At 43.0% G+C, this 262295-nt stretch overlaps 2 protein-coding genes, 3 long non-coding RNA genes and 1 other non-coding gene across 6 annotated transcripts; 4 read left to right on the forward strand and 2 right to left on the reverse strand.

Moving 5' to 3' along the window:
- Nucleotides 1-7662: 7662 nt before the first annotated feature.
- On the forward strand, nt 7663-118870 carry LOC144616257 (uncharacterized). The gene is made up of 3 exons (XR_013555384.2): nt 7663-7732; nt 18570-18657; nt 118765-118870. It is a non-coding gene; the product is annotated as an uncharacterized LOC144616257 (long non-coding RNA).
- A 6943-nt stretch (nt 118871-125813) lies between these two features.
- On the reverse strand, nt 125814-128955 carry ID4 (inhibitor of DNA binding 4). Its single transcript, XM_060614698.3, has 3 exons — nt 128407-128955; nt 127951-128009; nt 125814-127344 (listed from the first exon to the last, which is right to left on the reverse strand). The coding sequence occupies exons 1-2, from the start codon at nt 128845-128847 to the stop codon at nt 127965-127967; spliced, it is 486 nt and encodes a 161-aa protein (XP_060470681.1). The 5' UTR covers nt 128848-128955; the 3' UTR covers nt 125814-127344; nt 127951-127964.
- On the forward strand, nt 127351-174444 carry LOC132666683 (uncharacterized). The gene is made up of 3 exons (XM_081795697.1): nt 127351-128039; nt 130752-130850; nt 174327-174444. The coding sequence occupies exons 1-3, from the start codon at nt 127425-127427 to the stop codon at nt 174423-174425; spliced, it is 813 nt and encodes a 270-aa protein (XP_081651823.1). The 5' UTR covers nt 127351-127424; the 3' UTR covers nt 174426-174444.
- On the forward strand, nt 141869-142851 carry LOC132666684 (uncharacterized). The gene is made up of 2 exons (XR_009604787.2): nt 141869-141995; nt 142670-142851. It is a non-coding gene; the product is annotated as an uncharacterized LOC132666684 (long non-coding RNA).
- A 13453-nt stretch (nt 174445-187897) lies between the features above and the next one.
- Nucleotides 187898-187982, reverse strand: TRNAQ-UUG (transfer RNA glutamine (anticodon UUG)). The gene has a single exon. It is a non-coding gene; the product is annotated as a tRNA-Gln (tRNA).
- An 8290-nt stretch (nt 187983-196272) lies between these two features.
- On the forward strand, nt 196273-227245 carry LOC132666685 (uncharacterized). Its single transcript, XR_013555487.2, has 5 exons — nt 196273-196362; nt 223092-223170; nt 223348-223447; nt 223966-224015; nt 226849-227245. It is a non-coding gene; the product is annotated as an uncharacterized LOC132666685 (long non-coding RNA).
- The last annotated feature ends 35050 nt before the right edge of the window (nt 227246-262295 follow it).

Below are 262295 nucleotides of genomic sequence, written 5' to 3' on the forward strand. Positions count from 1 at the left end.
TTTGAGAGAGAGAGAAAGAAACAGTGAGAGCAGGGGAGGGGCAGAGAGAGAAGCAGACACAGAATCCAAAGCAGGCTCCAGGCTCTGACCTGTCAGCACAGAGCCCAATGCGGGGCTGAACCCATGAACCGTGAGATCATGACCTGAGCCAAAGTCAGGCGCTTAACTGGCTGAGCCGCCCAGGGGCCCCGAGATTTGAGTTCTAATCTCAGCTGTGCACCAACTAGCTGGCTAACTGCCCTGCCACCTCTCGGGGCTGAAGGGTAGGACTGTCAGGCTTAGCAAAGAAAAATATAGGCTGTCTGAGGTGCCTGGGTGGCTCAGTGGGTTCAGCGTCCGACTTTGGCTCAGGGCATGATCTCACCATTCATGAGTTCCAGCCTCAGGTCAGGCTCTGTGCTGACAGCTCAGAGCCTGGAGCCTGCTTCGGATTCTGCGTCTCCCTCTCTCGCTGCTCCTCCCCTGCTTCCATTCTGTCTCGCTCTCATAAGTAAACAAACATCTAGAAAAAACTTAAAAAATATAGGCTTTTCAGTTAAATTTGAATTTCCAACAAACAACAAAGACTTTTTTAGTTATAAGTGTGTCTCATGCTGAGATAGGCTGTTAAAATATCCTGAAATATGCAAATGCCACGAAATGTCAAGTGGTCGCATTGTTTCAAAAGATATTCTTGACTGTGGGTGACCCCTAGTGATTTAGGAGAACAAATAGTATATAATCCTTGTCAGGGAAGGTCCTTTTGGATTCTAAGTACTGAAGGTAGCTTCAGTCTGTGAAATCATCCCGTTGTGATAGTCCTTGTAGTTCAAGGGTGGGAGGAGGCAAGGTGTGCCCAAAAGACGGTGTCCACTTGGGTAAATGGCGAGGACACCTCTAAGGCTATTAATATTTAAGGTAATAGCACTGTTCCTAGTTCAGGTGAATTACATGTCCTGTGATTTTTAAAAATGTCTTCTGCGTCTCTTTTTCTGTTTGCTCATCAGTTCTTTTCGGTCGCCCGTTTGTGCTTTAAATCTTTGCCGTTTATTTTAATTTAGGATGTCATCCCCTGAAAAATAGATTTTTTTTTTATTCTGTGCCTCGGACACAGCATTGCTGATTTTTATTTATCTATCCATCTTTATCCTGCCTGAGGGAAAACAAGTATTTCAAATGTATTGTTCTCTTCATCTGTGAGTAGATAAATTTAGTACATATTTGCGATCGTGCCGTGGTCTACTTTCTTACTCGGAATTTGCTGTCGGCAATAACTTGGCCACAATCTTGACAGAATGTCTCTCCTCTGGGTATCTCTGTAGGGTGTCCATAGGCATTTAATCATGATAAGATGGGCAAGACTCTACTGAACAATGGGAGTGGACATTAGATTGTGACGGTTGGTTCTCACCAAAAAGTCAATTTAGCTCCAAGTTTTAGCTTTTTAGAAAATGTATTAAAAATTTCGTAAGTTCATCTGTCCATCAAAAATCTAGTGAGTGCAGATCAGAATAACAGATTAATGTTAAACATGATTTCTGAGTGGCAGGAAATTTTGTTCTAGATGGAGCTGATGTCTCATACGTACGTGACTGACAGGTTCATAATGGCACGCTACATTTACTCTATTCCTCTCGTGTGTAGATAAAAAAAAAATCACTTACAATAAAGGTAGTCACATTTCTGATAACTTACTGTTAACTCATCATATAATGGTAAGTTCTTTCAGTTAGTACTCAAGAATATATTTTACATTGATTTTCTCTCGGTGATGCCTCTGGCTCCCCGGACCATTAGGTGCTAACTAAAAGAGGTAAGTTACAAAAATGAGATTATGCTTTTCTAAGCACGGGTCACTCAATACTTTAGAGAATAGAACCCGCTAATAAAAACTGGCCTCCTAAATGTCACCTGGCACTTACACCCCACAGAGCTGGGCAGCGCTGGATCTGGGAAGGTCACTGCAGAGGACTATTCCTCCAGAGAAAGCTCACTGTCAGGATAATGGAGATCCACACCCCTCTGCAGTGGGCAGTGACAGAAACAAGGACAACACATTGGCATGAGCACGGGAATACCCGACGGAGTCTGGAGCTGAGGCATAGTTTTTCTTTCTTCTTCTTCTTTGTTTCTTTTTATTATAACCCCCAGCCATCAAAAGAACTTCAGTTACTTACTTTTGTTTTCCTTGTATAGAATGGAGAAATTTTGAGCTCAGAGGGATTTTAGAGACTCCCACCTCAATCATCTCATCATACCCACGAAGGGTCTAGAATTCGGATGGGGTAATTGAGCAACCCAGTGGCACGGATAATACTGGTAGAGTTAGGGGCAGGACTCGTTTCTCAGATTTTTTTTATTTTTTTTTTTTATTTTTTTTTATTTTTTTTTTCAACGTTTTTAATTTATTTTTGGGACAGAGAGAGACAGAGCATGAACGGGGGAGGGGCAGAGAGAGAGGGAAACACAGAATCGGAAACAGGCTCCAGGCTCCGAGCCATCAGCCCAGAGCCTGACGCGGGGCTCGAACTCACGGACCGTGAGATCGTGACCTGGCTGAAGTCGGACGCTTAACCGACTGCGCCACCCAGGCGCCCCCGTTTCTCAGATTTTTAATGCTCTTGCAAATGTGGTCAAAGGGCATGAGCTTGGTAGAATCATATCTGAGCTAAATGACCTCAAGTAACAAGGTCCTGAACTCAGCTTCCTCCTCAGTAAAATGGGGGTAATAACAAGACTTTTTTTATGGGTATCTCATGAGATAATAAAGTTCCCTCCCCAAAAAAGAGTACCGTATTATTTTTTTTATTGCCACGCTAACAAATTACCCCAATCTCGACAGCTTAAAGAACCAACATTTATTATTTCACAGATTCTGTGGATTAGGAATCCGAGCCCAACTTAACTGGGCGCCTCTGGCTCAAGGTCTTTAATAAGGTTGCGGTCAACCTGTCAAGCAGACCCTTGGTCTCATCTGAAGGCTTGACTTGGGGGAGTGCCAAAGGAGCCTTTTTCTAAGGTCAGTTATGTGATGATTAGCAGGATTCCATTCCTTGCGTGTGGACCGCTCTCTATAAGACCGCTCACAGCATGGCGGGTGGCTTCCTCAGACCATGTCAGCAACAAAGTGAGAAGATATGAGCAAGATGGAATCAAGTCTTCTTGTAACCTGCTCTTGGAAGTAACACCCTATCACCTTCTATTCATTAGCAGCAGACTACTGGGTCCCCACACTCAAAGAGCACGGATGATACAGGGCACCAATACCAGGAGATGAGGGTGATTGGGTCCACCTCGGAGGCTCCAACCAGGAATATTATTCTCAATTCTGTGGTAATTACAAGAAACCATTAGATATTAGGTGCATGCCTGCTTTAATAAACGAAAGGTGGCATTAATAGCTTCAAAAGCAGAGGGATTAATATCTTCATTTATTACTACTGATTGATTCTCTGGTCCTGAAAGAGATTTGAGGTGGCATCCCCGTCTGTCTACTTAGTATACGCTCTGTTTCCCCTGCTTAGAATGCCTTCCTTCTCAGCCCTTGTGCCCCTGAGAATTGCTGAGTCATCTTCTGCAAATCCACCCAAATGTTGGCTCCTGGGTATGTTACCGTGGTTCAGTTATTATGCTTTCTAATGTGAACTCAACCACAGGACACTGTACAACCTGGAATACAGTTGCAATTTTTAGCAGTATCACATGCCATTGATTTGTCTTCCCGGAGGAACAGTAATAAATGACCACAGGCAGGGGACCTATGTCTCACCAGTTAGTTCCGTTTTGAAGCCTAGACCTTGGATTATTTGTAAAGAATGCTCGAAATCTTTACAGGTACCTTGCTAGGGCTGGAGAAACCTAACGAAAACCTTTTGTCAAAGTGGGAGGAGGGGATCACCTGCAGCCCAAGGATTGGAAGGTGTTAAAAGTTCAGATTCCCGGGCGTTGCTCCAGGCTTACCAAGTAAGAATCTCGAGGGTTGATCCCAGAAATTTGTGTTTTGATTCTGATGTAACGTTTGATGAGCCTCGTTCGGAAGGAAACTTCTGAAGCTTATGAGAGACAGCATCCACACAGGTATTCTTATTTGCCTATATATTGGCTATAATTTGTGATGAGAGTTCTTCTAAACACCACTGATTGGACGATGCACCGTTATATTATGCAGTATTAAGAAAGAAAAAAGAAACCAACTCTGTTGATTATAATCTTAAGGGTCCGTAAAACCCATTCAGCTGGAGAGATGGTTAAAACATGAGAAAATTTCAGGATCAAAGTAATGTGACAAACTATCTTTCTTTTCTGACCTGACCAGGTCTGAGATCAGCGCTCTATATTCTACTTCCTGAAACTTCTTTTTTAAATCCCTGCATTCATCCACCCAACCATTCCTTCCTTCCTTTCACGTATGTCACACAGAGTTACTGATGGCCTACTGTGCCAGGCACTGTGCTTGGCAGAGGCGATATAGTGGCGAATGAGATGTGCCTCGTGGGGCTTCCTCTATAGTGGAAAGACAGAAACGAAATAAGTAAAGACACAAGTCAATATCTTACCTGCTAATTAAGTGCAATGAAGGACCAAGAGGAATTGTCACCTAGTAGTTACCTGGTAGATAGACACCATCAAAGGAATTGGCCCAGGTCTTAGGATACACCCCTCTGTGGGGTTGATGGGAGTAAACGAACAGTTGTGTCTGAAGAAGCTGGAAGTAATGGCGGGTGGGAGGTGGTTTGCATTAGCTGGACTCACGCCAGGGACTTCTTCAGGCCCAGCACAGAGACATGACTCTCAGAGCGTCCAGTTGACTGACGTCCGGAAAGACCAGCCATCCGCAGGTCTCAGCAACTGAGCACGGAGGACACCGCAGTCAAGAAGACAAGGGGAGGGCCAGGGGGGAAGGGAAGGCTTTGACTCCTTGGCAGACACAGCCTTTCAGAACCGGCCGCGATGCTGGGTCTTGTCATCCTTTCTTCCAACATTCTCCGGGCTTGAATTCCCTTCTGGGCTCACCACTGCCATTTGCCTTCCTGCCAACTGCACTTAATACCCCGAATCATCAGTGTCAGCTCTGAGATGGATTCTTTACGATCCTTAATGTGACAAACTGGATTGATCCCCCGCCCGCTACCTGCCAGCTTGCTGCAATTTCCCCTTCAATCTCTTCTTCCCCCTCGCTCTCGCTTCCTACACTGGGCGGCAAAGGAAAGGCGTTTTCCTGCAAAGGCTCCACGGTGACACTGGGCGGTGAAGCAAGACGACAGGGTTCTGAGTTCCGGAGTCCGCTCTTGCCCTCCTTTCCTCTTCGTGCCAACTGGACGTGGTAGAATTCTGCAGCCGTGGCGGCGGCCTCGACGCACTTCAGTCTTTATTTTGGGAGACTTTGGTACAAAATCGAATCAATCTGGATGCCATCCGGCAGGCTAAAACAAACGAAATGGTAAAAATGTTTATCGCTGAGCCGTGATTTGAATACCCCCCTTCCCCACGCCCGTTACAAAGAAGGGAAGCAGATCAGTTGTCTCTGGGAGATTTAAAATGAAAGGTACTTTTCATCTTAAAAACGGAACTCGGGACGTCGTTTGAGTGTTCTGTGCATTCAGTATTCACGGGGTACAACATGAAAGAAATAACACGGATTTAAAAAAAGATATTATTTTTCTGCTGCACGCTGCTTCTACCAAACCACCTGAGAGGTGATTTGAGAAGGGCATTTTAGAATAAAGACATTGTTCTGACAGCAAATACAAATGAAATAAAATTGGCCCAAGGCTTTGATGCTGGAACCCACATGGAGAGCTGAGACATAGCAACGCGCCAGCTTAATGCACTAGAGGGATAGAACCAGCATAATTTGTAGAAGTGTGTGAAGCAAAGATGAAAGAGGAAAATATTAAAAATTTTTTTTTTTTTTTTTAAAAACAGGCACAGAGATTACAACAGACTTTTCTGGTTGTGTTAATTCCTTTACTGCAAGAACTTACCCATAAATATAACAAGAGGACAGAGTTAAGCTATAATATTTTTGTCCCCATTGTCAAGGGAAGATATGTGAGTGGGGAGGAATAAGCTATTTTCCTCTAATTTTTCAGAAAGTGAATAGAACGGGGACGTCTGGCTGGCTCAGGTGGTGGAGCGTGTTGTGGGTTCGGGCCCCGCATTGGGTGTCAAGATTACTTAAAAATACAATCTTGGGGCGCCTGGGTGGCTCAGTCCGTTGGGCGTCTGACTTCGGCTCAGGTGATGATCTCAGGGTTTGTGAGTTCGAGCCCCGCGTCGGGCTCTGTGCTGACAGCTCGGAGCCTGGAGCCTGCTTCGGATTCTGTGTCTCCCTCTCTCTGCCCCTTCCCCGCTCACGCTGTCTCTCTCTGTCTCTCAATAATACATAAACATTTTTAAAAATCTTTAAAAAAAAAAAAAGAAAGTCAATAGAAGAGAAGAGAGGGCTTAAGTCTTTTTTGGGGTACTAATGAGATTCTGGCTTCTGGCTGCAGCATACGACATACTTTGAAACAAACCCTACACATACTCTGAGTGGCCACCCCGATTTTCCTCACCTGTGAGCTTTGCCCTAAGAATTGGGAAGTTGCTTAAAATGGTTTCCAGTCAGTTAGGCATAAAACAAGCAAGAAAGGAATCAAAACAACAAGAAAATGAGACCAAAGCCATCTCAGCCTTTCCAAGTGACCGTGAGTTGTTCCTGATGAGCAGGTATAAGAAGTTTAAGAAATAGGAACTTTCATTGAACACAGCTCTGAAGACGGTCATTTTCCTGTCGGTTTTAGACCTGTCACCAGGTACGGTAGCAGAAGACTGAAGGCAAGATCCTGAGTGCCTTTCCGGTGTGTTGGTGAAAAGCATGCCGTGCAGTGAGAGGTGGTTTTGTCATTCGGGGCAGGCAGAAGGAGAACACCCTTGATAACTAACTGTTCCGATAGACCGCTAAGTCTTTGGCCCCCATTTGAACAGCTAAAGCAACGCTGGCTGAGTTTAGAAAAGATGCTCTTTGATGTGCTTTCCTGCTCTTCAAATGTCTAAACAAACCAAACGAAGGCAAGGCAAAAGCTCGAATTAAAATTGCATTTTTATCTCGTTCCTTAAATAATTAAATTCGTAATTTTTTTTCCCTTCTTAATAGATGATTTATCCTGGAGTGGAGGTCACTTGAGGTGTGCCTGGCACCGGCCACAATGTGAAAATAACACAGCACAAGCTTCGGCACTTATTAGCCGTCTGATCTGGGCAAGATGCTTCGCTTGAAACCTCAGAGTTTTCATACATAAAAATGGGATGAATATCTGCTTTTCAGGGTTGCCAGAAGGATTAAGTGAGATATGTTCAATTGCTTAGCGTAGTGCCTTACACACATGGGCCACAAATAATTTCCCTTCTAAGGATTAATATTTAGATGGTTTTATTTCTCCCAGAAGGCCTATGAGAGGAAAAGTAAAAAGTTCAAGCTTTTCAAGTTTTCCAAGCCTATATTTTTTTTCTCCAACATATACTCTTAGAAAAAATCAAAAGACAAAACTTGAAAGAAAAAAAAGTTACTGTGTTTCTCCTTATCCCTGCTTTTTGCTTTGTACAGTTTTAGTCACCCAAGGCCAACACTGGTCTGTAGGCAGAGGGTCCTTCTTGTGACTTATTGTGACAGGGGCAATCTCCATCACAATGCCTGCGTCACCCCCCTCACTCCCTCCCTCCGTCTCATCACCGAGGCGTTTTATCATCTCATGTCATTACAAGTAGAAGGGTGAGTACAGTAGAATAAGATATGTTGAGGGAGAGACCACATTCACATAGTTTTTTATAGGATATGGTTACAATGTTTCTGTCTTATTACTAGACATTGTGGCTAATCTCTTACTGTGTCTAATTTACGCATTAAACTTCATTATGGGTATGTATGGATAGGAAAAAACATAGCATATATAAAGCATCGTACTATCTGTGGTTTGAGACATCCTCTGGGGGTCTCGGAACGTGTCCCCCATGGATAAGGGGGGGACTGCCGTATTACCTGTAATCCCACCACTCTTACTATGTGTAAGTTACACATTTTCTGCATTTATTGTAGTCTTTTAAAGACATTTTACCATTAGATACATAGATACATACAATTACAGCAAGAGTGTATCTTTTCTAAAATCAGCCAGCTTTTCAAATTCAAATGAGAGCAAAAGCAACTACATTTAACTACATAGTAGTCAAAACTTCGGGCACATATAATTTTTATTGGTTGTATATTCCACTTATATCATAAACATGTTTTGCTCTTGAAATTGACATTGAGATAAGTATATTCATGTATTTTCAAAGATGTACTTAACTCCCAAGTGTCTTCTGTAAATACATTTCAGGGCAAATGAATACTCACGTTTTTAGGACTTTGGAAAGACCTGCCAAACTGCTTTCCTATAGAATGGGGTCAATTTATATTCCACAAGCAATGTGAGAACCTCACTTTCTAGTTTCACCTCTGCCTCGTGAATATTGAGTAGCATTATTGAAAAAGTTTTGCAAAAGTGAAAAATGGTATTTTTGCTGTATTAATTTGCATTTCTTTATTACTGCGTTTGAATGCTTTCCTCTTTTGTGAACTGTTTGTTCACACCCTATGCCCATTTGGCTATGGGGACCCTCGTATTTTCTCGCTCATTTAAATGTACTTTCTCTATAGAAAAGAGAAACATTTGCTCATACTTGCTGGGAATATGTTACTAGCTTATCTTTTAGGGTTTTTTTTTTTTTAATACATTTGCTTTAAAATTGTATAGTTGTATTTATTCTTTTCTTATGGATTTTTCTTTTCTCTTAAGTTGTCCCTTAAGAGAAGTTCCTGGGATTATTAATCATTTTTCTTTTGAAAATTTTGCCACTCAAAGGGTTTCTACACTGTACCAAAAAAAAGCCGATTATTTCCTCTGTGTGTGTGTGTGTGTGTGTGTGTGTGTGTGTGTGACTCCAGTTAGAAGGAAACCGTAGAATGGAAGAAAAGATCACAAGCACCAACCTCAAACATAATGAAAATGGTACAAAAGTTTGTGTTTTTTCTTAAAAATTCCAATGCCCATAAAATTTCATTGTGTGGTTTCAAGGCTTGGAGAGAACTAGAGCTACTGACAATAAAACGGAATGTTAAAACCAGCAGGCTTCTTGACAGATGCGAGAAACTATGAGTTCTATGAGGAGCTATTTGAGACAACAAGGGACGGTATAGTGAGACAGAATCTACCCAGACTTAGCGGCTCTCAAACACGTTTCCTATTTGCATTTGCCTGAGCCTGCCTGTGACAGATCTAAGCGAATCTGTGAACAGCCAAAGAGACACGAACGATTTCCAAACAGAAGGAAACCTCTAAGAATGTGATTCTTCCTCAAGCTAGCGGGGAAACAGTATGAAAAGTCTTTCTCAGTGTGTGGTCCCAATTAGGCTATCTGCATACTCTTTAAAGCAAATCTGTAACCCCACCCGCACCCCCACGAACGTAGTTGGCCACATGCACAAATTTCAATAAGCAAGACATTTTTTCCATCTCAGAATGTTCTCTATTTTAAAATTTCCTTTTCGGGGCGCCCAGGTGGCTCGGTCGGTTGAGCGTCCGACTTCGGCTCAGGTCACGATCTCACGGTCCGTGAGTTCGAGCCCCGCGTCGGGCTCTGTGCTGACAGCTCAGAGCCTGGAGCCTGTTTCGGATTCTGTGTCTCCCTCTCTCTCTGCCCCTCCCCTGTTCATGCTCTGTCTCTCTCTGTCTCAAAAATAAATAAACGTTTTAAAAAAATAAATAAAATTTCCTTTTCAAACATTAATCCTAGAGAGAGACAAATCAAACCAGAAACTCTATACTTTTCAACTCTCCATGTGTCACAAAGTAAGTCATGAAGTCATGGGTTCTGCATGTAGAGGTACTGAGCAAACCGGATTATACAGACAGCGCACCGGGCTGCAAGGAATGTACCGTGTAAGAGGGTCTGTGCTGATTGCACTATGTAAGGGACATGGAGATAAAGTAAGATAAAGACATTAGCTCAGTATCGGAATGAACCAAGAACACCACACATGATGCATACGTCAGAAGAGATATACATTTATTCACCTAATATGTGTGAGTGTGAGTATACTACGGGTCATTTGTGATTGGCACCAGTCCTTAGGGGACTTTCTGTGGGGCACTCCTTCATGATAAAAACTCTCTCAGTAAGGTGAAATGGAAGAGAAATCCTGCAACTTGCCAACACCACACTTATGACCATGTGTGTAGGTGACTCTACACAATCACCAGCAGAGGTGCTGGAACTGATGATCCTGGGGACGGCAGGAGAAGGTCCATTTGGTCGTCGACACCACGCTAAAGACTTTGGGGTTAATTTCTAAGTGACAGGAGCCACGGAATACTTTTGGACCGAGGAGTAATTGGTCTGATTCTCGTCTGAGAAAACCCCTTGGGTCAGGTGCGTGAAGACTGGTTTCAAGGGTTTAATCCAGAAAGCAAAGAGAGCAACCGAGAGGACTTTGCAGTGGTCCCAGTGAGAACTGACATGGGACTGGACGAGGAGGGGGTGGATGGACAGCAGGGTGTACCTCCTGTACAAGGCAAGGGTATCAGAATGCGGCGCATACGGGAGCAAGGGAGAATGAGGAGTCAGGAGTAACGTTCAAGGCGTCCGGCATTGTTTGGGACCAAATGTGCATCAGTGCTTCTGAGCTGTTTAAAGCACCAAGAGAGGAAAACGGCACTTGGCGCAGAGGTGAGAAAGGAAAAACAATAAAAGTCCAAAGTGCATCTTTCTAAATGCGCTGAAATACACCGCGTCTTGTGATCTGAACACGCAGGCTGGGATTGCAATTCGTTAGTTTGTACCAAGTGATTTTTGTGTGTGTGATTTTGAGCTTTGGCCTCATCTCTGGGTGGGAGTTCGGTACATCTCCCGCACCCTCACGAAAGCTGATGGGAGGTTGGAAAGATTGCGTTCTATGAAGATCTGCCCACACATGATAATGAAGTTTTCTTTCAGTAGGTCTCTGGGAAGAAACTGTAAGTTATAATGAATGGTAACTTACCAGGGGAACTGTTCCTACTTTCTGAAGATTAGCATCCGTAATGACTTAGAGTCTGAACATAATGGTGTCACGTTCTGAACTTCTATCCTTCATGTTTTCAGTTCTTTGCTGTCAAATGTGAAATATTAGAAGTATAAGAAGACACTTCGGGGTGAAAAATGCCTTTGCTTCCAGGAAAGCTTGCTGTTTTTCCTTTTCATTCCTGCTCACGTGGGAGTAGATATTAGCCCTTCTTGTTCTGTGGCTATTATTTGGGGGGGGGGGGGATTACAAATAGAAGCCAAGAGTGTATTTTAAAAATTGAAGAGCACCAAGACATCACAGCCCGAGTTGGCCATCAAGATTTACAATTACATTTCCATCACAAAGAGCCTGGCCCATCATATTTGGCCACGACCATTTATGTTTTGATTTCTATTTCTTTGGCGGGACAACATCCCAATTAGACAGATGATCATCCCGTTCTGATTTTGGAGCACATCCTTGCTGGCCTAGGTTACTCCAGGGCTCCCGTGGTTCTTCCCTCCACTGTTCCTGCTCTCCATGAATTCTTAGCATATAAGAAGACGACGCAGGTTAATATGCTCAAGGTCCCTTAACCTGGATTATGGCTGAATTACCTGGATGATAGGCCAGAATTTTCCCCGAAATCTCCAGATTCTTATCTTTAAGTGCTTTTCACCTGTGTCGTGTAAATTGAGTGGAGGTGATAGGGGGTGGGTCGAAGGGCAAGGGCCCAGAATTTATTTTTCTCTCCTCGTATCCAGTAACTGGGTCATAATGTCTACTTTAGCCTCCCGGTAGCAAGCAACATTCTTTAAAATACCGCACGAAAATCGTAAGTAGAGAAGCATTATTATAAAGGGGGCGTTGTTGCCACGGATTCTGACTCGAGTGGAAAAAGAACCATTTTCGTTCAGAACTCCTGTCCTGCGAACACAATAGGTAGCTCCCCCATTCACAGTTGTATATTATGTTGTGCGTGGGTTCAGTGTACATCTTCAGTGAAGGAAATACAAAAGGAGAAACCACCAGACTTGTACTCCTTGTTAAGAAATGAGCCCCACAGTCACAGGACTTCCCCGGTTCTTCAAACCATTTGCAAGAAGGAAAAAAAAAAAAATTAAAAGTGATTCCACAGACAGATTTTCCTTTCTTCAGGGTAAGAGCTGCATTTCCTTACTTTAAAAATGCTCGTTCATTCAAACAACACGAAATGCTTCCTGGTCTGGATATATAAAATTATTGGATGGCCACTCCCGGCCGTTCATCTGAGACCCCGATGTGCCCCACTCGATTTTTGAGAACCGCTCTGCCACTTAATGTGACAAACACCCAGCCTTGCAGTTTAAGAGATCTTTGAGAAAGGCCATCCCCACATGAAATGAATTTAACAGCGGCAATTTGTCATTTTGCCCTTCCTTTGCTAGGGAAAAAAAATGCTGGTGATTTCTTTTGACTTAAACTGGGCATTCAAAAAGCTGTTTTTATTAATGAATCATATTAAGCCACTAGTGAAAGGCTCGCTGACTCTGTTTAAATAACAGGCTATGATTCCTCTCCCCTCAAGCTCCCCCCTCCCACCCCCATTTGGCTCCGCTGCTATTAATTGAGGAGTTTCTTTGTTTCTTTCCTAATGAAGCTAACAGAACACATCTGTCAGGTGCTCGTATTCTTTGCCTGTCTATAGTATGTAATAGACCAGCTGGAGGCTATAATGCTACACAATACCCCTGGCCGTTACAGCAACTATTTATTCCTGGGCTTTTCCTCCGAAAGGGATTTGAAAAAAAAAAAAAAAAAAGTCTGAAATTTGGGCCTAATTGCTATTTACCCAGCGATAGACACCTGTTCTAGCTGAGACATTGGCTCATGAATCCTACACCTGAGACCTTAGGGAGAGTCGAGGGGAAATTTCAAGCAGCTGGCAGTCCATTTAGATATAGACAGCTTTAGCTTGCGGGGTTTGTGTGTTTCTACGTATAGGCATATATTTTTAAATACTGTATGCTTAGTATGCACACCCATAACCAGAGGGTATATATTAAAAGCCATGTACTATTATTTCACGGTCAATTGCTTATCTGACGGCTGTACGCATCCCGGCGAACAGCTACAACCGTGACCGCTTTCAAAATAGTGCACTGGGGCTGAATTCAGTACCAAGAGCTGTCACATGTCCTTCAAAAAGTCCATTGCAGGCCTCCGGGGAAAAATGTCTTAGGATGAGTCTGGAGAGAAATCGAATTCAACGTAACTTTTCTCGGAGAGAGTCAACTTTGTTTTTTGCCATTCCCCTTGTCAAATAGCTCCCACTTCTCCCCTGAAAGCCCTCTGAACTTGTTTGTCTCTTCCTGTCTTGATCAGAGTGGCCCAATCTTCTGTGTGTGTGTTTACTTCTTGAAATCAGAAACACTATTTGTCCTTCCCACCTTGGTTTGCCTTCCTAACACCTCTTTCGCCCACTAGCGTGAAAGAGAGAGAGTTCATGGTCATAGCGACGACAATTTACCTCTTGGGAAAACCACGAAAGCAGAAAGCAATTTTTAATGGAGGCTCTATGTCACTTACGTTAGAATCCTGCCTCATGTGAAGTGTAGTAGTTGGAAACTGAAGTGTATTAAAATGCGATTCGCTCACCAAAGAGTACTGCCTTGCATTTGTAAGAGAACGGGAATTCCAGTAATAGCGTGGCCATACGTGCATATGTGAAATATCTCCTGACATCACACACTCCAATCTCACCGCCCTCTTTCTGTTTGAGATACGTTTATGGGAAGAGAAGACTGGGGATACAAAGGTTTTAGCTCAGGCTCATTGACAACAGAACAGAAATAAAACGTTATTGCCCTGCTATTTTATCCGGCCTCTCTAACCAGAGAACATCCCTGATGCTGAGGGTTGGCAAGGGGAAGGCGGGGTTAGGTAGGAGGAAGGGAAAAGGAGGGGAGGTGGGTTTTTTTCCTCCCTTGTCTGGCCTTTTGTGTCTTTTTCCCATTCGGTCTGACTTCCGGGCTTTCTGAGGCACACTCCGTTGATACTGACGGAATAGCCTCCCATTTAGGTACCGTTTTGAGAAATTTGGCCTTGCCGAGCTAATCAAATAATTGCTGCCAAACACCATCTAATTTGTTACCAGACGAGAAAATTATTTATTATTTCTCCCAGAGGATACGGGAGCTATATTAGATCCTGGGGTGAATTCGTGAGAATCCGTGAAGTGAAATTAAGAGGGTGTAAGGAGATTTAGAGGCGAGGCAGAAATCCGAGTCGTAAAGGCAATAAAGATCAGCTGAGTGATGTCACGTGCACACGCGCACGCGCGCGCGCACACACACGCACACGCGTGCACACCCGTGCTTGTTAAGAAATTCCCCTCGGTCTCATCCGCAGCCAGAGATGACCGAAGAGTCAGAGCCTTAGGAGGTGGCTGGCGACGACAGGAGAGATGGACAGTCCTCACATACAAATGAGCGCTTTGCCTCCGGGCTCACACGGTTGGATGGAGAGCTGATGCAGAGACGGAAATTCATTTCCCGGGGGGAAGGGGAGAAGTGCGCGGGGAACTCGGGGTCACACCAGAACAGGTGATAATGAAATTAGACTTAATGAAGGCTGGAAGAAACCAAGGCCAGATGGGTTGGAGAAACTGCCATCCGAGATGCACGCTGAAACCAGACGCGGTGTCTCCGTGCGGGGAAAATCAATTTTGGGGGGCGCACAGTCCGGAAGTTTGGGGCGAGAGAAGAACCCCACCCTGTCTCGGAGGCGGGTCGTCTCTACTTCCAAGTGACAAGATTTTGAGTGTGGACGATTCCAGGAGGCAGGTTAGGCGACTGAGGGCGAGATGGGTAAGGTGTCTGAGCCTCAGTTTCCTTTCTGGTAAAATGGGGATAATAATACCGACCTTCCTCTTCTTGGGAAGATTAAATGAGATCGTCTTTGCAGAAAACTCGGGTACACGGAGTTGGTATCCAATATATAACGTTTTCGTATTTCTTTACAAGTGGTGTCTATTCTTATAAAATTTCCAGTAAAGGAGATGTCAGTTAGCCTACCTGCGTAGTTGTGCACTTTCTAGAACCCTAATAGTGAACATGCCACGTCAGAAAAGATAAACGAACCCTAAATACTTCTTGCTGCTCTTAGTAGGTTTTAATATCTGTGGTGTATTATGAAAGATAAGGATTTTGTCAGGAGGAGACCAGAAACTAAGTGATAGAGAGGTAATACACAGGACAGTTATTTAAGGAGTTAGAGTCATTGCAGGGATCGCCGCGGGTTCTATGATAAAACGGATTTGGGGCTTCGTAGAGGTAATGATCGAGATAGATGAGCAGGCTTTTCCTCCCACCGTTCATAACACCACTCGATTAACTGTCGGGCGAGGCCTTTTGTGGGTCATCGGAGGCACAAACTCTCGTGTCTCTGGGCCGTGATTCATTCGCCTTCGAGTACCTTTTCCTGGACCTCCGAGAACAAGGAATAGTGTCCCATGCGATAATATGCAACACAGTATCTGTGGCTGTTCAAAATCTTCTGGATCCTCTCTTACCCTCAACACTTCCCACACCGCATCCCTGACATCTACTCGGGACCAGGCTACCTGGGAGCTAGGGTTCAGGCGCCTGGCCAGGGCTCTGCCAGTCAGACGTGTCCACATGAGACTTGGATGCCGGTGAAGCGTCCTCGGAGACCAGTCTCGGGGCGAGCCTGGTGGCAGACACGTACTGTTTTTCGGCACTGGTGCTGGCAATTTCTAACACCCAGTTCTGAATGTCGTGTTATCAAATGGCATTTAGAGTGTGTTTCGATGGCGAAAAACTTGGTGTGGTTGCATCGCTCTCTGGTCCAGATGCCGGGCCCTTCTGAAGATTCTGGGAGCCACGCAAAACTTAACAAAATGCTTTTCTTTTTCCACCGGCCAGAGTGATTCCATCGTTTGCTATTAAGACTCTTGACCACTGCTTAGCTGTGTTGTATTTTTCTTTAATTTTTAAATGTTTATTTATTTTTGAGAGAGAGAGAAAGAGAGAGAGAGCACATGAGTGGAGGAGGGGAAGAGAGAGAGAGAGAGAGAGAGAGAGAGAGACAGGGAGAATCTGAAGCAGGCTCCAGGCTCTGAGCTGTCAGCACGGAGACCGATTTGGGGCTCGATCTCATGAACCATGAGATCTCGATAGGAGCCAAAGTTGGACGCTTAACTGACTGAGCCGCCCAGGCATCCCAATGTGTGATATATTTTTCTAAAGCTATTAAGCATAATGCAAATTTTGCAGTTTAGTAGTGTTGTGGATGTAGGAACTCCTTCCCAAGCATCTATTTGCCCTTCTCTTGGTAATTACCCTGATATTTTGGGGGGAGGATGTTGTGATCTATGATTCTGTAGCATAGTCATCTGGCTGGGGACATTAACTCTACCCTGACTCTAGGGACAGGTCATGTGGCTTAAGGCTATGCCAGTTGATATAATTCTACTGTTGGCCATAGTTATGGAGCAGATATTTGGAGATATACAAGGAAGTGTTCCAGATGTTTCTAGGAAAGATCTCCTCAGAGAATTTCCAGAAACAACTCTTTCTCTCTCCATGCCTATCAAGAAAGATGTAAGTCATGGAGTTATTTGCTGCCTTATTTCATCCACAAGAAAGGAGCCATCTCTAGGATAATATAATAGAATGGAAGACAGAGTGGAAAGCCACAAAGAAGCCATGTACTGGTGACATTATTGGGCCACCAAATCTACCCAGTCCAATAGTCCAGCCTAGATATGGACTTTCTAGTTACAGGAAGCAGTTACTGTTAGTTCTGTCTACCGCTTTGCATGGAGTTTTCTGTTACTTGCAATGGAACGCACCCTAACTTACCCAATACTTTTTTTTTAATGTTTATTTATTTTTGAGAGAGAGAGAGAGAGGGGGGGAGAGAGAGAGAGGGAATGAGCAGGGGAGAGGCAGAGAGAGAAGGAGACACAGAATCTGAAGCAGGCTCCAGCTCCGAGTTGTCAGCACAGAGCCCGACACGGGGCTTGAACTCACGAACCGTGAGATTATGACCTGAGTCGAAGTCAAATACTTAACTGACTGAGCCACCCAGGTGCCCCACCAAATACTTTTTTTAAAAAAACCCAGCAGGATGCTACTGATTATATGACTCACCAGTATTTTATAAACTATTAGGGAAACAAAATCTTGCAGTTAAGCTGACACAATGTCTGTTCCTTAGAATTTTTGTTTTGTACTCACTGCAACAGCTCTTCTATACGTATTTAGACTTTTGTGTTTGTCATTTATTACTTTTGCATATATATTCTTCAACAGGAAAATATCAGTGAGACAAATTTGTCAAATATTCCAAACTTCTTCACATTCTCTCTTTGTTTCTCCAGATCTGTTTGTCTTCCTTTCTCTGTCTGGCCCCGCGTCCTGTGGGGCTGACGCTATGGGCTGGATCTCCTGGGCTTCATATCAACTGGGTGCTGGTTGGTTGAGCCAGTGAAGGCGCCATTGTGAAATGGAAGTTGGGTATGCCTTCTGGCTGTGCCTTAGTGGCTCTGGGAGTAGGTGTTCCCTCTCGGGCTACTGCCTCTCCTGTTCTTACCAAGCTCTTATCAAGATTTCCTCCCCTTATTTCTTCAATCCGAGAGGTAATAATGGCTTCTTGGTGGGACCACACTTTTGTAAGAAGTCCTTCCCGGGGGCACCTGACTGGCCAGTTGGTGGAGCATGCAACTCTTGGTCTTGGGGTTGTGAGTTCGAGCCCCAAGATGGGTGGAGAGATTACTTAAAAAAAATAAAATCTTTGTTCTAAAAATTGTTTTGAGTTTATTTACTTATTTTGAGAGAGAGAGAGAGTGAGCGGGGGGGGGGGGGGGGGGCAGAGAGAAGGAGAGAGAGAATCCCAAACAGGTTCCACACTGTCGGCACAGAGCCCAACACGGAGATCGAACTCACGAACCGTGAGCATGACCTGAGCCGGCTACTTCTTTTTTGTTTTTTAATATTTTTTGATGTTTATTTTTGAGAGAGAGAGAGAGAGAGAGAGAGAGAGAGAGACAGCGTGTGAGTGGGGGAGGGGCAGAGAGAGAGGGAGACACAGAGTCTGAAGCAGTGAGCCGGCTGCTTCTTAAAGGAGTGGTCACTCCCTACTCCAGTGATACTTTCAAGAAGCAACTTTGAGAGGCAGCCCCATTCCTCGTAGTGACCTGATGTGCTCTCCTATGTGAAAATAAGTCTCTTACGCTCCTGTGCACACGTGTGCCTCCTATTTCGACACCTCTCCTCTCTTCCAATTAGGCCTGGCAAATACTGTCTTCCGAATAGCTCTGCCCCAGCTTTTCCATTTTTCTGCTTTTCCATTTTACGCACCGCCGTCACACTCGTGCCCCCAAACTACCCAGTGCACCCCACCGTCTGCAAGATCAAACCCAACTCTTTGCCTGACGTTGAAGACCTTGTATTATCTCGCCTCCTCCAGATCTATTTTTTTTTTCTTTCTTTGAAAAGCACACAATTTTCTTCTTTTTCAGTTGAGCTCCTGGCACGGACCAGCCACTATTCTAGGAACTATGGAGGCAAACATAAGACAGATATTCTCCATGTTTAGAAGACAGACAGGTAAGCCAATTATTATACCACAGTACAAATGCCACATATACAACCTGTTAGAGCACCCCAGTTTAGGGGCAAAAATTGGGTCGCGTGGACAGTTACAGGTATCATTATTATCTTTTACCGTCGTTGAGAAGGGTGACAAGGACCCCGAGCTATCCTACCTGGCGTTAAACCCCTGTTTCCTCACATGACCTCAGCCGTGCGGTCTGAACTCTCTGTGCCTCGGTTTCTTCATTTATAAAATGAGGGTAAGAGCCCGGACCATCTCATAGTGTTGTGAGCATTAGATAAATTCTAAAATAGTTGTAGAGTACTTAGAGCCGTGCCTGGAATGCAGTGATGGCTCAGTTAAAGTTAGCTGTTTCAGAGGGGGCAGTGTTTATTCGATTCTTCCCTACAGCAAGACCTTAACTTCTCTTCAAAGCCCTTCCTGCCACCATCTTGCACACACCTACATCTTGTACTTTTGCTGTTCTTGGGCTCCGGCTTTCCTCGGCCACCTGAGGAGAAGGGAGCTTATTATAAAAATGCATGAAGTCTGGTACTGGTCCTCGGAAGCTATCTGATGACCTCAGGGAGGGTGGGGCAGCCGCTTCCCCTTTCACTCTCTCGTGGGCCCCAGGAATTCCACTCTGTGACATTTCTGCCTTTCTCTGCATGCCTCTGTATTTCTCTTATTCACTGGCTACTCTACCCTTTATCTTCTGGAGAGAACCCAACCGACTGGCTCAGAGGTTAGCCTTGCCCAACCAGACAGACTTTAGATGTCATATAGATCTCGTTATATAGATCAATAGCCAGCCCACGACTGGGCCCATCAGGGTGAAATGTTCAACCTGGTCCAATCAAGGGCTCCCCTTGTGCAAGGACCACCCTGCTTTGTTGGCTTGGGGAGCTTGGCTGGATGGTGGGAACTGGGATGCTATATGGGACGGCAAGAGTCACGAGACAGCATACTCTCAGTAGTGAGGCACAAGCTTTGCTCCCGGGGGACCAACATCTCACACTGTGGAGCGGAGTCCTGACCCCGGTTCTCCTGCCCTTCTACGATACCTGGAGAGGAAGGTCCTCTTTTATAACATGAGACCCCAGCTGCCCCTCCGGAGACCCTCTGTCAAGGGCCCACCCTCTACCCCCTTCCTGATGCTCCCGTTGAAACTCTTAAAGCCTGCTCACCATTCTGCCCTCACCTGATCCATGCCAGATTCAAAACTTCCAGCAATCTCCCTCTTTAACCATCAGAGACGTCCCTGCGCTTCTTACGGACTGTGCTTTTGGAGGATTTTTTCACAGCGAAGCTGTGATGCTTTTAGTACATGATTTTTCCTTTGCACTGACATTTCTTTTTTTTTTTTTTTTAAGATTTTTATTTATTTTTTGAGAGAGACACAGAACACTAGCAGGGGAGGGGCAGAGAGAGGGAGACGCAGAATCTGAAGGAGGCTCCAGGCTCTGAGCCATCAGCACAGAGCCCGACGCGGGGCTCGAACTCACGCACCGTGAGATCGTGCCTGAGCTGAAGTCGGACGCTTAACCGACTGTGCCACCCAGGCGCCCTGTGCACTGATATTTGTCATACTTGAAAGATTTTACAGATCATTTGGGTCATCCGTGCAAAATATAGGCTCCTTCTCCCACCCGTAATTTCCAAATTGAGCTCTCCATGAAAGACACTTAGGGTCTGGACACATGGCCCCCAAATCTCATTCCATAAAATAATTTATTTCCTAATTCTCTCTTTCCATAACTCGTAGGCATTGCAGGTGTGTTTGAGGTGGGAGTGGGTAAGAAGGGCTGGGTGAGGGAACAGGTTTGGGGCCACCACTGGACCACTGGCCACCCAGAGTATCATCCAGGCACCAGTTCCGCTCTGCAAACTATTAGTAGCCTGGGTAAGAGAAGTACGGTGCTGACGTAAGGGTTTAGAACCCAAAAAAGGACGGACTGGTAGACACCGTCCCCGCTTCCAGCAACCTTACAGTCAGTAAGTGAACATAAATTGCGATAGGGAACGAGGGGGTGTTCTGGAAGTGTGCATCGGTCAGAAGCTCGGGGAAGGCTTCCCCAGAAAGGCCACATCTGAGCCTGGGCCTGAACAATGAGCGTGTTACCAGGGCTGCGGGGGGTGGGGCGGGGTGAGCACCTCCCGGTGGAAAGCTACAGTGGGGTCCGGCCCAGAGTGTGAGGCCAGCAGGTGTAAGACAGGCGGGAGGGGCAAGAGAGTGCAGATGACTGGTTGCTGTCTTCGATGGCGACATTGTGGAGGGTTCTACAGAGGCGGTGAGGGAGGACAGCTCTCTCCCAAGCCGTGCTGATCAGAATGCAGTGAACAGACTTCTGGGGTGACTGGGGAATCAGGAATTAAAAAAACAACAGGACACACGCACACACACGCGCACACACACATACACACAGAAAACAAACCATCCCCAAACAAAACAGGTAACTCTGACAAAGTTAGGGAACTTTGTACTTTAGAAACCAATAGCAAAGGGAAATTCAAACAACAGATTCTGCTTTAGGGCTGTCTATACGTAATAGAAACCAGCGTATCGTATTATAACAACATTTATAGAGCTACTTAAAAAATAAAAAATTCAAGGCACATTTACTGAGTTTGGGAGCGACTACGTTAATTAGGTAGCCATATGGCTGGTGAACATAATGAAACATATTTTGGTTTTCTTCTTTCAACTTGCAAACACAACAAAGCAGGATTTTCGGTTTGTTTATTTGTTTTTTTTTGATCAACCAAACTGTTTTTCAACGCAGTGAAAGTAGTTTCTCAGACCTGTTTGTAAATTTTTAGGTCAAACTTAATTCAGCAAACTTAATTTAAAATTATCTTCTAGTATGTGTTTCTCTTATTCTTTTTTTTAAAGTTTATTTATTTTTGAGAGAGAGACAGCATGAGTGGGGGAGGGACAGAGAGAGAAGGAGAGAGAGAGAGAGAGAGAGAGAGAGAGAGAGAGAGAGAGAATCCCAAGCAGGCTCTGCACACCAGCACACAGCCCGACACAGGGCTCGAACCCAAGAAACCATGCGATCATGACCTGAGCTGAAGCCAAGAGTCGCAGACCCAACCGACTGAGCCACCCAGGCGCCCTCTTATTCTAATAATCTTTCCCGTTTTAATGGCCAAACTCAATCAGTTGGATACCTTTTTAACACAGATCCTTGCTCTATTTGTTTTTTTTTTTTTTTAATTTTTTTTCAACGTTTTTTATTTATTTTTTGGGACAGAGAGAGACAGAGCATGAACGGGGGAGGGTCAGAGAGAGAGGGAGACACAGAATCGGAAACAGGCTCCAGGCTCCGAGCCATCAGCCCAGAGCCTGACGCGGGGCTCGAACTCACGGACCGCAAGATCGTGTCCTGGCTGAAGTCGGACGCTTAACCGACTGCGCCACCCAGGCGCCCAATCCTTGCTCTATTTGTATGAGAGTCCCGGTTTTAACTTATTGACAACTGCTCTTGGACAGTGGATTTGTCTGGTAAAGTCTAGCATAAAGTGGCTCAGGCGTAAAACGTATTGGCTTAGAGGATACGCAGCACCCCTCCCAATTGTACGAGTCCCCAAGGGTCCTCACCTCTATTCTGTGCACCCAATGGATGTGACGCTCCCTGGGAAATCTGACGTCGGTCAAAACGTCGAAGTCTCAGGTTCTTTCGGACTCAAACACTATGAATTTTCTAGATGTCACCATTTTTTCTGACCGATCTGTGGTGTTTGTGGCCATGGTGATAAATAGCTGCTACATCATGCTAATATCATTTACATAATAATAACTTACCTAATGGAGCTTGACAGTCAGAGAGACTAAAAGGTGGGCAGGAAAGGGGAACCTAGCCCGCTGGGGGCTGTAGGGAGTTGGCACGACTGGCTTGAGGATGAGGGGACAAGGGAAACCGGCCTGGCTATGGATAGGTAGTGAGATCAGCTTGCAATGGGAGGGGTTCAGAATAGGCTTATATCATGAACTGATGGGAGGAGAAAAGGTTATGTCACTACCAATGACTCTCCTTTTAAAAGTGATTGGAGATGAAATTTTAAATTGTCATGTAAATACATTTTCAAACATGAGTGACTATGCTCTGTGTTCCTACAGTGGAAAGAATCACCTTTTAAAAATAATAGGAATGTGGCACGCCTGGGTGGCTCAGTCGGGTAAGCGTCTGACTTTAGCCCAGGTCATGATCTCACTGTTCGAGAGTTGGAGCCCCACGTCAGGCTCTGTGCTGACGGCACGGAGCCTGCTACAGATCCTCTGCCCCCTCTCTCTGCTCCTCCCCTGCTTGCATATTCTCTCTCAAAAATAAAGAACCATTAAAAAAATAACAGGAATATGTAAAGAACTGCGGAAAGACACAAAAGGGTATTGTGTTAGAATTCTCTGGACAAACTTGCGTCCCATCAGCGATTTGGACAAAATCTGCACATTCCTAAAGCAACGGAATGTAGCAATACATTAATAAGAAGGCAGGGGGCTAAGCTGTTTCATGTTATTGCAGTCTGATATTATTTACCGGAGAATATTCTTGATTAAGAAGAAAAAAACACTGAGGCTCAGGAAACATTAGAAGTCTGTAAAGGTTTTATCTTCTGGGTTTAATATTTTTCTTTTTGTTTGATTTGGTAAGGAACCCCAAGAAAGGGGTGTGATGCCTCAGTAACAAAGCAGGGTGGCTGATAGAAAAGAGTAAAAAGTCGGTTGAAAGTAATCCTGGGTCATGTCCCTTGTTTGCCAATTGGGACTTTGACTTTTTTCCTGCCTCGGTTCTCATTCAGTTTCTTCAGTTATTTCGAATGCACGCTTTTGCATTCGATTGACATTGCGAGTGTTTATTCTCCTACACTGCAATCCAACCTATATTTTCACTTTTTCTAAAAGGAAGGCGTTGGTTTTTCTAGCAGTGCCCATAGTCGATAAGCGGCTGTCGCTGTGTATCGCAGGGTAAGGAAGACATAGCCATATTCCGTGGGCAGGGGTGAGGACAGACAAACGAAGTAACTAAAGAAATCATCAACATACCTTGGGTAGGAAAAGCCCTTATTGCTTCCAGATTACCCTAAAGCAAGAGTCTAAGAAAAGGAATGTTAGTTCTGCGGGTGGGTGGTACATTCAAGGGACCACAGTAGGCATTTTTTTTTTCCATGTCTGAGAAAGCAAAGTCTAGGAAAAGCATTCAAGAGACTCCCTTGAGATGATGTTACTAGAAAATGATGTCTGAGACCTGGGGAGAATTTAAAGTAGGCTACTATGGACACCTATAGATAGCATCAAACAGCTTCCATTTGGCTGCCTAGGTGGGAAATGACGACCCCTGGATGTGATCAAAGCCCTCCCTCCCACACCCCCCCCCCAGTTCTCCGGGGTTCCCCCATGAGTGGAACCATCGTAGCTCATTTAGATGCCACGCAGTATTTGGCAGGGGAAGGAGCTTCTTTCCTCCCGGTGCTTAACCTCCTTTCCCTTGGATACAAATGTCAATATTGGATTTAGTCTGGTTGAATGAATGTGTCAGAGGGGAGATTAGTGACTGGCAGTCACAAAAGGGTTTTTCAATTGGCAAAAGTAAATTTCTCACAAATGAATCAAAACAGTTTGAGGTGGAAAAGAAGCAAGGGGAAAAAAAAAGCCTTGCCAAGTTGAGTCATGATGCCTCATTTAATGGATCTGAAAACTTCAGGATGGGCAGTTTATCTGGAAGCTACTGGATTCAGCCAGCAGGAAGCGGGGGTGGAGGGGCGATGAGGGAAAGAGAGCATAGACCTTCATATCCTCAACAGAGCATTTTCTGTGCGAAGTCTCAGTATATTATCTCTTTTTATGACATAAAACCATCCATTGCCTAGCTTCGGATGATCAGAGTGCCTAGTTTATTATAACAATCCTTAGACCACTTAACGTAATAAGTTAAAATGATGGAAGTTTTTATTTTTATGGATGGTTACATTCATGCCTTTAGAAATTGGTTACGCTGTTTGCCTTGGTGTTTATTTGTTTGCTTTGAGTGCTTTTTTTAACAATCATGCATCTCTGCTTTGGTCGAGTAAATGTAGGTGGTTCCCACTACAGAATCACCTTTTCTGTACAATTCACACTTGTGGCATAATTGCTAAGGCCATTGTGTCTGTGGTCACATTAATGCTTCCAGTCATTTTCAATATTAGGGGCATGTGGATTTCAAGGAATCTGTGTTCTAGAGTGGAAGGAAGAAGGAAAGACAACCTCTGGGGTGTAGTTATTGATTTATTAATTGAAAGCACTTCTGATTTATCCTTTTCAGGTTTAGCAAAACACATTAACAGTTATAAACTTAAAAGTTTCAAGAAGGGAATTTGAAGGTTATGGGAGAAGTGTGGGAAGTACCAAGTGTTCAACTCTGTAGATTCCTTGAGAGCTGCTGGCAGAATGTTTAGAAAAGTGGCCTCCGCGTCCTCAGAAAACATCATTTTCATACACTACCCACATGTATTACATCTAAATTCAAGGCTATTGCCAAAGGACTGAAGAAAGAAATCGGTCAATTGGCTAAACCCTAGCGTTAGAGACTTGCTGCCTCCCTGAATTTTCTATATCAAAAGATAAACAACACCCGAGAAGTCTCTATGAGATTCATCAAAAAGACTTTGGAGGGTGGGGGAAGGGGCGCCTGGGTGCCTCAGTCACTTAAGCATCTGACTTTGGCTTAGGCTGCAATCTCCTGGTTCGTGGGTTCAAGCCCCACGTTGGGCTCTGTGCGGACAGCTCAGAGATGGAGCCTACTTCAGATTCTGTGTCTTCTTGGGGCACCTGAGTGTCTCAGTTGATTAAGCGTCTGACCCTTGTTTTCAGCTCAGGTCATGATCTCATGGTTTGTGAGTTTGAGCCCCACATTGGGTTCTGTGCTGGCAGCGCGGAACTTACTTGGGATTCTCTCTCCCCCTCTCTCTCTGCTCCTCCCCAACTCGTACTCTCTTTCGCTCTCAAAAATAAGTAACATTTTTAAAAAGCCTTCTATCTTTCTTCTAGTAAAGAATAATCAAGGGGCGCCTGGGTGGCGCAGTCGGTTAAGCGTCCGACTTCAGCCAGGTCACGATCTCGCTGTCCGTGAGTTCGAGCCCCACGTCAGGCTCTGGGCTGATGGCTCGGAGCCTGGAGCCCGTTTCCGATTCTGTGTCTCCCTCTCTCTCTGCCCCTCCCCCGTTCATGCTCTGTCTCTCTCTGTCCCAAAAATAAATAAAAAACGTTGAAAAAAAAAAAAAAATTTAAAAGAATAATCAAGCCATACAAGTTAGCGTTAGGTTTGGTCATGTATAACAAAACCCCACCAGCACTAATGTCTTTAACACACAAGGTTCCTTCTCGCACCTGAAATAGGTCCCGAGGTTCATGGGTGGAAGACCATTATGGAGGCTCCATGTGTGATCGGGACCCTTGATGGTTCTCTCTTGGCATCTGCCATCCTTTTCCCTGGCACCTTAACAAGGTACAGGTACTTGTAACTCTAAGTACTTTAAGAAGTTCTTTTGTAAGAGACAGGTACATAAAATGTAACTATAATGAATAAATAAAATAATAAGGGCATAGCAATAAGAAATATTTTTTCTTTCTTAAAGAATTTAGGAAGAATAATTGCCATAAAGCAGAAAAAAAATATGCGTGGGAAAAGAGTTTTGTGTGTGTGTGCATGTATGTGTGTGTGTGCGTGTTGTGTTTGTTGTGGTTGTTAGCATTTCTTTATCTCCCTCTCTCTTATTTCTCACAATTAGCCAGACAATAACCCTGGCAATTCTTTCTCCAAAGTATTGTTTCAATTTTTCCTTCTTTCTTTCACATCCCCACTGATACTTCCCCTTCCCTGAAAATGTCTGAACTACTGCAGATTTTGAAAGATTTTGAAATGGTGTTTTTTTTCCATTTTTTTCTTTGATATTATTCTCATTTTGTCATTTTGCCTTAAAAAATTTAGGAGCTCTTGTCAGCCATAGGATAAATTTGGGACTCCTTAGCTTGGCATCCAAGACCCTTCACAATCTTTCCAGTGTTTTCTACAAAGATCTCCCTGTCCCCAACTAAACTATCTCCCTCATATTTCTTGAGCTCACTGATTCTATATCTTTACACACATTCTTTCCCCTCTCTAGAATGCCTTATGTATTTATGTTAAGAATCTATCCATTCCCCGGGCACCTGGGTGACTCAATCAGTTAAGAGTCCAACTCTTCATCTCAGCTCAGGTCTTGATCTTGGGGTCACGAGTTCAAGCCCCACATTGAGCTGCATGCTGGGCATGGGGCCTTCTTAAAAAGAATCTATCCATTCCCTACCTCACACCCATTAGGACAGCTACTATAAAACAAACAAACAAACAAACAAACAAACAAACAAACAAACAAAGAGTAGCAGGTGTTAGAGAGGAATTGGAGAAATTGGAACCCTGTGACACTGTGGGTAAGAATGTAGAATGGTGCAGCCACTATGGAAAACAGTCTGGTGAGTCCTGAAAAATTGAAAAATAAAACTACCATATGATCCAGTAATTCTACTTCTGGGTATGTATCCAAAGGAATTGAAAACAGAATCTTGCAGAGACACGTGTACACCCATATTTATAGCAGCATTATTTACAACAGCCAAAAGATAGAAACAACTCAAGTGTCCTTTGACAGAAAAATGGATACGCAAAATGTGGCATAAACACACAATGGAACATTATTCACCCTTAAAAAAGGAAGGAAATTCAGACACATGTGATCACATGAATGAACCTTGAGGACATTGTGCTAAGTGAAATAAGCGAGTCACAAAAGGACACATACTGGATCATTCCACTTATACGAGGTAACTAGAGTGGTCAACTTCACGGAGACAGAAAGTGGAATGGGGGATCCAGGGGTTGGAGGAAGGCGAGGGTGGAGACTTACTGTTTAACAGGTATGGAGTTTCAGTGTTGCAGGGTGAAAAGAGTTCCGGAGATGGGTGGTGGTGGTGGTTCACAATAATGCAACAGTACTCGATGGCACTGAACTAAAAACACTGAAAAATGGTGAAGATGGTAAATTTCATGTTATGTACATTGTAACACATTTAAGGAAAAAAAATCGCATTCCTTTAAAAGAGCTCACGTTCTACTTGTGCTTCGAAGCTTTCCCCAACCCATCCCAAGCTGAAATGCTTCTTTTCCTCTCAGATCTATGCTAGAGGGGGCATTTGACCCTGTGTAAAAATGGGAACAGATCTGGCTTTTCCCCACTCACTGAGTCATTTCACTTCTGAGCGGTGAGTTTAGGAGAAGAAACTGGGCGTGTTTAAGACACATCTGATGGCTTCTACCTTTCTCATCGACCTATTTATGGAGGCTGTTCTCTGGGATAAGCTTCTTGGGGTGGGCTTTGTGCCTGCAGGTACAGCTTGTCGTCCACTGGGACAGGGATTCCGAGGTAAATCAGTCTAACTCTGGGGAATACCAAAAGCATACCTAGCTACACATCTATGACCACATTGTTTATCACTTAAAAAGTTGATATTTTCATTTTTTTTTGTCAGCTCCTATGTCTTATTTTTTAAGTTCATCCAAACTCTATTGAAAAAGGAGTGTTTTGTACCGAGTGTCTAAAACCTTAATAATATACAGCATATATATCTATACATACATACATATATATGGGTCTGTGTATATATATGTATCTGTGTGTGTGTATATATAGATAGATACATCTGCATGTATATCCATATCTAAGTTTAGATATAGATATAACTTTCCTTCAGCATATCGCTATTCTAAATTCCCACTGGTCCCAGGCACCATGACCTTGCCCAAGGCTTTGTGCCGTGATGCATTACAACAGGGTCAGAGATCCCCGTTCTAAAACACAGGTGGAAATTGGCAGCCATGAGCCAAATATGACCTGTAGTTATCAGTTTTTGATCAGCTTTTAAAAAATTAGTTACCAACATTTAAAAATTGAGAGATTTCAGAGAACAACTTGACCTCTGACTTCTCTTTAAGAATTAGATCAGCCTTGAGTCTCTGTTGGTAGAAAGCAAAATGCCTCTGAAACTGATCAGTTGCAGCCCTGAGAGACAAGGCACTCTTTCTGGTTTCCCATGGACCTACCCTCTCCTTTGAATCTTATATGACTTACTGGTCCTGCAGGCTCTTGTATTTGCAACTTTTTTGGGGGGGCAACTGCTGCTCTAAAAATTAAAAAAAATTTTTTTAATGTTATTTATTTTTGAGAGAGGGGGAGACAGTCTGAGCAGGAGAAGGGCAGAGAGAGAGAGAGAGAGAGAGGGAGACACGGAATCTGAAGCAGGCTCCAGGCTCCGAGCTGTCAGCACAAAAGCCCAGACCTGCATGGGGCTCAAACTCACGAACCTGCGAGATCATGACCTGAGACAAAGTCCCATGCTTAACCGACTGAGCCACCCAGGCACCCCTCTGAGAAAGAATATTTTCACATATTACACTTAATTGTAATAAGACATTTCCTTCAGGTCAGGAATGATTTCTGGATGCTGATATTGGAGATCCTAGCCTGTGTAGTTAGTTAAGAAAAGGGGAAAAATTATTTAAGAAAGGATAAGGAAGAAACAAAATTGACATTATTGATGAAGGGTATGATTTTCTAGGTAGAAAATCCAAGATAAAATACCAGAATCAATAAAAGAGTTCAGCAAGATTGTTATTATATAATATTCGTATTGACACAACACAAAATCAATGTGCAAGAGCAACTAACTATTAGAGGTCTAACTAGCTAGCTATCGTTCTGAATGATAAATCTAAAAAAATGCACAATAAATTTATGGAGAAATTTATAAAAATTTACAAAAGACATTTTTAAAAGACCCTAATACGTTAAAAGGGACATGTGTTCATGAAAAGTTAAAATTCAATATTGTAAACTTAAAATTAATCTATGAATTCAAGGCAATGCTAATTAAAATCCTAAGAGGTTTCAGTTTTGTTTTTATGAAACTCAAAATGTACATTCTAAAATTTATATTGAAAATAAGGAGCCAGGACTAAGAAAAACAATTTTGTAAAAGAACAAGGGAGCATAAGCTTAAGAACTTGATATCAGGAGCTAGTATTAGGTTGAATTGTAAGAAATTTCTGTTTCTTTTCTAGTAATCGTAATTTGTAAGATATCGGCAATTCACCACAGAATTCAACCTGTACTAATTGAGACAGCCTAATATTGACCAAGTAATGAGTAAAAAGATCAATGGAAAAAAATTAAAGACGAGAAGCAGACACCACATGTATATGGAGACATGACACTGTACAGCATTAATTTTCAGTGGAGAAAGGATAGATGAATAAATAAATGGTTCTGGAACAATTTGTTGACCATGCAAAATAATGAGAATCCATACTATTGTCTGTAATAAAAATGAAAGATTTTTTTTCCTCCAAAGTTGAAAGACACTGATATGTATGAAATACTTAAATGTGAAAGGGAAACTATACAATAATATAATTAGGAGGCAAAGTGAGAGACTATGTATGTAGTGTCAAGGAAAGGAAGAATTTGTTAAACAAAACACAAGCAGGGTGAACAATAATGAAAAGGATAGATACAATTATATTGCAATGAATGCTTCCGTGCATCAAAAGACACCATAAAAAGTTGAAAATATAATAGACTTGACAGAGACTTAGGTAACGTATAACAATCCCAGGATAAATATTAGAATATATAAAAAAAAAAAACGTCTAAAATCAGTAATGAAAATACAAGCAACCCGATAGAAAAAGAGGCAAACATTTCAATAGGCAGAATTGGCCAAGTTGTTCATGAAGATCTGAGAAGATACCCAGTCTTCTCAATATTCAAGAAAACCCAGCTTAAGACTAAAACCAAGATGACATGCATTTTACATCTATCAGAATGAAAAAAGTTTCAAGCACTGTAGTGCCCTGAGAAGATGTGGATCATTGGTAACTTGCATTTTCTGAGGTTCCTCTGAGGAACCTAGCACCACTTGGTAAAACGTAAGATGCACACACCCAGCAGTTTTGCTTCTATGTAGCTATCTCCCAAAACTTATAAATGTTCTCATGGAGTCGCTCACAAGAATGTTCATACGACATTGCTTGTGGCAGTGAATGATTACCGATGTCTACCGTTAGGAAAATGGATAAGTATCCAAGAGTCAAAATGAATAAACTAGTCCATTCTTAAAGACTTAGGTGAATTTTACAAACACCGTATTGAGTCAAAAAGACAAAACAAAGACTACATCCAGTATAACACCATTTAAATAAAGTCTGGGTACATTTCAACAACACCACACATGGATAAAATAATAAAGAAATCCTTGAAAGTGGTAAACACCATGTTTGGAATAGCGGTTACTTCCTAGAGGAAGGAAGGGAGTTGATATTCAGGAAGGATATGCCCTGGATTTTAAAATATGTGTATAATACCTTATTTCTTTAGTAAGGTGGTGGGTATCATTCTCCATATGTTCTCGTATATCCAAAATATTAAAATAAAAATGAAGAGTGGATGGAATTGAGTAGAAAGTTTTTGACACGTCTGACCATGAAGCAGAGCAAGGTGATAGAATCTGAAGGGAACTCTGGATTCCACAAAGACTTATTACTGTAGTTGTCTTATTTTCAGTTGGTGATGGGAAGATATTGACTCTCCTGCTGCATACAATGCCCGACTCCAGAGAGTTCCATTTGCATAGCTTGGAGCAGGTTTGGATGCTGAGGAAGAGCTGGAGATACAGAAGAGAGACCGTGGCCACAGAAAGAAAGGGATTGCAGAGGAGGGGCACTTTGAGGGACCCTTTGGGGTGTTAATGGAGACAGTCATGCAGATTCGAAGATGGGAAGATGAGTGAGGGCCTCAGGGAGTCAGCGAGTCAGTACTTCAGTGAAATAGAGACAGAGCCTGGGGATAAGCAAGTGCGAAGGTATGAAATGGTCCTCCCTGAGAGAGTGAAGTCAAGCCCAGCAAATGAATGTAATTACTGGCAGTACTGAGTGCGTTTAAAGGTGGTGTTCATAGAGCCATGGTGACAAAGTCTTCTACATTACGGGCATCTCTCCAGTATCATTTGGCTACATCATATGGACAGAGAAAGTCTTCAGTGGAATCCATCCAAGAAAGTCATAAAGGTCTAGGGTAATTATATTGCTGGACCATCGAATATGAACTTGAGAAGAAATTCAAAGAAAAGAGGAAGAGGCTGATGCATACAGAAAACACAGGAGAGGGTCGAGGGGTTCAAAGATCTCAATGAGGTCAGAATTTTCTTTGTATGGAAAGTGAGTGGGAAGGGGGGGGCGGCAAACAGGGGAGTGTTTGCATACCCTGAGGGATACTGGGCTGCCTAGTGGTATTCAAAGAAACATCATTCCAACCTGGAAGGAAGCATCAAAAGCATTTTAAAAATTTTTACTGAAATGCCTTGAAAAGGGGCAGAGAAGAATTACCTTCCTTGTCACAGCGAAGTATAAATTCCCCTTGCTTCTCACGTTCCCGGCGTCTCCCTTCTCACCTTCGTTGCAGCACCAGATAGAACTCCAGCCAGCGGATCCAGTGTTTTTCTCTCCACGTCACCGTCATCTTCCAGATCTCAGTTCTGCAGGGAAGAGCTTTGGGTCCTTTATAACATAAGTCAATCAAGCTCGCTTTGCTCTATCTTGTTTCTCAGTGGTGCCCATTTTCTGGGTCAACACAACCAAAGCCCTGTCGCTTCCATTTCTGGTTCCTATCATTTGAATTCACAATCTTTTTTTTTTTTCTTTTTATGTTTATTTATTTTGAGAGAGAGAGAGAGAGAGAGAGAGAGAGCGAGCATGAGTGGGGAAGGGGCAGAGAGAGAGGGAAAGAGAGAGAATCCCAGGCAGGCTCTGTACTGTCAGCATGGAGCCCAATGCAGGACGTGAACTCACAAACTACAAGAACAAGATGTGACCAAAACCAAGAGTCAGATGCTCAACCAACTAAGCCACCCAGGTGCCCCTGAATTCACAGTCTTGTAAGTGGTGTGGTTTCTGTTGATAATGAGGCCAGAGGTGTAGCCAAGTGCAGCACAGAGAAAAAGGACATCGGAGGTGAGAAGACCCAGGATCTGAGAGGTCAGGGTATTGGACAGATTATTCACATAGAGCTCCAGGCTACGTTCAAGTGATGTCAGAAGTTGTGGTGAAGAAGATCCATTTTATGTTTTATTGAGAGAGAGGAATGACCAATAAATTGCTAGATGATTCTTGTGAGGAGGGAAAAAATTTCCATACGTCGCAGAATGATTGTTATTCAAGATGGAGGAGGCGTAATGGTCTCAAAGGAATAAGTTGAAGAAAAAAGCTTCCACCTAAGAGGGCTAGAGGAGAGCAGTATCCCCAAGAGAAAATCAACGTTCAGTTAAGGAAAGGAGACAGGCGGGGTAATGGTTCAGAGAGGAGGTTAAATTTCTGAGACATTAATGGAGAGAAATTTCCAAAAGGCACAGTGGGGGGCTGATTTTGTAATTTTTTAAATTTCATTTGATGAGGGACAGAGATGGAACGGATTCAGGGATTTACTGCACAGTTTGGGGATGAGTGATAAGATAAACACCGGTGAGGTGTGTAACTTGCTGACTGAGGTACAGAGGGACAGGAGCATTTTGAATTTGGTTCTGATGGTCTTTTGGAGGCAAGTGAGTGCCTGGGACCCAGGATTGTGGTCCAAGGGTGTCCTGTGGGGAAGATGGCCCCGTAGGTCAGGCATATTTGTGGCAGGACTTCTCAGAGCTTCTCAGAGACATGCAAGCTTGAGAACTTATCCTAAGGAATTAATCACGGTGGCATACAAATTTATGCCTGAGGATATTCACCACTCTCTTATTTTTAATAACAAAATCTGCAAGCATTTTAAATATCCAACAATAAGGAACTGATTTAAAAGGTTCTGACACATCCATGAGGGAATTCTGTGTAAACATAAGAAATTTCATATAGAAATGTGTTTAGTAAGATGCGGAAACAACAGAACGTATTTTTAAGTGAAAAATTCTCACTGGGCCCATAGGTAAATGTAAATTAGTTTTATTCTCACTCTTGGGTTGGAAATTGTGTTCATGGGTATACATTATAGTCCTAAAAACAAAACTAAAATAAGAGAGGTCTGTGGGTAAATAAAGGATGAGTGTATGTCATGATCCAGGAATTATGATTAATAAATAATGCTTCTGTTTAAAAAGAAAAGAGTAATTTAGGGGTGCCTGGTGGCTCAGTCAGTTAAGTGGCTGACTTTTAATCTCACATCAGGTCTTGATCTCAGGGTCATGAGTTCAAGCTCCGATTTGGGTAGGCATGGAGACTACCTTAAAAAAAGAGTCTCTCTCTCTCTCTCTCTCTGTCTCTCTCTCTCAAAATAAATAAATAAACTTAAAGTCATTTTCAAAGTAATGTATACAATGAGCCTAATTTTTGCTTAAAAAATGTGAGCCACATTTGGTCTTGTCCCTCATTTCCTGGGCCTCTGCCTTATTGTTCATTCTCTGTATTTTAGCTCAGTATCACTGTTTTAGCGATCTCCTGTTGTGTAACAAATTATCCCCAAACCTACTAGCTTAAAACATTACACATGTGTTATTTCAGTTTCCGTGGATCAGGAATTTGGGAGCAGCTTAACTGGCTGGTTCTGGCTCAAGAGTTTCCATCAGGATATTGCCAAAGGTCGCAATTATCCGAAGGCTTGACTGGGGCTGGACGTTCTACTTCCAAGATGGCTCACTCACAAGACTCTCAGCAGGAGGCTTCAGTTCCTCACCTCATGAGCCTCTTCACAGCTGGCCCGAGTACCCTCATGACACGGCAGCCACTTTCCCCCAGAGTAACTAATCCAAGAAAGAGGGAGAGCAAGAAGGAAGCCATAAGCCTTTTCATGACCTAGTTGCAGACGTCAGGCACCGTCACTTCTGCCACGTTGTATTCACTAGACGGGAGTCACTGTGTTCACTCAAGGACAGAGAAGCAGCTGCTGGAAGTCGGAAGTTGGGTGGGCAGGCACAGGTGTAACAAGGCCTAGGGGGCTGTGGCTGGAGCAGCGATGGCTCTGTCACACCTCCCACTCTTGAAAAACTCTTGAGATATTAATCTGTCATTCCAGTCAGCTTTGTTTTTGTGCCTTCTCAGCATTGCCTCCCAGCTACAGTTCACGTCCTCTTCCCTCACCTTCCCACTAATGCCCAGATGCTCTCACCTAATTTATGTATTACTTTAATTTAATTATTTTCATTGCACATCCTCAGTAGTTACCAGCATCCACCTGTCCACAAGTCAACCCTCCATCTGCTCTACACATTCTTTTAAAGTATTTCTCACAGGTGGTTATTCCGGACCTGCTTCCATACTTCTGCTGAAAGGGGCTCACTACCTTACTACCTTACTGTAAAAGCTCTTGGTCAACAGTGATTCTTTATTTTAGAAACCTGTCATATCAAAGACAGCCAGCTTACAAGATACATTAATAACACTGTGGCAGCCCATGTTAGCTTGAGCCACCATAAAAAATATTGCAGAGTAAGTGGTTAAAACAACAGAAATGTATTATCTCACAGTTCTTGAGGCTGAGAGTCCAAGATCAAGGGCCAGTGGGATTCAGTTTCTGACGCGAATTCTCTTGTTGGCTTGCAGATGGCCACCTTCTCCATGTGGCCATCCCACATGGCAGAGAAAGCAGGAGAGTGAGCAAGCTCTCCAGTGTCTCCTTTTATAAGGACACTAAACCTCTAAATCATAAGGCTCCCACCCTCATGGCTTCATAAATACAATGACCTCTCAAAAGTCCTTCTCCAAATATTATCACATTAGAGGTTAGGGTCATAGCATATGAATTTTGCGGGGGTGCAATTCAGTCAATAGCACAGACTCTAGAATTACTTTTTGTATCTGAGATCAGATAAGAGATTTTTGCTCTTTGTCTTTTAGGGAGCTCATCCCTGATGCCTTTATAAGTACTTTGGCCAGAAATGATCATGAAGTGATGATTTTTTTTTCTGTAATCTTTGCAACCCTGGCACTGACTTTAGGGTGAGGCTATGCCCTGGATCAGTTTTCTCTTCTCCATGAGACAGAAAAAGTAGGAAAAGTTCTCATTCTTGGATGCTGGCCCTGATTCTTCAGCATGTGAATAATGAGTCAGTACTATTTACCTAGGAGGTTTATAATGATTATTTCATGTTTCAAATTCAATCCTGATTTTTCTGCAAATGCAGCATTCAGAGGAAAAGAAAGAACTCAGCTGTCTCTACAAACATATGGAAATCAATGATAAATGGACAGAGACTGCACAGTATATTTATTAACCAAGCTCATATAAATCATAATTTTTCAACCACTTATTAAACTAATAGGATTGTTTTGGGAACATCAAAGAATTCTTTATTAGGTAAATAATCATGTTTATCCACTCAGTTACGGGGAAAAGCAAATCATTCACACTGCATTTACTTTGCCTCATCAGATTTCATTTCTCTTAAATGTCAGCCATTGATAATTTTTACCAAACAACCTGGTAAAAAAAAAAAAGTCCAAATTTTTTCAGGCTTCCACCACCTCTCTGGTCCTAGAGAGTTCCACTGCTTTCTTCCCCAGTTGGGTAAATGCCCCATAAGGCTCAAAATGGCTCTCCCATACTGAACTCAAATTTAGGTACTTGGCTGCTATGGCCAACTATCTCTTTTTTCTTTCTTGATTCATCTTACGCTAATCTTTTTATTATATGACCACCCAGGCACATCTCCCCAGCTCGCTTTGTTGCTTAAACCTGAGCTAGATCCCCTCAACACCTGAAACAATCCCCTCTGTTTTCACTCTTCTTCTCCATCACACACCAGCTGATGTGGGCTCAGAGGACTCTGATGTTTTCCAGTGGTAATAAGAAGACAACACAATTAGGAAGTTAAGTCAGCTACCCGAACAAGGAAGACGTACTCCATGTTTGTCATTTTGATTTGTAATATTAATGTCCTGAAAAATTATTGTCATAAATCAGAATTATATAAATAAAAATGTATTTCAGCCATATTTAGCATGTCCCGGGGGAGTTAGAAATTGCATTTATTTAGGAAATATTTATCGATCGCTCTAAGGCCAGTAATTAGGCATAGTGGGAAATATGAAGATTTATTGATTTATTCAATACACATTTACTGTGTTTCATCTATGTGCCAGACACTGTTTGACACACTGGGGATACAGAGGTGAACAAGAAACAAGACTCCTGATCTCAGGGAGCTGCTACCCCAGTGGGAAAAGACAGATGATAAACAAGAAAGAAAGCAAATAAAAATGATCGCCAAGTAGCAGCAAGTATTATAAAGAAAATTCAACAGAATAATATAAAGATGACTGTAGCAGTGAGGGAAGCACTCATTTAGATGGAATAGTCAACAAAGGTGTCTGGAAAGTGACATTTGATCCAATATAAATGATGAGTAGAGTAGGGCACATTCCTTTTCCTGGAAGAGTTTACAACCAAGAGAGAGTCCAAGATGCATTCAGTTTAGTGCAAAACCCCAAGCAGATGTCTACAAACTTTATGTTAGAAATGGCATAAAATCACACAACTCAAAGAATAAAATAAGTATCTACGACCCCACACTGATATAAATAAATTATTGAACAAACAAACAAGTGTGAAAGTGCGAAAGTAGGTAAACATTCCTACAGAAAAATTTTAAATAATATATATAGATACTCCTTTATCCAGAAGGGAGAGCATAATTGCATTCCTTTTGAGTATGATCTGGACTTTGTGACTTGCTTCCAAGGGAAAAAGAGAGGTGGAAAGAGAAAAACAAACTTTACAGTGGGGAAACCTGACAAACACCTCTTTATTGAAGTGATCAAGGTTAACATCACCAGGGATGAGTTATGTTGATATCATGGACCCTCTGATATGATGTGACAAGAAGGGCATTTCCATTATGTGTTATCCATCCTGAAAACCCATAACCCCAGTTTAATCACAAGAAAACATAAGAAAATCCAAATTGAGAGACATTCTATAAAATTCCCAACCAGCACTCTTCAAAACTGTCAAGGTCATAGAAAACAGTAAAATGTCTATATCATTAAGATGGTGATACAGGTCATTCTTGACTTTAGTCACTGTCACAAAAAAGACCAGTTAGCAACTATCCATAAGCAAGACCCCATTGTGAAAATCCCAGAATCCGAGAATGAAGTTGAGGCACCCCCTGGTCCACAGAGACCAAGGAGGACCACATTAGAAGGGTAAGAGGATCAGCGTCACTCTGGAGGCATCACCCCTCCTCTAGACCAGCATAGATGCCACACTGAGAGAAGTCTCCTGAGACTATGGTTTCTCCAGTGGGGAAAAGAAAACCCAAGGTGGACATCCAGCTTCCTCAGTGTCGAAAGATTCTCTTCAAGAGGCCCATTCAGGTCTCTTCTCACAGAGATCACTGTGGGATGGATCACTGGGGATCACCAGAAAGGGGAGTGGGGTTTATGGCAACCAGAACTCAAATCTTTGTGCACCAAGTGCCTGTTTCCAGGAGTGCCAGAGTAGAAATCTTAGCCAGCCACCCTGCCCATTTGCAGAACTAAGCCAGTGTGGTCCTGTCTGGCCAGGGAGCTCAGCTCGCAGTTCTACCTGACTTAAGTTTTCAAGCCAATGGGCCATGACAGCCATGGGACTTATTCTAGACCCCATTCAGGCACAGGAACAAGTTCAAAGCCTCACACAACGGCTGAACATAGTGTTCAGTCCCATCCCAGAGAACCCAGCAACTGTGGAGCTTATCCTACAACCTGCTCAGCTGGGGATTCAAGCCAGCAGCCATGCCAAACCGCAGAGCATAGTCTCTATCCCTGCTTAATCAGGGAGTCTGAACAGTAACTCTGGGCTGCCTTGAAGCCCAATCTAGGATACCATCAATTCATGGAGCCCAGCCTGCAACCCTGCCCAGCAGTGGAGGCCAGCCTATGACTCTGTCTAACCATGGAGCACAGTCTCAAGCCCCAGTTAAATGCAGGGTAGAGCTGGAGGCCTTGCCCAACCAGAGAGCCTGGCCAGCGACATCATCCAACACCAAATACAGCCATGGTCTACTGGATTATGAAGCATAACGTGTGATTGTGCCCAGTTTTGGGGCACAGGCTGTGGCTCCACCTGGCTGCAGAGAACAGCCTGAGGTCCCATTCAATTTCAAAGCCCTGTCTTCATCCCTGCCTGAACATGGAGTCCAGCCAGAAGCACCATCGGTTGGGGAGCACAACCTGAGGTGTTACCCAACCAAGAGTGGTTGCAGAGACCAACTAGTGGCTCCATCTGACCACAGAGCACAGTCAGTAGCATCCTTCCACACCCCCACCACATCAGAGAATAGGCAATAGCATAGCCACACTAGAGACACTGATAGCAAACCCCACCTGACCATGGATACTACCAGCCGATCTGTCTAGTACCCCAAACTGAGCCGAATGGTGAAGATCTTTCCCTGTTGGAATGAATCTGTAAAGTCTGGAAGAGGTAGCTTACTCAAATGCACAGATACCAATGGAAAGATACAAGGATCATGAAGAATCAGATAAACATGATAATAAAACTAGTAATTGACCATAAAGAAATGGATATCTGTGAATTGTCTGACAAATAGTTCAAAATGATCTTTTTAATGAAGTTTAGGGAACTATAAAACATGCAGATAGGTCACTAGACTAAATTAGGAAAACAATGCATGCACAAAATGAATTCAAAAAGAAATAGAGGGGTATCTGGCTGGCTCAGTCAGTTAAGTGTCTGAATGTTGATTTTGACTCAGGTCATGATCTCATGGTTCATGGGATTGAGCCCCACACCAGGCTCTGTGCTCTCTCTCTCTCTCTCTCTCTCAAAATAAATAAACTTAAAAAAAAAGAAATAGAATCCATAAAAAATCCAAACAAAAATCCTAGAACTGAATAATTCAATAGAGAGAATCAACAGCTGGCTTAACCCACATCCAACAGCAGCTGAATGAATACACATTCTTCTTAATTACACATGGAACTTTCTATGATAGATCATATGTTGGGCCACAAAACAAGTCACAACAAAGTCAAGAAGATAGAAATCATATCAAGTATCTTTTCCAACCACAATGGTATAAAACCAATAACTATATGAAGAAAGCTAGAAGTTTCACAAATACATGGCAATTAACACACTCCTAAGCAACCAATGAATCAAAGAAGAAATGAAAATCAAAATTACAAAAATACCTTGAGACAAAAGAAAATGGAAGCACAACTTACCAAAATACATAGGATACAGCAAAAGCAGTTCTAGGAAGGAAGTTTATACCTATAAATGTATACATCAAGAAAAAAGAAAGATCTCAAATAAACAACCTAATATGGTACCTCAAGGATATAGAAAAATTACAAACTAAGCCCAAAGTCATCAGAAAAATGAAATAATAAAGATCAGAGCAAAAATAATTTAAATGTATAATAGGAAAACAATAGCAAAGAAACAAAACCAATAATTGGTTCTTTGAAAAGATAAGCAAAATTGACAGACCTTTACCTGGACTTTTTTTAAGAAAAAAAAAGAGATATAAGTCAAATAAATTGAATTATAAATAAATGAGGAGACATTACAAATGATAACACAGAAATCTAAAGGATCATGAGAGACTCCTATGAAAATTATATGCTAACAAATTGAACAGCCCAGAAGAAATGGTTAAATTCCTAGAAGCATACTACCTACCAGGACTGAATCATGAATAAACAGAAAATCTGAACAGACCAATAAAGAGTAAGGAGGGTAAATCAGTAATAAAAACATCTCCGAACAGAGAAAATTTCAAGATTTAATGGTTTCACTGGTGAATTCTACAAAAAATTTAAAGACGAATTCATGCTAATGCTTTCCAAATTTTTCCAAAAGATTAAAGCAAAGGGATACTCCCAATCTCATTTTACAAAGCCGTAATTACCCTGAAACTAAAGTGAGCTAACAACACCATAAAAAAAGAAAACTATAGGTCAATATTACTGATAAATATAGACGTGAAAATTCCCAACAAAATGGCAGCAAACCAAATTGAACAGCACATTAAAAGGATCACAAACCAAGATCAAGGGAAATTCATCCCAGGAATGCAAGGATGGCTCAACATAGGCAAACCAATAAATGCTATGTACCACACTAATAGAATAAAAGATAAAAATCATATGATCATCTCAATTGATGCCAAAAAAGCATTTGACAAAATTCAACATTCTTTCATGATAAAAATGCTCAACAAATTGGGTACAGAAGGAACATAATAAAGTTCATATATGACAAGCCCACAGCTCACAACACACTCAATGGTGAAAGGTTCAAAGCTTTTCCTCTATGATCAGTAGCAGGACAAGGGCACATGTTCTCACCACTCCTTTTCTGAGAGTCCAGAAATAAACCCATGGGTACATGGTCAACTAATATTTGACAAGGGAGTCAAGAATATTCAATGGGAAAAGAATCGTTTCTTTGCTAAATGATGTTGGGAAGCGGGATATTCATACACAAAATAATGAATCTGGAGCCTTATCTTAAAGCACACTTCTGTGTCCGAATATCACCAAAAAAGGGGGAGAAAACATGGAGATGGCAAAACGGATCTTGAATGCCATAGTCTAGAGGTGACACGTATCGCCTCCTCTTATATTCCATTGTCAAGGGCTGGTTATATCACCACCCCCAAACCCAAGAGGATAGGAAATGAGGTGTGGCAACATATCCAGCAAGAAGTAGGGAATATACATATTGGTGAGTCCTAGCAGTCTTCATAGTTTTGTTTTTTTCCTTAAACTGTTGTGGATTTTTGCATATATGGGGCCTCTTCAACTATAAGCTCCTTGAGAGCAAGAATTGGCTTCTTTAAATCTACTATAGGGACTTATTAGAGTAGCCATCTTCCAAGATGACTCCCAATGTTCCCTATTTCCTGTAGGCATATTCTCATGTAATTCTTTTCTATTTTGAGTAGGCCAGGCCTGTATAGCCAAAAGGATCTTCAGGAAAGACTAGTGGAAAAATCATTGTGACTTCCACCTTGTTCTCTCTTGGATCCCAGGCTTAGGGAGGAGCCAGGAGCCATGTTGTAAGGGCACATAAGCAACCCTATGGAGAGATTCATCTGGCAAGAAATTGAGGTACCCTGCTATCAGCCAGCACTAACTTGCCAATTATGTCAATAAGCCACCTTGAAATGGATCTTCCCTCCATCCTCAGTCAAGACTTTGATGCCTGCACTTCAGAGTCATCAAAACTTTTTCCTACAAGATTCACATCCGTTCAGCCATTCAGCAAATTCCTTTCATTTGTTCCTCAAAAGATACGGCTGCATAATTACCTGAAGACTCCACCCAAGAAAGAGATGGGGAATTGGGTTCTTCCCACAGTCTCCATTGGTTGCTTGTGACCGCTAATATTGCTTCCAAGCCTCTGAGGTCATGTCCAAGAATAAAGGGTACAAGCCTTGATTCATCAGTAATACTGGCTAGGGAAAGAGTAGTAGGGAGTTTGTAAACTATATATTTGCCATCCGTGGTCTAGGTATTCTGACTCTTGTTTTTCAAGGCTGCATCATCAGCTAGGAGCCCGTAGAGCCATTAAGTACCACTTGGCCTAGACAAGGGCCCTGGAGCTTCTGGCCTGATAAATGGCATAAGCAGAAAGCCGAAGCCAGATGCTTTTTGGTCATAAGTCAGTCAATTAAATCTCGTTTGACTTACTGTTTATTTATTTATTGTCTAACATGTGCCTTATACCATGTTGTGATACAAATTGGTTGCTGAGAATCATGTGGTCCGTGGATTTTGCAAAAGATCCCACGTCTCAGCTCTGACTTCATATTCTTGTGATTAGATTTTTCTAGCACCAGAATCAAGGGCAAAAATACTTGTTAAGTGACTACTGGAATTTGAAAGAAGCAGGAGAAACATTCTATCCTATCAGGGCTCATTTATATTCTAAGCAGAGTCTGGTGGCCATGTTCGCTAAATGCATAAATTTTCAGGTACTTGCAAAATGCCAGGGTCATAAATCTTTTTTAAAAAACAAAGCTTATTTATTTTCCTTGAATATAAAGAGGGTTTTTCTTTTCATGGAAAATAGAGAAAATCTCAAAGAAGAAAACAAAACAAAAAAAATTCCACTATCCTATGATTCCACCTGTCAGAGCCAACCAATGTTTTTCTGTGGTACAAAGTAGAAAACACATATAATGGGGATAATGTCATATATATATATAATCTTTTTCTGATTTCTTCAGTTAACTGCATAGAAAAAGCAGTTCCTGCGTTATTACTAACTCTTTGCAAGCATCACTTAAACTGTTTTCTATTTTATTATATTCCTTTATCAAAATGTATGAATCTATTTTCCTAGAATTAAGTTATTTTCATGGAGGGAAGGAAGGTGCTAAATGGCTATAAATCTTCAAATAAGCAAAGACAGTACTATTTCAGAGTGAGATTATTCATTGACTCCTGCAGTCTTACACCTGCAAGGTTACCTTAAGTGAATGGATTATAATGCTTTTCTTTTGTAGAGGAAATAGAGGGCACTGGTTTCCGACTTGTGTGTGATTATCCAGCCCTCCAACACTACAACCACATTTAGAGCCTCATGCTTCTAGCAATTATACAGACATCAAAAGGAGAAAGTACATTTCATTAGTTAGGTGAAAGTTTCCCCCACTTTCTGAGAGTAGAGTGTTTCTATGAAAACTTCTATAAGCTGAAATGGAATAAAGCAAAAGGTATCTCCCACATTTTGAAAGTGTGTGTTTAGCCACTTTGCTGTTTTATGAAAGATCTACTTAGTACAGTCATGGTTTTCCTCCTAAAAGGGGAAATTCTTTTCAGATTTCTTTTTTAAAAGAAATTTACTTATTTATTTACTTTGAGAGAGGGAGGGGCAGAGAGAGAGAGAGAGAGAGAGAGAGAGAGAGAAAATCCCAAGCAGGCTCCGTGCTCTCAGCGCTGAGTCCAACTCAGGGCTCCTTCTCGCGAACCATGAGATCGTGTGACCTGAGCCGAAATCAAGAGTTGGACACTTAACTGACTGAATCACCCGGGCATCCCAGATTTCTTTTGTTTTAATTACGTTTTTATTTAAATTCCAATTAGTTAACATACGGTGTGGTATTAGCTTCAGGTGTACAATTTAAGTGATTCATCACTTACAAACATCAGCCAGTGCTCCTCTTGGCAAGTGTCCTTCTTAATGCCCATCACCTATTTCCCCCATCCCCCCCGCCTACCTCCCCTCCAGTAACCCTCGGTTTGTTCTCTGTAGTTATGGTTTTCCTCTCTCTTTTTCCCCCTTATGTTCATTTGCTCTTTAAAGTTTGTTTATTTGTTTGTTTGTTTTGAAGGGGGGGGGGGCACAGAGAGGGAGACAGAGAATCTTAAGCAAACTCTGCACTATCAGCCCAGGGCTGAGCAAAATAGTTCTATCACCTCCACAGAGGACATCTCATCTGCCTCCATTAGGGTTGGTAGATCAATTGCTTGAGGTTAACTCAACTTCAAGGCATGACTAGCAAGTGAATTGTAATGTTATCTGTGGGCAAGACTTGATCGTAACAAAGCTTTGTTCTGTCTTCTGCCTTGTTCAATTCTCCTTGATGCTTTTAGCTTCAATGGGAATTGACTCTGATGTAGTTCCTTGTGTGTTTGAGTGAAACATATTCTACTAGACAGTCCTTTGTAAAAGCAGAGCAGAATATTTGCATGTCTGGGGGCTTCTGAATTCTCGGTGCTCTATAGAATAATAGCACAAGACCACCCTCACCTAGCCAGCTTTCTTTGCTACCTCGTGTGTCCTCTACACTGGGACCGGAAGTGGCTGCCTTTAGAGAGAGGAAGAAAGGGGTACTAACTGATGCTAATGACATTAGCAATAAAGTTACTTGAGATGTTGATGATGCGCAGGAAGGCACGACCTTTCTTGCCATCCCTGTTGCTATTTGGCTGTGTACTGCTGAGGTTCCTGTTACACGAGTATCAAAAAACGATCGAGTAGGCGTGGCAGGGATGAAGGGGAGTGAAGGTAGCCGTGTGGCTAAAACCCTCCAAATTCACTCTATATAAATCCTAGAAACGTCAAGGAGGTGGTACTGGAAGAAAGATTGGGCATTTCTGTGAAGGGAATACTCTCCGTTGTGGGATTCTTTTTCTTCATTTAATAAAGGCTTATTGAGCCTGGCAATGTTTGAAGCTCTAAGGATTCTGCCGCGAACAGAAAAGCCCCTGCTCTCGGGAGGGAAATGCTCTTTGGGTCATGTTCTTAATCTTTTATTTTTTTTTGTAAGTTTATTTATTTATTTTGTGTGTGTGAGAGAGAGACACACACAGAGGGAGAATGAGTGGGGGAGGAGAAGAAGAAGGGGGGACAGAGGATCTGAAGCAGGATCTGTACCAACGGCAGAGATCCTGATGCAGGGCTCCAACTCCTGAACCGTGAGGTGGTGACCTGAGCTGAAGTCGGACACCTAACCGACTGAGACACCCAGGTGCCCCTGGGTGTCATGTTCTTAATGTTGGAGGGCAGAGGTGGTGCAGGGGTCTTTGAATAGGCTTACCCCCCAAACTTAGTCCATTTTACAGAATCAGCCGTGATCCGCCCACTACCCCTTCTCTCACGTTCTGCCTCCAAACTGTCGGAAAATTCTGTTGACTCTTCTTTGCAGGTCCAACCAGAATCCGACCATCTGACTACTCGGTCCCTATTGCTACCTTCCTGGTTGAAACCACGATTATTGCAATAATGACATCATGTCCTACTGTCTCTCCCTGCTCGCTCACTCCAACGTACCGGCCCAATTTAAGGTTGTCATACTGGCCCTTTCCTCCCCCTGGAATACCTCTGTGCCAGACACACACTTAGCCAGTTTGTTCACTTCCTTTAAATCATTGCTCAAAACTGACCTTCTCAATGACACCGATCTGAACTACTCTATCGCATGCTGTAAATGGAATCCCTAACAAGTGCTCTTCATTCCTCTTGGTCTGTTCTTCTTTTTCTTCAGTGCATAAGCATTTCCCTTTCTAACATAATAAACCTCCATGATTTACCATGTTTATTTTTTTATTATCTGCTTTCTCTTACCCGTGTAAGATCCAGCAGGGTGTTGGTTTTTGTCCACTTTATTCACTGATGTTTCTCAAGTAGTTGGGCCAGTGCTTGGCGATAAAGAGTTATTTCCTACATCCCGAGGTCCACAAACACCTTGAAATTGATTGCAAAATGTACAGATGTGATTGTCCACAAAGCAGTATTATAGCTTTTATTAGATAATCAAAAGGAATTGTGATGAAAACCAGTTTTAAAACCACTGTTAGGCTTACGTGTAATGTGGTTGATTTGGGGATTTCTTGGAAATAATTTAATTGGGAAAAAAAACACATGAAATTGTAACAATGTGTCTTATTGGATGGTTTCTTGACTCATGTACTGGCATGCCTAAAAATCTTCCTGGTGAAGACCAGTTCTAGAAGAAGACGAGAGAGAAAGAGGGAGAGAGAGTGCACACGCACAAGAAATAACTGGGAGTGTCTTTCTTAGCAAAAACCTCTAGAGCATGAATGATAATGATGCCGGTATGTTAATAATAATGCTAATACTCATAATTATTGTATGTGGAACTTTTCATTTGAAAGTCTCCAGGTGCCTTATAAACATTAATTAGTGACACTTCACGACACTCTGGTGAGACAAGTAAGGATTATTATACCTATCTTATACCTTTACATAAAAGAGTTTCTAAAGGTTGTATAGCAAGATCAGAATAGAAAGTCAAGTGATACTTGGAAATCCCCCTCCGCCAATTCCCCCTGTTCATCTACTCGCGCCTGTGGGGTTTGAGTCCCTTTCTTGTAGAACAGACTCACGGCCACGGATGTGGTGATGATGGAATGTTGAAGACAGTCACAGAGAAAGACAATCTTCTATGGTGGCCTCGGAGGGTTTGCTGGAACTCAGGGGTGGGTCTATTGTCTTGTTTTTATTTTCAAAAGAACTTTTCAAAGCAGGTAATATTCCCTTTGCTATTCTTTTCCCATCATTATCTTTCCTTTTGTGGGTTTGACCTGCGTTTCACTCTTTGGGCTCCATTCTATTTATTCCTTCTCCAGCCTCATCCGGAGCATGTATGTTCCGGTCCCAGCTGTCAATGCCACTAAATAACTGTGTGAAGCCAGGCAAGTCCCAGAGCCTCTTGAACCCCAGTTTATTCATCCATAAATGAGCACCCTGGCTTTGGCATCTCTATGTTTCCTTTAACAATAAAAGACCGTGGTTTGATACGGGGGAACTCCTCTGAGAAGATTGCTTCAGGACAGCGTTCACCTTGGAGGTGTATTACGGCAAAAAGCTACCACAGGGATACTTCTTCAATCCAGAAGAGAAGACTCAAATGTCTTGTTATTAAAAATTGTGTGAGGGGCGCTTGGGTGGCTCAGTTGGTTGAGCGTCCAACTCATGATTGATTTCCACTCAGGTCACGATCTCACGGTTCATGGGTTGGAGCCCCTGCGTTAACTCTGCACTGTTAACACAGAACCTGCTTGGGGTTCTCTCTCTTTGTTGTCTCTCTCTGCCCCTCCCCTGTTCTCTCCTTTCTCTCTCCAAAGAAATCAACTAACATTAAAATTTTTTTTTTTAATTGTCTGAAATAGATTTTGTGTCCTTTTTTATTCCCTTCGGAGACCCTTTTAATGTTGATCACAAGCTTGGATTTTGTCATGGACGGGTTAGAGAAAGCAAGGTTGGTCCCTTCTTCCTCTTTTTTTGGGCTCTGAGAAAAGAGTACCTTTTCTTAGGAAAGGCTCTCTTTCTTATACTTCACCCACTTCGGTTTTTGCTTCCTTAGGAACCTCCCTGTCCCTCCCAGGGAGTGTCAATTCACATCTTAATCACATTGTGTGTAATCTCATTAGAGATAATCCCATTTGCCAGTGTTGGTATCTTTCCTTGGTACTGAGGCAGGGATTTCCATCATTTGTTTTGGAAACCCAATGCAGCTAGAGTTATAAATAGAGGAGTCATAGCTGAATTCTTCCCCTGACTTTTGACATTGGCATTGAAATATATGAAGTAATTCTTTAAACCTATCACACTAAGTTTCTATCTGTCTTAGCAATAGACAGAAACGGCATAATAAAAAAGAATAGGTTTTTTTGCACTTTAAATGAAGGAAATATTTTGTTCACTTACAAAAAAAACCTAAGACAACTTTGATAGATGAATCTAGTAATTATGTCCTCTTCTGATTACTCTGTTTTTCTTTGTGGGAATAGAAGTTATTAAAATAAGCAAACAAAAGAAGAAAAAAAAACATGACGTGCACACACACACACACGCACACACACACACTTGCACACACATACACACAAACACCAAAGACCTCCTTTCCTTTGTTGACACTTTGGACACTTGCCTTATAGGGATTCTCATCAGGCAGTCCCGGGAGGGCAAAATTCCTGATAATTCAAGCAACCATATTTGGTGATTGAACGCTTGTTTCAAGGAGGCCCAGGATCGAGCGCGCTTGGGAAGCGCGGCCACGTGAGCCAGAATCCATTTTTGCGGGACATGCCAATCCGCCTGGCTCCCGGTTTTTCATAACATACATCGCATTAAACGTGTGAAACAGCTCTCGCGGAACCCCCATCTCGCTCTGTCGCTCCCCTTCCCCAATATGCAACAAATTCACATCCTCATCTTCTTCAAGTGGGGCAGGGTTGGGGGGGGGGGGCAGGGAACAGCAGTCATTCTCATTTGACGGTTTGAAAAAAGCCACGACGTCGGCACCACTCACTGACTGGCTAATGAATAATCAGATTTCACAGCGTGAGCGCTGGGGTGGTAATTTGGTTGCACGCCATGCTCCAAACCCATGCAATAGTGCTTCATTAATGTGAAGACCTGTATAATCAAACAATTAGCAGTCTCTCTGCGACGAAGGCAGCTTTTCATCAGCATATATACTTCACCGAAAGATGAGTCCCCGATCGGTGGATCTGCCAGCGACTAGTCTTCCACTGACTCAGCGACAGTAACGTGGAAGGAGACGTGGGTGGTTTTCACCCATACCTTTAGCCAAGGGTCCTACCTGCCACCTGTGTTTCGACATCGCTACGGGGGAGCAAATATTTGCAGGGAATATGAGATGGGGAGAATGTCTTCTAATTTTATGTATATACTCTCCTGTTTTATGACTCCTGTGTTTTTCTTCACTCCATACTTATTAGGGTTAAGAACCTTGGAAAGATACTTTGAATTATCAAGGGGGACAAGGAAAACTCTGATCCTTCTTTTACTGTGCTTATTCACGTCGTGATTTGTGTTATCTTCTTCTGATATAGCTGATTAGCCTCTTTGGAGACTTTCTGGAACCATGGAGAAAGGATGCTGTTTTATGGTGGGCTCTCTCATTTGCGGTGTTGACTAATTCACATCAATGGATACCCAACGGGGCTGTTCATAGAACCAGGAGGCGGAGACCTTGGGTTCCTGGTGCCCTATGGTTTTGAGTCTCTTTTTACACTCTAAACAAGCCCTGAATATATTGGGTCGCTTTCAGCATATTTCTCAGCGGCAAGGAGGTGAGAAGTCCTAACTCAATACTTTTTTTTTTTAAAGTAAAATGTAAATTATCAAAGAAACTTCAATGGATTTGCAGTAGCTGTATGATTAGTTTGGCTACTCTAAATCAGGGATAGCAAACGTTCTCTGCAACAGGCCAACTAGTAAATATTTAGGCTCTGCAGGCAAAGAGGAAAAGCAGAGTTATCATGTAAGGACTTCTATAACAATTCATTGAAAACCATTCTTAACTCTTAGGTCTTACAAAAACAGACTGTGTGTTGACTTTGGCTGGCAAACCAGTACATGGTCCAAATCACAGGTTTTAAAAAAATCTTTCTTGTCATTGAGCAAAGCAATAGCCTTTGTATATCTTAATTTCCTTACGTACATTATTGTCGTTTTACTGGGGATAAGAAAATTTTGTGAATACTGTGTGTTTGTGCAACAGAAATAGTTAGCAATAATAAACAGAAATGAATGGAATGGCTAGAATTTATTGTGGTGAGAGAAAATGAATAAGCCTGACGTACTTTCTTAGTGTCTTTTCATTGGCTGAGCTTAGCAGCGGAGCAAGATATAACGTTCACTTGGGTCTTTATATGGATGAATTCCAGTTCACCTGATGGATCAAGGTTTGGGGTCTGATTCATGGATATGTATGGCGGTTTCACAAAAGGAAAAAAACACTGTTGCATGGCCACGATCTGTATCTTTACTCAAGTTAACTCTCCAAAAAGCTGGACAGACTGTCCCTGAAAGTATGGTTGGACCAAGGATGGCTAGCACCAATCTGGGAAAGAGCATGCCCTTCGTGAATAAAATCTCAGATTCTAGATTTAAACATTAACATGATTCTTTGCAAACACAATTACACAGCAAGTTGAAGCCAGGGTTCTCCAAGGGCAAGCTATCTACTAGCTCCAAGGTGGATTATCCAGTAGAAGGTCAGCCTCCAAAGGATGCTGGCTACCAATCTGATACGGCCACAGATCGAGATTTCTAGTGACATGCCTGTTGGATGTTCTCTAGCGTGTTCTGTTCTACGTTTTTTTATTAAAAACTTGCATGAGGACAAAGAAGGTATTCTCATCAAGTCTGCAGATAATGAAAAACCTAGAGAGCTCACATTCAGTGGATTACAGGGAATCAACAAAACCTCTACCATTTACAAACACCATGAGTAAATCGAACAGAACACAGTTTTGCCAGGGTAAATCTACAATTTGTTATTTGAATTAAAGACAACAACTATAACTAATTATGCAAGCCCTGGATGGGAAAGTCCTTAGGAAAACACCAACGGAAACTTCAATTTTCAGTCGTCTCAATGAGCCCGCAGGGTGGTTAACAATAACTATGACTATGTTCAAAAATTCAATTATCTAACCAAGTTCACTTAGAATGCTAGGTTTTACTCTGTTCCATGCATGGCATATTTAGATGGTGTGTAAAAAAAAAAAAAAAAAGAAGTAGATAAAATAAAAGTATATTTGAAATGGGTGCCTGGGTGGCTCAGCCGGTTAAGTGTTTCTGACTCTTGGTTTCAGTGCAGGTAGTGGTCTCACGGTTCATGAGTACGAGCCCCGTGTCGGGCTCTGCACTGACAGCATGGAGCCTGCCTGGGATTCTCCCTTTCCCCCTCTCTCTCTGTTCCTCCCCCGCTCACACATGCTCAAAAATAAATAAATAAACTTTAAAAAGAAAAAGTATTTGTGATAAAGAACTGCCAAGTCAGGAAAACAAAATTAAGTTGTATTACCATGTTGAATCAAGGACTATTGAAGAACTTGTGACTCTCTTCCCAGATTCCTGGGTTCTACCACAGACCTACTGAAGCAAAATTCCTGAGAGGGTGCCAGAGAATCTGCAGTTCTAAAAAAATCTCTCCAGATAATTCTTTTTAAAAAAAATTTTTTTTAACGTTTATTTATTTTTGAGACAGAGAGAGACAGAGCATGAATGGGGGAGGGTCAGAGAGAGAGGGAGACACAGAATCTGAAACAGGCTCCAGGCTCTGAGCAGTCAGCACAGAGCCCGACGCGGGGCTTGAACTCACGGACCGCGAGATCGCGACCTGAGCCGAAGTTGGAGGCTTAACCGACTGAGCCACCCAGGCGCCCCTCTCTCCAGATAATTCTGATGAGAAACCAGACTGGGGAGACCAGATCTTTAGTGAACGAACAATCCATCAAAATAGGTGAAATATTTAGTTAATAAACTTATATCTGATTCAGTTCTATTTCAGTAACTGTGTCATTTTTCTTCCATTTGTTCTGGAATCTTAACGCCAGACTGTGGCTCCTTTATTCAGGAGCCAAGAAGCCAGGGTTTAGAATTCTTTCTGTATGTGGACCAATTAACTGCTTGTTGGTGGGTTCAAACTGCACCCCTGATGGTAGCTCCTTTCAAAAGAGAACTACATAGGAATTCCAAAGTCTAAGATTTGAAGGGAAGTACATACAGGGAGACGCAGTACTGAAGGAAGGGCTTTACGGTTCTATGCTGCTTTATGTGCAACCATATCCCATATACACAACATCTAAATGATCAGATTAATGTCTCTTACGGCAATTCCCTTTTTAATAGTCACCTACACTCAAAATCTAAGACTTCTTTCTTTACTTGCTCCTTATAGCTAGATATTTACAATTTCTCAGGATCCCACCTCCAAAGTGTATTTTGAAGCCGTCTTTTACCCCTCTATTCTCATTGCTTTTTCCCTTTAAAATCTAGCGGATTGTTATATTAGCCTTGAATGTTTGAATTCCCCCATCTCCCCTTCCCAAGGCTGTGTAATTTATCTCTTCAAACAAGGCCCTGACCCTGTTGTATCAGAAACCTATAAGATGAAGTCCGAGCCCCAAATGATGCTTCCAGGTCAGGATCCTAACTTTTGTTCATTAATTCATTCCGAAATAATTTGTTGAGCACCTACTTTTGGCGAGGCATCAGGGTAGCAAAGTTGAAAAAGCAATTTTACATCTAATTACACGGATCCCATGTTCTTGCTTTAATTCCTTTGCAAATGCTGGGTCTCTCCTACCTCCTGGTCTTTGAAGTTCATAAGTCCTGGTCCATAAGGTCTCTGGTCCTTTACAAAACATTCCCTGATTTCAACAGTGAGAACTAACCTATTCTTCTTTGAATGCCTACAGTGCAATGGTTATGGCAATTATCTCTTGTTAGTACTTTGGATATTTCTGCCAGGATGCAATGGTCATTAAGAGTGGAAACTAGGCCTTGTTTATCTCCACTGCCCCTAGACTGGTGGCCAATAGCTAAAACATACTTAGTTGTTGAAGGAAAAAAACGGCAACAAAAGCAAAAATAATCAAGTGAAACTATATCCAACTAAAAGGCTTTTCTGCACAGCAAAATAAATGGTCAACAAAATGAAAAGTCAAACTACAGAATGGGAGGAAATGTTTACAAATCATATATCTGATAAGGGCTTAATATTCAAAATATATAAGGATATTATACAACGCAACATCAAAAAACAAATAATCTGATTAAAAATGGGCAAAGAATTGAACAGACATTTTTCCCCAAAGAAGGTATATACGCATGACCAGCAACAGGTACATGAAAAGGTAGCTTGACATCACTACTCATTAAGAAAAAGCAAAACAAACTGCAATGAGATATCATCTCACATCTGTTAGAATGGCTATTATAGAAAAGACAAGTGATCACAAGTGTTGGTGAGGATGTGGAGAAAATGAAATCTTGTGCACTGTTGGTGGGATTTGAAATTGGTTTAGTCACTGTGGAAAACAGTATGGAGGTTCCTCAAAAAATTAAAAATAAACTACCATGTGATTCTGCAGTCTCACTTCTGGGTATCTATAGGAAGGAAATGAAATCACTACCTTGAAGAGATATCTACGATAACATGGAACTGATCTAACTGCCCATTGACAGACGAATGGATAAAGATAAATGGATACACAATGCTGTATTGTTTTCCTTAAAAAAAAAAAAAAGGAAGGAAACCTTGTCATTTGCCATAATGTGGATCAAACTTGAGGGAATTATGCTAAGATAATAAGTCAGACAGAGAATGATAAATACTGTATGATGTTACTTATACGTGGAATCCGAAAAGACCAAACTCACGGAAACAGAAAAGCAGAGAATAGATTAGTGGTTTCCAGGGACAGGAAGAGGTAAGAGGAATGGGGAAAATGGGTAAAGGCGATGAAATGTGCCAACCTCCACTTGATGAATGAGTTCTGGGAATCTAATGTGCAGGAGGGTGACTATAGTTAACAATACCGTATTGTATTCTTGAATGTTGTGCTAAGAGAGGAGATCTTGACAAGTCTCACCACAGGCACACACACACACACACACACACACACACACACACACACATACACAGTGGTAACTATGAGAGGTGATGGATGTGTTAACTAACCTTATTGTGGTAATCATATCACAGTATATACGTGTATCAAATCATCACCCTGTATACCTTAAGCCTACACAATGTTATATGTCAATAATATCTCAATAAAGCCAGCAAAAACTAAAAATAACTTGCTCTATACTAAAATTAAAAAAAGGGGTATTTGTTCAAATAAAGAATATTTCAATTGGGCTAAAGACAGGGGCTTTATGTCTTTACGACATATGGTAACTGTGAAAAGAAATGAAGGATGTAAACCCTTCATGATTTAAATAAACGTATGCCCGAGTTGCTTGTTGAGGCCACATCATAACAGAAGGGTCCCTCTCCTCCCGAACACAGTTAGCTCTGTGTGTTGCCAGTGGTCACTTTCTAGAAAGGCTGGAGGTTGACCCCTCAGTAGGTTTCTGCTCCCTGCACTCTAGGCTCAGCAGAAGGTGTATGTGGGACAGTTGGAATTTCAGTTACCTGCTGAGGTCCTGAATTTTCCAGCCCAGCACAAAGGCCGTTTGAATGCATCAGACTCTACTTTTCAGCGATATGGAAAGGGTTACATTGGAGGAAGGCAAACACGTAAAATGGACATTGAACATTTCTGTTCTTCAAGGTCCTTTAAACACCTGCTTTGTCAGTCTCCAGCCTTCTGCTGTGTTAGTCCCCCTTTTCTATTTTTTTCCTTCCCCAAATTCCTGCTCCCTCCTGATCCAAAATTGTGAGCTGACTTTTTGTTGGTCTCCTTACATGCTATGTTTTTTCCTTCCCCATACAAAGTCGAGATGGAAAAAGATTTTATTCTCTCAAAGGTATCTTTGCCAGCCAGTCAATGACATTTTCTTCCCCAATTACGAGGACTTGAAGACAGGACTGGGACCCTGGAAAACCTTCAAGCATCACAGGATTGGGGGCTGGTCATCCAACCAAGTGTGTGACCCAGTAGCGGGTGGTCCAATCAGTTTAGCTCTGCAATCAGAATAGAATAAAAGAGGAAATATCAGCATTGTGCCATCTTTACAAAGGCTAAGTGCTTTGTGAAACTCATTTCAGTTGTGGGTTTCTGCGTGTGTGTCCTGGGTATGGAGTATGGAGTATTTCTTAAACTTTAAAAAAAATTTTTTTTAAATGTTTATTTATTGAGAGAGAAACAGAGAGACAGAGCACGAGCAGGGGAGGGGCAGAGAGAGAGGGAGACACAGAATCCACAGCAGGACCCGGGCTCCGAGCTGTCAGCGCAGAGCCCGACGCGGGGCTCGAACCCACAGACCGCGAGATCATGGCCTGAGTCAAAGTCAGACGCTTAACCAGCTGAGCCACGCAAGTGCCCCATATTCCCTACACTTTTAAAGTTACTTCCTTGACTTTGCTGAGCCTTGATTTCTTTATTGTTCAGCTAATGAGAAGAGAAGGTGAGCAGAAACATGGGAATGTTCTTGCCATTTCCTTACAAAGGGCGCTGCTTACTGGGCTCAGACCGAGACCCAGATATCTGGCAGAGAAGTGTGGCTAGCCAATTCTAGTTTCTAGTTCAAAAGTGCAGATAACGTAGCTTTTAAAAAAGTCATTAAAGGGGCGCCTGGGTGGCTCAGTCGGTGAAGCGTCTGACTTCGGCTCAGGTCACGATCTCGCGGTCCGTGAGTTCGAGCCCCGCGTCGGGCTCTGTGCTGACTGCTCAGAGCCTGTTTCAGGTTCTGTCTCCCTCTCTCTCTGACCCTCCCCCGTTCATGCTCTGTCTCTCTCTGTCTCAAAAATAAATAAACATTAAAAAAAATCATAAAAAAAAAAGTCATTAAAGGAGCCCCTGAGAGACTCCAGTCAGCTAAGCATCAGACTCTTGGTTTTGGCTCAGGTCATGATCTCACGGTGCATGAATTCAAGCCCTGCATCGGGCTGTGTGCGGACAGAGCAGAAGCTGCTCGGGATTCACTCTCTCTCCCTCTCTCTCTGCCCCTCCCCTGCTCACTCACTCTCTCTGTTTCTCTCTCTCAAGGTAAATAAACTTAAAACTTTTTTATGCCACTAAATAATTCTTAAGATTTTTGCAGAACTTAAAAGAATTATTCTTTTTTTCCTATCCGAGGACAAAGGGGAAAACAGAGCCTGTGATGTGTCTGAAGGAAGTGGGCATTGGCATAGCCACACAGAGCCAGCCCTCCTGGAAATGCAGAAATCTTCCCGAAATATAGGCTTGTTTATTTTTCTTACCAACTGACTTGATTAGTGGCGACAAAGGAGGAACATTCCTTGGTTGGCGGCACGATGATGAAACTAAAAGCCAGCTCTTCTCCTGTGTCTTACTGTCCGTGTTTTCTGCTCTCTGCCCCCTCTGCCCACTGCAGCCTGGGAAACCGAGAAACTGAAGCTAGACGTTCCGCGGTACTGACTGCGTTAAACCCAGGCACTGCCGAGCCGGGGACAGTCTTCTTCAATCCTTATCTCTCTCCCTCCCAGACTCTTACCTTCTGGAAGGTTCTACCCACTCTCAGCGCAGTCCTTGCCAGTGATGGACCTTCTCCTTAGGCTGCCGTGTTTCAGAGGTGCTGAGAGAGAGGCCACCGAGGGCACAGGCACAGGATTTTCTAGGTTTCCTTCATCTCCCACAGGTCTGTCGCCTCCAGTCATTCACCCAGCACCCTGGGGAGAAGCAGGGCTATTTCCCGTCTTCCCCTGGCAATCCCTGCCATGTCACAGAGAGGCCACTTCTCTGCAGAAACCAGGAAGGGAAGAGCGAGGGCAGCTGTCCACACCCTGTGCACACGGTGGTCTGACAGGTGTCCCCTCTGGTCCTTTTCGTTGTGCCCGTCCCCAAACCCAAGCTGTGAGAAAAGGCCCATACAGCCCACGTGAAAAAGACTCAATTTCGCTGTGTCACGGGAATGTACCACAAGGCTGAAAAATGATAAGCAAAACTCGAATCTTGGGACCCCTCCCCTTTCAGCAGAGGGGACACTTCAGAGCTCAGAGACCAATGACTGGTTGACCTTGAAGAAACTGAGTTCGAACAGGAAGCAGGGTGAAGAAGAAACCAAGGCCCATTGTTTTTGGAGTACCGCCACAGAGGATGAGATCCTTCGAGGCTCCGTAATCTTACTAGAGTGTTACTATAGGGATGAAGCCCGCACGGTAACAATAACATCTCACAAGATGCCTTTGTGAGCACACCCGGCAGGTGCACCAGCCATGCCCTCGTGTGGACACTGGCCCAGCGTCCACCTAGAGCAGCAGAGATCAGACTAGAAATCCATTGAGCATAAGAAAACGGAGAAGGTGCCATGAATTCCCCTTTTGAGATTCGCACGTGAAAATCGGGCTTGACTTGGGTCCAGAAACGACGGTTTGGGCGATGATATTTAAACTTATTTTTTAAAGTTCTGTTTACATGTAGTTCTTCTAAAAATCATTGAGAGACAATAGAAAGATTGGAAATCTAAGAGTTTATGTGATATCAGTTTGCCAAGCTTCAAACACCAAACCTCTCTAAACTGGATGATTCTATGTTGACATATCCATGAATATAATTCTACAGTGTAAGAGTTTAAGAAAAACAATGGGTTTAGATAGCTTCAGCGTATCACTGGAGGGAAATGCATTATTATTCATTTATAGTTGATAAGTATTAAAACCTAGAATAAGGTTAAAGCGAGTCTTTTATCATAAAATCCATCATTTTCTTTCTCCCACCCCCCCCCCATAAAACCTAGTAAAGGTTCATTTTTTTAAAAAAATTTTATAACTAAAAGAATTTTTTTTTGCAAAAAACTTAGGTTTAATAAATCATTGCCATGAGCTAACCCACATTTGAATCTAGAAAATGCACTTGGCATTATCCTTCTCTGTTCACATATATTTGAAGTAAATTACATCAAATTGTATTTGAAATACCAAACTGGCATTAATGGAAGATTTTTTTTGCTCCAGGCACCATTTTAAAATAGATGAGCATAAAAATGCAGTCTGCATCATTAAGTTTATATGAAACTAGTGAGAATAAAAATCACCATGTAAGTTCTAATAAGATGTGTTTTTCATTCCAGTTTAATAACCCAAGACTATATTCATCTTCCAGTATAATAAATACACCGAGAGGAATGTATTCTTTTGTGGGCTTAACATGTTGAGGTTCCTTTTTTTTTCCCCCAAGAAGAGAGAGTTTTCTGGGAAGCTGGGTGAAGAAAATTCTTTAATATGGCAGTGCAGCGTATTATTATCATAAATAATTAATGTGCACAGCAGAAGAAAGCCGAGCTTCATTAATAATTCTTATTTTTAGTTGGCATAAGCTAGAGGTGCTGTATCTTCTTTTATCCTATCTGTGTCAATTTCCTTGATTTTAATTTAATAGATGTGAAAATTTTTAAAGGTATGGTACATTATGCGGTGGGTTTTTGTTTTTGACTAAATAACATCCTATCGCTAATTCTTACCTGCCAGGCTATTTTTAGAAACAGGCAAAAGGAAGGAGGGGGAAAAAAAATGTTGGGATAAGGCAAGGTAAAGTGGGCATCAAGTCTGCGCCTTTCATCCTCCATTTCCCTCCGGGGCCAGTTAAGACGCTCCTTTGATTAGAAACCTCGGGAAATATGAAGAGGTTCTGCCATGAATTTCAGCTCATCAAACTCGCCTGTTTATTTTTCCAATTCAGGGCTGATCCGCCTTCTACACCCTGAAAACACCGGTTCTCCCTGACACCACCTTGCATTTGCGATCAACTGCATCACTTGTCAAAACCTCCCAATCTTTGATAACAGCCATTTGTAATTTATTAATTCAGCGTCGGAGCAGGAGAGCGGCTAAGTGTTTCTGATTAGCACAATGGAGGGAATAAAGAGCCTGCTCCGGAGGGCAGCGGGGTTGCGCTTTGCAAGGAACAACAAGGACCAGGCACGACATTCCATCTTAGGAGGATTGATAGGTAACCTGAGCGACTGTGAGCGAGCCCGTCAACGTTCTTTCACGGGGGAAATACAGCCAGGATGAAGGGGTAATTGCGGCCAACCTCGGGGAAAAATAATTCTGACGTGAAACAACCCGAAGCCCGGGTCGAGGCGTTTTTTGTAGCCCTCCCCGCTGGAACACCGGGCTGAGATTCTTAGGTGCCACTACCAGGATCCCCAGCCGGCCTTCGCCTCACAGGCACCAAGTAGCTGTCCCTACGGTTCAGCCAAGGTGAGGGTGGAAATTCAAGCAGCACTGGTGATAGGATATGAGATAATCCCACACCCAGTCTCTTGTGTCAGCATAATTCAAGCGCTCAGTTTAATACCATTTACCTGGGGGTGTATTGTTAGTCCTGGAAGTCAATGCCAAGGCCGGATGAGCACAGCAGGCCACATGCTTCCTCCAGATCCCCGCGGTCCCAGCTGGCATGTGGCCTCCTGCTTCGAGCTGTGACATAAGACGCAAAAAGAACCCGGGGCTAACTAAGCAACGTCCTCTACCTGTTTGCCGGCCGGGTTTCACGTTTTCTAATTAACTGCAAGTTTTGGCATCAGGGATCCTGGGTGGCGAGCTCTCTCCAAGTTCATTGTTACCAGCTGATGGGACTGAGTAATTAGAAAAAAATGCCTTGCGTTTATTGAGCATTTACTATGTGGCAAGCATCACGCTGCTCAACGCGTGGCATCTATCTCGCATGGCGAACCTTTGATGGGCAAGTTTCACATTATTAAAAAACAAACTGCTTCATCTATAATAGGAGCAAAATATTAATTTACTGAGAGGTTACAGAACTTTCCATAGTCCGTCCGAGTTGTCAGGTTCAGAATAGAAGCCAAGCCTATATCCATATCTGTATCGGTATTTCTCTCTATACATCATATTACATATAGGTATATCTCTGTCTGTCTACCTGTCATATATGAAAACGAATTTGTGTTTAGCATCACTGGCCTTTAATTTTCTGTTCATTCATTATTAGCTGAATGTGAAGCATTTACATTTTTTTTTTAACGTTTATTCATTTTTGAGAGACAGAGAGAGACAGAGCGTGAGCAGGGGAGGGGCAGAGAGAGGGGGAGACACAGAATCCAAAGCAGGCTCCAGGCTCCGAGCTGTCAGCACAGAGCCCGACGTGGGGCTTGAACCCATGAACCGCAAGATCATGACCTGAACCAAAGTCGGAGGCTTAACCGACTGAGCCCCCCAGGCGCCCCTGAAGCATTTTCATCTGTTTGTCAATTTTTCTTATCATGCAGCCTTCAGCTGGACCACCTTCCTTTGCCATGACTTCGTGTGCTGAGTATACAAGCTTATCTTAACATCAGTAGGAGATGAGTATTTAAAGAAAAGTTCATCTGATACCAAAAATGCACACCATGCCATGAATTTCAAATGCACTCTCAGCACGGCCTGCCAAGCCCCGTCCCGCCGCCCCCCGCCTCTGTATACCTGCGAGTGTGGGACCGGCTTTAACCTGAGCTTGAGGTCTGTGGAGCCTTGGCGCCCTGCTGCAGGAAGTCGAGTTTGGGCAGAGAGCACACAGCCTCTGCGGTTTGGCGACAGGCTAGCCATTCTCAACTCACCCGACCTCTCTGACCTCGCAGACTCTCAACCTCACCAGTGGTCTTCGTGCCCTTAGAGGCGCTCCCACAAACATAGCTCGCGGACTGGACGCGCTCTGAGCTCCTCCTCCCTCCCCACCCGGTACCACTCACCTTGCCCGTGGAGCTATTACTCTCTTCGCATTTCTCCCAGGGGGGCCTGCTGTTTGCAATTTGATTTCTGCTGACCTGGATTCCTGAGCTAGGCTCTGCATTCATTGAGAGCGGGCGGGGTGGGGGTGGGGGGTAGCTCTTGTCTTGCTCAGTGCTTGGACATAGATGGCTTTCACTAAAAAGGTGTTTATAGGAATGAGTAAGTGATTGCATAAAGACTGCACTGTGGAAGACGTCCCATCCCTCCGGGCTAGCTGTTCTCCTGCTCCCCATCCCTGCCGCACCAACCTGGGGTTATTACTGCCCGGACCCTTGAGCGATGCCAATTAGAAACAAATTGAGCTCTCCACTGTTCGGGCTTGGCCTGGCTCCTTCGGTCTCCCCCGTCAGAAAGGCCGTCCCCTTAGGCGATGCCTGTGGTCAGAGCACCTGTTTGACACATTGCTGTGCAGGTGCCCCTCCGGAGCCGGGCACAGTGCATCCTCAAGGGCGCGCGCTCTGAGACGAGCGTCTCCCTTTAGAGCTCCCCACGCCTCTCGTTTGGTGACCCAGGGAGGTTACGTTACTCTCCCGGGGTGACATCTTAGAATTTTTGTGGCAAAGATTCCAATGAGATAAACACACCTGTGTTTTAATTGTGTGTTTGCTTCAAGAACAGCAAGGGAGAAAAGTTTTTGGTTAACACTCCCAGGGCCGATAATTGGCAGAGGAGACAAATGGTGTAAGAGGCAGAAGTTGCCAGTCGCGTAGTCTCGGTATCCACACTGCAAAACAAACAGGAATTGCAGCCTGGCTCCACTCTTCCCCCACTTTCTCTGGCCCGGCGGTGATCTCTGTGTTGCAGAACATTAGGTTACTCAGAGTAGACTCGCGGTTGAAAGTCAAGGGGTTGACCTGGGAAAGAGTCCTTGTACCACATGTGAAAGTCCTGACCTCAGACACACCGGTGTCATGAAAGAGGATGTATTCCTAACGACCCAGGTCAAAGCAGGCTGAAGAAATGCTAGGGAATGCTACTGTGAACAGGGGAGTGTTGTTTAATTTAATAAACAAATGTTCTGGCTTGGTCGGAGAACGGTACATGCTACTCAAGACATTATTTGTTGAATAGAGATTTTGCCTAGTAATGAACAGGATGGACTGCAGACCTAAATTGCCAGGGTGCAAATCTTGACTACGCCTTTTACTAGCTGTGTGATCCTGGCCAATTTATTTAACCCCTCTGTGCTTTCATCATTTCATATGGAAAACGGGGATATTCTTAGGGACGTGGTAAGGACTTAAACAAATGATACACATTAAAAAAATTAAAAGAGGGCACAGCACTTAGGAAGTACTTAGTGATCAGGGGTGGGTACTATCAATATTTTAATCATGCTTTTTAAGGAATTAAAATATACCGCAATTTCCATTTAACATTATTTCACTTTTCTTGGGTAATGACATCAGAAGCACGCAATGCTTTGATTCCATCGCTGTGATTGTATTAGGGAGTCAACGTCCATTTACGTGGATCCTCACCACATAGTGGAAATTGAGACTACATGTCTGCACCTCACCCAGTGGTCATCCAACTTGTACGAAGCGAATTTGTACCTAAAGGTCAACTTACTAACTTCTGAGTCAGCATTTACCACTAAGTTGAATGGATATATTTGCTGGGCTCAATCAACTTATTCCCTTTTATGAGCAAACCAAATGAAGATGCTGTGGCTGGTTTTTGAACATAGGGAATTGAGGGATCTCGAGGGTATTTCTTGGAGCTGCGGTGATCTACAGAATTATCCGCACGCACCTGTCACACACCACCGCGTTTCTGGTGCTCCGGTGAACTTTATCCTTACACTGGAAAAGAAGAAGTAAGAATTTCTTATTCTAGACCTCTGTCTTTTCTGGATTCTACTTTTTAAAAAAAAAATTTTTAATGTTTATTTTTGAGGAGAGAAAGAGAGAGAACAAGTGGGAGAGGGACAGAGAGAGAGGGAGACACAGAATCCGAAGCAGGCTCCCGGCTCTGAGCTGTCAGCACAGAGCCTGACGCGGGGCTCGAACCCATGAACCGTGAGATCATGACCTGAGCCGAAGTCAGTCGTCAACTGACTGAGCCACTCAGGTGCCCCTTCTGGTGCCTTTCAGGTCTGTTTGCCATGGCAATACCCCATCACATGTCACCCTACAAGGCTATTCTCTCAAATAGGTACACCGACTAAAATGCCACTTCCTAATAACACCTAAAGGAGGCCCCTTAAATGCCAGTATTCAAACGCCCCAGAATCACACTCTAAAGTCCTACAATAGGAGGGGAGAGTTTTCTTCTCTTCAAAGAGTGTCATTTTCTGACGTTTCTGTTCTGGAGCAGCCATTTTGGATGGTGTCTGACTTTTTGTGGCTTACAGCTCACTGTGCTCCGTCTATCATTGTTACAACTATCAGCTATCATTTTGCTGGTCAGCTCAGAAATGCCGTTGACTAGAAATTTCGGCCAATGAAATGGCAGATAGACCGTAGACTTCATATATCTTTTAAATCAGTCCATTTAAAAGGCCAGACCAGAAACGCCACCAAAGAAACAGACCTACAAAAGTAAAAAGGGGCAACGTGTGATTCTTAAGGTAACTGGGGTCTGTTAATCATTCCATTTACATCTATTTCAGCAAACAAAGAAACATCATAAGCACTGTACCTTTTTAAAAAAGTACCTTGCTCTAGAAAATTTGTTCCAAAAAGGATGTAGTTAAAATGGGGTTTTGACAATATTTATGCCATAAAGTGTTTCATTTGTGACTAAAACGTATCACACTTGAGAAATGAGTGAACAACTGGTTGGAAGTCACAAAAATATTAACTATAATGAGCTCATTTAAATAGAAACAGACGTGCTATCCCGCTGGTTGTCAAAAGTTTTCAAAGACGGTTTCTCTCAAGTAAGCAGGGTCCTGCAGACTGGGTCCATCTGTCTTCACGAAAGAACATTTTACGTACTGTGGAAGGAAGTGCTCCTGTGAAAACACCATTTGGAATTATTGATCTCTTGATCACTTGTAGATCTCAGTGGGAAATCAGAACAGCGATGGGCTCAGAGGGGGAAACAGCAGTGCCAAGAACATTAAAACAACAACAACAAAAACTTTTGGATTCATAGGTGGCTGGAATAAAAGTAAAATCATATGTATTAAAGAGGGAACATGTTCATTTCTCTCTTCCAATCACACAAGGGATTTTTTTAAACAGTTTTCCCAAAGCACTCCTTGGTCTTTCCTTGAACAGAGTGAAAGAAACGGGAAAGAAAAGTGTGCTGTGTACGTCTGTCCGTGTGTTCCTGGTTCGCAAATTCCTGGCCTCGGCTGCTGAGGTGGCACAGTCTGAGGCTAAGCAGTCTTGGGGGGCGGGGCTCTAAGACACACATTTTACCTTCTTAATTGTTCACCACCAGTGAGTTAGAGGATTAGCGAGGAGCGTCATGACTCATCAGGGCAACCGTAAGACGTCCGGCAAAACGGTGTATGTTATGTTGCTACTATTTCCTGAAGCCTAGAGCCCAGAATTCTAGTGAAGGAAGGGAGCTTAGATATCAAATTCACCACTTCTTCACTTTACACAGAAGGAACTAGAACCCAGAGAAGCGAAATGAGATCTTGGACTTCACGCTCACTTTTTCCTTAGGAGAAATGTCTCAGTTTAGTGAGACAGAAGTCTGACTCTGCAAAATGAATAAAAAGGGAAGAGGTTGGTTTCAAGATGGTTGAAAAGCCACCGTGGTGTATTATCCTTCCGCACCTTCTTTGTGATGATATATTTGGGTCTCTCCTATGTGGAGGCACTCATAAATATTTGGTGAATGATTCAGTAGACGAGAGAATGGGTTCGGAGTCTATATAACAAAGACCAGCTTCACAAATGGTGGGGACACAGGCATGGAAATGTACAAAATAATGTTAAATTTCAGGGAGAGAAGACAAAATAATTTGCGTCCAGCAATCACAGCTGTGCACAAATGTATTTTTGAATGTTACCGCAGCCCTGAAAAGGATGTGAAGCGACGTCTGATTTAAGGCTTTCCGAGATGTTACTGGAGCTTATGTTAAAATGAATTTGGCTTCAGGATTAAGTTCTTTCTTGGCTTCACGGTAGCGGCCGTCGCTTTTCTGCACAATTTTCTCTTTTCGTCTTGCTTTAGAGGATGTGTGTTGAGGGAAGACAAACCAACTGGGACAGACTTCGCTCCACGTTGCTTTTGAGGAATACAGGAGAAATTCCTGCATAGATGCCCATGTTCACCTCCATTCGTCTCCACCTGCAAAGAAACACACGGATCTGGCTTCTTTGTGGATTCTCTTTGAGTCCTCTGACACTCCCAGGAGTGGTTCCTACGTGAGGGCATGTCACACATCATTCTCCAACCGCCCCCCCTCCGGGGTCAGCTCAGAGCTTGGAGGAAGTAGCCTCTGAGTAAGAGCGCCACCCGTGGTAGACATAACCCACAGCTCCATCGGCCCAGATCACTTCCTGGGTGCAGCCCAGATCACTTCCTGGGTGCCTGTGTGTGCCTCCTTCTGATCCCAGGTTCTGTTCACCTCACCTGACACTTTCAGAGCCAGTTCTCAATTCAGATGATAATCTAGCACGAAAAATAAAACGACCCTCACCTAAAAGGAGCCACAGCGGCAAAGGTGCGTTAAACAAAGCATAGGCACTTTGAAAAAAAATTGGTAACTGGTCGAGAGGAAAGAAATGTTCGGTTACTCTTTTTTTTTTTTTTTTTTGGTTTTTGTTTTTTCCTGCTTGGCATCGGGCTGTCTATGTAATAAGGATGAAATGGGCTTTAGAGGGACGAGGACCCAACAATGCTTGAGAGGCTGGCTGGGGGGACAGCCTCCAAGGCAGAGCCATTCAACTGCCTTCAGTCATTTCCTATTTTTAATATTAAAGGAATATGGAGAGAAACAGGACAGAACATAGCGTTCTGGGAAACCAGTAATCAAATGGCCTAAAGCTAATGTTTACTTTTTGGAATGTTTTATGAAGGCATTACTTGGAGATGTAAAAAAGAGAGAGAGCACCTAATAATAGCCTTTCAGTGGCGGAAGCAGAAAAGCAGCACAGACATGATAATTGAATTTGGTTTGGATGGTCAAAATCTGTGTGATCCTACAGCTGTATTTTCTAAACCATCCGCTTGACTTTTAATACATGTTCTACGTTTTGTTTCCTTTGCCCATTGCTGCATTTGAAAATTGCTAATTACCTTACAAGCCTATTCAATTTTCCTTTGCTACTATTTTTTTCTTTCCCTCCTGCAAAGGAAGACGCTCGGCCATCATTTCTTCTCAGCCCTCAGTTCCCTCACCCAGCCGTCCAAGCAGGTCAACAGAGGATCAGAGTCAAAGCAGATCCTGAAAACCTATGAGCAAAAGATCAGTAAGTCCAGCTCCATCCCTAGGAACACCCCCAGGAACACAGGTTGGGGTCACCAGCACTTTGCCCCACATAATTCAATGTGCACACGACAGGCAAATAAAATGAATGGGAGCATCTGTGTGGCACTTAATTCAAGGTTCGGTACCATCTGAATGATAGAGCCTGGGTTCCGAAGTTGTGATATAATTTTATTTATATGTTTCGAGTCCTTATTATGTCTCGTATAACTACTTATATCTCAAAATCCTTTTCGGAATCGTCCAAGAGAAGAATCTCCATGTGTCCCAATCGATGTTTATTTGACCTTGGGTTACGATAAAGAGCAGTGCCATATTCGTGCTATAATTTAATACTGCTCTCAGATGTTTCTATTATGAGTTCTGGACATCCGGGAGCTCATAAGATGACTCTGGGATTTGCAAATTCTTCCCATATGTGTGGACTTGCATAGACTTGCAATGTTAAGAAAATAAAAGCTCTATTACAGCTGGACTCCGAAAAATTATTGACCACGTTTTCTTCTTTACTCGTTGTTTCTTAGTAGCCCAGAATAATAACCTTTAACATTTGAATAAAATGTTCATAAAATATTTCCAAATATATTTTCCTATTTGATCTATACAATGTCAGGTGAGTTAGGGCACTGTCTCTTCAGAACACTGTGACTCCGGTAGGTGAACTAAGTTACTCAAGGTAAAATTGCTAATAAGGGATAGAACTGGGTTGAAGAAATACTCAGTCATTCATTTTTTCATTCACTCATTCATTCACCAATACCTGCTGAGCACTTATTACAGGAAGGGCGTGATGTTAGGTGCTAAAGATACAACCCAACCCCTGTCCTTCAGGAGCTTGTCATCCAGTGGCGATGATACATATATGCTAAAAACTAAACAATGATTTATTTGCAGCTGTGAGGTATGCTATGAAGGAAAAGTACGTGAACAATAAAGGTGTAGAGTAGGAAGTCTGTATTCATCAGATAATTGCAAGAAACTGAATCTGTTCTAGCTAACTTAAAAAGAAAGGGATTTGTTAGAGGGTAATGGGTTTACAGGAACTTCCAGAAGGACTAGTGAACCAGCTAGGATGGGACTTCCAGGAAATACTATAGCAGTAGATGGGTTTACTCTGCAGAGCACAGGCCATATCCAGATCTCACTGCAAGAAAAGTTTAGGAAATGTATGTTTGTTTGTTTAGTTTTCTAATATCTGTATATGGGAAAGGCCCCTTGGTGGGGTTTGAGATGGGTTTTAGGCAGCCAATCCAACATACTACGTCAAGAGCCTAACCTAGTCTGGGGTCTGGCTTCCCTGAGACTTGGGGTCTGGCTTCCCTGAGACTTGAGTTCAGCTGACAGTGGAAGGTGGTAGAGGAGTTCGAGATGATCAGGTGAAGGCACACGGGTCTGGAGGAAAAAACCTTACGTGTGCTGGGGACAGCCTATAGGAAGGTTCCGCTGCAAGACAGAACGTTAGGCATTTGAATTGTTGACAGAAGGCCAATGTAGCCAGAGTGTATGAAGGGAGGTAAACAGGGGTCATCAAGGACTTTGGGAACACATTAAGTAGTATGGACTGCTTCCTAAAGTCAGTGGGAAACCATCATAGAGTGACCTAGGTCCTGCGAAGCTCATTCTGTTGATCCTTTCCCTCTTCTTCATAGACCTTGTGATCTTATGATATCAATAATCTCTAACCTGATCGCTGGACTCTTTGCACAGAAAGTGATCTAATCTGAAAGTAGATCTATTTAGAGAGTTTCACACTGAGGGAAAGCCACAGACTGACTCCTACATCTAGCAGTTCAGCCTCTCAGGGGGGATACCCCCAGTAAATGAGGATCGTGATTCAGAGCAAAGCACCTGAGACATGATTTCATTTCATGTGGTTTGCCGTAGGCCATGGTGTGGGGTGGTTATGGGGTGGTGGTTATGGGGTGGTGGAGGCTCTCAGGTTCTGTGACCACTCACCATTCTCTGTATCCCCTCTCACTAGGTACTTCTGATAAATCATCTCCTTATCGGGAGTTGGCTGACATTGGCATTTTTGCATGTAGTTGTAGGGGGATTGGACCCTCCTCTAGGCTAGAGGTGAAGGCAGTTTAATACCCACCTGGAAACCCATCAGAGCCTTGACCCACACTCCTTCCACTTACCAATAACCTACCAGAATCCTCACTGTCCCCTTTTAAAATAAATGGAATTGGAGACATCTTAAAAAAACATGACGTGTAACCTATTATCTAAATTTCCTAAAACTCTTGTTTTTTTTTCACTTTTCCCTCTGAGTTCTTAGCTATCCCTAAGGAAATTCTCTTCAACGGAATGCAAAGGTCATCCTGGGTACATATATTATGCGATCATTTCAAATGAATAGCGTTCTTCTTTACTACTATGTCCTAATTCCTCTTTAATTTTATGAATCCCTAAAGTTTCCTTACGTGGAGAATCTGTACCAATAAAGTGTAGTTCTGAAGGAAGCCAAAGTCTGCAGTCTTTTTTATTTTAAAATTCTAATAATTTCTTTTGGTCATTATTTGGGAAATTTGCCAGAAGTAGACAACTTGATGATTCTCTCATAGATCAATGAAGGGAGTTTTAAACACATTAAGCCCTACTGAATTGTCTTCAAATATGTCAGTTATGTATCCATACAGTATATGAAGGCAGAGACAGTTGTCTGTCCTAGGAACATATTCGATCTTCATTGGATGAACCACAGACACTCTCAGTACTGAGTATCAAGCCAGGAAAATAAGACCGTATTTCTCTTTGAATAGGATATCTTTGTGAAGTTTCAAGAATCTTACACCTTCTAAATGGAATTACTCTTGGGGGTCCAAGAAGTGTCGGGAGAAACTGTCACAGATATTTAGAGAAGTAAACTTGGCCTCCAGAAAGTACATTAACAAAAAAAACAAGAAAAACAAAAAAGCAAAACAAAGGGAAACATCAGCAGAAACAAAGGTATCTGTAACTCTTCACCAGAACTCAAACCAGTTCTTCTTCGGGGGGGACAGCACCATGGACTCAGTTCTCTTCTTAAAACCATGGGGAAAAGGCACCATTTTCTGCAGGAAGAGAGTCAGACTCCCTTGACCACAGTGGGTTTAGAGGCCACAGCAGAAGGGAGAGTTTGAATCGACGAGTGGTCTTGAATTGAGTCATCTGAGGGTGGACTGTCTCATCCTTCAGCAAGAGACACGCCTGGTCTATAAATCTAATCCTAACGGATTTCTATGAGAATCACCAGAGACTGGATAACATTCAGAATGGAATGAGGTAACAAGTAGATAAGTGAATGTAATTCATTATTCTGATCTTCATAAGTAATATTCTGTTGCTTTTGTTTTTCTTATGTAAAGAACTTTATCTCTGCCCATTATGTCCTGCTTCTGAGAGAGCTGTTTTTTCGGGTCTGCAAATGAGATCATGGTACTGGACCAAATAACCAATAAGCCCTCCAATGCCTCTGGGAGGTTCCTACTGACAAAAGTTTCCCTATCTGGCAGGGATCGCTTCTGCGGGAAGTCTCTTGCAGGGGAATTTGCTGGGGATTTTTTTTTTTTAATGTTTAATAATGATATGGACACACTTAGTCTCTCCTCCTGGCCTCTTACCCTCCAGCAAAAGAAAAATACAATCCTGTCCCAATTTGTCAGATATTTTCTTTTACTGAGACAATAATATCCACTTGAGACATAATTTCACTTCATTCGTTAACTATGAACAAATGTTCTATTTGATTTATCATTTTGACAAGGAAGTTGTATCATCTTCTTCGTTAGATGAATGAATCGATGCGTTGTGATCCATACATACAAGAGAACACAGCTCAGCAATCGAAAGGCGCAAACCATTAACTCACACAATCACATGGATGAATGTCAAACGCCATTTTGCTGAAGTGAAGGAAGCCAGACCCAAAGGCTACAAAATGCATGAGTCCATTTAAATGACATTCTGGGAAAGCAAAACTATAGGGATGGAAAACGGGTCAGTAGTTGCCAGGGATTGGGACTGGGGAGGGATGACATGATTATAAAGAGGCGGGGAATTGGGGGCGGGGGGCAATGGCACTGTTCTATACCATGACCATGGGGATGAAGGCACACCTCCATGCACTTATCCAAACCCATAGAACTGTACTCCACAAAGAGTGAATTTTATTTTATACAAATTAACAGGAAAAAAGCTATGTAAAATAAATCTACAATCAAGTTAGACATTATCAAGAAACGAGGCAGCATTATGGGGCACCGGTGTGGCTCACATCATGATCTCACAGTTCATGGGATCAAGTCCCAAGTTGGGCTCCGTGCTGAGCGTAGAGCCTGCTTGGGATTCTCTCTCCCTCTCTCTCTGCCCTCCCCAGCTCTCAAAATAAATAATAAAATAAACTTAAAAAAAAAAAAAGAAAATAGGTCGCTTTATGTGCTGATCATTCTTTGCATAAAGTAGACAGGAAGACTACCAAGGTATATAAAGATGTAGTCTACAGTAGTGTTTCCCAAAGTGTGCTGTGTGGAACACGAGTGTCCCTAAGCATGTCACTAGGTATTGCTAAAAAAAAAAAAAAAAAAAAAAAAAATCCAAATGGCTTCTCAACGGTGTCAAATGAATTTGGGAAACCTTGCATTCATGATCCCATCCCCCTTTGGGAAAGTTATGGTCTATATTAATGTTAGGAGAAATTCTCCCACAGAACAAAACACACAAACCTAAGTGACAATTGCAGACACAAACTTTAACATAGTAGTTCTCAACCGTGATTAAAGGTGGAATTCTGTTCTTCATAGAACATCGATTAACATCTAATAGACACGGTTTGAGAAATGCTGATCTACGATAGAGAGGACATTTTACCACAGGAATCACACAATCTTAGTACCAAAAGGTCTTCCTGTCCTTTGGATGGAGACCAACTTAGCCATTTTTTAACAGAGGAGAACATATCCTCTTTTCAAGCGTGACCGGTTCGTAACTTCACAGTTTTTTCTTTTTTTTTTTTTTTTTGGTAATACGATCCATATTTAACAATGTTTTAAACTTTCCCCCCTCTCTCTCTCTGCACCCCCTACCCCTCCCACCTGTGGAGTTTGGAAACAACTCCTGGCCATATGCTGCTGTAACAAAGAGGGGAGAAGAGTGCTGATCTCTGGGGACGCTCACCCGGATACCCCTCTTCTCTGGCACTGCTCCTGAAATCTAGGAGCGGATGCTCAGCCAGCATGCCCTTCCTGTGTCCCTGTCCCCGCTTTGGCCTCACGTGAGATGCAGGTCTGCACTAGACCCACCAGATCCTTTCTCCCAGGTGCAAGAGAGACAAGCCTCAGAATGGCATACTCGAAGCTTCTTAGTGCCAGGGCCTCACAGACGAGCTTCATAGTTTTGCCCTTCCCGAAACTTGTTTTCATTTCATTTGTTTGGTTCGGCTTCCTTTTGCATTCAGCGAGTTACTGCCCTATCCTCAAGCACGTTCCTCTTTGGCTAACGTTAGCCTTTGTCACTTGCAGCTCCAAAAAACTTTAGTATGCGGGGAGAGATCCAGTATCTTCTGAAACTTCGTCTGCCTGTTGGCAGGGTGGGGGGGCCACATGGAGCAAAGACTGGCCAAATTGCCCCAAATTTCCGGAGAAAAGTACTAGGGGAATGAGGACCCAGTCCAACGTACCTGCAGATTAAGTACAACATTGGATTCGTGCTCTGTTCTGCCAACTAGCTCACTTCAGATTCTTATTCCCCGCACTTGGAGGCCATCTTGCTCCCCTCTGGCTTGGGCGGGGGGGGGGCTGGGGAGGTTTAGTTGGAATCCACCCTTGAGGAGTTGAGATTTCATTTTCAGTTAGCTCCCTCCCTCCTGTAAGTAGGATGGTTTCCTTGTGACCCCCTCGTCTCTAACTCTTCAGCCATTTCCAGCCTCTCTGAAATTCTCTCCCAGACCCTTCACACTCCACTAAATACTTCAGGAAGTGACTTAGTCCTGCAGAGATGTGTATGGGCTTCTCTGGTATGGAGTCTAAGCGAGGCCTTAATTTTATCTTGACATCTGGACAGGAGCATTTAACTAAACTATGCATTTTGGACTGGTTCCAAAGCACCTGAGGACAGTTGCAGTACCTTTGAGGTTTGCAGTAATACAAAGATTTATATGCGGCATTTACCCCATGCTGGTCCGGAGTGTTATTCTTTTTCATCATTGATTTATACGCTTGCTCAAAGTTTTTCTAGTTGTAGGTCGGGATCTCTGCGTCGGCCTCGGCACACGAGTGTCCGGGAAGGCACAGCTTGCCTTCCGCAGCCCAGCAGTGCCCCGCACGACACCGGGCACGGGAGTGGGCATAAGGAAAGGTCTCCACAACGTTCACTGTATTTGCAAAGGGGGAAAACCTGGCAGCCATGTCCTACCCTGGGGGATGGGCACCTTGTGTTATCACGCGTCTCAGGGCCTCCCAGCCCTCAAAAGAAAATCACATATACTCACACACACGGCGAAATGTCCTTAGATAGGACCAAAGCTTTATAAGGAAACTTTTTCTAATCTTTTTTTGTTTTTTTTTTTTTTTGATTTTGCAATTTGATGCAAATGTTCTTAATTCCCACCGTGAAGCTCACATTTCCCTGGCTGCGCCGGAATGGGCCCTCTTCCCTCAGCCGCCCCCGCAGCCAGGTGAACCAGATTCATGTTTTTGGCGATGTTGGCAGGTCCTGGCACGGCCTCCCCCTCTGTGCCTATCCATCCGATTCCACCTCCGATTCCTCCACCAGGATGAACAGAGAAAGTCTCCTAATCCTGTCGGGGACCGTGTTTTGGAACCTTGTGGGAAATTACCAACAGCCCTTATTTTCTACGCGAACTCTGCTTAGGTGCTTGAGTGGCAGGAAATTCTACAAATAGGTCAAGAGAAAGGATCAAGGACATTTTGGGGAAACGGGCACTCTGTCATACAAATAGAGCTCAATCATCAGATGCCAGAGAGGAGCAGTGGCCAGGAGGACCATCTTTCCTTCTTTCCTGTACCTTTCCCAGACCCCGGTCTGTTCTGGAAGCCCCTTCCCTGTGTTCTCCCAGTGCTCTGTGCCCTGGCTGGAGCCTATGCACTTGTCAGTCTTCCTGACTTGACCCGGAGCCCCTTGTGGAAGGGGCTGTGGATTCTCTGCATCACGGATGCCCATCCCAGGCCCTTAGTCATCATGTGGTGAATGCTGGCCTCTCCGGGCATACTCGGCTGGCTCCATCAGTCAGCTTCATGTGTTGTTTGCGATTGGATTATCGCCTGCGCCACCCGATGAAGAGAAAACACCCCCCTCTGCTCGGAGTCCCAGAATAGCTGCTCTCTCCATCGTTGAGGGCCCTGAGGGACCGAGCTGCAGAAAGAGAGGGTCGGATTATGAGCAACAAGCATCCCAGCTGGCAGAAAACTGTTCTTTCACGGTCCATTAGACTCTGGCCTTGAACCGGTGGCATCTCTTTGGCATTGAGGGTAGAGCGGAAAAAATGGGAAAGAAAACTCACCAAGTTCTCCATGGAGGTAACGCATCAGAGAGAGAGCCCCGGACTCCCAACTTAACCGTTGGTTAGGATAGCTCTTGCGTACTGAGTCCCGGCTGTGTGCCAGGAGAGGGTAAATCGCATTATAACACTGTCTCATTGAATCCCGACAAACCTGTGAAATCAATATCCCTTTTTTGCATATGAAGAAACTGAGGCACGCACATGGAGATCAGAGAGTCCCTAGGCTGCTCAGGAGTGTGAAACCTCTCTGAGGTGGCCCACTATTATATTTCTAGCCCAGAGCCACGACCCAGATCTGAGGAGGAACCCCAACAACTCCTGACCCACACCCCTTTTAGGCCAAAGGGGGTTACTGATAAACTCCATGGCGTCGGTCAGGCAATCTAACTTCTTGGAGCCTCATTTGACGGGAACGAAATTTAGGAATGGCGATGCCTACCTTTCAGGACACTCGGGAGGCTTCATGAGTGACGCACATGAGAGCGGAATTGTTTTTCAATTGTTTCTCACCTCCTTAGAGCTGGATATGCCTTAGGCACCTGAGAAAACTGAGTGATAAATACACCGGCAAGGAGACAGGGACAGAGGCGGCATGACTATTCCTGGCTGCTGCGGAGCTGGCTTGGGCCTGGGGATGGTTTTTCGTGACATTTGGGCGGCGCTGGTGTGGGGAGGCACACACACATGTAGGTCAGAGGGTCTGGGGGCTGCTTAGGAGTGATGTGACGGTGGGCCACGACCGTGCGGCCATTGCTGTTCACCTGCCTCTCCCACTCACAAATCTGCCAAATATGTGCGTGCAAAGAACTGCGCATGTGCGTGCATGTGCGTGCGTGCACGTGTGTGTGTGTGCATGCGTATGTAGAACCCATTTTTTCCATTATTAATAGCAAGATTCCCTCATTGGGGACATTTGATGGCTTTGATGCCACTGAACTCATTATTATTTTCTGCTAGACATGAATTCTGCATACATTTAAAAAATTAATTCAAGTTCAAACAGAGGAAAATCCCGATTTCACTCTCACCCTCACCTAGGGACTAGGAAGGCGTTGATGGGACAAGTTAACCCACTGTTTTGCTCAGGGCTGTACCGCTGTCGCCCGAAACAGCACCTGGCACAGAGCAGCTCCTGGCACACACTTGTGCAATAAATATGAGAGTCAGAGCAACAGCCAGGCCCATCTCCCACACTGTCATTAGAATTACCTTTCTAGAACGCATCTCCCGTGGACATATTTACAGGCTCATACCTCACTCAATCACTAGTAGCTTCCACAGAAGCCCACACACTATCGTGACTATGGGACTTCCCATGAGCTGACCTTTCTTCTTCAAGTTGCCCTCGGCACTACCCACTTACCAAGATCCTACTTATTCTTTCTCCTTTTAAGTTCATTTTTTTATCTTAAGAGAGAGAGACAGAGCGAGTGCAAGGGCAGGGGAGGGGCAGAGAGAGAGGGAGAGAGAGAGAATCCCAAGTAGGCTCTTGGAAGTCTGACGCGGGGCTCAAACTCCTGCGCCGTGAGATCATGAGCTGAGCGGAAACCAAGAGTTGGCCATTCAACCGACACTGAGCAGTGTCCCCACGCTCCTACTCAATCTTAAGGGCCCAGTACAAATGCAGCCTCACTGGTGGAATTTTTCCCGTCCTTCCTTGGTAGAATAAGGGATCCTTATTTGCTCTGCCCCTGAGGCACTTTCTGTCTGCCTCTCTTCCAGTGCTTGGCTCTGTTCCCGATGATACTGCGATAATCTTATGTTGGTTTCTTCCACTTGACCATCACCTCTCAGGGGGCCGGGAGCCTCTTTGTTTTTCTGTTCCTTCGGGCAATACTTACAGATACTTACGGAAACTGTTGAATGAGTAAACGAAAAATATGTGCAAAAAAGCCACGAGTTAGATCAGAAATGTAAAGAATAGGGGATACTATCAAAGAGAAGATACGAAACAAATTGCATAAGTCAAGAGGCTACCTCTACTGGTCTTCCTTGTTCACAAACTCTGATGAAAAGAACACATACTCTATGAAATTCCTCTTTGCTCTGTACATAACAAGGCCAAACAAACGACTCATGGTTCAGGAAAGCTAACTACAGGCCAGTCACAAAAGCAAGTCACGGCTTTATAATTCAGACCTACCCGAAACAGAGAACAGAGGACAGTGAAATTAGACCATGAGCCTCTCTTTTGTTCTGGTATCAGGAGGGAAAGGCTGAACTGTTGGTAAAGAGAGACTATCAGAGAAGAGTGAAAAATAGAGTTAAACAGAGGAACCATCCTCTGTTCAGAATTTTCTGAGCAATGATTAGACAAGTAATATTAACATCTAAAGCTGTATGAGTTGGACAGAACCTGGTGCCCTGTGCATTTATCGCCTCCCTCTTCCCAGATGCTACAACTCCAAATCAAGCTAATTTCTACAAAGGCCAATACCTACAGTGAATGTGAGCCGGCTCAAGTCCTGGGGCCCCCCTGGAAGCTGCTGCGATTCATTCACAGTGACTTGGGAACCTGGCCTAAGGCTGATCCCTCGGGCCCAAGGAGGCCCTCGCAGGCCTGAAGAAAAACAAATGGTAGACCAGATGGCCAGACATTAGTGGGCGCTCACACGCATAGACTGGATATAGGATTGACTGTATCCTCACAGGGACTCCTATCAAAGGAATCAAAGACAGCTCAAAGCTGAGCAGATCCTAATTTGTCCATATATCTTTGAGATGTGACTATGTTCCTCAGCTCTCTGGCAGTCTGCCCAATTCTCTGAGGGAAACTCAGTTGGCCAGAGTTCACCTGGGTTTATCAGTCCCCCAGGGGAATCTGTTTTCTCTGTGTGCTTCTTTTGTTATTCTGCGGGAACTGGGTCAGCTTTTCAAGAGTGGAAATGTCAGAGGAATAAAGAGGCTCCCTTGAAAAGATCTTTTCCACCACAGAAAGGAAACATCTCAGCATCTCCCTTAAATAACAACATACAGCGTGACAGCCTTGCTTCCGACCCAAAGAAAGAAGAGAGGCCGAGAACACTGGGCAACATTTACACACACCCCTTTGCTGGGGAGACAGCTGGGCTGGGGCTGGATCATCCCAAACACTGAATTAAAGGAACGGAAACATCAACTCTGTGGAATCTTTCGGATGGCAAGCGAGGCTAGGAAACAGACAAAGGAAGGCTTTCAGCAAAAGCCCGATTTTTTATATTGCAGCGTACTTGGAACGTAAGTCTGCTGTCCGGAGCAGCAGGGATCTGACTCCTGGGGAGAAGCCCCATCCAGACTGCTGTCTCCCGCACACCCCAGCAGCAGACAGAAGGTCCGTTGAGGAGGCCAGCGAGCTGTGGCTGCACCAGTCCGTTCGTTTGTTCTAGAAAGATGCCACCGTGGTGAAATAGATTTCACCCTACTAGTCAGGCTGCTGGGGAGATAAATTTTGCCACAGTCTGGCGTGAAGCATCCCGGGAAACCTTAACCTTGAGTCCACCGGCATTGTGGAAATGGGCATTCAAAAGTCGTAAGCCCGATTCACAGCGTGTATATGCCAAGCCCCTTCAGGTGACGGCATCGCTCACCAAGTGCCCCCAAGTTTAGCAGCACCCTCAGCCAGATATACCATCACCCAAACAGTCGACACCCCGGAACAAGGAAAACTGATTACTATTAAGCAACCAAGGGAGGGCACATCGGTGCTTTAGGGTCTTAGCTAGCATCTGTTCTCCCTCTACGAACCTCGATGTGCTATGAAACGCTGTAGTAGTCAGTGGGGGCTCTGCTCAAAAACGAGCGTGCCTGGCCCCCCCATGCCCAGTGTCCATACATCGAAGATAAAACAAACACCAAGATGGCATAGACAGAGCAAATAAGGGGTAAGCAAGGACTCTCAAGTTCAACTAAATTCTCTGGGATAAAAAGGAATGGCAAGAAGTCATGCCAAATCCTGGGAAGCTGATCTGAGAGTCTCGCCCCAGACTTTTGCCCGGGGGCGCCTAGATTCCCATTTGGGCACCTCCTTTCAAGATACCTCACCATTGCCTGCTCTTAACCCAGGTTTGATTAATCCTGGATGACGTGCTACTATTTCAACGGCTGACCAGTGGAGCATCTAAGGAGTGTTTTTCAAAGCTAGATTCATGTAAGAATTAGCCGCGGAGCTCTTCAACGGTAAAGATTCCGGGCTGCAGCTTCCGGATGGGATAGGGACCAGCAGATCTCAGATGGTGCAGGTGTTTGGGGACCTGCGCCGAGCAGCAGGGGGTACGCCAGAAGCGCATCAGATCCCGAGGCCGTGTGAGGGGCGGGAGATGGAACCAGGCTCTTCAAGAAAAAGAATTCCATGTGATTCTGAGATGCCCTTTCCTTCTGCAATTCCCTCTCCGCATCTGAGAACACTGGCACTTTGTTTGGGTTAAACATGCCTTGGAGTGATCCTGGCTGTCCCGCTCGTGAACCCCCGTGGCCTTGACATCACTTTATTGGCCTGGGTGTCCCTACTTCGCAAATAAGAGCAGCAGTCAGCTCAGTGCTTGGCAACCATCACGGGGCATCAGACTCCACTGGGGAGTCTTCATGACGCACAAGTGCCCAGGACCCATCCGCCGAGAGTCTGACCTGCCTCCCTGGCTTTGGGTACCTCACGCTCCCCAGGTGATGTTGCCGTAAGCGTAGCTCTGACGTTGTGTGACTCAGTGCTCACTTCTTATCTGGAGCCTTCCACAGATGATGAGCAGTCTTGCGGGTGGCACGTCCACGATGCTGCGTTAAGGGCCACACGAAGGAGGCTGGAGAAGCTCACGTGAACACAGAAGAGCAGATCTGCTTTACCTGGTGAGGGATGGCGCAGCCACAAGGTGTTGCCCGGAGCTTTCTGATCCACTTGAACCCATTCAAGACCCACGAGCGCTGTGGCTTCTCCCCGAAGCGTTTTTCATTGGACAACCAGGTCCTGCTCTGATTCCAAATCCATTTCCTCTCAGAGAGCAGGTTAGGGCCCTAGGATTCTAATCGAGTGTGCGCTTGTGTGCGTGGGGGTGATTTTCTCGCTGACCGGACAAACCGGCTTGTGGGAACCGGGGCTCTGTCAGGGCCTTAGTGTTTTCCGCAGCAACGGTTTCCTGAAGGACACTCGCAAAGAGTCACTGAGCACTTGCTGTGAGCTGGGCACGGCTCCAAGCGTTTTAATTAGTCACCTCAATTGTCCCCACAGCAGCTCTGTCTGCTAGGCACTGCTAATGGTCCCACTGTACAGATGAGGAAACTGAGAAATGCCACCTTTCAATAACTTCGCTGAAGTTACCAGTCAGTGACCGAGGCGGGATTTGAACTCAGGCATTTTCGCTCCTGAACCTGTGGTCTTTCTTAGGAGAAATCACTCTGCGCCATGTAATCAGTAGCTCGTGTTTGTCCTCAAATGCTGGTAACAAGCCCAACATTCCTCATCACCCTTTGATATCTTAGCTACTCTCAGCTAGTCTCAGGAGATGAAAGGCACAAGGCTCTGCGACAACCAGCGTTGCCCTTGATGTTGCAAAGACCAGGAGACATACCAGCTGTGGGTGAGAAGCTTTGGTGCCTGCGCACTTGCAAATTCATCATCACTTCCCTAAACCCGAACCAGACTGCGGAACGGCTGATCGGCTCTCTGTGACCCACCCCAGAGCTCACACCTGTTTCGGAGGCCCCGGGTCCCCCCCCCCCACCTCCCTCCCCCTACACACACACACCATCCATCCCAGGGCGGCGGCTGGGGTGACTCAGCTTTACTGAATCCAGTTCTCCTGGTTGCATTTCTCTGGACTTCTTGAGCTGGAAAGCCCCAGACAGAGCAGATTCGCACCCCTCTGTTCACCGATGGAAGCGGTGCTGTCAGTTTTTGTGTTTTTTTTTTTTTTTTTTTTTTTTAATTCAGAAACAACTGGAGTTCTGGGAACAACGTGACAACGTAGGCGCCTCCCTTGTTTTAGAAGGTTTTGCTCTGTTCTTTGCACAGCGGACACAGCCACAGTCAGCAGCAGCTCGTTTCCGACTTTTTTTTTTTTTTGGTAATGACCCCATTCCCTGTATGTCCCATTAACTTAAAAGCTCCATATTACTGCATATTATCATTTTATAAATTGCGTATTTTTCTTGTTTCTTTAGCGTACAAGTCATAAAATGTAAAGGTGGGCTCTCACTCATACTGAAAATAATTTTATGATGTGCTCAGTTGAGCCAGGGGAAGCTGTTAATGGATAATGTGGAGCATGGGGTCATTCCGTGAAAGGGGGCAGTTAAAAGAACTTGTGTCATAAAAGTTAATGAGAAAAAGTCAAGAGTTAGGTGTGTGCTTAAGTGTAAATCTTGATGAACTGTGTATTAATTTCTCCCTTGGGTTTAAGCATCATTCAGTCCGGAAAGCAGCTGCGGAATAAATTCCGTTACTATAAACCCCCCCCTCCCCCAAATTGCCACTTTCCTCCTAAATATGAGAGGTTTGGATCTGCTTCGCAGTCAGTATCCTCAAAAATAGATGGAGACTTTATAGGTTAGGTAAATTTCTTAGACGCCCTGGAGAGAATCCGCCAGGGGGAAAAAATTATACCCGTGTAATCAAGGCAGATATTCCTCATAGGATTATATAAAGCTTATTGTATATCCTTTATATATTATATTACATGTAACATGTTCTATGACATAGGAGCAATAAGGAAAAAAGAAGACCGCACCTTCTTTATTTGTCTTAATCTTAGCACCTTTGCATCGATAATTTCCCCCTCGCTGGAATGCTTTTCCCTCTAAGGAAGCTTGGAGCCTGGATTCCTTTTTCTGTCATTTAGATCCTAAGTTCAATGATATCTCCTCAAAGAAGGCTTTCCTACCAGTCATTTAAAGTACCAGGAGCACTGCTTCATCATATTCATTGTCCGCACATCAGTTACCACACATCTGACCGTCTTCTTCTTGATTTAGTTGTATATTGTTCGTCTCCACCTTTCTAGAATGTAAACCCGGTAAGAACCTCAACCTTGCATGTGGTATGCACTCCTGTAAACCCAGTTCCTTAAAGAATGAGTGCCTGCGGTATCGCGGGAGGTCATTAAATATTTACTGTAAGAAAGAGAAGGAAGGGAGGGAGGGGCGGAAGGGAGGGAGGGAGAGAGGGAGGGAGGGAAGGAGGAAGGAAGGTGGATGCTGACCTTGGGTATTAGATGTTGACTTGCACAGTCAGGGAAGACCAAGACTGTGACCTGAGTTAGATCTTAAAAGATGGCAGAGGTGTGGTTCCACGGCTGGAGGAAGGAGAGGCGGATTTTCTAGTTAGAACCTCTGAACAACCGGTTCTGCGGGCTGAGTGTCCTGGAGAGCACATAGTGGCGTTACCCCTGGCTCAGAAGGTGAGCCAGCAGATGTTGATGTGCAGTTCACACAGAACTTGAAGAGCTTTCACAGTCTCCTCAGTTCCTTTAGGAACCAAGGTTGGTAGGGACTTGTCATCAAAGCTGTTTATGCGTGCCACGGCTGGAGGGTCCGTAACACGTGACCCCCCACCTCCCATGGATCCCGCTCATTCTGATCTTCTAATCCGGACTTAGCTATTAACCTAAGAAATAAGTTCCCCCAAGAAATAGGCCTCCACGTCTTAATCTCCTTGACTCTTTTTAAAAAATCTTTTTTTAATATTTATTTTATTTTTGAGAAAGAGGGGAGGAGGAGGGGCAGAGAGAGGAGGGACAAGCATCCAAAGCAGGCTCTGTGCTGACAGCAGAGAGCCCCATGCGGGCCTCGAACCCGTGAATCATGAGATCATGACCTGAGCTGCGGTCTGATGCTTAACCGACAGAGCCACCCGGGCCCCCAAATCTCTTTGATTCTTAATATTCTCCTGGAAACTGGTCTTCTCCATTGGATTCTGAATTGCCCTTTACGTTGACTCTTGTGTCCCAGCAATTTTCCAGCTTATCTCGAACACGACTCTACCTGGCCTGTCATTCAGCTACCAGCAGCTTGGGGCTGTCCCTTAGAATCTCCCCCACCTGCACCCTGGCTTGGTTCTTGGTCTAAACTTGGCAGTCAGGATAGTCATTCAGGCCACACAGTCAACTGACTGTTAATTCTTTCTCGCAGTTCTTTCCCAACGCAGTCTATTCAGGCCACCACCATTGAGAGAGTCTGCTCTCGCATCCTTTGTCACACTCCCCGGGACACACAGGGGCCTCTTTTGTTACCAGTAGCAAATATCAGCATTGTGTCCTGAGACCGTGAAGCCCTCTCTTCGTCCCGGCCCTACAAACCCAGGAAGGGAAAGAGAAAACAACTTCTCAGAAAAAATCCACTCTCATAGCACCAGTTCCTTTCCCTATTTGCTCCAAGTTGGAAGCCTCCTGCTATCTCGCTTAGATAAGATGTCGCTTAGGACGCAGTGATTTATTTACACCAGCTCCAGGGCATCCCCCCAGAGGGGGCGATGGGAGATGCCGTTTGTGACACAGAGAAATGAAGTCTGTGTGCTTCTGAACACACGTGGCCCTGCTAACCGTCGCGCAGGGTGCCATCGGCTCGGGTTCCGGGGGTGGGGGGAGGGGAAGCCGTGCTGCCGGCCGCACTCGGGCCTTGGCAGGTCGCGGGGCGCTGTGCACAAGGCACCCGAACCGCATCTGCACGGCTCGCTGCTTATCAGGGGCGCACACTGGCTGCCATGCTGTAGGGCGGCAAAGGAAAACAAAACAACAATAAAGGGAGGCCTTTGTCATGGATTAAAAGGGTTTAGAAACATCTGAGCCATGCAGTTTTCCAGCAGCCACACTGCCAATGACTTCACCACAGAGCGCGAGAAAATGTGCTAACGGGGTTAGCTGGAGTTGGTGGGGCGGCCAACACGCGTGCTTTGTGAACGGCTCCTTATCTGCCGGCGTGTGCCGATGCACGATTCACGAACGAGGTGACCTTTCACAGCGCGAGAGGAACAGGGTTAATGACATTACAGCATTGCTGCTTGTGATTGTGGCTGGGGGCTGGGGGCTGGGGGGGGGGGGGAGGGGGTGTCCCTAAAGAGTGCCGTTACTGGACAAGTGCTTCCTGTTTCAAGGGGGTTAGTCTCGTGTGCATTCCCAACTTGTTTCGCGAGGAAACTCCTCACCTGCCCTGATAGAAGGGTCCATCTCGGTGCAGGAGTGGAGTACTTGGCCCCCTAACCAGTGTTCTTCTGGGGCTCAACAGCGATCGCCTCCCGCGCCCCCAATTCTATAGCTGGTGATTTATTTTTTGCTGTTAACCGATACCCCACCCCCCCACATTCTTTCTTTAAACATATAATTATGTGGCCCTCTTCTTTCATTCGGTTGCTCAGGTTTGCCTCCAAGCGTCTTTGGATGAATTTGTTTCAAAACATTCAGAAATTTCAGTGTCTGTCGGTCGAGATTTGATAAAAAATAATTAGAAAATCAGTGAGGATATTGACTCTTTGAATAACGCTATCATCCACCTTGATGTAATTGACATTTATAGAAAACTCCCTTCAACGGCCACAGAATAAACATTGTCTTTAAAGCACACAGGGAACATTTACCAAAATAGAATGTATTCTGGGCCATAAGACAGATCTCAAATTGAAAAGAATTCAAGTCATACTAAGTATATTTTCTAATTGCAATGGAATTAAATTAGAAATCATTAAACAGAAAGACTTCTAGAAAATGCCCCAAATATTTAACTTTAATTGAAATATTTAATATTTACAATTAAGTAATAGGACTCTAAATAATCTAATGAGTCAAGGGAAAAATCAAGAGGGGAAGTAGAAAGCATTTTGAACTGAATGCAACAAATGTAGAACATATCAAAATTTGTGAGATGCCACTAAAGCAGCATTTAAGCAGACATGTATTTATAGCAACAAATGTCTGCATTGGAGAAAGAAGAAAGGTCTCAAAACAAATGACCTCAACTTCTACCTTAAAAAAAAAAAAAAGAGAGAGAGAGAGAGATGAGCCCATGGCCCATGAAACCCAAAGTAGAAGAAAGGAAACAATACAAATCACAGCAGAAATAAAGAAATAGAAAACAAGAAAAAAAATTTAACCCAAAAGCTAGTTCTTTAAGTGAATTAAAGAAAATTGAGAAATCTCTAGCCAGATTTATTGGGGGAAAAAAGAGTGATGTCACAAATTATCAATAATAGGGATGAGAGAGTTGACATCAATATAGAATCTACAGATATTAAAAGAATAATAAGTGAATATTATGAGCTACCTTATGCCAATAAGTTTGACAACTTAGATAAAATGGACAGATCCCTTGAAAGAAACAAACTACCAGAGTTCATTCAAGGGCACATAGGTAAGTTGACTAGCCCTGTATCTATTAAATAAATTGAATTTGTAATTAAAAACCATGTTCCAAAGAAAATTCCAGGTCCTTATGACTTCACTGGTGAATTTACCAAACATTTGAGGAAGAAATAACACCAAATCCTAACAAAGTATTCCAGAAAATTTAGGAGAAGTGACTACTTCTCAACTCATTCTATGAAGCCAGCATTACTGTTACCCAAATCAGAGAGAGATGTGAGAAAAACCAACCAACCAGCCAAGACCATTATCATTCATAAACATAGATGAAAAGCTTCTAAACGTTTTAGCAAATTGAATCCAACAATATATGAAAAACATTATGATCAAGTGGGGTTTATCCCAGGAATGCGAGAATAGATTAACATTCAAAAGTCAATGTAATTCACCATCTTACCAAACTGGAAAAGAAAGACCATAGTGTCTTCTCAATAGACACAGAAAAAGCATTTCACCACATCCAGCATCCATTTCTGATAAGGACTCTTGGCAAACTAGAAATAGAAAGTAACTGGGGCGCCTGGGTGGCGCAGTCGGTTGAGCGTCCGACTTCAGCCAGGTCACGATCCGTGAGTTCGAGCCCCGCGTCGGGCTCTGGGCTGATGGCTCGGAGCCTGGAGCCTGTTTCCGATTCTGTGTCTCCCTCTCTCTCTGCCCCTCCCCCGTTCATGCTCTGTCTCTCTCTGTCCCAAAAATAAGTAAAAAACGTTGAAAAAAAATTAAAAAAAAAAAAAAAAAAAGAAATAGAAAGTAACTTTCTCAACCTGATAAAGGACATCTACAGAAAACTTACAGATAACAGTATACTTAATGTAAATGCTGAATGCTTTCCCACCAACATTAGGACCAGCACGAGGATCCCTGCTTTACCACCTCTATTCAACACTGTAGAATAAATTTTTTTTTTTTCTATTTTACTCAAGGCAACAGGCAAGAAAAGGAATTAAATCATCCTTATTGGGAAGGAAAAATAAAACTATCTTATTCATAGAAGACCCAATTTAACAAGGTTGAAGGAAAACACAATCAATATATAATATGCAAAAGTCCGTATGCAAGAATCAATTGTGTGTCTATATCCTAGCAATGAACAATCCGAAATTGAAGTTGAAATTGAAATTGACGGAAAATACCTGTATGCTGAAAACTACAAAATGGTGTTGAGAGCAATTAAGGAATAACCTGAAGTAGAAAAATAAAACAACTGAATAACAAGTACAGTAGGCTCCAATTGTTAGGAAATGAATTCCGTTAATCGGTCACTCCTTTGTGTGTTACATGCAAGAGAGATGTCTGGTAGGAAGGGCACAAAATGTTAGCTCTTTCTGAGTGGTTGGATTTGAGGTCTTTTGTTGATTTTTTTTTAAATTATACTTTACAGTGTCATTTGCTTTTAAAAAAAGATGCACAATCTTTTAAAAGAATGGTAATTTTTTAACTTAAAAATTTCTAAGAGAAATTAGAGTTGGTGGAAGAAATTCAAATAATTATAAACAACGAGTTGATATTTACTCTATATATGGTATATCTGAATTCAAATTAGGCAACTATCTTTTTTTTATTTCTAAGAGATTTATAAAGAGATATTATGGAGGTTATTTGCATTGCCTATGGCTAAAATGTGGGCTAATTTCACCTAGAACCTTATAATTTTCTTTGTTACTCTACATTGTATCTATTGATTGTGAATCCAGTTGATTTTGAATACATACTTGTGTCTGCAAAGAAATTGAGTCAACTCAATCATTCCAATGAAGAAGGGGAAAATTGGCATGGATCATCACATATGACAGAGATATAGCCCAATCGCAAGATGGCACATCGGCAAGGGGAGTTGCGCCACAGGTCTGACAACTGCATGCTAAGGTCTGAGCATCACCAAGACTGAGAGCACATTGCTGCCCTGACCATTGTGAAGTTAAAAAACAGGAGTCAGATGAGCAGATCAAAGATCAGTGATTTTGTCCCCAATTGGGATAAGACCCAAGCCCCAAATATTTATCCGAAAAGTGAAGATTAACTGAATGCATGGCGGAAGACACCCAGCTACATATGGTTATCAGGTGGCAGTCGCGTGCTGATTCAGCTTCTCCCCTTAGTGGAACTCTTCTCTTTGGTACTTTGTAAACACCTGGGATCTTAGTTAAATATTTTAAGCTCACAGAAAGTAAATAAATAGGTTAAGAACATCTGGCTTTGAAGTTTTTAAATGTATATAGATATTTAGTATGACTGTTTCAGTTAATGGGAAGGAATAAATGGCAGATCGTTCAGTCACTTGGATTTCCTGTAGGAGCTTATGTTAGACAAAGGCAGAATGAAAGCCTGGGTAGTGGTTACAGTATCACACCTTTGGTGTTAGCAATGTATCACTCACTGCAGTGCTAAAAGCAGCTAATTCACTCATTTCTATACATCTGCTATCCATATGTAACGTACATCTACATCTATATCTATCCATTTCAGTATCTATCTATAAACGTTAGTGTCAATTTAGTAGCAAAGAAGATTTGTCTCCGTAGTTGCTTGGGTCCATGGAGACCAAACTGATTGACTATTTCACTGTTCAGCCAACAGTTGAAGATCTAGGAGAGAATTAGGAAGAGAGAAGAACAGACAGATGGATGGACGGATAGTTAAAATTGTTTACTTGCCTCTCTCAAGCAGCCCAAGATGTCTGGATAGATCTAGCAGCTCCATTCATGTTTGGATTAAAAAGGCTGGAGCAAGGAAAGTGTTGAACCGACCCAGTCCTGCAAGGGCTGTGGGTACATAACTGGAGAAGAGGGAAAAATTTTTTAATCGCTACAATTTGTGTAGATGGGGGTTCTTAGTTGCAAACAATAGAATTCACTGAAGCTACCTGAAGCAGACAAGGAATTTATTGAAGGATCTTGAGTAAGTCCCAGAAGACTCATTTGGACCAAAAAGCCAGATTTTGAGGCTATACAGCCATGAGTGATGCCAACCACACTGAAGCAGCTCTCGTGAAACATGCCCACTGGCTTCTGAGCAAACACAACTCTTAGCACTGGGCACTGTTACTCCAGAAGAAAAAAAATATGCCTTGCCCCCAAATCGATATCCCTGCGCAGCCGCTCCTTCGTGATGGTTGGTTCTGAACCCAAGTCTGTCATCAGTGTTCCAATTGGCTGAAGGCAGGATAATCATTAATACTAGGTATAAGGCATTAGGGGAATATGAATTCTACATAGCTTCCACCTATGTAGAAAATTAACAAAACATGAGAAGGGTGCTGGCAGCCAAAAATGATGAATGTTTACCCCACTAGACAAAATTTTCCAGGTGACTTCTGTTTCAAGAAGCTATTCAGAGTCATCTCCAGTCATCTATTCTTCTATGGAAGGTAGCAAATTATTTGGTAATGTCTATGAAGTGCTGGAAAAGTGTTACTTATCTCATCTTCTCTGCCATTGGATTGGGAAAATACTTATGAAGATCTTTCATCAGGTCTCTCAAGGGTTTCTAAACAAAGTTGAGCGCATTTTCAGCAAATATGACAGATGAGTACATAACCAGGTGGTTCAGCCTATGGAGAGAATCCAACTCACCCCCCTCGGGTATATACTCTACAGCTCCAGGTTAGAACTACTGTGTTCACTTTGACTTACACCTGGAATACTAAAGTGAGCTGGCTTTGGAAGGATAGGTAAAAGATGCTAGTTTGCAAAGCCATTTTCAGTCATGCGTACAATCCCCAGGTTGAAGGCTTTATCCAGAAACACTTGAAGTTTTTTCACTGTGACCCAGAAAGGTGAATGATAAATTTTCTTTGCCCATGAGCATCCATAGGAGACAATGTTTTTACAGATACTGCTCATCTCTTCACCTACCGAAAAAAAAATTTGAGAGTAAGTTGCCCTCAATTGATTAACGATTGTAACAGCTCTGTTAAGTATTCCTTTTAAATCTTCATTCGTGCCTCAGGTGACAAGGACTTCCTTGCGCATTCAGAAAAAGAACAGATTTTGCTTCTGGGAAACATTTTTAATACCTGGAACTAGTCCTCATTTTAAACCATCCTGGCATGATCACATTTCTCATCTATATTATTCTTATCGATGTTATTATATTGTCCATCTGATTTTTCACTAAGTTATCAATATCATCCATTTTCAACTTCTCTTAATGTTATCATTTTATATAATCATAGTATATTTGTCAAAACAAAGTTGTTACATTGCTATTAACTAAACTCCCAATTTTATTAGGATCTCATGAGTTTTTCCACTAAAGCCCTTTTTCTCTTCCAAGGTCCCATCTGGGATGTCACATCACATTTATACATCATGTGTCCTCTGGTCTGTGACAATCTATTCAACTGTGCTTGTTTTCCTGATCTTGACTGGTCGCGTGTGGTAGAATGCGCATCGATTTGGGTTTGATGTTTTTCTCATGATCAGACCTGGTTTATGAGTTTTAGAAAGAATGCCACAGGGAGAGGTGCCCTTGTCATCACAGTATATCAGGAAGTATATGATATCAACATGATCCATCACTGATGGGGTTAAAAATGGTTAATTAGTTAAAAGAGCATTTGTCAGTTTTTTCCACTGTAAAGTTTCTATTTTCTCCTTTCCAAACTCTACTCTTTGAAAGCAAGTACTAAGTCCTCCTGCCTCCTGGAGGAGATGTATGTACATATGTTACTTGGCAATTATTTGGCAATTTCTCTAGGGAAGATTTATCACTTTTCCTTTATTTATTTATTTATTTATTTATTTACTTACTTATCCATTTGTATCAATATGCTGTCATGTATGTTTTATACTTTAGATTGTATGTAATTCAATAAAATGCTACTAATTTTTTTTTTTTTTTTTTGCTCAATTTTTTCTTGCTTTGACCTTGAGATATTTTTCAGGTTGGCTCCTATCTTCCTTTACATGCTTCTACCATTGTGTTTTGCTTTGACTTGGGTGTTGTTGTTTTCTTTTGTTTTTTTGAGCACTATCTTATTTTCTGGCACTAGACCATGCTTCAAGCTCACCTTGTATTTTCCTTGACCTAACTCTAGAATCAGCCATTTCACGAAGGAGCCTTGGTTCCCTTTATTGGAGATTGGTATTTAGAAACTAAGATATGAGTGCTGGGCACATGAATCAATAGGTTTTTAAAGCACACAGAACAAAATTATGCAACACAAAATGTTTTGTTAGACTTTTTAAATTATACAAACACCAAGGTTAGCCAAGTTCAAAGTAATTTTGAGTTCATCAGTTTGCATTGAATAGCATCTGGTTGGTTGTACTTGGGATAATAACCATTACTTATATTTTCTGCAATGATTTTATTACATGGAGACCATAGGTTAATGGGACAGAAGGGGAAGAGTGTAAGAACCCTGGGTGTCAGTGGGAGGGGAAGTGTAGTAACCAAGGTCAATGGAGAGAAGGTACTCTCCATGGGGACAGCAAGGTTGCCCCCTTCAGCTGTCATGCATAGTACCTTTTTTAGACAGGGCTAGCCCTCATTAATGCAGTGGGGATATTTATAGGCAATTCTAGGCTTGTCCAGGGAAACTAATCAATTAAAATTTTGGCTTTTAGCCTATATTAAATTATTAGTTACTTTTCATTAGTATCAGGTGGTTAAGACAAAGAATCAGTTTACCAGTAAAGAGCAAGTTATCCTTACTTCAGCTCTACTATGAGAGTCTTCTTTGTTTCGAGCACATCTCTCAATCATTCAGCATTTCTGGTGTCACAGTAACGTATCTGTTGGCCTGTGACTCAGAACCATGTTGCTGAGTGTCGAAGGAGACAAAGAAGAAGGCTCTGCAACTTGCAAGGTGTGTGAACCGGGGCAAATTATTTCCCTTTTTAAGTCCCCAGATTCTCTACTTGTAAAAAAAAGATCATAACAATAATATTTAACTCGTAGAATTGTTGTGGGGATTAAAGAATGTTTGTTAAGTGCTTAGTAAAATATCTGGCACATAGTACATAATAAGAATCAATTTTCATAGCTATATGAGAGAGAGAGAGAGAGAGAGAGAGGTCACAAGCAGGGGAGGGGCATAGAGAGAAGGAGAGAGAGAGAATCCCAACCAGGATCCCCACTGTCAATGCAAAGCCCAACGTGGGGCTTGAACTCATGAACTGTGAGATGATGACCTGACCTGAGCTAGTCATCAAGATGATGACCTGAGCTGATATCAAGAGTGGGGCACTCACCTGAGGGAGCCACCCAGGCACCCCCTAGGTACAATTATTAAGGTTAATTTTTTTTTTTCCATCTCAGGGGTTCGTGTTATGTTATAGGGTATGTCATTTTGGTCTTCCTGGTCATTTTGGTTCCTGCCTTTTGTGCTTCCTACGAAGATGTGAGGGCGTAGTGCTCACTCTTTCCTGGGCGGATAAGGTGGAGGCTCTACGCCCTTCAGATGGACTCTCCGATGTCCCTCTGCCCCTTTCTGCTGACAGGAGCCACGAGTTCTCCTAAAAGTCAAACACCGAACCTGAATTTTATGCAGAAAACATCCACTGATCCTTCAAGATGAGTTACTGTATAGTTTTCAAAATATCACGTGACTAGGCTTAAAATTCAGTCCATTCTTCCATAGCAGGAATGTCCAAGGATGGAGGTGGGTGGGACTTTTTAGATGGTCAATTTGAGCTGCTACAGTTCTAACATTTATGATAGCTACGGTTCTATGGGTTTTCTTCTGTCATAGGATAGTAACTTACTATGGTAATAAACACAGAGAAGTATCTTGCTTTTTTTCCCATCGCGTCGGAAAGCTTATGGGTTATTTTTATCTTTTTATATGTTCCGTGTATATATGTGTGTGTGTGTGTGTGTGTGTGTGTGTGTGTGTGTGTGTAAACATTTATGTGTATGTGTTTCAACACCTTTTAGTCCACTCTTAAAACCTTTCCACTTTTTGCCTTAGGAACTTTGGCTGGTATTGTAGGGGTGATGGGTCTGAGAGATTTGCAATGCCCTCAGGTAGGTCTGCTCAGGCTGCCTCTTACACATGCTAAACACGCTTTAAATCCTGAGAGCGAATGAATGCATCGAGTAGCTATCCAATCCACATTCCGTCTGAAAGTGTTTTACTTTAACATGTTAGATTCAAAGAGACAACTGCTCTCTGGCCTAGACAATGTCAAATAAATTATATGCTTGAACCTGCCACTTGTCAACAGCTCATTTGAGTGTCGTACAAGCTCCGCCATATAGTCTCGAGAGGAAGCAAGCACTTCGAGTCCATTCTTCACTTCTAGGAGGGCACCGTGGGTGTCCTTTGAGAAAACAAAGAAACACGATTCCATTTGTTATCTTTCAGATTTTCTCTTTAATCTAGACATATGCCAGATTCTAGAAGGAAAAGTGCTAGTTGCCTTCTAGGTTACTGATTGAAAGAAACATTTCCCAAATCGAACCAAACTGGCTTAAACAGGCAAAACTAATATACGATACTAGAAGTCAGGATCGTGGGGAACGTCTGGGGGGCATCGACTGGAACAGGACATCAGTGGTCTTCTGTGCTGAAACAGGTTGTTTCTGGACGTGTGTGTTCATTGTGTGTTTGTGTTCATGGGAAAATCCATCAAGCTGTGCGCTAATTATTTGTGTGTTTCACTGTAGGTATGTTATGCTTTATTCAAGAGTTTACTTTTGTGGTAAAACTAGACAATGGAACATTATTCAGCACTCCAAAGAAATGACCTATCAAGTCATGAAAAGACATGGTGGAAACTTAAATGCATATTATTTAAATGAAAGAAGCCGACCTGAGAAGGCTATATACCATGTGATTCTAACAATATGACATTCTGGAAAAGGCCAAAAAAGCCTGAGAGGTCATAAAAGGATCAGTTGTTGCCAAGAGTTAGGGGGCAGGGAGGGATGAACAGATGGAACATGGGATTTTTTTTTTTAATGTTTATTTATTTTTGAGAGAGAGAGAGAGAGACAAAGCATGAATGGGGGCGGAGCAGAGAGAGGGAGACACAGAATCTGAAGCAGGCTCCAGGCTCTGAGCTATCAGCACAGAACCCGATGCAGGGCTCGAACTCATGAACCATGAGGTCATGACCTGAGCCAGTCAGACGCTCAACCGGCTGAGACACCCAGATGCCCCATCACAGGGGATTTTAAGGCAGTGAAATTATTAGAAGATAATTTCTAATCTTGTGGATAGATACCACAAGGGTGGATACTTATCATTATATAGTTGTCCAAATCCATGAACGTACAACCTCAGGAGTGAACCCTAGTGTAGAATGTGGAGTTTGGGTGATAATGATGTGTCAATGTAGGATCATCTATCATGACAGAATTACCACTCTGATGGGGGATGTTGATAACGAGGGAGGTCTGGTGGGGGTAGGGGGGCAGAGGACATGTGGGAAATCTATGTACTTTCTACTCAAGTTTGCTGGGGATCTAAAACTGCTCCAAACATAAAACTTATTTTTTTTAATCATGCCCACACACATACACTTTACTTTTAAACCAGAGGCTTTCTTTTTTATCTTAAATAGAATTGCCTACTTGTCATCTCCCAAACATCTAGGTCATGCTGTACAATGTGTTAGGAGGGGGATGGGGAGAGGGTAAAAAGAAGCCAATCAGTAACTCTTTTTGGAGTGCTGACCTATTAGAAGTGAACAGACATCTTCTTTTTTAATTTGTAAGTGTTTATTTATTTTTGAGAGGGAGAGAGAGAGAAAAGAGAGAATGAGAAGGGGAGGGGCAGACAGGGAGAAAGCGTGGGGCACAGAGGACCCCAAGCAGGCTCTGCTCGGTCAGCACAGAGCCCGATGCAGGGCTCGAACCCATGAACTGTGAGATCACGACCTGAGCCAAAGTCGGACGCTTAACTGACTGAGCCACCCAGGCGTCCCAGACATCTTTCAAAATAAGCATTATTTTGCTATTGAATGGCTTACTAATACTTGTTATTCAGAGCAAAAGATTGGGTCAAATCGACATGTCTCTGTATGAATTATTGGATACAGAATCCCCAGAGCTTTATTTGCTTTGTAATTATTTAACATAGTTTTAAATTGCCTGGAAGACAAAATGGACAAGGAGGTCACTACATATGCACACGATCTTGAGCTCTTATGCCTAGTGAAATGTCGGGAAACTTGAAGACCTATTTTTAAGAGCTGGTGGGAAAATGTAGCAGATGAATTTTACTGTGGGTGAATTTTGATGGAGTATGAGCCATTAACTCTTCATTCATTCGTTTAATATGTACAAATGCATAGTATATGTCAATTATTGTAGAAAGTACTGGGGTTCCCGTCCCAAGAACTCACAACCCTTGGGGAAAGTCAATAACTGACTGATAATAGCGATAGATTATGATATGTACGATGACAGGGCAGGGTGTTCTGAGAGCCATTGGGCCCCTGAACTAAGCTGGGAGAGAGGTCTTGACAAGCCCGTGGGGGGGTGATGGCAGCCGACGTGGGCCTTGGCGTAGAGAAGGATCTGGGGGTAATTGCAGGCTGTTCCCTCAAAATACCAGAGCAGAGGCCTAATGACTTTGCGGGCACGCAGTTGATGAGAAGGCAGGAAGTCCTGAAAACCAGCAAGTTCCCCTGTGTGTGGCTCCAGTCGGTTCAAGAAAGATACAGAAAAGCTGGAGACGTGTCAGAGAAGAGTAATTCAAATACGAAAAGAGATTAACTCCCCTTTGGGGACACTGCATATTTCAAAGTATGAGTCCATCGCTGGGGCTACATCTGTATATTTGACCCCTCCTCCCCACTTCCTCCCACCCCCCCACCCCAATTACCAGTTGTTGCTGCTGCTGTTGCTGCTTCAATTACCCGCGGGTAAATATCGGCTAGCTGCGACTTTGTTTATGCAACGTTCTGGGAGAAGTCATCCATGGGTCAGGTCCTAGTGGCAAGACTCATGTTGATCTATGTGGTGAAGAGAGGCTGCAATCGGAAATTTCAGGTTTGAAATCTCACGTCCATCTGAATGTACCATGCATCTCATGATGTTGTGCTAGAATAAAAGGAAATTCATGCTGTTTTTAATCTGACGCTTTTAAAATGAAGGTGTCAAGGGGAGATTTGGGTTACGTTTTATGAACACCACGGAGAAGAAAGCTAACCTGTGTTTCCACGTGGCACAACTCCAGTGGTACCATGCATCATTTGCATAATGATCAGCACTCCCCGGCCACTGCAGTATGGCGCCCCTGGAGATGGCACGCATTTGGGTAGCCAATCTCAGGATCCTAGCGCTGCGGCAGCCATTGAAGCTGCGAAAATATAAATTTAAGATAGATGAAATAATTTCTATCTAAGAGAAAATCCTAGATCTTAGTTTCTGAAAAAGTGTGCAGGCTGAACCTATAAATAGCACAAAGTAAACAATGATCATATTGGAGGATAGCCCAAAGAATAAGATAAATACCCGTGATCCCACAACGATAATAATAAACGATGGTCTAGATATAGAAGCAGGAAGGAAGAGACAAATCTTGACACTTTCTCCCGTTGAAAGGGGAGTTTATGAATTCTCTTCCTCTGAAGTGTGCATGGACTTAGTGAGTCACCTCCAAAGATTAAAATGTGAAGGATGACCAATAAAAACTCCACAGTGGAGAAAACCGGCAGACCCAACCTTAGCTAAGTGGTCAAGGTCAACAACACCAGTGATAAGCCACGATGACATCATGTGCCTTTAACATGACGTGATGAGGTGGGCACCTTGCCCTTTGGTATTTTTTCCAGAACCTCACAACTCTAGTCCCACGTGAGGAAAACATCAGACAAACCCAAATTGAGGGTCATCCTGCAAGGTATTTGACCAGTGTTCTTCAAGACTGTCAACGTCATGGAAAACTGGCAAGTCTGAGAGACTCACGGGTCAGAGGACACTAAGGTGACCTGACAATTAAATGCAATATGGTATCTCAAATGTTATCCTGGAATAGAAGAGGGGCATTGGTAGGAAAACTGGTGAAATCCAAGTAAAATCTGGAGTTTAGATAATAGGTCTGCAGCAATGTTAATTTCTTAGTCTTGACAAATGTACTTTGGTTATAATAAGATGTTAAAATTAAGCAAAGACGAGTGATGGTCATACAGGCTATTCTATGCCGTTTTTACAACTATCCTGTCATCTAAAATTATTCCAAAATAAAAAGGATATTTGAAATACATAAATAGATTCTAGAAGTATTTAGTTGGGTTAGTAAGTGATGGATCCACCATGTGGACATTACTGGAAGCCAGAGGTTTTGATGCAAAGCTTTTAACTTTGGGGTATTTACCAAGATTCGAAATCAGCCCAATCTATCACTTACTAACATACGCTCTTACACAATTTATGCTCTTTCCCTGACCTCAATTTCTACATCTTTAAAAACTTGAATACCGCTATCTACTTTATCGGATTAAGTGGCTTAAATGAGATAAGGTATATAAAGTGTTTAGCATAGAGCCTGGCATGTAGTAGGCACTTAATAAACAGTGCTTTCCTCCTTTTTCATAATACCTATCTTAAGCGATCACTAGCAGAGAGGACATTAAGTTTTTTTGTATGATATACCTAACCCCAAATGACATTTTTTATAGAAGAATATTTGACCTGTAGGGAAAGAGATCAACACAAAGAGGTTTAGTCTTTGAAAAAAAACCTTTTAGTAAGACAGACTGAATATACACACAAATTTCATTTAAAATGTAAGTGGAAATGAACAGAAAACCAACTGAATGATGACATGTCAAAGACATGCATTGAAAAATAGACTAAGTCAAAGAAAGCTTCCCGGAGGAGGTGAGACTGGGACACAGAAGGGAGGGATGCGTTGGTGCAGGTCTTGGGGAGGATCACGCCGGAGGATGGTGAGTCGCTTCTGACGCAAGAGGTCTTAGGTGCTTGGGCCGATACCCCGTAGACAAAATTGCAAACAGTTGAATGTCACCCTAGTTTTTTTTTCTCTTCTTTAACAAGGGCCTTCCTCAGTCCCCCCCTGATCGGGCCTTTCTCTCCCCTCTTAGTCTGAAGATCTCTCTTGCCACCTCCCACCGCCAAGGACCATGCCCCATGGAAAGTTATTTTGCTTTCAAAAGCCATTCCACACGCAACCTTCCAAGATCTCTGGCCATTCATCCCAAATTATCAGCCAGGTATCCCATTCCCCAGGGCTTTTCCGAACGTTGGAAACTAACTTTCCTCAGGAATCCCTGGGAGTGGGTGACTATGCTTTCCTGTGCAGAGAGCACATATCTTAAGTTGTTGTTTTTGTGTTGACCTCCAAGCGTGATTTAAGCAGACCTTTTAGCCACTGTGGTATAGCCAAAGGAAAAAGCTTTTGTGCAGGGACCAAATGTCATGTACGCACGGAGTCTGGCTGAAGCCTGGATGGAAGAATGGAGAAGTGATGTGGTTAACGACAGCAGGAGCCAGGGAGGGAGGAAGAGAACAGGGGCAGGAAGTGAGTGGAAACTTAACCAGCTAGTGAGTGAAGCTCACCCAGAGGAGGCTTTCCCCACCTCAGCACTAATGACATCTCGGGCTGGATAATTCCTTGTGTGGGGGGAGAGGCTGTCTTGTGCACTGCAGGATATTCAGCAGCGTCCCTGGCTTCTACCCACTAGACGCCTGAAGTACCCTCCAACTTGGGACAAGAGGAGACGTCTCCAGATATCACCAAATGCCCCCTTGAGAACCACTGGGTTAGAGGGTCAGGCTGTTGTCACTGTGGGTGTTTGTCTATTTGTTCTGCGGATAACGTGGAGGCAGTTTCTGACAAGATATCCTGCTCAGCTAGGCTGTTTCTTGCCTCGGTAGTTTTAATCGTATAATCTTAGTTGATTGCACGTACTCATGTTTTTCTAGGTAGAACTAGTCAATAAAGAGGCGTGAGGCAATTGGGGAGCCTGGCTGGCTCAGTGGGTTAAGCATCTGAGTTCAGCTCAGGTCACGATCTCGAGGTTCGGGAGTTCAAGCCCCGCTTTGGGCCGGTTGCTATCAGCGCAGAGCCAGGTTCAGATCCTCTGTCCCCCTCTCTCTCTGCCCACCCCGCACTCGTAGTGCTCTCTCTATCTCTCAAAAATAAACATCTTTTTTGTAAAGAGGAGTGAGGTGTTGGCAGCTTTCCCATGCTAACGGGAAAGTAGTCACACAAGACCTCTCGTTATTTTCCTCCCCAGAAGGGAGAGCTCCTGGCTGCCTCGCGGGTGTGGACAAGCTGTGTGTGGAAAGGACTAGAGATACGTCCTGCTAAAGCAGGTCTTTGCTTTGGTGTGGGGAGTTTCCTGAAAAGCATTCTCCACATCTCCACGGAGGACAAACTGTAATCTGGTAAATCGAGGAGGAAAACACTCAGATTTTGCAGTGAACAAGCAGACTCGGATTGGGGGACGACACAGGTTTAGGGAAATGCTTATCCTTTGCTACGGAGATCGTGACGTTCTCATAAACAGCGGACTCTCTCCTGCCTGGGGGACAGGATGGGACATCAAAATGGAGCCATGGCCACAGCATCCCTCCGTGGGTTTTCTCTTGCCAGTTATCATCTTGTCTTCCTTTACCCCCGTCAATATCCAGGAGACCTGTCTTTGAAGTGGACTATGAAAAAGTGGCAGGACATTTGGAGATCTGGGGAAGAATTTTCAATTTATTCGAATTCTTGGCAGGTAATAACTATGGTAACACCTACCACCCTATCTCCTAGTGACCTCTGTCCACCTTTTATGCCTTTCTTCTTCTTGTTCCCTATCTCTTTTCTTTACTATTGTCACATTATTTATTCAAGAGATAATTATTCAGTGTCTATTACATGCAGAGCCCGCCAGACCAAGAACGGCCAGTACCCAGGGACTCTGGGCTGCCCTCCGGCCACCAGGTGGGACGGGTCACCGGGGCAGGTGGTAGCGGCTGGAGAGGGAGGAGTCCAGGTGAGATGTGCAGAGGAGGCTGGCCACCGGACGTGGGCAGAAACCCCAACCTCAGTTCTTCAACCTGAGCTGGGGCCCCTGAGCTCTAGCCCCGCTATGGGGAAAAGGACCTGACAGGGACCCCTCCTAAAATAACCGAAGTCCTAGGCAACTTATCCCTGTACAGACTGAGCAGAACAAACCAGATCCCAGTGACCAGGACTGGATGGGGCCAGTGCCCAGCTGGCCGAGACCGCAGCTCCCTGCCCGGGGTCAGGACACTCTGGCCAGAGGTAAAAGTCCTTCCTGTTTCTGCCCCTGCTCACTAGCCGTCATTGGGGCTGATTAATACTGAATTCCATCAGCTCCTGGCCTACGCTTCCTCCCATTCCATTGGGTCGGGAACAGGACTGGCCTCCAGCCTTCAGGAACGCAGCGTTCAAGTGTACCCTTCCCTTCAAGGTAGAAGAGGAAAACGGTGTGGAACAAAACGGGAGAGAGAAAGAACACTGATGGCTTGTGATTCTCAAAAAAACTCTGCTGTCTAGCTCACCTGTGTCCTTACAGATGATTCTTGGGTCATCCCGTGCTCATGCGCGGGGGCGCGCACGCGTGCAGGTGCGTGTGAAGGGAAGGGCTGGAGTGATTTGTCCTCGGTTCTCGGGAACGAGTGTCCTTGCCTTGGGGTCCATGGTGGGCTTCAGGAAGTCTGTGACTCTGTAAAACGATACGCACCGGTGAATTTTCTTGTTCTTCGCAAGGAGGTCGTCAGCACCCCCCGGATCCCCAGTGCGATGCGTGAGCCTTCATGCCGAGAGAGACAGCTCGCTGGGAAGCTGATGTGTGACCGAGGGAGAGAGGCCTCTCTATTCACATCGCCGCCTTTTTCAGGTTCTCCCTTTGCAAAAGCCCCCGCCCCTCCCCCACTGGCTCCTGCACCCAGGTATTCTCTCACAAATCCATTTTAGAACACAGGGAGTGTAGACCCATAATCCAGAGTCTGTTTCGATTCAAACAACACTGAGCCCTGGGACACTATACCAGTGCTTTCCCTTTAAGTTGTCTTCAATGTCACAAGTGTCCTGAGAGCTAGGTGCTATTCCTCCTTTTACTAAGAAACTGAGACTCAGAGAGGTACAGTGGTTTGCCCAGAGACGCACAGGAAGTCAGTCAATATCGTGCTGAGATGCAAACGTTTCCGTCTGATGCCGAGAACGGGCTGTCTTCCCACCACCCCGGGATCCTGCCAGGCTGGAGCAAGAAGACAGAGACCACAGCGACCAGAGGTTTGTACCAGATGGGTACTTCCTCGTGACCACCAAAGTCCCCGCGTCTCCTTACAGCTGCTTTTAACCAGTATGGAAACTGAGGCCAACAAGAGCCATTGTCAGCCGTGTCAAAAAGTGCAGAGAGCGGGTTTCTCCATCTTTGTTTCTTTCTCCCGAGGCCTTTAAACAAATGACAGTGATGGAGAACGGTTATTAAAAGGAAAAATCCAGTGCACAAAAATCTGCCTTGATAATCTCGGAGTTGACTTTCTTGCATCTCGTGGGGCTTGCAGGGATCCAAACGGGCAGTCTACCCAGCTGGGAATTGAGGCCATTAATCAGATTATTCAAGGTGAAAAACACCATTGCTTCTATTACCTGGAGACTTCAGGCATTTTGTTTTTCTTAAGAGACGGTTTCTTTGGTCTGGCTTATCTGGCTAATCCCCTCTTCCTCAGCTTTGTTTTGCTCACTGTCACTCTGATCACACAGGAGCTGATATTTTCGCAGCAAAACCATAGACGAATTTTGTGTGCGTGGGGCGGGGGGGATCGTGCCGTAAAAAAACAATTTTCCACAGGGCAAGGACTTCTGTTAAATAGGCTTTACACACACACACACACACACACACACACACACACACACAATTAGGGATTCTTTCGCTGTGTGCAAAGAGCATCTGTATTTTTATCTATAGACTTTAAGGCTCCTATCTCCTCATGTAGGAACGCTGCATAATATAAACATAGGTCATGTTTATGATCAGCTCATTGTGCCCCTGTTCGGCGATCGCTCTCTCTCTCCCTCTCTCTCTCTCTCTCTCTCTCCTTTTCTGCCTCCCGCCGTTCATCTCTCTTTCGCTGCTCAGTGCTTCGGAAAGCCCCGACAGGTATCTGAAGAGCGGCGGCACCCCGGTTAAGTCCTCGTTCTGCGATGCGCTCGCAAGACGCGCGAGGCCAGTGCCGCTCAGTGATCTCCTTGCCAAGCCTCCCTCTCCACCTTCCAGTCCCCGTTCCGGGAGCCTATTAAATTAATGAGATAGAAGTCCGTGCTGCCGCGGTCGACGTGTTATTCGCGTACAGAGCCAGTGCTGGTGCAGTGTGCCTGTTTACTCTCCTGGGACCTTTAATTTCCGCTCCTCGAATGAGCTGCGAAGCTGTGAGGCCTGGCAGCTCTCGTTCTCGGCACTCTGTGATGCAGATAATGAGGGTACTGATAGGAACCTAGGAGGCTGGGATGGCTCCAAGAGCAGCCATGGTCTGATAACGCTCTCTGCCAGCGGTGTCACGGCGGAACCACTATCATCCCTCAAGGAACGGTTCATCTTTATGTGTAATACAGCAGCTGTCACCTAAATGGCTAATGGGGAAGCAAAGTGGAACCTTCGTGCCAGTAATCTTGGCCACTTACTAATTCTAAAGGTATCGCACCGCAGCGTCTCCTGCAAGTTCGAATAAAAGCTCACTTGCAGGTTTTACGTTGTCTGTGGCGGAGTCTAGGTAAATTGAGAAATCGGCGGCGATGCGCCGTGCAGATCTAATTTACTATCGTTTGAATGGCCAAGTAATTAAAATGTATTATAGGTGGAAGATACTGGGACGGTGGAGTGCCTGCGTTTAAGAGGAAGATTTATTGGACTCGCGGCATCCACTGTGAACCTTCTACAGCCGCATTAGCTAACATCTGTTGGAAAATGTCAGGATGCGGGGCTGAAGACACGCACGCAGGATGTATGCTTTCGTGAGCTGGAACAACAAACCGGAAGCATGGGCAGCCCTTGCAAGTTAAATTAATTAGCGATGGGACCTGTGTCTGCGCGGGCACATGCCTGCATGCACGGGGCGGGGGTGTGCGTGTGGCTGTGTGAAGGGGCACGCGTGTGTGCACGTAGGTACACACAAACACACGTCCTTCCTAATTAACATCCAACCCCTGCCGAGCAGGAACTGAAGTCTGATTGGATTTAAGGAGCAAGGTAATAATAATGGGACAGTTAATACAAACAATGTCTGTGTTGACACTGGCCCATTAGTATTTCCTGGCAGATTGTTTTGTTTGCTTTGCCTAAGTGCACAAGATTATAGGAGGTGATTTAGTAGGCCAGGGCGCTGGGTTCTGAAGGCGAGCCAAGCTAATTTCAATCGCACCTACAACCAGACTGTTAATCTTTGGGGAGTCACTGCACCTGGGCTGGCAAAGGTTAAGAGGCGAGAGATTCTAGAAGGCACAGATACAGCAATCGTCCAGGGGAAGGGGGTAGAGATAGGAGGGGCCCGTAACTCTCTTAGAGGATAAATCGGTGGACGTTTCGAAACCTGAAAAATACACTAGTGGATAACTAACTGCCAGATATACCACCCAAACAAACACAAAACACGCTCCAAGAAAATAGTGGTCGGGCGGCTGTCAAGAGTGCTTGCTAACCCATGAAAGATTGTCAAATGCGCACGAAGTGTGTTTAAGCAACACCACGTGTTGCAGCCAACTCTCCTCATCACTGAGCGGTTTGGGCGTACTGTCCAACTGAGGCTCGCCAGGAGAAGAATAACCAGGTGGGACGGGGAAATGAGGTTCTGAACGGTATTTGACGTTCCCACCTCACCTCTGCCTTCCAAATCGCCAGGCTACCCTCCTCCGAAAACTCTGCTCAAAGGTGAGCCATGCAAATGAGAAACTCCAGTGCTGTAACCCACTTCCCTCCACAGGCTGATCTTCCCCGGCTGAACCCATTCAGCGTGGCGCCCAGGCTCCCGGGCGTCGGGGTCCACGGGTGTGAGTGTGTGTGTCTGTGTGTGCGTGCGTGCGTGGTTCGGGCCCCTCGAGATTCTACCATATTCATGTTCCTCTCAGAGGACGCAGTGACAGCTGATCGTCTTGAATGAATATGTAGTTTTAAATAAGGTTTTGAAAAGCACCCTCTGGCTTGTGATGTCTGAGCCAAAAACAGGTATTGACACAAGTGTTGGAAACATTTGCTAACACCTGCAGTCTGTCTCCTCAGTCATGTGTCTCTCGGCAAGGAAGAGAGGCGAGCACAGCAGAGTCATCAAAAAATGAGGCCGGCAAGGCAAAAATGAAAACATTTGCTTTTGCCTAATAGAATAATAACACGGTGGTCAATGTATGTTCCGATTGGTAAAAATGTCTTCGGTAGTCATTAGAAAATTATGAATCACCAAGAGCTCTCTGGGAGTCCTTACGGATATAATTAATAAGCTGTCCGCAAAATCCAACCAAATTTAGCCTTCATGAACGTCCTCTTAATATCGGATGTCATATTTTAGGTCAGGTCTTTAATTCACTGCCGTTTCTGTGGAAAGCCCTGTGTTAGTGTTTTGAAAATCATGGAAAAAATGGCTTTTCCGACGTGGAAGTTTGAACGTCAATATTGGCAGCATTAAAAAAAAAAAAAAAAAGGAAGCTAACATATCAAATGTCTGACTCCTTCTTCCCTCATTTATTCCAACCAAAGGTTTTGTTCCACATAGAGCACAGAGGTAATGATCAGGCATCTGTTGCCATAATACAGCGAACTGGGGAGGACTAAGTACGTGCAATTCAATAAAGTATATTTAGCATATTTTCATTGCACCAAATATCAGCTGATCCACCTCTTATTAGTATAAATGGCATAGATTAGTGTCAGGCATTTTCAACAGTGAAGAAATTACAGGAGTCTGCAAGGCTCATTAGGCTCTGGCTGCATGTTAACGAGGGGCCAGGCCTTATTAATAAGAAGAGGAAAAGATAAAAACTCAGCTTCGAGGAAAATAAAGGAACAGAGCCCTCCTTTAAAAATTCTCCGGGATTTAAAAGCGAGAAGGCTGCATGGGGCGATTCCTTTCCTTCCTGATTTCCCAGACATTGGTGACGACGGGTATTTTCCTTGATGGAATTATTTATTTTTTGCAAAATGTGTAAAATATATGTATTTGCATATATATGTGTATACATATTGTGCCGAAAACTATGTTATTTTACTGATTTTACTTTATTTATTTATTTCTGTTAGAAGCTATGTTATCAAACATTTTCTTTTGCTTTTGGAGAGCTGCTCTGGGGTCTGAGTTCAGGGGGGGCATTTCAGTCTTCTCTGCCTTCTCCCACACGGTCAGTCAATGAAGGTGGGAAGTGACCTGCCCACAGAAATCAAAGGATCTGTGTCTCCTCCCAGCTTCCCCATCTCACTGTGTTCAAAAATCTGAATGGCAGTACTCGAAAAGCCATCCTTCCTCGGAGAGGAAAAGAAGAGGCTTTCCAGGGTGTTGATAATCCAAACAGGGCTGATGATGGCTTTCTGTTAACCCAAAGCTCCTCGTGATGAATTCTGCTTGGAGAAAACCGGCTCCACGAGTAGCCATTTTGTTTCAATGTTGAGAAATTAATCAATATAGGCTGACTCCTTTGTACAGGGAGTATAAGAGCTACACACAGAAGAGTAAAACTTAGGGTCTTGGCTAGAGGGTGCGTTGGTTCAACACTGTGTCATACCGAAGGCAAATGAAAGCCCTCCAGGCTCAGTACACGCGATGAGATGATCTTGAGAAAGGGAGAAAGAACAAACATAAGATATTTCTCAGAGTCTTTAAAATGTATATATATCATATTCACAATGGAGCAATTCCACCGCACAGCTTTTTATTTAGTTTTTAATGTTTATTTATATTTGAGAAAGAGAGAGTGCGAGCGGGGGAGGGGCAGAGAGAGAGGGTGACACAGAATCCGAAGCAGGTTCCAGGCTCCGAGCTGTCGGCACAGAGCCCGACGCGGGGCTCGAACTCACCAGCGGTGAGATCCTGACCTGAGCCAAAGACAGACACCCAACCGACGGAGCCGCCCACACAAGCACCCCTACTGCATAGCTCTTTAAAAGCAACAGCAGAATAAATGTAAATAATGCAAAATTGAAAACCGCCCACATTTTGCACTTCTGTAGTCTTTCAGTCACAAATATTTCCATGTTTCTTTCAGGCTAAGTTGTTACAAAAAGGTAAGTTTTTACATTCAAGGAAAGACAGCTAAAGTAATAGTCTATTGTTGAATAGTCAACAGTAATTAATTTAGAGTTTCTGGATGTTTTGAATAATCCTGCAGTACCTTTATGCCTAAAACTCCCGTTTCTTTTCTACCCTCTGGTGTCCACTCTGATTCACCTTTTGATTTTTCCCACTGTGTTCAAAATGGAAGTGAAAGGATCATCTATCTCGAGGTTCGTTTTGAGCCAACATTACTCCAGCGTCGTGATGCCAACACAGAAATGTTGGGAATCTGGGCACAGAGTCGTGGGTTCCGTCTACATGCTACCTCCTGAAACTGGTCGAGTGCTTGAAGCAGTAGTAATTGTCATCTTAGTCCGCATTATTCTTTTTTAATTTTTTAATGTTTATTTTTGAGAGAGAGAGAGACTGAGACAGAACGAGAGGGGGAGGGGCAGAGAGAGAGGGAGACACAGAATCCGAAGCAGGCTCCAGGCTCCGAGCTGTCAGCACAGAGCCCGACGCGGGGCTCAAGCCCAGAAACCGCGAGATCATGACCTGAGCTGAAGTCGGATGCTTAACCGACTGAGCCACCCAGGTGCCCCCTGCGTTATTATTATTTTTTTAAATAATTTTTAAAAAGTGTTTTTTCTACTCCACCTAGCCTGTTTTCACAGACCAAGAATCGGTTGCAAATTACTGCATATATGCCATTATATGTTTAGAAATATTTCCCTCTAATAAAATTCTGTGTATATACAAAATTATATCCTCACATATTTGACTATAACCTTATTGAAATGCCGGTTTTTAGGCACTGGGTAAGAATTGTCTCAAATAGTTAAATCAAACTGCTAGGAAGCCAATTTTTTTAAATAACTCCACGAATGTGTCCATTTTAACTATACCAGCTTCATCAAGGCAACTGCTGTGCAATAATGCCGCAAAAGTTTCTCACAACGTGAAGGAAGTAACTGTTTCTCTTTTCTTTCTAATCTATAATATGGAGACACAGAAATATTTTCTGACCGTCATCTTTCCAAGCAGGCTTTACCGATCGAATTGGAACCCAGCTCGTGGAAACTTGGAAAAACTCAAACCTCCAAAATCCCCATCATGAAAGATCGTGTGTTTCACTTGCTTTTCCAAAGTGACAAGACGTACATTAAAAAATATTTCTCTTATTGTTACATTTCAGGCACGTTTACTGTTAGCTGCTTGGCTTCATTATGTATCATAGTCTGAATCTACAAATCAAGTATAATTAGACTTAGGGAACTGATTGGATTTCTAATTAAGCTACATTGGAAACAATGCACAATCAGTAAATACTCTGACTAGGTACATTTTAAAGAGCAACTCTTGGGCTTTTTGGTGATGACTAGACGCCAGTGTCATTAAATTTGTTGGTGGCAAGCAAATTTTAAAGCTAAAATAGAGGCAATTAGTAAAGATCTTGAAATATTTAATCACGTTTGTCCAATTAGTGTGCAATTAGGCAGTGGTGTGGCGTGGGACAGGCATTCTGCTTCAGTGCTCGGTACAGAAGGATCCCTTTGAAATTTTGCTGTTTAGTTTATTGATATATAAAAAGGAAGTTATGGTTGTAATTTCCAATTTAAAAAAAATACTGTGCAGATGGTCTGACTATATATTTAACAATGTTAAACAAATCCAAACAAGGGAAGCATGTTACCTGAAATTACGCAGCTGTGATCTGTGAATAAGCTCTGGATCATGGTACATTACAGCTGCGTTTATCTCCATCATTGAGCCCGCCAGGCATTTTACACTGGAGAAATCGGGAACCTGATAAGCTCCTCCAACAGGTCTTAAAATGACTGGCTGCCCCTTCCTTGACCAAATGCGCCCTCCCTGGTGCCCTCCCTGGAGCTCAGCTCCTCTGAGTTCCAGTGGTTTACATTTTACGCAGAGGGCTAGCCGGGAAGAGATCCTGCAAGAAATTGATTTGGTAACTATCGATAAGTTGCACAGCAACGTTTCCCGGTATTCTCATTGCAAAGGAGTGCTCCTGTCTACTTAGCTGTATCCGGGGATGGGTCAAGGTCAATGGGAGGGTTAAGTAAGGAAGAATGCCTTTTATTTTTTTAAACACTTAATTTGCATCGCCTTGTTACAGAACCCAGTACCACTCTCTTTAGCTTTGCTGGAAAGCAAAGAGTATTTGCCTTTCTTTTCCGGATAATCTTCGGAAAGCAATATCCTTTCCATTTAAAAGAGAAGAGACAGCTCAGGCAGCTGTCAGACCCAGGGATGAATGACCTCAAAGATACCTGGGAAGTGTCGGTCCATGGGGTTGTCAGATGCGACAATGAGGTAATGGTAAAAGAAAACTGAGGTACATAAACATTGGTGGGGAGGAGAGGAAGGTGGGTTGGGGGACTAGGAAGAACTTTCTATGTACTCTAGTATTCTGTGGAGATTGTTTGGGTCAGAACAATGTCTCCCATTTTCTTCTGGGGTATTGACTTCATGCTCAGATTTAACAATCCAAATATCATCTTAACTGGGAAAGAAAAAGATGTTCATAAATAAATAAACTTGTTTTTCTAGACCCTGGTAACCTAATACGTGGAAATATGTTCAATTGGGGAATCTAAGGAGGGGTTTGGGGGATATAGATCCATTTCTCCTAGGTGTGCCGACCTGTCACGTTACTAGATGTAAGTATCTTCTGTTTGGATAACTTGGAAACCAGTGAGAAGAAAATCCCCTGGGTATCCATAGATGTAGAAGAAAGAGTTCACAAGAAAAGTGCAAAAGAAAATGTCCTTGAGAAAAAGGTGAATTTATTTGGAGGATGGGATTAGCATACCCAGGAATACAAGACTTTATAATAGGCTTACTGGGATTTTAGTTTAGGGAGCCTTTATCATATTTATTTACATATCTACCTTCTTTACCTAATTTCGAAGGCATTTTTGTCTGTCTAACTTCCTGGAAGCAGGTTACAATTATCATAAGTCAAAGCCAGCTATTTTGAAACCTTTGGTTATAATTAAATTTTATACGAAATTTAATTAAGTTCTTAATTAAATTCTATCTTTAGATTTTTTTGTAAATTTGTAATTGTAAATGTAGTGAATTTTAAATGGAAAAAAAAAAAAAAAACACAACTCAGGACATTAGGGAATAAGTTCGCCATTTATTGTACCTGTACCTTGCTCTTGACCCTGCAGGTAGGGGATCCTAGATCATGGCTGTTGGCTGCCGTGGGTCATTGCAGGCAGGTCTAGAAGGATAATGTGTCCTCAGCCCCTTCTGCCTGCTGTCCAAGCTGCTAAGGGAGGGGAGAGTCTCTTGATTTTTACAAGGACGTGGCAGTAGGTACCTGAATGAGTTTGAGAAGTCAAATAATTTCCTGTTTGGCATAGCCCCGCTTTGTTCGGTGGTCTTTCGACAGTCTTCCTTGCCTCCTGTCAGGGTCTCTATGTCCCTGTGCTTTTTCCATGCCCCCCTCCCGCAGCCTGCTCTCAGAAAGCCTTCTGGATAGGCTGAACCAGATTTAGTAAATCAAAATATAGGCTGCCCCGTTCAGTTTGACTTCTGGATAAGCAGCGAATAATGTTTTAGTATAATAAGTGTGTCTAAATATTACACGAGATATACTTACACTAAAAATTATTTGTTGTTTATCTGAAATTCAAACATAACCGGTGTCCTGTATTCAATTCAGCAACATTACTTCTGGAACACATTCACACTTAGGTATACATAATTGAGAAAAGCATCATCTTTCACCCAAGGGCATGTATATTTTTGTGTCAGTTAGAAACTCAGGTGAGAAGCAGAGAGCCTAATGTTGAAATTTCAGGCATCCATGAAGGTACTGGTTCTCAATCTTGGCTGCATATTATAATCACCTGGGGAGCTTTTAAAATCACAATGGGTAGGCCAAAACCCAGACTAATTAGATCAAAATCTCTGAGGGTGGGACCCAGGCATCAGTATTGTTTAAGGTTCCCTAGTGATTCCAAAGTACAGCCAAGTTTATAAACCACTGAACTAGGGAAGGGTTCTCAACTATGGCTGCACATTAGACCCACCTAGAGAATTAAAAACATGTACTCATGTCTGGACCCCAACCCCAGAGGTTCTAACTTAATTGGCCTGGGTGGGAGTCTGGCATCCATAATTTTGAACCTCTCCGGGAGATAGAGAACCACTGAGTTAGAAGATGTGCAAAAGCGTCTCTTGAGGAGCGATGGGTCATCCTAATACTCTACAAATCACACCGGGGTCCTAATGTGCTCACATCTAGAGCTGTGTGCGATGCGTGGTTTCTGTGAAAAGACTCCATCTTCCCTCCATGGCACTGAATTTGTCTACTCCCCAGTGTAAATCAGGGTCTTATATTTCCAGGGACACTTAGGATGCCCCTGAAAGTTGCCTTGGGGGAAAAAAACATCAGATGTGACTGTGAAATATGGAAAGCATTTTTTTTTTTTCTAAAGGCTAGAATAAACTATATCCTACTGGGCCAGATGGGTAGATTAGAGACTTGCCATGAGATAAACGATTATCAGGCGATCTGGAAAAACCAACAGGAGAAAGAGATTGGACATGAAAATACGGTCAAAGGAAAGAAAAATTCCACAAAAAGATCGAGTGGGATGGGAATGAAAATCTTAAGGATCCAATGAACGAAATTAAGCTTAGCCTGGTAGATTTTTTTTTTTTTTTTTTTTGCCGCAAACCAAAACAAACCTTAAGAAATTGATGTGTGTGAGTGACAAGTGGCCACTGGGAAGGACTAGCACCTCTGGGCGAAGTTGGCTGAAATCAAACTGACAAATGCTGTTGAGTAAACTGACAACAGACAGGCGATGGGCATCGGCTCCGTATTACTTGTAACCCACACTGTTACCCAATGTGGCCCACAGCAAGACCTATTTGTTCATTTGTCATAGATTGTGCAGTTCAGAAGATGGGAACTCCTTCAAAGTACTAGCCCTGAGGAGAGAGTAACTAGGCGAAGAACATTTGGCTGAGGTCAGATGCCAGGAAGGACACAGAGCAGGTACCAAAGCTCTGTAGGAAGAAGAGTATGAACAGATCCAAAGCCAGGCTGAGGTCAGGGTCTGATCAAGAACAGGAGATGTTAAATCCCACTGTGTGCACGTGTGTGTGTGTGTGTGTGTGTGTGTGTGTGTATGTGTATGTGTGTGTGTGTGTTGAGGATCTCTGGTGAGGGTCAGCAGATGTTGAGGAGTAGGTAAAACAGAAAAACTTGGAAATACACACTAAAATTATAGAGCAAGTTGCTGGACAGCTTCCTGCTGGGTCAGAGCCTCCATCCAGACTCCTGTGCTGTTCCTTTGAAAGCATGGTCCTGGGGCCAGATCCACACTTAGACGTGGAGCTGCACCACCCTGGTGTGAAACACCTGCCTTGGGCAGAGTTTCTAGGGACTGAGGCTGTCTTGCCCAGGGCCACTGAAGAAGGAGCAGCCGCCACGTCCATATTTTATGCCATGTGACCCCACCCGTCCCACAGCTGGTAGGGATAGGAGTGGGTATCCTACGACAGGACAGGAAGCCCTGGGACTGGGCCGTACCTAGAACTCTGTTCAGAAAAAGAGAAGCAGAGTCCATCAGATTTCTCTCTTGGAAATATGAACTAAGATATTGTAACAAATATATTCAGATGGTGGGAAGGGGGCTGCTCAGGGTAAATCAGGGTCAGGGGAGGCCATGGGGGGGTCGTGTTTAAGGGGGTTGGAAACATTGATGAAACAAAGGCGGCTGATGATAGAAAAGAAAACGGTGGAGATACGCTGAGAAATGAGGAGCCATGGAAAGAAAAGACATAATGCCGCCTTTGAGACAGAGAGTAGCTGATCCCTGGAGCTGTGTTAATTTCTAGAGTTTTGCAGCTTGTGGTCCAGTTCCAGTCTGTGAGTATCCTTACCACAACGCTCTGTCCCCTTTTCTTGTATTCTGAATGGATCTCTGTTGCCCTAACCACAAGCATCCAACGAAAACAGAAGGACACAGAGCAGTTTGTGGTTCCCAGCAAGAAGGGCTACTACTAAATGGGGTCTTGAGAAACCGCCCCCCCTTCTCAACACCCTGAATGGGTCACCATAGTGACAGATCTGGAGTGCCATAGCAGTGCTCTGGGCATCTTCTTGGGGGCTGTTTATTCTCTAGTTCCTCAGAGTATCCCCTCCCAGAAGCCTCCTGGCTTGTGGCTATTCCGCCAGCTCTCCCAGGCTTCCAACTATAGGTTGCTATAATTTACAGTCTCACAATATTTTAAGCCATTGTTAATTTCATCCCCAGTCCCAACTAGAATACCCATCCAGATGGTCTTGAGCAGTAACTCAAGTAGTTGTAGAGCCAACTCTTGGGTTTACGTGAAAGAAGTTCACATCACCTTGACTCATCCTTTCTGTGCCTCACGTTCCTTAGCTATAAAATGGTGATCATAATCGTAACCATGCAGAATTAAATGAATTAATACACGTGAATCATTTAGAAGAGTATCCAGGGAATATTAAACCCTTAACATACATGCGCGATTATGTTGCATGCATGCCCCCCTCTTACTCTCAGGGACTTCCATTCTTTTTATAAATGCACCCACCCACCTCCCTAACTTGGATGCCTACTAGAAGGGAGGGTGTCCCTTGACCTAACACCCTGGTTATGCCGAGTACCTTCTTCCGTTGCCAAACTTACTTTGTATTCCATCTTGTGTCTGGAAGGCACTTACTGTGCTTTTGGAGAGGCACCCATTTGATCGTTGATTCTCTGGAAACAATCTCCCACCTTTGTTGACCAACCCATTTCGAATTCCAGTGAAAGGGAGTTCAGGCTACTCAAAGTAGGATGAATTTAGGCATTTCTACCCTCAAAGTGATCATAGACCCTCACTTTCCTCATTTGACCTAGTGGTAGACAATAAAGCATGGCCATTGTGTCAACACCCTCGCTCAGAATGAGGCAACGCTAATCGGCATCTCTTCTGGTTGTTATCTGGGCTGCTAAAAAGAGCGAAAAGCTAAACATAACAAAATGACTAACCACGACCGAGTAACATCAACAAAATAATGATGACCATTTGCTATATATACCCACCCAAAACAAGGCATTATGATGACCGCTTTCTACAAATTATCTCCTTCAGTCCTTCAATAAGTCTGTGAGGTCAATGCTTTCCATTTTATTTTTATTGACGGGAAAACTAAGGCCTCAGGAGGTTCGACGACTCTTCCAAACTGAACAGCGAGCACGTGACAAAGCCAGGATCTGAACCCAAGTCTGTCTGCCTGCGAAGCCCAAGTTCTTGGCCTCCATACTACATGAGACATGATAACCCAAGTGGTTACGACTTGGAGGTGATGTAGCATCTCCAGCCTACGTGTGTGTGAGTCCTATTTGAGGACTTAGAAGCCACAACCAAGAGGAAAACAGGCTTTTGGAATAAAGAGGGGGATGTGGAGCCCATTTGCCCCTTCTTTTTTTTTATGTTCTGTTTTTAAGGACAGAAATAAACCATCAAGCAGATTCTCCTTTTTGGACAATTGGATTCTAAGCTAAAACATCACGTGTACGTTGGGGAAATCCAAAAGGTGTAGAACAGAGCTTTTAAAAACAAAGTAGGTCATTGATATATACTTTGACACACGGCAAGTGAATTTTATTTGGTTGTGAGAATTCTCTGTGAATTTCCAGAGGCCCCTTCAAGTAAATGATGGCCCTCTGGAGGGTTGTGAAAGCAGGCAGGGAATCTGTGTCTCTTCTCTCCCCCAGCCCCTGCCTCCTTGGTACCCCTGCTCTTGCTACACACTTTCGAGAGGGAGGGAGTGATTATATGCAGCTTAAATTTTGGTCGCAAGAGTATAGAAGACGGAGAGGCAGATAGCTTTTTTTTTCCCCTAAAAGAGTGATTCTTGACATAGCTCTGTGGCTTAGTCACCATGCTTCCTTCGTGAGATGCTCCCGGGGGACTGAACATGGTACCCATAAGGATTACAGTTTTTGCCAGTTCAAAACTTTTTGGTGGGGAGATTGTACGTCGAACTCAGGCCTTCCTACGGTCACAGCGGTTGCCTGCCAATCTTCTCAGCTGGCGGAGGACTCAGCAATTTTGATATAAAGAAAGGAAACAAGATGACTTTCTCTCTTTGCCCTCCCCTGCCTGCCCCCTCCCCCCATATTGTACACAACCATGTGGATTTGCTGAACAGGTCTGTAAAGTTAATTACACTGTGAGTGCTTGGTAACCAATGAATTGTAAATTGTGCATTATTAAAACAGCATCAGAGCTCTGACTGATCTATTATTCTTGGGGGAATGAACAAAGATAAGAGCTTTATGTGCTTTGGAGGTCTTTCTTGCCACCATACAGCAGGCATGGAGAGGAAATATCAAGTAGTTCTTCGTTTTGTTTTGTTTGTCTGCAAGTTGGATTCAATAGAAAGAGTATCTCTTTTTTTTTTTCCTATTCTATTATTAAACTGTTATATGTGCCCTCCCCCGCTTCTGTTGTAGCGTCTTAGTATGGTAGGGGGCACTCGGTAAATGCTATTCGGCAGTGATTGTGATAATGGGCACCCAAAACGCTCCTACACAAGCACAGTGCCGTGTCACCCGAACGTGAACAGGAGATATACGATATGACGCGGCATCGTAACCAAATAAATTGTGTTGATGTAGTGCTTCTGTGCAGCGACTCAGGAAGAATTCAGAGTAAACAGTAGGACACAGAAAATGTATCGGCTGAGTATGTATGTGCCTTGGGCCTCATGGCTTCAGCTGAAAAAAAAAAAAGACTGGAAGAAACAGTTTTTCTTGTCTCTTCCTTCTAGACACAACAGGATCACCCCTGGGACTTGCTTGTGAACCTCTCTTTTTACTGAACTATCTCCCCCACGCAGAATTTCTCAGTGTCTTTTTCCCGGCCGTGATGATTCCTTCCAGGCCCTTTACACGGTTCTCCATGGACACTTTCTCTCTCCATAACTGACCGAGCCCGCGGTCCCTGGAAATGTAACTGCCAGCCAGCCACGCTGCATTACCCTTACAGTAAGCAGGCGTTCTAGCCAAGAGTCCGAATCAGGTCCAAGGCTACCACGCGGCATTCCATGCCCCCTGCCCCGCCCCCCAAACATAAACCTGTATCAACCCACCATTTCCGGGGGGAAAATAGGATGCCTCAGGACTGGGCCGTCCCTGAATGCGACGCAGGAGCAGATCCGTAACTCGTGGGGCACAGTGCAGAAAGGCAACGTGGGCCCCTTACTCAAACAATTGTGAGAAATGTCAAGAGGAATGCCGTCAAGACGGCAGAGCATTGCCCGAAGTGCAGGCCCCTTCCAGAAGCACAGGCCGCACACCCAGGAGTCCGGCCGTGGAGCAGAGGGCCATTTGCCCAGTGGTTTGGGAGAGCCCCTGTATTTTGGGTGCATTTTCATCTCCTAATGGCCTAATTGGACCTTTAGGGCACTTTCAGTATTCTTCCCGGGAGAAGACAGTGCTGCCCATTTTTCCCACTATGAGCTGGGGGGGGACCACATCTCCAAGTCTCCATGCTCAGCACGGGACTGCTATGGCCCGGAGGGGGCCCAGGGGGAGTGGTGTTCCAGCATCTGGTCTGCGAAGGCTCTGGGGGTAGGGTGGAGCTCAAAGCAGCTTGAGAGAGGCAGACAGACACGCAGAGAGATTGCCATAGAACAATGGACAGAAATCAGCTTCCTCATAGAACCTAATCTTAGACGTCGCCTCCTGGTTTTTCTGACCCTCCATTGCGGCCGCCTTCTTGTTCTCCAAAGAACGCCTGTGGTTTTGGAAGAAAGACGACAATAGATTCTTTAGTTTTATTGTTAATGAGCGTATCCTCACCTGTTCCTTCATCTATGAGTTTGGCACGGGAAGTGGGGGTAATGGCCAGAGGACGTGGGGACGGAGATGCTGTTAGGGAGGGCAGGGGAAGGAAGCATCACGCAGATGGTTTGGGGGTGATGGAATCACAGCAGAGCGTAGCTGGTAGAGGGGAGCAGGGGGGGCAGGGGGACCCTGGCGCCAGTAAGCTGTACCCAGCCCAGCAGGTCTAACTTCCTACAAGGCCCTCTGATCTCAGTGTGACCCAGCCAGCTCTGTGAGGTCCTCCACCGCTGGCTGTTGTCCTCAAAGAACAGATGTGTTTAGCCGGGCAGGTGTATGGAGTGGATTCAGACATCGAGTCTTCTTCTAGATTCTTTGTCACGAGAATCTCATGCGTGCAATTTCAGGGAATGAATAGATCAGCCCAGAAGGGGCAGTGGTCTGGGTGATAAATTTGATTCAGGTAGGAAAATTAAAACGAAAACAAAAGCACAACAGCATGTCCAATCGTTCATCGACTGGTTTGTGGCTGTAGGAGATGGGTCTTGCTTTCGCCCCCAGAACACCAGCAGAAGACATCATATTCGTGGGGGTGGGGAAGCTGAAAACAGTGTTCTGATGGCGCTGGACTAGCCTTTGCTGGGCATCAGTAAACTGAGTCAGAAGGTTCCACCTGCCCCAGGACAGGGAGTGGAGGCTCCTTCAGGCAACAGGCCCTATTTATGGGTGCAGTGCGTCCTAAAATTCAAAAGAGGGCAGCAGATCACTGACACAGCCCATAGCACCAGGAAGGCATGGAACTTGAGGAACGTCAGCAGGAAAATTTGCTGGCTTATCCAAACTCTCGTCATGCAAGGGTTAGCCATGCCAGAAATTTGTGTTTCTAGAACCGTGTGTTTAACATAAAAGCAAATCATTAATGGAAGCTCACAAGCTTCGGTGTCATTGAGGGCAAGTGTCGGCCCGTTGGCCACCACAGCATTATTCAGGGACGCGAGACCTGTGATGGCAATGCCAGGACATCAGGACCCCAGGACAAGAGAAATGGCCACACAAGTGCGAGGTGGAGAGACCACTTGTACGCTTCGTGCCGGTCTGGAAGTGCCTTTGCTGATTCTCTGAAATGAGCAGGACCCACCCCACGAAGGGTGTACAATCCCCTCCTATGCAGTCCATTCCACAGAGTGTGAGACACGCAGGATGTGGGAGAAGGCGATTCTCTTTGATGTTTCTAGCGCTTCCAGAAGACTGAAAGTTCGTGATAGGAAGAACAGGCCCCAGCTCCCTGGAGATTGGGATTTCGGGGAGGCTAGGGTCACAGGGGGTAGAGGAGAGGAGAAATTTGCTGGAGGGAAAGACAGCTGAAGTTCTCAGTCTTCAACCCAATCCTGCAGAGTTCAAGTATTAGGATTTCATTCTTGGGATCACGCAGTGGACCACTTTATGATCCCTTTTCCTAAAAAGAGTGGTGATCGGGTGTCGACCCCCAAACACAGCTTCACAGAGAAGTTCTTCTGTGTCTTTGGCAGGGAGTAACAGTGAACAGAAAGGAAATCTTATTTTTAAAACATACCCTGAAACAACATTGCAAGGCTTAGGAGACCTATCATAGTCTTATAAAAAAAAAATGTTTTTTTCATGTTTATTTTACTTTTGAGAGGAGAGAAAGAGCACAAGCAGGGGAGGGGCAGAGAGAGAGAGAGGGAGACACAGAATCCGAAGCAGGGTCCAGGCTGTGAGCTGTCAGCACAGAGACAAACGCGGGGCTCAAACTCATGAACTATGAGATCATGACCTGAGCTGAAGTAGAACCTTTAACTGACTGAGTCACCCCGGCTCCCCGTCACAGTTATTCTTATTTGACCTGGTTTGAAGTAATTATTTTCACCCCTGATTTTTTTCTAAAGCATTTTAAAATCATTTCAATCTACTAAGCCTCAAACTACATAAGAAATCTAGAAGAATTTGCCTCTTAAAAGTTGAACTCTATTTTTAGCATGTTTGCGGTTTCTAGAAAGAACTGAAGATGTTTTTTTACTCCATCAACAAGTTAGACTATTTAGACTGTGAAGAGTTTCCATTAAGACTTGAGAAAATGCACATGATCTTTTTTTTTTTTTTTTCTAAACCTAAAAATTAACAGCTGCTATCTTGCCTGGATATCCACACCTGATGCCAAAGGGTTTCCAAGAAACATGCCCTAAAACTGCGCTGATTTAATATTAAACAATTACTATGGAGCTGAGGAAACCAGCCCCTTTATAGATGCTGGTGAACAGAAGATTCTCTTTCTATGTATAATAATAAAAACCAGACGTGGCAAGAGTGAACAGGTCCACGGTGATTGTGCATTTCTTTGTATTCTCTAAAACAATGAAGCAGGAGATTGTTTTTTACTGGTGTTTCACATGCCACGACGTTAGATCTGCAAATTGGTAAACAAATCGACAAGCTCCCTAATGTCCTATAGGATCACTCGGGACTTACCAGGCTCTGGTAGGTATCCTTGGAGTCTGCTTGTGGAATCATCTAGGATGATCATGAGATCTTTCACTTTGAAATAACTCTGGATAAAAAGATTCCTTTCTCTTTTCCAGAGTAGTCATCTCTAGAGTTAAAAAAAAAAAAAAAAAAAAAATTTTGTTCTCTTAGGAACATAGCCCTCCTGAGAATGATCTCAGTACTCAAATTACAAATGCAAAAAACAAAAAACAAAAAACAACAAAAAAAAACCCCAAAAGGTTGGGTTTACAGAAATTTTTTAAGAGGGAAATGAACTGCAAGAAAGAAAAAAGAAATACAAATTGCGTGCATCAAGATAAATGGGAGCTGGGTATATAAATCACCGTATTCTCTATTGAACTTACTAAAGTAAAGGACACTATGATTTCGAACGCCTGAGCTTTGCTAGCAACTCTGTCCTTATCTTACATCTTCTTACAAGAGGCCCATTTTTACATTCATTTCCGAGCCTCGGTTTCCTTGTCAGTAAAATGAGGGCATTTGATTTTTCGTCAAAATTCTTCCTTTATGATTCAGCAAAGTATTGCAATCGACACGGCAAACTCCCAACCCTTGTTCTCTGTACCCTGTTGAATTGATCTTGGCTCTGTTTATGGCAAAGTGTAGCTACCAGAAAGTATGTTAAACATATATCATCAAAGGCATACTTTGCTAAACCTTGAAGAAATGTACAAATTCGAAGCTCTTTTCAACCTCAGTCTGTCTCTTACACACCACTTGGTCTACTGTGTATCACTCCAGTGTTATACCTCTGGTTTCAAAATTGTTTCTCAACCAGGAGAATGTTATTAGGGTCCCAGATAATTTAGCACTGACTATGGGAATTGGTGCGTAGGGTTCCTCCCCTGACCGCACCCTCAGTATCTGTCTTGGTCCGGCAGCGCTTAGCTGTGTCTCAGAACAGAGATCAAAAGGCCAACAAGCATTCTGCTTGACCATATTAACAGCGAAGTCGACAGCGGTTGAGGCCCACGTCTTAATTTCCCGTAATCCTCTGTTGTCCTCTGCCTTCTTGCCACTGAGGTTCTTTCTTGTTCCTCAGACTCCAATCTTTCCTCAAACCCTTCTTTTTCCCATCACTGTTTATGCCACTTGTGTCTTCTGTGCGCAGAGTACCTCTGGCTTATTCTGGAGAGAAAGAAATGACCCAGAAAATAGTTTCTGCATACAGAAAGTTGAAAATCAGGGTCTCCCGGAAATGTTGGCCCATTTACCGAATCCTTTGCCATCCACATTGAGGCCCCGGTTGCACAGATGCTTCTTGCTTCTCCATTTTTTGTTAACCCCATTTTCATTGCGGTTAGAGAGCACGCACATATTTAGGTCTTACAGGATGAGTATGGCAGGAAGGGTGTGAGGAAAGGAGCTAAATTATACTCAATGGCTCACATGCCTCCCTCTACAGTAGGAGCTTTGCACACATGACTCGTATAAAGACTCCTATTGCCAAATATTGAGACCTCCTCCTATAAAAGAAAGTTTAAATAAGGCTCAGAGGGGTAAAGTACCTTTCCTGAGAGCACACAGTAAGCAGCAGAGCTCAGAACGCAATTCCACAGACTTACTGATGTTTCCTTTTATAAAGCTCTCATTCAACTTTTGAAGAATTAAAGTTATTCTCTCCACTGCTTTCAAATCCATAAAAATCATATACAATTCCACTAAGGAGAAATCTGTTATATGAAACTAAGGTACCATTGTACTCTACCCCGATTTTACACGCGTACGGTATTTTAACATTTGATAGCTATCAATGAGGACAGCTCTAAGGTAAGCACAGCGGTTGGAGAAAGACCAGTTTCCTACATCATGTTATCGGTCATCCTTAGGGTGATATAATATACTGGGGGAAATGAAATATTCTTTCTCTAAATTTGTTCACCCATTAAAATAATTATTACATTAATGCAAATATATTAATTAAATAATATTAAGATATTATTACTCATTGCTGCCTGAACAGGCATGGCTTCTCCGAACATTCTTTTTGTTTTTAGCTTTTTAATGTTTATTTATTTTTGAGAGAGAGAGAGAGAGAGGGAGGGAGAGACAGAGAGAGAGACAGAGCACGAGTGGGGGAGGGACAAGGAGAGAGGGAGACACAGAATCCATAGCAGGCTCCAGGCTCTGAACTGTCAGCACAGAGCCCAGTGCGGGGCTCGAACTCATGAACCGTGAGATCATGACCTGATCAGTCGGGTGCTCAGTCGACTGAGCCACCCAGGCTCTCCTTTCCGAACAGTCTTTAGCTCACCACATTGATATAATGAGAGAATGTAATGATTTGGCATGACCTGTGAGAGGGTGAGAAAATGTCTTCCTGCTTGTATGCCTTTCTTCAGAAAATTTAAGATTTAACACACTAGGTAAAGCAAGGGTTGTCACGAATGTTTTGACTCAAAGAAAGATTCAAATAAGAGTAGGGAGGACTCAGCATCTTGATGGCAGACTTGTCTCAGGGACCACGCCACGGTCTCATTTTCAAAGCAGCTCCCCTTCAGAGGCATCCCCTATCGGTACTGACTTCCTTTCTCCCACTGGATATTTTTGCCATGACCTTCTGTTGATGTTATATCAACCTCTCTGCCTCACTTGATCGGAGCGCCTGCAAAATTGGAAAAGTGATGTCCAAAAGTAGGAGAAATAAACCATGTGTGTCATAACAGCCTAAGGCTCTGTAACATCTTATATTTTACAGAATGATTTCTCAAAGTGAGGTTCCCCGGAGACTTGCCTCAGATTCATCAGGGAGAAGCTACAAGACAGGTTCGTGGGTCCTACCCCACACCGGATCAATCAGAGTCTCAGTGGTAAGAGGGAGGGACGGGTGAAGTCAGGACTCGAAAAGTGAAACATCTCTCAAGATAATTTTATATATACCTAAGTAATAACCATTGTTCTAAAATATTTTCATCTATGTTACTTTCTTTGTATCTTTCAAGCCCCCTCTGCGCTAGGTAATTATTAATATACAGCCATTTTACAGATGAGGCCATTGGAACCTGGAAAAGTTGCTTGCCTGAGGGAATATAGCAGGTTGTGGAGCTCTGAGCCCGTCAGTCTGTGACCCTTCGCCACACCACGCTGGCCCTGTAGACTGGAGGGGGTTCTGGCCACAAAGATGTAGTAGCTAGAATTGCAGGTGATAACATAGGGTTAAATTCTTTCATGCGTTTGGAGCTGTATCTAAAAATTCATCACTAGACCCAAAGTCACAAAGATTTTCTTCTACATCTCCCTCTAGAAGTTTAACCCTTTCGTACCTACATTTAGGTCTAAGATCCGTTCTGAATTAATCTCTGTGAAAGGTCTAAGATGTCTGTCGAAGTTCAGTTTTTGCATTTGGACATCCAATTGTTCCAGAATCTTCTGTTGAAAAGACTGTCCTTTGTCCATTGAATTGCCTGTGCTTTTTTGTCAAAGAATTTTGAAATACTTGATGCTTGTTATAAAAGTACATTACCTCTGTTTTTTTTATTTTAAAAGGCAGACAGGGGCGCCTGGGTGGCTCAGTCGGTTAAGCGTCCAACTTCGGCTCAGGTCATGATCTGGCAGTTTGTGAGTTCAGGCCAGAGTCGGGCTCTGTGCTGACAGCTCAGAGCCTGGAGCCTGCTTCGGATTCTCTGTCTCCCTCCTTCTCCACCCCTCCCCCACTCATGCTCTTTAATAAACATTAAAAATTTTTTTAAAGGCAGACAGACCAGACCTACCTCTAATGATTATTTGCTTACGATTTGGACCCCAGCTTCTTAGGACTGAGCATGAGGCAAATTGTAGACTAGAATATATATAGACCAAGAGAAACCACGTAAGTAAGAGGAAACTGGAAAATAACCCATCCATATGAGGCTGTGGTGCTGGATTAGAGATGGAGAAACCAGGTTCTAGATCGGACTCTACCCCTCCACTTTTTAGGCTTCTGTCTTCTTCACTGGACGATGAGAGGTATGTCACCAGACATATTCCAGGTTGCTAGTCATATGAGTCTACTTCCGGGGCCCCATATCGTAGGAGCGGAAAGGAAACCTTCATGCCTACAAGGTTTTCCCATTCAGGTGGCCAGCCTGGTCCTTTCCAAACTGACTCGTGAGGATTCACTGCATTTGCTGCGGTTGATGTATCCCATGCCTCTTTCACCGATCGATGAGAACAGAGGCCAAGGGCACGCCTGCGGAGACTGATGCTACAGTCTTCCTGAGTGCGCCCTGCCTGCTGCTCCCACCCCACACCCTTCCCCGCCTATGCCTGTGGGGTCCTCCTTCCTTGCCCCACGTTTTCGTCTCGAGGGGTGTGTCCTAACTCACCCCAGCTTAGGTCAGTCCTATTATTTTCTTCGGGATACAAGATCTGCTCTGCCTCTCTCCTCTCCTTCTCAATCTTTCCTTGCAACTCTCTGCCCGAGGCTGACCACACTTCCTCATCCTCAGGAACACACAGCTTGTCTATTTTTCATGTTTAAGGCGGCCAAAGGCTTTCAAAAGATAATAATGAACACCCCTCAACCGCAATTTTGAGTTGCAAAGAATTTGCTAGATTTGCTGGCAGAGAGCGTTATAGGAATGTTCTTCTGGTACTTTGTGGTCTGGAGCTCCCGGGCTATCAGGGATCTACAGGGAACACAGACATGTGAACATAATTACACGATAGCACGGGTGTGTGTGTGGATGTTTTGGGGGTGAGGAAGAGAGGCGTCATATAGTTTTTGCAGAAGTAGTGAGAGACGAAGGATGGTGAGGGGTTTAACAGCCAGCCCACACTGAGAGTAGAGGTCAAGGGATGCAGACAAGGCTACCACCATATGCAAAGGAAGGGAAGCATGAAAGAGCATGTCGTTCGGGATGTGGATGGGTTAACCCTTACCTGCAGGTGGGGAAGTTAGCCTGCGTGGCTGGATGAGCAGGTGACCCTCCCTCGGGCCCATATTCCATGTTCCATGTGTATCCTTCCTGAGCCCAGGCCCTTCTTAACTCTCAGGAAATCAACCTTACACTGTCCAGACTAGGGAGATAAGCATGCTTTGCTGTGTAGGATGTACAGGACAAGACCCTAGTTGTGGCTGAATGTGTGCTTGAGGGCAGCCAGAAGTGGAGGAGAAAAAGGATGGGTCGGCAATGACATTCAAAGAACCTTTATGTCCAGGGCATGGAGGCAGGGAGAGAGCCTTGCTTAGCTCCGGGTTCTTTTTGCATTTGATGGTGCCGCTCTACGGAGGCGGCCACGTGTCACGTGTGACCGCGGAGATCGGAAGGAAGCATGTGGATTGCTATGCTCAGCCAGCAACCGCTGTGACTTCTGGGCACCTTGATCTGGACTTCCTAGCCTCCAGAGCCATGAGAAATAAATGTCCATTGTTTAGGCCATCGGGTTTATGGTACTTTGTTACAGCAGTCCAAGCTGACTGAGACAATGAGGAGTCTCAGACAATAAGGATTTAGGGGGAGACCATAAAATCTTGTTTCAAATCCACTGTGCTTCAGAGATAGGACCACAAGCAGTTAGATAGGATGGTCCGACGCGGCCGTGATTCAGTGTAGATAAAAGGCCAACGAGAAATAACTGAGAGCATGACCTAGGGACTCTCCCAGGGGACCATTCTTCATTCAGGTCAACACCTATTTTACAGGGGCGCCTGGGTGGCTCAGTCGGTTGAGCGTCCGACTTCAGCTCAGTCGTCATGATCTTGTGGTTCGTGAGTTCGAGCCCCGCGTCGGGCTTCGTGCTGACGGCTCGGAGCCTGGAGCCTGCTTCGGATTCTGTCTCTCCCTCTGTCTCTCTGCCACTTCCCTGCTCATGCTCTGTCTCTCCCTGACTCTCAAAAATAAAGAAACGTAATGAAAAAAATAATAAAAAACCTACATGTTTTACAAAGCTCTGGTTAGGCACCCGAGACACACAAAGAGGAATCACACACGGTCTTCTACTTCAAGGAGCCTACCTTGTTTTAACTATGGCCACCGACTCACGGTCAATATGCATGAAAAGTGTTTCCAAGAATTCTTGCTGACGTAAGGTGTCAAATTCAGGTCTACAAGTTTAGATCTGTTCCCTGGGCTCTGTGGGTTTGACATATATAGGTATGTCCCTCTTTTTTTCTTCAGGTTACATATGAATTTCAACCCAATTCTAGCATATGATAAACACAATTGATTTCCTTGCGCTTTATTTTCTGTCCCGCTTATGCTTAAACATAACATGAGTGACTTATAGCTGTCCAGGAAAACAGGGAGTGCATTTTTATGGAAATCTTCAATCTTAGGAATTAAAGAAGAGAGAAAATGGAAGAAGGTTGATACGGCTTACTTATTTTTTTTTTTAAAGGCGACTCCTTTTTGAAAATTATTCTTCCGTGTGTTCATTAACTATTTTTAGGTGAACACACACAGAGACATACACACAACTACAGTCTCTCAATGGACTGCCTAAGTTTGTGAAGGAAATAGCAAATGTTTTAGAAAATGCTTAAAATATTTAAGGTGATATTTAAAACATTTAAGACAATATTTAAATAAAATTTAAGAAACATGCTAAAATGTACGAATTTGCATGAGGCATTGTATGTAGATTGCAATTCTTCCATTGGAAATTAAACTTTGTAATAAAAGATAAAATTTCAACACGTGAACTCAATATGCACATCAAAAGTGCTAAAATTCACCTTGTATCACGAAGAATTGAGAAACCGTAACTTGAGGAAATAACGGCATCTTGTTCCACTAGGAATTTGCATATTTTGCCAATGCTTATGTAATGAATCTCTCAGAAAATTCCTTCCTAAACTGTGAGATTTCTTATTGGAAAAAATTCTTATTGGCACAGAAAATTGGGCTTGCAGGGGCGCCTGGGTGGCTCGGTCAGTGAAGCGTCCAACTCTTGGTTTTGGCTCAGGCCGTGATGTCAGGGATGGTGGGTTCAAGTCCCTCATCCGGCTCCGCGCTGACGGCAAGAAGCCGGAGTAGGGATTCTCTCTCTCTCTCCCTCTCTCTCTCTCTCTCTCTCTGCCCCTCCCCCCTTCAAAATAAATACTAAACTTAAACCAAAAAAGGAAGTTGGTCTTGCAATCTCTTTAAACATTTTAAATTCAGTTCCTCTTCAGCTACGTCTTTGCTCCTAGAATATAGGGAACACCTTTTGTTCTTTCTGCAGAAACCCGTGTGTTTACTTTTATGGACTCAGAGGGGCTTTTCAAATTAACGTCAATTTTTACGGCCCCTTTTTCATATCCCGTGTGTGAATTTACTGTGGACACTTATGAATGATGGAACTACCTCCAGCAGGCCACTGGTGAGTTAAGTGGCTCGCGTGAGTGTAGAAAACCTCAGGCAATATGGCTCAGACCTGAGTTTCAGCACCGAGGCAAAAGTTTTTAGAGCCAGCCAGGATAGGAATCAATATAAAGGAGGCACTCGAACACAAAGCACGCTAAAAAAATTCGTTGAAAATTTGAGAGCATTTTCAACGAAGTAGATAGGATGGAACGTTGTCTCCCTTGAACAGATTCCCGTTTGTCAGAGTTTTCTTTATCTTTTAAAGTACTGATTGGATCAATGCTCAAGGTAGAACTAGGTACAATTACAATCCTAAAACCTTTTGGGCAACGGTTCTAATTAATGTAATTAATATTGTAGCAAAACATCATGGGTTGTAATTGAAAGAAATCATCTGGGTCTGAAGGAGACCTACTGAGGGCAGCCTTGTTAAGATGAACTCTGAGGTGTGTAAATTAATTTCCTGGATTCGCAAAGCAGGAAAGGGGAGGTTTTCCTTCCTTAGGATACTGGAGGGTTTGGTGGTTGGCCCTGTTGAGACCCCCGGGCTATCTGTGCTGATTAACATATATGTAATTAAAGTGCACCAGCTAGAAAGGGAACGAGTTTTACTTGGCTCTGTACTACTGTGAATAATTTCTTTCTGTCTACGTTATTTACCTTCTGTGTATGTGTGTGTGTGTGGGGGGGGGAGGGGGGGGGGTAGGTCTAGTTTCCCTGGACATCCTACTGCTGTCTTGTTTAGGATTATTGCTTCTTATTCTAGCAGACGCTAAAGAACAGACAAGCTTTCCCCTAGCATTCAAGCTAGATTTTCTTTCCGTTCATATCACCATTTTTAAGCCACATTTTTCATCACAGGGTAAGAAACACTGTAAATAATTGAGGTGATCCATCAAGAGACCCATTCTTGATAATGAAAAATTGCATAACTCCATAGAAGTCAATTAAAAACCACAAACTTCAGACCCCTTTACTCAGAGAAGATTTATTTTTATAGGAGGCATTTAATACAATAGATTATGGGAAGGGGCTCAGAATTTTTTAAAGTTCTGAAAATTCAGTTAAAGCTTGACAATAAACGTAAGATTTATACAGTTTCGAAGTATAGAAGTCCTTAGAGTGAAAAGGGTTCCCCCCACCCCCTTCCTTTTTGAGGTATCAGAGATGTTCAGGACTTTATGACCGGATCAGAAATGACATCCCACTGTGGGATACTTTTTCATTCTTTTCAAAATTTTAAATGCTTCTTACGCTTTGCTAGTCCCTATACAATGAAAAGTAGATAAACTAAGAAGGCAGGATATTTTCATTTGCAAAGCCAAATATCTGAATACTTAGGACTAGACAAATGACTCAAAATGTTTTTGTTGTCTGGTTGGTCGGTTAGGTCACAGCCAATACAATAGCATGTAATATCTTATACATGTCCATGTAATTAAAACAAAATGACAGTGTCGTTAGAGATATCCAAACTATGCAAGTGGCCAAGGTGAAAATGCCAAGTGTGTAAAATGTAATGTGCCTAACGCTTTTCTTCCCTTTCAGTGGTTTTTCATGCCCCAAACATAACGTTAACTAAGAAGCAACACCTATCCTCAAACACAAAAATACTTAACCATTTGTTTTAAGGTTAGTAATCGCCCGCTATAAATTTGAACTGTGCCTAACGGCTTAAGTAGGGTTCAGCAGTCAGGCCCGGCAGATGCTTAACTCCAACCAGCAGTGCTCATGCGACTTGCTTCCTCCTGGAATTAAATGGCTAAGGAAAAAGGACGGATTGTCCCCTTTATTTAATAACAAAGAACACAATCCTTCGAATTCTTCAGATTTGGAATTCCAGCAGTGTTTTTCTGTTTTCCTCTTGGTGTGTGACAAGAATGAATAATATCAAAAATAAAAATAAACCTCATCTAAACAAGCAGTCCTTTGACTTTATAAGGCTCAACACCAAATACATCAAATTCTAAAAACACCGAAGACCAGTGAAATGTCAAAGCTGGGGGGTAACGTGCTGTGGACAGGACAGATTTTTAAGCCTTTCAATGTATCTGAATGTACTGGCATTAACTTTGTTCATTTATGCTGACGTTGCCTCTTCAACTGACTACTAGGGACCATGATATTTCATATTCATATAAATATTTGACTTTGACCCCAGAAAAAGTCCCTTGGGTCTGTAATACTTTTATTCTTGTATAATCTGAAACAAATCCTTTCTTTTTAAAAAATCAAACAGACCACATTACACACACAGTTGACTAACTATTTACAAAGCACCCAATTAAATCCTACTTAATTCTCTCTCACTCTAAAAATTCCATCCAACTGGTGTGCAAAGTACTGATCACGCTAAATGCACAATGTTCACAAACCCTGATAGTCCTACACAACCTAGAAAACACTTTGTTAAAGAGAAAAGAAAGTCTTAAAAAATAGGTAAAGGGTTTTGAAGAAACGAGACCAGAAATCACAGTACAAGACAGATAAATCTACTTTAATATTCACATGTAAAAGTTACACATCACGAGAGGTTGGACAGTAGTTTAGCAGTTAACTAACATAGCTATAGTGAAAATCATTTTTATAAAAAAATAATCTAGATGCGGTCATCAGAATTTTTTGGTCTACTTAAGTTAATGTTTGAAGATCGACTTTTATCCCTGCTTGAAGGATTTGCCATTATGCCTTGTTTTTTTTCTCCCACTGTTGCCTATTAATATTCTTTGGAGGAAGGAGAGCAGAAAATGTTCATTTCCAAGAGTCTGTCCTTTGGTAGCAAGCAGAGAACATTTTTCATTTCTATGACTTAAATAATCTGTACAGACAGGAAACGCAATGACATTAAGCTTTAGTGTAAAATGAAGAATGATAAGCATTTTTCTTCACGTTCATAAAACAGTAGATTTCATAAACTCCTTAAGGATCCAAGCATTTCCCCATTCCCTATGCAAAACCATTCAGAATCCATTTTGACCTCGGTTGAAAAGCAAACACTTACTCTTTATATATTACACTATCGAACCCTGTACTTAAAAACTGATAAAGTAGATTTCCAACAGGTATGTTTCAAATACAAAGGCTTCAATCTAGGTTAAAGAAAACACATTTGAATGGACTCAGAACAAGTTTATTTTGTGATTAAACATCTCATGCAGTCATGCTGGACCACTAACTCTATTACTTCCAAGTCCCCACGACACTGGATAAAACAGAAACAAATTAAATGCTAGGCCAAACAGTAACGACATTCAAGATATCAAGAGCTCTGCAATGGAGCTGAAAAATAATTTTCCAAAAGAAATAATCCCATAGATTTAAAAAAACACACACATAATATTTACAAAAAATATTTAATTAAAAATATCTTATAATTACAGTAGTCTATTAAAGCATATACTTTCTCACACTTATAGAACATCTCTATATATACATGGTATGAAATGTCACTCAGATATCTATACAATATGTAACATTCTTGCAGGGAAAAGAAAGTTCCCTGCCCCCCCATTATAATCATCTATTTTAAACAATAGATGTCAAAAAAAAAATATCTACAATGCTCTGTTATATTAGTAAAGCTTCAAAACAAAAATTGAGCTCCTTGGTCACAAAGTAGGCTTCTAAAGTTGATTTTCTCTTGATCTTCTAATTTATCAGTTCTGTCACACTTAAGCTTAGAAGTTTAACTGCACCTCCGAAAACACAAATGTACATTTCACAGCGGTTATAAATGAAGAGACAAAAGAGAATACATACGCAGAATGTTTATGAACGTGCAAAAAAAAAAAAAAAAAAAAAAACAAAAAAAAAACCAAGAAAAAAAAAAAACGATGAAAGTTTTATCTTTCTTCCCCCCGCTCTTGGAATGACAAATGTAACGTTTCTAGGATTTGCTGATTTTTTTTTTTCCTTTCCTTTCCTCTCCTTTCCTCGGGTGGCTTTTTCTCTAACTTCTGCTCTTTCCCCCTCCCTCTCTAGTGCTCCTGGCTCGGGCGCAGGCGGCCGCACACCTGTGGAAGAGGAATGAATAGAGGGGGTGTGTGAACCTTCCCGCTGCAGACTAACGGGCGCCACCGACCAAACTCAAGACATGCTTGATCAACAACCCAAAACAAACCACCGGGTCAGACAACAGCCGCAGCCCGCGGCCGGCCAGGCGACCGGCAGGCAGCTGCCGCCCCCATCACCGCCCCCCCCCCCGCCCCGCCCCGCCCCAGGAATCCCGGATCGGGGATCCGCTCGCAGGTCCGGCCCGCATCCCACTTTGTGGGTGTCAGACAGCGCGGGGGTGGGTGCACATCGGACGGTCTCCATGCTCACGAGGGTGCCCTCCCTCGGCGGGAAGGAGGGCAGTTGCCCTCCGGTCACCGGTGAGGCACGGGGGTGGCGGGGACGGGGGGGGGGGGGGGGACAGGAGCTGATCCGTCTCCATTTAGAGCGAACCCCAATTACTAAAGCGAAGTACGCTTGCACGGAGAGGGGGTGTCCGCCTCACTGGGAGTTCGCCCTCAGAAATGTTAGGGGCGAAGAACACTGCGGTGGTGCCTGGCACCCGCAGCCCCCGGGGACGGGCGTCTCTGGGGATCGGCCCCCGGAGGAGGGACACGCGCGCTCACCTGGACAGCGCGGCTCAGCGGCACAGAATGCTGTCGCCCTGCTTGTTCACCGCGCCGGCCTGGAACAGCAACGGAACACCAAGGGAAAGGTTAGCCGGCGCAAACGTCGCCCTCGGCGCGGTCCCGGACTCGTTCTCGGAAGCCAGGCTGGCACCCACCCCCACCCCCACCCCTGCCAGCAGCCGCGGGGGGCTCCCCCACCCCACCCCACCCCGGGCGCAGGCTGGACTTGACAGCCCGGGAGGCGCACAGCCCCAGTCCCGCCCCGCGCGCGTCCACCCGGACCCGCGCTCGCCGCGCGGAGCCCGCGGCCGGCGGCCCCGGGCGCCCGGAGAAGGAGTGTGTGTGTGGGGGGGGGGGGGTTGCTGTCATTCCCCGCCGCCCCTGCCCCGAGGAAGGGGAGCGCCCGCGGCCGGCCACCCCGCCACCGCCCTCCCGCGGCCGCCGGCCTCTCACCGGGTCCGTGTTGAGCGCCGTGAGCGGGGTCCGCGGCGGCGCGGCCGGACAGGTCCCGGCTGGGTGGTGCGGTGGCGCGGGCGGCGGCGGCTGCCTCAGCAGAGCCGGGTGCGTCTCCAGCGCCAGCTGCAGGTCCAGGATGTAGTCGATAACGTGCTGCAGGATCTCCACTTTGCTGACTTTCTTGTTGGGCGGGATGGTGGGCACCAGCCTCCGCAGGCGGCTGTAGCAGTCGTTCATATCGCACTGCAGGCACAGCGCCGGCTCGTCGGCCGCCGCCTCCGCCGCCTTGCAGCGCGCTGCCGCCGCCGCGGCCGCCGCGGCCGCCGAGCCACCCAGGCTGTGGCCGTGCTCGGCCAGGCAGCGCAGGGCCAGCTCCCCTCCGCCGCAGCCCGACGGCGCCTTGCGGCCCGAGGGGCGCACGGGGCTCACCGCCTTCATCGCGCGCGCCCTGCGCCCTGCGCGAGCCGACCGGCTGGGGCGAGCGAGGGACGCAGGCAAGCTCCGGGCCCCCGCCCGCGGCCGGCTCCGCTCCCCTTGCCTTCGCGCCCGGCGCGCTCGGTCCGCGCTCGGGGCACCGCGAGGCTCCCGGCGATCCCGCGCCCAAGAATTGACGGGAGGGTCGCTCCGGGAATCTCCGCTCAGTGGGCGACACGCTCGGCCGGGACCAAAAGGCAAGAAAAATCGAGAGCACCGGAGAGAAAGCAGCCCACCGGGTTCCCTAGTCGCCCCCTTCGGAGCTCCGACTACAGCCCGGCCGCCGCCGCCGCCGCCGCCGCCGCCGCCGCCGCCGCGCTCCCCTGCCGGAGGCGTCCCCACCGCCCCACCGACTCAGTAGCGCGCCTCCTCTACGCTCTCGCCCCGCCGGCCGCGCAGCTGCATTTATAGAGCCGCGCGCCCCGGGGGCGGGGCCAGCGCGCTGGCGGGGTCGCCGCGCGAGCCGAGCGGAGCGGGGCTGGGCGCGCGGGCGGGTGCGCGGAGCGAGGCGGCGAGGGCGGAGGCTCCGGGCGGCGCTGGAGGGAGGGTAGGGGACGGTGGGGGGGGAGGGTGGGGGAGGGCGGGGAGCCGGGCAACCCGGGCGGACGGGTGGGCGGGGGGTCGGGAGTGGCCAACCAATCGGGCGGACGGTGCCACCTCAGGGAACGACGCTCGGGCCAATGGGAAGGGCACTCCATTCCGTCAACGCCGTGGGTCGGGGTTCTGAGAAAAGAGAGCTGAGTGGGAGTCGGGCCAGGCTGGTGTGCGCCCTAGGGAGGGGAAAAGAGAGGGAGAAGTTCCCGGGAAGAACTGCGGGAATGTGCGGCTGGAATTCACTCTCCCCCGGCCCGGGCTGCTGGGGAGGGGGCGCCGGGCCCTGCCGGAGGATCTCCTGCCACCCCTCGCAGCAGCGCGGCGACCGGGGACCCTCCGCCACCCAGCACTCCAGCCCGGGGATTCCAGTGCCTTGAGAAGGACGCCGTTCGAGAAGGCACGATCGTTCTCCTCTGTATTTTCCCTCTCAGGCTCACTATTCGCCTTTTGACAATCGCCGAAACCATCATGATGGAATGGAGTGGAATGTGCAGCCTTTCCGTTTTCCTTTTTTAAAAGGTTAAAGCTTAGCAAGAAAAAGGAAAACCACACACACACACACACACACACACGCACGCACGCACGCACACACACAAAGGAAAAGAGTGCCGAACGCAGATTTTTGGTGAAGAGACAGGCAAAGAAAACAAAAAGAGTCCTAAGGTTTTTCTTTTACCCGTCTAGATGCACAAGTGGGCTCAAGAAATCCAAATGCCTGAGAGCATTAAATTAGGGCACGTAAATATTAAAAATGCATGGGCACGGAGTATTTAAAATTCCACCATGACATATAATATTAATCCGTTTTATGTAAAATTCATACCTGTAACTTAATGTAGGCCATTAACACACAGCCCCACGTGTTAGTCTAAGTACCCCGCTTTAAATAAGATGCTAAGAATGTCCAAAGTCTCCTCCTTTTGCAGCAAAGCATTAAAATTCACACTTCTAGTCCCTGGAGTCCTGCTTGGACCACACCCTGCAGAAAGTCTGTTAATTAAGGACGTTTCTGTGATGTCTGATAGAAAAGCTGTCCTTTAAAGGTTCAAATAGAATTGCACAATGAACTTTGATAGGACCTGGTGTGTGTGCATCAAGGCAAAATTGAGCCCTTCGGTTGAGACATGAGCTCAAAGAGTCTCTGGTCAATGGGGTTATAAATTTTGAGTGTCTTCAGCCTGCAAACCCCCCGCCTTTAGACACACTAGAAGATGGGTCACCTCAAGAATTTTCGTTTGCGTGCATGATATAGATTGGTGCCTTCATTTTTACAGATCGTCAGGAGAAAGAGCTATGGACCTTGCCTCTTCCTGTCCACCCTCTGCAAGGAAGCTTTCCCTCTCTCCCAGCACTGTAATACCTGCATCAGGCAGGTAGGTATTTTGTTTAGCCGCGTGGGTATTTTATAACTATTGCATGACTATTTCCCCAGAGCACATTCCTTTTTCCTGACGAAATGAGGAGTAAGTATTTAATGCTGGTTTCACAGGAAGATGCAACAACCCTCCTCTCCCATGATCCTTATACATTACTGCCTCTAAGAATTGTGTCAAAACGAGGGACATTCTCATTCACTTATGTGCATACCTACCTAGATGGTCCACAGACAGACTTGCCAAGAGAACAATTGTAAAACCCCAAAGAAGACTTTCTTCTAAATACAGGCATAGTTTTACATATTTTTAAAGTAAATAAACACAGAGAATATTGTCATTTTAGACAGAAAGGTGGGCAAAGAAGCACCAGTGGGCATTAGCTACTATGTGGGAGTTTGTGATATCAGCACAGATGATAACAGTAAGGGGATATTAGGTATGAATGCTTTTGTTCCACTGATATTTTTTTCTTTGCTAGAGTTTTTTTTTTTTTTTTTTAATGTTTAAGAGAGAGAGAAGGAGGAAGAGAGGGAGAGAGAGAGAGAGAGAGAGAGAGAGAGAGAGAGATACAGCACTATCAGGGGAGGGGCAGAGAGAGAGGGAGACACAGAATCCGAAGCAGGCTCCGGGCTCCGAGCTGTCAGCACAGAGCCTGTTGTGGGGGTTCGAACTCACAAACTGTGAGACCATGACCTGAGCCGAAGTCGGATGCTCAACCAACTGAGCCACCCCGGAGCCTCCGTTTGTTAGAATTTACCAGCTGCTCGAATATTTAAAACCTCAGATTTTTTTTCTGGCAAAGTTGAACTATGTTAACATACCCAGGGCACACTCATTTCAAAACTTTACAGATCGTAAGTTGATTAAAGCTTAAGTTTTTAATCTGTGACGCCAAGAAACAACATATCCATCTCTCCGGACTTTGCTAAATCTCAGGGAGCCATACCCTGGGTGTGACAAGTGCCAAACAAGTGCCAGAGTTTCAGGTTTTATTGGAGTAGCTGTGTGTTACTGGCTTCATGTCAGAATAGCCGGGGTTACCTTGGAGGCTAAGTTCAAAGGAATGTACCCTGGCCACATGATCGAGAACACCCAGGAAAAATGGGATCCCCTGAATCCTGCCAGCAGAATAGGCATAAGCAGTTATTATGTTCCTCGTTTTTGAAGGTTGGAAGATATTAAACAATTAAAGGCTAGGAAAGCATTCTCCAATGGAAGAAAAAAAAAAAAAAAAAAAGAATCCAATCCTGTGCTTTTTGGCCTACAAAACCTGACCGTCCTAGGAGCAAAGCAATGTATGTTTTTGATTCTTAGACACCATCACTGGCATGACGTCAAAGCTGAGGTCATAAAAGACTCCCGTCACTGGTAGTTCAAACCAGAGTTTACTCAGCAATTACGGGATTTGGGGAAAACTTTGCAAGCTGCATTATTTCTACCGTGTGGAGAAGGAAACTCTGTTTCCCACGACTCTTACATCAAAATGCTTCCCTTGCCCTTGCGAAAATAAGATGGGCTAGCCAAGAGCCCTTTGCCACGGAAGTGCTACAGGCTCCCAAAATGTTCCTCTGAGGGATCCCGGAATGAAATAGTCCGAGGAAAATTGCTGGGGAGCCCTGGTGACCAGAGTCATGTGTACACCCTTCCTTCAGACAAAGAGTTCTGCAGCCCTTTCTTGGGATGCTTTCTAGATGCTAATCAGACCCTTGCTGAACTGCAACCCCCAGGCTCTTAGAATTCACAATCGCCCTGTGTTTACATGAAGCCAGGGTATCCGAGCATATTGTGCTATTCAGTCCAAATGCCTTTTTAGGACTTGATACTTCTTTCCCTATGGCTTGCGGTGAAGCAGTGGGTGGGCTCAGACACACAGATAAACACGAGCGTTCCCATGCCTTGCTGCCTCTGAGGATGGAAATGGTCACTGAAGGAGGCACATACATTTTTTCCAGGCATGAGGAACCCGTACGTCCTCTGCTGCAGGACTGTCCCTTGCTCCAAAGAGTAAACTGGGCAGTGTGGCAGTTCAGGCTCAAGGCTGCTTTATCTGGCACTGACTGTTACAGACTTACTTCTGCTACCCTTGGACAGCTAATACCAGTCCCGGAAACACTGATAACCTTTCGATTTGCCCAGCCTTGGAAAAGGCTTATTATAAGAAGGGGACATTATATATTGAACATAGCCTAGCAGATGTGGCCATCAAAAATGCCTCCTTCAGGAATTTTGAAAGGTAGTCTGTTGAAATAAGAAGTAGCTGATTTTGGGAAGAAACAGGTAGCATTTGTTTTTACTCTAGGAGATATAAAGAGCGTGGGCTGAAAAGTCAGAACGCCTGGGCTCCAATTTTGGCTCCTTGGTTTAGTTTTATATCATTAAGCTGGATTTTTAAACTCTTGTGCCTCTCATATATGAAATGAGGATAAAAACCGTATCTACTTTATGAGGTGTTCATATATCCCTCTATATAAACTTGTGTCTAATTCTTAGAACAGGATCTGGCACTTAATTAGTGTTAAACTTTATTATTATTTTTGGTAAATATTATTTCCCAGTCGGTGGCTTGTCTTTTCATTTGTTTAACAATCTTTTGAGAGCACAGGTTTTTAATTTTGATGATGTTCATTTTATCAATTTGTTCTTTTGGTTTTGAATCGAAGAAATCTTGGCATAACCCAAGGTAAGGAAGGTTCTGTCTTGTGTTTTTGTCTAGATGTTTTATAATTCTTAGGCCCAGTTGGTTTCATAGAACACAACTTATGCAGCCACACAGGGTCCCAGGCTTGGTTTCATGCCTTGATGTTACCATCTTGAAATTCTCAGCAATTTTGAACAAGGGGACCCGTGTGTTTTCATTTTGCACTGGGCCCACAAATTACGTAGCCAAGTGCCGGTTTTAGGTTGTATGTTTAGGTCTGTGATCCATTTTCTGGTTATTTGCGTATGTAGTTCGAGATGTGGATTGAAGTTAATATTGTTGCATACGCATGTCCGGTAGACCCAGCACCCTTTGTTGAAAAGACAATCCTTTTTCCATTGGGTCGGCTTTGTACCTTTGTCAACAATTGGTTGTGTACGTGTATGGTTCTATTTCTGGCCTCTGAATTTTGTTTCTTGGGTCTGTTTGTCTGCTTTTACACCACACTTGCTCGGTTCCTATAGCTTTATAATAAGTCTTGAAATCAGGTAGCGTGAAGTCATGTAGCGCTCATTGACTGATCCTTCCAGCTTTGCTGTTCTTCATCTCAAAGCTGTTTGGCTTTTCTGGGTATATGTTGCATTTCCATATGCTTGTTCAAATCAGTTTGTGAGTTTCTTAAAAAAAATATATATATAAAGAGCATATACCGAGAACATATAAAGGTCTCTCAAAACTCAATAGTAAAGAAGGAAAAAACCCAATTAAAACGTGGGCAAAAGACTTGACCAGACAGTCCACTAAATAAGTTCTACATGTGACAAATGAGCACAGGAAAAGAGGCTCAGTATCACCAGTCATTTGGAGGATGCTTCAAAGCTACTATGAGATATCACTACACACCTGTCAGAACAGCTAACAGTAAAAAAAAAACCAACCATACTAAATGTTGGTGAGAACCCAGAGCACCTGGAATTCTCAGCACTGCTGGTGGGAATGTAAAATGAGAAAAACCACTTTGGAAAACAGTTTGGCAGTTTCTGAAAACAAAAACAAAAACATACGCATACCACGTAACATACTATAATTCTGTTTGGCGTCTATCCAAGAGAAATAAAATAATATATCCATAATATATCCAAGGGCCATGTAGGGACACAAGAACAATGGGTATGTTTATTATCCAGATGGTGGTAATGCTGATGTCAAACGTATCAAGTTGTGCGATCTATGTATCTCTATCTCTCAGTGTATCGTATGTGGTTTTACATTTATGGCAGTTATATCTCCATAAAGCTTTTAAAAAGTATTAATTTTTAAAATGAGCACTTGAATCTTAGAAGAGCTTTTTCCATGAATCCACCAGCTTTCATTCTCTAACTTCTGTAAATAGACATTTGGTAGTCTCTCTCTCTCTTTGTCTGTCTCTCTCTCTCCCTTAACTTCTGGCTCGTAGTGCTGGCAGGGGTCACAGCCTTAACCGAATGCTGGTGAGATACCCTCCAGAGCAGGCATGAGGCATGTGCGATTTGATGTTTCAGCTGTCATGGTTATCCATTAACATATTCAGTCTCTTGCTGGAAATGGACTCTGCTAAAACCATATCCACTCCTCCCTGATTTGTATTGTTCTCACGTGGCATGGATTTGAGGCTCCGAGGAGGAGCTCTCGACCTGATGATTTGAAAGACTTGCCTTGTGCAAAAATGAAAGCTAGGTTCTGGGCTCTCATCTCTGTGCTCCGCCCCAGCTCCAGCCTCTGCTGACTTGGTTGCTCCACAGTGGCAGCTGCCTTCGGGCAAACACACACTGGATGGGGAAGATAAGAAGCTTCCTCCTTCCATATTCAGGATGGCTTACCGTTTTCTCCTCTTCACCCTTTCTGTCTCAAGAAAATAAACAAATCTAACAGGATTAAATGCATTCACTTCCAGAGCAGGGAATAAAAATAAATCTCGGTTGGCACCCTATTTTTGCCTCTAAAATCCTATGGCTCGGTCTATTAGCCTCAACTTCCTCATCTGGCGAGAGGAGGCCTTTCTAGGGAATGGAGACAGGATTAGCTGCTTTGAAAGCCCCAGGAGAAAGGCAGGAGGTAAACAATAGGGGGCGGTAGACTTGTGTATCATAGATACTCAGGGCCCATTGACGTCTGTGCCATTATTGAACGGGCTTGAATAGGTAAAATGGTCATAAAGATGCCAAAGAAAACAAGTTCTTGCTTTAGTTCAATCTTTAGGAGAGAAATTCAAGACAAGAATGGTATGTATGTATGTATGTATGTATTTATCAGTTAAAATTCATCCCAATAAATACTGATTGTATCTGTCTGCTACATCCTTTGAGCAGGTAGTACCACAAGGGAAGTCACTACTGAGATGTGTTCTACTCACAGCACAAACTGGTGCCAGATGTATACTGATGACGTCTTTCAGCTCCATTTCCCTTTCTCTGCCAGTGAATGCAAAACAATCCCCTGGTATAGAAAAAGCACACTTAACTGTATTTCAATTACTTAAAAACACTCACTAAACGGTACTTTGCTTCACGTCTTCGATCTGAATGCTGGACATGAGCCCGTCACAGTAAATCTGCCTTTGCTTAGGATGTTGATATCTAGGTCACCATTCCTAAGAACGGACACAATGTTCAAGAAACAGTTGCATTTTTTTCCCCAAAGAGGAATTTTTGAGACATTTTTTGCAGATCTCACACAGTTGTCATTGTCGTTGGATGGCTCACGATGTCCATGAACTATATACCTGCATTGAAAAATGGCCCCGGAATGTAGACAAAACAGTATGAAAACTCACTTGCATATGAAATAATTGAACTAGTACATTTTCTGTTAGCAAAATATGTGCCACAAAACACTAGAGGAATTAAAGATGCACCATTAAAGGAACAAGGGACTGAGTTAACTCTGAAGTTTATCAACTTTGGTAACCCTATGTGAAAATAGTCCAGTTCAAACAAAACCATCCCTTTGGGAGGGATTATAGTTAGAACTATTTTCCCTTGAATAGAACTAAATGATATTTATAATCTTTAAAGACTAAAAGCCTTAATGAAATACTTTTTCATAAAAGTCTCTTTGACAGAATAATCTAAAAACTTGATAAAACATTACATAATAGGGGCACCTGGGTGGCTCAGTCAACTGAGCATCCGACTTCCGCTCAGGTCACGATCTCGCAGTCTGTGGGTTCAAGCCCCACATGGGGCTCTGGGCTGACAGGTCAGAGCCTGGAGCCTGCTTTGGATTCTGTCTCTTTCTCTCTCTCTCTGCTCCTCCTCTGCTCATGCTCTGTCTCTTTCAAAAATAAACAAATGTTAAAAAAATTACATAATACTAGTTGGTCCGAGGGAACCATATTTACCATTTTAAAAACGTCTTCTTCATTAGGTCACCATCAATGTATGATCATCCTTGTTTGCCTTCTGTTCTAAAAATGGGTACGACTTATATTATCAGGAAAATTAAGACAGTGACTGTGACATCGTAATAATGCTACATATATCATCTTTGAGGCTTTGGGGAAGAAGATTGGAGTTGTGAAGTTGTATGATATCCAAGTGGCTTGTTGAAAAGGCTTTCACATTGGTCATCAACCCACTGTTCTGTCTTTATCAGGGATCTGCAACTTGTACTACATAAAATGAGTTCACCCTTTAGCAGATTATTAAATGGGAAAGTTTGGCGGCTACTCACATTGTCCATCAACAGTCTTCCCAGAGCGGCCAGCTCTGGATCTCTGGTGAACACGGCTGGAAGAACAGGAATGCTTTCGTTTCATCCAGCTTCTAGGAAAAGCATCCTAATATCCCAAAGAGATGCATGCTTAACATTTCTATATGATGCATTAAATAAAACCTAACTCTTCAGCCTTATTTTTGACGCTCTTTGTCAACTAATCTTTCACCAAAACTGTTTCGATTCAAGTCGACTCGGGTCAAGACTACAAAGCACGTATCGTACATTTGTTCTATGATGAGACCGTGTTTAAGATACATAAGTCTCTTGCCCTCATGGAGCTTGCTGTTGACATAATGGCTTAAGCAAATTAAAAATTAATTAATGAAATACAACGCATTCTGTGTGATAGTTCAGGCCTGTTTATGGGCCACACTGGAGGCCAAAACCAGAGCCTGAGGCAAAGGAAACTTGGAAGAGGAAGAGTTACTTGAGCTGGATCCTGAAAGATGACTTCATCAGTGGTGAAGGCTTTCCAGGTGGTGGCAACAGCAGGTGCAGAAGCTCGGAAGGGTGAAAAGCGAGGGTCTTCCTTTGCCGTTCTTTCTGCTACTGTTCAAACACTCAACTTTCCCTGCTTTACATTCCACTCGACTTTCTTTTCTCATCTCATCCTAGTCTTCCCATTGACACCATTTTTCATTTTCTTTACTTCCACTCTACAGCCGCCAATTCTTTCAAAAAGCATTATAGGACTTGGTACAATATGGCTTCCACATCCACGAAGCCATCTGTCATTAATTCCCCCACTATAATTATTTCAAAGCAACTTTACTGGTTTCCCATTTTATAAGCAAGGATATAAAGATCGCAGTATAATTCAGAAACTGCAGAAAACCATAAAGACGAAAATAACCCATGCCTAGAAATAACCACCATTGATATTTCATTGTGCATATTTCCCCACGAATACGGATATTATTTCTTGAGCCAAGATTTTTAACGTGCAATATGCACTTCATGGAAATCTAAATTTCACTTTATATGGCATGGGTGTAGTTTCCTACCCATAGTTACTTGTCTTGGTCATCATTTTTGTGGTCGCATAGTATTCTATTATGTGGCTATGCCACAACTTCTTTGACAAACTATTATAAATACGTTTATTGTTTCCAACTTCGGTCTGTGATTTCTCATCACATCTGACACCCTTATTTCAACTCCACAGTACATGGCGGATTGCATCTGTCGGCATGCTACGGTGCAGTTCTCTTCAGGCTATGTTGGATTGGATCTTCAGCTGCCAAAAGCGTCTTAAGGCAGGGCCAGTTCCTCCTTTGGCTATTTTTTATGAGTCGGTAGAGAGATTTATTCATATAGAAGTGCTCAAGTGGCCCCTCAGGTGGGCTGGCACAGTCTCCTGGGGTGACATCCTAATGAAGAGCTGCTCCAGAGTGACCGGCAGATTTTGCACATACTCAGGAGGGGCTGGCTTGTCGAAATGCAAAGAGGTAGGGTTGGCGCCAAGTAATGGTGGATCCGCTCTTCAGAGACCACAGAGATCACTGGGTCAGCTGACATCCCAGGAAGGTTCTAGTTTACTTAGCAAAAAGCTTTAGGAAAGCAGCTACAACTTTGAATTATGCGTTTGCTGGGTATTTCTCCAGGGAGGGAGGTGGGTAGAAAGCAGAGCATGTGGTCCGCAGGGGTGAGCACTGGAATTATGAGCACCATGAGTCAAACCATGTCAGTACTTCTATTACCGCTGGTTCTCTCTCTACTCAGCGTTCCGTTCTAGGCTGAGACTCTCATCCCTTCCTTTCCACTCTTTATTTTCTTGCTCTATCACCTCCTACCCCCCGAACTTAAACGCAGCTACAAAGAGTGACGATGAAGTTGATGTCCCCTCTGCACACCGCCTAATCATTCTATTCACCCACGTTGACCCAAAGCCTTCTATTCCTCCAGGTCAAACCAGTCTTCTTTTGAAGTCTGCAGTGAGCATCCTACTGTAACCCGGTAGCAGAAGATAAACTGCTTGCCCCATTGGTTAAAATGTAAACAAGGAATAAGTAAATAGAGAAAAAAACATTTTTATCAAGTTTCTTTTTGGAGATTCAGGCATTCATTCATTTTATTGAATAACCAAGCACAGAACTATGTAACTCAAGTAGGTGTAAGGGTCCCATTCAACAATATGAGTTTAGAAATGGCTATTATAACAATGCCACCAATGTAATTGTTTATTTTGGCAAATTTTGTCTTGGAATAGAAGTGTCTTTAGTACAAAAATGATTCTTTATTTTCTCAATGTAATATGATTAATGTTTTAACTTGATGAGACAGCAGTTTTACAACCCGGGTGGTCAGAATTCCGTTATTTAATTTCTGAGAGGACACAAAACAGCAATAGCGCAGCACTCTTTTTCATCCCGCCTTAGTGTATTTGCTGAGCCATCAGGCTCCAGATGCATCTTTACATCTGTCCTGCGGAACTGAGGAAGAGTGGTTATCACTCTACCAAAATGGCGGCACTACGGTCTTTACAGCAGGCGTAACAAGGGATCTCTTCCTTCCTTATGATTTGGGTGACCTAAAAAAAAAAAAACAAACCAGTGTTATCTGTTTTACGTCCTGATCAAACTTAAATTGTTTCAAAAAATGTGAAGAAGTGTTGGCCACAGCTGTATCTCTTCAGTTCTTGTCAGTACCTTTCCAGATTTGAGAGGTGGGTAGGCCCACGGAGCATGTACAAGAGACCATTTCTAAATCAGCTTGCTAGTGGGATCCAATATGGCAGAGGAGGGAAATTGGCTGAAGGTCTCCCTGTTAGTTCTCAGTCCCTTAGCATGAATAAAATCACACCTCTAAAACAATATGGCTTTTCCTCTCGGACATTTAATTTTTCTATTTCTACCAATGATTGTAACATGCTAACTAAAGGCTATTTTACAGCCGGCAGAAGAATTTGGATTAGTGATTGGGAGGTATCTGAGCACTAACAGAGCAAATAAATTTCTAAGAGCAAACTTTTCAAAGATCACGGAGAAACTAAAATCTGAGAGGTGGGGCAAGAATCCAGGTCTGACATTTAGGAAAGTAAATACAAGGAGGCAAAAAAATATTACAGGTGGTATTTTGAACCAATGAGCTATTGTAATCAGAGTCGCTAGCATATGACACAAATATTTACTAGATAAACACATAGAATTTTCCCTGTATTCACATATTTAAAGCAGAATATAATGATCTGGGTGGAAGGTTGCAGTGGAAAGTATCTATCTAGGTCCCTTCCAAATGTAAATGTCTGTGATTCCCTGGCATTCTTCTGTCATTGTGCATGCTGTTCCTTCTTCATTTGAAATCTCCAGTTAGCTTTGCAATTATAGTTTTAGTAAAATGCTTCACTGGTCTTCACTTCAATGCCTACCTAATACCACTCACTTCAGTACAGGCAGCAAAGAGATAAACAGGTACCTTGATGATGAAGGTATTTGGCTTATGCCAATAACAGAAATATCTCATCTTGCAAGAGATACAGCACTTATTTCAAAGCATCCTATTTGTTTGGTGCTTGCCTTGTACATTACCATCTAGTCCCAGAGTCTCATCTGTAACTTGGAAGACTTTTATATTCATGTAGTGGATATATTTTTGAAACACAAAGTATGAGTCTATATTATCAGTTCTGATTTCCATAAGTCATCCAAGAAAACTAGTCTCATTACTCCACAGTCCTATTGCACAGATAAATCCTGGTTATCTTCCCCATTTTTATCGACTTTTTTTTAGTAGAGTCTATAGTTGGAAACGATATGCAACAACTCACCTCATATACCACAGCACATCATTGGACTCATCTTCTAATTAAAGCAGGGAAATAAATAGCCAGTTTCCCCAGAACGATGTCACTTGGAGGTCACAGTTTGGGGCAAAGCATGCATTCACTCGTTCATCTCCTCAAGTACCAAAGGATTCAAACCTGAGGAGGCTTGAATCCATTGTATTATCATTCATTCATTACCTACCAATTTGCACTAGGTCCTTCTATCTCCTCTGGAGATTTCAAGTTTTTCTTTCTTTCTTTCTTTCTTTCTTTCTTTCTTTCTTTCTTTCTTTCATATTTAGTTACTTTTGGGAGAGCACAAGTGGGAGAGGGGCAGAGAGAGGGGAAGAGAGGATCTAGAGTGGGCTCTGTGCTGACAGGCTGACAGTAGTGAGCCCGATGTGGGGCTAGAGCTCATGAACCGCGAGATCATGACCGGAGCTAAAGTTTTGTTTAAATGTTTATTTATTTTTGAGAGAGAGAGAGAGAGAGAGGCAGAGAAAGAGAGAGAGAATCTCAAGCAGGCTCTGCACTATCAGCACATAGCCTGACGCAGGTCTTGAACTCTTGAACTGTGGGATCGTGACTTGAACCGAAATCAAGAGTTGGATACTTAACCAACTGAGCCACCCAGGTGCCCCTACTCCTGTGGAGATTTAAATCTTTATAATCATAATATGTATTTCATTCCTATCAGTAAGTTCTAGAGAATTATACTCTGCAAATATGGGTTACTTTAAGGATGAGGTAAGATCAATCCTTCTTTCACTATCTTAAAAATTATTGGCAAAAGTGATGGCATCGATGAAACATGGGAGGGATTAAAAGACTAACTCTGTTCCTAAAAGTTGGTGTCCAGAACGATCTCCTGCATACTTTCTTTAAATACAGATATCTGAGAACCATCCCTACCTTATCCAGCTTCAGGTGATTCAAATGCAGTGATTCAAGGACCACATTTTGAAAAATATCGGTCTAATCAACAGTGAGTATAATAATAAATTAAAAAAAAAAACACACACCGTACATATGGGATGTCCTCAAGCCTGTAGGTAAAGATAAATGATTCAAGACAGAATTTTTCGAGAGTTAGATGTTCAGAAATTTCAAGGAGTTGACACACTATGAACGGAAATAAACTGGAGAGGGAACAAAGTGGAGACGGATGTCAATGATGACATGACAGCATATAGACGCGACCATTTACTGAACTGTGACTATGCACTAGGCACTATGAAATGGCATCACATATAGATATATCATTAAATCTTACAGTTCTGAGAGGTATCTCAAAATGAAGGACTGAGTAAAACTAGTTAGCAGTTGCAATCAACAGAGTAAATGTAGATTAGGAACTTTAAAAGAGAAAAAAAAAAGGTGAATCAAAGACATTGATAATCTGAATCTATAACCATGTCAATATCCTATGTATTCATTTTCAGATATTGGAATACAAACCATGTAAATACTAGCATTCATGTGCATTCAAGTTTAGAATTAAGCCAGGCATTAACCATGGGGGTGAAATGTTAAAAAAATAACTATAAAAAAAAAAAAAAAAAAAAAAAAACCAACATGAGCAGGGTGAACTGGTTCTCCAAATATAGACTCTCAGGAGTGAAAGGAGTAGCATTTACCCAGCCAAGTTTCCCTTTGCAGAACTCCCAGTACAGAGTAACCACCGTGGCAACATTGACATTGCCGTTTATTGCAGCCAGCGGAGGGGAGGGTGGAGCCCTTTTTCGGACAATGAAAATGCTTCACAGAGTTTGGTGAGAACAACACGAGCTCACTTCCCAAAAGATCTCAAAGTTCAACAAGACTATAAGTCCTGAAAAACATGTTACTGACTCTAGTATTTATTTTAAAACCAAAGTTACACGTGGCATCCTTTCCTAAAGCTGAACTATGTAACTTCTGTAATTATAAGTTAACTGAAGATAGATTCGGAGGGCGCAAAGTGTCGGTTACGCGAGATGAATGAATTCTAGAGATCTGCAGATAGAAGTAAAGCATAGTACCTGTGGTCAACAATGCATTGTGTAGTTAAAAATTCACTAAGAGGAAAAACGTTACGTAAAGTGTTCTTATCACACACACACATACTGCTACTACCACTAAATAGTAATAATAAAGAAGGAGGAGGAAGTTTTTGGAAGCGATAAATATGTTTATGGCATAGATTGTATGATGGTTTCATGGATGTACACTTATCACCAAACTCATCAAATGGCTGTACATTAAATACATATAGCAAACAAGAAAAAACTCAGCTAATTGGGGGAGGGGGCTGTGATTTACAATTTGCAAGATATTCTGAAAAATTCCTGGATTGCCGGCTCTGGAGAAGTGATAAGGCCAGCACAGTAAACCTCAGTCCTAGCTGTACCGCCAACGGGGCCAAGCTCATCTGATCTTTTTGCCTTTACTTCCTGGTCTGTCCGTGCAATGAGAGGCTAGAACAGCTTGATCCCTAAGGTTCCGTGCAACTCCAGCATTCCATGCTTGTGATAATTAATTAATTTGTTCATTTGGGGTGTAGTTTCCAAAAAGAGTTAGGTTGCGAGCCATCGTGACTTACCTTCCTGAAGAATAATAGCAAAGCCTTCAAGCTAATTAAAAAAAATTTTTTTTAATGTTTATTAATGAGAGAGAGAGAGACAGACAGAGTGTGAGTTGGGGGAGAGGCAGAGAGAGAGAGGGAGACACAGAATCCAAAGCAGGCTCCAGGCTCTGAGCTGTCAGCACAGAGCCGGATGATGCAGGGCTCGAACCCATGAACCGTGAGATCATGACTTGAGCCGAAGTCAGACGCTTAACAGACTGAGCCACCCAGGCGCCCCTGCCTTCAAGCTAATTTTTAAGTAGTGGTCAAGGGGATATTGAGAAACATGGTGGAGAGCCTGTGGCTTCTGTGTTGACACCATTCTATAGGATAAAAGGACAGGTGGGCAGGAAGCTGCTGTTATAATCCAGGCTTTGACCAGGTTGATTCAGTAGAGGTGGTGAGAAATAATTAGATATAGTATTTTGAAACTTTGGCCTGAGGTATTGGCCTATGGAATGAATGTGGGTTGTGAGAAGAAAGAGAAGTGAAAAACTTCTGTAGTTTTTGATCTTAACAACTGGAAGGATGGAAGTGACATTTATTGGTGGAGAACTCCATGTGAGAAGCTGGGTTGGGGTAAGAACAGTTCAGTTCTGTGCATCTTCAACTGAAATAATTGCTAAACATCCAAATTGCACTGTTGGGTAGGTAATTGAATATCTAAATGTGGAGTTCAAGGGAAATGTTTGTGCTGGTGACGTAAATTTGGGAGTGATTGTCTTCACATCAAGGGTGTGTAAGCCAAGACTGGACGCCATCTTCTGGGGAGAGAGTGTAGCTAGAGAGGGCCGGTCCAAGGATCATGTTTTGTATCAGTGTTCAAAGGTTGGGGAGATGAGAAAGGGGTAGAAAACAGTGTGAGAAGGGTGGCCACTGGAAAAGGGAGTCAAAGGAAGAAATAATTTCAAAGAGCAGGGAGTGCCTTAGGCAGGTCAAATGCTGTTAACTTGGTACAGACTGGAAGAAATCTCACAAGGGAAAAACCCACTAGAAATGGGAGCTATTTTATCTACCTCATCGTCCAGGTTATCCTTTGTACCCTGGGACAGCAAGCATAGAAAAAAGGAAACCTTCTTAATTTGATGTATTCACACGGAAACATGTGCGTTTGCATAAAAAAAAAAAAATTACCACCTGCTTCTAAATTTAGTCTGTGAGGGTACCGTATAGTAACTTCTTCCAAGAAGAGACTTTTGTTCTCTGTTTTCAGTGATTTGATGGGTTGATGCAGCTCTCCAAAGAGCCTGCTTTCCAACTGGTAGAAGGCATTGTAGAAAGATATTTGTTTTAATCTCTGAGTAAGAAAAAAACTTTCTCTCTCGTTCTTACTCATCATTTCAATGTATTCCTGGATTTCCTTGTAAATAGGATACACAAAATGAATGAATGAGCTCTAATGGAGTGCCTGTGGATTAATGGATACATTCTATCCTCAGTTTGGCACAGCTCTCTGTGGCATGCCCAGGGCACCTCGGGCACCCTCTGCAGCCAGCACACGTGACACTGAGGTCTGTTATTTAGAACACCTTTTATCTGTCACCCTCCTTTCAGCTCTGTCTAGCCTCATCAGGTGTTTGCCAGGTGTTCTGTGAGGTCACCTGTATTTTTATACTTCCCTGACTGTGGGCAGGAAACAGCTCTGAGAGCCACCCCAAAACTCTGGTTATGGGTCTGCTCTCCTCACTTGTCCATTTGCTTTGTAGGGGTCAAACAAAATTCTTCCCATTTGGGTCATCCCTCTAGTCCCTCCTCTCTTTGATCCTTTTTGCCTGTGGATTTGAGAACCACATATATGAGCATGATATTTTCCCAAATTCTGGGGAAGAGTGATCTTCTTGGTGGCTTCGGGGAGAAGAGGCCCCTTTACTGGCTTGTGATCTTTGGAAGAATGGATCATTTACTAATTTTATTACGTTTAAAACTTTTTTTAATTTATTTTTGAGAGAGAGAGAGAAAGTATAAGTGGGGATGGGGGGGTGGGGGGTGGCAGAGAGAAAGAGAGAGGGAGACACAAAATCTGAAGCAGGCTCCAGGGTCTGAGCTGTCAGCACAGAGCCCGAGGCGGGGCTCGAACTCATGGACCATGAGATCATGACCTGAGCTGAAGTCGGACACTTAACCGATTGAGTCACCCAGCCGCCCCACTAACTTTATTATTAAACTTAGCTTCTCTACAATGCAGATTATACAACCAGTTTTGCTAATTATCTGAGTTGTCAAGTCACTGGATGTTTAAAATGTTGGTTCTCAATTATGCAGATTGTATTTGTATAGGCACAAACCACGGGAGTAACCTGGTAAAACACGCTTCCTGCTATGTTAAGCTGTGTATTGTTTACCTGACGTTCCCTAGAAACATCTGCTTATCATAACATAATTCAGCATTTCGTTCTGTTTCCACAGTCACCTTAAATGCCACATAATGACAATACATTGAATGTTTCCTTTCCCCCTTATTTATCAAATTAAGTATTCATTTATAACAATAAAAACAAAATAATGCTTTGTCTTTACTCTCTGAATTTTTCACAACTTGAATTCCACAACATGAAACATGAATTACTGGTACAAAAAAAGAAGAAAAGAAAAAAAAGAAAAAGAAATACACTGCCAAAGAATTTCTACCGTAAATGTTTTATATTTTTTGCTGTCCTTCATTTAGTGTTATTATTAAAAGAATATGGCTTACTTCCCAGTGACATTTCTAGTTTAATGAGGGATCCTGGGAATATCAGTTCTAGGTGAAGACAAGAAGCATAAAAAACAAGACACGTGAATTTTCCCGAGGATACAAATACAACGGGTGATGGGTATGAAGGAGGGTACTTGTGATGAATGCCAAGTATATGGAAGTGTTGAATCACCATACTGTATACCTGGAAACAAGTATCACACTGTATGTTGACTAACTAGGATTTAAATAAAAACTAAAAACAAACAAGCAAATACAAATACAAAATCTGGTCAGTTTGGAAGGCAAAGAGAGCACAGAAGGATGTTTGTAAAGGAAGCCATCAGTACCCTGCATTTTAGGGGTGGGGGAGCTAAGACATAGCACGTTGCAGGATTATATCATGGGTCAAACTCTGAGTGAATTTGATTTCTCTGTAGTTGGTAGGTATGCTCTGAACATAATTCTTCTAACACTCCAACTTTTTTTTTTTAAAAAACATCAACTTTTTACTTGGAATAGTTTTAGGTGTACAGAAAGTTGCAAAGATAGAACAGAAGGTTCCTGTGTAGCCTCTACTCAGTTTCCCCAGGTGCTAACATCTTACAAAACCGTGGTACCTCTGTGATGATTAATAACTTAATCTTGTTATATTACTATTAACTACAGACTTCTTTTGGATTTCACCAGGCTTTTCAGTAATGTTCTTTTTTCTTTCCCCGGATCTGATCCAAGATACCGAATTGTGTCTAAAACTCCAACTTTTGAGGAAAATTGGGACCAGAGTTAGAGCTATAAAGACCTCAGACCTAATGGACAGTGGCCGAGATTTAGAATCAGGAATAGTAAATAGAAATAGCAAAGATGGAAGCCTGGGAAAAACCTTGACTTCAAGGATATAACTATCATTATGTTTTATTTCAAGGCATTTATATTGGTGATGTTACTGTCAGGTCATCTGGTATTTTCCTTTATTATCAGAACTTAATGAGGGTTCTTTTAAGTCGAAATGTTGAAACAGCTATTTGCTAGGATACACTCCTGGATTTAACTGAAGAATAGTATCTCAGAGATGTAGCAGTATCATCTAAAGGAAAATGTGTATATAATACTCTGAGATATAATCATCTTTTTTACATAGGTAGTACTTTGTGTATTTCATTTCCTTCCAATTTATCTATTCTCCCTTCACCTCTAGCTATAGTAAGCATCACGATGTTCCTTTTGATTCATTCATTCACCCCCAATAGATATTGGGAACATCTCTGTGCTAAGCACTGAACTGAGCTCTATAGACCTCTCGGTCTTTTAAGTGAACCCAGATCAGGGTCGCCTGGGTGGCTCAGTCGGTTAAGCATCTGATTTCGACTCAGGTCATGATCTCACAATTTGTGAGTTCGAGGCCCGTGTCAGGCTCTGTGCTGACAGCTCGGAGCCTGGAGCCTGCTTCGGGTTCCGTGTCTCCTCCTCTCTCTGCCCCTCCCATGCTCATGCTCTGGCTCTCTCTGGCTCTCAATAATAAATAAACATTAAAAAAAAAAAAAAAAAAGGAACCCAGATCAGATAATCAGGCTTTACTGCACAGTGGGCAGTTGCCAATAGAGGTATTTTTAGAGTACTGTGGAAGGAAGCATAGAAGCCATGCATGGGACAGAGGAAAACACATGCAAATGACATGGAAGCGTGACTGGATGTAGGGGAGAGGGCTCGAAATGACAATGGCCTTGGATATCAGTTGAAGGGTCTGAATTAATTGTGGAGAGGATGGGAAACCAATGATCGGATTTTGCTTTGGAAAGATCAGCACAGAGAGTGGATCAGCTAGAGGAAAGAATTTGAGGCAGGGAAACCAGAGGGAGCTTTGGGGGAGTACAGTTTACACAAGAAACCATAAAGACCTCCTTGCTCTTCTCTACCTAACACCTAAATCATCATTTTAAGGGCAGATTGAAATGCTACTTCCTCTGTGAAGCCTTTTATTTTTTCTTCCTACTCTTCAGACGTACCTAGTCCCTCCCATTGCTCTTTGTTCCTAACTCAAATTATAATATTCATCATGGAGTGTTGCAAAGATTGTTTTTTGTTTTTTTTTTTTACGTCTGTCTTCCTACTACATGAGCTTCTCTGGTTCAGGACCTGTGTCTTATTCACCGTGGCATCTTCAGTATTTAGGACAGTGCCTGGCATAGGGTGCCTGCTCAAATGTATTTGATGGGTGAGAGACAGAGTGAATACCTGCCAGTCACGGATAGAACGCATGAGAAAGTTGGCCTTTCCTCCCAAACTGAACATTCACTATCACCCAAATTAATTTTTGCAAAATTCCATGCACAAACATTTAATTAGCTCAATTGAGGAACCAAGAAAATGAGACTCAATTAAAGGACAAATTGTAAGTCTTTAAGCAATTGATATAGATTAGAATTGCATGGTCATGATTGAGAGAATCAAAATTTGTGAGTTAGTAAGTAAGAAAGAGATGTTTATGGATGCAAACTTGTTGCAGAATACATTACAAAAATGATGTTGCGTGATTTACCTCAACTATATTCTGTGGACAGAAATTTCTTTAGTTCTGAGGGTTATCAGTGGGGGTAAGCAAAATATCTGTTCCTGCTGGGTGCTAATTTTCTGGGAAAGGAACTTGATTTAGCCTTTTTGGATCCTTGTTGCAAAACTATAAACAGTCACTGGAAGTAGGGGTCACAAAAGTAAATGTCATTAGGGGCCAGGCAAGTAGCAGAAATGAACAATGGCGACTGGTGTAATAAACTAGGCTGTCGGAAAGCCTTGTGAACTAGAATCATGCCTGATCCATCTCAAAGTGACAGCCCTTACTCTGATCAGCAGATTGCTAACATGCAGGAAACTTGGGTCAGTTTACTATAACTTTTATATTTTTATGAGAAGCCAAATACTTTAATTTTTACTGGAAAGTGTATTTTTATATTGATAATAAATAATTAAAAAACACAACTGACACTGTCTGGTTAACAGACTAGGTTGTTTTGGACCTATCTTCCCACCAAGAGCAGCTAGAGAAGCCAGACTAAGTAATACAAAAATTACAAATCTAAAATCATTGCAGAACCAGCCAGGCATGAAGAACTGTGAGGTCAAGATCTAACAGAGTATGAAAGTCCATAGAGGTGCACCTGGTATCTGGGTTTCCTTTTCCCTAAAAGTAATTGGGGATTCTTTCCTTTTTCTTTTTTTTTTTTTTTAATGTCTATTTATTTTTGAGAGAGAGAGAGAGAGAGAGAGAATGGGGGAGGGGCAGAGAGAGAGACACACACAGAATCCAAAACAGGCTCCAGGCTCTGAGCTGCCAGCACAGAGCCTGATGCGGGGCTCGAACTCACAGACCATGAGATCATGACCTGAGCCAAAGTCGAACGCTTAACCGACTGAGCCACCCAGGCACCCCAAGGTAACTGGTGATTCTGAAGTCTGTGGCTGAGATGATACAAACTGAGAAAGCTTTCACAGATTCATGGAGGTGGGAGACCAAAAATTGGAGGTCACAGTTTGCCAAGGAGGAGGATCTTGGTAAATACCTTAGGCAGTCAGTTTGGACCCAGAAAGGCTATACCCAGAAACAACAGTGAACAGAAGCTCAATTTCAGATGATGTGTAGAGGTTCCTAGTGCTCTTAACCTAGCTGTCTAGGAAAAGCATATGCATGTTGTCTCTGGAGGAATGTAGCATCGTTCAGAGTCTCTTGACAATTTCCATATACAGTGTCTGGTGAGCAATAATAACCAGGCAAACAAGGTGACAACATGCCACCAAACTCCAGAAGAAAAATAGACAAGAGAAATAGACCCACAGGTGATCCAGATAATAGAGTTTTCATACATAGACTTTAAAACCACCACCACTCATATTGTAAGAAGTTAAAAGGCAAGATGAAAAATGTCTACAGACGACTGGAAACAATAATACTGAACCACAAGAAATTTAAAGAATTAAAACTTTCTGAGCAATGGAAACATATACAGGAAATCAGATTTTGAGTACTACTATAAACATTCTGAGTGCAGTGGTAGCATTATGGTATCAGTGCAAACACTGCAGATTGCTCTGGTTTATGATATAGCATGTAGCACTTGGAAAAAGTAAAGAAATCTTTCTTTATGGACCAGAAAATACAGCAAAGATTATAGATCAAAAAAGGTAAGGGCATTGATGAAGTTCAATTAGCTTCAATAATGAGTTCGATGTTCAATAACTCTTACAAATATGAATGAACTTACCAACATCTCCAATCTAAAATCATCATTTTGACAGGGAAACGTGGAGGGATAATATAGGAGGTTCCATAATCTACAGGATCAAATAGATCTAGGTTTGACACTGGGTCTACTTCTACTAGGTGGGCGTGGGGGGGGGGGTGACCTTGGACCAGTTACTAAACTCTCTGTCACAGTCCTCATTTCTAAAATATAGGTAATAATTAATTTGTTAAAGTTGTGAAGAAAATTATAAAATGTATGTAAAATTCCCAAGCACAGTAGACCCATAGAGTAGGCACGGTGGCTCACTCATACAGTTGTTGGCACAGATAAGGTCTCCACCCAGTCTTTTTTCCTCTCTCTCTCTCTTTTAAGCGTATTGATTTATTTTGAGAAAGAGAGAGATAGAGAGAGAGAAGCAGCAGAGGAAGGGCAGAGAGAGAGGGGGCCAGAGGATCTGATATGGGCTCTGAGCTGATAGCCAGAACCCGATACGGGGCTCGAACCCACAAACGGTGAGATCATGACTTGAGCCAAAGTCAGACACTTAACCAACTGAGCCTCCTTTTTAACCCAGGTGCCCCTTTATTCCTCTCTATATGACCTAGAGCTCTTTCCACTCTGTTGCCTGTAATAACATTTATTTCTTCGTTCTCTCCTTTTACTAATTCCTCTTGTTCATTTTAAGAGAGAAATGGAGAATCCATCTCATGTGATTAATTAGCATCATCTGGGATTAATATAGTTTAATATATTATCTGGAATATATTTTCATGTATAGCTGGAAGCAAGTATATTTTGAAACATCACTGATTTACATTTATTCTGAGAGTACCAAAAAAAATAACCTTTTTCATTTTCTTACAACATATCAAAAGAATCAGTGTGGGTTGTCCATTCAAACTAAGAATCTATTGGGTCTTTTCACTTCCTTGCCAAGGAGAGAGGGTTACAGCTATATATTTGTGTGGTTGATAGCCTCCCTTGTGATAAGCAAGACAGTTTAGCAGAGTCCTGAGTCATCAGCACGACCCCAACTGCTTTAGTCAATGCACAGAATGCTGGCAGAGAACATACTTTTGAATTCATTATCTGAAACCTTTATTTTTTTGGCCATCTTTCTTTTCTTCCACACCTTCCACTTCTTTTGAGTGTAAATTTCTACCAAATTGCTGTATTGAAAGACAAATATAATGAGATATACAAACTTTAAAAAATACGATGTCTATATTCCAAATTATTTTGAAATACTCCTCATAGGAGAAATGCTACTTGTGATCAGTATCGTTTGCCAAGAAATCTTCACTAAACTAAAAGACCTACAAGAGAACAATTTCTATATCAAAAGTACATTATGTGAGCGCTTTCTATTTTCACTCTATGTACTTCACTCTATGTACTTAGGAGAATTTTAATATGTTTGCTTCCTTTTATATGAAAAAGAAATTGAGCCTTCACTCTTTACTTAAAACTATTTAGACATTTTATATCTGATCTCTATGTATTTTCTGCCTCAGTTTTATTATTATAAGGATGGTTTTCCTCCAGGTGAATATCAGAAAAGGGTAACATTCTTGAAGAATGGAGGTTGATTTTTTTTTTTTTCTTCACTAAGATAATAGTTTGCCTTGTAACTTTCTCTCTAAATGTCAGGGCAAACTCTGTTGAACTGGGTAGCCCTACAAAATTTTTTATCAACTGAAGCAAACAAAACACATTTTATAGTTTTATTTATCAGCAGAAGAACATTCTCTTTACTACCCCTTGCTACTTCCTTATTGGAAAGAAATTTTAACTCAACAACTATGCACCGATGCATATGGAAAGCAGACCCTGGGGATATCAGCACGAATGGGTCCTGCACACATGGAGTCATGGCTGCAGGTGCCTTGGGTACTTCCAGTGTCCTTAAGAGTTTATGAGGACATCCTCACAGGTTAGTTTTTTTTTTTCTCTATTTTCTCCTCCTTCTCTTTTTCCTTCTCCTTCTCCTCCAGCTCCTCCTCCTCCTCCTTCTTCTTTCTACCCCTCCTTTTCCTCCTCCTTTTTTCTTCTTCATAAACTTTAGTTTTTAGAACACTTTTAGATTTACAGAGACATTGGATAACATAATACAGAGAAATTCCATATACCCTACACACTGTTTCCTCTGTTGTTAACATCCTACCTCAGTATGATATATATATGTATACATATATATATATATATATATATATATATATACATATATATATATATATATATATATATATATATATATATAGTATGTTATATATACCTATATATCATAGTAATTGTATATATAATTATAATTGATGAACCAATTCTGGTAATTATTATTAACAGAAGTCTACACTTTATTCAGATTTCCTTTGTTTTCATCTAGTAGCCCCTTTCCCTCCCAGGAAATCACCCAGAATACCACATTACGTTTAGTTGCCATGTTTCTGCAAGACTGTGTTGCCTGTGACAGTTTCTCAGACACTCCTTGTTTTCGATTATCTTTGATAATTTTGAGGAGTAGTTTGTGCTTGAAAAACAAAACAAAACAAAACAAAACAAAACAAAACACAAGACAAAAGACTTAATCCTAGGCTGAGGGTCACACCCCATGATGATTTGTCTAATAGCTGCAGGCCTCCCATTCAACTAGATGTCTCTGGTGAGGGCTGTGCTGAGCTGTCTCACTATGGCTTCTGAGCACTTCAGCAGTGCTCCTCATAGGACTCTTTCCCAGCCCACTCTGGGCACCTCCTGGCAGTGGTTATACTTTCAGACCACTTTTCTGATTCTGGGCAGTAATGTTTGGCCTCTCAAAACCTTCTGCAGTCTACCTCAGTCTCTCCAGATTCCAAATATTTCTTTATGACTAAAACCCTCATCATTTCTTTTAACTAGGAATGACGTCCAAATTTTTGTCAGGCAGAAATCCCGTATCTCCTTATTCAAGGGCAGAAAGACCAGAGTATTCAAAAACCACAATTTCTGGAATCTGCTGCCTGGACAGGAGAGGGGTCGTTTGTCTTTTATCCTTCTAGAACTCCTCTAACAATTTCTAATGCAGCAAAGAAAAGACAAAACAGTTGGGTTTACATTTCCAAATAGATTGAATGTTCATACTCCGCCAGACATAATCCCAATAGTAGAGTTAGCACTGTTCACAGAGATGTGTGCAAGATGCTGGGGTAGCACAGAGGAGAGAGACACTCAATCTCTTGCTTAGGAAAAGGAAGAAGGGGAAGAAAGGGATCACCAGAGACCGTGAGGCTTCTCACAGGCGATACGTGAACCAAGTCTTTGAAAACATGTGGTCGGCAGTCCCAACATCCCCGATAGAAGGAACAGCCTGAACAAACACACGGAGGTGTGGAGTAACAGCGTCTGTTTAAGGAACTGCCAATCATTGTGAGTGTAGAGGGGATATCAGTGAGGGTGAGGTAGGAGATAGGGCTGGAAAGGTACGCAGGAATCAGTCAGACTGGAAAGGGTGTCTTCTGCCGCTCTGAGGTCTAAGAATGCTGTTGAATGCTGGGGCGTTAGCTCACCTTGGTGGGAGAGCAGTGAGGTGTACGAGCTAGAGGAGAAAGGGTTAGGATAAGAAGGTCGGGAGTTAATGTACTCGGGAGGAGATCTCGCCATTTGGTAAAATGGTGAAAGAGCACAGTTAAATCTTGATTTTAAAAGTTCTTAGCTTGCGGAGACTGAGGGTTGACTAAAAGTGGACAATGCCGATTTAAGACTAGGTTTATGAGACATTGAAACTTTGGCTGCCTGGAGAGATGCTCCTTGGTCAAAGAGAAGTCCAGAAGGCTATTTGCCCTCTAGTGGCAACCACAAAGCATTTTCTACTTTGCTAGCAATGGGACTAGAATATACAACACAGAACATTTCCTCTCGGGAAGTCAGCACTCATTATGTACTTCGTGAAGCTATTTGAATTAGTACCTGGATTTGAATATCTAGCTTTAATACCTAAGCCTAGTATGAGTTAGTTGAAACAAAAGAAGGTGATGTTTAATAGTAAAAATCTATCATACATTCTGCTGAGTTATATAACTCTCATTGAAATGACTACAATTTTTCTTTTTATTATTATTTTTTTATGTTTTATTTATTTTTGGGAGCAATAGAGACAGAGCACAAGCAGGGGAGGGTCTGAGAGAGAGGGAGACACAGAATCCAAAACAGGTTCCAGGCTCTGAGATGTCAGCAGAGGGCCTGACGCGGGGCTCAAACTCACAGACTGCAAGATCATGACCCGAGTCGAAGTCGGATGCTTAACTGACTGAGCCACCCAGGTGCCCCTACAACTTTTCAATATTATGTTTAATAGGTGAGAATGTAGCATTGTATAACAAATTATATCTTTACCTAAAATTAAGTGTAGTGATTTATTTATTATTAATGTACAGCATAAGATATTTGGAGGTAGAGAGAGAAATTTCCCTGCATCTCCAAGAATCTATTTTAGGCCCTCTGATCTATTCCCTTCGATTTTATTTTATTTTTTTAAATGTTTTATTTATTTTTGAGAGGGAGAGCGTGAGCAGGGGAGGGGTATGGGAGAGGGGACAGAGGATCTGAAGTGGGTTTTCCGCTGACAGCAGTGAGCCCAATGCGGGGCTTGAACTCACAAACTGTGAGATCATGACCTGAGCTGAAGTCAGACCCTCAACTGACTGAGCCACCCACGTGCCCCATTATTCACTTAGATCTTATACCTGCCAGCTAGAGAACTTTGGCCACCCAATTTAACATTATAGAATTTCCAGTTCATTTCGTTTCCTTTTTTTCCCCCCACATAAATTGTTTATATCCTATTGAGAAAACTATGGTATCAGTTTTTTTTTATATATATATATATCAGTTTTTAATCTTTAAAACATTCAGTCTGAGAAGTAACATTTCCCCTGCCTTTGCTAAAGGCGCTTCTCAGGAGCATCTCATTATTTATTTATAAGGGTAAGTCTCCAGAATAAGGTAACATTATCACTGGCCTACTATTGCCTTCACACACATGAATACATTCATAATTGATGGGATAGTCTATACTAGTTTTGCAGCCAGAACAAACCTAAGGTCAGATCTCTGGGAGAGCAAATCATGTCATTATTTTTGTTAAGAAATAAATAAGGCCCTTAAGTTTAAAATATCTGTAAGGAGTTGTGCATGTTGACTGGTAGGGGGAAGAGAATAAGGTATGGGAAGGAGGAGAGAAAGCAAACGGAAGAACCCAAGTCTAGAGGAGTATTTTGAACCATGTCTTGCAAAGAAAGTGATTTTTGCTTTTTCTTTCTTAGTTGTCTGTCTTGTTGGGGCAGGTTAATGATTGACCACTATGTTAGTCCGTTTTGTGATTTTCTTTTCTTTTCTTTTTTTCTTTTTTTGAGAAGCAATAGATTTAAACTGCTGTAGGAAATTCTGGCCAGATGAACATCAAATAGAGAGATGAGGTTTTTCCTGGAATGCTTCTGCCCAGGCTCCCTTCTCATGGAGGTGAAATGATCTCATTAGGGAGCTCTCCTCCATACAATGGATTACTAGTAATAAGAATGTAGTTATTGACCTAGAAAGAGATTCACCTATCTGTCTAACAGTGGGGGAAAAGCAGGCACAGTATAACACCATTTTTTGTAAAAAAAAAAAAAAAAAAAAAAAGAAAGAAAACCAATATATATGGGTATGTGTATATACATTTATGCATAGAAAACCAATTGGTTTTGCTCTAGATGTTAATAGTGATTGTCTCAGTTTGCTGGGATGGTGGACAATCTTAGTCCCCCTTGCTACCTTTTTTAGTTATCTGTATTTTTTAAGTATAGTTTTTAAAAAATAAGGATAGAGGGGTGCCTGGATGGCTCAGTTGGTTGAGCATCCGATTGTTGATTTCAGCTGAGGTCATGATCCTAGGGTTATGGGATCAAGCCATGTGTTGGGCTCTGTGTTGGGCATGGAACCTGCTTGGGATTCTCCCTCTACCCCCTTACCTCCATTTGTGCTCTCTAAAAAAGAAAAAAGTATACAAAAACTTTCTTAAAGCAGAAAAGATAGTTACATTGTAGGTATAAACCATTTGTAAGTATCCGTATTTATGTACTCATATTTATGGCTGATTTGGGTTTTAAAAATTATTTAAAATCCTAAGGAAATAGAAAAAGATAAAGGTGAATGACTATTCTGATTTTAGAGTGGCATGGGCTTTTTTACGTGTTAAAAGCAAACAAACAAAAACCATAAAAGACAGATTTTATCACATTCTTTTTAAAGCTTCTATAGATGTATAAGTGGAAATACTGTTTAAATAAGGATTAAAGACACATATCAAACTCAGATAAAATATTTACAATATGCAAAAACAATTAAAACTGCTTATGCAGCACCTAAACAAGGTAATAAACATAAGCCATTATTTATATTAAGAAATATAAGCTATTTATTGCAAGTTAACAAACAAAAATAAAAATTCTTCAAAAGTGGAGAAAGGAAATGAACAAACAAGTCACTGATCATGCAATGAAAAAAAACTTTATGGAATCAAGTTCAAACTAATAGCTATAGAAATGCATATATATAATATAATATAATATAATATAATATAATATAATATAATATAATATAAATATAATATAATGCATAATATAATATATATATAGTTAAATGGTATACCATAGTATTTATACATATGTTTATACAAACACACATCATTCTTTACCTATCAAATGAACAAAGATTTGCTAAAAAAGACAAAGATAGTTTCTAGTGCAGACAAGATTTCAGAGAAGTGGGTGCTCAATTGGTACAAACTTCCTGGATGATTTGTCAGTAAGTATCAAAAACCTTAACAATATTTATGCCTTTACACCTGGCAATCTCATGCCTTTGACTTTATCGTAAAGAAAACAGTCAGGAATGTTGACATATACTCATTAAAGACTTAGTGATTTCACTTGTAGGAATTTATCCTACAAATAAACTTACAATGTGTAAAATGACACACAGTGTTATTTTTGTAGCTTGGTAATGAAAGATTGGAAATAACCTAGATCATCATCAATAGCAGTGAGATAATTATGGTACTTCCATATAATAGAATATTATGGAGGAAAAACAAAATGAAAAAGAACACGGTTGATATAGAAAGAACCCCCCCCCACCCAGTACTTTTAAATTTTAAAAGGATACAGAACAGTGTAAAAAAGGAGAAAAATAAGAATATATTTGTATTTGCTTATATACTCATAAAAACACTCTGGAATGATGTCTCAAAAATTAATAATAGTGACTTTTGGGGATGTGATTGGGAAACTAGGCAAATGTAGGAAATGAATGAGAGGGAGAATATTCTCTATAATTTGGTTTTTGAAAGAATTTTTTAAAGTACTCACAAAACATGGGTGCCTGGGTGGCTCTGTTGGTTACGCGTCCGACTTTGGCTCAGGTCATGATCTCGTGGTTCATGGGTTCGAGCCCCACGTCAGGCTCTGTGCTGACAGCTCAGAGCCTGGAGCCTGCTTCTGATTCTGTCTCCCTCCTCTGCTTGCAGTCTGCTTCTCTCTCTTAAAAAAAAAAAAAAATTAAACAATTTAAAGTACCCACAAAATGGAACTGTAAGACCATGTTAAAAAGTCAAGTACCTATTACGTGTCCAAACGGAATAAATACAATAGCCGTGCGTATCTATTCCTCTTTGAGGGCAGAGAAAATGCTTTTCCTTCTCTTGGCATCCTCATGCCTGAACGAGTACCTGACACATAGTATGTGCTCAATTAATTTTAGAGGAATAAATGAGTCAGTGAAGGTTTAAAAGTTAAGTTGGTCATCAAGGAAAAAGCCACAAGAACATCTCACTTTCATGATATTTTTTTTTCGGCAAAAACTAAAATCGCTTTTGAGAGAAGACTCGCAAGTTCTAAGAGTCCAAGTAGTGATTTTAAATACTTAACCTCTTCCATCAGCTCTGATCCTACAGAGCTGGTTAACGTAGACTATTAAAGCAAAGGTAAAATCACCTAAGCTGGCCGCAAGGTAACACATTGCCATACTATGGTACCATATAGGTTCGTAAACTGGCTCTGTCAGTTTCCACGCAATCATGTGCCAAATCACTTTTCCTTTTCTGGCCAATGAGAAGTATCAGGATATGCTCACAGCTACGTCACGACAGTTACTGAGTGGTAAAGGACAATATTTCATAAACCATCCAAACCCACCACACGACACACCACGTATTAAAAATGATCTAGTGCCAGGTTAATAGTTAACACCCGGGGAAATGTTCAGGGACAGAAAAGAAGCCTATGAAATGAGCGGGTGACTATCTGTGAGTAGTGATTCTCGGCACCGGGCTGCACGTTATAATCATCTGGGGAGTTTTTAAGAATACGGATGCCAGGGCTCCAGTTCAGAATCACAAAATGTTTATGTGGGGTGGAGCCCAGGCATTCCCTACCCTTTTTTTTTTAAAGCTCCTGGTGTGATGCTGATGTGGGGTCAGGGTTGAAAAACATTGCATTAGAATGGAGAAGGATGGAGGGAGTTCTCTTATAGGAATGACTTAATGGGCTAGCTCCAGCCCCTATAATTTATGTACAAACAAAACTTTTCAGATTACACCTTTGCCTTGATTTCCTCATCTCCCTAGCCCAGACTTTATCCAAAAACCCATGCTTGGACTATTAAATTATTTCCTATTGGTCTACCTCTCTTGCTTTCATTCTACCTTCACATTTCCACCTTGGCCAACAGTACAAATGGTTTTCCTTCTGTCAAGGACTTGGCTGTCTACAGAATGTATGTGATCTAAATTTCTTAGGTTGGCTTCCACCCCAAATTCTACCATCACCGAGTGAAATCATCTTGTTGCTGAGCTTCCTCATCTACACCAAATTGTTGGGACTCATAACTCGTAAGGTTCATTTCAGCTCTGAAAGTTTAAGTTCCCTGCTTCCTTGTCATACTACCCACCCCACTAGTAATGAACCAATCTCATCTTTTGTGGTTCCCCCAAATATTTCTTAACTGAAGTTAACTAGAATCATCTCCACTGCCTTACTTAATTCATGCTCTTTTCCCCTCCAATGATGTTGTTTTTTTTATGCTGTTTTGTTCTCCTGAACATATTTTCATTCCCCTCACCCTGCCACGTCCTCAGTCACCTGGCTCAAGTTCACCTTGAAGTTTTTGGGAAATGACACCAGTTTACCTCCATCATATTCTGACTGTAGGATTTCCTTGGCACTTGGTGAGTCTAGACCCTCTTTACTCAAGGTATGGTCCGTGGGCCAGCATCACGTGGGTGCTAGTTCTACATCCAGAATCCCAGGCCTCAACACATGCCAGGTGACTCAATGCACGTGTAACTTGGAGATACACTGGTCTATAACAGTGCATTAGCATCTTCTTTTGTTTTCTAGTTTATTTCTTACTTGTGGAAGAAAGTGTTCAGTTCAGGGATTCTATCTTCTAACTTTTTTATTAAAAAGGTTTTTTTTAATGTTTATTTTTGAGAGAGAGAGAGAGAGAGAGAGAGACAAAGCATGAGCAGGGGAGGAGCAGAGAGAGGGAGACACAGAACGTGAAGGAGGCTCCAGGCTCTGAGCTGTCAGCACAGAGCCTGATGCAGGGCTCCAACTCAAGAATTGGAGATCTTGACCTCAGCCCAAATGAGACGCTTAACCGACTGAGCCACCCAGGCCACCCCTATCTTCTAATTTAAAAAACACGTACAACTAAAATTTCTAGTACTTACTATTCACATAGCAGTTCACCTTGAACTGTTTGTTGAATGAAAGGGGTACTCATGGTGTTTACCAAATGCAATTAAAGGAACAGTGAACTCAAAATGTAATTTTAAAGGTTGGCAAATACAATGATAGGCTCATGGAACTTTAAAGATCTTAAGAGAACATCTCACAGGGTGTACCTCTTTTACAGAGGAAGAAATGGGGGACCCAGGGCGAGAAAAGGCTGCAGCATGGAGGGCAAATGAACATCTTCTGGAATGCTCGGGCACACTCTCCAGTTTTCCAGTTTCAGTAACAATTCATGCTCAATCCTGGACATTGCCAAAAACCAATCAGTAAACATGGATGTTTAAATATTCAGGGGTATTCATTTTACTCCAGCCTTTACTCGAAGATCATTTGCTCTCGCACTGTAGATGATCCATCACAATTTAGAGTCCTTACCCTGCATCTGAGGGCGCTAAACATTGGGATGCAGCAATGACCATGACTCAGTACTCGGCCTTCTGTTGGTCACCGTCTAGCGGACAGCAAGACAGAGGAAAAACAAAACGCAGAAGCACTGAAGAAACTGGAGCCCTTTGGAGGCAGGCATTTGCCTCCTAGACCCTCAAAGGCACTGTGTAGTAAGGCACAACGGAGCAGTGCAAGAAAAGGCAGTGGGCTCCAAGCCTGAATCATGAATTCGTTACATTTCTTTCCTTCCCTGCGCAATTGCGAGCTGTTCCGAACCCCTGATTCCTTTCCTGTGATAGCAGCACAAGGCAGGGCACAGAGTAAGGCCACGGTGAATTATCTCATCAACACTTTCAAAGAATGCCTCCTCGGCAAGGGCGAGTTTCAGTGGGTTTTCCCTTTGTCAGGAGTGAGTGGCACAGTCCCAACGAGCGGAAAACAGAAGATGCGGCCTGATCGCGCCAGGCCCAGCTCGCGGGGGGTCCCCGCAGGGCGCGCGCCCGTGGGCGGAGGGCAGGGGCCGAGCCGCAGACCGGGCGCGAGGCGAGGGGAGCGCGGGTAGGGCGAGACGCGGCCGCGCGGGCCGCCCAGGGAGGGGCGGGGCGGGGCGCAGGCGCCTCCCGCCCGCCCAGGCCGCGCGGCTCGCGGCGCATTCCTGCATCTCCGCCCGCGCGCCGCGCCGCCTCCCCCCCGCCCCCCCCCGACAGCTGATTCATTGGCTCCGCCGCCCAGACTGCCTGGCGCCGGCCGCGTGACGTCACCCATTCACCGAGCCCGCCTCCCCCCTCCGCTGGCGCCGGCCGGGCGGTCGTCCTGACAACGCAGACGCCAGCCGGCACAATGACTTCCAGCTGGAGCAGCCCAGCCAGCCCGCGCGCTCGCTGCTCGCGCTGGGCTGAAGAGCGCGGGGGTGGGTTTCTTTCTTTTTTTTCCTTTCTCTCTCTCCCTCTCTCTTCTTTTTCTGGCTCCTGCGGGTTCCCCCTGCCGGGAAATGCACTCGCTCTAGTTTTCTAGGGCTCAGGTCCCAGTCTCCTCCGAAGCGCGCTTTGCAGGCGCCCTTCCTCCGTCTCGGTCTCCCTGGGCTCTGTGTTTTGCTGGGCAACATCCCATGCTAGGCTCGGCAGACCTACTGGCGGTTGGGTTCGGCCCTTGCAGCGCTAACACCTGCAGAGTCGGAGTCTCCTGCCAAAAGGCATAAAGCAAAGGAGGAAAAATTCATGGCCACAATAACGAAAATGATAAACCTCTGCTGTCTTAGAGAAGAATGTCTGAGTAGGTGCTGATTACCTCCCACCATCACACAACAGCTTTCTTTAAAAGAATTTGCACTGTGCCCTGTTAAAACGCGATGGTTCTTATTTTGCTTTTAAATCGGACTTCATGACAGGAACTTAAAGTTGGGAATTGAACTCTTCCAAATGGATAAATCTTTCCAGAACAGAAAAAAAAAAAAAAAAAATCTGGTAAGTTGAAGTTCTGTAAATTAGAATGGGGAGTATGTGAGGGTCCAATTTGGAGAGAGCCAGGGAGAGAGAATGAGGAGGAGGAGGAGCTAGAAGGCATGGAAGAGATTGGTGCTTTTGGAGTAAGGCAAATAGTTTAGCAAGCGACCCACCCCCCTCCTCACCCCCTACCCCCATCCAGAAATCTTCAAACCCTGAAGGAAGGGGGGGGGGGGGGGGAGAACACAACTGTGGACTGGAGTAGGGTGGAGGTGATTCCTCATGCCTCATTTCATTTTTCTTTTTTCCAAACCTCTTGCTTCAAAACAGCTGCATTTCTGGATTAAGTCCACAAGTGAGAACTAAGGGCAGTCCTCCCATGGATAGGCTAAATCTGCATTGTTGAAGGGCTCATCTACAGGATGCATGAGCCCCGAAGATACAAACTCCCTTCCCACCTCTTACAAAAATACTTCCAGCGAAAACAAGCACTTTGGGCCTTTCTACTTTCTATTGGTTCAGATTTCAGGAGATCCTTCTTTGCTTTCTTGTTTAAGTTTATGTATTTAGTCCAGTCCTCAAACAGATTTTAAACGCTTTGAAGGCAGAGGACTCATCCCTAAAACCTTTAAATCTCCTGCCTAGCTGAATACACGCACAGTGACTATCTTTGGATGATGGTGCTAAGGAATGCTTAATAACCGCCCAAGGCCTCTACTTGGTCATGTTGTCATTTATGGGCTCATAATAATCCTTGGATTCTATGTCTTCAGCGCACTTCCCAAACAGTTCAATACAGAGAGACTGCCAGGCAGTGGTTGAGCGTTATTAATAAAAATAACTGATGTATTAGAATTCATGGTAAAGATAGGAATGCTTCCTTTTCCGATGTTTCTCAGGGTTACTGCTGATAACAGTCAGCAGTTTGTTAAAAGTATTTTTTTTTAAGTCTTGAGCTCATTTTGTTACCTATCAAAAATGAGGACTCAGTGAAACATTAATTTTCTAAAATTGCTGCATATTTAAATGTGATTGTAATTGCTCCTTAACATTTTAAAATTATAACATTGATACCAAATGCTTTAGAATCCAAAGAACAATCTATTGGGCTTGGCATTTTTTGTATGAAATAGTCTATAACATAATGGCTGGATGGCTGGATTATCCCATCCATATTATTTGGCTTCACCTAAATGCCAGGTTTCCACATTGGGGGGGGGGGGGGGCGCGGGGCGGGCGGCGGGAAGCTCAGGAGACTTAAAATAGATTGCATGTTTAGTTTTCTCCTTCTCCTCCACTAGACTTGTAGGTGTGCTACTCAGGTATGTCATTTCAATAATCGCGTTAGCTGCCTAGCCACACTTTAGAATTACCCCGTGACCTTTGAAAAAATACCCTTGGCTAGAGGTGGTATAGAGAGGTCTCATATATCTTTCACTTTATTTCCACCCCTGGTACATTTTATATACCTTTTCTTACATTGGATGTATCTATAATAAAAATCAGGAAATTGACATTGTTGTAAAGTGTTCCTGTAATTCTACGTCATCTCATCACCTGTAGATTTCTGTAACTTGATTGTGATTGAAGCACAATCAAGACAGAACTATTCCAACACCACAAAGTTCTTCCTCCTGTAATGCCTTTATAGGTTCCTTCCTCTTCACACCATTCCCTAACCCCTGGCAACCACGAATGTGGTCTCCATCTCGATTGTCATTTTGAGAATGTACATAAATTGATTCTTAGAAGCGTGTGACCTGAGATTTTCTTCCGCGTTCAGCATCATTCCCTTGAGATATCCATACAAGTTGATGCACATAGTAACAGTTTATTCCTTTTTATTACTGAGATGTATTCCATCATAGGGATGTACCACACTAATTATTCATCTATTGTGGGACAGTGTGGTTGTTTCCTTCTTGGCGACTGTTACAAATAATGCTGCCGTGAACATTTTTGTACGTACAGGTTTTTGTGTGGATGTAAGTTTTCATTTCTCTGGGATAAGTGCCCAGGAGTGTGATTGCTGGCTCATATAGTGAGTATATGTTTAGTTTTTAAGAATCTGCCAAACTATTTTCCAGGAATGCTGTACTATTTTACTTTCCTGGCAGCAATGCACGAGAGAATCAGTTTCTCCCATCCTGTCAGCATTTTGTAGTTCAACTATTCTGATAGGTGTGTACTGATCTTTTACTGTGGTGTTATTAATTTGCATTTCCCCAGTGATTAGTGATGTTGAACATCTTTTTGTGTCATTACTTGCCATTCACATATTCTCTTCAATGAAATGTCTCTTCATGTCTTTTGCCCATGTTCTCATCGGATTGTTTGTTTTGTTGCTATTGTTTTGAGAGTTCTTCATAATTTCTAGATGTGAGTCCTTCAGCAGACATGTGGTTTGCAAGTAGTTTGTCTTAGTCTTTTCATCCTCTTAAAGAGATCTTTTGGAGAGCAAAGTCTTTAATTTTGATGAGATCTGATCTTTTGATTTTTCCTTTTATGGATCATGCTTTTGTTGTCTAGTCTAAGAACTTTCCACCAAATGCTAAATCCTGAAGACTTTCTCCTATGTTTTCTTTTAAAAGTGTTACAGTTTTACATTTTACATGTGAGTTCATGATCCATTTTAAGTTAATTTTCATGTAAGGTGTGAAGTTTAGATAGAAGTTCACGTTTTGCCTATGAATATCCAATTTATTGAAAGACTATTATTCCTTCATTGTACTGCTTTGAGCACCTTTGCAAAAAATCAGTTGGTAGTCTTTATGGGGGGGTCTATTTTGGGCTTTTCTGTTTTGTTCTATTGATCAGTATGTCTATCTCTCCATAAGTACCACACTATCTTAACAACTGTGGCTATGTGTATAAATTCCCTTTGTGTATATACATGCATTATTTATATAAATAAATGCATATATACATAGAGAGATGCATATATATAGAGAGAATACCCATGTGGGTATATATGTGTGTGTATATATATATATATATATGTGTGTGTGTATATATAGCCATATATATATATATATATATATATGGCCATATATATATATATATATAGCCACGTGTGTGTGTGTGTGTGTGTGTGTGTGTGTGGCTATTCTAGTTCTATTCCCTTTCTATAAAAAGTTTGGAATAATCTTATGTATATCTGCAATAAATCTTGCCTGGATTTTGATAGGTATTGTATTAAAACTATACATCAATTTGGGAAGAATTGACATCTTTACTATGTGAGCTCTCTCACTTTATGAACACAGTATGTGTCTCCACTTATTCAGATCCTGTTTGATTTCCTCCATTAGCATTTTGTAGTTTTCAGCATACAAGCTCTGAACATGTCTATTAGATTTACACCTATGTATTGTGCAATTGCAAATGTTAAGGATTTTTAATTTCTGTTTGCATGTGCTCACTGCTTCTGTGTAGAGATTGACTTGATTTTTGTATGTTGATCTTGTATTCTATGACTTTGCTGTACTCACTTATTTGTTCTGGGAGGTTTTTTGTTGGTTTGTTGGTTTGTTTTGGATTCCTTGGGATTGTTTTACATAGAGTATCATGTCATGTAGGGAGTTTTAGTTCTTTGTTTTATTTCCTTTTCTTGCCTCATGGGTTAGAACTTCCAATACTATATTGAGTAGCAATAGTGAAATGGGACATCCTTCCTTAATTCCTGATCTTAGAGGGAAGGCCTTCAATCTTTCATCATTAAGTATGGTGATAGTTATAAGTTTATTTATTTTTTAAGTTTTAAAAATCAATTTGAGGAAGTTCCCCTTATTCCTGGTTTTCTGAGAGTTTTCATCATGAATTGATATTGAATTTTGTCAAGAACTTTTTGTGCATCAGTTGATAGGATTTGTGATTTTTCTTTTTTAGCCTATAAATATGGTAGATTATATTGATTGATATACAAATGTTGAACCATTCTTGTATGCCAGGAATAAATACCACTAGGTCACAGTATATAATTCTGAGCTGACATAGTGGTAAAATCCATTTGCTAATATTTTGTCAAGGATTGCTGCATTTATATTCCTGAGGGATATTAGTGTATAGTTTTTTTCCTCTTTCTTTTCTTTTCTTTTCTTTTCTTTTCTTTTCTTTTCTTTTCTTTCTTCTTACTTCCTTTCTTCCTTTCCTTCCCTTCCTTCCTTCCTTCTTTCCTTCCTTCTTTCCTTCCTTCCTTCCTTCCTTCCTCCCTCCCACCCTCCTTCCCTCCCTCTCTCTCCCTCTCCTTCCCTCTCTCTCCCTCTTTCTTTCTTTCTTTCTCTTTCTTTCTTGACTATATTTGCTTTAGTATATAGACTATATATAGCTTTAGTATCAGTAGAATATTGGCTTCCCAAAATTAATTGGAAAGTGTTCTATCTTTTCTATTTTAGGGAAGAAAGTGCGTAGTAATTGGTGCTAATTCTTTTTTTAAATATTTGGTATAAAATGTTTGGTACAATCTGAACGTGGAGATTTCTTTTTCTGGAATTTGAAAATAACACATCCAGTTTCCTTACTAGGTATAATGCTATTCATAATATCTATTTTATATTATGGGGGTGGGATTGGTGATGCTTTTTTAGGAACTGGTTTATGTTATCTAAGTTGTCAAATTTATGTGTGTAGTATTCTCTTGCTGTTCTTTTGATGTCTGAAGGATATGTAGTGATATCAGATATTTCTGTTTCATTCCTAATATTATTAATTTGTGTCTTTTTCTTTTCTTTGATAGTCTTGCCGGATATTTGTCAATTTTATTGTTTTTTTCCAAAGAACAATGTTTTGTTTCACTAATTTTCTCTCTTTTTCTGTTTTTAGTTTCATGGATTTCTACTCATATCATTATTATTTCTTTCCTCTGTTACTTTGGGTTTACTTTACTCTTTCTTTTTTAGGTTCTTGAGATGTAATTTTGGATTTTTGTTTGAGAATTTTCCTGCTTTCTAATATGTTTTCAGTACTATAAATTTTCCTCTCAATGCTGTTTTTGTTGCATCCCGTAAGTTTCACTTTCATTCAGTTCATTGTATTTTTTTAATTTTCATTGAGGCTTCTTCTTTGACTTTTGGGTTACTTATAAGGGTGCTCTTTAGTTTCCAAGTGCTTGTTTATTTTCCTGTTATCTTTCTGTGGCTGATGCCTAGTTTGACTTCATTATTATAAGAGGACATATTCTATGTGATTTAATTCTTTTAAATCCCCTGAGGCTTGTTTCCAAGTCCAGGATTTGATCCATGTGTTATATCAGTTTTTGTTCACTGCAGCTCTGTTATTTGGTGCATAACATTTAGAATCACTATGTCTTCTTGGTAAATCAACCCTTTTATTATTATGTGATGTCCTGTCCCCCTCTGTCCCTTACAATTTTTCTTGCTTTGAAGTCTAGTTTTCTAATGTTAATGTAGCCTTTTTTAAAATTCTTTTTTGCTGAATGAGTGCATGGGCTATCTTTTTCCATCCTTTTACTTTCATCCTACCTTCATGAGTATATTTGGTTTTTTCTTTTAAGTTTATTTACTTATTTTGAAAGGGAGAGCATGAGCAGGGGAGAGGTAGAGAGAGAGAGGGAGAGAGAGAGAGAATCCCAATCAGGCTCTGCATTGTGCAGAGGCTGATGTGGGGCTTAAACACATGAACCATGAGATCATGACCTGAGCCAAAATCAAGAGTCAGATGCTTAACTGACTGAGCCACCCAGGTGCCCCTGTATCAGTATTTGAAGTGAGCTTCTTGTAAACAGCATATTGTTGGGTCATCTCCTTATTTTTTGTCCATTCTGTTAGTCTTGCTTCCTTAGTTGGTATATTTAGACCATTTACATTAAATTTCATTATTGACATGACAAGTCTGCAATCTTATTTTTATTTTACATTTGTTCTCTTTTTCATTTATCTTCTTTCTTTTTCTTGCTTTCCTGCAGAATACTCAAACCTTAAAAATGCCCTTTTGATTGTCTATTGTGTTTTTGAGTGTCTCTTTGTATGGCATTTTTAGTGGTTGCTCTAGGATTTCATTATATATACATAACTTAACACAGTCTACTGATAATAGCAATTTACCAACTCAAGTGATATGTTGAAATTTTTTCTTTTATACCCCTTCACTTTCCTTCACTTACAATATAATTTCTTAAGTATTTCCTGTATACATTTAGAACCTCCTAAGATAGTGTTATCATTTTTGTCTCAATAGTCAAACATTATTAAAAAAACTGAAGAGGAAAAAGAAAACCTAATGCACTTATCCATATTTTTATTATTTCTGTTGCTTTGCTTCATGATATTTTAAGATTCCTTCTCTTATCATTTCCTTTGTGTTTAGAAAATTCTTTAGCTGTTCTTTTAGGGTATGTCTCTTGTGGCAAATTATCTTAGTATACCTTCATTTGAGAATGCCTGGATTTACCCTCCATCCCTGGAAGATATTTTTGGTGGATATAGAATTCTGGGCTTGACAGTTCTTTTTTCCAGACTAGAAAAATATTGTACCACTTCCTTCTGGCCTCCATGGTTTTGGGTGAGAAGTCTGCTGTCACGTTGGTGATAGTTTTTCCCCCTATAAATAAGATGCTGCTTTTTCCTTGCCACTTTAGAGATTTATTATTTTTTCTTTAGTTTTCAGAAGTTCGACTGCAAGGAGACTTGTGGATTTCGTTATCCCGCTTGTTTATCCCTCTTGTTTTCACTTACCTTCATGAATCTGTTGGTTACTGCCTTTTGCCACATTTGGGGATTTTTCAGCCATTAATTTTTTTAAATACGTCTTCAACCCCATCCTCTTTCTCCTTCCTGATCTCCAAGGATTTGAATATTAGATGTCTAATGTTGTTGTACTACCAGTCTCTGAGGCTCAGCTCATTTTTGAAAAACCTATTTTCTCTCTCTTCCAGAATGCGTAACTTGTATTATTATGTTCAAGATCACTGATTCGTTGTTTTATCCCCCCATTCACCCATTGGTTTTTTGTTTTGTTTTGTTTTGTTTTGTTTGTTATTGTATTTTCCAATTCTATAATACCCTTTTGGGTCCTTTTTATATCTTTGTTTTCTGTGCTGAGACTTCCTAATTTTTTATTTGTTTCAAGCATGTTTGTAGTTGCTTATTAAAACATTTTTATGATGGCTGCTTCAAACTCTGTGGCTGATAATCTTGATATCTTTGTCATTGAAGTGTTGGTGTCTATCGATTTTCTTCTCTCATTCAAGTTAAGATTTTTTTGACTCTTGTTACGAAGAGTGATCTTCTATTGAAACTTGGATGTTAGGGATGTTATGTTGAGACTCCGGATCTTACTTAGAACTTCTGTGTTAGAAGGCCTCTAACACAGATCTGAAAGGAAAGGAAGGGTGGGGGGAGAGGGAGAAAGGTGCTGCCTTATTGCTGCCTGGTAGGGGTGGAAGTCCATGCCTCTCTTGACACCGGCAAGGAAGTGGCTCCCCACCAGGACTCCGTGAGGCATGACAGCTTCATTACTGTTCCCCACGTGGCCCCTGCTGACATTGTGAAGTGGGGGTGGTCTTGTTACTGGGTGGTGGTGAAAGTCCTGACTTTCCAGTAAGCCTTCTTGACACTCTCCCGTGGGGAAGGAAGGAACACTTTTTTACTTCTGAGTGGTGGGCAGGTCCAGGCTCCTCCCATGGTCCAATGGACACCATTGGGGGGGGTCCCCTTATTGCCTTGTGGGGATGAGAGTCTCAGTGTTCTACTTTCCTTCTCTGATACCACTCAAGTGAGTCTGTTGGGGTACATGGCAAGGGTAGAAGTCTAGGCTCCCACTCACTTTTTCGCTGATGGAGGTAGGGATGGAGCCATAGTTTTCTCTGTGGTATTTGCAGTAAGGCCATTACTGTCTAAGCATTTTCTGTCTGGCTACAATACCCCCTTGTCCTTTGTCTAGAGAGAGCAGGCTTTTGTTGAGGCTTTTTTTGGTCTGTGCTTTCTGGCATTTCCGGATTGCTGCCTCCCCAGCACCTCATCGGGGATACTGGAGGCAAGAAGAAAGCCCAGGGAATGCACTGTGTATTGTTCCTCAGATGCCTAGTTCCCGAGCTTGTTTACCTATTTCTCTCCACTTTGTCTTCAGTCTTCTTATGTTTGTTTTTTTGCATAATGTCTAGAGCTTGTAGTTTTACTTAGGGGAGGAATACAGAAAAGTGTGTCTAGTCCATCCTTCTGGAAACAGAAGACCCAATGTTTTGTAAAAGCAGCCTGGATGATTCTAAAAAAGTATAGTCAGAGTTGAGAACCTCTATCTGTTTGACATTGTAGGTTATGGCAGGGTCTTGGTTTCTATTTCTGTTAGGTTTGGGACTATTTTCAAATAATTCTAACATAAGTGGATTTTCTCTTGGCCAGCATTGGAAATACTTTCAAGAAGAGAACAACATCTTATTCTTTGGAAGGCAGCTGAGCCCAGTTGCAGGCTTAGACTTTTGGATCAGAGACGCTGTATTATAATCAGAATTTTGGTGAGGTTCTTATCTTTTTAAAAGTCAATAAAAACTAATTCATGGTATTTTCAAGATTAAACATGTAAAAGATATATCACAGAGCAAGACCAACAAATAATATATGTTTAAATATTAGCTCTTTCTTCCCATGGCCACGCTCAGTGTAGCACTGGTATATAGTGATTACGGAAGCTAAATATTTGGGCTGAGTACTTGTGTCAGAGGGCTTACCCTGGAAGCCTTTTAACCTTAGACTCAGTTATAGTCAGAAAAAATAGTTCTGGGGAAGATATCATTGTAAAAATAGAAATGTGGATTTTTTTTTTTTTTTTAATTGATCTAGGGCAGAAGGTATACAGGGTAGCAGTGTAAGTCAATAAGAATGACAATTGACCTTGCAAAAAAGAGGTAAAAATGACTGTGGTCTAACTGAATAAGGAAGGAAGCAAAATCATAGCAGGAATTAAAGAACTGGGCAAACACTTAGAGGTTAAGGGCCTGGAAGTTTCATTAAGCAACAATTCTCCCTACTTCACTTTGCCATTTTCTTTTGAGAGTTCCTTTTCTTTCCCTATTCCTTAAATATTGGTGAGTTCCTTTTCTTTCCCTATTCCTTAAATATTGGTGTCATTTGAAGCTCCACCCTCCTCTTCCCGTGGGTACTGACCCTGGATAATCTTGTCCAGTTCAAAGTGGTATGAAAAAGCTGAAAGATTCCAATTTATATCTTGAGCTCAAATCTCTCTCTGAAGCTCTAGACTCATGCAATGGATCTCTGATTATCCATGGATGTCTCCCTTTGGGTGTGTCACTGGCTTTTCAACTTCAACATGTCCAGATTCTACCTCTCATTTGTGTTCTCTGTCTCATTAAATAGCACCCCCATTAATTCAGATACCAAAGCCAGAAACTCCGGTGTCATCATTTTCGGCAACAAGCAACTAGGAACTCCTCACAAATTACATTGAACACTAAGGGAAGTAATGTTGGAAGGAGGCCAAAATAGGTCAGTGAGGAGGTAAAATCACCTCTGCACTTTCAAAACTCATACCCCCTGACCATCCGCGTACGTTACGGGATACCTGATGGAAGCGTTAGTCTTGTCCTTAGTGTCTAGACCAGTTATTGCCGGTATTTGAAATTTTCCATTTCATATGCTTTCTAGAACATCATATCCTCTCATATTGTCTGTGTTTTTGCTTCTTCCTTTAAATTTTAGGGTAATCACTGCTGCAAGTGGAGCTCTTCCTGTGTTAGTTAGGATGAAGAATATGTTAGAGTAAAATCTATAGGAAGAATACGTTAGAGTAAAATATATAGGAAAATCTATAGAGCAAAATCTACAGGTTTCTCTCTGGCTTCTGCTGCATGTCCATTGTGGGTTGGCTGAAGACATTGCCCTGAGTCATTTTCTTCCAAGTCTGAGTAAGGCTGATGGAGCCTCTTCCATCTGGAGAGTTGTCTGTTGCTAGGCCGCTAACAAGTGGGGAAGCAGGTATTCCTACACTGGCTCTGAAAGTTTATTATCAACGGAGTCATCTTCTAAAAGCCAAAGGATGTCACATTACCCTGCTCAACTTCACGTAGGTTGGGAAGTGGAGTTTTACTCTATGCCGGGAAGGCAGAAGACTAGAGTAGCTGCTGGACGTCCCTCATGACTCACTCAAGCCTCCTCTGCTGGCAACTTTCCCTCCCTTTCTTTCTCCCTCACTTCTTCTCTACCTCCTTCCCTCCTTCCTTCTCTTACTCCCTCCCTTCCTTCCTTCTCCGCTTCCTTCCTTCCTTTGACTTATAAATGACTCAAAAACATTCCTGGGAATGCCACAAAAATGGGAAGCTAAGCACTCAGTACTCAGGATGGTTGCAAGTATTTAAAAAAGAAATTGACATTGCACTCTAACTGCCTAGTCGGTGGTTCTAAGGGCAGCCTGACTATGCACAGTGATCTAAAGTACCACAGACAATAGAATCGGGGCCTGAAGAGACTGCAGGCCACATTAAAGTTTCAGCACATACCCAAAGTGCATCTCTCAGCCCTTATCCTGTAGCTCTGGGGCACCGATGTTCGCTATTCATTGCATGAATCACCATGGCAATTGATGAATATAAAAATTCCGTGTATATTTTTCCCTTGAGTGTTTTAAAATGTTTGGTTCTGAAGAGTCCCTTTTGCTCTCTGTGACTGACTCTGTCCCTGTCTCTCTTTCGTTCTCTCTCTGTTTTTCTGTCAGATCTAGGCAACAAGAAAGCACTTACTCTTTTCTCTAATTTTAACAGCTCTTTAACAGATCCAATACATTTAAAAACGTCTGAAAATTTGACTCCTGACAAAACAGGACTCCATAGTACATTCGCTATGTAGGCATTTACGTCAAATCAGTTCCTTTTGTGTTTTCCACATTGGCACGCTCACATTCACTGCTAGCACTGTGTCTCCAGAAGTGAGAGTATATCACAGCCGATGGCCAGTTTCATACTGTAATGAGGAACAGCCATCTGTAGATATGAACTGGGACACCAGCCTCATCATAGACCACTTGCTAACATTAAACCAGTGCTAAGAGTTAAGCAGAATGATAGAAAGGAAATTCGTGTGTGTGTGTGTGTGTGTGTGTGTGTGTATTTTTTCCTCCACTCTGCCCCATGTCCCCGGATCCACGCATCTCCATGGGGTGTCCCAGTTATTTGCTGTCAGCACCAAGTCACATCCATGTCCCTTATATTCTGGGGGGACCTCCCAACCCACTGTGCTTGAACTAGTTATCCTACGACCATGTATTAAAAAAAGAAATAACCTTACAATCATTTGAAACAAATGCCAATTATTACTTTTAAAAAGCTACCTGCTTTCAATTAAGCAGGAAATTATCTAAGAAGCCACTTAATTTGCTTTGGTCCGTAGTCCCCCAACTGCTTTATGCTGAGTGGAGCATGAAATTAAATATGTAACAACTCTCCTAATGGCTGTGTTTCAGAATGCCAACATTTTAGAATCTTAGGTATTCTGAGTGGGAACAAATACAAATCAAAGAATATGAGAATTGAATTTGAGGGAAAAAAAAGAAAATATTAATGCCCTCTATATATTTGCATATAGATGATATGTGTTTTAAAACTGTAAAGTTTTAAAGAATGTGTTTGCTATTAATTTTTATATTCAGGAAGGGTAGCAGTTCATATATGGAAAAATCTATCTGACTTAAAATAAAATGCCACCAGCCCCCCTCCCCCTATGGAAATTCTTACATCATTTTCTTGGGTCCAAATGCAAAGTAGATTATGTAGGGATAGATTAAGCGAGAAGGTCATAATGAATTTTTACCATTTGCTGAAGAAATGCTAATACCAATCCCTCGTTCGAAGTATTCATCTTTGTTAAGAGCCAAGAACACATACTGAAACTGTTTATGGAGACATATAAGGGCACTAGTTTATGCAGGACATTTTAAAAGCATTACTGAAGCGACACTTCAATCAGTACTTAACAATGTTGTAAATGCTAGATGGTTCTCACAGCCTCTTATTTATTTAAAACATTTTTTTTACAACTTTAAAACTATTTTTATACGAGATAAATCTTTTCAAACACTAATCATATTACAAGTAAACATTTTAAAAATCTCTGTGTAAATGCGGATGAAAGCATACATATTCTTTTGCAGTCTGTATTCCAAACCAACTCTTTTCTTTATTTCTGTTTTAAAACTAGGTTAGACATGCTGCCGTTTTACCAGGAAATGTTGACAAACCTCTAGCAGAATGTGACCGGATATCTCTTCCCCTCACGGGCGAAGCCAGGCAAGTTTGAGCTGAGAAAGCATGCACGGCCCTAACGTTATCCTGACATTTGTTACCTCACTCTGAAAATGCTTAATATTCTGGTTTCTTTCCCCCCAATGTAGCTATACTCAGTGATATTGTTAAAAATGGTTCCCAGTTTTAGAAAACTGTTATCTATAAGAATTCTCTGAGAACCTGCAAAAAAGATATCATGGCAATTTACTGGGTTTTGGCTACTTTCCTAGAACCAAAGTTCTCCTGCATTTGTTCTTGAGCTTTTTTTTGATCAGAGAAAGAGCACAGACCTCAGTCACAGAATCCTGATGCCAGAATCTGTGTGACCTACAGAGAGCTACCTAACCTCTCTGGGCCACAAGGCTATAAACTGTAACAGTGTTTTGCATACACAATGGGAAGCACGAGCATTATCTATCGGAATCGTGAGGATCGCGTGGGATACGGTAAAAGCCTCGCGTAGAGTGGCTGGCACAGAGTAGGGCCTCATTATCACGATTTCCATGCCTTAAGTTAATTGGCGGAAGGAACATCTCCGCTTCCTTCTCTGGTTTCTGTCCTGCTGTGGCGGGTCTCGACGGGCACTTCATGTCTGTTATCCCATTTATCCTCCCAACAGCCCCGTGAGGTAGGTGTTGTCATTATCCCATTTTACAGCTGGGGAACTCAGAACGCAGGGACTGGTGGCAGCTTACTCACCATTTCCGGCAGAAATAAACAGACGAGGGTGGGATTTCAAGTTCAAGAGCCTTCTTTTTTTTTTTTTTTCCCTCCCCTGAAAGTCAACCAAAAGTTTTCCCTACTACTGCAATCTATGTGCATTACTATCAGCCTGCAGAATATTTGCCCACTTGAACCACGTGTCTTTTGGTAGGGAACACTAACGACCAGGCGAAGGGGGATAGGTCTAACACTACGGGCATAGCCGGTTTCGTTGCACCTGCTGCATTGCGCCTTGCAGATGTTGCGGGATTTTGTTTGTGTGTGTGTGTGTGTGTGTGTGTGTGTGTGTGTGTGTGTGTGTGTTTTGTTTTGTTGGGTGTTTTTGTTTTGTTTTGTTTTTACACAAGGAGGGCATATGGCAATCCTGTGTCGAGCAGATTTGTTGGCACTGTGTTTACAAAAGCATTTGCTTACTTTGTGTCTCTGTGTCACATTTCGGTAATTCTCACAGGATTTCAGGCTTTTTCACTATTATTATATGTGTGGGGATTATCTGTGATCCAGTGCCAGTATAAGATGGTGAACTTGACTGCTAAGTGTTGTGTGTCTTTCGACTGTTCCACCAACCGGCAGTTTCTCCACCTCTCTTTCCTTCTTTGGGCCCCCCTATTCCTTGAGACACAGGACTATTGGAATTACGCTGGTTAATAACCCTATAATGGTCTCTAGTGTTTGAGTGAAAGGCATAGTCCCATCTCTCAATTTAAATCAAAAGCTAGAAATGGTTAAGCTCAGTGAGGAAGGCATGTCAAAAGCCAAGACAGGCCAAAAGCTAGGTCTCTTACGCCAAAAAAAGTTAGCCAAGTGGTGAATGCAGCAGAAAAGTTCTTGAAGGAAATGAAAAGTACTGCTCCAGCGAACACACAAATAAGACAGGGAAACAACCTTCTGGCTGATAAGGAGAGAGTTTGAGGGGTCTGGACGGAAGATCAAACCAGCCCCAATAGTCCCCTAAGCAAAGCCTGATCCAGAGCAAGGCCCTGAGTCTCTTCAATTCCGTGAAATCTCAGGGAGGTGAGGAAGCTGCAGAAGGAAAGTTGAAAGCTGGCAAAGGTTCATTCGTGAGGTTTAGAGAAAGAAGCCGTCTCCGTAACACCCAAGTTCAAGGCGAAGCAGCAAGTACTGATGTAGAAGCTGCAGCAAGTTTTCCAGAACACCTAGCTAAGGTGGTTGATGAAGGTGGCTACCCTAAACAACAGATTTTCAGTGTAGACAAAACAGCCTTCTACTGGAAGGAGATGCCATCTAGGACTTGTAGCTAGAGTGGAGAAGTCAATGCCTGGCTTCAAAACTTCAAAGGACAGGCTGACTCTCTTGTTAGGGACTAATGCAGCTGCTGACTTGAAGCTGAAGCCAATGCTCATTCACCGTTCCAAAAGTCCTAGCACCCTTAAGAATGATGCTGGATCTACTCTGCCTGTGCTCTGTAAACACAACAACAACGCCGGATGACAGCGCATCTGTTTACAACATGGCTTGCTGAATATTTTAAGCCCACTGTTGAGACCTACTGCTCAGGAAAAAAAAGATTCTTTCAAAATATTACTGCTCATTGACTATATGCCTGGCCCCCCAAGAGCTCTGATGGAGGCGGACAATGAGATGAACGTTGTTTTCATGCCGCTGATACAGCATCCTTTCTGCAGCCCATGGATCAAGGAGCAATTTTGACTTCCAAGCCTTATGCGTTAAGAAATCCATTTTTTAAGGCTAAACTTTTCACAGTGATTCCTCTGATGGATCTGGGCAAAGGAAAATGAAAACCTTCTGGAAAGCATTCACCCTTTTAGATGTCATTAAGAACTTTCATGATTCATGGGAAGAGGTCAAAACGTCAACATGAAGAGGACTTTGGAAGAAGTTGATTCCAACCCTCACGGATGACTTTGAGGGGTTCATGATTCCAGTGGAGGAAGGAACCGCAGATGTGGTAGAAACATCCAGAGAACTAGAGTTAGAAGTGGAGGCTCCAGGTGAGCCCGAATTACTGCAATTTCATGATCAGACTTCAATGGATGAGGAAGTGCTTCTTATGGATGGAGAGCAGAAGTACTTGCCTGAGGTGGAATCTCCTCCTGGTGGAAGTGCTGTTAAGACTGCTGATGGGACAGCAAGGGCTTTAGAATATTCCATGAATGTAGTTGATGAAGCAGCGGCAGGGTTTGAGAGGATGGATTCCAATTCTGAACGAAGTTCTGCTGTGGGTGAAGTGCTAACACACAGCATCACGTGAAATTGTTCGTGAAAGGAAAAGTCGGTTGATGCAACAAACTTCATCGTTGTCTTGTTTTAAGAAATGGCCATGGGGGCGCCTGGGTAGCTTAGTCGGTAAAGGGTCTGACTCTTGGTTTCAGCTCAGGTCATGATCTCACAGCTTTGTGGGATCGAGCCCCGCCCTCGGCTCTGCGCTGGCAGTGTGGAGCCTGCCTGGGATTCCCTCTCTCCCTCTCTCTCTGCCCCTCCCTCCCTTGCACTGTCTCTGTCTCTCTCAAAATTAAAAATAAAAAAAAAAAGGAGAGAGAGAGATGGCCATGACCATCACCACCTAGACAGGATCCCCCACCAGCAAAAACATTAAGACTTGCTAAGAGTTCAGATAATGGTTAGCATAGAAATAAAGTGTTTTTAATGAAGGTATGTACATTGATGCGTTAGACATAATAATGTTGCAAACTTAGTTGACCACAGTATAGCGTAAACATAACTTCTATGTGTACTGGGAAACAAACAAAAAAATAGTCTGACTCACTTTATTGCAATGTTTGCTTTACCGCGGTGGTCTAGAACTGAACCCATGGTATGTCTGATGTACGTCTGCACTGTGTCAATCTTGGAACGGACGGGTTTAGGACGTGGAGTTTGTTCCCAGCCTCTCCGTATCTTTGCTACAATAAAAGATAGTATAGAACAGTCCAATTGCATGCATTAGACATGCACCACACTACAAAGTTAAAGATAAAAACAAGTGCCTTTCTATAGCTGGGTGTGTGATTTATTTCTACACCAGGGGGTTTGGTTTTCTAATTAATGAGTGGGGCTTTATGCACATGTCCATTAATGCTAATGAATAATGTGTGTGTGGCGTAATAGATTGCTGTGCTAACACATGGTGCTCCCCACCAGGAAGCAGATTTGTATATTATCATTTGTACGTGTGATATCACACCTAGGAAATCAGGAAAATGAATTAATTACATTTACAAATGTTTGGTAGAGCAGTCGTTTCAAGGGTTAACCATTCCTTAAGAAACACTTAGGGGATGATGTCTTATTAGGAAATAATTGGGCAACATTTTACAAATCTCCACTTGAAGAAAAATGATATTCAGTGAACCTGAAGACAGGGCCCAGAAAAACAGTGAGAAATGTGACATTTGCAAGTCAAAATCGGCCAAATTTAGGAGAGCAGGGATGTCATCGGACCTAAAGGGTGTGGGACGAGGCTTATCTATCCCAACGTTCACTCCTAAAGGCCTGACATGACCCCAGGAAATAAAATTTCTCATTGTTTCTTTCAGTGGGAAGTTGCGTGGAAAATAGAACAAGAAAGTGAAAATACATTTGGCTTCAGGGAGCAGTAACCAACTCTCAGCTGGTAAAATGTACCAGGTTTTCAAAATAAACTACCCACATCGTAGGGTTTACTCTGCATGGCATGCCTTCTGACTGAGGGCCGCAGGGACGCCAAGCGTTTTCCTCCCTAGCGGTTCTTAGCACCCGTGGCTGCCTTGCAAAGAGAAGAGAACACCTTTGAATGAAATCACACGTTTAAAGGACGCTAGTGTTTATCTCGCAAAGGGATGCACTCTGAAAGAGGGCTCATCGACACTGTCGAAGTGATTGTACCAACCACAAAAAGAGGATCTGATTTAAAAGGGCCTGTGAGTAAATGTCCTGGAACACTTAGCTAGTTCTCTAATCTTGGCTATTAGGGGCCTGGAGGTCAGTGCTCACTGAGTATATCTTGAATAAGTAGAAGAATTAATGGATAAGTGAATGACTATTTCAAGTCTCCTGTTGGGATTAAATCATTAAAGGCCACAGACAAGGGATGGCAGATAATGGAACACGCATACCCCTTGTCCGTCCTCCCTGACTGATTACAGCCTTCTGTCCCGCTGAGACGAAAGGTAACCTCAGGATCTTTCTCAATACAGGACCCGAAAATATCCCAATCAGCCAAGTGGGGTTCATTTGAGAGAAAGTATATTTGCAACCCTGAAATATTTAGAGATTAATCATCGAAAGGGCAGGGTTAATGATGGGCATGGGATTTATGCGGGGTCTGTGAACCCTGGTTGATCTTGAATATTTATGTTCAACGTACCAGGACGCGGAAGAGTCCAAAGATAGGAGTCTCTTCCCAAAAGAGATGTCATTTTTGTTTCGTAGCACTGCAGTGTGTAATCTCTCGTGTGATAAGAGAAAGTAATGGATAAGAGGAGGATTACACGTAGAGATGACCTGTAATTTATGTAGCACTATTAATGTTATTGCTTTTGGTGTAGCTAGAGAGGGTAGGGATGAAGAAGGAAGGAAAAGGAATATCTTCTGACTTTGTTGGCTGTGCAAGAGTTCAAAGCTGGGCTGGGCTAAAATGAAGATCTCTCGATTTCGAGTACTTCAGTTAGTTTTACTTATCCATCAAACATCTGAGTTTGTATATAATTTGTGAATGTTACGTGTATACTCAAAGCAAGTATGTGGGATCGATACTGGACGTGCAAAGACAGATACGATGTGGTCCATGTCCTTGTGGGGCTCCCAGTCTAGTGAAGAAAGCAGAGGGTAAAAAAATAATCACACTTGAATGCACACATGCCACAGTAGTCCAGGTAACTAGTAAATGTATTGATCACGAGATCATAAGGCCTCTCTCTCTTACAGACCAGTAGAGACTACTGTCTCATGTTCAAATACACATTTTAATGAAAAAATCAAATATATCAGGGCACCTGGGTTGCTCAGTTGGTTGTGTCCAACTCTTGATTTTGGCTCAGGTCACGATATCCCGGTTTGTGAGTTTGAGTCCCGCATTGGGCTCTGCGGTGGCAGTGTGGAGCCTACTTGGGATTCTCTCTCTCTCTCTCTCTCTCTCTCTCTCTCTCTCTCTCTCTGCCCCTCCCCTGTTTGTGCTCTCTTTCTCTCAAAGTAAGTAATAAATAAACTTATATCTATCTATCTATATCTATAGATACAGCTGTATCTATCTATAGATATAGATAGATATAGATATTCAACTATTAAAAAATTTTTCCAGTATATCACTTTATTGAAATGTATACATGAGACATATAAATAATTTTTACAATAGAATTTATGCCTGCAATTAATTCACACTGTGCATTGTCAGCAATTCATTTAATCATAAATGTTTCAATGCTATGATATGATGACTGCCTTAAAAAAAACTGAGATTTTTCAAGCTTGTTTTAAGACTAACTTAAAGTGCCATTCACTCCTTCAACGTGTAATTTCTGAGCAGTTGCTATGGCCAAACACTATTATACTCTGATGGAACTGTTTACAGTCTAGTAGAGGAAATAAAATCTGCACTCGATGTTACTACAGGGAAAAAAGTAGGATGTACCATGAAAGTGTTGAACTGCAACAGAGTGTTTGTTTCCCCCCCCAAATCCATAAGTTGGAAACCCAATACCAAAGGTGGTGGTGTTAGGAAGTCGGGCATGGGAGGTGGTTAGGTCCTGAGAGTGGAGCGCTCGTGTATGGGATTAGCGCCCTTATAAGAGGAGCCCCAGAGGTCCTCCTCACCCCCTTCCACCATGTGGAGCACAGCAGAAGTCAGCAGCCTGCAGCTCGGAAGAGGACCTTCACTACAACCAGACAATGCTAGCACCTTCCAGCTTCCAGAGCTGCAAGAGAGAAATTGTTCTTTATAAGCCACTCAGTCTGTATTACAGGTGTCATAGCAGTCCAGTCTATCACACAAATATATACTGCTCGAGTTGAAGGTAGAGGGGATAACTTCTAGCTTTGTGAACTAGGGTGTGGATTCCAGCCAGTTCGTTATGATGGCACATGAGTTAAGGCTCAAAGGAAAAAAAAAATAATCCGTCTGCCTGCCTATCTATCTATCTATCTATCTATCTATCTATCTACTATCTATCCATATACACGCATACATGGTATTTTTTTTAAATGTTATTTATTTTGAGAGAAATGCATGCAAGTGGAGGAGGGGCAGAGAAAGAAAGAGAAAGAAAGAGAATCCCAAGCAGGCTCTACGCTGTCAGCACAGAGCTGGACATGGGGCTCAATCCCACAAACCATGAGATCATGACCAGAGTGGAAGTCAAGAGTCAGACGCTTAGCCAACCAAGCCACCCAGGGGCCCATATAGTATTTTTTAAATACAAGTATAGTATACATGTAGAAAAGGGTAGTGTACAACTTGGAAAATCTTCACCAAACACACACAACCCTGTGACTACCATTCAGATCAAGAACTGGGCCATTATCAGCACTCAAGTTTTAACTTTGACATAGTTTTGGTTTTGTTGCTGTATGATGATTCGATGACGTAAGTACATTTGTTAAAAACATTTTCTGAGGCACCTGGCTGGCTCAGTCAGTGGAGTGTGCAACCCTTGATCATTGGGTTGTGGGTTTGAGCCCCGGTTGGGTGTAGAGCTTGCTTAAAAATAAAGTTAAAACAAACGAGCAAACAACATTTTCCTTTTGCCATTGAATTATCCTGGCATATTTGCCAAAGTAATTTGACTACATATCATGTGGGTCTATTTCTGCATTCTGTTCCTCTGATGAATTGAAATTCCTTTTAAACATTTATAGTTAGTGCTTAGGTCCTATTTATGAAATTTTTGCTTGCTACAAGGTCATGAAGGTATTCTCATATATTTTCTTCTACAAGCTTCATTGTTTTACCCTTCACATTTAGATCTACAGTCCCCATGGGACAGATTTTTGTGTGTGTATATATTATGAGGCAGGAGTAAAGATTTACTTTTTTCCATGACTATCCAATTGACCCAGAACTGTTTGTAGAAAATTCTGTAACTTCCCCCACTGCAGTGCAGTGAGTGGCCCCCTTGGTCATAAATCAAATGACCTCATATGTATGTTTTAGGTTCTGGATTCTATAGTGCTCTCTTGATCTCATACTCTGTTTTTATGGCAGTTTATATTGTCTTAATTAATATAGTATTATAATAAGTTTGGTATCAGGACTGTAAATTATCCAGCTTCTTGTTGTTGTTGATGAAGATTATTTTGGTGACTTTTGCCTTTTGTACTTTCAGATAAATGTTAGAAGTCGTTTCTCAATTTCAATATATATAAAACTCTGCCAGGGGTTTAATTACAATTGTATTTATCTATTATTAAATTTGAGGAGTATTTTTAGCTTTGTAATATTGAGTCTTTCAATTTATGAACATGTTATAACCTATTTATTTACGTCTTTTTTTTAATGTTTATTTATTTTTGAGAGACAGAGAGAGACAGCACGAGCAGGGGAGGGGCAGAGAGAGAGGGAGACACAGAATATGAAGCAGGCTCCAGACTCCGAGCTGTCAGCACAGAGCCCGATGGGAGGCTCGAACCCAGGAACCGCGAGATCATGCCCTGAGCCCAAGTCGAACGCTTAACCGACTGAGCCACCCAGGCGCTCCTCTTTATATCTTTTAACGTACCTCTCCTAGTGATTTTGTAGTTTTCAATGCAGAGGACTTGCAATTTTTGGTTTTTATTTTTAGGTGGATACCTAGCTATTCAGTTTTTAAAATATCTGTGATAATGTTTTCATGTGTCAACTTGAGCAGACAACAGTCCCATCTACACTAGCAGAGTGATTCCAACACTAGTCAAGGTCTTGCTGTGAAGGTATTTTGCATATGTAATTAGCCATTCTAATCACCTGAACTTAAGTAAAGGCGATTCTGTGGATAACCTGGGTGGGCCTGACTACATCAGTTGGAAGGCCTTAAAATCAGGGCTGAGGTTTCCCTTACAGAGAGAAGAAATTCCATCTGTGGACGACAGCTTGGCCCTTGGAGTTTCATTTTGCTCATGACCCTTCCTGACGCCCTGGCCTGTGAATTCTGGCTTGCGTATTCAGCTCTCACAAATGGAAACCAATTTTCCGTAATAAATCTCTATCTATATATCTATCACCTACTTATCTATGTATCTATCTATTTGTCATCTATCTCTTACTGGTTCTTCTCTGGTTAAACACTGATACAGGTTTTTTTTTTTTTTTTCAAGTTTTTATTTAAATTTTAGTTAGTTAACATATATGGTCAAATTGGTTTCAGGTATAGAATTTAGTGATTCATCACTCACATATAACACCCAGTGCTCATCCCAACAAGTGCCCTTCTTAATACCCATCACCCATCTAGCCCACCCCCCACCCACCTCAGATTGTTCTCTATAGTTAAGATTGTTCTCTATAGTTGAGTCCCTTATGGTTTGTTTCCCTCTCTCTTTTTTTCTTCCCCTATGTTCGTCTGTTTTCTTTTTTAAATTCCATATATGAGTGAAATCATATGGTATTGGTCTTTCTCTGACTGACTTATTTCACTTAGCATAATGCCCTCTGGCTCCATCCACATCATGGCAAATGGCAAGATCTCATTCTTTTTCATAGCTGAGTAGTATTCTGTCGTCTTTATTCATTCACCAGTCGATGGACGTTGGGCTCTTTTCATAGTTTGGCTATTGTTGATAGTGCTGCTGTAAACATTAGGGTGCATGTATCACTTCAAATCGGTGTTTTTGTATTCTTTGGGTAAATGCCTGGCAGTGCAATTGCTGGGTGGTAGGGGAGCTCTATTTTTAACTTTTTGAGGAAGCTCCATCCTGTTCTCCAGAGCGGCTGCACCAGTTTGCATCCCCACCAACAGAAACACTGATACAGATTCTGGTACTAGAGGCTGTTCTAGTGGAACAGAATCTTCAGGATGAGTTCTTTGAATTGGTGCTAAGCAGCCCATGGAAGGATACAGCAAAAGAATTACATTATTGTATTTGCATGTCCCTGATCAAATACCGTGGCCTCAGAAATACTAAAAGACTTTGGTTAAGGTCACCAGCTACTGAAGAGCCCGGTCAGGATTCAAACCCAGACCAAGGTCTTAACAACTGTGCTGTGCTGCCTCATCATAAGGCATCCTTACATATTACATATGTTATATATACACATATATATGTTATATATCTGATATATATGTGTGTATATATATATATAAAACACGTATATATCTGATATATAACACATATCTGATATATACATATATCTGATATATAACACGTATACATTATGTATATGTTATAACTTAATAAAATGTTTTATTGTTTGCACTCTATATAATGCTATATGTCTAAGCATCTTTTGAATGACTTTTTCATTGGGTTGTTATTGTAGAGAAGCATGTACGGTTTGGGGGTTGTTGGATATGGGAAGAGAGAGCAGGATGGACCCACATTTTCTGGTAACATATGGAATATTTGGTTCTATTCAAATCTTCTTCCACTCACTTCTCAGTGCCTTGCCTTCACTCTGCTGATGTCAAAGACCATGTTAATTTGCTCATAGTCAAAGGCCAAATAGATTTAAGAGCCAAAGAGAATGCCTTTAAAAACAATTTTCTTGCTGTTTACAGCAGCCTGGGATTTTTGAGTCTTCCTTGTCTTGGAAAGAAGGCTGCCCACCAGTAGTTCTAATGGACTTAACTTCGTTGGTCAACATGGGCAGAATGTTTTGGCATAGAAACTGACAGCAACAATACCTGCTGTATTTTCATTTTTACAGAGATTGAAAGAATGCATGTGCCGAATGCGCCCCCTGTGATCCCTGCATCCCGAATCTCCAAGGGGACCAGGGACTTAGCGACATCCAGGGCAGACCTAGGAGTGAGCAGGGCTGAGGCAAGCTGGGCTGGAGCTCTCCTTTTTGTCTCTTTTTGTCTCTTTTTGTCTTCCTAATTCCTAAGGGAGGTGGTGCTGTAGGGTGTGGAGAATCTGTTAGAAAAGGAACAGCCTAGGGGCGCCTGAGTGGCTCAGTTGGTTAAGCATCTGACTTCCCCTCTTGTCATGATCTCATGGTTCCTGAGTTCCAGCCCCACATCGGGCTCTGTGCTGACAGCTCGGAGCCTGGAGCCTGCTTCAGATTCTGTGTCTCCCTCTCTTTCTGCGCCTCTCCTGTTCACACTCTGTTTCTCTCTCAAAAATGAATAATTATTTTAAAAAATTAAAAAAAAAAAAAAGAAAAGGAAGAGCCTAAAGAAAAAAGAGGGGGCAAAAAATGGTGAAACTTTGGGTTCAACACTCTAACTAAATTAAAAGAAAAATGTGTCAGAGCAGAGAGAAAGAAAGAGCCAAAGATTCATCCAGGCAGGGTGAGGGAGAGTGACCCCAGTGCTGGTTCTGTTTTTCTGTGTCGCAATAGATATGTTTTGGGTTCTCTCAGTATCCCTCAGACAGAAACTTGAGCCATTTTCTGAGGAGAAACATTGAATCAATGTCCACTTTCTGCTGGCCTTGCACTTGGCCGGAGGCCGTGGTACTATTTGCATTTTCCTATCTCACACTGATGTAGTGAGATGGACTTATGATTCCATTTTCCAGGCGGGCCGAGTCTGGTGACTTGTCCAGGACCCCCACGGGGGCTGAGAGATGCATCTCTTAAGGATTTCTCAAGTGCCGTCTTGAGGAAATAAGAAGGGCTTACGTTTCCCAAATATATTTTTGGGAGTCTCCTGGTTTCTCCGATGATCAAATCCTACTCTGAGGAAGGCAAGCGTGATGATGACAGGCGTGCCTCACGAGGAAACCGAGGCCCACGGATTGAGCAGCCTCGCTATTCAGCCATGGAGGCCGGAAGCCTGGGCCCCATCCATCCTATGCGTGAAGCTAACGCATCACCAGGAGCATGGAGGGGATCCCCTAGCCTGGCATCGGGGGCGGGAAGCTCAAGGTCACTGCAGCTGGAGCTGAAGCTGGGCCAGTACCTGTGGGGCTCACATCTACTTGGAGCTTCTGGGAGAGGCTCCGGTAGGACGCCCCTTTTGGCAAATAGTAAGTCTTCGGTAGGTGTGCCCTACAGATTCGCCAGGTAAAGGAACCCGGCCACTGTCGCCTGGGTTCAGTCCCAGTCCGGGAGAGGCCCTCTGCGTCCTTTGGTAACATCTGCCGAACGGTCTGCTGTTAAGCAACACGTCCCCTCTGCTTTGCCCTGCCAGCGGTCTACTGAGCGGCGATAGTAACAGCCGTCGTCGGTGGCGGGCTTGCTAGGAGAGAAAGTGCTTTGCTTCTACTGCCTCATTAAGACCTCCGAGGTTACTCCAAAATTGCAGAAGGGGAAAACGAGGCTGGGTGAGGTCGAGGGAGATGCCTGGAGTCATCCAGTCAGTAATGAGCCAGAGCCGGGCCCGGGGCCACGTGGAAGTGAGCATGTTTGACACTTCTTAGTTCCATTTGCTTTTAGCCAGGGCGGGAAGGAAGGTCACGGAACACTGTGCTTGGAAACTGGTTTTGCCCTGCTGAAGACGTCTCTGTTGAACTTCCTCCGCGAATGAGCGGGGTCCTGCTTGCCTTCCGCTAATTACTTGTGCGGGCAGTCCTGCACTTGAATATCACCTCACCCCTGAGACTCTCCCAAGGTGATTAGACTGCATCCGGAGGTGAGGAAAATTCCTTCTAAGCATTAGTGCTTAATGGACTTCAGCTCAAGGCAACTGAACCACCTACAGTGTACCCAGCATTGTCCTGGGCCCCGGGAAGATACAGGTAAATTAAAACCGGCCTGAGATTCGGAGGTAACACTGCATTCAAATGAAGCACGTGGACATGTTCTAGATAAACACTGATACGTGACAATACATGGAATCAATAATGCAAATAATAGGCAATTATGAATAATTTGACAAAATGTGCCGCATAATGTAGAACAATGATCAGTCAGAAGAGTGTCAGGTAGGATTTGAGCAGTACCAAGGATGGTGTGAGAAGAGCCTTTCCCCTGGTATTCATGGCAAATTTGTCTGAAAGAGTTCATTTGCTCCTTGAAGCTACATTAAAAAAAAAAAAAAGCTTCAGAGATGCGTGGGTGGCTCATTTGGTTAAGTGCCTGGCTCTTGGTTTCGGCTCAGGCCATGATCTCACGGTTCCTGAGTTCGAGCCCCATGTCAGGCTCTGTGCTGACCGTGCAGAACCTGCTTGGGTCTCTGTTTCCCTCTCTCTCTGCCCCTCTGTCCCTCAAAGATAAACATTTTTTTTTTTTTTAAGTAGCTACATTGAAGTGCCTAGCTGGCTCAGTTGGTAGGGCATGTGACCCTTTATCTTGGGGTCCTAAGTTCGAGCCCCACACTAGGGGTAGACTTTACTTAAAAAAAAAGTATCTACACTTTTTTAAGTGTCTGCACTTAATTTAAATATTTTTGGTATGCATTTAGGGATAGGTGGTCAAGAGGGCCAATCATACAATTTAACATTTCCAGGAAAAGTCACATTGAAAAATACTATTTCTAAGCTCAAGATTCTATGAACTAATATGAATTAGTAATTCTTAGACTAGTTATTGGTATATGCTAAGAATTTGCCAAATATTGGATATTCTCGTTATCTCTTTTTTTAATGTTTATTTTTTTTATTTTTTATTTTTTTTAACGTTTATTTATTTTTCAGACAGAGAGAGACACAGCATGAACAGGGGAGGGGCAGAGAGAGAGGGAAACACAGAATCGGAAGCAGGCTCCAGGCTCTGAGCCATCAGCCCAGAGCCCGAGGCGGGGCTCGAACCCGCGGACCGCGAGATCGTGACCTGAGCCAAAGTCGGACGCTTAACCGACTGAGCCACCCAGGCGCCCCTTTAATATTTATTTTTAAGAGAGAGACAGACAGAGACAGAGCATGAGCGGGGGAGGGGCAGAGAGAGAGGGAGCCACAGATCCAAAGCAGGTTCCAGAGTCTGAACTGTCAGCACAGAGCCTGATGCCGGGCTCAAAACTCATGAGTCATGAGATCATGACCTGAGCGGAAGTCGGATGCTTAACTGACTGAGCCACCCAGTGACCCCTGTTATCTCTTTGATAAAGCAATTACTTGTGTTCCAGGTAGTGGTCCAAATGAATTTGTTATATAATGCATAATATTTGGTGATTGAGTTTGATCCTATACAGTGTATTTGCCATTGCAAAAAGTTTTTACTGTTTTCATTTTTTGTACTTTCGTGAGTACAAGTAGAATGTCTTTGGAGCAATGCATAGCTTTGTAGACCTAGTCAATAACTCTATTCCCTCCGGTATTTACTGGTAGTTCCTTCACAAATCCATACATTTTTAAAAGAACAGATATCCTTTTAAGCAATTCAGAAATGTTTTCTAGGTACTCGTTTATATTCAAAGTCTGTTATCTTGCATGAACATTCCCCAAAACATGCACGAAACATTTTTCTCATATTTTGGGTTGTCAATATGAAATGTACTTGAAATTTCCCACAGCATCAGTTTTCTTTGTAAGTTTTTCAACACATTTCATATGCTTTGATAACAGATAATGTCTTGTTCTGCAATTACTTTCAAGAAAATGACTTCTCTGGTTTAGTACCTTTAAGTCCTATTAAAAATATACTAATGAGCTTGTTGTCATAGGAAACTATCTGTGTCAGACTGACTATAGCCTTTGGAGAAACCATTTACGATGAGAGAGGTTCCATTCCTGAGCATGACTGATATTAAGTTGTTGAATTACCTGCCCAGATAGTATTCCTAGCCATTGTGGTCCTGCTTAAATGGCCTGACTCTTGTGGAAGCTAAGCTATTTGGAGGTCAGCATTTCCTGCAAGATGTGAGAACATTTTTGCAAAGTTCTTCAATAGTAAGAAAAACGTGAACAGGTAAACATGATACGTAACACAGAACAAATTACCTATCACAATAAATTTACTGGTAAGCTCTTCCCTGAAAAGGCATTTTTGTGTTATTTGCATTCTTTTCTGTATACCTAAAGACAATATTATGAAAGTAGTACATTCTCATACAAAATTTGGAAATCATAAGATAGAATTTAAAAAAAATCAACAACCCATTCATGGACAATCACTGTCAACATTTTTAGGTATGTCTTTTGATTTCCCGTGCATGTTAAAAGATCATTAGGATATGTACATATCATTTTGTGTCCTTTCAAGATACCTTTCATTATTGTACGTTTCATCTGTTATTCAATTTTGTATGGTCATAACTAACTGTAGCACCTGTGTGCAAATAGAGACTCCCGAATTTTAGACTTGCCAGCCAACAGGCTATACTCACGTTTAATTTTCTGATACCCATAGACATTTGGCCCATCAGACATTACAGATCCATGGATAGAAGACGTGTCTGCTTTGCTACATGTTTCAAACATTTATTTGCTCTTCCTTCATATTTTTTGTATATGTCCGTAACCTTTTGACCAAATTGCAGTGATCATTTTGTTTGCTATGATAAATATAAGTACCAGTGTCTTAATTCACTCCTGATCACTGTTTCAAAGAGGCCCACAGGCACAAAATTTAAAGCAGTTTTCCTAGGATTGGAGATCAGTTGGGACCAGTATCTCCACGATGTCTCTTTCAGAAGAACCCATTCGATGTATATTATATAGCCTCCTGCTATATCCAATATGATACACAAAGGATTGATTGCAGCCTGTATTTTTTTTTTCCAGGGGGTAGGAGCAGCTTTATTGTGGTATAATTTATATACAATAAAATTCAACTTAAGTATGTTATGTAATGGCTTTTGACGAGCGTATACAGTCCTAGAACCACACGAGGATCATGATACGGAACATTTCTAGTACCCCTAAAAGTCTCCTTGTGCTTCTTTGTAGTCAGTCTCCTCTCTCCTGCTTCTCTGACCTCTGGCAATCCTGATCACTTTAGTCTGGCTTTTCTGGAATTTCATATTAATGGAATCACACAATCATTTGCGTCTGCTTCTCACACTTAACAGAAGCCTCTTGAGAGCACGTAAGGTGTTGATGTGTCCATGTGCCCTCCTGTTCGTTGCCGAAGAGCGTTTCATTGAGTGACTACACCACTATTCGTTTATCCCTTCTCCAGCTGATGAGTATTTGACTTCTTTCAAGTTTTTGGACAACTGTTAACATAAATAAAGCAGCTTTGAACTTGAGTACACATCTCTGCGGGGACCCATGTTTCCATTTCTCTTGGATGAGCACTTAGAAGTAGACTTGCTGGGCCATATTGTATGTGTCTATTTAACGTGACAAAGGACCACCCATTTATTTTTCCCGAGTGCAATTCTATTTTGCATTCCCAGAAGCGATGAATAAAGGGCTAGGTGCTCCGCATTTTTGCCAACACTTGGCATCTTCCATTTTTATAATTTTTTTTTTTTTTAATTTTAGCCATCCTTGTGACATCTAGTGGTTCCATTGACCATTTTTTCTGGTGACTCACGATGTTGAAAATGTGTCATGCACTCATTTTGTCATCTGTATGTCTTCTTTAAAATCCTTTTCCTTTTTTTATTGGATTGTTTGCTTTTCTTCTGGACTTATAAGAATTTGTAACACAGTCCGCATATGAGTTCAGATATGTTTATATGTGTACCCGATATTAGTTTTGCATATCCTTTTTTTCCCAATCTGTAGCCTTTTCATTTTCTTAACAGTACCTTTTCAAAAGTGAAGTTATAGTATTTTAAAAAAATTTTTTGTGAAGTCCATTCAATCATTTTTTTCCTTCTTGGATCCTAGTTAAAAAAATATTTGCCTACGGGCACCTGTGTGGCTCAGTCAGTTAAGCTACCGACTTCGGCTCAGGTCATGATCTCAAAGCTCATGAGTTCGAGCCCTGTGTCGGGCTCTGTGCTGACAGCTCAGAGCCTGGAGCATGCTTTAGATTCTGTGTCTCCCTCTCTCTCCTCTGCCCCTTCCCTGCTTGTGCTCTCTCTCCCTCAAAAATAGATAAACATTGAAAATAATTTAAAAAATATTTGCCTAATCCAAAGGCACTAAGATTTTCTTCCAGAAGGTGGATAATTTTAGGTTTTAAATTTGAACTTATGATCCATTTTAAAATTAATTTCTGGGGGCACCTGGCTGGCTCATTTGGTAGAGCATGAGACTCTTGACCTTGGGATCATGAGATTGATCCCCCCTATTGGGTGTAGAGATTGCTTAAGAAAATAAAATCTTAAAAAAAATTAATTTCTGGGTATGGTAATGAGTCAAGGTCAAGCTTTACTTTTTTGCAGTTTTTGTCTTGCACAGTTATTTAAAAACTTTTTATTTCCCCCACTGAATTGCCCTAGCATATTTGTAAACAAACAAACAAACAAACAAAAAATCCCCAAACCAATTAGCCATATATATGTGGGCTATTTCTGGATTTTCTATTCCTTCCATTGAATTAATTTCCTATCTTGATACCATATATATATATATATATATATATATAGAGAGAGAGAGAGAGAGAGAGAGAGAGAGAGAGAGTCTTGAAATCAGGGCATGTTATTTCTCTGACTTTGTTGTTTTGCAAAGTTGTTTTGGCTATTCTAGGTTCTTGGTATTTCCATGTGAATTTTAGAATCAGGTTTTGAATGTCATCAACAAAAGACTTTTACTCAGCATGTGTGAGGACCTGTCAATATGTAGTACGTTTTTATAGGATGGGGTGGGGGTGGGATGGAGGTGACGCATGTCTCTCTCACGCTTATCCTCTATTCCTTTAGCTTCTCTCCAGTGTACGAATAAAGATGCCCATTAGTTAGTGGTGCTAGAATTTGCCAGATAGTTCTGAAACTATTTAGATAAATGACTGCATGTTTGACGTGCAATCCTAGCTCCTGAAAGCCATGGAGAAGTGTCAGGCCATGAAGCAATCCCATGAAAAGTAGGCTGAACCTTTTTCAACAGAAGCAAGATCCAGATTCTGATAATCATTGCTACAACCAGAAGTCAAAGGATTCTTTCTTGCTCATGAGTAGAAAGCACCTCCGTTCTTGCGGTCACAGCTCCGACATTCTTACACGCTCGTTATCAGCCTTGAATATGTATGGCAGTGGTACAGTGTCCCGGCCTTTATGGCAGCAGCTGTGATCACTGTCTTCCTTAAACTGACCCCTTTGTTCCTCATTACAGTCATGTCTTGCCAGAACTTAGACCTATTTTGTTTTAGTCCGTCTTCCTCTGTGCTCTCTTGTTGGATTTTTTTCTCCGGCAGGTAGAAGCTATCAGTTTATTGAGATTTTATCCTGTGCGCTGTTTAGAATGCCTGTTTTCTAGCGTATGTCATACTTGCGGATCAGACATTGACATTCGAAGAAAGCACTTAAGTTATTATATTCTGATTCTCAAAATTCAAGCCCTTGAAGTAGGATAGCTGAGCTAATGCGTTCCACATTCTGGCATCTCATTTGGTACCCATGTATTAATCAGAATCAGGGATAAGAGCGTGCTGTATCTAGCCTTGTCAAAATAAACATTAAAATACATTTGTTCTAAATAAAATCTTGTGTTGATTTGTCAATTTGTTTTATTAATAGAAAACTTTACACCTCCTGTCAAATCTTCTACTCAAAAAAAATACCTGTTTCTGAGACAGACTGAAGCTCGATGATTAGTACAATCCCTCTGGGTGTTGGGGGGAGAAGATACCACCTTATCATTATGCACCACTGGCCTGCCTTCACTTTCGGAAAAACAAAGGGGAAAGCAGCTATGGAAAGCAATTGATATTCCTGCACAGGTTGGGGGTGATATGCAAATGGATAAACACAGTATTTCCATTCTGAGTAAGCTATATAGGATCACACCAGCAGGGGTTTGCTACTGTATTCCCTTCTGTTTTTAGCTCTGTTGTCCTTTCAGAAGCTGTGAAACTAAGAATTTCTAAGGGATGCATTAAGGGATTCAAAGCCCCGGCAGAGAACTATGTAACAATTAGCAATCACACAAAAAGTAAACAATACAGCCTGCAACAATACAAGGAGGGCATTACGAAATGGGTTTTCAAATTTGGGGTGATACTGGTATAGTATGACTTTGTTACTCGCTATTATTCACATCGTGCGTATGGATCTTTTTTGATGGTGTATAAAATGAACTGGTCTAGAGCTAATTAAGTAATTGTTTTTGTTCTTTAATTAAACTCTGTTTGACTCAGTGTCTCCCCAGGGGTCTGATACATGTTGGAATCTACTTTTTGGTGGGGGGGGGGTGGTGGTAAGGCTACTTCTAAGGGTCCCTCATTAAATTTAAATACAGAAAAATCCCTATTTTGTGTAGCTCTGCATTTCGGTAAATCTCTGCATTGGATCTTAGACTAGTTGAAGGACAATCAAGAAAGAGTAAACTGAGAGATCCAAGGTCTTCATTTTACCAAATAAAACAGGCCTATTGGGTCCTGTCTGCTTCCTGGTGAGAGGCCATCCTTTCCACACAGCTGTACCACCTGTCCCCCAGGAGGAGGCACTCAGCCCCTCTGCCTTTAAGGCCAATCTCAGCTTTAGGAAAGCAGGGTTCCATTACTTTAGATTTAACAAACTCAAACGTCACACTTCCTGTTAGCATTACTCTGACTGGAACCCAGTTGTGGCAAGTATTTCTGGTTAGCTCTTGGTGCCCAGGTACTGCCTTGCTGATAATCCTTACTGTCCCTGGCTGTTAAAGAGATGGGTGATGGTGGCTCTGTGACCTAGAAGCAGAAGGCTACCATCTAGAAAGGAGGGCATAAAATACAGCAGGACAGTCTCTTACGGTTTTATCTTATTTTTCCTTCCCTTCCCCAATGTTCATCTGTTGTGTTTCTTAAATTCCATAAGAGACTCTTAAATACAGAGAACAAACTGGGGGTTGCTAGAGGGGAGGTGGGTGGGGGATGGGCTAAATGGGGGATGGGCACTAAGGAGGACACTTGTTGGGATGAGCACTGGGTGTTGTATGTAAGTGATGAATCACTGGGTTCTACTCCTGAAATCAATACTACACTGTATGTTAATTAACTTGAATTTAAATAAATACATCATATAACTAAAAAATAATATAAAATAAAGCAGGAGAAGAACACAGTAGTTGTTCTAAACTTCTCCTGGACACTTATTCATGGGTTTCTTTGTGCCCACACCCTGGGTTGTGTCTTCAACCCCAGGGAATGAATCTGGTTCCAGGTCATGACTTCCAATTGGTGTCCTCATTTCGTGGTTAATCTAACTGCCTCATCTAATTAAAGACAAAGCATGTACCAGAATCTGCCTTTCTGCCTGGTGCTCATGCCATTAGATGATATTGTATGGCCATCTGAAGGCAAACCCATCAGGGTTTCACTCTAGCCACTGTGTATCTGCCTTTCAGCTGTTTGGGTTTTCTAACTTGGTTGAACCTGATGATGTAGGAAAATGAAATTTTGTTTACTTACCTTAGGAAATAAATTGTAATCAAATGGCCAGTGATGGTCTGCTCACTGGAAGAGACACTTCAAGCGGGAATGATTTATTTGATGAGATTGATCTTGGTTTAGGAAACAGTGCCCTGTCCTTTCTGCCACGGTCTTAAATTGGCTCTTGAAGATTCACAAGGTTGCGAGGCCCTTTCAAAGGCAGAGAACAGGTAGTGGTAGGAGAGTGAGGGGAAGCTTGGTTGGTTAGTCTTTCTTTTAATTAGGGGTGAAAAATCTTTGAATAAGTAGCTAGCACAATTTGCTGGTGTGTGTGTATCTAGAGAAGCCCCAGGAGACATTGACTTAAGCTCATTGGCCTGAGCATTATCACCAGTCACGTGACCAGACCTCTGAAGGGAGGCCAGTCTCCTGATTTTTGTCTTTGTGGTTGGAGGCAAGCAAGCTAAGGGGAGTTACGAATGGTTGTTTTGTCTGCCATGGTGGTCTTGTCAGTTCTCTGGTTATCTGGCCTGCAAGATGGGTCCTCTGAAGGTTTAGCTTCTAACCGTTATTCATGTTCATTTACTCCTTTATGCTCTTGGTTATATTTTTCTGCACATGCATTTTGTTCAAGTTCCAGATCACAGCATCCGGGACCCTTTATGCCCACCCTCTCTCCTTTCTAGCTGGCCTCAACTTCCATTTCCTTAAAGACTTCACTATTCCACCATGTGGATTCTTTTACTGTTTGCTAGAAGTGGCATAATGTCTCATGCACAGGTTGCCTCAAATATGTAGCTTTTACTCATTAATGAAGAGCTTGTCAATCAAGATCCCTTCTGGGAAGCCTTCCCAAAGGCCATCCTTCTGGTTTGTAAAGCTGATGATGCAGCATCATATTGGTTTTCTTACATGGTCATCTGTTCCTACACTCAAAGATTCCTTGGTCTAGTGGGACAGAGACATGGGAACAATGGCTCGCACATGGTAGGCATTCAGCAAATGTGCAGTGAAGGAGACTGTAGGAAACTGAAGGAAAAGAACTAGTTTTTAATATTTCCTGGTTTCCCTCCATAAGAGCCTAACACTGGTAATAATTAATAATCTACAGTCATTTATTAGAACAAACTAGTTTGATTAGTTGATTAATCAAACCAGCAAAAAAAAAAAAATTAGTCTTATAACATCTATTGAGACTGATACTGCTGTTGGCCCATCATTTTGGTGGCCATTGTCACCAACTGCCCTGTGCAATCTAGGGAACAGAACATCTGTTTTCCTTTCTTTTCCTGTTCTCTCCTAAGTGTGTGCCATATGTTTATGTGACTTTCTTGTCTTTCTTTTTCTTTCTTTCTTTCTTTCTTTCTTTCTTTCTTTCTTTCTTACTTCATCACCATCAATAATGGAAATTTCATATCCCTCATTGTTCATCTGTTCATGTCTGATTAACATTATTGCCATGACTTGTCTCTGACTCAGTGGACCAGGGGCCTTCTTTGTATCCAAAAGCTGGGATAAATCTAAATATTCGAGCACAGAAATCATTTGCTATTCACAGCACTGACCTCTGGCAAGCAGATTTTGTGCACAATACCATGAAATATGATTCATCGAGGAATGAAGAGTTATTTCTTCCCCACAGAAAATAACCTGAAGACAACTCAGTCTCTTGCAGACTTTTAATTCTATTAAAAAATAATAATACTGAATTCGCATTGCTTAATACATACTAATGCAGATCTTTGTTTTGTTTTATCCCTTCTCAAAGGATTTGAGGATCCACGGAATATCTATAGAAGTTGACAGAGAGGCTGATCATCTTGGAGTAGTAGTGAATCAGCTGGCTTGCCGAGAGGTAGGAGTATCCTTGGTAGAAGGACCACCTAGGCCATGGCAGAGATAAAAATAAAAAGTCCGATCTTCAGATACATGGTCTTTTTTACTGAGATGTAACTGACACATAACACTGTACTCATTTTTATAACATAATGTTTTGACATAGGTATATATGGTGGAATGATCACCACAATGTTTAGTTAACATGCATCACCACACATAGCTACAATTTTTGTGTGTTGTGATGAGAACTTTTAAGATCTGTTCTCCCAGAAACTCTCAAATACACAAGACAGTATTGTTAACTATGGTCACTATGCTGTGCGTTACATCCCCAGGACTTATTTCTAGAACTAGGAGTTTATACCTTGTGACCACACCTACCGGGTCTTATCTTCTTATCTCTGTTTTTGTATTCTTAACATGCATACGTTTTTATGAACTACTGATGCCTCTTGGAAATAAAAGTCTGAAATTGGGCGGCTTACTTAGGCAGGGTCTAATGGGGTCTTAAAAACAAGGGGGTCTCAATAACTTTGTTATTACAAAACTGTGTCCCTGTTTGATTTATTTTGGGTCGTTTATAGACCAAAATTAAGAAACAGGTGACGTTTTACTATCCTCATTCTTTCAGTAAACACTTATTTAGTGGTCACTGGGAAAAAAAAAAATGTATCCTCTGGGAATTAGTCAGATGTGGGATTGAAGCCATATATTGGTGTGAGACTTTGGGGAAGTTGTTTAACTGTTTAAAACATGGGTTCCTACATCTACCAAAAAAAAAAAAAAAAAAAAAGACTAATATTCTTTATCTCCAGGGTTGTGTGGATGGGAGACTCAAAGATAAGTGCTCAAAGGAATACTGGTTGTTGCTATTAATACGATTACTACTGTTACCGGTTCTAATAACTGTTCTCAATAACCGCATGAAATAAGGCACTTTCACTTTTCTTGGGGCGGAGGGCTGTCATCGACTAATTATGCCACAAGACAGCATAATCTCAGAGGCAATAATAGAGGTAGAAACAAAACGTTATGAGATTAGAAAATGGGTAAATTTGGACTACCCGGAGACCTCAGAAAAATCCCCAGGAGCGAGCTGTGGTGAGCCTTCAGAAATGAGCAGGGTCTTAATAGAAATCCTCATTCCTCCTCCTCTCTGCACTTAGTGCCTTCCTCAGAAAAGAATGTGGTACTAACGTCTATAGAAGAAATACTCTCCATTACTGTATTTGTGTGTAACTCTTGTGTGGAAGATACATGCGAGATTATATGGTTATGAGGTTCTATGGTTTTGTGGGTCCAGAGACTTACTGGATTTGAGGGAGAACCAGTCGCCTGGAAAGGGGTGTCTCAGGCTAGACAGCCAGACACCAAAGAGTCAAATCCAGGTGCTGCTGGATGTTTCTCTTGGACTTACCCATGAAGTCGATTGTCTATTGGAGATGTGGTTTCCTTTGGAAGGTTCTGGCACTGTCCCTATAGAGATGGACTTGGTATGAGGAGTTAGGAAGTCCAGAGACATAACAGAAAAGTTGTGGGGATCCTTCGGTACTCTAAAGGAGCAGGCCCTCCCTGGATGGGAGCCAGGTGGACTCCGGAAGGTCATGCGCATCGGGGTTAGGATTCCAGCTCTGTCGTCTACCAATGGGTGACATTGGGCAAGTTACTAAATCTCTCTGGGTCTTGTACCCCTTACGACGTGTGAATAGTGAAATCTTCCTTGGATGACTGACGTGAGGGTTAAATAGCTCCTACGCATGGAAAGCTTCCAGACTGTAGTCACACAGTGCTAGTTCGCTGTCTTCCTTCCCTCCCTCGTCCTCTCCATTTCCTCTCTTTCTGCCACCATTGTATTTGAGTATTCCAGCCGGTATCTGCTTTGCTAAGAGATGCCAAGAGGCGTTAGTCAACGCATGACCCAGAGTATTAAAAGGAGAGCATGCCATCCCTGGGGGTGGCTGTGGTAACCAGAACCAAGCAAGAACCCCAAGAGGTAAAGCTCTGGTGATGGGGGGAGTGAGGGAGAACCAATACTCAAGCAGCCAACCTTCCTCCTAGGAGATCATCCTTCTAGTGCTAAATTTTAATGGTCTGCATTTTACTAAAGGACACTTGCCCCCTGTAAGGATAGCCACACTTTCATGCAATACTAAGTAAACGTACGGCTTCTCCTACTGTCATATAATGTTCCTCCATGTGAAAGGAATTTTAAAAATTCTTAAGCAATTTGGGAAGATATTTTTGGGAGGATGAGGACCAGCTGGGTGGCAGGGACATTTACTCTTAGGTCACTCGACTCAGAAGTTAAACATTTACTTTACCTAATTATAAGTGGCTCTGCCATAGCGGGACGGGAGCCCAGAAATTCCGGTTTTTAAATTGCTCAGCCTCATTTGATGATCCATGATGAATGGATTTCTCTGACTTTGATAAGCCTGGCTCAATAATACCCTGGCTGACATCATTATCTATCAGTGTTCAATTCTTTACTTGGGTCAGTAAATGCAAAGCAAAAGAGAACTGAGAGGCAGAAATGCTATGGGGCACAAATCTTTGAAGCTAAAGTGTGTTTGGCTCAAATGATCCAGTGTTGTATCAGTCCCCAGTCTTTTTTAGCCCCGTGGAGAAAAGTTGTTTCCCTAATGAGCAACTGGGATTCGAGAAGGAGCAAATCCTAACTCTGAACTTGAAATGCGAAAATCATTTCGCATTTGATGGAGGGAGGGAGGGAGGGAGGTCGTGTTAAAATTCAACTTCTCCTTCACACGTGTATATCTGACAGTGTAACGTGGGAAAAGCACGTATGTTTGTGATGGTCATCTCGCAAGCAACGAGCAAGTAAGCATTCCTAAGTGACTAGACGGAGATGGTCTGCAAGTGTTTGTGAGTGAAACACGTCTAGTTCTGTAAATGGTCCTCAGGGACATGTGACAAATCGAATGGGTTAGAGCTAAGAGGGCACCGACCTGCAGGTATGCATGCATCACTCTCAGTGTGAAAATAGTCAGGAGTGCTGAGCATACGTGAGTCTGAATGCTGTTTGTGACTCTGATGCTACCACGAGACAGATGAAAAGGATTGAGAGAGGAATGACAAGAAACACATATGTAGAAATGTTACTGCTTTTTAGCATTGATCGTGCTGTTCACAAAGCATGTATGTGACTCAACTCAATAACAGTTTAGAATTCTAGTCTCTCAGAATTAACATTCGGGATATTTGCCCCATGACTGAATGCCTGGGGTTAAAATTTAGGTAAGTTTTAAAAGCTGGAGATGCTGCTGAGATAGATTTTTAAAAATCTGTGGTTAAATGGCGGTCAGTGCACATCACATTCCAGGTTGGCTGAACTCAATCTTGTGAACAATGTCAACATCACCTCTGTATTCTGAGCCATGCTGATCACGTTCTGCCATGACGGGCTGGACATTTTTAATGTTCTCTCCTGAGTGCAGTATTCTCTCTGCTTCCTTTTCATTTTAGAATACACATGTATAAATTGTCAAAATCTTCCTCATTCTGTTATTTATTATATTTCATTGTTGAGTCTATTGGAGATAAAAACATGCCATTGTTATTCTGACCAAAAAAAGAAACAAAAATTCCTTGTTCCACATCTTGATAGTTACTTCCATCTCTCGTGCAGGAAGAAATGGAGGCTGAATGAGAGCCTAACCCCACGTAATGAGAAATGCGTATATGCATGCAATCTGATGCATATCTCACGACCAACAAACAAACAAAAAAATCACGTTTGAAAGAGGAAGAAATGACCCACATTTTGGTTACACTTGGAATATGGAACATCAACTATTACTCCTAACTGCATTGTTTAAACTCTCTGCAGGAGATGTCTGCCCCCAGGAAATTCTCGATCCCCAACATGGAGGAAATTGTAATGGAAAAACCCATTACACTGACCCCTGCCAAGGGGGGGTTGACTCTAGTAGCAAAAAAAAAAAAAAAACAAAAAAAAAAAAACCAAAAAACAAAAAAAAAACCCAACAACAACAAAAATAAAACAAAAAAACGATAGTAAGATGTTTAATATCTACCCACCTTGTACTCATATAGTCCTTGCTTCCTATTCGGTAACAGGCAAGACAAATTTCTGGATATATCTATGAAGTTCTAGAGGGCTGTTGAGGATGTATGCAAGGTCAAAGGCAAACCCGGGGTTTGCAATAAGGAGAATGGAAAAATAAAAATGAGATGAATGAATAAACTCAACTGAGTGCTCTTTGTAGTCAAGAAAGGAGAAATCAATACAAGAGTTAACTTCATGCCAGGTTCCTTACAATCATGTCATATAATCCGCACTACAACAGGAAACTGAGGCAAGGAGGGGTTAAACAATTGTCCAAGGTCACGTAACTGCCAAGAAGCGAATCCTCCAGTCGTCTGACTTCTTCACTTAGATCAAACTGCCTCCCAGAGGTCGTTGACAGCATTTATTTGCCTTATTTTATGCAACACCTAACAGTAACACAACAGACAGATCTATATGTTCAGGTAATTTTATCTGATGGCAACAAAAAGGCAATGAAGTTTTCTGCTGCTTATATCTGCTAAAAGGTTAGCATTCAGTGACAGGGTTTACCCGTCAAAGATGTCAGTGAGCATGTAATGAGAAAATATCACCAGATGAGTAAAGCAACAAATGAAAATGATTAAGCAGCGCCTGGGTGGCTCAGTAGGTTAAGCGTCCGACTTTGGCTCGGGTCATGATCTTGCAGTTGGTGAGGTCGAGCCCTGCGTTGGGCTCTGTGCTGACAGCTCAGAGCCTGGAGCCTGTTTTGGATTCTGTGTCTCCCTCTCTCTCCCCCTCCCCCGCTCGCACTCTGTGTGTGTGTGTGTGTGTGTGTGTGTGTGTGTGTGTGTGTCTCTCTCTCAAAAATAAATAAACATGTAAAACAATTTTTAAAAAATGAAAATGGTCAAGTTGGGAAAAGCGGTTAATGTTGGAGATGTGCGATGTCAACACGCCCTTAGTGGGTTCTATCAGTGTGACCATCTTTCAGTGATATCTGTGGATCTTTGTATCTCAACTTCATTTCTTTCCGAGCCGTTAATGATGCAGTCGTTGGGACGCCCGCATTCATTCCAGGCTGGTGTACCCGTGTTTCAGAATTTTCCCTTGTCGTGTTTTGATATTTCCTTATTAAGAATATGCCATTTCTATATAGCTTTTCATATTTTCTCCCTAGAGTAGCTTAACGTGAAAACCGTATATTCAGTTAGATACTCCTCCGTGTCTACAAACACCATCAAAAAAGGAAAAATACGCCTGGCTCTGTGGCTATTTTCATCAGCCGTGGGTCTGAATGCTTCCGTGTGATTGAGATGCAGGCCCTTCTCATTTACTCCCAGGAAACAGTCCCAGTTGTCTGAAGAGTCAACACCTTCCGACAGGGACCATGCGGCCAGCCGTTCATTAACTCCCACAAGGCTCCTTGTGAATTTGCCTCTCTCCCCGTGACCAGTGACCCCGTCTCAAGAGCCGAGGTGGCTTAAAGCAATATTGTTTCGCTGTCTGGGTCCTCCAGGTATCACCAGGCGTCGGTACCCGGGTTGAAGGCCTGTGATGGAACTAAATTGAATGCTGGATGCCATTTTGGAAACTTAACATCGAGGATTACGAACAGCAAAAGAACAAAAGCGTGAAAGACTTTTGTTTGTTTGGTTGGTTGGGTCGAGACTGGAAAACAATGTAGAAAATCCTTCAGGAGCAGACTCTTTGAAAGGTGACTAACAAATACAGGGTGATGATCTAATTCGTTTACTGGTTTACATCCGCAGATCTTTGGCTTTTGCGCCGTATTATTTATTTTTATCATCCAATCCATTTCTGTTGCTTCACATCCCTATACTCAGAGGTCAGGTGGAAGAGAGAATGTGAAGGCAATGCAAGAATTTAAGAAACAACTTGTGTTATCTCTACTCACCTGGACCACCGCTTCTGAATATTTTTTAACATCGGTTTTGTCATTTGACAGCAAAGCTAAAAATCCCAAACTGGCTCCACCAGTCTCATGTAGTTTCCAAAAGGCAGTTTCTGGGAATATCAAATAAGATAAAATGCACGAAAAAAAGAGATACTTTTCCACTGAGCACCTATCTTGAGTTATGCCAAGTCACAGATGTGGGGGCACCAAAATACAAGACATTAAACTTGCCAGCCAGTGGAGAGACAGACACAGGAAACAGAAACTGTGACGAACCATTAAGATGCCTAAAACCAAGGTCTAAGGAGCCATGATAATACCAGGGAGCCCAAGAGAGGAGGACAGGGCACTCTGGGCAGAGGGGCCCACGTGTGGAAAAACAGAGGGGAGAGATGATATTGTCACTGAAACCTTTAAGTAATTAAAACGGGGTAAACATTTTGGCAGAGAAAATGGCAAGCCTGATGTATAGGAGCCTGGTTCATAAACAGTTTTGTTCGCCACGGAAAGCCATTGGCTCTTACCCTGTGGGCAACGGGAAAGCGCTGGTGAGTTTGCAACAGGGGAAGCGATGAGTGGAAGAGCCTTGCAAGGCTGTCAGGGGTGGTTGGAGGAAGGAGAGTAGGAGCCGAGTGCAGACGTCAGGAGCTCACCGACGACGAGGCAGGAGCTCGCACAGCAGCAGTGAGCTTTGAAGGTGAAGAGTGGAGACGCCAGAGACATCGAGGGCGAAACAGCAAGGTGTCTGGTCCTAGAATCACCTTAATCCAGAAGACCCCGTGCACGGTCAGCGGCCCATCCTGTCTCAGGCTCACCATCCCCCGGCTCATTTCTCCCCTTCTAGCTTTCCTGGAGGGGAGGTTTTCCTTTCCATTTCCTAAGAGTTACGGGGCCCGCCGTGAGTCTCGGAAGGATTCTTCTGCGATTTTCAGATGCCAAGAATGTTGCCAATGACATCACATTTCTAGGGTAATTCTTCTCCCCAACTTTGTGAGGACAGGAAGCAGACCTGTCTGACCCCCCTGCTGGGTCCCCCGCACAGTGTCCTCCAGAGACTGGATGCTCCGTAAGGACTTGTTGGATGTGCCCGTGATAAACGGTGCAGGGCCTTGCCAGCAAGATATCCTGAGAGGTCAGAGGGGCAGACGGAGCTACGCGATGAAGTCACAAAGTTGTAAGCAGGCTCCGTGATGGACTTGGTAATGATAGAAACCATGTGTTGAGGTCTCGTACGTCCATGCACCAACATAAACGTGTTTTGTGTGCAGTATCTGAATTCTCACAGCAACCCTTTGTGGGTGCTGTGTTTATCCCCACTTTGCAAACGAGGAAACCAAACCTAAGAAGTTACAGTCTCGTGACTGGCAAAGCCTCGGCTCTCATCCTGGGTGAGTCAGGGGTGAAAACCTGCCTAAACCACCGTGCTGGATTTCACGGCGCCTTGAATGATGTGAATTCGGTCAAAAACGACTATTTAAATGGGTCAGTCCTTTCTTTCTGCCTTACATTTCCGTGTCTTTTCGTTTGTGGATTGTTTCACGTCATTTCTCAATACACATGCCTGGATTTGACAGACGTGGATGCTGTCTGCCTCCTCCCTTTCCATTCATCCTCTCTGTCCCCCCTAAATGATGATACGCAGTCATTTGTTGGGGTGAATGTGCTGAGCAGTTAGATCCATAGGTCTCCACGCCGTGTTTTCCACTCCAGCCTCTCTCTTGTGGGGGCTTGAGTCTCCCTGGCTCTCTCCCTTTAATCTCCCCTCCCCCATCCCTACAAGTTGGGAGGTAAAGCTATGGGAGGAGTAGCACTTGGAGGTAAAGGTACTAGTAAAACAGCAGGTACTGCTAGTGAGAACAGCGTCCTTGCAGCCTTCAAGGAAGATCAGCCACTGGAGGGCAGGGACTGCGTGTTCTTTATCTCCCTGTGCATCACCTCATCCACCGGCTGGCACCGAGAGGCACCTGAGAATTGTTTGCTGATCTACCGAAGTATGGACGTGTGTGGGCCATTTGGGAGGAAGAAAACTCACCACTCCTTTTATTTTCTGTGCAACATACTCTTCTTTTTTTATATGTTTTGGACACATTCACACAGTACCTTCAACACAGACCTAGGAGCATCTTTTCCTTTCTCCCTCTGTGATTTATCTCATCGCTAATAACTGTATTCATTATATACGGGGTACCATTACAAGAACAGACCTCTTACTTACCACCATGCACATACACATGTCTGCTCGCCTTCTTGGTCTCAGATGAGTAGCTATCCGTATCACGAAGCTTCCACAGTAAACCGTCCTTGGCTTTCAATACGTCTCTTCCTTGAAAGGCTAATACTGCGATATGCATTAATTTAATGGCAGATTTGGGTAATGTGCTCCCATTTTACAAATACTGTGGCTAGTCTTAAAAAAAAAAAAGAAAAGAAAAAAGAAAAACTTTTGACCATAAATTGTTCTCTGAATTCAAGAATGTCTCTTATTTGTGATATCAATTCCCCTTGTGCCTCGGACTTTGTTTTTTTCCCCACTTCACCTCCAAAATTCCATTGAAAACATCTGCTAAGGACTTATTTAAACAGCTAGTTAATGCTTTATAAAGCTCAGAGGCGCGCCCATCTGTTCCAGGAGCATTCTCTTTTCTCAAGAGCTGGATCATATCTTCTACCCGTCTGACAGCTGGGGTTGCATCAAAACTCTTAATTTCTCTATCAGTAGTATGGCACCTTGCATTAAAGTTTATACCTGATTTTTTTCTCTCTTGACTTGCTCTGAACAAATATAAGAACAATCAAGTTATTTCCTTCTTTTTTTTTTGGTTTTACTTAGATCTTTCAATTTTGTTTTCATTTTTAGAGCCAAGAGGCCTTCTTTTTCTAATCTTTGTAACAAAATAGAAGTCAGGGTGTGGTTCCGATGGGTTACATTTCTGGCATCTTGCTCCTTGGACCCTGTCTGCAAACCCCTTGAGCTTACACGAGGTCCACAGGGATAATTTGCATACCCCTTACTAGAGAATGAAGACCAGTCCCAATATCCCCTCCATCCATTCTCCTTGGAATGTTTCTGCTTTCTCGCGGATGAGGCAGAAGCAAATCCTCCGTAACTCCCGACAGGGGAAAATTCTTTTCCAGCTCTTCAGATGGTCCCAAAGAAGTGCACTGAGATGACAGAGGAAGCTCCCTCTTCCCCTCCACTCCTTTCCGGGTGCTCAGACTCAAAGCACAATTATTACTGTTCTCCACACAATCTGTTTCTCTCTCCTATGTCCATCATTTTATATTTTCAAGGTAAGCGAGAAGGTTCGGGAGTTACAGGACCAATTCTCAGAAATTTCTTTTGTTAGGGGCCCCTGGGTGGCTCAGTCGGTTAAGCGTCCGACTTCGGCTCAGGTCACGATCTTGCAGTTCGTGGGTTCTAGCCCCGTGTTGGGCTCTGTGCTGACAGCTCAGAGCCTGGAGCCTGCTTCCCATTCTGTGTCTCCCTCCCCCACTCACGCTCTGTCTCTCCTTCTAAGATAAATAAACATTTAAAAACTTAAATAAAAAAAAGAAATTTCTTTTATGAAGTCTGCGTGTGGGGATCTGTTTCATCTTCTTTAGGGTATCTGTTACCTAATATATTAGCATATCGGTTGACAGAGATTTAACTTCTGGCTCCACTTTGCTCACCGCATAATGTATTACAGGGACAGCAATTCAGAGGTCCTCATTTGCTCTGCTCCTCATTGCTTATCAGAGGAAATCGGATGGCCTCTTGCAGGCATTTATCCCCGACATACTCAAATGTTGATTCACCCCATTGGCTGCCTTTTTCTGATGTAAGAATCCCAGTTCCCTCAACCTTCGTCCTCGTCCATCTTCCGTTCTTCTCCTGATTTTCAGGAATACCCTCTGCGAGGCGGCTACACACTTAGTCTCCTTTCTTTTGCTCCATCAAGTACAGGGATGCCGGAAGGAAGAGGTACCTCACACATGTCATGCTGACTTAAAAACTTAGGGTTTATTTTTGGCTAAAATTGAGGATTTAAGAAAGGGCTTATCTGACTGAGGTTTGCCCGAGAACACTGTCATTCCCGTAGGTGTCTGATTCCTTCTCAAAACAGAGCTCCTGTGTCTCAGAGAGCAAGCATAGGTCTCCATTTGGTCCCCAACCAAGGAAAATACTGTCAGTTCCAGCGAGTCAAATACAAGGTCATCTGTGCCAGTCCATTAAAAAAAAAAATCACCCAACTGCCATTGGTAGATGACGGTGTCTAAGCACAAATCCACAGACTGGAAAAAATGTGTGCAGTTACTTTGTGTTGATGTAGGCATGGCTGTTTTTGTTTACCACGAAGAAAAAAAATAAAAAGACTACTTCCTGTACTTTTCTTTACACACGACGAGAGCCATGTTTCTCTCTAAAACCAGTGTGCCAAGAAGGCTAGTAACAGAGCTGGAAAGTTATCCCATATCCCATCCCCCTTCCCATACTCTGGGGACTTGCTGGCTCATCGGGTTGGAATTGTGCGGCTGTTCTGGGATCTGAGGATCTCCACACTTTTGGGCAGGTGTTTCTCCGTGGCCAGTTTTTTCCTGCTGTGGAGAGAGTGGTAACAACAGGATTTGTGCATAGTTTGTTACCCAAAAGGAGTCATTGTTGAACAAGATATCTTAAGGAAAGACTGGCGGGTAAGTCTATCTGCTAGAAGTGAAGCAAGTCTGTTTTTGTGTTTGTTCCTCCATTTGTTTTTTTAAGAGGCGGTCCATGGACAGCCATCTCTAGGGAACATAGCCAAGAAGGAAATGCATGGTTATCTTGATCGTTCTCCCTTGTTTCCTTTGGGGCCTTTTGTTCATCTGGTTCTCAGTCAACTTTGAGACTCGTTTTAATTTATGCTCTCATTTGAAGAACGAGTGGAGTGCAAGCTCTTTGAATGTTCGCTGATACCAACATTAGATGGCCCTCTAAAGAGCATTAAAGTTTTATTGTGGGCTCTTACAGATTAAAACAAATCTAAATCCAAAGATCGGAGTTTCTAATGATAGAACTACAGGTGCAGGTGGTAGGGGAGATGTTTCCAGTACTCTCAGACTCATAGCTGGTCACTTCATCTATCTTTAAGGCCAGGATCTCTGGAAAGATGGTCATGTTTTACAGGCGATCATGGGCAAACTCTAAAATGTCCTTGTCGTCAAAAGTGAAACATAGAGATTCTAATTTGCATCATGGTTTTCTGGGTCTTTCTGGTTGGACTCTTTTCTGGAGATCTTTTAGATTTTCTTACATCCTGTTTCCCAGGCAAGGCATGATATACATTTCCTTACTGCCTTCTGAGGCTCTGGGGGCCTCTGGAAAGTTTTCCTCTCCCTTTCCCAAATTCTTTTGAAGAAGCTTCGTAGCAGTTCCAAGGGCATTTATTTTCCTGCAGAGCAGATGGAGGAAGACAAGAGCGGAGTGAACTTTCTCATGTTTTCCACTGAGAGTCAAGTGTTTTCATCCGACTTCCTCTTTGCACTTGAAGCCATCATCTCTAAGAAACTGTTGTAATATCGAAAGCAAAGCATAGAACCAAAATTCATTGTCATAAAGAATATATATATTACGGGATTACTTTCAACTTTGCGAATCATTAAGACTTTTCCTGTGAGATAATTGTCTCTTGACTAGGCAATGACTTCTTCTTTACCTGGCCGAATCCCAGCCTTCCCCTCCGAACGCTACCATCCAGAGTGATCATTCTCACATCAGTTACTCCATCAAATAGCTGGCATTTAATCGTGTACTGGCTTAAGTTTGCGTTGTTACCGTCCTTAACACTTTACATTGTGTTCAGTATGTGTTATATCTTCGTGACATCCCTATAGGGCTTTATTCTTCTGATCAAACGGGAAGTATGACAAGTATGGGGCTTCAGAACCCTATTTAATTCTGAATCTTGGGCTGGACACAAAGACACACATGGGTTCTCGAGTAGTTACTTTAACATCCTGGCAATCATTAATGTGAAAAAAGCAAAAAACACAACTGCTGAAGGGGGGATCTGTGATGCACCCAGGACGCCAGCACAGAAGACATGCTTGCAGTTACTGAGTGTGGACATGGTCATGAATGGACCACAACATAACCCCATGATGTCCATTGTTTGGTGATGTAATGGGGATAACTGTGAACAGCAGCATCAAAGCCACCTGAAGCACACCTTACAGTATGAAAATATGTAACTATTGGTTGCTAGGGAAAAAAAAAAATTAGAAACACCCAATTAGAAACAGAAGCAATATCTTTAAAAATAAGCTCATAGGGGTGCCTGGCTGGGTCAGTCGGTTGAGCGTCCGACTTCGGCTCAAGTCATGATCTCACAGCTCGCGAGTTTGAGCCCTGCGTTGGGCTCTGTGCTGACAGCTCAGAGCCTGGAGCCTGCTTGGGATTCTGTGTGTCCCTCTCTCTCTGCCCCTAACCCACTCTCATTCTGTCTCTGTCTCTCTCAAAAATAAATAAGCATTTACAAAAATAAGCTCATAAAAAAACTCCAAAAATAAATCTCTTCTACTTGCTCAAATCCGATCAAATTTACATGTGTGTGACGTTCAAATGAAAGCCAGTTATCCATTATCATTTAAGCCCACACATAAATGCAAAGTCATTAGTCTGATAAGGAAAACTGTATTTATATATCAACCATTATTTGTTGTCCACGGGGGATAAGAAATCCGTCTTGGTCCTCTATCATTCCCAAGTTAATATTTGGTTCACTGACATATCTTCGAAAGAGATTTGTATATACTATCAAAAGTGAGGCAGAAAACTAATATTCATTGTGCATCAAGAATATGTGAGGCGCTGTGTTATAATTTCAACCTTTATTTTATCTTTGCATCTGTGATCTGAGACTAGATATTGTTACCTCCATTATTTACAGAAGAGAAAAGCAAAGCTCTGAGAGGTTAAATAATACATCTATAGCTACATTTGGGGAGTGCCAGGACCAGGATACAATGCCAGGTCTGTAAACTCCAGAATGCGTTATTTTCCAAACAAAAACACTTCGGGGAAATCACAAATGTTCACAGCGCCACACTTAACAAAGACATTTTTAAAGTGCAAGATGTCATTTATGGGAAGCAATAACCTTCAGTTAAATAAACCGATGTGTCATTTACAGTTACTTTTCCAAGCCCAGATGGACGTTAACTGGTCTGGTATTTCATATCCCCTTCTGCCCAGTCTCCTACCTACCCCACTTTGCCCCACTCAGGCTACAGGAACCTGCCCAACTTTCTATTGGTGTTTGTGGCACTGAGACCTTCGTCAACGGGGACCGGCTTCCCACATGCCTCACGGATCCGTTTGATGTCCCAGGTATAGTTCTTGACCACAGAAGAGCTTTGTTCTCTGAACAAACTGAACAGGAGAGGTTGCAGGCTCGGAGACACCAGGCACCATCATAGGCAAGGGGGAGGCCAGGAGTTGGGAAAAAACAGTTTTGAGTCAGAGTCTGAATGATGATGCATGGGACACGGGGCTGGCATCACAGGGCCCAGTGCTCAGAAGGGTCCTGTGCTTGGCTTGACAGTGCTTCCATTCTGGAAGTCTTCATCATTTTATCTTCGAGCCTGTGTTTTGCAAGTGAGGCCCGATGGGATGAGGAAGCATGAATGTGAGCAGAGGAGAAGCACATGAGGTGCACGTCCGTTGTCTCCTGCAGTCCCGTTTGAGCACAGTGTTTGTGATGTCCATGGGCACAGAGGTTCAGTGGACCCAGACACATGGAAGTTTAGCAAGACTGAGAGTGAGCGCAGGGTGAGCACTGCTGGCCCCAAGGGACCGTGCTTTCTGCTCAAATCAGAACTTTCAATGCAGACAAAGGGCAGTCGCACTGTAAGAAACATGACTACCAAGGAACCTTACCATGTCCTTTCTTATCCCTGTGCCTTCCCGTATTTGTCAAACCACCTACAATGAAAACAGATCACTGAGGCAAACAGACAGATAAGAAGACCCAGAGTGCCTGTCTTTTCTGTCCTAACTTAGTCTTCCTCAGGGTGGAGAATTTGGTAGAATATAAGCATATCAACAAGTGAAATGAAAACAATTTTTATTTTTATTTTTATTTTTTTGTGAAGCATTTCCATTGTTTTGGTTGAGAATGAAATCTATATATACACAGATGCAAATACAAGCCTAGGAAACAAAAATTGTGTAATTTCAGTGATTCTGCTTCAGAGCTAAATGCACTTATATTTGCATTTAAAACTGGCATTGCATGATATAAAGATGAGCAGTAAAAATACTAATAATTTAAAATTTTAATTTTTTTAAAATTTGGAGCAACTTTAAATAGCAACCGAAAACTGCCATGACAAATTGAGAGATTGCAGAAGGAAGCTTTATATTTTAGGAACTTTAATGGCATTTTTCCTGCTTTTGGAACAAGGGGGCTCACATTTTCATCTTGCACTGGGCCCCACAATTCATGAAGCTGGCCGTGGTAGGGTGCCTCGCTTCTTTTCCTGAAGGCCAGCAGCTGGGTTTATGCCCCAGTGAGGGAGATCGGTGGGGTTCTACTCTGGAGACACTGAACAGCTGCAGAGAAACAAAAACAAAAACAAACGAAAACAAAAACAAAAACAAAAAACCCAACTTCCATTAACTTAGGAGTTCACCAATAAACACTGGACTTCCCCCCCACCGCCTGCCCCACTCACACTAGAGAAACACCTACAAGGGTCCGGGCCCTCCCATGCACCCTGGATTTCCCATCCGTTTTAGGGCTTTGCTCTATGAACAGACAGCCAAAGACCTGCAAATATCAGAGGAAAGCTTCCAACTGGCCAAAGAGCAGCCAGATAAACATCAGATCCCCGGGGGCGGGGGGGGGGGGGGGGGGGGGGGAGGGCATGAGGAGACTATCTGATATGATAATACATTGGGGGAAAAAAACAAAAACAAAAAAAACCTCCTGGGATTCCTGTAAATCAAGCATTTGAAACGGTATCGATGACTGATATATAGAAAACCATGAAGTCTCAAAAAGTGTGACAAAAATTGATGGCACGAGAGAAAGAAGGACATCAGAAAGCACTACATGGCCTTTCTCTTATAATGTGACCACTCTGCGGTGGGTTAAATAAAATTCTTCTATGACTTTACTTGGAGGGTCTAGTGAGGACAAGTAGAAAAGAGTGCAGGAAGCCACTGCTCATCTAGCTGCAGAAGAAGTCAGGCTAATTACCGAGGATTATGGGGATACCCTCCAAAGGAAACAGACAAGGAGGTTGGAAGCGATGCCTCCCGGGAGCACGGCCGAGCAGTGAGAGGCAGAGAGAGCAAGCGGGGCTGGTTGTTTTTCTTCAAACATCCTTTACTTCCCTTTAATTTTTAAACTCTGCACCTGCATTGCGTGGACGGATCTTCGCGGTAAAGGAAAAGAAATCCCATAAAATGAAAAGAAAAGGATGTCGGTCGCCTTCCAGAGTTTCCAGGGAGGCTGGAGAGGTATGGTTGGGAGCGGGGCACGGGCCAGAGAAGCGTCGTGGGGAGGACGCGGCGGCCACCTCTGCCGGGCAGCGCGGGCCCTGGCCGGCACCGCCTTCCCCGCCGTGGCGTCCGGGGACCTACCGGGGAGCACGTGCTCTCCGCCCTCCCTGCGTCTTTTTGTGGTGGCCCCCGGGTCCCGTGTCCTGGGTGGTGGGGTCTGATTGGCTGACGAGGTCACGAGTCCACGAACGGCAGCCAGTTTGGTGGGGGTAGCAGACAAGAGGCCTTTCTGTAGAGGGGATGAACTCTGCTTCCGGGAAAGGTTCGTATGGCAGAAGGTGCCTAATTTCCAGGAGGAGATTCGGATGTTGGGCAGCTGAAAAGAAGAATATCAGAGGCATATTATGGTCACTTTCTGATGAAAGTACAGACCACTTTAAGCATTTTTGTCTTCTTCCCTCTGTCAGGCAGATTTTTAGGGAATCATAAGCTTTTGAGGGCTTAACTCTAGGGGAGGATTCATAGTATGTATCTATCTATCTATCTATCATCTTTCTCTTCTTTTTATCAATTTATCGTTTTCCTATTAGTAAATCTACTTACCTTACACTATGCCCAAGTGTTGTCATTAGTTAGACAATGGTATAACACAGCAGATACTCTGGAAAAGTGTGTGTGTGTGTGTGTGTGTGTGTGTGTGTGTGTGTGTATGTGTGAACAGTAGAAGGATGCTCCAGGGTGGCTCAGTCAGTTAAGCAGCTGACTCTTGATTTCAGCTCAGGTCATGATCTCACAGTTTGTGAGATCAAGCCCCACATCTCGATGGATTCTCTCTCTCTCCCTTTCTCTCTGCCCCTCCTTGGTTCTCTCTCTCTCTCTCTCTCTCTCTCAATAAATAAATAAACATTAAAAAATTTTTAAAAAGAAACACACATTCCAAGGGAAACCGGGGGACTCTACAAATCAAAAACTTAAAATAGGAATGAGATAAAGACGACCACTCTACTACAGAAAAAAAATAGAGCATCCCCCAAAATTAAAAAAAAAAAAATGCCTGTCTTAACCTTCTCCTTCATTAAAACTGAGGAGTAAGCAGTGCCTTTTCAAATAACTCTCCAGGAGCCGAGCGCAAAGTTTGGGACAAACCATGGACTTGCCTGTCATTTCTGTAAGGACTGTGCGTGATGTTCACCACGAGCCCCTGGGGTGAGGAAGAGGGCTCTACATCAAGGAACAGACGGATGGTGAAGGCAGCACCGGAAAGCCCATCATTTCTTCAGCCCATACACACCCGGGAGTTGGGTATGCCATTTGTTCAGTTGGCCTACGAGAATAGGTTCCTATTAACTAACTTTGATCTTAGTGATCTGGAGCCGTCCATAGGAAACCAAGAGGGTTGACAGACACATTTGTTGCATATTTCAGGTACTCCCCAAAGGTTTGGTGCTGTGAGGGGTGATGGGGTGGGGGGGAGGGAGGAGACGGATATGCCAGCAAAATCGGTACTCCAGGAAAACAGTCTGAGGGCCATGCTGCAGGGGGTTAGCTCTGATTGTTCTAGATAATGAGCGTGTGCTACGTCCTCATATATATTTACATTATAAATGTATAAAGGCACGCGCACACACAGCAATATCTTTAATTTGAGCAAGTAAGACATTTTGGCTCCCTACCTTTGGCTAATTCTCTAAGCTGCGAGGTTTATTGTGCTGTAGAATATACTTCTCCACCTGGATGTAAAGCAATTTGCATTTCCTCTAGTGTGAAACCAATTCGCCGCAGGTATAGACCCAAGTAATTACAAATATCAGATGCAATTTTAGTAATTGTATGTCTTGTCTGAAAGTGGTATTCATAGAAAATATAACTTTAGGGGAGCATATCACGAGTTTGTTTGCTTGAAGAACAAAGCCCTCGCAGATAGCTGGTGAGCTGCGATCAGGTTGAAAAGTCAGTCTAATCTCTACGTTTAACGAGGTTGATGAAGAAAACTCATTAATTCCAATTTTTGGAGAAATATATTCACGCCGGGCATGGAGGAAAGGAGGACTTAAACAGGTGGCCTGAGATTCGGGAAAAAGCCCGATTGGTTTTAAACTGCAACTCGGAACTAAGACAGAATGTTGATACTATCAGCGTCTGGCAGGCAGCTCGGTGGAATATTTAGCCTTGCTAGATCGGGCTTCATACCAACCAGACGAGGTTTATTTCGGAAACTGGAAATCTGATGGAGATAGGACGGAGATATGAGGGCAATAACCCTAAGCTGGCCCAAAAGAGTGCTGTGTGCAGGTGATTTGGGGGTGCGGTGGGGGTGATATGGGGGAAGAAAGGCAGAGAGGTTTATGATTGATTTTTTAAAAATTTTTTTTAACGTTTATTTATTTTTGAGACAGAGAGAGACAGAGCATGAGTGGGGGAGGGGCAGAGAGAGAGTGAGACAGAATACGAAGCAGGCTCCAGGCTCAGAGCTGTCAGCACAGAGCCCGACACGGGGCTCGAACCCATGAACTATTAGATCATGACCCGAGCCGAAGTCAGACGCTCAACTGACTGAGCCACCCAGGTGCCCCAGGTTTATGATTAATTTGAAAGAAGTAAAACATATCTCTTACCTTTAAATAATTTAAATAGAAGATTTCTGGGAAAGAAAGGCATCTTAATAAAGTCAAATAATCCAATTGGCTCTTCTGCCATTTCGGGTCTTTTTGGTCTCTGTCGTGTCCACTGATGTAAGTTCTATTCACTGGGTCTCCTCTGCAGAAAAAACTCAATCCTTCCTTCCCATGACCAGTGACACTGTTGAAGGCAGCTGTGGTATGTTCTGTAATTGTCTCTTTTGAGGATCGGATACGCCTGTTTCCTTCAAACCTTTCTCTTCATATATTCAGCCATTTCCTCAGCCTGTTTCTTTTCCCAGAATTCATTCGTCAGACATTTATTGTGCACTAACGGTATGCCAGGCGTGCCCAAAGCTAGGGTTCTGAAACAAAAAGGATCTATTCCCTTCCATAAAGGAGGGCTGAGGCTAGTCGTGAGACAAATGCAAAATCTGTGCCAGAATAGGTGCTATACTAGGGATATGCATAGAGTCTTATGGAGGAAGCGTTTGTCTGTTTTGTGCAGAAAAGCAAAATGTGTCGGGTAGGGTTTGATACAGAGCAGAGAGGGTCTCTCGTGTCTCAGGATTTAAAATCTCTCATCTGCAACTATACTTATGTGCCCCTTTTCATACCTAATGCCATTTATGTATGACTTTGATCTCTGTTTCTTTGTCATACTTGTCAAAAATTGTTTATTTTATTATTATTTTAATTTTTTTAATGTTTATTTGAGAGAGAGAGAATATGAGCAGGGGAGGGGCAGAGAGAGAGGAAGAGAGACAGTCCTAAGCAGGCTCTGCAAGTCAGTGCAGAGCCTGATGCAGGGCTTGAACTCAAACTGTGAGATCATGACCTGACCTGAGATCAAGAGTTGGTGGCTTAACTGACTGAGCCACCCAGGCACCCCAATTCTTATTTTTATCTTTAATAAAATAAATTTTATTTCATTTTTATTATTTTAATAATTTTATTATTTAATAGTATTTTATTATTAATATCTTCTTTTATTGCACCAACTCCTTCTACATTAAAAAAATGATTTTTGTGTCGCTTATAGCTTTCTGAGTTTATTTTCAGCCTTCTTGATCTCTAGTATATTCTTTTAATTCTATACATTTCCTCTGGGTACTGCTTTAGCCACATTCCAAAGATTGTTTTTTTAATGTTTATTTATTTTTTGATAGAGAGAGAGGGAGACAGAACATGAGTGGGGGGAGGGCCAGAGAGAGAGGGAGACACAGAATCCGAAGCAGGCTCCAGGCTCCGAGCTGTCAGCAAGAGCCCGACGTGGGGCTCGGACCCATGAACCGTGAGATCACGACCTGAGCCGAAGTCGAACACTTAACCGACTGAGCCACCCAGGTGCCCCAACTCCAAAGGTTTTGGTGTATGAGGTTCTTGTGGTTGCTCAGTTATAAACAACTTGTAAAGTTGGCTTTGTCCCACCCCAAAGTTCTCGCAGTGACTCTCCTCAGATCCTGACGTCCCTGCCAAGAGGACGCTTGGAGCATTCACCCCTGCAGAGGGCCACCCTCCTTACAGCGTCCCTTTGCCCTCCACAGCCATTTTGAAGGGAGCAGCAACATTGGCTCTAATTAGGGTGGACGGTGAGGGGAGCTGGCAAATGGGTATGTTTTTCTTAGCCGTGTTGCCAACGTGGGAAATTGAGCTTGGAGGAAGACCCCTTGCCAGAACAACTAGTTAAAACAAGAATGTTGATTGCGTCCGGATTTCATCAGAATGTGATGAGGTGCATCATTCAGCAAGGTGGGAGGCGGTGGACTTGTGAACATCTATTCTCCTCATTCAAAGCGGCAGGGTTCAGCGTGAGCACAGGTGATCCTCGTAAAGCTCTGTTTCAGGTGGGTGCCTGCTGGGCTGGCGCTTAAGGCGATGATGTCGCCCATTGGGTCCTTGCTCTGTTCCCTCCCTTCTTAAAATCACTTTGCCTTCTGAACCCAGTGGTCTCATGTTCCTCTTACCCCTTTTCCTATGAAAGCCGCCCTTAAGAAAGGATCCGGAAAGTCCGAGATACAAATGATGGATACTTGATGTACTGCCTCATCCAGACGGACACTCGTTTTAAACGGAACACAGAGCCTGAAGTTGAAGGAAATCAGCGTGATTTGTAGACCTTCCATCCTTGGTCGTACGGGGGACTATTTGTAGGCGGCAGGAGATCCAGACTCTCGTGTGGGTGGGGGCTTGGCTAGGATCTGAAGTGGATGAAGAAGTTTAGGTGGTTCTCCCTCAGAGGCCATCCCCCCCGCCCCCCGGGGACCTTCAGCTGTATCTGGAGACGTTTTTGGTTGTGCTAACTGCTGTGGAGGATACTTACTACTGGCATCTAGTGAGTAGAGGCCAGGGATGCTGTTCAACAGCTTACAATGTGTAGGACAGCATCCCCCCGCCTCACCAAGAATTATCTGAACCCAAATGCCAAGAGTTCCGAGGTTGAGAAAGCTTGGCTTAGAGAGACATTTGGTATTGGTAGTGACATTGGACCCCGTATTGAAGATAGAGCAGGGAGAGCTTCAGTGTGCTGACTGGAGAGCACCTTCCTTGAATAAAAGGGCTCTCACTCTTTAGCAGTCATCTTATTGTCCCATGACCCAGTGTAGACAGATCTTCTGACTTCTTCGGAGAATTAAAACAAAACAAAACAAAACAAAAACATCTTTTTACATGAGATTTCTACATTTAAAAATAGCAAGCATTAGTCCAAATGAACAATGGCTAAGGGAGCCACACTGGACTCGGCTTCTCAGTGGCTACTTACAAGCCCTGACCCAGACAGTCTTGCCCCAGCCACGTAGTTGTGGGCTCTAAATCCAGGGCTTCAAGGTATCTGGAAATTTGTGGTCATCTGTCCTGTCCCCAAAGACCGCGACCATACTACTGAGGCAGGAGCCAAGGAGAGGTCTGCTTCAGCTGTGTCGGGGGGGGAAAAAGTATGAATGTTCTAAAACTGTTCTAGCACCATTTGGCATAGTTTCCCAAAGCAATTTTACCTGTTCCTCTTGTAAAAATCTCTTGGGTTCTGGATTCAGATTCTGGACATTTCAGATTCTGGACCTTTCTCTCACTAATCCAAGTATCTACTTGACAGAGTTGTTGCAAGGATTAAGGAAGAGAATATACATGAAAGTCTGTAGTGTAGAGTTGTGTGACACTGAAAGAATTGTCAGCAGACCCAGATGCAAAGATAATATGACACTGTTTGAGACTGTAGGTTTTTGTTTTGGGTGTTTTTGTTTTGTTTTCGGTGTTTTTTTTTTTTTTTTTTTTTTTTTTAACTGGGTAGAATTAGTGACCAGCTCCTGGGATAATGAGGTGAGTTCACTCAGCTTGAATTTGGAGGGTAAACACATGTCCTTTGTGTCTGGGAGGTATGCTTGAGATTTCCTTTGTCTCTCCCTGCTTTGGGGAAAAGCAAATTTGGCATGGCCTTTGAATGTCTGACTCCCCCACACTTTTTTTTTTTCTCTAGTGTGGAAGCTTTGTAAATTTGCCTTGTTAAAAACAAGCCCCATCTTCGTACCTGCCGAAACCTAGTTCTCGTCCAGAGGCTATGCGATGAACAAAGGGGGCTAGTAATACCGACCGCACGGGGTGCAGACAGCCCGGCCCACGCAGGTACACCGCTCCAGCCGGGGAGGGCGGCTGTGTGTAAAGGACGCCTTTTATTGTGACTCTTTCACCTCCCCCAGCCCAGCCCTGAGCCATGAGAAGAGGAGCGTTGTCAAAGAGACAGGCCAATTTTACCCATCTTACACAATAGCGCATTACAGACTTTCCAAGAAGACGCCGTTCAGGGTGAATCACCAAATTCAGGATGAAAAGGTTTTGATTTGCAAAAGCGCTCAAGCATTTCTCCTTAGAGCCGGAGATGGCAAGGAAGGAACCGACGTGCGTGCAGCTGCCTCACCTTTGGGCCAGGTGCACTGGCACACGCTCCGAGGTGGTGCGGGGCTCGTGCAGCCGGCATTCACAGGCGCCTTTGTCACACCCTGGGTGCCCGGGCCGTGAGTGCCTTACTTAAAGGCAGAAAAGAGTGAGAGGGTGCTGGTGATGGCGGGGTATTGAAATGTGTGGAACGGAGTCGAAACACGAATTGCAGGTTCACGTCGACTGGAATTACTGTTAAAATTTTCCGGACCTCAATTGGGTTTCGTGAACACAGGTAAGAGGTGATGAGCAAGGATGCTAGATTGAGGATTGTATCATTTGGGATGATTTCAGCTACAAATAGCAGAGAAATCTCTCTGAGATGACACAAGCCCTTCTACTCAAAGTTTGGGCTTAGAACTAGCAACATCACCCCCACCCGGGAGCTCGGGATTGTGGGATCCTCAGCTCCAGCCCACCCCTTCTGGATCCGAATCTGCATTTTAACAAGAGACATGGGTTATTTGCACACATTGTAGTTTGGGAAGCACAGCATTAAACAAGGACCTTTCTTTTTTTTTTTTTAAATGCATTTCAGATAGCAAGCCGGCTAGGGGTCAGCAGTGCGGGGATCCTTAACTCAGCAAGTCAACGATGTCAAGGAGGACCTGGGTGTTTTCCATTTTTCTGCTCTGCTGTGCTGTGTGTGCTTCCTTTTCCACTCAGATTTATCTTTCTGTGGTCACAAGATGGCTGTAGAAGCTGCAGGCTTTACCTCCCAGCACAGCGGAGGGAGGGGGTAGGAAAAGGAAGTTTCCCCCTCCTATACGCGTTTTTGACAGCAGGGAAACATTTGCCAGAAGCCACTCAAATAGATTTCTCCTCGTGTTACACGTCTCATATCTGATTGTCTAGAACTGCAGCATGTTGCCCATTCCTAAATCGGGTGCTGGCAGAGGGACCGGAATAAGGATGGTTGGCTAAGGCCAATGCACATTTACCCTCTGGGACGAGGTAGGAGCCTGGCCTCCTTGGAAGCACATGGTGTAAACATATAAACACTGTGTTTCTGTAACTGGGCAGAAACAAAGGTGGGTAGGGGAGAGAGCTGGTGGGAAAAGCAACGGTGTGTGTGCTGCAAGAGCTTTCTGGAGGCTGGTCACTTTTGTCTTGGGACATGAAGAATTTCCTCTTGAATGTTTGAGAGTTGAAAAAGAACTCATTCTGAGAACCCCTCCTATGACTGATCCAAGAGAGACTGTCCCAGGGACATATATAGCCTTGGATAGTTTGTGCCACAGGAAATTGTTAATGATAGAACAATGCAATTTTGCAATTTTAGACCTAGACAGCTAGAAAGGATTCTTTTAAAAAAATTTTTTTATTAAAAAATTTTTTTTAATGTTTACTTATTTTTGAGAGGGAGAGAGACAGAGAGTGAATGGGAGAGGGGCGGAGAGAGAGGGAGACACAGAATCTGAAGCAGGCTCTAGGCTCTGCAATGCTTCCCAGGCTAATGCGAGCACTTTCTCCTTTCTGGCTCCCTCCCTACTCCCTTTCTTTCTCCTGCACAGAGCCCAACGCGGGGCCTGAACCTGTGAACCACAAGATCATGACCTGAGCCAAAGTTGTACGCTCAACCGACTGAGCCACCCAGGTGCCCCAAAAGGATTCTGTTTGTTTTTTTTTTTTTATGTTTATTTATTTTTTTAGAGGAAGGGAGACAGAGTGTGAGTGGGGGAGGGGCAGAGAGAGGAGACACAGAATTCATCCGAAGCAGGCTCCAGGCTCTGAGCTGTCAGTCCAGAGCCCGACACGGGGCTCAAACCCACAAATCGTGAGATCATGACCTAAGCCAAAGTCAGACACTCAATTGACTGAGCCACCCGGGTGCCCCTTTACTGACTTACTTTGAAAGACTGGAATAGATCCAGTGGATCCCTGAGCCTGTATTTTCCCTCTTATACTCTTATTTCTGAGGGGCCGAAAGAGAAGAGGCAAATACAGCATTAGACTGCTACAGTAATAAACGTATCATGTTTAGGTCAGAGGAGACTTTCTGCACACTATTCTTGGCCCTGTTTCTGACCGCTTTGGGAATATTGCATTAGTTCCTAGCACTGTGTTTTAAGGAGGACATTAAAAAGACCATGGGTAACGATGATGATGAAAAAATTACGGGCAGACATTTTACTAAACACTTAAAGGTTTTTTTTCACTAAATCATTACGAAATCCCTTTGAGGCAGACATGCCAAAGCTGGAAAAACTGAAGCTCAGGGAAATGCATGAGCCTATGGACAGCTACTTAACAGTGGTGCTGGGATCTGAACTCAGGACCAGCTGACTCCAAAGTCTATGCCTTTCACACCACGATAATCATTAATTTACCTAAGCATTTATTATATGCTAGGCATTGTTCTAGGTGATTTATCTTAACAATCCTCACTAAACACCTAGGAAGCGGGGAATATTTGTTACTCCGTTTCACAGGTAAGGAAATTGAAGCTTAGACTCTTTGAGTAACCTACCTGTATCCACACACCTGTCCCTGGGTGCGGGTATGAACCTATGCCCGTCTGACTCCGGAGCTCCAGGGCTCACTGCTACCCTATTGCTTGCAGATGTCAGAGCAAAATGTCGTATCCTCTCTTGCTCAAGAGAGCAGAATTAGGATTTGGAAGAACTTTCTAAGAATCCGTCTGTGCCAACAAGACTATCTCAGCTACAGGAGAGCTGGCTGGAAGTAATGAGCGTCGCAGTCAGGGACGGTTGGCTGAACTCACCGTATGTAAGCAGATGTCGAATCGGGTCATTTCCAGAGTCTTCGTCAAGAATAGGGGTCTGTAAGTGGTCTGCCTTTTTAGGTGCCGGGTCATTTGGCGATTGGAAGGGTGCACTTGGCAAGAGGAAGAGGTAGGTGGAGAAAGATTCCATTATCTTCAGGTTCTTTGCTCCCCCACACTCTGACCCCACCGCTAGCTCTCACACTCGGGCTGCCCACACTTGCAACTTACTGTCAGTGATGCTCTTTTCCACATCTGGACCAGTCTGTTTCCACATTTTTCCTTTGAAACAAGAATTGGACCCGTCTTTAGATATATTCGCCACTTCCCCAAACACCCACGCTTGATGATCTAAAAGCCTGTGTCTTCGCGTGGTGAGCGACGGGTTAGCGCTTCCCTGAATGCAAAGCTGGGGTCACACTCGACTGCGGAAAGTGCTTGCCCAATTTCTGTGGACTTAAGATTAGTCTGTGGCAGCCCTGATTTGTTCTGAGAAACGTATACAAATAGAACGTTTGCCCAGAGAAGCATTTCCAAATGTCTCAGTCCGGTTTAGCTCCATTCTGGGGAGAAACAGAATGATGGCTCAGCGACTTGAAACTCAAAAAAGCGAAGGAATCCTGTCTTTGAAACAGGGGGCTGGGGCTCGAAAGGCGGCTTCCCAGGCTAATGCGAGCACTTTCTCTTCTCCGGCTCCCTCCCTACTCCCTTTCTTTCTCCTGAGCTCTGCTCCCTTCTGGTGTCTGCCTTTTCACTTTGAAAACCATTGGTTTCAAAAAGGCATCTTTGGCTGTTAGTTTTGTGTGTGTCTGATTTTATGGGTTTGTGGACCTCCTGAAATTAAATTAATTTTAAATGGGTTTTAATTACTAACGCTTTGGGCCATTGCCTTTAGCAAAGTCAACAAAACAATCAGGGTTACCTTAGTTTGTCTCTTTGAGGACTGTACACATTCATTTGGGCTCCTGGTAAACAGAAGAGCTTTCGAACTAAAAAAGTAAACACATAAAATAAAACCACTGCTATATTTGAACATCTGAATTTATTTTTCTCTCAAAAAAAAAAAAAAAAACCAGCCACCTTTGACTTAGGAAAGAGGATTTTACATGTGCACGAAAGGATTTTTGTTTGTCAATAATATCTCATTATTTTTCAAAGGTGGGGCGAGTCTCCGTCATAATATTATGCTATGTAAATGCCAAAGCAGAAGGTGAATTATGACCCGTAGGTTTGAATTCTCTTCTCGGCCCCACACAGAATACTTTGTATGTGACATTTGAGAAATGGGATTGCTTCTCAATATAGTGTCCCCTCGTAAATTAAGGGTAATCAACTCCTAGCTCAAGACTGAAGGGATAATGAGATGATGTTCAAAATGGCTTTTAAGTTTCTACCTATAGAGGTTGAAGGTGAAAAAGGAATAATGCAATGCCTGTGAGTACCCCCTCCCAGGAGGGAAGGCTACTCACGCTGCTCCCAGTGGAATGTTCTGTTCAATCAAGGGCCATCACTTGAGTGGTTTGATAATAAGCTCAGATTGACTGCAGATAAAAATGAGAAAGGTTGATTAAGTCATTTAGTCCCTTGACAATTTTGCAAACCAAGTGATTTCTGTAAGGATCAGTCTTAAAAGCATGGATGGCTGCCCAAAATAACCCAAGTTCTGGGTTCTACCTACTGCCCCTTCTCCCAGAAAATATTGCAAGATTTTGGCTGTTTTCTCTGAAAATTAACATCAAACTTCCTTTCTCTAAATGTAGGCTATTATTATTAACGATTCCCAAGTGGTCTGTAATACCTCTTTCATCCGTCTTAGTTGAAAATGTGCTAAAATACACCCAGGTATGGTTGCCAGCTGGTTAATTCATTAATCAGTTACATTCATTGTATAGTGTGGCCAATATAAGAATTTGTCTAAGCAGAATATAACTCTATATCTCAGTGTCCAACTATATTAATACAGAAGATCATCAGAAGGAAGGAGTGATTTAAAATAAACGCTCTAAATTTGAGCTACTTGGGACAAATGCGGAAAGACAAGTAACTTTTTTTCCCTTTTAGTTTCTCCCTAGAACTGACTTCCCAGCAATCCTACTTAAGTCACAGAATACTGCAGGTGCAAAGCCAAATTAAAATACAGGTAATTATTTATCAGTAACACCAACATATTGCGTTTGTCTAATGCTTTACAGTTTCTTGCTTGCTTGCTTGCTTTACAGTTTCTAAAGTGGTTAAGCTCATCCTCCTTACCATACCAGCTTATTTTTCTTCAGACGTTTTTAAAATAATCTATGCAATTGTCCTGCCTTTATAATAGAAGTCATCTTCATTTATTTAGTCCTTGTTGGGGTCGTGTCTGTTTGAAAATTTAAGAAGCAGATGATGTCTGAGAATATTCCTGAAGCTCAGATTCCAAGGTGAGGCATAAACACAGGCAGACATGTGTTCCACCACACCCCCCCCCACACCACACAGATACACACCACACACGCACACACACACACACACACACACACACACACACAGAGCTTCTTTCCCTTTTTCTTGGCTGATATTCCCAGTCAGAAATGACTTTTCTTTCAAATCCCCCTTGACAACTCATAGTACATGTTATTGCTTTTAATGGCTGCCCACCACTGGAGTTTTCTTTAAAGGCAAAGAGTCTGGATAGGAGAAAATGAATCCGAGGAAGGAAAAAAAGAGTTTGAAGAAGAAAACACAATTAGGTAAAAAAGAGAAAAGCAAATGACGGGGCTTTTAGTTACGTGATCCTTCCCAAACTGTGCTTTTCTCTGTGACATGTAATTTAGGCTCCATGCGGATTCTTAGTAGTTTGGAATACATTTGGAATAAATTGTCTTGTTTTGATGACTCTTAAATATAGACCACTATTTGAAAAAATCATAACTGATAAATTGTTTTCTCAATCAAACAGGACCAGCAGAATTGACCAGAAGGAACCTCAGAAAGGAAACAGGAGGGGAGGTATGTGGTGAAATTGCTGGGGTTTGATAGGGTCACAGACAGGCGTGCTGCTGGGTGGGCTCTGTTTGTACTCAGTTTTCCTTCAAACCCAAAACTGCTCTTGAAAATAGTCCAGTCAAAAAGAAGAAGCATTGGTGGGGACACCTGGGTGACTCAGTGGGTTGACTGTCCGACTTTGGCTCAGGTCGTGACCTCTGCTGCCAGCACAGAGCTTGGAGCTGCTTCAGATTCTGTGTCTCCCTCTCTCTCTCTGCCCCTCCCCCCACCCTCTCTCTCAAAAATCAATAAACATTTATAAAAAAAAAAAACAGAAGAAGAAGAAACGAAGCCACTCTCACCGTGGGCATTTGGCTGCCTCCTCCCTGCACCACCAGGCCTGGTCAGAGCCTCTGTTCTCTGCGCCCATGGAGCCCTTCAGGACCCCCAGACAGGCCTTGGCTAACAGCTGTCCTGTGTCCCTCTCAGTAAAGGGACTGGGGACAAGCTGCTCACGACAGAGTCCCTGGGGGTGGACAAGGAGGCCCTGAGCGGGGTCTGCCCGAGAGACACCAGAGAGTGAGATGTGGTTTAATGAAGTAAAAGTGGTAAACTGAGCCCAAAGAAGGACCGCCTCCCCAGAGGCCCACTTCTGAAGATGACTCATGGACTGGGGACCCTCCCCGAGGCCATCTTGGGAGGCACGGGCTCAAGATGGAGGGCCACATGAGGGAAGGAACCCGGTCACTCTGTCACCTCTGGAGCAGAGTCACCCCTTCCAGGAACGCTGGGTCGAACAGGGGCTACTGGCTCCACAGAAAGTCCGGGAAATCATACGACCTGCCAGTTGTGATTGATTTCTCCTGAGTTGTTAGGGTTGGAATCCAGGTCTCTTAGTTAATACCTTTGGGGACATCCGTCCGCCCGGGGCCCCTGCCTGCCCACACTGGCCACATACAGAGGAGAGAAGAAGACTCAGAAGGGTGGGATCCCCGGGATCTCGTGGGCAGCACCAGGCTTCCTGCAGCAGAAGGAAACCTTAAATCAGGAAAATGAGCCTCACCCAGGGACAGGGAGAGGGGCCCCACCACTCTGTCCTAACTTGCTCTGGTGTGAGAAAAGGGACATGGCCTGGACCTGCTTTGAGCCCCCTAGGTCTGCTGTAGGGCCAGGTGGGCCTGGAATAGCGGGGGCTCCAAGTTGCCATCAGCCCTTTGCACTTGAGCCCGTGCCTGTGTAAGTGACATCCCTTTCTGTTTCAGGGCCAAGTTAGGGAGAACTGCTTTCTGGCCCCTGGCTGGCCTCCCCTTCCCCCGGCCCGACTACTCTGCCCTGGTTGTCGGGCACTTGTTTATCTTAGAGGCAGAACATTCTCCGGGGTTCTGAGCCATCGGTAGAGACCCACAGGACGCTGGCACTTGGAGACAGCGCTGTGGAGCGCGATGCAGCCATGGAGGGCCTGCCGCCCGTCACCAGATCCACGTTCCAGCTGGCCTTGGAGCACCTGGGTGGTGGCGGGGGGGGGGGGGGGGGGTGCGCCCTGTGGGTGATTTCTGAAAGCTGGAGCCATGTCCCGGGCCTCTGTGTGTTTCCCTGGGAGATCCCGGTCTGTACCGCGGTGCTCGTTCGGGTGTAAAGAGACTACGAACTTTAAGAAGTGTGAGGGTTCTAGGCAAACCGTGTTCTGCCTGCAACAAAGTCTGTGGCGAACGTGGTGAGAATTTCGCACCAGTGACACAGGCCGATGAGGCCCTCAGGCACCTGGGGCGGAGGCCGGTCCTCTCACGTACAGACCTTGTGCTTGTCGGCGATGAAAACAAACCTGAGCAGGTCGTCACTCCAAGATGTCACCGTCAACTCCCTGAAAAAGGCACAGGGGAGCCAGCCCCCTAAATTTTCCCAAGCAACTGATGAAAAACCCATCTTCAAGGCATCAGAGAAGGACAGAGGACAACTTCAGGAGGAAATAATGGGTGGTTTGAAGGAAAGTCCAGAACCGTCCAAACAAGAAGTTGCAAGACGGAGGCAGAGAGTCCAGGAAAAGGAGGAGGAGAGAGAAGGGCTGGAGCAGCCGAACGCAGGGATGCGGCAGGTCTCGAGGGAGAAACTCAGCCAGTTGATATCAAGGGCAGAAAACCTGCTGACGACCTTCCCCTTCTCTGATCTCCTTAGAGAGAGGGGCAGTCAACCAAAAGAGAAGATGGCAATGGCCCCATCCACCGGTCAGTAGTTGATCTGAAGAGTGTCGACCATGATGACTTCAGGGTGTCCCTTCAAAGTACGAAGAGGAAAATCAAGAAATAGCCAGACAACTGTGGGAAGGAAAACAAACGAATGAACAGCTCGCAGGACAAATAACAAGACTCCAAACCGAAGAAGCACCTTTGTAGCGTGAACATTCACAGCTTGAAAGTGAGATTCTGCGGTTGAAGCTGAAGCTTCCAATTCTGCCTGGATTACATCAAGAACACATCGTGCAACATCACAGACAGTTGTTTGAGGAGGAAACAGGCTGCTTGGGAGTCGAGAAGAAACTTCCCAGCGTGCGTAGAAACACGAACTGCACAAATCAGATACCCAGCCTCTAGAGGAAGACGGCCGAAGACATGGGCAAAGAATGGAGAGAAGCACTGCCTCCAATCGAAAGAGATCCGTGGGGCGCCTGGGTGGCTCAGTTGGTTGAGCGTCTGACCCTTGGTTCCGGCTCGGGTCGTGACCTCCTGGTTCAGGAGACTGAGCCCCGCCTCAGGCTCTGCACCGACAGTGAGGAGCCTGCCTGGGAATCTCTCTCTCCCTCTCTCTCTGCCCCTCCCCCACTCTCCTCTCTCCCCAAATAAATCCTCTTCCCTGAGGACAGAGCTGGAGAAAGCTGGACGGCAGCTGTGTTGACTGGAGGAACCTCGAGGAGCTGAGAGAAGGAAAGGATCGCCACAGGCAAATGCTGGCCAACGCCACGTCCGACTCCCAGCCTTTCCCAAGTGGCCCGTTGGCTCCCGGTGCTCCACTCACAGCCCACAGAGGCCCGCAAGTGTCCGGGGGTCCCCTGGGCCACCAGCCCCCCAGGGAAGAGGAGGGTCACGTGCTGAGGGCTCAGGGATCGAGGCTCCCCTGCAGGTGTGGCCCGGCCCACGGCAGCCGGGTCCTGGTCACCCACAGCCTCCGCGCATCTGCAAGCGTTTTCTGTCTTCACAGTCGTTTTCACTGATCTCTTCTTGGTTTGGTTGCTGTCATTTAATTGCCGCTACGGTCGTTCTTATTCAAGTAGATATAATTTTGGGATAGTGTTTTTCAAATAAAGATTCATTTGATATAATTCTTGTGAATACATTATTTTCACATCATTGGACACTGCAGAATTAGATAATGTAAGTATTGTATTTTGATTTAAATAAAAAGTCCACTATTACTTTATCCATCATTAAAATTTGGCACGCATACTGAGATTTAAAACAATGAAGACCATTTTTGTATGGCATCAGCATTTTTGTGTGTCATTTTCAGATACATGAACATGTATTAGAACTCTGTACAAGAATTTAATATTTTCCTGAATGACTTTTGATTTTTTTTTAATTGGGAAAAAACCCTAAATAATAAGATCACTCCAGTAGAAGGTCATAATATTTCACATAGATTAGCTCTAAGTTCATAGATTAATTTAGGGGAGTTTAAATTTTGCAACTCATTTTTTTCATTGAAAATTTTTTTTGTTTTATTTAAGATATTGTTTGTTGTTTGAATGTTTTCAACTCCCATACAGTTAAACATTTTTGTGTTTTTTTTTTTAAGATTTTTATTTTTAAGGAATCTCTACATCCAACATGGGGCTTGAACTCAGAAATCCAAGATCAAGAGTCACATGCTCCACTGACTGAGCCAGCCAGACACCCTAAAATAAAAGTTTTCCCTTGATGACAAACACACACACACACACACACACGCACAAACACACACCACAATATAGATATGAGTTACTTTAAGTTAGTATGTCAGCAATGGAGAATAATCTAAAAATAAAGAAAGCGGCAAAGTTAAAGAAATTTAAAGAAAAGAGAATGGACAGTTATGCTCACACAATTTGTATATACACAAAAAAATATCTAACTCACATACGCACAAGAGGAGATAAGGGACAAGATTCCAGCTGGAGACACTTCATCCCAAGTGGTGCAGGTGAAGAGGCTGTACTCGGTTTGCCAGCTGTGGCACCGACAGGGGAGGAGAGGGACGCGAAGACTTCCAGAAGCTGGCAGTAGGGGAAGCTGTGCCCGTTCCTGGGCCTGGAGGGAGGAGGGGTCGCCTGGGCCCAGTAAGGAGCTGTCCTCCTGATGGCAACGCAGGAGGGAACAAGGCAAACGGGCCCCACTTTCCCTCCTCACGTCCTCCCATTTACAGCTGGTGCCGGAATGGGCGGTGAGGCCGGGAGTCAGCCTCGGGCACAGAGCCGGCCAGGAAAGGGCGCAGAACTGATTCGGAGAATGACCAGCAGCACGCTTGAGTCTGTTCCATCAACAGTATGCACGCGTTTTATTGCATTCATTCTCGTCTATTTATTTTAGTGCAGGCAACCTCAGAGATATTGTGGGTTCAGTTCCAGACCGCCGCAATAAAGTAAATATTGCAATAAAGCGAATCGAATGAATTTTATAAAAGTTACACTTACATTGTACTAATTGTGTAATAGCATCATGTTGAAAAAAGGTACACCCTTAATTTAAAACGCTTTATTGCTAAAAAAAATGCTAACCGTCATCTGAGCTTTCAGCCGTTCAGAATTTTTGTGCAGGGGGAGGGCCTTGCCTCCATGTCAATGGCTGCCAGTGGATCAGCATGGTGGCTGCTGAAGGCTGAGGCCATTTCTTAAGATAAGACAACAATGAAGGTTGTCACATCCATGGGAATCTTCCGTTTAGGAACATTTTTTCCATAGCATGTGGTGCTGTTTGACAGCATTTTACCCGTAGAACGTCTTTCAGAATTGGAATTCATCCTCTCAAACTCTGCCACTGCTTCATCAACTAAGTTCATGTAATGTTCTAAATCTTCTGTTGCCATCCCAATAATCTTCACGGCGTCTTCACCAGGAGTAGTTTCCATCTCAAGAAACCATTGTCTTCGCTCCTCCCTTGGAAGCAACTCCTCATCTGTTCAAGTTCGATCATGAGGTTGCACAAGTCAGTCACATCTTCAGGCTCCCCTTCTAGTTCTTTCGCTGTTTCCACACACCTACAGTGACTTCGTCTATGGAAGTCCTGAGCCCCTCAGAGTCATCCATGAGGGTTGGAATTCACTTCTTCCAAATTCCTGTTCATGTTGATATTTTGGCCCCTTCCCATGAATCACGAATGTTCTTAATGGAATCTAGAATGGTGAGTCCTTTTTAGGTTTTCGATTTACTTTGCCCACATACATAAGAGGAATCACTGTCTATGGAAGCTATAGCACTATGAAATGTATTTCGTAAATAAGGCTTGAAGGTCAAAATTATTCCTTGACCCATGAGCTCCAGAATGGATGTTACATCAGTAGGCATGAAAACATCATTTATCTCGTCCATCTCCCTCAGAGCTCTTGGGTGAGCAGGTGCATTGTCAAAGAGCAGTAATATTTTGAAAGGGTTTTTTTTTCCCTCCTCAGAGCAGTAGGTCTCAACAGTGGGCTTAAAATATTCAGTAAACCAGGGGAAGGAAAAAAAAAAGAGGTTAGAGTGGGAGAGAGCCAAAGCATAAGAGACTCTTAAAAACTGAGAACAAACAGGGTTGATGGGGGGGTGGGAGAGAGGGGAGGGTGGGTGATGGGTATTGAGGAAGGCACCTTTTGGGATGAGCACTGGGTGTGGTATGGAAGCCAATTTGACAATAAATTTCACATATTGAAAAGAAATATTCAGTAAACCATGTTGTAAACAAATGTCCTGTCATCTAGGCTTTATTGTTCCATTTATAGAGAGAGCACTGGCAGAGTAGATCCAGCATCATTCCTAAGGGCCTTCGGAGTTTTGGAATGGTGAACGAGCATTGGCTTCAGCTTAAAGTCAACAGTTGCATTAGCCCCTTACAAGAGAGTCAGCCTGTCCTATGAAGCTTTGAAGCCAGGCATTGACTTCTCTCTAGCTATGAAAGTCCTACATGTAATCTTCTTCCAGTAGATGGCTATTTCATCTACATTAAAAACTTGTGGGGCGCCTGGGTGGCTCAGTCGGTTGTGCATCCGGCTTCAGCTCAGATCATGATCTCATAGTTTGTGAGTTCGAGCCCCACGTCAGGCTCGGTGCTGACAGCTCAGAGCCTGGAGCCTGCTTTGGATTCTGTGTCTCCCTCTCTCTCTGCCCCTCTCCCCAACCTCTCAAAAGTAAATAAACATTAAAAAAATTAACCAAATTTTTGTTGTTTAGTGTAGCCACCGTCATTAACTACCTCAGCTAGATCTGCTGGAGAATTTGCTGCAGCTTCTACATCAGCACCTGCTGCTTCACCGTGAACTTTGATGTCATGGAGACAGCTTCTTTCTTAAACCTCATGAACCAACCTCTGCTGGCTTTAAACGTTCCTTCCGCAGCTTCCTCACCTCTCTCACCCAACCTGAAGAGATCCAGGGCCTTGCTCTGCATGAGGCTTTGGCTTAAGGGAGTGTTGTGGCTGGTTTGATCTTCTATCCAGACCACTTAGACTTTCTCCTTATCAGCAAAAAGGCTGTTGCCCTTTCTTATCATTCGTGTGTTCACGGGAGCAGCACTTTTCATTTCCTTCAAGAACTTCTCCTTTGCATTCACAAGTTCTCTGTTTGGCACAAGAGGCCTTGTTTTCAGCCTGTCTTGGCTTTCACCATGCCTTCCTTACTGAGCTTAACCATTTCTAGCTTTTGATTTAAAGTGAGAGACAAGTGACTCTTCCCTTCACTTGAACACTTAGAGCCCACGTAGGGTCCTTAACTGGCCTCATTTCAACATCATGGTGTCTCAGGGAATAGAGAGGCCTGAAGAGAGGGAGGGAGAAAGATGGGGGGATGACTGGTCAGTGTAACAGCTGGAACACAGAGTATTTATTGGTTAAGTTCTCTGTCTTCTATGGGTACAGTTCACAGAATCCCAGAACAATTGCAATAGTAAAGTCAAAGATCACCGATCACAGATCACCATCCCAGATAGAATAATAATGAAAAAATTTGAAATATTTCAAAAATTACCAAAATGTGACACAGAGACATGCAGTGAGCAAATACTGTTAGAAAGTGGCAGCTTAGTCTTCCTCAACCCAGGGCTGCCTCAAACCTCCAAGTCGTAAAGAAACACACATCCGTGGAGCACAATACAGCGAGCTGTGCCTTATTTAGACACAGTGCTTGTGATTAGTAAATCACAGAACTTTAGGCATGAAGGGGACCTCAGTTCATCTTTAATTTCTCTGTCTACATGTCTTAGAAAATTAGATGTAGTTATATGTCCATAAAGGGGCTTCCAATGAAAATTTCTTCACCACCATATTTTATCAGCATTACACCCTTCAGTCTCCTTATTCCAGCATACAGCCCGTCCCCCCACCGCCCCCCACTTTCCCAAATATTTGAGGCTTCTTCCTCCCTCAAGATCTCTGCCAATGTCATACTTTGTAGATGCATTCAGCAGCAACGGCATTGACTTAGAACATGTTTGGGTTCTCAGAATGCCCCCTGATACAACTGGTTCTACAGATGTGTGGTGCCACACACAGAATCTTATCAGGGTCACTCAAGTGGGACACTGGAACATGCTGTCAAGGAGGGAGCAGAACAAGGAGATGGCCCTTGTTTGAGGAGGGAATGGCCCAGCAGGAGGGAGGAGGCATCAAAGCAGACAGAGAAATGACCATGGAAATAGTAGAATCAGCCTAGGGCAATGTCTTAGAAGACAACAATAGGAAAGAATTTTAAGAAAAAATCTCCAGTATCAGACACTGCACTAAGCACAGTGCTGGCAGGTGGAAAGCACTCGAAGGTCTGGGGTTTTCCCCCCACTATTCATGCATTCATTCACTCATTCATTCACACATCCATTATTTCATTCAGTCACCCATTCTACAAATATGCATGTGTCGCTAAGTGCCGGGTGCTAATCACATCGAAGTGAACAAAACAAGCACTGTCCCTCCTCTGTCCTCAAGTTTATATTCTTTGGGGAAAAGGAATGGGGTGAAGAGACACAAGGTACAAACTCAAGTATACATTCATATAGTATCAGGTAGTAATAAAAAAAACAAAGCAAGTTAAGGAGAAAGGAAAATCCCATAACGCTACTTTGAGTTGAGCAGGCAGGGAAGGCTCTTTGCGGGGAGGATATTTAAATGGAGAATGGAATGAAGCAAGGCATGAGGTGTTAGTGGTCGCGACGATTGAGGAGATGTTGTTGATGATGATGATGCTGAAGAGGAATAATGATTAAGACTTGTAGACCATTTTTGTCAATGGTGCCAAGGAATGAGAGAGTTATACAATGGCAAAAGTGGTCAGCAAGCAAAGTGCAACAGTGATGTCCCAATAAAGGACAGGAAGTGTTCATTGCCTTGTGAGGTCGAGCATGCAAGGAGGTTAGTGACCCCGAAGAGAACAGTTGCCATGACTTGTAGAGAAGGAAAATAAATTGCAGATGATTAAGGAGTAAGGGGGTAATAGGAAATGGGTAGAGGGGAGAGGTTTTGAGACAGGTTAGCAAAGAGGAAAGGATTGGGAGTGGAGTAGCTAGGCACAAAATAACATAAAGCTAGATCTCAGGTTTTTTTCTCCTCTAGACTAGGGTTTCTCAACCTGGGTACAATGGACATTTGGGGCTGGATAATTCTTTGTGCGGGGTGGGCAAGGGGACTGCCCTATGCACGGTAGGATGTTCAACAGCATCCCTGGTCTGTACCTACTCGATGCCAATGGCAATGGAGTTTTGACAACCAAAATAGTCTCTAGATGTTGCTAAATATTTCCCAGAGGCAAAATCACTCTTTAGTGAAGAAGTACCATCCCAAACTGAGATGGTCCGAGTATGTTTGAAATGATAGAGAAAGAGCCTGTGGAGAAGGAAAGAAAAGGGATACTGGAAAGGGAGGGTCTAAATGTTGAGGAGTAGCAGTCAGGAAGTTCAACATGTTTTCCCTGAAAGTGAAAAAACAAAGGCACAACTATACGAAGTACTAGTAAATACTTTGTGTTATGAGTTTAGGAACAAATGTTGTCATTCTGAATTAAGAAGGAAGCATTCAAGCTGAAAATTAAAAAAAAAAAAGTATTTGTTGTAACCATTTCGAAACCAGTATGCAAACTTACAAGGAAAAACAGTATTATTAAAAAAAGATAAATCATTAGTTATCCTTTTACGTATCAGTAGAATTAAGACCAATGCGATGTTTGAATTGGAGAGTCGATCGTATGATTCACAAATTGCCCCTTAGCCTGGGAAGTCCTTAACTTGGGATTGAAGACAGATGTTTCTGATGTGACTCATGTATTTTTACCACTTTCTCATGGCCATGGACTCAGTTTATTCCTCTCTGTGTCTTGATGATGTCAGTATCTTGTTTACACAGAATGAGCCTGCCTAAGTCAAAACTAGCCCTGTCACGTGATGCATGATAAAAATACATAGGCGAGTTTCTTTTTAGTTGGGATACGGTTGCAAGCTCCAGGGTAACAGACTTGATTTCTGGGTTGAGCACAGGAACTTTAGACATTCGAGAACATTCGAGAATAATGGAATTTCAGAGTTGAGAAGGATTGTCCCAATTACCTCCGCAAACATTTCACAATTTCTCAAGTTGCCATTTCAAGTGTTGCGCATTAAAAATAAAAGTTGTGTCTCTCCTCAGGAGAGAACAAACGTGAATATGCTGCTTGGCAATTATGTACTTTTTTCTCCCGAAATTAAAAATAACTTTTTTTTAACATTTGTTCATTTTTGAGAGACAGCGTGCGAGTGGGGGAGGGGCAGATGGCGAGAGGGAGACGCGGGATCTGAAGCAGGTTCCAGGCTCTGAGCTCTCAGCACGCAGGGCTCAAACTCACGAAGTGTGATATCATGACCTGAGCCAAAGTCGGACGCTTAACCCATTGAGCCACCCAGGCGCCCCATCTCCTAAGTGAAAATCAAGTGTTAATCGACACCTGAAAAGGTACCTTTTTTGGCATTTATTGAGAGCCTACACTATGGAGAGCTAATGTAGTTATTTTATGATGTGATTTCCTTAAAGCCTCATGACGATTCAGTGAGCCAGGTATTTTTCCCGTCTGCCAGAGAGAAAAACTTGCAGTCACATTCAAAATTAGACTGCAAAACCCATCAATATGGAAACGGCTGTTTTATGTCCAAAGCTGATTCTGGACATTCTCCCCCCCAGTGATTTTTACCAGTCTCTGATGAGATCTCAACTTCTTTTGAACAGTAAATGCACAAATTGAACTACTTTGGGACTGATATTCAGGCAGGGTGTTTCACCCAGCCGGTCTCTGTCCAGTGGAGTGGAGTTAACAGACGTGATTTTGACTCCTCACGTCATGTCTAGCAGGGTCCCCTTCTTCAGTCCCTTCTGGCAGACCTCTCTAGCAACACACTGTGGCCACGATCTACTGCGGGTCATACGAGACGTCAGTAAGAGGTAATCGTCTTTGAGATTTAAAACGAGAACTTGGGTTTGCCCATTGCCTTCCCTACGAGGAGAGATTTTTGAGTTTTTAATTTAGTAACTAAGTTTTCGCAAGCAAGCTTATGATGTTGCAAGTTTTGTTGGAATTTATTACATCCAAAAGACTTAAAAAGCCCTGAGAAAATCATCAATTTCTTGTAAGTAACTGATTTGCATCATGAGGACCCTTTCCTTGAATGGGTGGTTCTGGTCTAATCTATACATTTTCTTAACTTTCATGGTAACTGGTATTAATGTACTTGGTATATGTTTTCTATCTATCTATCTATCTAGTCGGCTGCTCCAAATGTTTTGTTTCTTTGTTGGCTGTCTTCTCATTTGGCCCTTAAGAGCTCAAAAACAATACAAAGAGCACAATAACTCGTGGAGTATATTTAACCACAGGAAAAAGAGCATCTCTGATAAGCTTCACTTCTCCCAAACATTGTAAAGGGACACACCGAAGAGATTTAAAAAAAGAAATCTGTGGATGTAAGTGTTAGGCTATTCAGGGTAAAAGCTTCCTGTGAGCCTCCAATCGGGCATCTCACTCAACCGAACAAGGGATCTCTCCCCAACGTGCCTGTCGATGAAATGATTTGGAAAGCAGAGTTGGGTGGGCCGGTGGGGAAAGATAGATGAGTGGCCTCTGTGTCTGCGAGGTGGTCAGTGAGAGAGGCGAAGCCCTTCCCCCCACTCCCATGGCTGATGTGCCACTCTTTCTCTATACAAAGACAATTTGCTTTTCATGTAGTAATGAAGAACAATGTTTAACAGACAAAGGAGCTTCTAGTTTATTATTGTGCTGTCTTTGACTAGAGCTAGATGCTGGGAAAAATGGTAATTCACAGTGTGAATGCTTCTTTTCCAGCCGTACGGGTTATGGCTGAGCATGTACATTGTATATTGCAGATGGTATAATAGCAAACACTGTGAGAACAAGGAAAGAATGAATTACGGCTTTTTTTTTCCTTGCTAGCCAAGAAACCAGGAATTTCTTCACAATAATTTTTATGCACGTCTCTGTGTGCATAGGTTATTCCTTGGCAATATGCACTGTAGATGCTGCTAAATGCTTTTAGGGTTTTTAAATTAATGTAGGAAGTCTACCGTGATGCTCTTGGAACACCTGTGTTCTCCTGCTTTTTCCCCCATAAACTGATACAAGGCACAGGTGGTGCCTCATTAACTTATTTGATGCAAATAAAAACATATTGCATGATTTCTTCTCCTTAACTGTATAATCACTGAAACATAATTTTGCTGATTAATGCAACAAACTTTGGGAGAAAGAATTCAGCAATTTTTGTCAGTTCCCTGATGCTGAAGGCATTTGTAGCCCATGGGAATCTGATTTAAATGAACAAGTAGTGGGAATGTCTCTTTCCTATGTAAGAAGTCTCTTCCCCCCTGTTTAGTCTTTTCTGTGTGTCACAGGACACTCCGTCATAAAGAACTGGAAAAAAAGGAAGAGCAAATTTCCCATGGAGGCAGAGGCAGTGGAAACCCGGACGAAGAATCATCTTAAATCAGCAGGCTTATGAGTTCTGATTCAGTGTTCAGATACTGTTATCAATGATTTCCAAAAAGTGACATTGATTTGCTTTGGAAACAATGATGGAAAAATAGCGAATGTGTACCCAGAATGCTTTTAGAGTTCTAAAATCATACTGGAAAATGTCCGAGCATTCCAACACAACTATAAACAGTACCAGTCTGTATTTAGGGGGTGATGGCAAGTCTGTTTTTAAAAGTCTTTTGCGATATTATTTCTGTTTTTAATTTATTGAATTAAAGCCAGATTTATTCAATTAAGATAATACACTTCAAGGTTAACTGCCATTTGCTGTTCATTTAGGCAAGCTATTGTACAGTTATGTAAATTTCATGAACAGAGACACTGCTTGAGTGTCTTAATTACAAGCAAAAAGTGTCATTTAAATATGAATTAAGCGAATAGTTGCCAGTATTTCCTGTTCCTGTATTTTCTATCTTCTTAAAATCTAAAGGCTACCCAAGGATCTGTACTGTGCCCCAAGATTTTTCTTTTTCCTATAAAATAAAAACACCCCTACTACTAAATATTATTTCTAAAAGTAGGAAAAACACGTAAAAACGCCATTATCTCATTGATTATTAATCAGAGTAATACCTGAAGAAGAGGGTGCCAATTTTTCCCAGTTGGCCGCCGACCATCCTTTTTACCTTGTTGCGGAATTTAAAAATTATCTCACTTATGCAAGGGGAGTAATTTGCTGCATGGGTCATTTGCTCAAATTCACTATGTTTGCGAATTCATATTTTTAAAAATGACTCTCCTTTCATCTACCCATTTATCATGCATCCAAACATTCAGTTTGCAGACTCAAACCCTGGGATGCACGGAGTATTACCACTGCTTCATCTGTGTTGAAAGAAACCCTTCTTTGAATTTCGAACCTTCGCAACTGAAATCGTGTTTAGCAAAAGTGACCCCATGACCTGATTCTCTGCCGGTTTCTGTGAAATAATTCCCCGCGCATCTCGGGTTGACTGACAAGCACCGTTTTTGTTTGTGTCTCTGTTTCTGGATGGTGCTTGTACAGAAAAATGACCTAGAGACAATCTGGCATTCATCATGAAGGAAGGGAAGGATTCACAATTAGTTAATGAAAACCACACCTCCGTGCCGGGCAGTCCGTTCCCAGATCCCGTCCCAAGCCATAAGGCGGCCTTGCAGCCTGGGGAGAGATTCCCAGCCGCCCCCCAAGGTAGCACCCGCTCGCTCCCCCAGGAGCGAGGAGCTCACTATTCACTGAGTGTTTGCGTCATCCTTTCCAACATGTTCCCACTGATACATTAAAGGAATTAATTGCTCATAATGATCTCACCATCTGTTAACAGAGGTTCATACCTACAGGCTGGTGGCCCGCGGTGGTTCTATTCAGGGATCAATGGGCAATGCCGGGCCAACGCTTTCCCACATTGCCTGCCTCTGCGCGCTGAAAGGGGGGAGGAGAGCCGGGCCGGCCATCTGCTCCCTGTCTTTCTGTGCGAGACCTTGATGCGGTCCAGCACAGCTCCGAGCTGACTCCAGTCCGATTGGAATGTGGCTGATCTGAGAGCCTCTCAAAGCTGTGAAAGTGAGTCAAAAGGAGATGCCCATTGTCCGGCATGGCTGAAAGAAAATGATCACTTTAAAATTCATAACTCCCAGGTGCCTGCCATCTATTCATGGGAAAAACCCTCTGAACTTCTCTTCATTAAAGAGAGAGAGGGGAGTCTTGCTAAAAAGAGAGAAAAGGAAGTAGTTTGTGGGAATGTGCAGGGGATTTTCAGGCTAAACAAATGAGGAATTTGGAATTTTTTCACTTGTATTAAAAGGGCTGTGCAGGGAAGGGCAAGCTCTTATTTTAAAAAGGGGTGGGGAGGGGGGGATGCCTGCCCGGGGCCCTGGAGCAACTCATAGAGAACATTTTAATTTTTTTTTTTTTTTGTCTCCAGGAGAATTCAAAGAGCGCTCTGCCTTTTTGCTTTTATTTACCTGAGGCTGAGAAAATTTTCCCATTCGATTCTGAACGGCGGGCGCTCCGCACTCGTAGCTGATTTCCACTCCTATTCCCTTAGCGTGTAGTTTGGGTGGGAATGTATGGAAGAACGAGTCCAGGAAATTCCCAAGTGTTACAGGACGTGGGTGGGCACAATGAAACTCAAAGCTATCGGGTGTTTCTGAGGAGTTCATTCAAGCAAGGTTACCTGTAGCCACCAAGGTACCTGTCAGGAGTAGAGTCCTCTCTGTGCCTTGAAGACCGACGGGCAGTAAGGGAATGGAAAGAATCTCTCTGCCTGGCAAATGGAGATTCAGCCACGTTCCAGAGCCCTGGGAATCACAGGGCTGAAGAATCAACCACTCTTGGCTCTTAGTCATTGTGGAAAATTGGTGTTGCACATAAGAATTCAAAGGGATTTATGGATTCATGAATTGAGAGCCAAAACAAAAGTAGAAATAGAGAGACCTACATTCTCGGTCTTGAAAATCTTTTGTCCTATAGATGATGGCTTATGTCCCATAGAGGTTAAGTGACATGCTCAAAGTCACAGAGTGAGTCACAAAACCTGGGCTACAACCTTATCTTACTGGTGATTTCTTTTTTCCTGCTTCAGGCTGCCTCCCTGAATAGTGTGGGGTTTAAAATAATTTTTGCTCGACTTTCTCTAATTAAAATATAGATCGGTATCACCAACCTAAATAATAGAATGGTCCCTTTTAAAAGAAATTCTGAGCTCTTAGAAAGATTATGAATACCAGTACTCATCACTAGCACATACAAAATAGAAAATTGATCAAGGAAGTTACTATGATAAGAAAATATGGCAGTAAGTGGCAGAAACTATTGATGAAATGGTGGTAAGGTCCAGTCTCTTGGACATAAATAACCACATAAAAGGAACAAGCAGGAAAGGTAAAAATTGGCAATGATCAATGCAGAGTCAAAAAAACACAAAAAACACAAGCAGGGAGTCTAAAGGGGTGGATGGTGGAAAGGCGATGGAAGAATCTAGAAATAACCCACATTTCTGAAAGCGAGAGAAGGTAAGTCGGATAGAATCAGTGTTGCTGGTCTTTCCTAACAAATAAAAGGTCACCACCTTCACCATATTCTTTTCCAGAAATTTAGACTCAGTCTATGGAGACTCTTTGTTTTGCTTGACTTTTCCTCCATGGGAGCGTATCTTTAATTTTGTTATGGTGGATGGGAACAGAAAATTCTCCAAACAGAATTGTGACATGTTTTCATGGTAGATTTAAGTGGGGCAAAAATCATTAGTCCAAATTGATTCTTAAATTATTAAGTTATTTGACTCTACAGCTTATATGGACAAAGTCAGAATTGGTGAAATATGGGTGACAACACCATCCCCACCCCCTACTCCCCCCACCCCACCTCCCCGCCATGAATAGTACAAACGGATTGAGCATTGGGATAGAGGTTGACAAGAGCCCAAAGGGTGTGGCTAACATTTTCTCAAGTATTTCAGCTTTGGCCGGCCTGGACCTCCTGGGGGGATCCCAGAGATTTTTCCAGAAAAAGTGAAAAATAAAGGTAAGCCAAAAGAAGAAATGAAGTAAAAGTTACCCCTAATCTCTGTTTCAGGGAAAACTTATGGTAGATTTTCAGAGTATATATAAAACAACGACAAAATCAGATCATATTATTCATATTATCTTACCCAGTATTTAAGCCAAGATATGACATTGTAGATACTTGACCACTTTTGACCTTACCAAAAAATATGGCAATTCATAGATGGGTGAGCTGAAAAGCTTTTTCACTCAGGGATATATCATGAACCTCTTTCCTTTCCAATAAATAGGCAACCACATCCATTTTTGGTGGTTTCAAATATGGTTTAGGAACTGTATGAACAAGTGTTCTCTGAAGGTTCTGAGTGTCTCAGCTCTTCTCAGGATTGGATTTAGAACCACACACAGATTTCACAGTAGAGTTAATCTATGTTGGAGAAAGACAGTTTGTTAAACGTGGACTTAAAAATGTCATTCATTATTTTTTCCTCCTGCACCGAAATGGTTGCTTTCTTCCTACTGATGCATACACCCCTTCACACATCATGACTGAAAGCCTGCAAGCTTTAGACCAGCTTCTCCACTTCTGGCAAAGGAGGAGTATAATGAGTGAGAATGTGCCTTAAGAATGAGGCATGCAAAGATACCCAAATGACCTAAGTGCTACCTACTCAAACAATGACAGTGACCACAAGCAATGCACTTAAAAACAACAGGAACAAAACCCCAAGCCAACAAGTCACAAAACATCAAACAGCAATAAAGCGATAAATCCTGTGGTATGGAATTCAGAGACAGGCCATTTCTTTAGGGGCTTTGGGTGAAGAATGTAGTTGGTGGAACAGCCAGGTTGTGGGCTCTGTTACGATTTGTGGGGCTAGGATCCCCAACGTTGTATCTTTAAGACCCAAATTCTTAGGGTGTCTGAGCTCCCAGAGGAATGTGTAACTGTTCATTTATTTACATCTACTTTATTTCCAATACTTCTTTTTCCTGTCAAATGCCAGGTGAGGCCTCATAGCTGCTTCTTCTAAACCTCCCTTGTTTTGCAGGGTTTTTTGGGGTTTTTTTTGCTCTGTTTTGTTTTGTTTTGTTTCCCCACGGACTGTTATGAGGACCAGAAATGCCCATCTTCTCTATAGATGAATACATTTTCTTTTCCCTTTCAAGAATCCTAGAGGAAAATTTCCTCCTCTTTTAATTATTCAGTTTTTGAGAACAGTTTTTGAAACTTGCTTTGCCATTGTAATCACTTTACATTTGCTCGCTCATGTGACTCAACTTTGTTCTCCTTTCTTGCGTTCAAAATTAATACACAGAGTTTTTAAAAGCACACCAACAAAAGCAAATACACTTTAATGCCATGCTCCCCCCCACCCTCCAGTTCTTACAAACACAGGTCTTGTAGGGTTAGCTGATCTCTGGGTTTTATTATTTTCCCTCCCTTTTCTTTCTTTAAAAAAAAATGCATGGAAAGTAAAAGTTTATTGGGGGCAAAGAGGTTCAATGACGATTTTTCCCTCCAACAAATTAATCTTGTATAACCTGCATTAGAAAGGCCATTTTTAAAAAGAGGAGGAAATACTCATTGGAGCCTTATTTGGAACTCTAGCGGGTTTGAGTTCACATTTGCACCAGCCAGAGATTTTCAATTAGCAGTGCCTTAGAAAACAGGGACCCCTGCCTTTGTCAGTGTCCTGTGCAAGAAGAAGAGCAAATAGATTGGAAATGGTCTTATGGCTCAAGCTCCTGGGAAAATGTAACAGGTGTTACAGCTCAGCTGGGTGTGAGATTTATGAAAAAAGCCCACTCAGACTTTGCCCATAGAATTCTGCTTTCTAGCCAGGGCTTCAAGTAGGAAGAAACTAATGACTTCATTACCATCTCAATTCTGGGAAATGCCTGGTCCAGACCTGAATCATGAAAGGAAAGGTATAGCACTCTGGGTGACCTTGCGAGATCAAAATGTTATTTAGAGCAATTCCATTAGTCAGAGCCATAAACCCGAAAGAACACACCCTTTAACCATAACGCTTTGGCCCTAACGTGAGAAAACAAAAACACAAACAAAAACAAAACAAATCCATACGGCAAAGGAGGGGGAAAGAAGAACAAAACCCCACCAGATTCTGTAATCATCATGCGACACTATTTCCCCCACTCTCTTTGAAAAGCCTTCACTTCCAGCCCTTCTTCCCCCTCACTCTTGTTGTGACACATTAAATGGCTCTTGTCGCTTTCCCATTTCCAGTGGATTATAATTGGGGGGTGAGATGGAAGCCAGGAATGATGTCAAATTTCCAAGCAGAGGAAGGTGAAATAAATCTCTTCAGTCCAAATAGTACTTAATAGCTCTAACAGTAGTACTGCTTAACTGGGGGCAATTAACAGTACATTTTTTTATTAGATAATTGCCTCTTTTATTCATCTGCAGTGGGAAAAACGTGGCACATGTGAGTCTGTCTCCTGTCCTGTTTATCCCTGCAAACAATCCTTCCTGGTCCTTGTGTTGCGTTTTTATTTGACGTTGCTATTCCGCGGAGAAAGGACTTGGCCAGTGGAAATGCAATTTGGGTAACCTTCTCACAGTGTCTTTATCTCTAAATGCCAGGCCCCTCCTGGGGGGTCCTCCACCCCCATATGACTCATTTGTATTATGTTCTCACACGCTCTGCTTTCCAGAACACCTTTGGGGGGGTGGGGAAAGAAAAGCAAGTCCAAAGACAGATTGTTTATAAGGCCCAAGCTTTAAGGCCGCAAACTTGTTTCAGAAAAGCAAGGAGCTCTTTCCTACAACCCCATTCCTGAGAAAATCAACTTCACATTTAAGCCTCTAATTCACAGTCTCTCTTACGAAGTATGTGGTGGTGCCTCCCTGGTAGATCTGAGACCCTCAGTGGCCTGGGGGACATGCGGACTTTTGAACTGGAGCGCGTCACCTCCAAGAAAGCATCAGGCTGGATTGTTCCGAGTCTGTAGGCGTTAAAGCCACATGGGATGACGGGCGTTTGAGCAAAGTCATTTGGATGGCGAGGGCCACAAATACCGCTGAGTATGGCAAAATTACCACTTAAGGGTTGGAATTCTCGGTCAACATACACCAACCTAGGGTCTGCCCACCACTTCCAGGATTAATTAGGGCTTGAATATAATTGGGGGTGTACTATAGGGACCGTGAAGGGGCCTCTTTAGTAGTCAAAACAAATTGGTTATGATGTTTGGGACGTTATTTCACGACAAGGGCTTTAGGTTAGAGACTGGAATTTTCCTGAAGGAAGTAAAATGTATTGCCGAAGAACTATGTCAAAAGAAATCTTGCAGAGACTTCTTAGCATACCTGCAATATTCCTCCACGTCCCTTTTCAAATCTTCTATTTTCTTTTTCATTTTTAGTGTTCATTATTTTATATTTGTGAGAGAGGGGGTGAGCTGTGAGCGGGGCAGGGGCGGAGAAAGAGGGAGACGGAGGATCTGAAGCAGGCCCCCCACCGTCAGCAAGGAGGCTGACCTGGGGCTCAAACTCCAGAACTGGGAGATCCAGACCCGAGCCGAAGTCGCACACTTAGCCGACTGGGCCACCCGGGCACCCCTATTTCTCTTTTTCAGTGTAAACATGTATGCATAAGAAGGTTGAAGAATCTTACATGAGTGTTACCGTTTATAAACGCATTTCTCTGCATTATTTCACCCAGCTTTGACACCAGTCGCTGGAGGCAGAAAGGTGAGGAAACCAGACTTCGGGAATGTGTTACGCCTAAAACCAGATCTCCTGGCAATTGGTCCCATGCCCTTGCATGGACCTGATTCCTGGGGACAGTCTGGTCTTTGGTCACGTTAGCCATCTATGGTTTTGATACTATCTTAAAATACTGATTCGCGCAATTTCACACAGCAATGTTTAATAATTTCTTTATGATGATGGGAAGAAAAAAATGCCTAAAAAATAGATTTACTTACTAATCCTCCCTTAGACTCAGAAGCAGGGTTTTAAGCTAGAAGATGGTTAAAGATTATTATTAAGGGCACCTGAGCATGAGTAATTCATAAAAAAGCCTAAAAGATTCAAGGCAGTATATGAACAATAGGTAATTCAATGGATAAGGAACTAAGGGTGGGGGAGTGGTTAGCTGGAGGAAAATGTTGTAGTTGTAAAAGGAAAGTCCTGAAATACACCCTGAAAATGACCAGTATCATTCTGTCTTCCCTACTTCTGGCTGTGGAAATGTAAATATCCTCGGTGAACAATCAGGAAATTTGATCTAAAGTCTTTGCTGAGTTAGCAGAAAGCAGTCACAGGGTGAAATGCCCTTGCCTGGGCTGTGAAATCCCCAGTGGAGAAAAAACAAAACAAAACAAAACAAAAAAACAAAAAGAGAAACTGCAGGAGTCTGGACAACTTTTGAAGGTGCTGAGAGAATCATGTAGCTATGGATAAGCTACAGATGGAAAAAAAAGCCAAAATACAAAAAAAAAAAAAAAAAAGAAAAGAAAAAGAAAAAAAGAAAAAAGAAAAGGAAAGAAAGAGAAGAAAAAGAACAAAAAAGGAAAGAAAAAGGAAAAAGGACAACTTGAGCTAGAAAAGTAGTTATGCAAAGCTGAGGTAAAATCTGGTTTATAAGATGAACGAATTAGGGTCCCAACTAAATAACATTAATATTTGCTATTTTTTGAATATGTGCAACATTCCTGGCACTGCATTAGCACAAGGGAAATAGAGCACAAGGAAGACAGAGACCCTGCTTTGAAGGAGGTAAATGAGAGAAAGTTTGTAAGCATTAAAAATTTCACAACACTATGGGGTGCCTGGGTGGCTTAGTCGGTTGAGCGTCCTACTCTTGGTATCGGCTCAGATCGTGATCTCATGGTTCATGAGTTCAAGTCCTGTGTTGGGCTCAGACAGCTCAGAGCCTTCTTGGGATTCCCTCTCTCTCTCTCTCTCTCTCTCTCCTCCCCTACTCATGCTGCTCTCTTTCTCTCAAAATGAATAAACAAAAGAATTGCACAGCACTATTTATACCAACACAAAGGATTAGCTCGTCGTTGTGTACTGGGATGAGCTTCAGATTGCATTTTGCAGATCACCTTGCTAATGCTCCCATTCTCATCCTCGGAAGAAGAGGCTCGAGTCTGGCTCACACTGAATGTGCAAGGGTTACATCGTTAATAACTGGTCATGAGATGTGGGCACCATTCCTGCTCTGCCTGATGTTTTGGGCCAGTCATGGAACCTTCCATGGAACCATACAGACCATGTATCTGAGTTACAGAAGAAGCTATCCTTGCATGAGAATCACCTGACCGCTTCATAAAAGTGAAAACAACATTGGGGCACCCGTGTGGTTCAGTCAGTTAGGCGTCCAACTCTTGATTTTCGCTCAGGTTATGATCCCAGGGTCATGGGATTGAGCCCCCCACTGGGGCTCCTTGCAGGGTGTGGCGCCTGCTTCAGATTCTTTCTCTCTCTACCTCTGCCCCTCTCCGCCACGCTCTCTCCCAAAACAAAACAAAACAAAAAGCAGTGAAAACAACATCAAAATGACATTCCGGACGTTTATACTTTTCCTAACGATGTGCTATTAAGTAGTGGAAAGCGATGCTACTGGCCAATTATCAGGATGCCAGTCTGATATTTATATGTGAGTTTGAGCCTTTTTTTTTTTAAAAGGTATTACTTTATATCTAGCTGGCATGCTCAGTTCGAGTTGGTTTTTATTTTAGAAGTTGGTAGAACCAGGAACCGTGCTGTTATTATTAGGTATTATTTCTAAGCCGGAATTTTGGTGACATGATATAATGAATGTTTGTCATCTATTTCTCCCTTGTGCTTACTTTATGCTCACTTGCCAATAGAAATGATAAAACAACAAAATCAAACTGCAATTTTCTTCCAATATCCATTTTATGTTAGTCGACATAGCTTTTCTACAGTTAATGTTAGCTCAGATAATGAGGCGCAACGATAAGATCACTTTGTATTTACACAGTGCCTTTTCCTCTGAGGATTACAAAGTGGAGGTTTAAGATGCTGATTAAATTTATATTCCTCTGCAGGTGCACTGCAACATTGTTAATCCCATTTTAAGGATAGGTAAACTGAGGTACAGAAGTTAGAAAGTTGCATCTGATATTTGGGGTCTTCTTGATTATATTTTTAGTTTCTTAAACCAACAAGTCTTTTTCAAAGTTTTACTTCCCCCCCACGAATTAGAGGAAAAAGCAAGTTACGTTTACATGTCTGGTTTGAGATTTTTCCATTTCTTAAAAATCGGGACAAGATGTTAGGAGGAGTGACAAGTCACAGATTCTTAGAGGAAATGGTTAGATCTTTATTTATTAAAAAGCCACCCAACGTTGGATGAGTTTGAACAACCCAATACATTCATTGGTATTTCCCAGGTGTTAAATGTGTCCTGGGAGGTCACTCTTGGGGGAGGCACTGATGATTCACCTTTTGCCTCAGAATTCTGTCCATACTCATTTCCTGGAAACATCACCGTAATTTGGATATGCCCTCATGAATCGAGCTGGGTGTTATTTGCTATCTGGGAGGCTGTTTGTAGGTAAACAGATGGCACTGTGCCTGATGAATAGGTTGTGCTAAATACGGTGTTCATGTTTCTTGTTAATCACAGTCTCGGGGCGTCTGGGTGACTCCATTTGTTAAGCGCCCAACTCATGATCTCACAATCCTGAGTTCGAGCCCTGCATTAGGATCCGCACTGATGGTGTGGAGCCTACTTGGGATTTTCTCTTTCTCCCTCCCTCTCTCTCTCTCTCTGTCAAAACAAATAAAACTGAAAAAAAAATTAACAATCTCAGTTTCTCTCTCCATTTGAATCTGCGAAGGCCCAGGATTCGATAACTGAGAGCCGAGTTCTAGTGGCCTTTGTAGAATCCTGTAGCCAAAGGGATAGGGATAGAAAAGGCCATTTCTTTGAGTTTCTTTCCCCCTAATTCCATTCCCCTTTTCTGCAGCTTTGTGTAAACTTGGCCATTTTAACTGCCTCTCTAGACTGCCTCCAACTGGTAAGTTCTTGGCCTGGTAAGACATTACTAAACCCAATATACATCATCACAAGACGTGAATATATAAATGCCTGATATCTTGAGAAGATAAATGCTTTTCCAGAGCATGGCATGATGTGGGGGTCAGGGGTGAGAATTCCATAAAATGTCCATGTAGATTTCATGTACTCTCATCACACACACAGAAATGGTAACTATGTGAGAAGGTATGTTAATTAGCTTGACTGAAGTAAAAGCTTTACTATGTGTATCAAATCATCATGCTGTATGTCTTAGATAAATACGATTTTCATTTAAAAACTGGCCATGTACAAGAAATCTTTTAAAGCTATGAGATTTTCTGTATCCGGTTGTCCTTATTTGAAGATGCAAATATATATACATGGTCTTTATCTGTCCATTTGCTTCTTCTGGGAGCTGTGGGGATACTAGTATCTCAGATATTTGTTTGGAAAACTCACTGCTTAATTTGTGTTTTACCCAAGTAAATTAAGCTTTGCTTAAGTGATGTTTTTGGATCAACTTTCTAAGATTACTCCTGAAATAATAACCCATTCCTGGGTCTAGATGTGGATCCAAATCTTCCACTCACTTGTGTCATTTCCTGTGTATGAACGTCTGGTGTAGCCAGAAGGAAAAGACTGAAAATGAAAAATTCAGAATCACAGATACTAGAAAACAATGAGAAGTCATAATAGTGGGAATGTAGTAATACAGATAGAGTCCCGTAAAATGGAAGGCTTCCACGTTGGAAGAAGAGATGCCGAGATATATGTGAAGTAACGGGAGTTTTGCTGAGACGGCAAAACTGGCAAAGGATATGATCTTTTAGAGTGTCACTTTTGATGATAGTGAAGAGAATTTCATTCCTGCTGCAAAACTACATCATGTGTAGAAGGAGCACGCAGCTTGCAACGTGGTGTTCTGGGCTACAGTTCTAGCTTAGAGAACTCCCTGGCTCTGTAATCCTGGAAAGATACTTTTTGACCCTTGGAAATATACTTTATCTGAGCCATTTTTCTCATCTCTACTCTAGGGGAAATAATTCCTACTTATCTCAGAAGGATTGGGGGAATACGTGTACCGTATTGTCCCGTCATGTACCGTATAAAATGTGTTTTCATTACTATATTATTTTGGATTTAGGCATGAGAAGGAGGTACCAAAAGGTGAACGGTACTTAAAGTTTGCTCCCAAATGTCAGGGCGCCTGGGAGGCTCAGTCGGTTGAGCGTCCAACTTCGGCTCAGGTCATGATCTCACAGTTCGTGGGTTCGAGCCCCGCGTCGGGTTCTGTGCTGACAGCTCAGAGCCTGGAGCCTGCTTCGGATTCTGTGTCTCTCTCTCCCACTCACGCTCTGCCTCTCTCTCTCTCTCTCTCTCTCTCTCTCAAAACTAAATAAACATTAAAAATTTTTTTAAGAAGTTTGCTACCAAATGTGGAAAAATGATTTTATTTCTGTACACTTCCACATATCTTTTTCACCTAGCCAGTAAGTTGTTCCATACCTGGTTACCAATATTTGCTTCATCTACGATGGAAAATAGGTATCATTCAGATTTATAGATACTACTTTCCAGAAGGGGAAAACAGAATTGGCTTTTGACAACAGAAGACCATCTGAGGGTAAGGAGGGTTCTTATTGGCCTGGCCCCGTTGAGCCCCAGCTGATCTCCTGAGCAGGGCATTTTGAGAAACTGATCACCAAGTTTTGAGAAACTGTCACCAATGTATGACAGTATCCATGCATAGAAAGTGAACAGTCTTATCCCCAAGCTTCTGGGTTTTTTTCATGTTTATTTCGGAGAGAAAGCCAGAGCGTGAAGAGGGAGGCGCAGAGAGAAAGGGAGACACAGAATCGGAAGCAGGCCCCAGGCCCTGAGCTGTCAACCCAGAGCCTGATCCGGGCTTGAACCCTTGACCTGCGCGGTCACGACCTGAGCCGAAATGGGTCACTTCACCGACTGAGCCACCCAGGTGCAGCCCCAAACTTTTAACCTAAGTAACTGCGACACTGTGTTCCAATGTATTTCTAAGTTGTTCTGCTTCATGCCAAGCTGGTGGGTAGGAAGGGACTCATTTGTGTGGGGGGTCAAGGGGAAGGGAGGATCAAGTTCTTATCTCTTTCCTTAAAACTCATATGGCAATTGAAAATGTTCTCATCCTGTTATACTTATCACCTTGAATTCTAGTTGTCCAAGGAACTGTCTTTTCATCCACATTAAGATCGCTGTATATTCTGGAGTCAGAAGGTTCTATCTCTACTGCTTGAGCGAGGGAGAGAAATTCACTGAGCCTCTGTTTCTTCATCTGTGAAACAGGAATAATATTCCCCAGCTCAAAAAGCTGTTGTAAGGATTAGCGGGGATAATGTACGTAAAATATGGCACCTGTTAGTCGTTTCATAATATCAGATTTTTTCTTAAAAAGTGTCATATCGACTTCTTCCCTGTTGCCTCAGTCATGGAGATTCCCAATAAATGTTTGTTAAATTGAAGAATGGTGGTGACTTCCAGAGATCCCCATCTGGGCAGTGGTAGTCTTCCTTTCTCAGTTAAGAAAGGACGATCATTACGAGATGGCTGCTGTGGGTGTTTCTTCGACTGCCACGGTTTCCCCCTTTAATGATTCCACGGACTCTCTAGAGTGAAGCAGACAGGGCGGAAAGCCGCTGTGACTCTTGGGGCTGGAAACATGCAACGCAGCCCTGAGAACTCTCTGAAGATGCCACGTAAGTGTGGGCAGTAAGTAAAACAAAACACACTCACTCAATGGCACTGAATGCGGCAGCGCCTGAAAGAAAGATCTGACACAGGCTAGGCTCAAGTTTGCTCACATAATCCCAGCCGTGGACTCACCACCCACCAGGAAATATGCTCCAAATCCTTCCCGGAAGCACGGCCATCTAACACCATTCAAGAGAGCGGGTGTGGATTTGAAGAGTCCATAAATTTCCAAAGGCTTGGGACAATCTCAAGAGTGGTCTCCTAGAACAGGAGTCCCTGTCTGAGGGTTCAAGAGAGCTCAATCTCAAAACTCATGGAAGCAAACGGAAGTAAATCTGTCAAAGTGTGTTGCAAAGCAATCAACACGTTTTCTCCAAATTTTCCCGTGAAGCATAAAGAGACAGGATGGAGTCACAGTGGGAGAGGTCACTCTGTGGGGAGAAAGTGTGGGATGGGAAGTGAGGTGTGGAGGTGATCTGACTTCACAAAGCCTTCTCTGACCTTTGGCTTCTGTTTTCCCTTCTCCAAACAAAACACTCCTAACGTCTCAGGAATTCTTTCAATAGAGAGCCGCAGTGGTCCTTAATAAAAATGTCAGTAGTGGGGCTCCTGGGTGGCTCAGTTGGTTATGACTGGACTTCGGCTCAGGTCACGATCTCACGGTTCATGAGTTCGAGCCCCGTGTCAAACTCTGTGCTCACAGCTGAGAGCCTGGATCCTGCTTCGGATTCTGTATCTCCCTCTCTCTCTCTCTGCCCCTCCCCCACTCATTCTCTCTCTTCCCCCCTCTCTCTCTCAAAAATGAATAAACATTAAAAAAAATTAAGGAAATAAAATAAAAATTACAGCAGAAGAATCATGAAGCCTGCTGTGATCTGACACCGTAGCCAGGAGACTGATTTTTGGATACATCATTAAGGTCCTCAGAATGGTGAAGGCAAGGAGAGCACTCAGTATCGAGCATCTGACGCCAAGTGGAATGTTCTAGCTTTATGATACAGCAATTGTTCTCACTATCTTTGCAAAGACCCCAGACTTACTCTCAGTGAATGGTTAGGACCCTTGGTGGAATGATCGATGATGTATGATTAAAACTGGTGCAGACCATTGGTTCCATACTCACTTAGGGAAGAACAGAGCACCTGGAAGGCAACTCAGAGCACCTGCAGGGCAAGGTGCCCCACATTTGAAGACAGGATCCAGGTACTAACTGTCCCTACCTGGCCCCTTTTTAAAACTAGCTTAACTACCCAGTAAATGCCCCTGTCGGTTTATCTTTTCATCAAAGCGAGTGTCAGCCGTAGAATCTGTTCCACTGAAGTGTCTCACGTCTAACAACATCTTTTTTTGTGTGCCTACTCCAAGTTCTGCATAAGGTCCCCTCCAATTTCTCTCCCGCCTGCTGTGTAGGGCTCATCTCCCAAGGTCAGGCCCTGCTGAGGGCCTCTGACTCCAGGACGCCTCCCACCTGTGTTCTCTTCTCATGGCTATCTCCTCTTCCCCCCGGGGGAAGTCTGTCTACACTCGTGCAGCAAAGTGCATGGTCTTCCTCCTAGACTCGGGGGCGCAGGGAAATACACTTTGTTTTGAAAAGCGAGGTGCTGGTATTTCCTCTACCCCAGAAGCCCGCGCCTCTCAGAAACCCCAGTGACTGAAATTCCTGGGTCTAGGTATGACATGAGTCTGCTGACAAGATTTTTATAATGTAACAGACACAAGAGAGACGATGGGAAATCATCACAGCAGTTGGTGATTCTGTAAAGCTGTTCGGCATCCTGAGGCTTATGCCTGGCAGTTACCCATCTTTTTGTTTCCTTAAGATGATTATGCAAAACATATCTTTTTGGATAACCGAAACAAAAAAAAACCCCACAAAACTGCTACATATTTTAAATATTTTTTTTTAACATTTATTCATTTTTGAGAGTGAGAGAGAAAGCATGAGTGGAGGAGGGGCAGAGAGAGGGGGAGACACAGAATCCGAAGCAGGCTCCAGGCTCTGTGCTGTCAGCACAGAGCCCGACGCGGGGCTCGAACTCACTGACCGCGAGATCATGACCTGAGCCGAAGTCGGATGCTCAACCAACTGAGCCACCCAGGCGCCCCTAAAACTGCTACATATTTTGGAGATAATACTAAAATTTAAACAAAGTGTGGATTTAATAACATATTTATTCTTAATATCAATGAACTAATGATAGGACTCATTATTAACCAGCAATACGCTGTTTAATTTCTCATAATAATCAACATTTGCTACTTATTTGCCTTACAATGTAGCAAGCACGTCACACACATTAGCTCACTTAATATTCAGAACAAGCCCAGATGGCTATTATGGTTACTATCTTCCTTTTCCAGATTAGGAAAATGAAGTGTATAGGGTTTAAATAAAATGGCCAAGATCTTGCCCCTTGAAAGTTCGCGAGCGGGGTACCTCATTGAGGTATTACAATCGCAGAGCCTGCATCTCTGATCAGCAGGTGGCAGTTGTTCTGAAAGGGTGATTTCTGTACTAAAGACAGTTACAGCATATAACAGTAGAGGAAGACGGGAACAAGGAAGTCTATGCCTTGTGACTTATCTTCCTGGAATCTTTTTCTCCCCCAGTTTTACTGAGATACAGTTGACCTATAACATTGTATTAGTTTAAGGTGAGCAGCGTAATGATTTGCTACCTGGGAAATGATTATGGTAAAATAGTATATGCTGCAAAATGGCTGCCACAGTAAGTCTGATTAACACCCATCACCTCACATTGTTACATCTTTTTCTTGTGATAAACACTTTTTTAAGTCCTACTTTTATTTTTAGAAATGTTCACATGGACTCCACAGCGTTGTTACCTATGGTCACCATGCTGTACGTTACATTTCCAGATCTTGTTTGTTGCGTAACTGGAAGTTGGCACCTTTGGAGTCCCTTCACCCATGTCCCCCCACCCCTGAACCCCCACCTCTGGCAACCACCAATTCACCCTCTGTTTCTGTGAATTTGGTTTCCTTAGATTTCACCTGTATGCAAGATAATACAGTATTTATCTTTCTCAGGCTTCTCTCACTCAGCATAATGCCCTCAAGGTCTACCCATGTTGTCCCAAATGGCAGCATATTCAGCCTTTTCTTCTTTTTTATAGCTGAATGATATTCATACATATATGGATATGTGAGTTATATGCATATGGATGCATATACATATGTGTGTGTGTGTGTGTGTGTGTGTGTGTGTGTGTATGGATATACACATCTCACATTTTCCTTATCTATTCATCCATCAGTGGCCACTTTATTTCTATGTCTTGACGATTGTAAATAATGTTGAAATGAACAAGGTGATATAGATACTTCTTTGAGAGAGTGATTTCATTTCCTTTGGGTGTATTCCTAGAAGAGGAATCGGTGGTTCATATGGTATTTCTATTTTCAGTTGTTTGAGGACTTTCCATGGTGTTTCTTAGAATGGCTGCACCCATTACATTCCAACAGTGCACAACTGTTCCTTTTTCTCCACAGCCTTGCCAATACGTGTTATCGCTTATCTTTTTGATAATAGCCACTCACTCCAACAGGTGCGAGATGATGTCGCACTGTGGTTTTGACTTGTATTCCTCTGATGATTAGTGATGTTGAGCACCTTTTTATGTACCTGTCGGGCATTAGGATGTCTTCTTTGGAAAAAAAAGAGGTCTATTCAGATTCTCAGTCTGTTTTAATATAATCTTTTTTTTTTTTTACTATTGAATTATATGAGTTCTTTATATACTTTGAATCTTAACTCCCTACACCTTATCAGCTATATGATTTACAAATATTTGCCTTGCATCTGGTAGGTTGCATTTTCATTTTGTTGATGGTTTCCTTGGCTGTGTGGAAGCTTTTTACTTTGAGGTAGGCCCACTTGCTTATTTTGGCTTTTGTCACCTTTTGCTTTTGGTCTCATATCCAAAGGGTCATGGCCAAGGAGCTTACCACCTATGTTTTCTTATAGGAGTCTTACGGTTTTCAGTTTGCTTTTACTCATACAGGTATTTAAAAACTCTGGGGTTGAGAAGTCAGTATTCCGAAAGAGGGAGTGATTCATTACAAATCTCTACTCTTCATCAAATTGGGACATTTAAGTACAGTATCACTTGTGTGAGAACATAATGTCACTTGCATGAACTGTTCTATGACCTCTCCCCTCCCCACTGGGCCACAGCGCTCTGAGAAACAGCGGATGAGATGTATAGGTAGCGGAGGGTAGTGTGTCCAAACCTGGACAGAAGTACATTTAGGTAACGAAAGCAATGCTATTTAGTGGCAGAGGGAAAGAAGCTGAGTAGCAGATTGTTGGAACCCTTCACGGAACCCTGAACTTCCTACCTGCGAGGATGAAGGGATCGTTCTGAAGGACAGAAAACTGGCTTTCTATTTTTTTAGGTTTACTTATTTATTTTGAGAGAGAGAGAGAGCAGGGGAGGGGCAGAGAGAGGGGGAGAGAGAGAATCCCAAGCAGTCTCTGCACTGTCAGTGCACAGCCCGAGGCAGGGCTCAAACCCATGAATCATGAGATCATGACCTGAGCTGAAGTGGGACGCTTAACGGACTGGGACTGAGCCACCCAGGCGCCCTGCCTTTCTATTTTAATTCTGCAAATGGCAAATATGTCTAAGTGGTTGAAATAAGTATTTCTGGTCTCTCTTAAGTACGTTTTCATGGCAGACAGTTGCTATCTAATTGTGGTGTGCTCCCAGGTGGTCAGAAGGAGAAGTAGCTATATTTTAGGAGAGGAGGCCATTGAACAAATAAATAAACTTCTCCTTTCTTTTCTTTTTAGGGATATTTCAATTGTCTAAGGTTATTTTTTTAAGTTCATTTATTTATTTTGAAGGAGAAAGAGACATAGAGAGTGTGAGTGGGGGAGGGACAGAGAAGAGAGGGAAAAAGAATCCCACGCACTGATATCGCAGAGCCCAGTGCAGGCTTGAACTCATGGACTATGAGAATATGAACTGAGCCGAAGTTGGACACTTAACCAACTGAGCCATCCAGGTTCCCCTAAACATCTCCCTCTCAAAACTTCCAGAATAACAGGTCACCAGGCATCTATTACGTACGTGGATGTATGTGTATAAATATAAATATAAATATAAATATAAATATAAATATAAATATAAATATAAATATAAATATAAATATAAATATAATGTAAGTGTGTGTGTGTGTGTGTGTGGCCACTTACTTACTCTTTTCCCAATCCTGGAGTAAGGAGTAATTTTTTTAGAGAAAGGAAAAGAAAATTCAAAGAAAAATTCCTTTGAATTCTAGAATTTGATTTATCATGAAGTAGAAAAGCCATTCAATATTTTTCTTTCAATTTGATAATACGACTGTCATGAAACCATTGTCTAGTAAAGGCAAAAATTGTACCTACCTAGATTTTGCATATTTGTTCATTGTCTTTCCATGGAAACACAGGTAAACGTTTGGACAGGATTTGAGCAGTGGCTATCTGATATGACGTACGATTTCTTGCTCATTAGTTCATGCATGTTGAGTAGAAAGCCTGTCACTTTCCACAACACGTGGCCACACTGATATTCTGTTGTGTGTATTACATTTATGGAAGCCTTTTTAAAACTCTCTTAGCAGTTTGGAAGTACAAGTCCCTATTTTCAAGATTTGGATGATTTCTTCTACTAAATAACCCCCTGATCACTGATCATTTTAATTTTCTTTTGATACTCAAAGAGACTCTTCATAAAAAAACATCCAAGTAAAAACAAAATGAAACAAAACAAGAAAAGATTATATAAGAGAAAAAACATATGCTGAGCATTTTTACGAGAATAATAAGCATGTCTCTGTTAAGAGATTCATTATAATAAAATAGCTTTTTTTTCCTCCCTTCACCTACCGAGACACTAGCAGTTTGGGACTCCTGAATTATATTACATTTGATAACTTCCTATTGCATTAGTGAATTTCCATTCGGTTATAAAAATTTCCTGATAAAGCCCCATTATTTCTATGGCTATGAGGCAAAGTATAATCTGATTATGTAGCTACTTTTATTATAACTGTAGCTAACGTGATAATATACACCGTGTTATTACAGAAATGCTCTGTGGTGTTTTCTCTTTTGAAAAAAGGCAGACAGGCTCAGAGAAGGAATAACAGAAGAGACAAGGAAGACTTGAACAGGTCAACAAAGTATGCCCTTAAAAAGCATGTTGTTCCCACAGTTGTGTAATGCAATTTATTCCCCTGAGAAAGTGAAGAAAACAGGCGTTGTTCTTTTCCTCACAAATCGGGAAGACATACCCTGTGCCTGAAATTAGAAATCCCCTCTCCCTTGTGTCTAAGAGGATGCCTGTCCTGGATAATGAAGGGGTAGACGATGAAGATGAGCTCATTAGACCATTTAGACTGAGTTCATCACTGAGCCATTCAATTCCAATACATCGGTTGAGTACCCACTGAGTTACAAGCACTATGCTAGATAGGCATATCTATCTAATATCTAGCATATCTTTCTAATGGTGAAAACACCATCATCCCTATCTCATGTCTTTTAGTAATTGTAACACAATATAGGGGGAGATGGGTAAATTAACAATTATAATTCAATGTAATAAGTGCATAAAAGAGATATTGACAAAGTGCCTTGAAGGTTAAATAGGAGTTCTAGGAGTAATGAGACCGGAGTGAGTTGAGCAGAAAGCAGGAGGTGGTGTTTGTTAGGTGTGTGTGCAAAGGCATTGCGGGGGGCGGGGGGTGGGTGTGACAAGTTAAGGCTGGAGGTGAAGGACATGGCATGCTCTGAAAAATAATTCTGGACTTTATTTTATGGGTTAGGTCGAGGACGTGGTCCCCAGAGATGCGGGTGGTGGTCCACCAAGGAGGAGCAGTATAATAGTTCAAATCTGTGTTTTGGAGAGATGCCCCTGTGCAAAGTGTGTGCAATGCACCAGAGCAGGGAACAGGTGGAAAGAGGAAAGCCAGAGGGGAAGTTTGCAGATCTGAACTAAGGTTATACACCAGCTTCGAGGAAAGGACAGGTTTGCTGTCTGTCCGAGCTAGAATCAATGGAGTGAGGGAAAAATGGGATTCCAGGGGACTGACCTGAGTGACCAGGTAACTAACTGGCCTGTTAAGTGATAAGGGAAAACCTTGGCCTAATGAGCTTCCTTTGGATGCGTTAACTTCTAGGTCACTTCCAGAATATGCAGGTAGACTTGCCCGGGAGGCTGCTTAGATATACACATTTGGAGCTCCGTAGAGACCCTGAACTTCTGAGTTGTCAGTGGATCCGTGGCAGCTAGAGTCTGGGAAGTGGATGAAAAAACTGAGGGAAGAAATGGAGGAAAAAGATGAATGAGCTGAGGGGCACAAGGAGAAGAGTTAGTGAGGGAGACTAAGGTCTGGTCGGAGCAGGAGGATGAGGGAAAAGAAGAAAAAGTAAAGTAGTAGCTTGGGGAAGAGAGTTTCCAAATGGAAGGATCCAGCTGTATCAGAGACCCCACGGAGGAGTTCAGAAAAATAAAGATGGAAAGCCCTGGAGATGAACATGTGTGCAAGTTTGCCTCTTTGTGGCCACAGACTCGTCGCCCCAGACTGATCATCTTGGGAACGTCATTTCTTGTGAATGTGAATCATCATTGTTCATAACAATTTCTAAGTGAGGACTTATGGCAGGGTCAGCACAAACCCACCAGCAATGTTGCAGCAACAACAACAAGACCCGAAATCAAAATCCTTCAATATATGCTGTATTTCTTTTAGGAGTTAACAGTATTGTATAATCTTAGTGGACAAGAGATCAAAACTGGGTGATAAAACCTGAATTAGCAGATAATCTCATTACTTGAAGTGTTTATGCTACTCAACCTTTCGCAAAAGGAGGCGAATCATAAGTAAACATATTTCTGCAAAGTTCATGGAAATATACTTTGTAAAATTCCCTTCCCTCCGTTGGCTCTATCTATAAGTAAGTCCTGGATAGGTATTGTGAGATGGTATTGAACATAATGCCCTGAAGCACTGAAAAATACTGAGTCATTAAGAAAAAGATCAAATTATGTTTAATTTCCTACACAGTAAGGAAAGAAGATGTAGGCATTTAAGGGAGATTTTCAGTGGAGCTGGAACACAGAGTGTCCGTTTTGTTGACCTCAGGTTAAGCAGAATATAAAATTTACAAGAACCTCTCATTTCTACCCTTCTCTGAGCACTCCAGGTAATTTAATTTTTGTGCATGGAAAGAGTAATTATCCAGAGTTGTTTTCTATTCTATGTAGAGATGTCGTATGTGGTCACAGGTATGAAAGTTCTAGGCGTGAAGTGCAGATGGGTGTTCATCGTTGAACATGAATCTTTTTGTAAGTATTATCCGATTCACAGAGAATTACTGAGGCTGCTCCAGTGGAGACAGTCATTCTATACCAGCGGCACGTAAGATCGTTTTCACACGATGAGTGGGATTTTCTGTAGGAAAATAGTGTGCTTCATTCTAGAAAACTAACAGGCAAACCCCTCCGTGATTGTGCCACTGTGTTTGCTCAGAGCTGTAAGATTGTCCTGGTTAAAATTTTTTGTTTGAGTGCAGACCTTGGAAGTACAATGCCAAACAAATACCTTAGAGAGGAGCTACTTGACTTACAAGCGGATATTGCTTTAGTAATTTGGATAGTAGTTTTCCTTTACATCAGCTGGCTAATTTGGGTATTTTCCCCTACAGAGGGATGATTTCCAAGCAAAAAGTTTATGATTGTGAGGCCATCTGATATATTGAAAAGACTATGAGCTTTGGCTCCAAGCAGTTACATATATGAGTAGCTAAAACTCTCAAAATTTTGCTTTCCTGGTTTGTAAAACCGGTGTGATACCTATCTACTTCATGGGATTATTCCATGAATCACTATTAATATATGTAAAATACCAGACAGATAGCACACCGTATTCAATAAGTGTTAGGTATTCTTTTTATATGTTAGCTCTTAATGGACCATTAATAATCACATAAACATTCTGCTTATGAGAGGAAAAATATTTGGGGTTAAATATATTAGGATTCGGATATGTTCTTCTCTGCGGAAATGAGATTATGTAATCTCATTGGAGACCATGCAATCCTTCGTAGACCATGTTTCTGGCTCTGGCTTCCGATCTGTTGTAGGACACTGACAAATCCTTCACCTGCTTGGGCCTCAAAGTCCTTATTTATAATGTCCAAGATGAACTTCAAGGGCCCTTTCAGATTTAAAATGCTAAGCTTCTATACTCTTTGCATTTAGCCTACATTTCCCAATTTGGGGCTTTCTTTGATGGTTTCCTTCAGCTTTCAAAATCCCTCCCACCTTTAATTTTTTCTCTCTCCTCTGTGACCAGCAAGTATCCCATTTCTCATAGCAGGCATTCTTGAGAGGGTTGTCTATATTGGCTGTCTGTACTTCTTTATGTTCTGACTTAAACTGTCTACATTTGACCTTCTGTCCACACGTCTCTCACAAGCCACCCTTCTCTCAAGGTTAAGTGTGATCTCCATCTTGCCAAATCTTTGGTCAATTTTCCATCTTCATATTACTCACATGATCTAGTTAACTGTTCTCTCCTACTGGGCACAATTATTTCTCTCATCTTCCATGCACCATACTTGCTTGATATTTTCTCTGGCTCACTGGACACTATCCCCTGCTGGCTTTTCTTCTTCTAAGTCTCGAGAGCGATGTGTCTAACAGAAATATCACAGGAGCCACATTTATGATTTTAAACTTCCTAGTATTTAATCTTCCCATTAAAAAAAAAAAGTAGAAGTAAATGGGTGAAATCAATTTTAAGAACATATTTTAACTAACCCAGTATATCCAAAATATTATTTCAACAATCAGTATGAATAATTAATGAGATACTTTACATTCTTCACAGTTTGGTGGGTTACTTTTTAAAAAAAATGTTTATTTACTTTGAGGGAGAGAGAAGCAAGCAGGGGAGAGGCGGAGAGAAGGAAAGAGAGAATCCCAAGCGGGATCCCCACTGTCAGTGAAGAGGCTGATATAGTGCTTGAACGCCGAAATCTCGAGTCGGGCTCTTAACCGATGGAGCCACCCAGGTGCCCCTGGTGGGTATTTTATACTTAATTTGGACTAGCATATTTCAAAAGCTCAAAAACCACGTGTGGCTACCATATTGGACAGGGGAGCTCTGTGCGTCGGCGAGACCCAAGGCTCAGTCCTGGGGGCTCTTCTATTGTCTGTGTACAGTCTTTCTAGGTGATCCAGGTGGGCATATATTATCTGTCTTCTGATTCAGTTATTCCGTACTTACTGGGTACCTACTGTGTGCCAAGCTACTGTGTTCTTGATACTAGAGGACACAATAGTGAACAAAGTAGACATAAATCCCCACACTCATAAAGCCTACTTCCTAGTAAGGGAGAGCAGGCAACAAACAAGATTGCTGAGTTAATTTTGTTGCACAAAAGAAGTGAAAATGCTGCGGCAGAGACAGAGGAGGGGTGCGGGAAGGCAGGACAATTGGAGGAGCAAAGAGAGGGTCAGATGATGCAGGTTTTTTTGTGTCCTAGACAAAGCACTTGGGCTTTTACTATACTGAGATGGGGAACTGCTAGAAGGCTTTAAGCAAAGGAATCCACAATACGACTCAAACTGTAAAAAGATGGTTTTAGGGGCTGTTTTGAGAATATACGACAGAAGGTCAGGGAGAAACAAGGTGACCAGTAATCTAATGTTGCAGTAATCCAAGCCGAAGAAGACAGAGGCTTTGATCTGTTGCCAGGGAGGTGATGAGAAGGTGTCCCGTTCTGAAAAAAGAGGTTCAGGCCAGATATACGGATATGGGAGTCGTCAACACGTACCTACATTTTGCCAAAAGGGAAGCAGCCACTGGCCACACAGAGCTATTTCCATTAATTAATTTCAATTAATTAAAACAGAATAAAAATGCAGCGCCCCTGTCACACCAGCTTAGCCTTATTTCAAGGGTTCGACATCTGCGTGTGGTGAGTGGCTACTGATTTGGACCCTGCAGGAAGATCTGTTGGGCGACACTGATACATTTAGGGTTCTGACCTACTGTCTCTCAAAGCAACTGTCTGCTAGATGCCTCCACAGCATAATTCGCCTGTGGTATTGATGTCAAATAAGCGTCGTATACAAAACCCGGTGAGTAATTCTTGCCTGCAGTCTTCAGCAACCCGGCTTCCCGTTCACCAGCCTGCTTCGGCTTCATTTCTGCTCCCCCGGTGAATGGAATCACCCTCCGTCCTGCTGCTGTCCCAACCTCGAGGTCACTCCTTAATCTTCCTGTCCCCGCCGACCTCTGTCACTTCCAGTTCAACAGGTTGACCTGCTCTCCCTCCAGGTCGTATCCTGACCACGACCACCTCTTGCCACTTCTAGCATATCATCCTTTGCTGGACAATCCAGACGCCTAAATTAGTGTTTTTCAAGTTTCGCTGTATATTAGAATCCCTTGGGAGTTTAAAGCCAAAACAAAGTAAGAAAAAAAAAAAAAACCAACAAAAACGTGTGGGCGCTACTCTACGCACCCAGGTGGGGCTTGGCTTTGTAAAAGCTTCCCGGGTGCAACCAGGCCTGAAGACCGCCCTCACCCTATCATCCTCCACCCCTTTCCATGGTCTACTCTTTCACATAGGAGCCAGGGTGACCTTCCTAAATAATACACCGGATCACGTCATTCCCTCTCTTGAAACTCTGGGCGGTCTCTCATTGCCCCGGGAAGAATTTGAAACTCCTGACCCTACGAGATCTGGCATTGCTTAGTTTCTCCGGCCTGCTTCTGCCTGGCTGACCCCCATCGTTGTCACCGTCTCTGAGAGGTCCTGCGTCCACCTCGTGGTAACCAGCCCTTTGCGTCCCCTGAACCTGTCCCAATCACCCCCCTTCCCGATGCCCAGGATCCTTGTCTTGATGGAACATATTGCCGGTTGCAGTGATCGTATTCCTTCCTTTCCTTGCCCGCCCATCCCCCTAGCTTGAACAAAAGCTCCATGAGAGCAAGGAACTTTGCCGTCTTTTATCCGTTTCCTCCCGACAGGAACTGGCTGTCGACAAATCAATATTTTTTAACGCTCCCTTCATTTAATACATATTTTTAAAGATTCATTTCAGAGTCTTCAGAGAAGAGATGATGACAGCTACGATGAGGATGATAAGGATGATGATGATGATGATGCAGGAATTGCTCTGATTTATAAAGAGCTTACTCTGTGCCAGGCTGTGTTTATTCCATCATGGCAATAGCCCTCTGAGATGGAGATCATGCACCCATTTTACAGATGAGAATATTGGGATTGCAACAAGCTAAGTAATTTGAGTAAGACCACCAAGGTGGTAAGTGTGAGAAGCCAAAAGGGAACCTGGGTCTGCCTGAGAACAAGGCCCCGACTCTTCAAACACACACACACTTGCGGCCATTGAATAAATACTTATGAAATAAACAGAACACTTAGTGCTTATGTTGGAAAGTTGTCAAACACTGATGCTTTGTTTATGACTAGGAAAAACAATAACCTTCGCCTCACATCCCACCGTTGCCTCTTTCTTGCCCCGTGGGGGACTCCAGGGCTGTCCCTCATTCTTGTTGCCAGTTATTCCTGCAACACGCAGTTCTAGCCTAAAGAATTCCATCTCCTAGCAGCAACGAGGGTTACTTGCAGCCTCAATGATCTTCTTTTGAGCGAGGGAAAAAATCCCCTAACTTTGTAACACAGCCCAGCGATGCATGAGAAGCCTTTGTCAAATCCTGGGCAGGGGGAAAAGGAAAATAAAAATACCGTTCTCCTCTGGAATGTCTCCTAGGACTAGTGAAAAATGCTAATTCTGACA

Source organism: Panthera onca, chromosome B2, assembly GCF_046562875.1.
Source record: "Panthera onca isolate mPanOnc1 chromosome B2, mPanOnc1 haplotype 2, whole genome shotgun sequence".
Taxonomy (NCBI): Eukaryota; Metazoa; Chordata; class Mammalia; order Carnivora; family Felidae; genus Panthera; species Panthera onca.

Coding starts and splice junctions, on each gene's coding strand:
- LOC132666683 (XM_081795697.1), top strand. CDS start 127,425: ATGCTTGATCAACAACCCAAAACAAACCACCGGGTCAGACAACAGCCG. Junction 128,040..130,751: donor AACGGAACACCAAGGGAAAG/GTTAGCCGGCGC, acceptor TCATTTTTACAG/ATCGTCAGGAGAAAGAGCTA. Junction 130,851..174,326: donor GTAATACCTGCATCAGGCAG/GTAGGTATTTTG, acceptor TTTTAAAACTAG/GTTAGACATGCTGCCGTTTT.
- ID4 (XM_060614698.3), bottom strand. CDS start 128,847: ATGAAGGCGGTGAGCCCCGTGCGCCCCTCGGGCCGCAAGGCGCCGTCG. Junction 128,010..128,406: donor CGGCGCTCAACACGGACCCG/GTGAGAGGCCGG, acceptor TTGCTGTTCCAG/GCCGGCGCGGTGAACAAGCA.